Genomic DNA, 217,589 nt, shown 5'->3' on the forward strand with positions numbered 1-217,589 from the left:
TGGACATAGCTGTAGTCCAATAAAACTTTACTTATAAAAACAGGCAGCAGGCTAGATTTGGCCCTCAGTTCAAAATCTGCCAACCCCTGATCTAAAAGCTTGCTCTCTCACATGCTTGGCAGTTGACACTGGCTGTTGTCTGGGACCTTACCTGGGTCTTCCAGCCAGAACACTTCTCTATTAGAGAGAGCCAGGCAGAAGCCCTATCTTTTATTTTATTTTATTTTATTTTATTTTATTTTATTTTATTTTATTTTATTTTATTTTTGGCGGAGTCTCAGTCTGTCACCAGGCTGGAGTGCAGTGGCGCGATCTTGGCTCACTGCAACCTCCGCCTCCTGGGTTCAAGCAATTCTCTTGCCTCAGCCTCCTGAGTAGCTGGGACTACAGGTGTGCACCACCATGCCTGGCTAATTTTTTTATAGTTTTAGTAGAGACAGGGTTTCACCATGTTGGCCAGGTGGTCTTGATCTCTTGACCTTGTGATCCACCCGCCTTGGCCTCCCAAAGTGCTGGGATTACAGGCGTAAGCCACAGCACCCGGCTGCCCTATCTTTTTAAAAACCAAGCCTGAAGAGTCATGAGGCATCACTTCTACCATGTGATTTGTTGAGGCAATCACAAAGCCCCATCCAGGTTGAAGGGGTAAGAAATATAGATGTCATCTCTTGATGGGATAGTGACAAGATTCTGGAAGAGCATATAGGACCAGGAATACTGCTGTGCTCATTTTTGAAAAAGACAGTCTTTCACATTTACCACTTGCCATGTGATAATTCAATTCTCCCACCACTTTCTTACATTCAAAATCATTTCAAAATTGTCACTTATACAGCAGGGTTTGACGTCATTTGAGTTTCATTTGTTGGGAAAACATTCTCAAACACAATCTCAGGCACTGAAATTTCATGGAGTTTGTTCTAAGGCAGTCATACAGATGATTCAGAACAAGCCAAGACGTATTTTTCTGTTATCATTAAAATAAAATCCAAATTTCCCAAATTTCTCAGAAAAATCTTGTACATCCCTGAAAATACTTTCCTCATTTGAGAAACATGAATCTAAGTCTTAGGACAAGGGGGCAAACAACATCCTCCCAGCTCTCACATAGTCCAGCCCAACTTCCTGGAGCAAAGGTCTCAAATCCTGTCATCATAAGCAGTGTGCGTTTGCTGCAAGAGTCGTCTTGTGGCGCTCCCTTAGGAAGCTGTAGTTCAAGGATTTGGTCTTGGCCATCTCTCTGTCTTTCCCTCAGAGACACTATGAAAGGCCCTTAATTGCTCTTAACCATTTTCATTTGCATTGTGGTTCTTCAGCAGCCTTTTTACAGCAGTGTGAGACAAAGGTCCTCTTCATTTTTCTTATTATCTAGAATTCTGGTTGATGTGCCTCAATTTGTGGGTCATCTTTTAAAAATAATTAGTAGGGTTTCGGTTGGTGCCTAATCTGGAGGACTGGACAGGCTGCTCGGTGCTCAATCTGATGGACACCTGATGCCAGCTGCCAGCTGGTAGAAAAGAAAGCATGGGAACCTTTTCCTGCTTAACTATATAACATGTTTTTTTTTTTGAGACAGGGTCTTGTTATGTTGCTCAGGATGGTCTCAAACTCCTGGCCTCAGGTGATCCTCATAACTCTGCCTTCCAAGTAGCTGGGATTATAGATGTGAGCCTGCATGCCTGGCTAACTTCTCATTGTTTGTTTGTTTTTGTTTTTTGAGACAGGGTCTCACTATGTCACCCAGGCTGGAGTGCAGTGGTGCGATCTCTGCTCACTGCAACCTCCGCCTCCTGGGCTCAAGTTATTCTCCCACCTCAGCCTCCTGAGTAGCTGGGACTACAGGCGTGCACCACTATGCCCAGCTAATTTTTTGTAGATACAGGATTTTGCCATGTTGCCCAGGCTGCTCTGGAATTTCTGAGCTCAAGCAATCCGTCCGCCTCTCTCTTCCGAAATGCTGGAATTACAGGTACGAGCCACCGTGCCTGGCCAAATTTCTCATTCCTAATTAACTGAACAGGTAGATCTCAAGAATACTGCCAACTCTGATAAAGCCTTTGCTGACATATTTGTTCAACATTTTTGTGATGTAAGATGACATGGGAAGCAGGTCAGGTGTTTCTGAATACCTCCTTTAGAGAATTCAGGATAGCTAGATTGAGACATTGTATCTGAAGTCTTTAGGAGGCAATAACAGCACATGGTGGACCTCAGCGTTTCAAATAATGTATGTCAGCACGGTGGTGACAGCCCATAGCTCTCGCACCCAGGGAGGCTTCTCTCAAGGTGGTTGGGTGCTGAGCTGCTCACAGTTGGTCCAAGGACTGAGGGCAGGGGGCCCAGCTGGTGTGGGACTGTGGGTACCTTTACTGAGCTGCTAGAAGGGAACTGGCAACATATTCTGAGGTGAGAAGACCTTCAGTTGAAAGCTATTTTGTTGTTTCTGTTGCATTTGGTAACTGAGAGGTTGAGCTGTGAGGTCACCTTTTCTCCAGTACGTCTTAAGAGGCTTCCCTCTTTCCTTTCATTTCCTTCCTGAGAGCCAAACCTTCTCTCTCTGACTCATGTAGTTGCTGTAGAGATAATTCGGATGTCAGAAGCAATGGCCATTAATTTGAGAGGAGGAGGGCAATGATTATTCAGAAACAAGTCTCCTCTCATCATGCAAATACCCCTAATTAAGAAATCCAGAGTCAGATTCTGTGTCATGGAAACATAATTTCCTTTGACTCAGAGATTTCCAGGAATTGCTGCAGGCTATGAACCTTTCTTAGCTTCCTGGGTTAAATGACTTCACCCTCTGCCCTGAGTTTTCTTGGACAAAAGTGAATTCAATGTGACATGGATGAAGCATCTTCCATGTGCCAGTCACTATTATTTAAAACATGGGAGTGAACAACAACAGAGTTCCTGCCCTCAAGGAACTGAGTAAAGGAATCTTTAAGTGACAAACCCTGAATAATCTGTGGATTGTGATAGAAAGGTGAAAACTTTGTTTGGATACTGTTATGGGTTTAATTATGCCCCTCCAAAAATTAGTATATTGATGTCTTAATCCCCAGTACCTCAGAACGTGACTTCACTTGGAGACAGGGTCTTTACAGAGATAATCAAGTTAAAGTAGGTCATTAGTGTGGTTCTGTATTAGTCCATTCTCACACTGCTATAAACAATACCCCAAACTGGGTAATTTATAAACAAAGGAGGTTTAATTGATTCACAGTTCTGCATGGCTGGGGAGCCCTCAGGAAACTTGGGCTGAGGCAATTCATGGCAGAAGGGGAAACAGGCATGTCTTACATGGCAGCAGGCAAGAGAGAGAGACAGAGAGAGAGAGAGAGAGAGAGAGAGAGAGAATCTAAAGGAGAAACTGTCAAACACTTATAAAACAACCAGATCTCTTGAGAACTCACTCACTATCACAAGAATGGCACAGGGGAAACAGCCCCCATGATCCAATCACCTCCTACCAGGTCCCTACCTCAACACATGGGGATTATGGGGATTACAACTCAAGATGAGGTTTGGGTGGGGACACAGAGCCAAACCATATCATTCTGCCCCTGGTCCCTCCCAAATCTCATGTCCTTTTTACATTTCAAAACCAATCATGTCTTCCCAACAGAACCCCAAAGTCTTAACTCATTCTGGCATTAACCCAAAAGTCCAAGTCCAAAGTCTCATCTGTGACAAGGCAAGTCCCTTCTGCCTATGAGCCTGTAAAATCAAAAGCAAGTTAGTTACTGCCTAGATACAATGGGAGTACAGGCATTGAATAAATGCTCCCATCCCCAATGGGAGAAATGGGCTAAAAACAAAGGGGCTACAGGCCCCGTGCAAGTCCAAAACCCAGTGGGGCAGCCATTAAATCTTCAAGCTTCAAAATGATCCCCTTTAATTCCATGTCTCACATCTGGGATTTGCTAATGCAGGGAGTGGGCTTCCATGGTCTTGAGCAGCTCCTTCATGGGCTAGCTTTGCAGAGTACAGCCCCCCAGCCTGGCTGCTTTCATGGCTGGTATTGAGTGCCTGTAGCTTTTCCAGGCACATGATGCAAGCTGTTGGTAGACCTCCCATTCTGGGATCTGGAGGACCATGTCCCTCTTCTCACATTCCACCAGGCAATGCCCCAGTGGGGACTCTGTGGGGGCTCCAACCCCACATTTCTCTTTTGCACTGCCCTAGCAGAGGTTCTCCATGAGGGCTCTGCCCCTGCAGCAAACTTCTGCCTGGACATCCAGGCATTTCCCTAAATCCTCTGAAATCTAAGCAGAGGTTCCCAAGCCTTAATTCTTGATTTCTGTGCACCCACAGACCCAACACTATGTGGAAGCCAAGGCTTGAGGCTTGCACCCTCTGAAGCCACAGCCTGAGCTGTACCTTGGCCCTTTTTTAGCCACAGCTGGAGCTGGAGTGGCTGGGATGCAGGGCACCAAGTCCCAAGGCTCCACAAAGCAGCAGGGCCCTGGGCCAGGCCCATAAAACCATTTATTCCTCCTAGGCCTCTGGGCCTGTGATGAGAGGGGCTGGTGCAGAGGTCTCTGGCATGCCCTGGAGACATTTTCCCCATTGTCTTGGTAATTAATATTTGCTTCCTCATTATATATGCAAATTTCTGCAGCTGGCTTGAACTTCTCAGAAAATGGGTTTTCTTTTCTATCTCATCATCAGGCTGCAAAATTTCCAAACTTTCATGCTCTGGTTCTCTTTTAAACATACGTTCCAATTTCACATCATCTCACTTAAATTCAAAGTTCCACAGATCTCTAGCACAGGGGCAAAATGCTGCCAGCCTCTTTGCTAAAGCATAGCAAGAGTGACATTTGCTCCAGTTCCCAAGAAGTTTCTCATAACCATCTGAGACCACCTCAGCCTGGACTTCATTGTCCACATCGTTATCAGCATTTTGGTCAAAGTCATTCAACAAATCTCTAGGAAGTTCCAAACTTCCCCACATCTTTCTGCCTTCTTCTGAGTCTTCCAAACTGTTCCAACTTCTCTGCCTGTTACCCAGTTCCAAAGTTGCTTCTACATTTTCAGGTTATCTTTATAGCAGTGCCCCACTCCTGGTACCAATTTACTGTATTAGTCCAGTCTCACACTGCTATAAAGAAATACCTGAGACTAGGCAATTTTTAAACAAAGGAGGTTTAATTGACTCACAGTTCTACGTGGTTGGGGAGGCCTCAGGAAACTTACAGTCATGGCGGAAGAGGAAGCAGGCATGTCTTACATGGCAGCAGGTGTGTGTGTGAGAGAGAAAGCGAATCTGAAGGAGGAACTGTCAAACACTTACAAAATCATCGATCTCATGAGAACTCACTCACTATCATGAGAACAGCATGGGGGAAACCACCCCCATGATCCAATCACCTCCCACTAGGTCCCTCTCTCAACACATGGGGATTATGGGGATTACAATTGGGGATGAGATTTAAGTGGGGACACAGAGCCAAGGCATATCAGAGCCCTAATCCAATATGACTGGTATCCTTAAAAAAAAGGGGAAATTTGAATACAGAGACACATATAGAGGGGAGACAATGTAAAAAGACAGGGAAGAGGCCAGGCGCGGTGGCTCATGCCTGTAATCCCAGCACTTTGGGAGGCTGAGGCAGGTGGATCACGAGGTCAGGAGATCGAGACCATCCTGGCTAACATGGTGAAACCCCGTCTCCACTAAAAATACAAAAAATTAGCCAGGTGTGGTGGCGGGTGCCTGTAGTCCCAGCTACTTGGGAGGCTGAGGCAGGAGAATGGCATGAACCCGGGAGGTGGAGCTTGCAGTGAGCTGAGATTGCACCACTGCACTCCAGCCTGGGCGACAGAGCGAGACTCCATCTCAAAAAAAAAAAAAAAAAAAAGACAGGGAAGAGATGGACATCTACAAGCCAAGAAGAGAGATCTGGAACAAATACTTCCCTCAATCCTTAGAAGGAAGCAACACTGCTGACAGTTTGATATCAGAATTCTAGCCTCCTGAACTGTAAGACAGCAAATTTCTGTTGTTTAAACCACCCAGTCTGTGGTATTTTGTTATGACAGCCCTCACAAACTAATTTAAACATTTAGTGGCTCCCTCTAGCTCTATACATCTGGTGGGAAAAATCCTGGGTGGGCATAACTTAAATATTTGTGTTGTTTGCATTTACCAGAAATTTGGTAAGTTCATACATTCATTTATTTATTCATCCATTGCCCATCTCCTTATGCTGATTTATTAATTTTTAAATTACACATACTACTCTCTGGAAACTATTTTATCTTTTACTTACTTGTTCATTGTTTCACCACAAGCTTCATGAGAGATGCTGAATAAGAATTTATCCTTCCTTGTTTCCTTCCCTCTCTTCCTCCCGTCAATATTTAAGCGCCTCTTATGTCTATTGTGTGCACAGCATTCCATGCTCGTCACTGTTAAAGCATAAAGAGGTACAAGGAATGTTTCTTGTCCCCAAGGAGTCTGTGATTTCTGGGAGGAGACAAAGCATGACCATGTGAGTGGCTGTATTCCACCACCAGGTAGTGGGTGAGTATGTGCTGGCCAGGTGCTGGATCATAACTTGCCAAGAGGGAAGGTGCAGGGGACTGAGGGTGTATAGGAAAAGGCTCCCGGAGAGGAGGGGCCCGCACTTCAGATAAAAGAGGGGAACAGGAAGGAGTATAGTGGAGCAGAATGTTAGTAATCCATTGCCTTCCTTGATGCCTGGGGGCTATGTTTAGGGAGGAGTGGGGTTGCCTCAGGCCAGGGTTGATCAAGGCTTGGGGATAGGGTGATGCACAGAATGCAGAATCTTCATTCTGGCATCCCAGGAGGTCAGAAACAAAGCTCAGAGGCAAAAACTCTGGCCACACATTAAAATCATCTTGGGAACTTAAAAAAGGCTAATGTTAAAACCCTACCTTGACCGGGTACATCCCGGGATCTGCAGGCGGGATCTGCAGGCAGGACCTGAGAGAGAAGAAATCCTTTTAGGATGTGGATTGACAGCAGTGGCTCCTGACCGCAAGGCCCAGGCCACCCTGGCCCAGTCATGGGACACCCACAGTTCTGGAGTGATGAGGGTAACTGCTGGAAATAAGGCACCAGTCTGCATTCCATTGGTATGGCCTCCTTGTCCTGAGCGTAAAAGTGCCTACTTGTGACATCAGAAGAATGTGTTGACAGATCTGTATCCCACTTCCAATTTTTACTATATTTTATGGTGGGAGCAGCAGCAACAGCAGCAGGATTAATTAAGCTGGTTTCCCTCTTTTTTTGGTCCCCATCAGCTTTCTGCAGCTGTTCATGGATAGAAACCATCCAGAAAGGTGTTTTGTTATTTTTGTTTTTTGAGGATATTGGAGACATTGGGTCCAGGGTTTTAGGGATTGTTATGGTTTGAATGTGACCACCCCAAAATTCAGGTGATAGTATTAAGAGGTGATTTAGGTCACCTAAATTTAGGTGATTTCGGCCTTTAAGAGGTGATTAGGTCATGAGGGCTTCTCCCAGCTGAATGGGACTAAGACCCTTACAAAAGAGGCTTCATATAGCATTTGTCTGATTGATGCTTCTGCCTTCCACCATGTGAAGACTCGATGCTCCTCCTCTCTGGAGGACGCAGCCCTCACCAGGCAACTGAACCAGCCAGCGCCTTGATCTTGGAGTTCCCAGCCTCTGGAACTGTGAGAAATACATTTCTGTTCTTTGTAAATTTCCCAGTCTGTGGTATTGTGTTATAGCAGCAGAAAATGGGCTGAGACAGGAACCTTCCTCCTCAGGTCTTGTTGGCTCAATTTCTTCTAGCTGTATATGTAAGCTCCTATCACAGTGCCTGGCACATAGTGGGCCCTCAGCAAATGTTTGTTTCCTTCATTTCCAATGAGCCAGCAGAGATTCTCAGAAATGTTAAATTCCAAATATGTTCTGACAGAAAATTGCTACCAAATTACTTTTTGTCTGTTCAGGACACTCTTGGTAAAAACAGAAAGATGGGAGCATAGAGAGAGTTGGCCCATCTTCAAAATAAACCTAGAAATGTTGGTTGACACCTAGGTGTCAGGCACTGCAGAGGCTAGCATGAAAATGCAGTGATAGATTATACAAGGCACTTGCCCTCCAGTATCTGATAATCTATTTGAACAGGTAAGATGTGAGCATGTGAAACCTTAACAATAAAGGATTTATAGAACAGCCCAAGACAACAGTAGAATTGCTGTCAGGGGGCATATCAGGAGTATGCAATTTATTGCCTAATAAATCTGAGGACAGCTGGAACTGGTCAGAAAGAGTAAAAGCTACTTCAGGTTGGGGTAGTTAGAATGAAGGAGAAAGCAGCTGGTGTGAACAAAAGTGTTGAGCCTGATCTGGGCCTAGGTATGCCCCAGATACAGACAGCAAACCCAGCTGGCAGGAACAAGGAGAGTTTTAGGTAAGTTTAGTGGGAGGGTGAGCTGTGCCTCACTGGGGTCCCCCTTAAGACAGTTCTGGTGAGACCAGTCTTCCTCCCTTGATTAATTCTTCTTTGACAAGCATTTGCTGGGCACTGATCATGTGCCAGGCACAGTGCTAGGTGTGGGGGATTCCAAGATAATTATAACAAGTTCTAGGCTCAAAGAGCTCACAGTCTAGTGGGGAAAATGAGATTTCAAGCCCCAAACCAAGGTGAGATTTCATCCTGCAGGAAGTAGGGAGGAATGAAGATTTTTCTAGCAAAGTGGGTTTGAATTGAAAAGGGATTGTGGGCCAGGCTCAGTGGCTCACGCCTGTAATCCCAGCACTTTGGGAGGCCAAGGCGGGTGGATCACCTGAGTTAAGGAGTTCAAGACCAGTCTGGCCAACATGGCGAAACCCCATCTCTACTAAATATACAAAAATTAGCCGGGCGTGGTGGTGGGCACCTGTAATCCCAGCTACTCAGGAGGCTGAGGCAGGAGAATCACTTGAACCTAAGAGGCAGAGGTTGCAGTGAGCCAAGATTGCACCACTGCACTCCAGCCTAGGTGACAGAGTGAGACTCCATCTCCAAAATAAAAAATAAAAAAGAAAAAGAAAAAGAAAAAAAAGAGATATTGTGGCTCTTCCCTCAGCTCAGTAGAAGATCTGAGAGTGGCACTGTTTCCATTTGCCACAGGGTCTTCTGGGTCTCTTGCGCAGAATCATCTTTTTGTGCCACTTACAAAGCACAATCCTTGAGAAAAGTTTTTCAGTTTGCAGGACTGACCGTGGTCTTTTTAAACAGGGAGACTGCTTGCTGTCAGTATCACCTGTATTTTGCATTGAGCTTTCTGAAACTGAGGAGGACCAGGTAGCTCTAGGGAGCTCCCTTCCAGCCTCCAGGATGCTGATGCAATGACTCAGCAATGGAGAGTTTTGCAATATGCTTACAGAACCAGACCAGCTTGCTTTTCCTAAGGAAACCTTGGTGTCCTAAGAAAACCTCAGGCTGGGTCCCTGCCCTGCCGGGTTGAAATTCCTTCTGTCTTCTGGTAGCATGCCTGTAGCACATGCTCTGTAACCAGCTTTAGGGAGTCCACAAAAGGCTTTGGAATGAAGTCAAATTTCAGTGCAAACTCAGTCTCTGCCTCTAACCAGTTGTGTGATTTTTGGCAAGTGACCTAACCTCTCCCAGTTAAAGTTTCCTCATCTGTGAAACAGAGTCAATAACTACTTTGCTAGGTGGTTATAAATATTAAATAAGATGAGTATTAAGTGGTGCATAGCAGATATCTTACATATATTTTCTTCTATTACAAAGTGCATAATATTTCTTTTTCTTTCTGTTTTTGTTTTTTTGAGACAGAGTCTTGCTCTGTCGCCTAGGCTGGAGTGCAGTGGTGTGATCTCAGCTCTCTGCGAACTCCACCTCCTGGGTTCAAGTGATTCTTCTGCCTCAGCCTCCTGAGTAGCTGGGATTACAGGCACAAGCCACCACGCCTGGCTAATTTTTGTATTTTTAGTAGAGATGGGGTTTCACCATATTGGCCAGGCTGGTCTCAAACTCCTGACCTGAGGTGATGCACCCTCTTCGGACTCTCACATTGCTGGGATAAGAGGCATGAGCCACTGCACCCAGCCAAAGTGCATAATATTTCTACTAAGGAAATTAGTGTCTCTTGGCTCCATCTTTTAAAAAAAATCGAATTTCCTGGCTTTCCAACTATACCTTTCCTTCTGGCCTCACCCTGATATTTGAGTTCTGCAGATGGATATGCTCCCTATAGTAAATGCACCTGGCTCAGATGGGTTCAGGCAGAAAATTCTATTTCCCCAAAAGTGGGCTGAGCCAAAAGGCTATCCTTGCTTTTCCAGATCTCTTCCCTCAGGAACAAATTGAAGACCAAGATGAGGAATTTTGGTGTAACACAAGAAAACATAAAGAGGATTTCTGCATATAAATCTGTGTTTTCCTTTCTAAGACTTTTTATCTACTTATTTTTATTCAACAAACATATGAAACTTGCTGCGTGCCAGGCACAGTTCAAACCATTTTACAAATATTAATTCATTTAGCCCTCATAACCTCATGAGGTAGGTGTTGTTACCCCAGGTGGCAGTTGGGAGCCTTTGAGCCATAAAGAGGTTCTGAACTTGCTGAAAGCAACATGGTCATGCAGGTGACTTAAAACCCAGGCATCGCAGTGGGGATAGAAAATTATTGTACAAAAATTAATGAAGAGAGCCCATCTAAAATGCCTTCTTTCCACAAAGGGTTCAAGATGTTATCACGGGGGATTTAAATTTAGGTGAAGCAGCAACACTGCCATCCATCACATAAGTTGAAGAGATACCTAAGCCTGGCTTCCCACTTGAACTTTTGTGAGCTGTGCTTCCCTGGGGTGCCCCTTAAGACAGTTCTGGTGAGGTCATTTTTCCTCCCTTGATTGATTTTTCTTTTGACAAGCATTTGCTGGGCATTGACCATGTGCCAGGCACAGTGCTAGGTACTGGATTCCAAGATAATTATAACAAGTTCTAAGCTCAAAGAGCTCACAGTCTTAACGGGAAAAGTGGAGAAATGAACAGTCACACATGCCCTAAAGAAAGGACTCTGCAAGGATATCTCTGCCATTCTTCGCAGAAGCAAGCCTCACCTCTCAACTTAGAACTGGCGTCAGTACATTTATTTATGTGAGAGGCCATTGCCACAAACTGTCCACATAGGATGCCTTTTGTTCTTTGATTGGCTTGCTCCTTCACCACATCTCTCTTCTCATCTCTCTGTTGTTTGGACTTCTTCTTCTTCCTCTTCTCTTCTCTTCTTCTTCCTCTTCTCTTCTTCTTCCTCTTCCTCTTTCTTGTTGAGTTGAAGTTTCACTGGGTCACCCAGGCTGGATTGCGGTGTCACAATCATAACTCACTGCAGTCTCAACCTCCCAGACTCAAGAGATCCTCCTGCCTCAGCCTCCCGAGTAGCTGGGACCACAGGCATGAGCCACCACACACAGCTGATTTTTTATTTTTTGTAGAGACAGGTTCTCACTCTGTTACCTAGGCTCATCTTGGACTCCTGGGCTCAAGCAATCCTCCTGCCTTGTCCTTCCAAGGCACTGGGATTACAGGCGTGAGCCATGGGACTGTGCCTGAACTTCTTATCCATCTTCCCTTTTTTTCTCCTAGCCTTTTGCTTTCTTCTTAGTCACCCACAGACCTTTCCAGGGTGTCTCCCAGGCACTTATTCTCTGAGCCTAATGTTTCTTGGGAAACCTTGACACAGACCTTTTCAAGTTCACAACAGGTTTTGATTTGTGGCATTGGCATTTCCTGTCTTCTTGTGACTTAAGTGGTGAACAAAACATCTCAAGATGTTCTCTTATTCAAATGTGGTTTGATTGGGGAATGCTAAGGTCAAGAATGTTTCAAGGAGCAAGACATCAGAGTGGGTGCCAGGGATAGGGAAAGCAAACTCTGAGGGCAAAGTGATAAGCTCTCTCCTGCTTTCAGCCTCCTAAACACCACTGTCTGCATTAAACCCTCCCTCTTGGGAGGCCGAGGCAGGCAGATCACGATGTCATGAGTTCGAGACCAGTGTGGCCAACATGGTGAAACCACATCTCTATTAAAAATACAAAAATCAGCCAGGTGTGGTGGCAGGTGCCTGTAATCCCAGCTACTTGGGAGGCTGAGGCAGGAGAATTGCTTGAACCCAGAAGGTGCAGGTTGCAGTGAGCTGAGACCACGCCACTGCACTCCAGCCAAGGCAACAGAATGAGACTCCATCTCAAAAAATAAAAATAAATAAATAAACAAACAAACCCTTCCTTAACAGAGCCCAGATTGTGTTACTGGGAAAAGTGCAGTGGCCAGAGGGAACAGAGAAACTGTTTTGTTTGGAGTTCTGAGAAAGGGGACTCAGGAAGCTGTTGGTGATAAGAGACAAACAGGTCTTTCTTCTGCTAATACTGCTTGTTACTCATTAACAAGCCTGCAAAGAAAACGTCTTTAAGACAAGAACTTTATCAAGAACTTTGCGCTTCTCTTCCATAAACTTCATTGCCCTGTTCCCCAACCCCCCAACAAACTTAAAGTACTGTCATTTTCAGAATTCAGTGACTCCTGGGTCTGCAGGTGATGTAGTTTCATGCTGTTAACTCACCGGAAGGCAGTGGAACCAGATGCGTGTTTTTCCTCCTGCTCCTCCGCTCTGGCCCCAAAACAGAAGCTTTGCCTTCCTTTGTTTCACCCATTTATCTACCCAGAAATCCACCCATCTAGCATTTGTTGGGTGTATACTTTGTGCAAAGATCTGTAATGGCTACTCTAGAGGAGAAAAACGATGGAGAAGACATGCTCAATGCTTTCAGGAGCTTGGAATCTGTGGAGGAGACACATGTAAAGATAATACGATAAACACAGATACAGAAGAGATTTTATAGAACTTGCATTGACTTTTCTCTTTTCCTCTTTCAAAGTGATATCATTCTTTAAAAACAGGCCTCCTGCCTCTGATGCTTTTTTTCTCCTCTATGAACTCTAGGAAGGCCAAGTTGATCCTTTAAGGAAAGAGGGTTTGTGGCAGACCAGGACAGGGAAAGACATTGGGATCAGGATGGAATCCAAATGTTGAAATTCCAAGATTTTCAACAGCAGAGGACATATGCTGGGGTTAGAATCAGGCCTGGCTCCATGCTATGCCTTAGGACCAACAGAGACATGTATAGCTCAGATGACAGCAGCAGAGGCAATGTTTACTTCTCCAGGATTCCTTTGCACAATTTACTGCCCTTTCTTCAAGAGCAGAACAATCAAGAGCATGCCAAAAGTCATGGCACATTCAGCCCTTTAAGGATTTCATCACTGGATTAGCTGATCTTAGGTAAAAATTTAGGAAAGGAGGTGGGGAAGGGTAGGGGTGATGCACAGAGTAAATGATACATTTGGTGGCAACATTTTGTTGAGCACAGTTATGGTGTTTGCACATTGCTTTTGAACAAAATGATAAATTTCAATCAGGTCTGGCAAGCGTTACAAAGTCATTCTAGGTCAAATGGATAACAGAAGCCTCTATATAGTTGAGTCCAAAATACAGACCCTAAGACAGCCTTCCTTCTCTTTCTTTTTTTCTCTCTCTTTCTTCTTTCTTTCTTCTCGAAACGGAGTCTTGCTCTGTCACCCAGGCTTGAGTGCAGTGGCACCATCTAGGCTTAGTACAACCTCTGTCTCCCGGTTCAAGCAATTTTCCTGCCTCAGGCTCCTGAGTAGCTGGGATTACAGGCATGTGCCACCACGCCCGGCTAATTTTTGTATTTTTAGTAGAGACGGGGTTTCACCATGTTGGCCAGGCTGGTCTTGAAATCCTGACCTCGTCATCCGGCCGCCTCGGCCTCCCAAAGTGCTGGGATTACAGACGTGAGCCACTGCTTCCAGCCCATCCTTCCTTATTTAACTAGGGAATCAATCAACTTTCTTTGGGGATGGCTGGGAAAGGTTGAAGAAAGAATGTATGCTCCACCTGAGCCTTGAAGGATGAATAATTCACAAGGGCACAAAGTGGGAAAAAAAATTCTAAACAGAAGGATAGAGATGTAGAAGGGCGGCGATGGTGGGACTAAGGTTCTAGAAGCAGACAGAGTGAGAAGGCTAGAAGGATTGCCAGATTTAGAGTCCACATGAATGAATGGTGGGCTGCTAGTGGTGGCATGCTGGGAGGAAGGGAGCTGCAGGAGGGGGAGCCCAGCCACAGGACCCCCAGGGGCAGGAAGAGTCCAGGGTCTCCAGGGTTTCCTATGTCCATTGAGGGAGTGTTTCTGGGATAAGAGGCTTCTTAGGGAGAACACAGAAGAATCTGTTCAAATGGAACTTTGGTAGAAGGTACCCTGGGACCCAGGGTAGCCCGGCAGCAGCTCTGATGGCTTCTCTGGTTCCCCTTCTTTGGGTGGGTCAGCCTTCTCCGGGCCCCTCCTGGCCAGCCCCAGATTACAATTTCTGAAAAGACTCCTCTCGGGAGTCATTTCTCTTTTATTATGGTACCACTTGGACAGCACACACACAGCACAAGAAGAAACTGCAAACCCATGCACAGAATAAATTAGGAAATTCCTGTTTAAAAGTAGATGATAGAAGAAGCTGTGCTTCCAGGAGGGCCTCATGGTTCAGTGCCTGGAGAGTCCAGGGGTGTCAGCAGCCCCCAAGATTCCATGATAAATTGATGATACATTTAGAGCCAAATGCCCCCCTCTGAGCATATTTAATAAGGCCTGAACTCCTTCATGCAAACATGTGCACACCCACAGATGTATACACAGGACTCGGGGCAGGGGACAGCCTGGACATGACAGCCAGCTCAGCAATAAGCACAGTGGACCCAGGTGTGCTCTCCCTGTGGCTCTGGTGGTGGCTGAGTTCCTCGCACTCATCCTTCACCAGCTCCCCAGCTCCCTTGGGAGGTGCCAGTGTGGCCTTTGGCAGTGAGGAAGTGGAGGCCCATTTCCTGAGGTGAGGACCCAGGTCTATTATTCTGGACTATAGGGGAGCACATCCCAGCTTTCTTACATGAGCCTTGCTTTGTTGTCTCGTCTGCCAAGCGTCACCTGCCATTCCCAGAAGAACACATGAAGCCATGTGTCCCTGGGAAAACCCACCTACTTGAGTCCCAGGAGCTGTGCGTACATCTCTGTCCAGCAGTGTGATGTTGCGGGAAACTACCTCATTTCTCTAAGCCTCATAATCCTTGTCTGTAAAAATGAAAGTGTCTACTTCACAGGGTTATCAAAAGGAATCACAAAAATATGATATTGCCAAGTACTATGCTGGACTCAAGTGAAATATTCAAATCCTGTTTTCTTTCCTGTCTTCGTGTCCCTCATGTCTTCCTTTTTATTTCTCCATTTGGCTTCCAGGTTTATGTGTCTGTTGGTAGTCATGTAACCCCAATGGAACCAAAAGCACTCTTGACCAACAGGTTCTCCCATACCCCAACAGAAATTGCTGGTGTGTGCCTCCCCGCAGTACAAAACTGCATCAGTGGGTGAATCAAGAGGATGAGCCACAGGACAAGGGGACAGTGGGGACAGTCAGGACCTCAGGTACATCCGATCCCAAGGGAGAGATCTGGGAAGCCTGTGGGCGCATGGAGATCTGTCTCAGAGAGGAGGGTAAAGTGCCATAATGGTGGAAAGACACCATCAAGAAATAGTGGTGTAGGGGTGGCTCTGAGCTGGGTCTGGCCAGAAGCTGGAATCTAGGGAGGTGCTGTTCACAACATTCAGCAGAAATAAAACCACTGCCTTCCAGGAGTGGGAGGCCCAAGGATGTAGGAGACTTATCTTCCTGGTAGGTCTGTCCACCAAAAGGCCAGTTTGATGGGTCACAGTCCACACCTCAAGTTCTACAGAAATTTCCCATGCATCTCTCCATCTGTCTGTCCATTCAGCCATCCATCTGAATATATTAAGAGTTTTACAGAATGTAGGCTGACCTGGACAGAAAATCCTATGTGTTCATTCAGCACCTTTTATCCAAGGAGTCAGTGTCTTTCATAGTCACTCAACTGGAGTCTTTTATAGTAAGGCTGCGAGGTAGTAACAGGACAGGCAATGCCTCTCTTTTTATAGATCAAGAAGTACTCAAAGTAACACAGTGAGCCTAGCTGAAACATGGTATGGGCTGGTCAAATGCAGGGCACTAATCTGTTCCCCAAAGACCCGAAATTGGCTCTTCTCCTGTGGGCCTTGGTACAGCTTCTCTTGGACTGACCTCTGTGTCTAGACCAGCTCTGTTGCTTTTCACACCAGCGTGGGTTTCAAGTCATCTTTGAAGTTCACAATAGGCTTGGAGCGGGCCCACAGCTTTTCCCAGGAAGCCAGCCCCCCAGTAGGCTCAGGGTCAGTGTCTGATGTGCCACTGTCACTAGAGTCAGAAGAGCTCTGGAAGCAGATTTCACAGTAGGGCCGGTGGCAGCGGCAGAAGAACTCATCTGAGCTGCTGGACTCAGTATCAAAATAGCTGTGTTGAGAAGACAGGGAGGGACAGCCTGAGGGCACTGGGGGCCACAGCTGCCACTGTTCAGGCAAGTCAGGTGAGGCTTTGGAGAGGCATGGGGCAGCAGGACTTGGGGCCTGGCCAGAACCAGAAGGCTGGCGAAGAAAGGCTGCTTTGCTCCCTCTAGCCCCCTCGGGCTCTGTCTGGCTTTGTTTGCTGCCCTCCAGGGTACCTGGTCTGTCTTGAGGATCTGAAGGTAGTGAAGGCTTCCTGGAAGATGGTCTTCGTACTCTGGAATCAGTAGTTTGTGGGGCCAGGCTGAGGCTGTCCCCATTCTGCACATGTAGCCTGCTGTGTGCCCCAGGAACAGTCCTGTTTGCCCGATGCCCCACAGATGAGGGTGCAGAGCCAGGAAAGTGTGAGCGGGCCCGCTGAGCTGCCCGCCTTCTCCTCACCATGTAAGGGCTAAAGCCCAGCTCCTTGGAGAGGGGCATCTTTTGGGGGCTGAAGGCAGCACTGTTCTTCCAGGTTTGCTGATGACAAGAGGGGGCGGTGGAGAGGGAAGCCTCAGGGCCCAGGCCCAGATCTTGTAAGACCTCCTGAAGTTTCTCCCTGATTACTGAACTAACCCGTGACCACCGCTCTGGGGGCTTCTCTGAGTTCTCCAGATGCCTCTGTCTCTGGGGATCTGAGCCGCCTCTATCTGGTAGGAGACTCTGGCTGGGGTCCATGGGGACTTGGTCTCCTCTTTCTGGACCCAGGCTTTGCTCAGTCCATGGCTTCTGGCTACAACCTGAGTCTAAATGATCAGAAAAGTCTTTTGAGTCAGATATCTTCTCCTCCTTCCCTGGGGAGAAGCTGGAGTCTTTCCCAGGCCCCTCAAGGCTTTGTGCATATGAGGAGGGCCCTGAAGTGCACTGGGAATCCCGGGCAGCCATGCCAGGATCATTCTGAAAGTCAGAGAGGTGACCCGAAGGCCCCTGAGCAGCTGCCAGGGTGTGGACCGAGGCTACCGCCTGGACGTCCTTGTTCGGGGAAGAGGCAGGTGGGGCAGCCCCCTCTGGGAGGTCATAGGTGCACTCAGCTGACATCAGCCTCACAATCTTCTCTTTGGCGTTGTTTACTTGTTCCTGCAGGCTTTCAATCACAGCATTTTTCTGTAAAATAAAAGCAAAACCATCAACAAAAGATGCCGCCGAGGGTTCCATAGTGCCCACCATCGTGGAGAAGGTGTGGCTTTCAAAGAACCTTGGCTGAAATATCAGTTCTTCCAGTGTATTGGCTGGTGACCTCAGGTTCTAAGGAGGTGCCTCCCTCCAGTGAAATGAGTTGATGCATGTAAAGTGCTAGCACAATAACTGACATAAACGGTGCTCAATAAAGGCCAACCATGATTTATTGTCATTATCTTGGTCTTCTCCTTACATCCCCACACTGTGCGGCATTGCTTATGAAGAGCAAGGAGGCCCAGTCTGAGTGCCTGCTGGCCACTGCAGCGCCCTCTCACCTTTCCCAGAACTGAGAGGGTCAGGCCACTCCGCAGGTATGAGCTGAATAATGTTTGGAATGGTCCCACTTGGAGTTTATCACACTTTTGCAAAAATTTAGATAAATGTGAAGCATATCTCCAGGGGATGAAGAAGTAGGAGAACAAGTATTTTGCCTCTTACTAAACAGCCTAGAAAATGGGAAGAACAAGGAGAAGGGTGGAGATTTCTGTGACAATCAAATAAGATTGGAGCTGAGAGGGGCCAAAGAGAATCTCAGGTTGGTGTTATCACCTCCCTAGGCTGGACCTCTGGGAGTGAGTGGCCAAAGCTACCATGTGGCAATATCAGCTGTTGATTTCACCTAAAGCAGGGGTCCCCAACTCCTGGGCCATGGACCGGTACTAGTCCATGGACTGTTAGGAACCAGGCCGCACAGCAGGAGGTGAGCGGTGGGTGAGGAAGCATTACCACCTGAGCTTCCATCAGATCAGCTGAGACATTAGATTCTCACAGAAGCGCAAACCCTATTGGGAACTGCACATGTGAGGGGTCTAGGCTGCACACTCCTTATGAGAAGCTAATGTCTGATGATCTGAGGTGGAACAGTTTCATCCCGAAACCATCCCCCCACCACTATCTGTGGAAAAACTGTCTTCCACGGAACTGGTCTCTGGTGCCAAAAATGTTGGGAACCACTCACCTAAAGGAGTGCAAGCATCAGAACTATTGAAGAAGCACAAAGAAATGAAAGGACTGTTGGGCTTAAACCCCTGCTAGCTTGATTCAGCAGCCCTAGAATGGAGCCCAGGAGACGAAGGAGCCTGGGGCAGTTCTGCTACTGACCTGCCTACTCGCTGGATGTTAGCTGGTAAACAAGTTGTGCCGGAGAGGGCTGGCAGGTGAGAGCTGCAGAGGTGTGCCTGTCCTAACTGCGAGATTGTGGGGCATGAAGTAGGAGTAGGAGTGTTGGCAGTGGGTTGCAGGGAACGACTGCAGCCCAGACATCTTTCTGTGGTGCAGCAGCTGATTCTCTAGTTCAGACTGTGTGTCCATCTCTGGAAACTTCTGATCCTCAAAGGCAGAGCAGGGAGGAGATATTCACAGGGAACGTCTGGACTTGGGGCAGATGACATGGGGTCGAGGGTTCTGGGAAGGCAATAATGTAAGCAAATGTTCTAGAAAGTGCTTGTCTGAACACCAAAATGCTACCTCTTTGTTACTATCATCTTTAGGAGCTGGGCATGAGCATCTGGACCTCCATTTATTATGCCCTAGAAACAAAAGGATGTTCCCTGTGTTAGGATAACCAATACAAATTGCCTAGTTATACCAGTCCATAACAGCTAACTAGGACTACTAGTTATAGAGTGAACCTGTGGTTTCATCTCAGGTTTACATGGGAGAGTTGCCTAGAAATGATCCTTTAAGGGAGCAGTAGCTTAAGCAAAATAGTCCAATATTCTGACTAGCAACTCTCCAAGCAAATGCACTGCTCCCCTTGTAGAATTGGGAAGGTGATTTTTCTGATAGTTGGTATTGCTAGTTTCACCCTGGTTGAGTATACTTCTTTTACCATCAGAAGAGAGTCCAGGGCCAGTGAGGGACTGGTGAGTAAGGTAGAAGAGACTTTCAGCTGAGCACATGCGTGCCTGTCGTCCCTCCCTTCCCTCTGCCCGCAGAGTGGTGAGGTCTGGGTGTTGCTGGGTGAGTGCAGATGACTCAAGGACTTGTCAGGGGCAGAATGGATGAGCAACAGGGAAACACTCAGGTGTCTGTGATCCTGGGCTGTGCCAGGCATCTCTCTGAGGATCTCATGGGGGGACCTCAACTCCCTCCGCCACCAGCCTCTCCTCCCGAAGCCCATCATGCACATTCTCATGTGGGCTTCTGGAGGCCTCTATAGCCTCACAGAGTTAGGAAGGACCCATCAGCAGATGGCAACTACTCCCGTGGGTGAAATCTGAGTGCTGTCTTTTTGTGCCTTATCCATAAACTCCTTTGAGTATAGAAAGATACTATAAACATGGAGTTGGGAAGAAGCTGGCTGGTGACAGATTTAGAAACATCAACCTAAACAGAAAATTTCCTTCTTCCAGAAAAAGAAGTGGGACTCTGTTTTTACCATGGCTGCGTACTAATTAGAGGTGTGGTGTGAGGCACTGCCATTATGAGACTGAAATCTGACCTACCACGGCAGCTGCACTTCAATGGGCTTATTAATTATTATTTTTGGCATATTGAGGGAAGCAAAACATCCACCTGCATGTTTCACAGGGGGCAGGCCATAAGGAGACATGGAATTAGCCTCTTGTTTCTATGGTTCAGGTAACAAAAGTAATAGGTTTGTTTACTTGGCTGCAGAGTGTATGAGGAAAGCACTTCAGCCTTGTGGAAGGTTCTGTCTGCTGGCCTTCTCTTAGACAGGGAAGTCAGTGATAGATGTGATAGATGCTGTCCGAAACAGCTTCTGGGGGGACCCCTGGCTATAGAGGCAAGAGGGGAAAGTGTGAGAAGATGGGGCTGCCCAGATCACGGGAAAGTAAGAGGAAGGCCTGAGTGGGGGAGTGGGGCCTGCACAGGAAGGCCCTGCACACCGTGGGCCAGAGTCAAGGTCTGTGCATATGTTGAGCCAGGAGAGATACTCATGTTTCTCTAACGGGCAATGCTGGAGCTGGGGATGCAGATGCTGGAACCTCTTGACACCTGCCACCGGGCCCTAGGACTGGCCGCTTGTTCTCTGGCCTGTTCTGGGAAAGAGATTTCAGGTGTAGCGTGCGCTGGGGAGGCCAGCTTCTTACCACTTGTGCACCTGTGCCCATTGAAGGGCTTCCTCTGCAGACTCAAAGCATCTTTTTGGATATAGCAGATTGAGTCCCTGCGTGGGAAACAGGGTAGCATGGCAGAAGTACAAACAGCACGTTGCAAATTACCATAAGGCTAAAGAGTCAGTCCACTTGGCTGTTCCAGCATCAGCTGACTGTGAATGAAAACTATCCTGGCTGTTCTAGCCAAGTTTCTGGCCTTCTGTGTAGCCAGGAAAAAAAAATGCTTATTTGAAGACTTCACAGAGTATCAAAGGCAATATTACTCCCTTGCCAGGTGGAAAGAAATCTGGCTTTGAAATACTTAATAGTAAAGAAATGGAGAGGTGTTACTCTGATGGACAAAAATGGTCCAGAACCATAGAGGGGCATGAACGGTGGGTGCCTGGGTGTGCTGAGTCCCTTCATCTGTTGTGTTTTCTAGGTCCCCACCACACTATCCTCTCATCAGGGACTATTAATACCTAGGCAGCAGTCCTAAAAAAAAAAAGCCCAGTTTCCCAAATAACACCTCCTGAGATAGGTTCTAAACTGAAAAAAATATGGAATGTAATTCAGTTAGTGTCAAAATACTGACTAATTCCCCTGGGCCCTGTGCCTTCTTCCTGAGTCAACGAAGCCTTCAAACCTTTCCACGTGCTTTCTTCATGCCTGCACCACACTGCCCAAGTCTGGGAGAGGGGCCAACTCTGGCTCAAATACAGAAGAAAGAAGCCCGGGGGAGCTGCCTCATTCTCCCTTGGTGCTACAATCACATTCAGAAGCCCTTGTTTAGTCCCCTTCTCCATCTGTAGACATGCCTGGACTTTCTGGGATGATGGGCTGATTGAGATCTGTAGCCAGTACCTGGGAAAGACAGTAAGGACCCCAGGAGATCTTGGACATGAAGACACTACTCTATGTAAAAAGAGAAAATGAGGCCAGGCGCGGCGGCTCACACCTGTGATCCCAGCACCCTGGGAGGCCAGGGCACGTAGATCACTTGAGGTCAGGAGTTTGAGACTAACCTGGGTAACATGGTGAAACCCCGTCTCTACTAAAAATACAAAAGTTAGCTGAGCATGGTGGTGGGTGCCTGTAGTCCCAGCTACTTGGGAGGCTGAGGCAGGAGAATTGCTTGAACCTAGGAGGTGGAGGTTTCAGTGAGCCAAGATGGTACCAGTGCACTCCAGCCTGGGAAACAGAGTGAGGCCTCATCTCAAAAAAAAAAAAAAAAAAAGAGAGAAAATGTATCACAGGGAAGCTAGTGTCCACCACATTTCAGGGCCTTTACAATGCTGTTCCCGCAGCTTGGAATACTTTTCCCTATACTCTTTGCCTGGCTAATTTGTACTTAACCTTCAGCCCTCAGCTCAATGAGTCTTTTCTGACTGGTCTAAGTTATGTTTTCTTGCCCTTACCACACATTATTCTGTCTTACCACTCTGATTTTTCTTTCATAATTCTTATGACAATGTATAATTACATGTTTGCTTGATGAATGAATCTCTATTTCTTCCACTAGACTGTGAGCTCTGTGAGGGTAGGAACCATGCTTTTGTTCATTGTTCACTGGCACAATGCCTGGCACATAGGAGTGACTCATTATACATCTGTCCACTGAATGAATGAAGTAGATGCGTGTCACGGTGGAAATGGTGAGGTTTTGCTTGCTGTTAAGAGAAGTGGGAGAATGAGAGGAAAAGAGAACATCAGCAATAAGAGCCTTGGGGGCCACCGATGCATGATTGGATCCTTTACAGGGAATCTTCCAGGCAGGGGCAGAGCTTACTTCTGTGAGGAGCCTCTCCATGGAGCTTTTCTCTCCCCTCGGGTGGCAGTTCTCCTCCTCACCATACTGGGTATGGAAGCTTTTGCTGGGAGTGCTGAAATATTTGGCCATGCGTCTGATTGTTTGGTTTTCCTCTTCAAATGCCTTCCATTGCTTCAGCTGTTAGATAAAAGAACACATGTTATTTATTTAATTACACATCCAGAAACACATTCTCTCACTCTTTCTCATAAACACCAAGGAATGACACTATCATAGATACACACATGCGCGAGCTATTCTCTCCTTAAAATGTACTTTGCTCTGGAGGGCTCAAAGATGGTAATGACAAAAGGTATAGAGAATGTTAAGGTTATATAATTTTTAAAATGCCAAAGGGCTGGGTGCAATGGCTCACTCCTATAATCCCAGCTACTCAGGAGGCTGAAGTGGGAGGATCACTTGAGCTCAAGAGTTTCAGGCTACTGTGAGCTATTGTTGTGATACTGTACTCTAGCCTGGGTGGCAGAGTGAGACCCAATCTTAAAAAAAAAAAAAAAAAAAACACCCTAAAAACAAACACAAATTTCCAAAGGAAGAATAGGACAGGTAGATAAAATAGAACAGCCTTAGCCCATCTGCCTACCCATTGCCAAACTGGTCAAAGAAAACCAGAGCTGAAGTATCTTCTACCACCACATTCTAAAGCCAGAGTTAGGAGCTATCCTGGGGTTAAGCAACCTGAACGCTATAAGTTTCAAATGACACTTTCTCGTTGCATGCAGCTATTTAATTATTTTTCATTTGTTCAGTAACAATGTGCTTGCTGCTATTGAAAATTCAGTTCCTTTGGGTGAACTTCTAACCCAAGTCAATAATCAAGGCTCAGAGAGCCTTTGAGGGCAGCTCCCTAGCCACATCAGGATGCTCTAGCTCATCACCCAGTTTCTTTGACAAACTAGGAAAGGCTCAGGAGTGTTGTGTCTAAGCTTACACAGCCACTTAGCAGCAGAACAACAGCTGTAAGCAGGACACTGTGCCATGTCTGTGTCCTCACTCAGTTGATGAAGAGAGAGACTGTTAACGGTGGCAGTCCAGGGAAAGCTCTTCAGGAGAAACTGGTCTTGAGGAACACTCTGCAGAAGCATGGGCTGGTTTAGTTTAACAGGAATGAAGCTGAACATAGAAACAGGAGCCTCTGCCTGAGTCTGTGGGGTACTGCTGACCCACCGAATGACAGTAATGTGAGTGACGCAGGAAGCCACAGTGGGGAAGGCCTCTGTTTTCCTCTCAGGAATCCCCATAACTAAGTGTCCTAGTGATGGACACTGGGGACCCTGGGACCTTGATTCTAGAAATGATGCTGCAGTGTCTATGGGTAGCCTCAAAGGGATCCTGGGATTTCTTTACTCATCCATCAAACATTTGTTAAGCTCCGACCATGGAGTGTAAACCAAATTTTGTAAATCTCAGATAGGATTCTGAATCCTGCTATCAATTTCAATGCCATTGAAATTGATATTATCACCCAAGTCCTCTTGGGTCCTCTGCTGACTCATCATGAGTCCATCATGGCACCAGGAGTCTGTGTGACCTGTGTTGGGTCAGGCCTGGTACCTCCCCTCTCAGATGCCCTTCTTGAAGGCCCCCTCCCCACGAAAGGATGCTCTCAGCTCACCATCCTACTTGGGAGCTACTGGAGCCAACACCACAAGGTCATCTGTGGCCTTGGGTGGATGAATCAGACCTCCTAGGGTTATTCTCCTCACACTGACCCTGGAAGTGCTGCAGTACAGCTTTTCCTTCATCTCCCCCAGCACTCCCAGACTGAGGCCTCTCTGCAGGGCTGGCAGAGGAGCAGCTCAGCACTGGCGTAAGGGCCCTCCCAGGGCTTTTGGTCTTCCTGTCTCTAAATTGGCCAAGTGGAGCCAAGATACCCCTTGATTACTCTAGCCCTTCATTCCTCATTTGTGAAGATACTCTTTAAGGCTCAACCCTTCAGGGTTTCTGGAATCCAGCTATGAATTTCACAATTCAGGGCCTCTCCTCTGCCTTCCTCCAGAAGGACAGGCAGATTCTGGTTTTCTGAGCCTCTGGGCTATGGGGGTGTGGCAGACTGAACAGTGGCTTCTCAAAGATGTTCTCTCTCATCCTAATTCCTGGAGCCTGTGAATATGTGACCTTATGTGGCAAAAGGGACTTTGCAAATGTAATTAAGGATTTCAAGAGGGGTGATTATTCTGGATTATCCAAGTGGGCCCAATGTAATCACAAGAATCCTTATAGGAGGGAGGGAGGAGAGCCAGAGTTGGAGAAGGAGATGTGACAATGGAAACAGGGGCGAGAGAGAGAAAGATTTGAATCTCTTCTGGCAGATTTGAACCTGGCTGGCTCAGAAGGTGGAGGAGGGGACAATAAGCACAAGAATGCAGACGGCCTCTAGAAGCTGAAAAAGACAAGGAAACAGATTCTCCCCTTGCATCTCTGGAGGGAATACAGACTTCCTGACACCTTAAGTTTAGCCAAATAAGACCTATTTCAGATTTCTGACCTCCAAAATTTTAAGATAATAAATTTGTATTATTTTAAGCCACTAAGCTTGTGGGGATTTGTTATAGCAGCAGTGGGAAACTAATATGGTGGGACTAAATGTCAACTCTTTAACAGGGTCCAGCAGGGCCTCAGAAGCTCCCCAGGTGTGTCTCTCCCCAGTCCTGTCATTCTCCCCCTGGTTTCCATTTGTGCTTCAAAAATAACAAAGACCGTGGTGCTCCAAACATACCCTACTCTCTTTCTAGCCTCCCTGCCTCTGGTCATGATGTTATTCCATCAGAAATGCCACCTACTTTCCCCCATCTCTTCAATGAACTCTTATGTTTCCTTCAAGACTGAGCTCGAACACCTCATCTTCCTTCCTTCCTTCCTTCCTACCTCCCTCCTTCCCTCCCTCCCTCTCTCCTTCCCTCCCTCCCTCTCTCCCTCTCTCCCTTCCTTCCTTCTTTTTTTTTTTTTTTTTTTGAGACAGGGTCTTACTCTGTCTGGAGTGCAGTAGCACAATCACAGCTCACTGCAGCCTCAACCTCCTGGGCTCAGGTGATCCTCCTACTTCAGCCTCCTGGGTAGCTGGGACCAGAGGCATGCACCACCATGCCTGGCTAATTTTTGCTTTATATTTTTTGAGACAGTCTCACTCTGTCTCTGGCTGGAGTGCAATGGCACAATCTCGGCTCACTGCAACCCTTGTCTCCCGGTTTAAGCAACTCTCCTGCCTCAGCCTCCCAAGTAGCTGGATTACAGGCGCCCGCCACCACACCCAGCTAATTTTTTGTATTTTTAGTAGAGACGGGGTTTTACCATGTTGGCCAGGCTGGTCTCAAACTCCTGACTTCAGGTGATCTGCCCGCCTTGGCCTCCCAAACTGCTGGAATTACAGGCGTGAGCCACCACATCTAGCCAATTTTTGCATTTTTTGCAGAGACCAGGTTTCACCATGTTGACCAGGTTGCTCTCGAACTCTTGGGCTCAAGCGATCCACCCGCCTCAGCCTTGAAAAGTGCTGGGATTATAAGCATGAGCCACCATGCCCAGCCTCATTTTCTGAGAAGGTGCCACCGAGTTCTCAAATGGGCTGGGGAAGGCCTTTCTCAAAGCTCTTAACACATGTATGATAATTCCTTTCATGTTTGCTCCCCACTAGACCTAGAGGCGGACCCTGTGTTTAAGTACATGTACCCAGCAGTTAATAAGTGGATGGATGGATGCATGCATGAACAAATGAAGGAAGCTTTCTTTAAAATGCTCACTGGTCTAGTAGGGGTGCTGGGACATATACGTATAATTATAAGGCAGATTAGAAAGGCCTGCACATCTTCAGGGAGGAGCAGATGAAATGCTTTCGGGGTTAGAGGAGAGAGAAAACAATGTCCTACCTTAGGACCTGCCTGCCTCTCTGAGGGAGCAGAGGGCTGGGGGATGGGTCATATTCAGGTCAGAACAGCAGCGGCTGGCTGACTTCTAGTGATGACCTCAGTGCTTGGCATAAACACTCAGGCATTTCCTGAGTGCCTGTGTAAAGAAGGCTTCTTGGGCCCCTTGTCTCCTTAGTAATGTCATCCATTTCACCCGCTCTCTGGCGCTGCCTCGCTGCCCTGGGGGTATCTGTGCCTTTGCTTTCACAAACTCCTCCCATCACAGTCATGTCTGAAAGCTCACTGGCAAGAAGGAACCCCGTTTTGCTGCAACCCCCAACCCTTACCCAGATAGTTCCCCTCTCGCACTTTCCCAAATTTACTCAAATTACTTTCCCAAATTCTCTTCTAGGAATACACAGTGCAAGTATCACAGGGAGAATCGTTCTTCTACCAAAGACCTCTGAGCCAGAGGGAAACACACAGAAACCTAACAAACCTCAGTTTCTTTTATATTTTGAAAAAGAACTACTTACCATCTAAACCTAAAATACAACAGACTACAAAATATATTTTTTAGTTTCACATCATGGTCAGTTAGTTCCAGAGGAGAAAAAAAAAAAAACACAAGGGAGAAAATGGAAGAGGAAAGACAGAGTAAGAGAAAGGAAGCTTAAGAAAGCTAGGAGGGAAAGAGGGAGTGAGACAGAAGGAAAGCAAGGCCAGTGCAGTCCATCCACCCAATTCCTGTACTTCATAATCATTCCATTTCCATTCCCAATTCAACAAATCAAGTGTTTCTTGCTTAGTGAAAACCTGGAAGGCAGATTTCAAGCAGCACTTCATCCTGCATTTTTGTGTGTAGAGTACCCAGATGTCACAATTGTCCTAGCTGCTGAGGACTCAAACACCAGGCAAAGGGGAAGTGATGTGGCTGAGGCTTACGATGCAAGGGGGCAGTGGTGAGAGGTGAGGATGGAGAGAGGAGCAGTAAGCAGGGCGCCATCATGGAGATTGCCAATTCATTCAGTTTTCTGACCAAGGCTTTGTTTGTTCAGAAACGCTTTCCTCTGATAGCTCTTTGATAATGACTTCTGCCCCAAATTATTTTGTTCTCTTTCAGAGACTCCTATCAGCTCTCAATTGTATTCCTAGATGTTTTCCATATTTTATTTTTTTCTTTTTATTTTATTTTTTGAGACAGATTTTCGCTCTTGTTGCCCAGGCTGGAGTGCAATGGCGTGATCTTGGCTCACTGCAACCTCTGCCTCCTGGGTTCAGGCGATTCTCCTGCCTCAGTCTCCCTAGTAGCTGGGATTACAGATGGATGCCACAACGCCCAGCTAATTTTTGTATTTTTAGTAGAGATGGGGTTTCACCATGTTGGTCAGGCTGGTTTCGAACCCCTGACCTCAGGTGATCCGCCCACATCGGCCTCCCAAAATGCTGGGATTACAGGCATGAGGTACTGCATCTGGCCATTTTCCATATTTTCTTATCTAGTCTCTCATTTGTTTCCTTATTTTCTGTTTCCTTAAAGTAATTCACTAATTCAATATTTTGTAGTGTCTAATTGCCCAGTCAATGCTTCTATTGGGATTTTAAATTTAATACCATATTTTTAATCCTTATTCAATATTTTATTAAGATTAGCTTTTTTTCATGATAGTTTGCTTTAGTTGAAAAGAGACAATATCCTTTGAATTCTATTGACAAGTCTGGTATCTTCTAAACACTTCTACTTCAGAGGAAGGCAGCTTCTCTAAATCTTTAGACATTTGTAGTCCTCTTCTTGTGAACTGCAGATTCCCTTCATAGATCATTTCCTCCAGAATTTATAATCTTACATGGAAAGAGCGGTATCTTCCTAGTATTATAACTATATTCTCTTAGTCTTTTCCTCATGTTCACAAGAGAGCTGCCATAGCTCTAGGAATCACATACATTCAAGGCAGGAAGAAGGTAAAAAGGGTGATGTTAGCCATGCTTATAACCTTTTTCAGGAAAGCAAAAGCTTTCTCAGAAGCTTCTCAGAAAACCTCTAGTGTTCAAAATGGTGTCATATAGGCACTCCCATCTCTATGGGAAGCTGGCAAAAGAAGAGTCTAGCTGTTGCTGTCTCTATAGTGCAGGCAAGCAAGGAAGAAAGGGGTTAGCAGCTCTGTTGCCCAGGCTGGAGGGCAGTGGCACAATCTCGGCTCACTGCAACCTCTGCCTCCCGGGTTCAAGTGATTTTCCTGCCTCAGCCTCCCGAGTAGCTGGGATTATAGGCGTGCACCACCATGCCCAGCTAATTTTCATATTTTTAGTAGAAACAGAGTTTCACCATGTTGGCCAGGCTGGTCTCGAACTCCTAACCTCAAGTGATACACCTACCTCAGCCTCACCAAGTGCTGGGATTACAGGTGTGAGCCACTGTGCCTGGCCAGAGTTTACCCTTAAAGGGTACTTATTTCTACAAAAACTCCTCCTTTTCCTCTGCCAGTAATCAGTCAACCAGGCCTCTCCGCCCTGACAGTCAACAGGTAGGCTGCTGTCAGGCAGGGCTTGCTTGTTTATGGAATCAGGACTGCCTTGTACCCTTCAGCACCAGTTCTCTGCATTGTTGATCGCTACCAATCCAACAATATTGGCTGCAGGGCCTAAGGGGTGGGCTTCCCAAAAGGTACCTGCCTACCCTTCCCCCTGCCCACCCGCCCCGCCCCCGCCCCCGGTCTCCCAGGGAGAAACAGTCCTTGCTTCTCAGAGCCCATTTCTGCCTCATCCCAGACAAACAAGCCTCAGCTCTAAATGGCTTCCTTCATTCCAATTTTTACGGCATTAAGATTTGGCAAAAATTCCTCCAGTTTCTGGCACAGAGGCAATAGCCATCCATCGTTTCTAGTGCTGCTGCTGCAGATTTTTCCATATTTATGTATTCTGTTGAGTACTGTAATGAGGATTTGTGATAGAGAAGAATCGTAACAGGGCTATGCCCATGTCATACCATCATGACCCAAAGTGCACTCTTCCCTTCCACAAATACACTGTAACGTGCCATCAGCCAACACTTACATTATCAGTTAGCTCCATCATAAGGAATTAGTTTACAGTCAACTGGAAGTTGCAATGGGAATCAGGACAGGGTCTTGAAGGAGGAGTGGGATGAGGGAGGTCTCAGAGGGAAGAAAAGGAGAACTAGGAGGGAAACAAGAAAGTACCTAGTGCCAAGTTCATTAACCTAGATATATGTGGCTCGATGGTCCCCAGGGTGTAGCATGAACAATCCCACATCCCTTTGCTTTCTGAGCCTAGGATTCCTTCTCTGTTCCCTCTGACTCCCTTTCTTCTTTGCTATCTGGCTATTTCTGCTTCTGTCTTCCTCCCTCATTTGATTTTTTAAAATCCCCATAATATGAAACATATTTTTATTTAGTTTCTACCTCTCCTTATTGTAAAAAGCAGAGAAATGTTCTGTATTTTCCTCCAATAAAAAGAAAGGGAAAGCATTTCAAATCATAAAGTTCCATCTAAATGGATTTTTTCCTGTGAGTCTGCAATCCCCAATTGGAAAAATATAAAGGTTCCTTGCTCCCAGGCTAGTGAAAGAAGTATTAATAACATGATGGAAATGAGGGGAGGATGGGGAACGAGTGCAGCAGACCAGAGGGTGGATGGAAAAGCAGGACTGCGAGGCAGCCCCCCCAAGGGACAGGCACCACATGTGTGGAAGAGTGCAAACAGGGGCTGCCACCACTGCTTGGACCACTCTGGCTTGTCCCCCTTGCTGACCAGGACAGTGAGAAAGGACAAAGGCAACCAGCTCACTAGGATCCCGTCTGCTTTCTGACTCTCCAATAAGTGGCATGGAAAGGTATCAGTAGAAAACAAAATGAGCAATTTGTCAGTGAAAAACTCTAGAGTGACTAAGAGGACCAGCCCTGCAAAATCCATACCTGGGGAATGAAGATGAAGCAGTTGATTGTAGTTGTACAAACAAAGATCCCTCCAGATGTGAGTCCAAAGACCAGGTTGGGCCAGGAATGCAAGTATCTGGTGACTACAAAAAGCAGCCCAGCAGCCAGTACAAGGAGGTTGACCCCCACCATGATGGTTAAGGACTGATTCACAGGAGGGGAGCTGACATGGCCAGTCAGGCCAGCCAGGTAGGCACCATACAGCAGGAGCAGGCCCTGGGGGGTAAAGAGGTGACGGAGGCTCAGAGAAGTGGAACAAGAGGTCAACGAGCAGTAGGTTTGCAACCAATTTCCTCATCTGTAAAATTAGGATAATAATACCTACCTTAAGGACTACTATGAGGATTTACTAAGATATCACATAAGAAAACCCTCAGGGCAGCCCCTTATACCTACTAGGTACTTAATAAATGTTATTTTCCTCTCCTTTGCTGAGAATTAGTTTATCAGAAGTCAGCAAGTCAGCCATTAAATAAGACTCTTCTGAGACAAGGCATAGGACAGGATCATGTGGGTGGGTTAGTATCCCTACAGAAAGAGCTGTTGGGCACTTGGAGGACAGTGGGCCCACAGAACCTCTGATAGTGAGTGCTACCACAGCCATTGTCCGGTGTTGCCCTGCTCAAAGCTGAGGGTGCACAGGGAAGCTGAAAGTGACCTCTGATCTGCTTGTCAAGTCACGTGCCACAGCCAGGGCAGTGCCCAGAGGAAGGGGCTCTTTTCTCTAATTTGCCCAAAGGCACCATCTGCTTGCCAAGCCTTGCACCTGCAAGACTGCATCTGACTAGAAGGGATGGGCCTTTAAAAAATTTACACAAAGGATCTCTACAGGCTAGCAGCGGCTCCATGCCAGTGAGTGTTTATGGGAGATGAAGGGTAAAAAAAGGGGAGAACAAAGGCAGGCTGGGACCCAGGCAAGACTGTGGGGCAGGCACAGACAGCGAAAGCTCCATCTATAGTTCTCACCCTTTTTGTGACATTTCTTGCTCCCCTACAAGGAACCCAGGGCCCTATTCTGTTCTCCTTCCTATGAATATAAACCTGCTCTCAGAGTTGTCATTTGTACTAAGGAGAAAATAACTCATAGCACCTTAAAGTGCTGCCCCCTCCATAGGAGCTGCATTCATACAGAAATCAAAGCTTTAGTCAATAATACATAACACATAGATTCAATTAGGTTCACCTTTCTGACTATGTGCGCAGTGCCATAGTACGTGTAGGGCAGAAAATAGTGACACAAAGAAGTCATGGTCCTGGCTTTTAACACTTGGTCTGGTAGGTAGATTTAAGGTAAGCACAAAAATCTTTTTTTTTTTTTTTTTTTTTGAGATGGAATTTTGCTCTTGTTGCCCAGGCTGAAGTGCAATGGCATGATCTCTGCTCACTGCAACCTCCGTCTCCCGGGTTCAAGCGATTCTCCTGTCTCAGCCCCCGAGTAGCTGGGATTACAGGCTTGTGCCACCATGCTGGGCTAATTTTGTATTTTTAGTAGAGACGGGGTTTCACCATGTTGGTCAGGCTGGTCTCAAACTCCTGACCTCAGGTGATCCAACCGCCTTAGCCTCCCAAAGTGCTGGGATTACCGGCGTGAGCCACTGCGCCCAGCCTAAAAATGTTCATGTTGATGACTCAGAACGTGAAGATGCCATGGGAGACGAGGTGGGGGTGGGACTGTGGGATTCAGAGGGAGAACTAATAATGAAAATAAAGTCAGGTATCAGCAGGACACCTGCTGGTGACCCTCAAATCATATGACGTGGTCAACTCCACCTTCCTGGGTGACACTAAAGAACATATTTTGGAGAACTGGCTGTGCCAGAAGGGAAGGAGTCAGCATGGAAGAGATACCTTCCAGGTTCCCCTAATGCCCAGTGTCCCAAATGGGGCCTGAGGGCGAAATGTGGCCACCCTGAGATCTTCAATGACTAGAGGACACATAAGTCAGGAGACCAGGGAAGCCCAACTTTTGGGTAACTGATGCCATCAGGTGGTATTCAGCAGAGTTGGATCATTGCTAATTTAATAAAAGGCAAATGAAATTAATTCTGTGATTTTGAAATGTTCAGATATGATTCCACTAAAAGATTTTAATTCCATTAAAATTCTTGTTAAAGGGGAAATGGGTGTGAATCAAATGTCTATACATTCCTGGCTGGTGTCTGAGTGAGTCATATTTGATCCTTGCATATCACTGGCCTTAACTGCTGAGAAGTGTGGGGTAGGGGGCAGTTGACAGAGAGCGGGGGTCCTAGAACTCAATGTGGAGATTGGGGTCCTCCTGAGGAGCTTCTCACTGACCAGGGAGTCTATGGGGTCTGGCTCAGTAAGTTTCCTGATGCTCCATCCTTTTCCTTCTTTTTCCTACAGAAAGATGTTACAGTAAAATAAAATGGAAATGAGAGTATATAAAAGGCAATGGAGAAAATAAATCAAATTGAGTTACAAAGTAAGTAGCTATGGGGGAAGTGCTGGCTTTCTGGGCTAGGGAGGACACACTCTTCTACAGGGACTCAAGGAACCAACAGAGGCAATGTATTTTCCAGAAGTGTCTGGGGGCAGTGGAAGAATAGTAATAATAATATCTAACATTTATTGAGCTCTTGCTATGGACCAGGAGCGGCTGAAAACTCTTAACATGCATTAACTCTTTAGAGACAGAACAGTTCTGAGGGGATATTATCATCATCCGCATTTTAAAATTTGGAAACTGAGGCTCAGAGAGGTTAAATGAGGCTCAGGGTCGGCTAGCCAGGGGCGGAGTCAGATTCAAACCCTGATCTGTCACAACTAAAGCTCCTTTGTTAACCATTAGCAAGATTCTGGAGATCAAGAGCTGTTCACTTCCTAGAGTCTTCTTTTAAAAAATATTTCTGTCAAAGTAATATTTGCACATAGTTAAAAAGGAATGTTTCCCTGCCCTAGTCTGGCCCACCCCTAAACCTGTTCCTCACAAGCAACAACTTCTAATACTTTCTTAGTGGTGGAGTGGGTAAAGTTTACCTCCCCCCCTTTTTTTTATTGAGATAGAGTCTCGCTCTGTTGCCCAGGATGGAGTGCAGTGGCGCAATCTTGGCTCACTGTAACCTCTGCCTCCCAGGTTCAAGTGATTCTCCTGCCTCAGCCTCCCGAGTAGCTGGGATTATAGGTGCATACCACCACAGCCAGCTAATTTCTATATTTTTAGTAGAGGCAGAGTTTCACCATGTTTGGCCAGGCTGGTCTCGAACTCCTGACCTTAAGTGATCCACCCACCTCAGCCTCCCAAAGTGCTGGGATTACAGGTGTGAGCCACTGTGCCCGGCCAGAGTTTACCCTTAAAGGGTACTTATTTCTACAAAAACTCCTCCTTTTCCTCTGCCAGTAATCAGTCAACCAGACCTCTCTGCCCTGATAGTCAACAGGTAGTCTGCTGTCAGGCAGGACTTGCTTGTTTATGGAATCAGGACTGCCCTGTACCCCTCAGCACCAGCTCTCTGTCTCCCTAAGCTGAAAACCAGCTGTCCTGTTCTGAGGACCATCCTCAGTGCTCCATGCAGGTATCCTCTACCTTCTGGAAATAATATTCTACTTTTGCCCATCTAACAGAGACAAATGAGTCTAATGGTGAGAGATTTGGGGCAGTATGGGAGACACTGTGAGACAGGTGGAACCCCTCAAAGGGCCCTGTGAATGCTACCATCTGTCTCAGAGCCAGTCTTGCTTCCAACCAGAGGGAGAAAGTCAGGTGGGTGAAAGGCACCAGGACACCTTGGCCCAAATCTTGAAGAAACACACAAGAGACATAATAAGGGCACTTAGGAGAACAAATAAAGCTGGGTCAAATTTCTCCTCATAATTCCTCTTGCAGGGAAGACGAAGGGAAAACTGGTATTGTCAAATCAATTAAGAAACCAGACCAATAAATAGGAGAAACAGTGGGTGAATTCCAGATGATTTGGGGGAGGACTGAATGAGGGAGTCTAAAGAGTTGGAGGGTCTCCCCCAAACAAATACAAATAGAAAAGTAAAAACAGTCATGGCTTTGAAGTTTATGCATCAACAGAGGTCTCCTCTGAGTTCAAGATTCTTTGCAGACATCATCTCGTTAATTCCTGTAATTCCCTCTTCATATCCATTTTCTTGGTGACAGAGACCATATCAGATGTGGTTACCAACCTTGCATCCCCAAATGAGAGCAATCCAAACATCGGAATACCGGGAAGCACAGAAGTGGGTGCTGGTCGAAGTGCAGGACACGTCTTTCCCTATCACCTAGAAGGGACACAGAGTCAGAAGTGGAGGTGCCCACAATTACCAGGAACACAAAGCAGATCTTTGTGAACATCCTGGAGCATGAATTCTTCTACAGTACATGATACCCCCTCAGTATGTAAAAACTGCAGCATTTAGGTGACTCCACTAGAACCTAAATGAGAGTGACTACGTGTTAGGAGAAGAGATGATAAAGTTGGGCTAACAGCTGTGTGCTTGGTGACACTAGGGCTTACCCCTCATTTATGTGCTTTGCTACCCCAATCAAATTAGTGCCTCAACAAAACTATAAACTATTTCATTATGCACCTGCTTTTTGCAAATCATTGAATCCTTAAACATTAATCTTGCAATGTCACGATTCCATGATTCCACTGTATTCCTCAGCCCCTCGTGAGGCTGGAGATATATAATAATTTTTTTTTTTTTTTTTTTTTGGTGGCAGGGTCTCACTCTGTCACCCAGGCTGGAGTGCAGTGGTGCAATCTCAGCTCACTGCAACCTCTGCTTCCTGGGTTCAAGAGATTCTCCTGCCTCAGCTTCCCAAGTAGCTGGGATTACAGGCATATGCCACCACGCCTGGCTAATTTTTGTATTTTTGGTAGAGACATGGTTTCATCATGTTGGCCAGGCTGGTCTCAAACTCCTCACCTCAAGTGAGCTGCCTGCCTCAGCCTCTCAAAATGCTGGGATTACAGGCGTGAGCCACCGTGCCCGGCCATACTTCTTGTTAATTGAATAGTATGTACTGGACATGGTTAAGTCTTTTACCTACATTGTTTCATTTAATCTTTGCCACAACCCTATGAGATAGGTAGTATTATTATCTCAATTTTACCAATTAGGAAACAGACTTAGAGAGGTTACATAACTTTCCCAAGGTCACACAACTGGTGAGCTTGGTAGGGCTGGGATTTGAACCAGGGTTGACTGACTCCAAAGGCCACCTTAAACTACTACCTCCACCTCTACAATTAGGGGAAGGTAACTGCCGATAGCTGAAAGTTTTAATTATTGATAATGTGGAAGTGGCAGAACTGCCAAGCAGATTCCAGCATGCTGATATCTCATTGTATGCCCACAAAGAGACACTCGGGCAGGAGGAGCAGTGGGAGTGGCAGCAGACTAGGGCAAGAATTACATGGAAGCCACAACTCCTGACTCTCCCTCCTCTTGGAGTCCTTTATCTTCTTGTTGCAAGGATGACTCCTGTGTATCCACAGAGGTCAGTCCAGTTTGGGGATGAGATTCCCTAGGGATTTGGCCCCTCACCGTCATACTGACACTGAGAATCTGGAGGCACTGGATGGGATCAGTCAGCACCCACGTCATGAGCAGGATCACATCAGCCATCAACAGGGCTGCCACCAACCCCAGCAACTGCAGGTCTTTGATAATCTGCAAAAGAGTCAAGGTCAAAACTTCTCCTTGTTGACTGGCTAAATGACACAGGGGCTAGAGTATCCCATGTGCTCTCAGCTATATGCTCCAAGGTCAGCCCTCCCAAGGAGCTTCAAATGTAGCTATCAAAAATGAAACAGACACCAAACATTTACAATGACTTCTATGCTGATATCATTATTAGCATTACACATTTCCATTTGTCTAACTTCTTCATATCCTACCTTTTCCCACAAAGGACTCAAGGTGTTTTATAAAATAAATAAACTATTATTTCTATATGTTTATATAAGCACATAGATATGAATGTCACACCACAATGTTAATAACTATTAACTGAGAGGGTGGGACTCAGAGATGCAGGAAGAATCATTAGCATTTTCATTATATACATATGAATTACAGATTGACTTATGATCTTGACTTATGATGGGGTTATGTCTGGATAAACCCATAATAAGTTGAAAATATCATAAGTCAAAAATGCATTTAATACACCTAGGCTACCAAACATTGCAGCTTAACCTAGCCTACCTTTAATGTGCTCAGAACACTTATATTAGCCTACACCTGGGCAAAATCATCTAAAACAAAGCTTAATTTAATTTATAATGAAGTGTTGAATATCTCATAAAATGTATTGACTACTGTGCTGAAAGTGAAAAACAGAGTGGTTGTATGGGTATTTTAAGTATGGTTTCTACTGAATGTGGATTGCTTTCACACCATTGTAAAATAGAAAACCTGTAAGTTGAACTGTTTTATGTCAGGGACCATCCGTATTTGACTTAGGATGAAGAGAATGTGTTAGTTTGTGACTACAAAAATAAAATTGAGAAAAATATATACTGTGATAGGATTAAAATATTTAACAACAGGGAAGAGAGAAAATAAAGGGAATTATGATGAAGGCTCAGATGAAGAGTGTATATATAATAGCATTTACTAATTGGAGCAGAAGAAATGTGGATCTGAGCTTTTGACAACCAGTGAAAAGAAGCACAACCAGTTACGTGATTCAAGGTGTTTGTAAAATTAAAAACAAACCAATTGCCTAATCAAACTGTTCAAAACCAGTGATAAAGGGAAACTACCCAAAGCAAGCAGTGAAGAAAGACACATTTTGTGTAGACATAAAATAAACCTGACACTTCTCATCAGATACAAGGCCAAGTGAGAAGACAGTGCAGGAACATCTTGAAAGTACTAGAAGAAGAAAAGAAAATTTCAGTCTAGAATTCTATACTCAGTAATATATCTTTCAGAAATGAAGGCAAAATAAAGACTTTTTCAGATAATCAAAAGCTGAAAGAATTCAGTAGTAGCACACCCACACTGGAATGTTAGATATCCTTCAGGCAAAGGAAAATAATATGAGATAAAAATGTGGATCTATACAGGAAATTAAGAACACTGGAAATGGTAACTAAACAGAAAAATACATGATTAGTTTTCATTACTTAAATATCATTAAAGAAAATAACAAAATTCAGCATGTTGTCCTGGGTCTTAAAAATAAAAAAATAAAATATTTTTAAAGATAATTGATTTATTAAACAAAAGAATTGCATGGGGCCTATAACATGTAACAGCAAAGATAGGAATGGGGATAAAAGGAAGCATACTATTGTAAGGTACTTATACATGAGTGCCAATTATGCTATTCTATAGAAATTATTCCTGAAATTGAAAAGAAGGGAATAGTTCCCAACTCATTTTATAAAGCCAACATTACCCTGATACCAAAACTAGAAAAATATATTACAAGGCAACCACAGAGCAATATGTATTAAAAACATGAATGTACAAATTCTAAACAAAGTTTTTATAAAAGTGTGTCCAACAATATATGAAGAGGATAATGTATCATGACCAAGTGAAGCTAATCCCAGGGATGGAAGGTTGGTTTGACACCCTAAATCATTTAACATATGGGGAGAGAAAGAGATAATGAGCAGAAGCATAGAGGATTTTTAGGGCAGTAAAACTACTCTGTATGACACTGTAATGGTAGATACATGTCATTGCACATTTGTCCAGACCCATAAAATGTACAACACCAAAAGTGAACCCTAATGTCAAGTACAAACTCTGGGTGATAATGATGTATTAATGTAGTTCCATCAATTGTAATAAGTATATACTCTGATGAGGAATATTGATAATGGGAGAGGCTATGCATGTGTGGGGAAAGACTGTATATGTAAAACCTCTGTACCTTCTGCTCAATTTTTATGTTAACTTAAAACTACTCTAAAAAATAAAGTCGATTGTGTAAGGGTTTAAAAAAAAAACCATTTAACATAATCCACCATGTGAATAAACTAAGAAAAGAAAAACTGTATGATCATCTCAATAGACCCAGAAAAAGCTTTTGACAAAACCCAACATCAGTTCTTGATTAAAACTCTCAGCAAAATAAGAATAGAATAGTACTGCCCCAACTGGATAAATGGAATTTACAATAAAACTACTGCTAATATCATTCTTAGTTTTGACTGTTTTCCCCATAGGATCAAGAATAACAAATATATCTGCTCTCACCACTTCTATTCAGATTGTACTATTGTATCTAGCCAGTGCAATCAGACAAGAGATTAGAAATAAATTATCTTTATTCACTGCTGATATGATCATCTTTGTAGAAAATCTGATAGACTCTATAAAAAAGCTGCTAGAACTAACATGTAGTTTAGCAAGGTTGCAGTATACAAGCTAAGCATATAAAAATTAATTATATTTCTGTGGCCAGGCATGGTGGCTAATGCCTGTAATCCCAGAACTTCGGGAGGCCAAGGAAGGCGGATCATCTGAGGTTGGGAGTTTGAGACCAACCTGGCCAAAACGGTAAAACCTCATCTCTACTAAAAATACAAAAACTAACCAGGTGTGGTAGCAGGCACCTGTAATCCTAGCTACTTGGGAGGCTGAGGTAGGAGAATTGCTTGAACCTGGGAGGCGGAGGTTGCGGTAAGCCGAGATCATACCACTGCACTCCAGCCTAAGCGACAGAGTGAGACTCCATCTCAAAAAAAAATAATAATTATATTTCTATTTATTAGCAACAAACTGGAAAGTGAAATTTAAAAAAATAGTAACATATAAAATAGCATAAAAATATAAAATCCCTAGAAATAAGTTTGATGAAAGATGTGAAAGAGCAATATCGAAAAGTACAAAAAAATGATGGGAAAAATTAAAGACCTAAATAAATGGGTTCATGGGTCAAAGGACACAACATTAGTAAGAAGCCAGTTCTCCATAATTTGATCTATTAGATTCAACATAATCCCAAAAGAATTTTTGTAGAAATCAGTAAACTGAATCAAAAATTCACATGGGCATTCAAAGGACCCAGATTAGCCAAAACAGCATTGAAAGAGAAGTCAAAGAAGTAATACTACCTGATTTCAAGATTTAGTATAAAGCTACAGTAATCAGGGTAATATGGCATTGCTGTTGAGATAGACACATCAGTGAGACAGAATGGAGGGTCCAGAAATAGATCTACACACTTATGGACAACTGATTTAACAAAGGCACAAAGGTAATTCAGTGAAGAAAGGACAATCTTTTCAACAAATGGTGTTGGAATAATCAAATGTCTATATGTAAAAAACTAAAATTCAATCAATACATCATACCATATACCAAAATTAACTCAAAATGGATCATAGGCCTAAATGTCAAAGCTAAAACTCTAAAATTTCTGGAAGTAAACACATGAGAAAACCTTTTGGGGCCTTAAGTTAGGCAAAAATTTCTTAAATATAATACCAAAAACATGATCCATAAAAGAACACATTGGGGCCGGGTGTGGTGGCTCATGCCTGTAATCCTGGAACTTTGGGAGGCTGAGGCTGGTGAATCACTTGAGGCCAGGAGTTTGAGACCAGCCTGGCCAACATGGTAAAGCCCCGTCTCTACTAAAAATACAAAAACAAACAAACAAATAAACAAGAAACCTAAAAACAAAGAACACATTGGTAAATTCAACTTCATCAGAATGAGAAATGTCTTATCTTTGAAAGACATTCTGAAGTAAATGAAAGTAAAAGGAACAAAAGAACAAACTGGAAGAAAATCTTCGCAAATCATACATCTGATAAAGGGTTTGTATCCAGAATATAAAAAGAACTCACAAAACTCAATAATAAGACAACAAAAAATCCAATTTAAAAATGAGTGAGGCTGGGTGTGGTGGCTCACGCCTGTAATCCCAGCACTTTGGGAGGCCAAGGCAGGTGGATCACGAGGTCAGGAGTTCGAGACCAGCCTGGTCAACATGATGAAACCCCATCTCTACTAAAAATACAAAAATTAGCCGGGTATGCTGGTGGGTGCCTGTAATCCCAGCTACTTGGGAGGCTGAGGCAGGAGAATTGCTGGAAACCAGAAGGCAGAGGTTGCAGTGAGCCAAGATCACACCACTGCACTCCGGCCTGGGCGAAAGAATGAAACTCTGTCTCAGAAAAAAAAAAAAAAAATGGGTGGAAGATTTGAACAGAAAGTTTGCCAAAGAAGGTGTATGGATGGCAAATAAGCAAGTGAAGAAATGCTCAATACTGCATTAGAGAAATGCAAATTTGAAAGCATAATGAGATACTACCACACATACCTATTAGAATGCCTAAAATGAAAAAGACTGATCAAATCAAATGTTGCCAAGAATGTGGAGGAAATGGACTCTCATACATTGCTGGTGGAAATGCAGAATGGTACAACCACTTCGAAAAACAGTCTGACCGTTACTTAAGAAGTTAAATATACACTTACCATATGATCCAACCATACTCTTAGGTTTTCACCCAAGAGAAATAAAAGCCTATGTCTAAACAAAGACTTTGTACACGAATGTTCATAGCAGCTTTAATTTTAATCACCACAACTGGCGATAACCCAAACATCCATCTACAGATAAGCAAATTGTGTCTATGCATTGTAATACTACTCAGCAATAACAAAGAAATAACTATTGATGCACACAACATAGATAAATAACTATAATATTCATAAAAACAATTATGTGAGTAAAATAAGCCAGAGAAAACAGAGTCCATACTGCATGGTTCCATTTATGTAAAACTCTGGAAAATGCAAACTCATCTACAGTGACAGAAAGCAAATCAATGATTTTCTGAGGATAGGAACAAGGGATATAAGGATTGGACAGGGGAGGGAGATAACAAAGGGTTGCAAGGAAGCTTTTGAAGATGAGGGATATGTTCATTATGCACCATGTTTCTTGGTTGTATATCCATGTCACAATTTATCAAATCATATGCTTTAAATATGTGCAGTTCACTGCATGTCAGTTATACTTCAGTAAAGCTGTTTAAAAAAGAAATTGGTGTTCTTGAGGGATGAATGCAGTTTTTGTCCTTTTAGGCAATCTTCTTCATAGGTATGGTTGCTCACAGCTGAGCTTTTGGTAAGTATGCACCATGATTCAATAACATTTGCTAAAATAAATTCCCATCATTCCAGAGAAGTAAACACCAACTGAATGATATATTGGGTCTGGGCAAGGCCTATACCCAATGAGGATAATGGTCAGGAATTGAGGTTTGAGCAGTCTCATCAGACAACCTGATAAAATGGGGAAATGTGGTTAAGTTGATGACTGATATCAGGGACATGTCGGTGATCTGGCTGCTACATAACTTAGGGTTGATTCTATCTGCTCTTCTTTGCTCACTGCTTTGGGCACATCCTTCTCAGTACAGAGAACTGCCTTCTACATAGAAAAGAACTGGACTCCAGGGAAGGAAATAACTACTTACTTGCTATAGTTTCTCTGTAATCACTCTTCCTCCCTTCACTTCCAGCTCACACCTGTGCCAAACAACAGTCTCTGGGTATCTTGTTCTGCCTCACACTGGTGCCAGGTATTGGCCAGCTCACATGTCCCCACAGGGCCTGGGGTACATAGGAACCAGAGCCCACGTTTGAAGCCCTATCTTCAACAGCACTGATCCACAGCCTTCCAGACCTGAGGCCTTATGAGGCTGCATGATTCCAGGGTTTGGAATGAGAAACAAGAACTTTGGATGTCCTGAAAGGGGCTAGGCTCAGTAATGTGCATGAGCTTCTCTAGCTGTTAACCAATGCTGAAGCTGCCATCTACAGTCAAGCATTGTGTACTTGCTGCCTACTCACCACTCTCTTGTCCGGGACCCTTTGGGTAAACACCTTGTAGAGTCGCCAGCTCTTTCCCAGAATGGGGCCAAACACAAGGGAGGTCCCAATGCACAGCATGGACAGTCTTGTCTATGGGTGGAAGGGGACAGAAGAGTCACAAGAGGAACCTTTATCAGTTCTCCACACACTCTGATCTGTAGGGTCTGGGTCCCACAGAGCGCACGAGGTACAGAGTGAACCTCACCAAGTGTTCTGGGATTCCCTCGAAAAGTGCCCACTCCAAGGATAAAGGAAACCACCACCCACGGGAGCAGCTGGTTTAAAAAAATAATCAAAACTTTATAGTCAAAACCAAATTTTAAAACTTCACCTACCTGAATGAGAGTTTCCATTGAGCTCCCCACTAAAACATCCTGAATCCCAAAGAGGTAAGCGCTACTGTAAGTGAGACAACTGCCCAGTAAGGTCACAATGTTCAGATTGGGACTGGACATCTTCACAATCCTAGAGGGGATCAGGAAGAAAGACACTTACAGCCATGACCTTTTGCCTTGGGGCCAAAGACCTACGAGACCAAAGCTTCCTCACCAGCATAATCTCCAATGCAGCCTTGGAGTGAAGGACCACTGGGAAGAAACCTCTTTACAGCCCTGTGAAAACTTATGATTTCTTTAAATTTATTTTCAAAAAGAACTAAACTCTGGCACTTATTCCTTGTATAACTCCCAAGTCTTTTAAAAGAAGGATGACTACCTACAAACAGGTGGTATTGGAGAAGAGTTGGGATTTTATCCATGATGTTTATGGTTGCTAGGGGATTGCTATGTGCAGCTTAGTGAATAAATAACCAGCAGGTAGATATCCACAGAGTTTGGAGCCCTTAGAAAGAGGTTTTTTTTTTTTTCATATACTATTTACTTTATTTGATATGTAAACCATTTTCCTCTACTTTTCCAAGAAAGAAAGAGGATAAAGGGATTAGAAGCAGGAAATTGGGGAAAGGCCTTTTCTCAAGTATTAATAGTTTTAGATGAGATTGGAGACAAATTTGAAAGTTAGAGGGAGATGTAAATAATCAGGGTTTCAGACAAATACCCTGGGCACCAACAGAAGTTCAGGATGTGAACTGGTTAACCTAAGGGCAATGCCAGGCTCACACTGGACAGTGACTGATACTAATTAATTACAAGTAACAAGAAGGAAAGACATTGTATTTAAGAATTGTAATCTAAATAGTGTATATAAATGCAACATTTCTACTAATAGTCATTTGATAATTATACTTTGTTATACTTTTATTTTTAAATCATAACTAAGGAGGAGAGCATTCTTACCTATGTCTCTTGATGACATGGCAGACTGCCTTAAAGGCAGGGCCAAGGCAAAACTATCCACTTAGTGAAGCTTGTTCTAACCACAGGCAAAGCACCTAGGAGGCACTAAACAGTTTGGCAGTGCTGGATTTGCAAGCATCATAACCGCCAGGAGCACGGCTTAGTTACTTTGTGTCTGACATTGTAATACATCCATACACACAAGAACACCAAACCACTGTCCCAGGCCCCAGGTACTGTCAGCATAGGCCAGTGAGTCCAGTTGAGCTTAGCCTTGTTTTGGAGGGAAGATTTTTTTCTTTTTCTAAAAGTGAGAGCAACTTTCATGCACACCCTTTTCTAAAATGAGAATAATAATTATACGATCTACCTTCAAAGAGTTGTAAGGATTTAATAAGGCAATATGGCAAAATGCTTGGCACACGGCCTGGCACATAGTAGGCATGTTGCCAACATCAGCTGCTTATATTATAATCTCACTGTCCTCCTCTTCCAGGTTTTAGAAACCTAGGAATCACCTTTTCCTTCTTCTGTTTCTTTATCAGAAACACCCAATCAATTGCCAAGTTTCTTTCATTTCTTCTTCTTTTTTTAATTTTTTTGAGACAGAGTCTTGCTCTGTCACCCAGGCTGAAGTGCAATGGCATGATCTTGGCTCACCACAACCTCTGCCTCCCTGGTTCAAGTGATTCTCCTGCCTCAGCCTCCCGAGTAGCTGGGATTACAGGTGCCCGCCACCATGCCCAGCTAATTTTTGTGTTTTTAGTAGAGACAGGTTTCACCATGTTGGCCAGGCTGGTCTCGCACTCCTGACCTCAAATGATCTGCCTGCCTCGGTCTCCCAAGGTGCTGGGATTACAGGTGTGAGCCACTGTGCCCAGCCTCTTTCACTTCTTATTTCAAAGTCTCTGAGTTTTCTCTCACTCTCCATCCTTTTTTTTTTTTTTGAGACAGAGTCTCTCTCTGTTGCTCAGGTTGGAGTGTAGTGGTATGATCTTGGCTCACTGCAACCTCTGCCTCCTAGGTTCAAGCAATTCTTCTGCTTCAGCCCCCTGAGCAGCTGGGATTACAGGTGCCCACCACCACGCCAGGCTGATTTTTGTATTTTTAGTAGAGAGAGGCTTTTGCCATGATGGCCAGGCTGGTCTCAAACTCCTGACCTCAAGTGATCTGCCTGCCTCAGCCTCCCAAATTTCACTCTCCTTTTTTTTTTTTTTTTTGAGACAATGTCTTGTTCTGTTGTGCAGGATGGAGTGCAGTGGGGCAATCTTGGCTCACTGCAACCTCCACCTCCTAGGTTCAAGTGATTCTCATGCCTCAGTCTCCCCAGTAGCTGGGTTTACAGGCACGCACCACCACACCCATCTAATTTTTGCATTTTTAGTAGAGATGGGGTTTCACCATGTTGGCCGGGCTGGTCTCGAACTCCTGACCTCAGGTGATCCGCCCACCTCGGCCTCCCACAGTGTTGGGATAACAGGTGTGAGCCACCGCGCTTGGCCTCTCCATTCTTGATACCATGTTTATCCAGGATACAATCATGTTAGGAGCAATGGAACTGGGGTTGAGGGTAACAGGTGGGAATACCAGCTCTGCCACTCACAGCTGACTAAGCCTGTCTGACCAGGAAACAGGCTCCTATTTCCTCATCTGGAAAATGAAAATAACATCATCTTTTGTATCTACCCCACAGGTTATTGCAAAGATGAGATGATGTATGTGCCAAAACTGTTTGCAAACTTTAAGATGATGCAAAAATATTACTTTTTAGATTTTTGATGTAACCTTCAGCTCTCAGTAAACACCAATTTTTTCCTGTTCTAGTACATTCTGTACATTACATTCAGATTTATTAATCTTAACATGCCACATTTATATTTAGCAAAAGAGCTACATGTATAAACAACAATCTTCTATGGTTTACCTTAAGTCTCCTGTATCCAAATTTAAGATCTAGCCCTATCATATGATCCACTTATTCATTCAGGTCTGCCTCCTCAGCCTCCATGTCTTCAGATTGTGGACTTATGGAGAGTGATTTTCCTTAATTTCTTTATCTCTCCACAAAAGAAGGGGAATATGTGGTGAATATTAACTACAGAAGTAAGAACAGTGCTAACCAGCAGCTTCACAAAGCATTTTTTAAAGAAAGGTACTACATTAGAGAGACCAGTGCTGACACTGATTCAGAGCAGAGAGTACTGCTGACCTGGCACCGGCTGCACAGGGCAGTCAGAAGTTTGAGCAATGGCACAAGCAGTGGGACTCCTGCAAGACCCATAACCCAGGCCATTCCTCCCCATGGCCATTCTCACATTACTGCACATAAGCCATGACTATCTGATGGTGACCTCGTCACCAAGCAACTGCCTGGATTTCACAGCCACATGTCTGTTTGGTCCAGATCACTGATCGGTACGTTTCTCTCATAATTTTTCTTTGGACCCATTTTATTTGAGTACCACTATACAATCAGTTTTCCTTTGAGTGATACAGTACTACATGAAATCCTGATTGAGGATTCCTTCTCTTTCTGATTTAGTTAAGAGGAACTCAATTTAGTTATTTTCCAGAAAATATACATTGAATAGTTTTCACCTCTCAGACAGTGGTGCTAATTCATTATTCAAATAGACATACTATGGACTTATATATGTATATTGTGATATTTTTCCCGAGCAATCTTACTGAAAACTTGCCTCAGGGAACAAAAGATGAATACAAGATGATTTCCCTTTTTTGTTTGGCCAAGTTAACACCTGTGAAGTCACTGAAAGGTGAATCATCTCCAATTCAGCAGGTGAATTATGTATGTCTGGGGAATGTCTTTGCCACGTTGGTAGGAATTCAGTCACCAATGTCATTTATATTTTTCTATTGAGCTAAAAGATGAAGCCTACATAGCTGAATATTTTAATCAGCCACAAACACATAATTTCCACAAAGCAAATAGATTTCAATATTGTATATTTAATTATAGATAGCCAGTACTATCTAGATTACTTGTCTTCCATTTATGAAGAGTAAAAAGCCTGAATTGGGTTACTGTCAGTCAGAAACAAGGTGAAATTTTTTTTTTAAAGGATTATATAGCTTTCTCATTATCTCTTCCTCTTCATTTATTGAGTGGAAATGTAAGACAAGAACTTGCTTGATTTTTCTATCCTCAAGTGAGGTTTCAATACATATAGATAAATATTGAACTACATCTGCAAAACCTGTATAATTCTGCATTATCATTTCAATAGTCTCTAATGAATTCAGATGCTTAAGCGACATCCACCAGCTCAATGGTATGATGTTGCAAAAACTTTATCAAATGTTAATTTCTCAACTTGGCAGTTTATTTTATTTGAAGTTACTGAGTCTGAAAACATGGCCAGAGAATGGAGCACAAGATACTTGTTGGCATGCTGTGACTAACAGAAAACTTATCCTAAGATGTCACAAGACCATGCTCTCTAAAATGCTATAAAAATTGATGTAAATGGTGTCACTGAGCTTTAACCTATCCAAAACCAAATATGAATGTCTTTCCAAAATGCTTTTTAATAAAACAATTGAAATTTAAATTGTGAAAATTTATCTGATTTCTTTATCAACTTACTGTTTTTGATCTATGCTACAATGGGATTGTAAATCTATCTCAAATAAAACTCCAAACACCTTTATCATAATGTTATCTGATGTGTTTCAGCAAATTTGATCTTTTAATATCTTGCTTATTTCTAATGTATACACTAATCTGCACCCAATTAAAATTCTGCACACCTCAAGCTAATATTAGTGTGACCTCTAACCATTTGTATTTAAAGTATCCATCATAAGGCCTGACCCCGTTCCCTACTCTCGTGCCTGGGCCACCATCCTCGTAGAACATCCTAGGAGATTTCATTAGCTTTTCAGCCTCCAGAGTTCTAAATTATTCAGTCATAATGATTTCACTTTATTCCTCTTCAGACACCCATCCCCAGGTTACACTCTGGGTCTTAGGGTCACTCAGAATGGTTCCCCTTCAGGAATTGCAAACACCAATATCCCAATACCAATTTGACTACAATCTGTTCAAAATTTAACTCCAAGTCTCCCTCTCAATTGCTCACCTTCTTCCCCATTTCAGATAATGGCAACTCCACCTTTCAATTTGCCTGGACCAAAAACCTTGGAGTCATCCTGACTCTTGCTCACCACCCACATCCAATCTGTCATAAATCTTGTTGGCTCTATCCTCGAAATACATCCAGAATCTAACTCCTTCTCACCACCTCTGCTGCCACCACCTGATCAAAGTCTTACTTTGCATTTCTTATTTGGATTATTGCAATAGCCTCCTAACTGGTCTCCCTGCTTCTACCCTGGCACTTCCCTCAAGTCTATTTTCAACATAGCAGCTAGAGTAATCCATTAAAGAGAAATAAGATCACATCACTTCTCTGCTCAAAACCCCACAATGACTCTCTATTTCCCAGAGGGAAAGCCAGTCTTTACCAGAGTCTACAAAGCCTACACACTTGATCCCTGTTGTTTCTTGACCTCATTTCTTACATCTTCTCCAGGCCCACTCCACTCCAGCCACTCAGCCTCCTTGCTTTTCCTTGAAAACACCAGGCACTCACACACTGCGAGGCTTTGAAGTGGCTGTTCTCTCTGCCTGGAATATTTCAATACATGTATCTGCATAGCTCATCCTCTTTCTCTCCTGATTGCATGTTCATATGTTACCTTCTCAACCAGAGCTATGATGACAACCCTATTTAAAATTATACCCTATCCTCGGAATTCTGAATCCTTATTCTGCTCTATTCTCTTCCCCTGCCCCCATCCAACCATAGTACTTATTACCTTTTAACATATTACATAATTTACTTGTTTATTATTATGATTTTATTTATTGTTTCCTCCTCCCAATAGCATTGTGCATGATGCACTCTCAGAACTAGAACACTACCTGGACATTGAAGGCACTCAATAAACATTTGAGGAATAAATGAGTGAGCATCCTATCCTCCAGCCCTCTCGTGTGCTTACTCCTACCACATTTGTACATTGACAGCCTACAGACCTCCAGTCACTTGGTTCTTTTGCTTCCTCATAGTTTATCAGTCTCTCTTCCTATCTCTACCTAATTTCAGATCCCTGGTTGGTCATCTGAACTGTTCTCTCAATAACATCCGATTCCCTTTTCAAACAAGCCCTTCTGCAGCATCTGCCCAATAAAACTCACATCAGAGCCACAATCCATTGTCTGCTTTTGCATCCGGGCAGCTGAGTGATGCAGGAGAAAAATTAGACAACCTTGCAGATTGTTGCCACCAAAACTGACGTTCTCCAACATCAATCTGCCAAGCTTACTGTGCCATCTATCTTTTTATTTATTCTGAGTTATTTCTTTACATTTTCTTTGTGAGTGACTCACCTCACAGGACTCACAGAAACAAGAGCATGTATCTGTCTGGATGATGCCCTCAGTCTAGGTTTGGTGCCATCCTCTATGTCCCTAAAACACCCCAGGGTCTATGTGCATCAGTACAATTGTCATGTTATATTACCACCTTTTAATGTTAGTTCCACCGGACAGTTTCTACTCCTCAAAAGCCAGGCTGTTTCTTATTCTATAACCCACACCATAGTACGGTCTTTGGAAAATGGTAAGTGTTCCATAACCATCTGTTGAATGAATTCATTAATGGATATGGAAACTCCTTCTCTTCTTCTTTCTTTGTCCTCTTCCCTAATCTTATTTTTCCCTGGCAAAGCACTCCCCTATTAGGCAGAAGGCTGAGGGCTAAGCATGTGTGCCATACGGCTCTTAAAGTACTAGAGATCTGTGAGAGTTGGGGGAGAGTTAGGAACTGGTTCAATGCCTCTGTGTTAGGAGGGGCACATTCTGGGTAATTGTAGTGGTTTCAGGGGGATCCCCACAGTCCCCTGGAATGGCTGAGAATTCCTTGGAATTAGTGAACACAAGGGCCAGAGATATTTGGGGGGCTCTGAGTGCTGTGGATGCTGTGGACTTCCATAGACACTGAGTTTTCACCACTTAAACAAATTTGCACACCCCAAACTCTCACTAAAAAGCTTTGCATTCTGGGTAAGCCCTTCTTTTGCTTCCCCTCTTAGCACAGAGCTGAAAAGAGCCTAAAAATAAACGAGAGAAAGCATCCTAACAGGATGCCTGTAAAGCTTTTTCCTCTCATTCTTTTTGTTTCTAGGAAAGTGCAGCACCTTGAAGGAGTGTATATTCACATATGCACTGCGTATATGTTTACTTGTCTCCAGTGAGATAGGGCCACTTGAAAGATTCTTTGCCAATGGCTGAATTCTTGCTGGAGAATTCTCCCAGGAAATGCTTTTGTCCAATATGTTTCTTACGTCATGTGTTGAGAGCCATGCAGGCCCAGAGATACGATGATAGCCCTTGTCAAGCAATTGATGGATGAAATCTCATCTTCACGACCACACAGATTACAGACTCTCAGCAGACATCTGCATCAGAGGTTAACAACATGCAACCCACCCCCAGGCTTCAGAAAATCTGCTGATCACGGACTGAGTTGCTGCTTGCAGCTAGGCTAGGAAGCAGGCCTTTTTACACCCTTGAAGCCAATAAATTATAACTTTTTACATCCTTGAAGCCAGTAAATTTGTAAATTATGTTTTGTCATGAGCCAAACACTCAGCACTGCCTCTTGTCCTGGGTGGGCCTGGCCTTTCCAAATCGGCCTGCTTTCCTGTAGTCCTGCTTTGTTTCACATGGAGAGAGTGAGCTCCTTACCCCGCACTGTCAGTTCAGGCCCACAGCTGCTGAAGTTGCACCTGTAAGAACAAAGACATTCTGCCCACAGAATAGCTGAATGGTTAGCAGTGCTTGGACCTGATGAAACCAAAGGTCTCTTCTAGCTTCTCCCTTCTCAAGTTATGCCAGAGACAGTTGTTTTTTTTCTTTTTTCTTTTTTAGACAAAGTCTCACTCTGTTGCCCAGGCTAGAGAGCAGCCAGGCTGGAGAGGCGATCTCAGCTCACGGCAACCTCCACCTCCCGGGTTCAAGCGATTCTCGTGTCTCAGCCACCCCAAGTAGCTGGGATTACAGGCACGTGCCACCATCCCTGCCTAATATTTGTAATTTTAGTAGAGATAGGGTTTCACCATGTTGGCCAGGCTGATCTCAAACTCCTGGGCTCAAGTGACCCGCCTGCCTCGGCCTCACAAAGTGCTAGGATTACAGGCATGAGCCACTGCTCCCAGCCCAGAGACAAATTTCTTTTCTCTATCCTTGGCTTATTAATAAGCTGGTTACACTTTGCATTTCTGTCTCTCTTTCTTAACCAGGAAGGGCAGGCTGACTTGGTTTACCAGAGGTGCAATAGAATTTACACCCAAATCAATCAAATAAACAAAATATTTAGCTATAAGTGTGAAAGAAGACTTGCTAAATATCGTGCCCCCAAATTCCCCTTTAGCAAATGACCTTGTTTTCCCCATGCTTTATGAGTTATTGCTTTAATGATCTTCATGTGTCAAACATTAATTCAACAATTCCTAAATACTAACTTGCCAAGGTATTAAGAACCAGTGATAGGAAGGCAAAGGAGATATAATCTCTGCTATCAGCATATTAGGACACCACATCCTTGGTTTCTGACCTTTTCATTGCAAATACAATTTTCTTATTTGTTCTTTTTCTTTAAAATAGAATAAAATTTTAATTTAATATTAGAAGTTACCAGTATCCACTAGGCCATTTGACAAAAATCTACATTCCTGAATCTATGTGTACTATACATATTAATATGTGAATATACATATAAATTGACAGTGTACAAATTTCAGCATTCACAGCTCCCTTGGACTATAAACAGGCCTAAGGATCAACTTATTTTTTCTTTCTTTTTTAATTTTACTTTAAGTTCTGGGATACATAGGCAGAATGTGCAGGTTTGTTACATAGGTATACATGTGCCATGGCGGTTTGCTGCACCTATCAACCCATCATCTAGGTTTTAAGCCCCACATGCATTAAGTATTTGTCCTAATGCTCTCCCTCCCCTTGCCCCCCAACCCCCAACAGGCCTCGGTGTGCGATGTTCCCCTCTCTGTGACCATGTGTTCTCATTGTTCAACTCCCACTTATGAGTGAGAACATGCGGTGTTGGGTTTTCTGTTCCGGTGTTAGTTTGCTAGGATCAACTTTTTAATTTAATTTAATTTAATTTTTGAGACAGAGTTTCACTCTCTCATCTAGGCTGGAGAGTACTGGCATGATCTTGGCTTACTGCAACATTTATCTACTGGGCTCAAGCGATCCTCCCACCTCAGCTTCCCAAGTAGCTGGCACTACAAGTGCATGCCATCACACCCAGTTAATTTTTATTTTTTTGCAGAGACAAGGTCTCATTGTTACCCAGGCTGGTCTCAAACTCCTGGACTCAAGCAATCCTCCCATCTTGGCCTCCCAAAGAGTTGGGATTACAGGAGTGAGCCACCTCTCCTGGCCAGGATCAACTTTAAAAGCATCCTTGCAACTATTTTAAAAGCTGAAATATGGAAATTTGGATATAAGACTAAATGCCCACTATCTCATTATATAATGGCTGAAGTTTAGGAACAGTAGTGAAAAAGCATAGTGATAAATTCAAGATAAGTTGGTGACGAGGAGGGGGAAAAAGCCCCAAAGGATACCCTTACTGGAAAGGAAGTTTGTGTGGCTTTACTTAGGAATATTATGGGCACATTCTGCTTTGTTTGTTTATCTTCAAAAAATTAGTTTCTGAATGTATTTTTGCCATATCTCATGCAATTATAATATATTTTAGATGAGCTTTTAAATGCAGTGGGGAAAACACTAGACACACACACAAAATCCTCTTTTCGCCTAGAACCTCAGACTCTAGGTTACAACCCTGGCATGTGTTGTAATTTATGAGGCGATGGTTTCAACTTCCTTTCTCCGTTTAGCTGCAGGAAAAGGCCTTGAGCAATTCCTGGCAGGAGACTTGTAGCTCTTCCAAAAGGGCAGAGCAGATGTCCTGATTTTAAGTAGGGCATGAAGCACAAGCACAATTGGCCATAGGAAACATCCAATCACAAGGAGTCACTGCTAAAGTAGAATATTATGGGCTTCCAGGTGACATGTAAATTGATCTCTTTGAGGCAGGAAAGATTGCCTGCCATACTGGGGAAGATTCCTCTTTCCTCTTTTTTTTTTTTTTTTTTTTTTTTTGAGACGGAGTTTCGCTCTTGTTGCCCAGGCTGGAGTGCAGTGGCGCGATCTCGGCTCGCCGCAACCTCCACCTCCCAGGTTCAAGCGATTCTCCTGCCTCAGTCTCCCGAGTAGCTGAGATTACAGGTGTGCACCACTATGCCCAATTTATTTTGTATTTTTAGTAGAGATAGGGTTTCTCCATGTTGGTCAGGCTGGTCTCAAACTCCTGACCCCAGGTGATCCGCCTGCCTCGGCCTCCGAAAGTGGTGAGATTACAGGCATGAGCCACTGCACTCGGCCTCTTTCCTCTCTTTCTTATCTTCAATTCTGTGGCAGAACTCCGGGCCTTGGTGTATCTTGGAATCTGAGAGGAATCCTGAACAGTGACAGCTGCTGGAATGGTTCCCCATTAAGCCAGAATCTAGGAATTCATGATGTTAGGACTGGGTTTTACTCAGCTTTGTCCCCATCAGCACCTTCTACAAGGCCCCGAGCCTAGTAGAAACTTATTAAATGCCTGTTACACTGCATAAATCATTAGAATTAGAAGGTTCAGTACTTGGAAGAGATGAAAGGAAGCGTGCTGTACAGGAAGGCCTTGCTTGCTCCCACCTATCTCTCCACAGCAGGACTGGAGTCCTTGGGTTCTGAGGAACACAGTTTGAAAATCAGTGATCTGACCTGATTCCTTCATTTTTAGATGAAGAAATTTGCATGCTGTTTTATCGCCAGATAGGGACCATGTTGGGACAGCAAATCCAGATGTCCTGACTCCTGGTTTCCTTCAGTGTTCTTTCACTTCCCACTAGTGGACCCAACTGCCTGGGGCCTGTTTTCATCACACTGATTAATGAAGACCCAGGGTCTTCCTGCCCTAGTTTCTAACGTCCTGTAGTAGTGCTGGTAGGCCAAGAATTTTCACCTGCCTCCTCAACTGAGGATCCACAAAGCCCCCATTTATAGCCGGCAGTGTCAACAAGAGGAGACAGAGAGGAAGCCATGAATCTCCCGGGGGGCACAGAGCCTGCAGAGCCTCCTGCTGGGTTTTGCCTGCCCCTTTAGATTCTGACTGCTGGCTTGAACCTTGGACCTTGGCACAATTTCCATGATGCCTCTCGGATTTATCTACTGACTGAACTCCAGACTGAATTCTTGCTACAATCAGCTTTGGGTTCTTGGTTTCTGTCATCGTCTGGTGTCTCCACTGGCTTCAGCAATGGCCTGGAAGTGTCTGCGCCAGGCTGTGGCAGGAGTTGTAGAGTCTGACCATGTAATGTGATGTAAAAAGAACAACTAATAGACAATATGTATGTGTTTAAGCATCTTTTATGGATTACTACTGAGGTAACAGTGTAGTGGAAAGAGCTTGGGCTTTGCCATCAGACTGCCTAGGTTTACTGTGTTGTTTATAGATGTTGGAGATTTGCCTAACCACTCTGAAGCAGTTTCCTCATCTGAAAATGGGGAAAATAGTATTTATCCTGCATGCTATAAAGGTTAGAAATAGTGTATTTAAAGTGCAAAGCACATAAAAGACATGTAATAGAAAGTAACAACTATTTTAATTTAAATTGTATTTACATATATAGGGACTGAGGGCTGATATAATTTATGAGTTGGAAGCATTGAAGGATCCTGAAGAAACTTTAGTCAAAAATTACATTATGGTCAGAATCATCTGAGTGTATTATTGTTACGTCTTAGAAAATTGGTAATGGCATAGAATAGTATTAAAAAGAGTAGCCAACACTGATTATCTATGTGCTAGGTGGTTGCTAAGCGCTCTACATAGACAATCTAATGTAATCAGCTTTCAGAGTTAAGTAGTATCATTACCCCTGTTTTTAAATAGAGAAACAGGGTATAGCAAAGTTCAATAGAACAATCAAGCCACTGGATTTGAGGCTGGGTTTGATTCCAGAGCCTGAGTTCTTATGCCATTTAATCTTTCACTGCACACATAACCTTTTGTGACCATTGTTAAAGAGGAACCCTTTTCCCCTTCTCTCCGTTTTCCCTATTGAGAAAATGGAGGCCTATTGAGGAGAGATTCCGGCCCCCTTCCCCATATGGGAAGCTGATGAGAAGGAAGCTTTCATTTCCCTTTCCACCTTAGTATTAGCTCCTCCCCAAGCCAGGAGTGACCTGTTTGAGAGGCCTGGCCCACGTTCTACCAAATGTTCTTCAAGGCAAGAATCTCCACTTCCCTTTACCCCTTTCCCACCTCCACCAGGCAGTGAGCTCTCCACTTCCTGGGTCCTGTTTTAGCATTATGTCAAGCAGTGCTTTCTAATTTAGCTTTTGTCAGAAATCCCTGTGCTTTATTTTTCTCAAAAGCTTTTCATTTTGAAATTATTTAAGACTCACAAGAGGTTGCAAAAACAGTACAGAGAGTTCCTGTGTATCCTTCGCCCAGCTTTCCCCAATAACATCGTACATAACCAGAGTTCATGATCAAAATCAGGAAATTGACATTAGTGCAATACTATTATGTAAACTACAGACTCTATTTAAATTTCATCAGTTTTTATGTGCACTTTGTGTGTGTGTGTGTGTAGTCCTATGAAATTTATCACATATATAGATTTCTATGAAATTCACCACACGAAACCACCATCATAATCAGGATAGTGAACTGTTCCATCACACATACACACTTATAAAACACAACTCTCTCATGCTATCCTTTATAGTGACACGCTTCCCCAACCTAACTCCTAGGAACCACTAACCCATTCTCCATCACTATAAATTTGTCTTTTAAGAATGTTGTATAGAACTGGACTCTTACAGTGTGTAAGCTTGTGAGACTGACATCTGTCACGCAGCATATGCCCTTGAGCTCCATCCAAGTTGTTGCATGTATCAATACTTTGTCCCATGTTTATTGCTAGATAGTATTCCATTGTATGGATGTCCCACAGTTTATCCATTCACCTGTTGAAGGATATTTGGGTTTCCAGTTTTTTTCTCCCAGCTTTATTAAGGCAGAATTGACAAATATTATATATTTATGGTATACAACATGGTATTTTGATATTTGTATACATTGTGAAATAATTAAAATTATTAAATCAATTTAATCAACATCCATCACTGCACATACTTATCTTTTTTTATGGTGAGAACATTTAAGACATACTCTCTTGGAATTCTTCAAGTATACAACACGTTATTACTAATTATAGACACTATACTGTATAGCTCTCCACAACTTATCTGTCCTACCTGGAACTTTGTGCTCTTTGATCTGACCAACATCTCTCCATTTCTGTCAACCACCTCCACCCTAGTCTGTGGCAACTACCATTCTACTCTCTGCTTCTACGAGTTCAACTTTTTTAGATTCCACATGTAAGTGAGATCATGTAGTATTTGTTTTTCTATGTCTTGCTTATTTCACTTAGCATAATGTCTTCCAGGTTCATCCATGTTTTTGCAAATGCCAGGATTTCCTTCTTTAAGACTAAATAGTACTCCATCGTGTGTGTGTATGTGTACATATATATCTCACATTTTCTTTATCCATTCATTAGTAAATGAACACTTAGGTTGGTTCCATATCTTGGCTATTGGGAATAATGTTGCAGTGAACATGGGAGTGCAGGTATCTCTTTCATACACTGATTTCATTTCCTTTAGATATACACCCAGAAGTAGAATTGCTTGATTATATGATAGTTCTATTTTTAATTTTTTGAGGAACCTCCATACCATTTTCCATAATAGTTGTACTAATTTACATCCTCACAAATAGTGTATAGGGTTCCCTTTTCTCCAAATCCTCCCCAACTCTTGCTATCTCTCTTTTTCATAAGAGCCATTCTAACAGGTATGAGCTAATAACTCATGGTTTTAATTTGCATTTCTTGATGATCAGTGATGTGAGAATTTTTTCATATACCTGCTGGACATTTGTATGTTTTCTTTTGAGAAGTGTCTATTCAGGTCCTTTGTCCACTTTTTATTGGATTATTTGTTTTCTTGCTATTGATTTGAGTTCCTTATAGTCTTTGAATATTTACCCCTTACCAGATGTATGGTTTGCAAATATTTTCTCCCATTCTGTAGGTTGTCTCTTCACTCTGTTTATTGTTTCCATTGCTGTGCAAAAACTTTTTAGTTTAATCCCATTTGTCTATTTTTTGTTTTGTTGCCTGTGCTTTTGGGGCCGTAACCAAAAAATCATTGCCCGGACCAATGGCAGGAGCTTTTCTCCTGTGTTTTCTTCTGATAGTTTTTACAGTATCAGGTCATACATTTAAGCTTTTAATTCATTTTTGAGTGGATTTTTTGTATATGGTATAAGGGTCCAATGTCCAATTTCTTTTTTTTTTTTTTTTTCAAGACAGGGTCTCTCTCTGTTGCCCAGGCTGGAGTGCAGTGGTGCGATCTCAGCTCACTGCAACCTCTGCCTCCTGGGTCCAAGTGATTCTCCTGCCTCAGCCTCCCAAGTAGCTGGGATTACAGGTGCATGCCACCATACCTGGCTAATTTTTGTATTTTTAATAGAGACAGGGTTTCACCATGTTGGCCAGGCTGGTCTCCACTCTTGACCTCAAGTGATCGGCCCACCTTGGCCTTCCAAAGTGCTGGGGTTACAGGCGTAATTTCATTCTTTTGCATGTGGATACATAGTTGTCCCAACACCATTTATTGAAGAGGCTGTCCTTTCTCTTTTGTGTTTTCTTGGTACTTTTGTCAAAAATCAACTGACTGTAAGTGGATGGATTTATTTTTGGGCTCTCTATTCTGTTCCATTGGTTTGTCTGTTTTTATGCCAGCATCATGCTGTTTTGATTACTATAGCTTTATAGTAGATTTTGAAATTAAATAGGCTAGGGTGATACCTCCAGCTTTGTTCTTATTGGTGAAGATTGTTTTGGCTATTTGGGGTCTTTTCTGGTTCCATAAGAATTTTAGTTTTTTTCATATTTCTGTGAAAAACACCATCAGAATTTTGGTAAGATTGCATTGCATTTGTAGATTGCTTTGGTAGTATGGCTATTTTAACAATATAAATTTTTTCAATCCATGAATATGGGATATCTTTCCATTGATTTGTGCCTTCCTCATTTATTTCATCAGTGTTTTATAGTTTTCAGTGTATAGGTCTTTCATCTTTTAGGTAAAATTTTTTCCCAAGTTTTCATTTTTTGATGCGATTACAAATGGAATTGTTTTCTTGATTTCTTTTTTGATTGTTAATGTTTCCAGTTTTTGACTATTACAAACAAAGCTGCTAAAAACATTTGCATACAGCTTTTTGTGTGAACATACATAGTTACTTCTCTAGGGTAAATACACAGGAGTGAAACTGCTGAATCGCACAGTGAGGGAATAATTTTATAAGAAACTTCTAAGTGTTTTCCAGAGTAGGTACATCAGCAATGTATGAGAGATTCAGCTTCTCTGCATCCTTGCTGACATTTGTTTTATTTATTTTTTTAAAAACTTTTATTTTAAGCTCAGGGGTACAAGTGTATATTTGTTACATAGGTAAATTAGTATCATTGGAGTTTGCTGTACAGATTATTTTATCACCCAGGTATTAAGCCTAGTACCCGTTGGTTATTACTTTGCTGACATTTGTTATTGTCAGTGTGTAAGCTTTTGGTTTCTGTGGTGTGTATCGACCTTTAAGAGTAGATGCCTTGGACACCATTTGATCTTAGCCCTCTCTATTTACTCTAGCTAGACTGAATCCTGGAGGGAAGGGGGTATATTTTAGTATGCTGAATTCTTATCAAGCACTTGTTATGTGCTAGACACTATGGCAGGTGTCAGAACACAGCACCATTGTATTTGACTCTGGGGACTCACAACTTAGCAGACCAGATAAATAAGTGAATAAGTAAACATGGTTATTAAATAATGCAGTAAGTAATACAGGTATGTGTAAAGTGCTATGGCCATTGATAAAAAAATTGTTCCCTAGAACAGTGGTTCTTAAATTTTAGAATGCATCAGAATCACCTGGTGAGCTTGTTAAAATTCACATTGCTGGTCCTTATCACACAAAGTTTTGGATTAAACAGAGTCTAAAGTGGGGCCCCAAGAAGTTGTATTCTAACAAGTTCCCAGGTGATACTGCTGCTCTGGCCCAGGGCCCACATTTTGAGAGACAGAAATTTGTCTTAAAGGATAGATAGGAGTTTGTCAGGTGATAAATGAGAAGAGTTGTGAAACAAGGAAGAGCATGAACAAAGACATGGTGAGGAATGTGCATGGTGTGCTCAAGGAATGGCCATTCTCATGTATGACCAGGGCACAACTTAATTTCAAGGGGAAAAGTGGATATTTTATGTTAGGGCCAGACTACAAAAGACCTTAAATACTTACCTAAGGAGTTATGTAGGCAGTAGAAGTCTGTATTTTAAAACTAGATTGTGTTTGGGGAAAAAAAAATGCTGGCAAGAGATCAGTAGCTGAAAATGTCGGCAAGATGAGTTAGGGGACTATTGCAATAGTCCAGAAGAAAAACAAATGAAGACTATGGTTGGGCAATGGAGATGGACAATAGAAAGATTTGAAAGACATTTCAGAGGTTAAATATCTAAAACCTGGTAACTAGCCGGATGTGTAGGGAGACAAAGGAATCCAGAATGAGAACGGGTGGATGGTAGTGCTATTAACCACGACAGGAATTACACAAAGGAAGAGCAAGTTTGCTGGTAAGATATTAATCTGGTTTTGGTTACTGGATCAGAATAAACTGTGAAACATCTATATGACTATATCAACCATGAAGTTAGAAAATGGGAAGAGAGGCAGCACTAGGATATGTCACAGGAGAGGTTAAAACAAGGTGAAGGATATAGTGTAAGAAGTGAATCGAGACTGGAACCCAGAGTGTTACCAAAATTAAATAGGTAAGGCTTGTCTGAAGTCAGTAGTGTCTACAATTAATTGATCACAACCAGTTACAGATTTCTGTGTTCCTTCTCCATTCCCACTGCTTCACTTGACTAGCCTTAAAAAAAAAACAAAAAAGAGAAATACGTAAGTAATTCTGGAGCCAGTGAAGGTAGCTAGTAAGAAGTAGACAGGTAAAACCAGGACATTCACATATAATAAATGTTAAGAAAAGAGGTTTCAGAAAGGAAGAACAGAAGAAACAGTTAATGGTGTTATATATCTAAAGGCTAGAAAGAATTTAGTCTAAAAAGAGATCTGTTGATTTAATGACTTTGGCAATGAGTCAGATTTAATGACCTTTCAATGGAGTTAGAAGAATGGGTTGAAGAATGAATTGGAGATGAGAAAGTGAGGTGACTAGGGTAGACTATACACTTAGGAGCCTTGGTGGTAATAGGAGAGGGAGGACAAGGGCAGTGGCTTTAGGGAGAGGCAAGACAAGAAAAGTTTCTTCTGGAGGCCTTCAGAAATCTCAAGATAAACACCAAGAGTTTCCAGTGATTAATCAGTATTTATTCTGCCTACCTGACTTGAAATATACAAAACACAGAAAACTATTTAATTAACTACTACTGATCCATTCGTAGTAGGCAATTTGAATGTGCTATCACTCTGGTATCTTTCTCAATACATTCAGACGCATATAATTAGTTTGTCTATTGTCTTTTGGTGCCTCAGCACTCCCTATGCCCCTTTATTATCAGCAAAAGATCCCACTGTTATTCTAGCTTCTTCCTTTTAATAGATTTTAAATAATCCCTTTATGTGTTTTGGACTCTCTTCAAAAGTGTTTCTTAAAGTCTTTTTTCCTATTTTGCACTTAACCTAATACACTCTGTGGGCTCCCTGCTCTCCCTTGGGGAGCTTTTTACATTCTTTGAGAGATGTCATTTTCCCTCCACAATAACCACTCTGACTGTCACGTTTTTATGTGATTGGATTTTTAAAAATTCTCAGATACTCTTTTTCTATGCTTCCAATAAAGTCCCTTAAAATAGCCTCCAATCTTTTTATGCCTTTCAAAAGCCTCCCTTTCCATTTTCTACTAGCTAATACTCATTTTTTTTCATTTTCCTTAATGAACATTGAATAATTGACATAAATTATCTGGGCTTAAAGATTTAATTGTCATGATCACTCACATTTACTGGCTCTCCCATGGTTACCTCATAAAACCAATTCCTGCTCACTAGGCAAGAACCACAGCCAGACATTTTCTCTAGCTATAGGTGGTTTGAAACTTCCTATTATAGGAAAGTTCATCAATCTTTATTACAAATCTCAACTCTATCTTTTGACCTGATTAGGCATTTTACAATTCACATTTGAGTTAAGTCTCCCATTTTTAATACCTGGCATAATTTCTAAATTATCAAATCTTTAACATTTTTATATTGGTATCATCAGCTTAGTCATGTAGTCTATAGCAATGGCTCTCAAACATTAGAATCAACTGGAGATTTGTTTCTAAAACTGTTGCCTGGGTCCTACCCCAAGATATTATCATTTAACTGGCCTAGGGTAAAGCCTGAGCATCAGGATTTTAGGAAACTTTAATGTGAACCAAGTTTGAGAACTATTGATTTAAGAGCATTTCTTCTTCTCCTTCTCCTCCTCCTCTTTTTCCTCCTCCTCCTTCTTCTTTCTCTTCCTCCTTCTCTCCTTCTCCTTCTCTTCCTTCTTCTTCTTCCTCCTCCTGCTCCCTCCTCCTCCCTCCTCCTCCTCTTCTTCCTCTTCCTCTTTCTTCCTTTTTTTTTTTTCAGAGATGGGGGCTCACTCTGTCACCCAGGCTGGAGAGCAGTGACATAATCATAGCTCACTGAAACATCAAACTCCTGGGCTCAGGCAATCCTCCCACCTCAGCCTCCTGAGTAGCTGGGACTATAGGCCAATTAATTTAAGTATATTTCCAAGACAATATTTATTTATTTATTTATTTATTATTTTTCTGAGACAGAGTCTCACTCTGTCGCCCAGGCTGGAGTGCAGTGGCACAATCTCGGCTGACTGAAACCTCCGTCTCCTGGGTTCAAGTGATTCTCCTGCCTCAGCCTCCAGAGTAGCTGGAATTACAGGCATGTGCCACCAATACCCAGCTAATTTTTGTATTTTTAGTAGAGATGGGGTTTCAGCATGTGGCCAGGCTGGTCTCAAACTCCTGACTTCAGGTGATCTGCCTGCCTCAGCCTCCCAAAGTGCTGGGATTACAGGCATGAGCCACCGCACCCAGCCCCAAGACAATCTAATTTTTTTAAATGTCAAAGGATTTGAATAGACAGTTCTCCAGGGAAGATAAGCAAATGGATAATAAGTACATAAAAAGACACTCAGCATCATTGGTCATAAGGGAAATACGACTCAAAACCACAATGAGATACCCACTAGGATGGCTAGAATTAAAAAGGCAGATAATAAAACAAGTGTTAGTGATGATGTAGGGAAACTGGAACCCTCATACATTGTTGGTGGGATTGTGAAATGGTATAGTCACTTTGAAAAACAGTTCTACACTTATGTTAAACAGTCACCATATAACCCAGGAACTCCACTCCTAGGTATATACCCAGATAAGTAAAAACAAATGTTCATGAAAAAACTTGTACACAAATGTTCACAGCAGCATATTATTCTTAAGAGCCTCAAAGTGGAAACAACAGATAGCATCAGCTGATGAATGGATAAACAAAATGTGGAATATCCATATAATGGGATGTTCAGCCATGAAAAGGAATGAAGTAACGCTTTATGCTACAACACAGGGAAACCTTATAAATATTATGCTAAGATTATGCTAAATGAGAAAAGCCAGACACAAAGGGCCCCATGTTCAATAATTCCATTTATATGAAATGTCCAGAATAGGCAAATCTATAGAGATAGAAAGTAGACTAGTGGTTTCCAGGTGTGGGAGGAAGAGAGAAATGAGGAGAGACTGCTAACAGGTACAAGGTTTTGTTTGCAGGTGATAAAAATGTTCTGGAATTAGATAGTGATGGTGGTTACCCAAGCTTGTGAATATACTAAAAATGATTAAATTGCAAACTTTAGAAAGGAAAACTTCATGGTATGTAAAGAATATCTCAAAAGGAAAACAGAGTAAGTATATTCCTCTTGTTGTCTTATGTGTCCAAGGAATTCTTACTCATGGATATTGGAGAAAAACTCCTCTTGCCAATAACATTTCTATTTTACTATTGTTCATTGTATATCTCATACAAAACTATGAGATTTTCTCTTCTTTTGAGAGCTTAAAGCCCACGTCTCACAAAGTGCCAGAATGAAACATTTGGCTTTAGTCACCTTTGCTCAAGAAGGATATGGGAAAACAAATTCCAGCGAGAAAACTAGAATGGCAGGGTCTCTACTGAATGAAGACAGACCGTTCTGTGGCTTGGAAAGAAGGCTAGTGAGGATGTGATTGAAACCCATCAAATCACAAAGAGATCCCAACCATGGCAAATGAAATCCTAGAACACTTGAAAGAGAAGCTACAATTTAAAGATTCAGATATGCATATTTAGGACACGAAAAGTAAAGCACCAACTTCACAAAACACATAGTAATTTAAGGATGATTATTATCCTCCAGGAAATAGTTACAGGCAATAAAATATAGTTTTAAGAAAATGGTCCAAAAATTGATTATTTGATCAAAATGAGTCATTACTAATTAGGAGTTTTCATTTCTCTTTCTTGGGAGATAGGCCTAACTGTTAAGTTGACATTCAGAGGATTAATCTGCCTTCTTACACTAAGGTATGTGGCTTTTAGAGACAAAAGTGTTCACAGAATTGAGGCTCAAGTGGTGGTGGAAGAGTTTAGACCAGAAGAGTTTAAATTCATGAGTCTGGGTGGACCCATGGGATTAAGACCCATATGCCAGATGTTGGGAACATGAAAGTAATAACAAGCAGTGGTGATTTAGGGACTGAACATGCAAGGATGTCTAAAAGCAGCAGCAGAAGAGAAATTCTGAAGAAGAGAAATACAGAAAGAGTCAATGAAAGAGTAAGCTGTGAGTCACTCTATCAAGCAGCGTCGGGAAATGCAGAAAATTCTCAGAGCTCCTAGAGAGTGAAGGGTGGTACCAGAAAGGCCCAGGCTAGCCAAGATATCTAAGGCCAAGGTCTTGGATTTCGGGGAGGGCATGGGCCATCAGAAAGGAATAAGCCAACTCTGAATAGGCACTGGCGGCTCTTTAGTCTCTGCCCCAGGGCATGCTGACTGATTTGGGGGTGGGGTGGAATGAAAATACACAGCCCAGGCCCAGGAAATTTATACTGAATTGTTTGGCAGATTTCCAACATTGAAAGGGGTGTGGCTACTCTGATTTCCATCCAGGACGGTATCAATATCCCCATGGGTTGGATTTGATGAGGCTGCAGGGATATCTACGTAGTGGGGTTGCTTGGAGCCTAGAAAGTGTTAGTTACAGTCTCAAGGTTGTAGTGACGCCTACTATAAAATAAATTTAGCACTAAGTAACCCAGACCACTTATTTTCTTGTGCCTAGAGCCAAAGTATGCCAAAATTCTGGCTGATAGTTGGCAGTTAAGTGGGGGAGGGGGTGGGCAGTTGCAAAAAGAAATACAGAAGTTAGAAAACAATTGGTTCTCTGCAATCCTAAGGTGGATGGCCATGACACTGTTCCAGTATGAACATTCTCAGCTGGGAAATAATCGTTCTGATGTTACAGAAACAATATTACCTGTTGTTTTCCTTTTCTTTCTTTGCTCTCTTCCTCCTCCTTTTTTTTAAAGAGCTCAGAGTATATAGGTACAGATGTGTAGAAAAAACCATGTTTCCAAAAAATTATACTCACAGATAAGCTTCTCTAATTTGCCAGTTCTTCTGTGCTGAGGCATGCTTTTCAGCAAACAAAACACACTAATAAATCTATCAGGGGCAGAAAGGCAGTGGGGGACAGCTGCAGCAGCACTATCCAGGAGTGACAATGATTAATTCCTACATCTGCTCAGCCAGATAGAAACAAAGGTCACTGTGCATAGATTAGCATCCCGATCACCACCCCCTCCTAATACACACACACACACACACACACACACACACACACACACACACACACACAGAGAGAGAGAGAGAGACAGAGAGAGAGAGAGAGAGAGAGAGAGAATCTTTCACCATTTACAATGGCAAAATTCAAAATGCCTGAAAAATGTTTACTATCTGGCTAAAAGAAACAAAAAATGCAAGCTCTTTAGTGGGATGGTGATGGAAGAAGACACAGAATAGGATCAGGCACTGATTACTGTCAGATAACTGTCTAATCTTGTTAGCATCCAAACTGAGTGAAATTTGGATGCTCAGCTACATTTACAAAAGCAAAGGAAACATGAAATTTAAGATCAAATCCTGATGCAGTAATTTGATCAAAATAAGAAAGGCTATTATGGTGAAACAGTTGGATACAGGGAATGTCTGGTATATCAGTCTGCTCGGGCTGCCATAACAAAACACCACAGGCTGGGTGGCTTAAACAACAGAAATTTATTTTCTCACAGTTGTGGAGGCAAAAAGTCCAAGATCCAGGTTTTTTCAAGGGCTGATTTCTGGCGAGGCCTCTTCCTGGTTTGTAGACAGCTGTCCTTTTGCTGTGTCCTCACATAGTCTCTTTGTGCATGCAGGGAGAGCAAACTTCAATGCCTCTTCCTCTTATAGGGACACCAGCCCTATTGAATTAGGGCCCCATCATTACGACCTATTTTTTGTTAACATTTTAGGCAAATTTAATATTCTTTTTTGACAAAATTATAGGTTTAGGATATAGAAAACAAGAATGCCTTCCTCCCTGCCTTCCTCCTTTCCTTTCTTTCTTCCTTCACCTTCCTCTTTATTGAGAGACAAAAATGTGCCAGGAAATATTCAAAGAATAGTCCCTGCCCAAATGATCATATAATCTAAGGACTAAAGCAAACAAATAAGCAATTTCTTTAAAATAAGTTGTCTTAGATGTAAATTGAAGTTGTGTATGTGTCCAAAAGAGGGCCTTAATAGCTCCTCATAGAAAGAAGTCTCTCTTGATGTAACTTGAATGATAACAGTCATCAATATGCCAAAAATAATTTCTAAGATCATGTAACTGCAACAGTTGAGTAGGAGAAATGAAATACCACAGGCACTAATCTTGATCCAGAGCAGTTTAAAAGTTTTCCCATGACATTCAGGATAGACCAAAAAAAAACGCTCGGTAACACTGTAGCCATCTATGTAGAAAGTTCTTTCAAGGTAGGGGCTGACTTCTGCCTTAAAAAACACCCAAACTTTTATTTGAAGTTCATGGGTACATGTGCAGGTTTGTTATACAGGTAAACTCGTGTCGGGGGGTTTGTTGTTCAGAATACTTTGTCACCCAGGTTCTAAGCCTAGGACTTAACAGTTATTTTTTCTAATTATCTCCCTCCTCCCATCTTCCACCCTCAGGTAGTGTGTAGTGTGTGTTTTTCCTCTCTTTGTGTCCATGTGTTCTCATCATTTAGTTCCTACTTATAAGTGAGAACATGCAGTATTTGGTTTTCTGTTCCTGTGTTGGTTTGCTAAGGATAATGGCCTCTAGCTCCATCCATGTTCAAACAAAAGACATCATCTCATTCTTTTTTATGGCTGCATAGTATTCCATGGTATATATGTACCACATTTTCTTTATCCAATCTGCCATTGATGGGCATTTAGGTTGATTCCATGCCTTTACTATTGTGAATAGTGCTGCAATGAACATTCATGTGCCTGTGTCTTTATGGTAGAATGATTTATACTCCTTTGGGTATACAACCACAAATGGAATTGCTGGTGAATGGTAGTTCTGTTTTTAGCTCTTTGAGGAGTCGCCACACTGCTTTCCACAATGTTGAACTAATTTACACTCCTACCAACAGTGTATAAGTGTTCATTTTTCTCTGCAATCTTGCCAGCATGTTATTTTTTGACTTTTTAATAGTAGCCATTCCAATTGGTGTGAGATGGTATCTCATTGTGGTTTTGATTTGCATTTCTCTAATGATCAGTGATACTAAGCTTTTTTTCATATGCCTGTTGGCTGCATGTATGTCTTCTTTTGAAAAGTGTCTGTTCATGTTCTTTGCCTGCTTTCAGACTTTTTAATTTTTTTCCATTGCTGATGAAAAAATTAACTCTGCCCACTTTTTCATAGGGTTGTTAGTTTTTTCTTGTAAATTTAAGTTCCTTATAGATGCTGGATATTAGACCATTGTCAGATGCACAGTTTGCAAATATTTTCTCCAATTCTGTAGGTTGTATGACCTAATTTAACTTTAATTACTTCCCCAAAGACCCTATCTCCAAATACAGACACACTGGGAGTTAGAGCTTCAACATATGAATTTGGGGGGAACACATTCATTCTGGTTGTATGTAAAGAAGGTATTTGCAGTCGACCCTTGGTTTTCATGTTCAAGAGTTCACTGAAGATATTGTCACTCCTTATTTATAACTCATACAATTGTAGACCCCTGACAGATTGCCTTAAAAAAAACTATAATCTTGGGCCAGAATACACACACACACATATATACACACACACATATATATATATATAGTTTTTTTTTTTTTTTTTTTGAAAGAGTCTTGCTCTGTCACCCAGGCTGAAGTGCAGTGGTGCAATCTCGGCTCACTGCAAGCTCCGCCTCCTGGGTTCACGCCATTCTCCTGCCTCAGCCTCCTGAGTAGCTGGGACTACAGGTGCCCGCCACCACGCCTGGCTAATTTTTGTTTTGTATTTTTAGTAGAGACAGGGTTTCGCTGTGTTAGCCAGGATGGTCTCAATCTCCTGATCTGCCTGCCTCAGGCTCCCAAAGTGCTGGGATTACAGGCACGAGCCACCACGCCTGGCCAGAAAATATATTTTTAAGTGTACAAATTAAAAATGTATAGCTCAGTAAATTGTAACAAAGAAAACATCATATAGAAAACTATAACCCAAGTCAAGAAAGAGAACATTACAATAGCTCAAAATTCTACCTCATATTATACTTTTTACTCTTTCCCTTCTCCCTTAAGGTGAACTACTATATTGACTTTTAATACTATAGTTGAGTTATGCCTGTTTTTTAACTTTATAAATGGGAATCATAGTGGATGCTACTTTGTGGTTGGCTTTTTTATTTGATGTTGTTTGTGAGATTTATACATGTTGCTGGGTGTAACTGTAGCTGCTATATAATATCCCATTGCAGGAATATACCACAATTTATTTATTCCTTCTACTTCTGATGAACATTTGGGTGATTACAATAATGCTACTATGAATATTTCTATACACCTATTGATATAAATATGCACATAGTTCTACTGAGTAGAATTTAGAAATGGATTTGCTGGCTCTCAAGGTATATGTGTTGTTAATCTTAAAAGATACGCCAATTTCTTTTCTAATATGGTTGTACCAATTTATACCCTCCCAGTGAGTAAATGAGAGTTTCATAGTTTCACATCTTTATCTTATTATCTCAAAAAATTTAAAGATAATTTAAAGATAAGCATACATACCATTGGTATGTATCTCCTAGTAGTTTTAATTTGCATTTCCCCAGCCACATATAACCACGAATCTCCTTTCTGTCCCTATAGATTTATCTATTTTGGTCATTTCATATAAATGGAATCAAATGTGATCTTTTGCGACTAGCTTCTTTCACCTAACATCATGTTTTCAAGTTTCATCCATGTCCTAGCATGAGTCAGTGTGTCACTTTAATTGCTGAATAATATTTCACTGTATGGATATAACACATTTCACTTATCCATTCAATAGTTGATACATGTTTGGGTTGTTTCCTTTTAGGGATATTATAAATAATGCTGCTATCAACATTCATGTACAAGTTTTTACGTGGACATATGTTTTGATTTTCTTGAGTATATACCTAGGAGCTTAATCACTGAGTCATATGGTAACCCTATGTTTAACATTTTGGGAAATTGCCGAACTATTTCCCTAGCTCAGGCACTATTTTACATCCCTAGGAGGAGTGGATGAGGGTTCTAATCTCTCCACAGCCTCACAAACACTTGTTAATTTTTATATTATAGCCATCTTAGGGGATGCAAAGTGGTAACTCATTGTGATTTTGATTTCCCTTAGGGGTAATGATGTGCCTATTGGCCATTCACATGTCTTTTTTGAGATACTTCTATTCAGATTCTTTGCCCACTTAAAAATTGTTTTATTTGTCTTTGTATTATTGAGTTGTAAGCATTCTTTATATATCTAGATGTGAGTCCCTTATCAGGTCTATTATATAATTTGAAAACGTTTTCTTCATTCTGTAGGTTCTTTTTACTTTCTTAATGGTGTTATCTGAAGCATAGAATTTTTTTTTTTTTTTTTGAGGTGGAGTCTCGCTCTGTCACCCAGGCTGGAGTGCAGTGGCGAGATCTCGCTCACTACAACCTCCACCTCCTGGGTTCGAGCGATTCTCTTGCCTCAGCCTCCCAAGTAGCTGGGTTTACAGGTGCGCACAATGCCTGGCTAATTTGTTGTATTTTTAGTAGAGACGGGGTTTCACCGTGTTGGTCAGGCTGGTCTCAAACTCCTGACCTCGTGATCTGCCTGCCTCGGCCTCCCAAACTACTGGGATTACAGGCGTGAGCCACGGTGCCTGGCCAGAAATTTTTAATTTTGATGATATTAAACACATTTTTGTTACTTGTGCTTTTGGTGTCATTTAATGGTGTCTTTTGATAAACACAAGTTCTGATTTTTAAAAACTATTCCTAATGGTGCCATAAACAAGTCTTATAAAATTTACTTCTGCATTTACAGTGAAACTATTCATTATATCCTTCAATATTAATAATAAATATAAAGCTGTGAGGGAGAATTTTTTTTCAGAAAATAGTATTTAAAAATTTTGTCTCTGCTAAAAAATTGACATGTATCCTTTAAATGTTTCCTTTTTTTCTTTTCAGGAAGCCCAAGGATTATTTTTTAAACTTTGGCTGAAGAAAAATATGCATAAACAAAAATGCATATATATAAATGTATAATTCACTGAATTTTCAAAAACTGACACACCTGGGCAACCAGCATGCAAGTCAAAAAACATATATTATTACTGCTTCAGAAGTCTTCTTCTTGCTCTATTCTCCCTTTTCTCCACCCACCCAATCTGACTTCTAACATCTTAGATTAGCTCTGCCTGTTTTTGTGGATCATGTAAAAAGAGTAACATAGGGTATAATCTTTTTCTGGCTTCCTTTGCTCAACACTATTTATTATTTTTGTGAGAGCCATCTATATTGTGGCATGGAGTATACTGTGATATATTAGACATTATAAATAGATATTATAACTGTTGATGGACATTCAAACAGTTTACAATTTGGGCCTATTACAAATAGTGTTGCTATGAATATTCTAGTGCATTATTTTGGTGAATATATGTATGCAATTTTGCTGGAATTGCTAGGACACAGGGTATGAATATGTTCAAGTTTAGTAGATACTGCTAAACAGTTTTCAAAAGTGATTGTATCAATGCACACTTCCACGCTATGCATGAGAATTCCAGTTGTTCTACATTCTTCTCAACACTTGGTTTTGTCAGTCTTTTTTTTTTTTAATTGCAGACATTCAAGTGAGTATGTAGTATTATCACACTGTGGCTTTAATTTGCATTTCTCTGATGACTAATGAAGTTAAGCCCTTTTTCATTTGTTTATTGGCTATCTGGATATGTTCTTTTGTGATGTACCTGTTCATATCTTTTGCACATTTTTTATTTTTTGAAATTAAATTTTTTTATTTTTATGGATTTAGGGATACAAATGCAGTTCTGTTACATGGATATATTACACAGTGGTGAAATCTGGGCTTTAAGTGTACCAATCACCTGAACTGTACTTGAAAGGTGGTATTTCATCCCTCACCCACTCCCATCCTCCCACCATTTGGAGTCTCCAGTGTCTATTATGCCCCTTGTATGTCCGTGTATACCCACTGTTTAGCTCCCACTTATCAGTCAGAACATGTGGTTTTTGATTTTCTGTTTCTGAGTCATTTCAGTAAGCATAATGGCTTCCAGTTCCATCCACATTGCTGCAAAAGACATAATTTCATTTATTTTTATAGTTGTATAGTATTCCATGACAAAAATATACCACATTTTAATCCAATCATCTGTTTTTGGACACTTAGATGGATTCTATGACTTTACTACTGTGAACAGTGCTGTGATAAACATAAGACTGCACATTTTTTAAAAAGTGGATTTTCTATGTTTTCATATAGATTCCCACTTTTTTATTCTGAATAAAGATTCTTTGATGATATATGCATTGTGAATACATTGTCCCAGTCTATGGCTTGCCTTTTTCCTTAGTGATGTCCTTAATGAACAGAAGTTCTCAATTTCTAATGTAGAGCTTTTTTTTTTTTCAATTTAGACAGGGTCTTCCTCTGTCACCCAGGCTGGAGTGCAATGGCGTGATCTCCCCTCACTGTGACCTCTGCCTCCCAGGCTCCAGTGATCCTCCCACCTCAGCCTCTAGAGTAGCTGGGACCACAGGCATGCACCACCATGCCTGGCTGTATTTTTGTATTTTTAGCAGAGACGGCATTTTGCCATGTTGCCCAGGCTGGTCCTGAACGAATGTAGAGCAATTTAACAATATTTTCCCTTATGAATAATACTTGTTGTGTTCTGTTTAACATGTTTTCATGTCCCTAGTTCATAAAGATACTCTCTTCTATGACTTTCCTGAAGTTTTTTTGTTTTCCATTTCAGTAGTTCACCTGGAAGTAATTTTGTTGAGGTGGATTCAGGTTGCACTTTTTTCTCCATGTGGATAGCCAACTGACCCTGCACCATTTATTGAAAAGCATCTACATATCCTTGACTCTTTCTGGATTCTCTCTATTCTGTTCTATTGATCTATTTGTCTCTCCTTGCTCCAATACCATATTTAGCAGGTTTTAATTACTAGCTTTATAGTAAATATTGATATCCAGAAGAAGAAATCCTCTCACTTTGTCCTTTTTTTTTTTTTTTTTTAGGCAGAGTTTCACTCTTATCATCCACGCTGGAGTGCAATGGTGCCATCTCGGCTTACTGCAACCTCTGCCTCCTGGGTTCAAGTGATTCTCCTGCCTCAGCCTCCAAAGTAGCTAGGATTACAAGCGCCCCCCACCATGCCCGGCAAATTTTTGTATTTTTAGTAGAGAGGGTGTTTCGCCATGTTGGCCAGGCTGGTCTTGAACTCCCGACCTCATGTGATCTGCCCGCCTTGGCCTCCAAAAGTGCTGGGATTACAGGCGTGAGCCACCGCGCCCAGCTTGTCCTTTTCTTTCCAGCCTATTTTTAGCCCTTTGAATTTCCGTATAAATTTGAGATTTAGCTTGTCAAGTTTCACACACAGATATGCAAGTTGTTGGAATTTCTATTGCATCGAACCTATATATCAATCTGGGGAGAAATGATATTTTTACAATATTAAGTCTTCTGATCAATAAATATAGAATTTAATTCCTCTCAAAATATTTTATGATTTTCTATATAGAGATAATGCATATCTTTTCCTACTGTATTAGCCAGGATTCAAAAAGAGATATATGGATGTGTCACAGGCAGTTGAGTTATGCAATTTTGGGAGCTGTTTAAGCAGTCTCTGTAAGGCTGTTGTCTCCACATCTGATGCTAGAGCTTGAAGTCTACAAGGCAGGCAGTCAGGAGGGAAAATCAAGAGATTAGAGCATGCTCACACCCCTGTGAAGAGACTGAAACCCATGTCAGTTATTGTTGCCTCTGATCTAGGTAATGAGAATATCCTGCAGAAGCTGTGGCCCTTTGTCGTGGAGCTAATCACACACACCTGGCCCAGGGGCCTGACAAGTTAATGGAGGGTCCAGGGGAAGGTAGAGCAATTGCATGTCCAGCTCTGCTTCACCCCAGTAGGTGGATCAGCAGGTTCGCAACAATGTGTGTGCTATAAGATGGCTGGAACTTCCCTTAGCTTTCCAAATCTAGAAAGAATCTCCTTTGTGGTCAGAAAACATACAAGAAAGAGAATTCTAGGAAATGTAGTTTGGCCTAGTCAAGTTGATACACTAGAAAGCCGTCACAAATAGGATTTTATATTTTTTATGCTGTTTTAAATGATCTAAAAAATTTGTTTAAATGTTACATAAAATGGTGTTTACACATAGACCTTTCATCCAACAACTCTGCTGAACTTATTATGATATACTCAAGTACACAGTGTGTTCTTTCCATACGTAGTTTCAAATTTTCAGTTTTCTTAAATTAGAGGATTTTGTTTGTTTTATACTTGTTTTCTTTCCTTGCTTTTCTTTTTCAGGAACTCTTATTATTGATAAATTGATCTTCTTTGCCTATTTTCAATATTTGTTGTTTTCTTTCAAAACTTTTTAAAAATCTTTTTTTATTCCATTTAAAAAATTTTCTTCCTACCTTTTATTTATGTTAAAGAATTATGTTGTATTCATTTGTTGTTGAGTTCCTTCTAGATCAGCCTTCATTTTTAGATGTTTATTTCTAATTTTTTCTTGAATTGTCTCATTTCTGAGCTTCCTAATTTGATTTACGTTGCTTTTCTATGTCTTATATGACTTCTTCAATGTCTTTGAATGCACCTGAAATAGTACATTAGGGTCTCAATCTATTTTCAATCATATCTTTTTGGCATGCTTTCATTGTCTGCAGATATTCCCCTTATTCTCTTTCTTAGGTTAATAATGTTGTGTTGGATTTGGCCTTGACATTTTCCTGCTGTAGATTTTTGTGGGTGTGAATTTAGTTTTTATGTGATTTTAAAAAGACATTTGGTTCAGATAGCTTCTCTAACTTCACATGGTTCCTTTGCTATATTGTATTAATATGGTGTTAAAAAATACTCTGGCTTGCTTTCCAAGAAGATTTCCTGACTCTGATATGCTTTCATTTGGATATTCCTCTTCCTTCTTCATCTGTATTGTCTTCATTCTGCTCAATTTTGAGCTCAATACTCCCCACAGTTTCTCTTCTTCATGAGATCTTATCTTGGAAGGGAGCCCCACCAGATCAGTCTAGAAATTTCACAGCAGCTAGACTGCTGCATTCCTTTTAGACCTTCCAGAGGTGGATCCCTTGCACTCACCCCTTATTAAGTTTCAGCTGCTGATCTCAAATTGCCCCACCCATGCTTTCCAGTGAATACCTTTGGGCTATTTTGAGTTCTCTGTTCTCAGGTCTGTCAGATGTCCATTGCCTCTCTCTTATTTCTCCTACGTAGACACAAATAACAGAGCTCTTGTGGCTGTGGGTGGTCTTTCCCCAACCGGTTATATTTTGAGGCTCATAAGAATACCTCATCATCTAATTTTCTTGTAAATGGATTTTATTTTGTTGCCCGTGAGTTTTGTGTCTTCTATCTAGTTGCTCTGTTTTTATGTGGAGATTCAGGAATATCTAAAACCTATGCTACTACTGCCACTATCACCTTCCCAAAATTATTTGTCTCTTTTTAAGTCTAAATAATTTATCTGAACACTTTTGAATTCTCTACACATATAATCAAGTGTACAACGTACATACACATAAGTTGTGTTCTCTACTCATAAAATCAAGTGTTGTATGTGTAAATAATGTGTTTTCCTCCTTTCCAATCTTTAATCTGGATTATCTGATAGTCCCTTTTTGCTCCAGTTTTTATTTTGCGGTCCACGCTCTCTTCAAGTGTGTACAAGGAATGTCATCAGCAGTAATTACTTGTTACTTGCAGAACCAAATTTCTCTTGGCTTAGATAAAGAAGGGAACTGCCCCTTGAGGCAGTCTCTACTGCATATTGCCAAATTATGGCATCCCTGTGGCAAAGAATGCAGAGCATAGGAAGAATCCATGTGCACGGTGCTCTGCTAGGGAGCCCTCGCTTAGGAAGAGATGGCGTTAGTGCTCACCCACCAGACATGAGCAGAGGAGAAACAAAGAGGACTCCCCCACACATTTCCAGGGTTTCTTGAATTCCACTTTTACCCATTAATGTACATGAATTGAGGCACTCCAAGGAGCATGACTTTATTTAAGGTAGTGCCATAGATATCTCTTTTAAAATTTAAAGGTCTATTCTCAATGCAGCAGCAGATTTCCTATTAGATGTAAGCAAGGTGTGCCATTTCACAGCTCCCAATCCTGCAATGGCTCCCCATAACAGAGTAAAAGCCAAAGTCATTACACTGTCCTATGTGACCTTACGTGATGTGGCACCCATTACCTTGCTGATCTTATCTACTCCTGTTCTCTGCCTAATCTACTCTGCTCCAGTCACACTGGCCTCCTTGCTTTCCCTTGAACACTACAGACGTTTCCATCCCTGGCCCTTTGCATTATTTGTTCCTTCTGCCTGGAATGGTTTTTACCTAATGACTTGTTTTTTTATGCCTTTCAAGTCTATTCTCAAATGTTACTTCCTCAGTGAGGCCTTCCTTGGTCAAATGATCTTGAATAGCAACTACCACTCTGACAGTCCCCATTCACTGTCCCTGTTTTACTTTTCTTCTCTGATCACTAACATCCCGAATAGTTTACAATTTATTTTATGTCCTGCCTATTCCCCCTCCAGGAAAGCAAAGTCCACGAGGGTAGTGATTTTGCCTACTTTGTTCTTTGATGTAACCCCAGCACCTAGAACAGTATCTGAAACATTGCTGGCCAATTCAATAAATATTTATTGAAACAATAGGTATATTTGTGAGAATCTGACTATGAGAAGGCCTTCTAAAAGTACAGAACTCTGTGGCTGATAGCGCTTCAAAAGCAGACGGCTTTTCATGGCATACTAAGATTGAAATGAAAGTTGAGAATGAAGGGTCACCACCAGGATGGCTGGGAATCCGGGGCTCTGGACGTCATGCTTTGGGCTCCTAGAGGGAGTAACCATCAAGAAAGAGAGAGAATAATAATAAAAAGCAACTGCTTACCTAGGGCACAATTTTTACATAGAGTTGACATTATCTTAAACAGTTAAAGAATGAAAACAATAATCTTCTAAGAACTGACCTTTATCATCATAGTCTACTATATTCTAGGCCAGTTAATTTGTTCATTCGGGAAACAGTGTGCAGTCCAGGCACAATGGAAACACAAAGATGAATAAACTCAAGGAGCTCACTGTATGGTAAGGGAGACAGAGCCCCGCTTCTCTCAACCTAGTAAGTGCCATCAGCTGTGATGGAGTAATGACAGCCATGACTATTTGTAACAGTAGGTGCACAAAGGAAGGTGTGACCACTTCATCTAGGGCTGATATTGATATAGGCCTGACTGCAGGATGGACAGACAGCATCAGAAGACTGTGCAGAAACTATTCCTATGCATTAACTTTTAACCTACCTCATTAACTTCTGCTGACCCACTCGTACTCCATCTGGCAGCCAGTACTCAAGAAAGACCTCATTCCTGTTCATAGTTCTATATATTTTCACCTCATTTCTGCTTTGCACTTTTTTCCTGCACCATTCCTACATACCAGTGGCTTTTTTTTTTTTTTTCTGAGACAGGGTCTCACTCTGTCACTCAGGTTGGAGTACAGTGGCATGATCTCGGCTCACTGCAACCTCCGCCTCCCAGGTTCAAGTGATTCTCCTGCCTCAGCCTCCTGAGTACTGGGATTACATGCATGTGCCACCATGGCCAGCTAATTTTTATATTTTTCGTAGAGACAGGGTTTTGCCATGTTGGCCAGGCTGGTCTTGAACTCCTGGCCTCAAGTGATCTGCACGCCTTGGCCTCCCAAAGTGCTGGGATTATAGGTGTGAGCCATCGCGCTTGGCCACCAATGGCTTTTGATCTCATGATACACCTCCTATTTTTGGCTCTATGCCCAATCCTCTGGAATTGATGATCAATACAATATTTTCCTTCTATGAACCTTAGCTTCCTTTTTGGTCAAGGCCTTGCAGGATCTGCTCCTGGTCACTCTGCCTCATTCAGTCCTTGGCCCTGCAACACTAGCCCCAGATTATGCTGTATGGCTGGTAATTATTCTAGGCCTGACTAGCTCCCCTTCTTCCTTCTTGGCCAATAACCATCAAACCAGGGATTATAAAGAAGATCCCAGAAATTCTAATAGTGTATGACAGTGTGCAAACTTTCTTTTAGCCAAAAAAATCAGTACTGCTTTCTTTTATTCCCAATCACCTTCCCTTCAGCTCCAATTTCTCAAACCACAAAGAGAACAGAATCGATATGAAAGCAGCACAGCTCCTATACCTGCAGCAAGGCATTATTTTTTAAATGCTATTAAAAAAACCACCAGAATGTACTTTTTGGTTTCCTCATGTTTTTGCACCCAGGTGATGCATTTGAAGCTCCCAGGAACCCTTAAATCATATTTTATACATTATGCTGAGCATTGTAGGTGTTTAGTTCACTAAATATTTACTGTTGATATTGATAGAGAAACCTCACTTGGATGCTAATGTAAGGCTTTCAGGAATGCAAGAATAAAGAAAAGATGAGTATAACTCTTCTCCATAGCATGGAGACCTTGAGGCCTTTTACAAAAATGGAAAATGATGTGAAATCTGGGAAGTCAGAGAGATTCTGAGAAGGGTATAACAATAATACCAAGAACCATGACTCATGTAGTATGTTGGAATTTCTGAAGGCAAAGAAGACAAACTCAGCAGGGTACATGAAAGTATGTAACTCAACTCTGCCAGGTGCAGCTCAAAGGGCCTGCATGAGGACCCTAACTGGGAAGGAAGTTGTAGTGGAGTGAGAAGACCACAGGGACATATTTCAGCCATTCACTGGTGTCTGTGTCTCTGACTGTCATGCTAGCCCAGGATGCAGGCAGAAGTGGCAGGTGCCTCCATGCACAGTCCCTAGTGTTGGAGGCAAACCTACCAGGGGCCCTGAGCAGCTCTGTGCATTCTTGTCAGGTATGCCAAGAAGCAAGGCTCTGACTGCTCTTTATCCAGGCCATTTCTCAGGGTTGTGTTTGTAATGAGCAACCTTGAGGGATCAGGTAACATCTTCCCCTAGACAAAGAACAGGCTTGTTACAACTCACTATAAAAGCAGTGGACTTACCAGGCTCAGGATTCCTCTCCTTAAATGGTAGCCCACTGTGTGTGTGCAAACATCCATAAACATCCATTATGGGACTTTCATTCCCCTCATGGCACGTGGGGCATGGAAACCAGTAAAAGCTCAATGTTAAGTTCTGATTACTGCTTTTGCCATGAGTAATCAAGTGTTTTTTCTCTGACCCAAGAGTCTCATGTCTTTAGCTAACATCCATCAAACATTACCAGGCTAACTTGTTAACTTGCATGTAAGGTAAAAGCTCATACCCTACACAATTCTTGTTACTCTACCTTCTTGATTTCATAGGCAATAAAATCCCAGATACTGCTGTGGAAATGCCACCTTTAACCCTGAGAAGTAGCAATATGTAAATAACAGCTACCATCTATGATCATTATCACAAGTGATATTGAAATAAGGTCTCAGAATAAAAGACAGTCCTTTTATTTACTTTTGAACTTATAAACTTTGAACAAGTTTAGCTTCATGCAGAACTTACAACAACGCCCTTATTTTGTGAATTTCAGAGGAGGCACCAGACGTGCTTCCCTTTGGGCCTGAAATATCTCCTTCGTTCTAAGAGTTAAGTTATTATGGTCCTTATTAAGCTGCATGAGGAATCTAGGAAAAACAAAACATTCTCCCATATCAATTATTAGTATTGGCTGAGCATGGTGGCTCACTCCTGTAATCCCAGCACTTTGGGAGGCTGAGGTGGGCAGATCACTTGAGGTCAGGAGTTCGAGACCAGCCTGCCCAACATGGCGAAAACCCGTCTCTACTAAAAATATTTTTTTAAATCATAATAAAATCATCAGTATCAGGCAAAGTCATCAGATAGGTTTTAGGACACCTAGCAAGGTCCTTTTAAATGAACACTAATAAAAATCAATTAATTAATTAATTAAAAAAAAGAAAACGAACACTAGGTATGGTGTATTTTGTTCTCCATGAGAACCTGCTCAGAAAAATAAGAATGTATAATAGTTTTACTAGCTTTATTAAGGTATAACTGGCACACAATTTAAAGTGCATGACATATTTAAAGTACATGATTTGATAAGTTTTGATATATGTATGCACCTGTGAAATACCATAATCAAGGTAAAAACATATCCATCACCCCAAAAAGCTTCCACATGCCCCTCTGTCATCCTCCTTTCCTGACTCTTTGCCAACCCTACTCATCCACAGGCAACGACTGATCTGCTTCTGTCACTACAGATTAGTTAACAATAGATTAGTTTAGTTTTTTAGAACTTTGTGGAATTGGATTTACATAGCATGTAGTCATTTTGCCTGGCTTCTTTCATTCAGTGTAATTATTTTGAGATTCATCTTTGTTCTTCCAAGTATCAATAATTCATGTTTTAAATTGCTGAGCAGGATTCTATTGTATGGATATACTACAATTTGTTTAGCCATTCACTTGCTAATGGGTATTTGTGCTATTTCCAGTTTTTGGCTATTACAAAGAAAGTTGCTATGAACATTGGCGTACAAGTCTTTATATGGACATGCAGTTTCATTTCTCTTGGGTAAAAACCTAAGAGTGGCATAGCTAGATCACATCATAGGTATATGCTGAACTTTTAAAGAAACTGCCATGGCCGGGCGCGGTGGCTCATGCCTGCAATGCTAGCACTTTGAGAGGCCAAGACAGGCAGATTGCTTGAGCCCAGGAGTTTGAGACCAACCTGAGGAACATAGCAAAACTCTATTTCTATAAAAAAAAATCAGCCAGGAATGGAATAAATAAATAAATAATCTCCCAGACTGCCTTCCAAAGTGAAGTGGTTGGACCAAATTATGTTCTCATCAGCAGTGTGTGCCAACATGGGATTTACTCAGTCTTTTTAATTTTAGCCATTCTAATGAGTGTGTAGTGGTATTTTAATGTAGTTTTAATTTGCATTTCCTTAATGAGTAATGGTATTGGACATCTTTTCATATGCTTATTTGTCATCCATATATCTTCTTTGGTGAAGTATCTGTTGAAATCTTTTACCCATTTTAAAATATTGAATTGTTTTCTTATTACAATAGTCCCCCTTATCTAAGGGGGGATACATTCCAAGACCCCCAGTGGATGCCTGAAACCATGGATAGTACTGAGCCCCATATATACTGATTTTTCCTATACATATATACCTATAATAAAGTTTAATTTATAAATTAGGCACAGTAAGGAATTGGCAACCATAACTAATAATAAAACAATTATGTATTAGTCTGTTCTCACACTGCTATAAAGGTACTACATGAGACTGAATAATTTATAAAGAAAAACAGGTTTAATTGACTCACAGTTCCGCATGGCTGGGGAGGCCTCAGGAAACTTACAATAATGGCGGAAGGCAAAGGGGAAGCAAGACACACTTTCACAAGGTGGCAGGAGAGAGAGAGTGTGCAGGGGAAAGGGCCAGACACTTAACAAACAACCAGATCTTGTGAGAACTCCCTCACTATCATGAGAACAGCATGAAGGAAACTGCCCCCATCACCCAATCACCTTCCACCAGGTCCCTCCCTTGACATGTGAGGATTACAATTTGAGATGAGATTTGGGTGGGGACACAGAGCCAAACCATACCAAATTATAACAATATGTCAGCATCACTACTCTTGAACTTTGGGGCCACCACAAAATAAGGGTTACTTGAACACAAAGCACTTCAATACCATGACAGGCAATCTGATAACCAAGATGGCTACTAAGAGACTAACAGGCAGGTAGTGTATATGGCATGGATATGTTGGACAAAAGGAGTATTTGTGTCCTGGGTGGGCCAGAGTGGAACAGCATGAGATTTCACCAAGCTCCTCAGAAAGGTGTACAATTTAAAACCTATGAATTGGTTATTTCTGGAATATTCCATTTAATATTTTCAGGCCATGGTTGACCACAGGTAACTGAAACCATGGAAAGCAAAACCACAGATAAGGGAGCACCACTGTATTGCGTTTTTTTTTTTTTCTTTTTTTTTTGAGATGGAGTTTCACTGTTGTCACCCAGGCTGGAGTGCAATGGAGCAATCTTGGCTCACTGCAACCTCTGCTTCCTGAGTTCAAGCAATTCTCCTGCCTCAGCCTCCTGAGTAGCTACGATTTACAGGTGCCTCCACCACGCATGGCTCATTTTTTTTTGTATTTTTAGTAGAGACGGGGTTTCACCATGTTGGCCAGGCTGGTCTTGAACTCCTGACCTCAGGTGATCCACCCACCTCAACCTCCTAAAGTGCTGGGATTACAGGCGTGAGCCACCACACCCAGCCAGATATATGATTTCAAATATTTTATTCTAGTCTGTGGCTTTTTCTCATTCTCTTAAGATTCTCTTTGAAAGAGAAGATGTTCTTAATGATTAAAAAGTCTAATTCATCAGTGTTTTCTTTTATGGACCATGCTTTTGGTATTGTACCTAAGAAATATTTGCTTATTCCAAGGTCACAAAATTTTTTTTATATGTTTTCTTTTATAAACTTTACAGGTTTAGGTTTTATAAATAGGTCTGTGATCCATTTTGAGTTAATTTCTTAATATGGTGTAACATGTAGCTAGATCAAAGTTCATTTTTGCATATGGATATACATTTGTTCCAGCAGTATTTGCTGAAAAGACTGTCCCTTCTCCACTGAATTGCCTTTGTACCTTTGTTGGAAATCAGTTGACCATATACATGTGGATTTATTTCTGTAGTCTATTCTGTTCTGTTGATGAATATGTCTATCTTTGCCCAGTACCAAACTGTCTGCATTACTGTTAGTTTTGTAATATGTCTTGAAATCAGGTGGTCCTAGTCTTCCAACTTCATTCTTTTTAAAAATTGTTTTGTCTATTCTAGGTCCTTCATATTTTCACATGAATTTTATAATCAGTTTGTCAATTTATACAAAAAAAGGAAATGTGACTGTTATTGGATTAAGTCTATAAATCAACTAGGGAAGAACTGACATTTAAACAATATTGAGTCTTCCAACCCAGCAACACAATGTATCTCCATTTATTTAGATTTTTAAAAATTCTCTTAGCAATGTTTTAAAGTTTTCAGTGTACAGGCATTTCACATTGTTTGTTAGGTTATCCCTAAATATTTCATCTATTTGATGCTGTTGTAAATGGTATTGCTTTTAATTTCACTTTTTCAATTATTTGTTGTTAGTATATGGAAATACAGTTGAGTGTTGTACATTGATCTTGTATCCTGCAACCTTGCTAAACTCATGTATTAGTTCTAGTAGTTTTGTTTTGTTTAGAGATAGGGTCTGGCTCTGTCACCCAGTTTGGAGTGCAGTGGCACAATCTTAGCTCACTGTAGCCTCAAACTCCTGGATTCAAGCAATCCTCCCACCTCAGCCTTCTAAGTGTCTGGGTCTAAAGCTATGCACCACCACACCCAGCTAATTTTTTAATTTTTTATAGAGACAAGGTCTCACTCTGTGCCCAGGCTGGTTTTGAACTCCTGACCTCAAGTGATCCTTCTGTCTCAGCTTCCCAAAGTGGTGGGATTACACTTTGGGTGGGTGAGCTACCATGCCTGCCCTGTTTCTTCCTTTTAAATGTTTCACTGGATTTTCTACATAGGTGATCAGGTCATCTGAGGGTAAAAATCTTTTCATTCTTACTTTTTTTAAAAAGTAGGTGACTTTTGTTTATTTTTCTTACCTTATTGCACTGGCTAAAACTTCCAGTGTTGAATAGAAGTCGTGAGAGTGGATATCTTGTCTTCTTTCTGATCCTAATGGGAAAGGATTCGGTCTTTTACCATTAAAAATGATGTTAGGTATAGGTTTTTTTTATAGATGCACATTATCAGGTTGAGGAAGTTCTCTTCTTTTTAAAATTTTTTTAACTTTTAAGTTCCAGGGTACCTGTGCAGGTTTGTTACATAGGTAAACATGTGCCAGGTGGTTTGCTGCACAGATCAACCCATCACCTAGGTATTAAGCCCAGCATCCATTAGTTGTTCTTCCTTATGCTCTCCCTCCCCCAACCTTCCCCAACAGGCCCCAGTGTGTGTTGTTCTCCCCATATGTGTCTATGTGTTCTCATAGTTCAGCTCCCACTTGTAAGTGAGAACATGTGGTGTTTGGTTTTCTGTTCCTGCATTAGTTTGCTCCATCCAGGTCCCTGCAAAGGACATGATCTTATTCCTTTTTATGGCTGCATAGTATTCCATGGTATATATGTACCACATTTTCTTTATCCAGTCTATCATTGATGGGCATTTGGGTTGATTCCATGTCTCTGTTATTGTGAATAGTCCTGCAGTGAAGTTATGCATGCATGTATCTTTATAATAGAATGATTTATATTCCTGGGTATATACCCTGTAATAAGATTGCTGGGTCAAATGGTATTTCTGATTCTAGATCTTTGAGGAATTGCCACACTGCCTTCCACAATGGTTGAACTAATTTACATTCCCATCAACAGTGTAAATGCATTCCTTTTTCTCCACAACCTCACCAGCATCTGTTGTTTCTTGACTTTTTAGTAATCACCATTCTGACTGGCAAGAGATGGTATCTCATCATGGGTTATTTCATTTTATTTTATTTTCATTTTTGAGACATTGTCTCACTCTGTCACCCAGGCTGGAGTGCAGATCTCGGCTCATTGCAACCTCTGCCTCCTGGGTTCAAGCAATACCTGGGTCCAAGCAATTCTTGTGCCTCAGCCTCCTGAGTAGCTGGAATTACAGGTGCTCACCACCATGCTTAGCTAATTTTTGTATTTTTAGTAGAGACAAGGTTTGCCATGTTGGCCAGGCTAGTCTTGAACTCCTGACCTCAAGTGACCCACCCACCTCTTATTGTGGTTTTGATTTGCATTTCTCTTATGATCTGTGATGTTGAGCTTTTTTTCATGTTTGTTGGCTGCATGTATGTCTTCTTTTGAGAAGTGACTGTTCATGCCCTTTGCCCACTTTTTAATGGGGTTATTTTTTTCTTGTAAATTTGTTGAAGTTCCTTGTAGATTCTGGATATTATACCTTTGTCAGATGGATAGATTGCAAAAATTTTCTCCCATTCTGCAGGTTGTCTGTTCACTCTGATGACAGTTTCTTTTGCTGTGCAGAAGCTCTTTAATTAGATCCCATTTGCCAATTTTTGGTTTTGTTGCAATTGCTTTTGGCATTTTCATCATGAAATGTCTATGTCCTGAATGGTATTGCCTAGATTTTCGTCTAGGGATTTTACAGTTTTGCGTTTTACATTTAAGTCTTTAATCCATCTTGAGTTAATTTTTGTATACGGTGTAAGGAAGGGGTCCACTTTCAATTTTCCACATATGGCTAGCCAGTTTTTGCAGCACCATTTATTAAATAGGGAGTCCTTTCCCCATTGCTCATTTTTGTCAGATTTGTTGAATATCAGATGTTTGTAGGTGTGTGGTCTTATTTCTGAGTTCTCTATTCTGTTCCATTGGTCTATGTATCTGTTTTTGTACCAGTACCATGAGGTTTTGTTTACCGTAGCCTTGTACTATAGTTTGATGTCAGGTAGCATGATGCCTCCAGCTTTATTCTTTTTGCTTAGAATCCTAAGCAAAAAGATATTGGGGCCATTGGGGCTCTTTTTTGGTTCCATATGAATTTTATAATAGTTTTTTCTAATTCTGTGAAGAATGCCAATGGTAGTTTAATGGGAATAGCATTCAATCTATAAATTTCTTTGGGCCATATGGCCATTTTCACAATATTGATTCTACCTATCCATGAGCATGAAATGTTTTTCCATTTGCTTGTGTCCTCTCTGATTTCCTTGAGCAGTGGTTTGCAGTTCTCCTTGAAGAGGCCCTGCACTTCTCTTGTTAGCTGTATTCCTAGGTATTTTATTCTTTGTAGCAACTGTGAATGGGAGTTCATTCATGATTTGGCTCTCTGCTTGCCTGTTGTTGGTTTATAGGAATGCTAGCAATTTTTGCACATTGATTTTGTATCCTGAGACTTTGCTGAAGTTGCTTATCAGCTTAAGAAGCTTTTGGGCTGAGAGGATGGGGTTTTCTAGACATAGGATCATGTCATCTGCAAACAAAGACAGTTTGACTTCTTCTCTTCCTATTTAAATACACTTTATTTCTTTCTCTTGCCTGATTGCCCTGGCCAGAACTTCCAATACTAGGTTGAATAAAAGTGGTGAGAGACGCCATCCTTGTCTTGTGCCAGTTTTCAGGGGGAATGCTTCCAGCTTTTGCCTACTTAGTATGATACTGGCTGTGGGTTTGTCATAGATAGTTCTTGTTATTTTTAGGTATATTCCTCAATACTTAGTTTATTGAGAGTTTACTGAAGAGATGTTGAACTTTATCAAAGGCCTTTTCTGTGTCTATCGAGATAATCATGTGGTTTATGTGATGAGTTACATTTATTGATTTGCATATGTTGAACCAACCTTGAATCTCAGGGATGAAGTCAACTTGATCGTGGTGGATAAGCTTTTTGATGTGCTGCTGGATTTGGGTTGCCAGTATTTTATTGAGGATTTTTGTATTGATGTTCATCAGGGATATTTGTCCGAGGTTTTGTTTTTTTATTGTGTCTCTGCCAGGTTTTGGTATCAGGATGATGCTGGTCTCATAGAATGAGTTAGGGAGGAGTCCCTCCTTTTCAATTGTTTGAAATAGTGTCAGAAGAAATGGTACCAGCTCCTCTTTGTACCTCTGGTAGAATTTAGCTGTAAATTCGTCTGTTCCTGGGCTTTTTTTGGTTGCTAGGCTATTTGTTACTGCCTGAATTTCAGAACTCATTATTGATCTATTCAGGGATTCCATTTCTTCCTGGTTCAGTCTTGGGCAAGTGTTTGTGCCCAGGAATTTACCCATTCCTTCTAGATTTTCTAGTTTATGTGCATAGAGGTGTTTATAGCATTCTCTGATGGTTGTTTGTATCTGTGAGGTCAGTGGTGATATCCCCCCTATCATTTGTCATTGTGTCTATTTGATTCTTCTCTTTCTTCTTTATTAGTTTAGGTAACAGCCTATTTTATTAACTTTTTTTTTCAAAAAAAATCAGCTCCTGGATTTGTTGGTTTTTTGAAATTTTTTTTTTTGTGTGTCTCTATCTCCTTCAGTTCCACTCCAATCTTGGTTATTTCTTGTCTTCTGCTAGCTTTGGGATTTGTTTGCTCTTGGTTGTCTAGTTTTTTTAGTTGTGATGTTAGGTTGTTGATTTGAGATCTTTCTAGCTTTTTGATGTGGGCATTTAGTGCTATAAATTTCTCTCAACACAGCTTTAGCTGTGTCCCAGAGATTCTGGTACACTGTCTCTTTGTTGTCACTAGTTTCAAGGAACTTCTTGACTTCTGCCTTAATTTCATTATTCACCCAGGAGTCATTCAGGAGCAGGTTGTTCATTTCCATGTAGTTGTATGGTTTTGAGTGAATTTCTTATTCTTGAGTTCTAATTTGATTGTGCTGTGGTTGGAGAGACTGTTTGTTATGATTTCAGTTCTTTTGCATTTGCTGAGGAGTGTTTTACTTCTGATTATATGATCAATTTTAGAGTGCCATGTGGCTATGAAAAGAATGTATATTCTGTTGTTTTTGGGTGGAGAGTTCTGTAGATAACTATCAGGTCCATTCAATCTAGAGTTTAGTTCAGGTCCTGAATATCTTTGTTAATTTTCTGTCTCAATGATCTGTCTAATATTGTCAGTGGAGTGTTAAAGTCTTTCACTATTATTGTGTGGGAGTCTAAGTCTCTTTGTAGGGCTCTAAGAACTTGCTTTATGAGTCTGGTTGTTCCTATATTAGGTGCATATGTATTTAGGATACTTAGCGCTACTTGTTGAATTGAGCCTTTTACCATTATGGAATGCCCTTGTCTATTTTATCTTTGTTGGTTTAAAGTCTGTTTTGTCAGAAACTAGGACTGCAACCCTTGCTTTTTTCTGTTTTCCGTTTGCTTGGTAAATTTTCCTCCATTCCTTTATTTTGAACCTATGTGTGTCTCTGCACTTGAGATGGGTCTCTGGAAGACAGCATCTGGGTGTTTGCTGATGCTGACGGGTCTTTGCTCTTTGGCCAGCTTGCCATTCTCTGTCTTTTAATTGGGGCATTTAGCCCATTTACATTTAAGGTTAGTGTTGTTATGTGTGAATTTCATCCTGTCATCATGACGCTAGCTGTTTATTTTGCCAACTTGCTTATGTGGTTCCTTCATAGTGTCACTGGTCTGTGTACTTCAGTGTGTTTTTGTAGTGGCTGGTAAGTTTTTTCTTTCCATATTTAGTGCTTCCTGCAGGAGCACTTGCAGGGCAGTCCTGGTTGTAACAATTCCCTCAGCATTTGCTTATCTGAAAAGGATCTTATTTCTTCTTCACTTATGAAGCTTAATTTGGCCTGATATGAAATTCTGGGTTGGAAATTCTTTTCTTTAAGAATGTTGAGGCCGGGCACAGTGGCTCACGCCTGTAATCCCAGCACTTTGGGAGGCCGAGGTGGGCAGATCACGAGGTCAGGAGATCGAGACCATCCTAGCTAACACAGTGAAACCCCGTCTCTACTAAAAATACAAAAAATTAGCTGGGCGCGGTGGCGGGTGCCTGTAGTCCCAGCTATTCGGGAGGCTGAGGCAGGAGAATGGCGTGAACCCGGGAGGCGGAGCTTGCAGTGAGCTGAGATCGCGCCACTGCACTCCAGCCTGGGTGACAGAGCGAGACTCAGTCTCAAAAAAACAAAAAATAAAAAAAATGTTGAATATTGGCCTCCAGTTTCTTTGGCTTCTAGGATTTCTGCTGAGAGGTCCACTGTTAGTCTGATGGGCTTCCCTTTGTAGATGACCTGGCCTTTCTCTCTGGCTGCCCTTAACATTTTTTCTTTCATTTTGACCTTGGGTAATCTGACGATTATGTGTTTTGGGGTTGATCTTCTTGTGGAGTATCTTAGTGGGGTTCTCCACATTTCCTGAATTTGAATGTTGGCCTGTCTTGCTAGATTGGCGAGGTTCTCCTGGATGACATTATGAAGTATGTTTTCCAATTTGGTTCCATTCTCCCCGTCTCTTTCAGGTACTCCAATCAGTTGTAGGTTTGGTCTTTTTACGTAATCCCATATTTCTTGGAGGTTTTGTTTGTTTTCATTCTTTTTTCTCTATTCTTGTCTGCCTGTCTTATTTCAGAAAGACAGTTTTCAAGCTCTGAGATTCTTTCTGCTGCTTGGTCTACTCAGCTATAGACACTAGTGATTGGATTGTGAAGTTCTCACGTTGTGTTTCTCAGCTCTATTAGGTGTCTTATGTTCCTCTCTAAACTGGCTATTCTGGTTATCAGCTCCTGTAATGTTTTATCATGATTCTTAGCTTCTTTGCATTGGGTTAGAACATGCTCCTTTAGCTCAGCAAAGTTCGTTATTACCCTCATTCTGAAGGCTACTTCTGTCAATTCAGCCATCTCAGTCTCAGCCCAGTTCTGTGCCCTTGCTGGAGAGGTATTACAATCATTTGGAGAAGAGGCACTCTAGCTTTTTGAGTTTTCAGCATTTTTGCATTGATTCTTTCTTATCTTTGTGGGCTTATCTACCTTCAGTCTTTGAGGTTGCTGACATTTCAATGGGTTTTTTTGGGGGTCTTTTTTGTTTATGTTGTTGTTGCTGCTTTCTGTTTTTCTTTTAACAGTCAGGCTCCTCTTCTGCAGGGCTGCTGTGGTTTGCTAGTGGTCCACCCCAGACCCTAATCACCTGGGTCCCTTCTGCACCTGGAGGTATCACGATCACCAGCAAAGGGTGCAAAACAGCAAAGATGGCTGCCTGCTCCAAACTGACGCTGGCCCAAACACTCCTGTAAGAGGTGTCTGGGGATCCCTTTGGGAGTTCTCACCCAGTCAGGAGGAATGGGATCAGGGATCTGCCTCAAGAAGCAGTCTGGCTGCCCCTTGGGGGACTGGGTGCACTGCACTGGGGGGGATCCCCTTTTGTCCAGACTGCCCAGACTCTCCAGAGCCAGCAGGCAGGAAAGGCTAAGTTGGCTGAACCACAGAGACTGTGGCCACCCCTCCCCTGAGGGGCTCTGTCCCAGAGAGATCAGAGTTCTGTCCATAAAACCCTGGCTGGAGTTGCTGAAATTCTCACAAGGAGGTCCTGCCCAGTGAGGGGGGATGGATCGGGGTCCCACTTAAAGAAGCAGTCTGGCCACAATCTGCCACAGCAGCTGTGCTGCGCAATGGGGAGGAAGTTCTGTTCTATGCTGTTTGTTGAGACTTTATCAGAAATTGATGTTGAAGTTTGTCAAAAAATTTTTCTGTATCTACTGAGATGATCATATAGTTTTCTTTTTTAGTTGGTAAATGTCATGAGTTATTGGTCAATCTTTAGATATTAAACAAAGCTTGCATTCCAGGGATAAACCTCACGTTGTCGCAATGATGTATTCTCTTTTTAACATTTGGTGATACTCAATTTGTTAAAATTTTGTTTAAAATTTTGAATCTATGTTTATAGGACATATTAGCCTATAGCTTTCCTCCTCCCTTCTTCTTCTTCTTCTTCCTCTTCCTCTTCTTCTTCTCCTCCTTCTTCTCCTTCTCCTCCTCCTCCTTCTTCTCCTTCTTCTTCTTCCTATTCAATTTTGAAATCAGGGTAATGCTGCCCTCATAGAATGAGTTGGGAATTACTTCTTTATTTTCAGTTTTTTTAGAAGAGTTTGAAGTTGAACTGGTAATATTTCTAAGTCACAGCTTAGTTGGGTGCCTGTGGCTCAGGTTTTCACATAAGAATACAGTCAAGGTGTCACAAGAATACAGTCAAGGTGTCACCTGTTTCAAAGTTCACTGACATGGCTGTTAGCAAGCCCCAGGTACTTGCTGGCTGCAGGCTGGAAACATCAGTTCCTTGCCAATGGGGGCCTCTTTACAGGACAGCTTATAACACAACAGCTGGCCTCCCACAGAGTGGGAGTTAGTGGGACAATGAGAGAGATCTAAGGTGGAAGCCACAGTTTTTGTGAACTAATGCCAAAAGCGACATCTCACTAAAAAGCAAGTTAGTAAGTTCACCTCATACTCAAGGAGAGAAGACTTCATAGGAGTGTGACTACAAGGAGGTGGGAATCATCGAAGAACATCTTAGAGGCTATCTACCATAGTTGTTTACAACATTACCTTATCCGTCATATCTACAGAATCTATAGTGATGTCACCTCTCCCATTCCTTATTTGGGTAATTGTATCTTATTTCTTTTTTTTCTGATCACTTTGGCTAGAGGTTGATCAGTTTTACTTATCTTCATAGCTTTTGGCTTTACTGACTTTTTTTTCCTATTGTTTTCTGTTTCCTATTTTATTTTCTAACCTGATCTTTATTATTTCCTTTCTTCTACTTACTTTGGGTCTCATTTGCTCTTTTTTTCTGTTTGTAAGGTGGAAGATGAGGTCATGGATTTGAGACATTTCTTCTTTTCTAATATGGGGTTTAGTTCTCTAGATTTCCCCCTAATACTGCTTTAGTGGCATCCAACAAATCTAGGTTGTATTTTCATTTTAATTCTGGTCAATATTTTCTAGTTTTCCTTTTGATTTCTTTTTTGACCATGGATTAAAGTGTTCTATGTAGTTTCTAAATATTTCAGGATTTTCCAGAGATCTTTCTGTTATTGATTTCCATTTTAATTTCATTGTCAGAAAACATAGTTTATATGACTTGAATCCTTTAATTTTTTTTTTTTTTTTTTGAGACAGAGTCTTGCTCTGTTACCCAGGCTGGAGTGCAGTGGCATGATCTCAGCTCACTACAACCTCTGCCTCCCGGGTTCTCCTGCCTCAGCCTCCCAAGTAGCTGGGACTACAGGTGCATGCCACCACACCCATCTAATTTTTGCATTTTTAGTGGAGTTGGGTTTTCACCATGTTGGCCAGGCTGGTCTCAAACTCCTGACCTCTGGTGATCTATCCGCCTCAGCTTCCCAAAGTGCTGGGATCACAGGCATGAGCCACTGCACCCGGCTTGAACCCTTTTAAATTTAATGAGACTTTTTCTATGGCCCAGAATATGATATATCTTGGTAAATGTTCCATGTGTACTTCAAAAGAATATGTATTCTGCTGTTGTTGGGTGAAAGGTAATATAAATGTCAATTGGGTCAAGTTGGTTGATAGTGTTCAAGTTTTCTTTATCTTTACTGGTTTTTGAAATTTTTATAAAAATTCAATATCTGCAACTGGATTTAAATATTTTTATATTATTTTTATTGTGTTAAAATATTTTTCTTCCTCTCCTTTCTTGCATGTACACACACATGAATACTCACACACACAGTCCCAAATTTAGAGACCACAGAATTGTAACGAAATAAAGCATCTGATTGTGATGCTGCATCTTTTAACAAATGTATTGTTCAATAAAACACTTTTGAAACTGGGTTATTTTATCTTTCCTTGTCTGACCTTGTAAGCCACTTAATTGTAAAATGTGTTTCTATTCACAATACCTCTTAATATTTTATTCTTTATGCCAAGTCATGCTCCCACTGCAAACAAAACAGGCAGCAAAATATTTAATAGAGTGAAAGAAATATAAGGGTTTCTAGTATAATGCTGTTTACAGGTGTTCCTGTTTTAACAGGATATATAAATACTTGATAAACCTTGTATTCTGCAAAATTATATGTAAAAATAATAGACTGTGGGGAAAATAGGATGGGGTCATAACACTCAAAACAGTTAACTTTGTAACAAGAGTATTAATAAAATATTAATTATTCCAACTAAAACACTACCACCCAGTAAATGTCCACTAGCATTTGTACCCAGGATCAAAGTCAACTTCTACAGTCTTAAATCTCAAGACACAGGTCCTCAGGGGCATTCATCTCCAATAGATAACATTGTCAAAAAATTAAAAATCTGCTCTGGATCTGTGCTTTCTTTAACAATCAACTGAAGTTTTTAAACATAAGGCAAATGTCTTCTCCACTTCTTCATCTACTCCTACAGCCTCATCTTGTAGGGAAGACACAAGTTCTTAAGCCATTAAGCCAGACACTACTTGCCCCAAGGGAAGGAACTGCCAAGCTTAAAGCTTCCTTTACTAGCTGTGAGAAAGCTTGCCCCTGAATGTTTAAATTATTGATTTGCTGGGGGAAAAGTAACATATGAATCAATGACATAATTTTCTTATTACCAACTGGGTAATACCAATTGAGTATTACTTTGCATTATAGAAACATGTTACAGCTGAAAAGACTGTACTCCATAGTTCTCTAACCTTGAAATGCATGATTTTCCCAGTCATTTTGTTGGCAGCAGCCACCGTTGGGATTTAAATCTCTTTCCTCCCAGGATCACTGGATGCATATTTACTGAGCACCTATTATATCCCAGAGTCTGTTCTAAATGCTGGAGACACAGTGGTGGGCACAAGAGGACAGGCAAAGTCCCTGTGTTCACAGAATTCCATTCTGGTAGGGGATACAGACAATCAACAGGTAAATCAACAAATATGGTAATAGCAGACTATGCTTGCTATAAGGAACATAAAACAGGCTGATAGGATATGGAATGAGATGAGGGGGTGATCATGGGTAGGGATACTACTTTAGATAGGATGATCAGGAAAGGTGTCTCTGAAGAGGTGACACTGGAGCCAAGACCTACAAGATGAGAAGGAACTAGTCATGGGAATATCTGAGGAGGACTTCCAGGCAGAGGGAACAGTACAGGAACAGTAAGTACAAAAGCCTTGAGATGGGAGTCAGCGTAGTGTGCTTGAGGAACAGAATGAAAAGTGGCTGAGGCAGTCTCTGGGGTATACTCTAGTTGGAGTGCCACATATCACCACCATGCTGAGGCTGACCCAACAACCAATCACTGCTGCTTAACAATTCCACGTCCTCCATGCCTAACATGGCAAAACAGCATCGCAAAATGCAACTGACCAATTCTCATCTGAGTGTCAAATCCACAGGCAATGGAGCACGACATGCTTGGTCACCACACAGGGTAAGGCTGGAGTGGGGCTAGACGAGTTTGGCTGGTTTGAGGAAGTTGTTAATTTCTGATTGTGGGCTCCATCTAGAAGTCAGCTGTGGGCTAAGGAGAGGGCTGGAGCAGGGCTTCTCATGAGGCACCCTGGGACGGCTGTGGTAGGATGAGGGTACAGTGTTGGGGTGGGAGAGATGGGATGGGCCCTGAGGAAGGATGAAATTGCATCCAAGGCAAGGTGCTATAAGTCCCTTCAGAAAAAAGTCACCATTTTGCTTCTTTTGCGAATCCTGGGAGCCATACTTACCCTGATGAGCTGATGACTTTCTAGTCAGCCAGAATTATCTAGCAAATAGCCAGGTAGCAGTGCTTCACTGCTTTTGCAGAAACCCTAACTCACCCAGACTGGTTCTGCTGTGCTGTCCTCAAGTTTTTGTGTTGTTTTGGAATCCTCTACATGGTCTTCATTTTAAATACAGATACCTCATCTTCTCAGAAGGATTGTACCTCCATTATAGAGAGAGACTCTTCATTCTCTTCTTTGGATACCCTTGCAGTAGTTAGCACAATACCGACCTAGATCTTTCCCCTTCTCAACAGGTAGACTATTTCAGAGGGAATGTCTCATGTGGTTTAATCCTGTAGTGGGAGACCAGATAGTGGCTTGTGCTGCCAAAAGATACTAACATTTGGGGTTTCATGATTGAGCTATGTGTGATGAGAAACTGGGCTGCTTACCTGTTCTTCCTGCAGCGAATTGTAAAGGCAAGAAAGAAAAGTATCAGCAGAAGTCCACAGCTGAGAAAAGTCCAAACAATACCCAAGAGGACAGGAGATAATGAAGAGATGGTCTTACTGCTGTGGTGGGAAGATGTCTGAGGACAGAATAAGGAGGAGCTGTTAGGAATGAAGGATCTTCTATAGGTCAAAAACAAACTGCCTCATCGTCACCAAGTGCTGGGAAATATGTATCCTGCATGAGCAGTTTCTCCTCCCACTCCTCCCCTTCCTCATCCCCCTTTCCCTCCACCTCCTCCTCCCCAACACCACCACCACCACATACATCTGAGCAGCCCTGGCATCCTGTGGCTGCTCACTTACAATTGTTGTCTTGCAGAGATCATGAAGGGGTCTCCGATCCAGCTCCTGGCCAGGAAAACTGTCACACAATTCAGAGCAGTTTATTTCAGGCTCCATGTCACCACATGCCCCTGTTGGTGTGTGCTTATTCACAGTCTTGGTTACCCACTGGTAGGGATGTAGATCTTTGACTAAGACACAAGAGCAACTCAAATCTTTTCTTCAGAGGCCCCATTTTGGAGCTGGCTGCAGGCTCAGAATCCAGAGTGAACAACTCATTCAGGTAGAAGCAAAGGGTTATTTCGCTAGGCTCCTTCATCAGACATCCTTCAACTGGTCGCCCTCCAAAATCAGACATCCTTCAACTGGTCCCCTGCTGCGAGTGCATGCCATGTGAGTCAAGAGTGGACATCTTAGTAACCATCAGGCTACACAAGGTGATGATTCTGGTTAACCACCAGATGGCAGTCACTGTTCGAGTACCCTCACTCTGGTTCCTGAAGAAAGGAAACCAATTAAACCTGTTAAAGGCATGTACACACACACACACGCACACATACACACGTAAATGGTTTATTACAGAGGTTTTAAAATATCATCTATTTTAATTATATAGTTATATTTTATTATACACTTTATTATATATATTACAAAGGTATCAAATATCATATATTTAAATCAACATATTTTAAGCCATTATAGTAAATAATATTTTTAAAACAAAGATAAAGCATATCTAACATTTTCTGCAGTTTCTTTTCAGATCCTTTTTATGGCCCAGTACTGTAAAGACCTTAGCTTAGACTTGTGAGCCACATTTTTCTTTTTTCCATACTGGGAAACCCAGTGCCCTCCCAAGATCTTTCTATGCAGCTCATGGCTTAAGTTCTGTCTGATCCTGGATGGTGCTGGGCTCAGGTGCCCCATGCTGTCTCCACACATGATCTGTCGGTCACTCTAGCTCTTGTTCTCTCTAGCTCTTGTTCTCTATGTCCAGTCGGCTGGGGTCAAAGAAAGGTACCCAAGCTGCCTGCAAGAGTCTTTGTGTGTTTGTATTTAAACTGTGAGACTAACAGGCGTGAGATAGACTACTCAGGCAATAGGGAAAGAAACTGGGGAGCTCTAGGAACTCCTGCAGAGTGAGTGGCTGGCCAGAGGATGGTGTTATTTCTCTCAGAAGATCCTTGCAATATGAATAATGTGATCTAAAGAGAAGCTCAGCCTTGTGGAACAAAGACAGAAAGGCAAAAAGGCTCAAATTAGCACCAGTAGAAAAGATAGCCATATCCCTAATTCTTTAAAGCAATCAATCCCTTAATAGAGAAAATAGATTTGAAATTTTACCAGTGGTAATCTAAAAGAGGCTGCCACTTCTGCTTTGTGTTTTTTAAACAGCTTAGCACAGTTTTCTTTGATTGTGGAGGAAAATTGGACAAGGCAAAAATATCCATTACTATTATCTCAATAGCCACTGAACACAGGGCCCATGTTTAAGCCAGAACAACAGTGACAGGTGGAGAGTGCCATCTTTGGAGTCTGTGTGCTTAGGCACAAACAATATAGCACCAGGTGCTGACCATTCATTGGCCTCTCATATGTTCCTGAATTATTTACCAGGTTTATTACAATGAAATCCCAAGAGAACTAAAAGCCACTATCTCCCATCAAGGCATTTAAATTATTGCACATTCTAGTCAGATTATTGAATGCAAAATTAAGAAGCAAATATAAAAACCTATTTGCATTCTAATTTAGTTGAGATTTTAATTGCTAGAAAGATATTTTTTCTTTTCTTTTTTTTTAAAGTTAGAGATTTCCTATTGTGCCTTCTAGCACAGAACCATACTGCAAAACACAGGGAGGACTATTACAACATGATGGATTAGAAGAAAATGTATTTTTCCTATATTGCCCTTTTAATCATAGTGGCAAATAAGTACACTTATATTTGAACCATTATTCATTCAATGTTTATATATTATTATATCATTTGGAAGAAGTGTATATGTATATGTATGGGTGTATATATACATAAAACCTCATTTTGTCCTCACTACAGTGTTTTGTGATGTAAACACCATTCCTCATTTTCAAATAAGTAAACTGAAAAGCAGAGAAGAAGAAAACCCTGCTCCAAATCTGCAGAGGCAAGAATCCCAGGAGTTTACATTCCAAGGTCAATGTCATCCCAGTATACACTCCACATGGTGCAGACACTCTGGACTAACTTCTTCCAAGAAGATACCAAGGGGCCTCTTGGGTTTCTTCAGCTTTAGTTCCCAGAGGTGCACTTCTGTGGGCTCCCTAGAGCTTGGCATGCCATAGTGCCTCTTTACCAGTAGTTCTCAACTATGCAATTTTGCACCTTTAGGGGACATTTGGCAATTCTGGAGACATCTGTGGTTGTCAAAATTAAGAGAAGGATGCTATTCACATCTAGTAGGTAGATGCCAAGGATGCTGCTAAACATACTATAATTCACAGGATGGTCTGAACAACAAAGAATTATCTGGCCCCAAATGTCAACAGTGCTAAGGTTGAGAAACCCTGGTCAACACTGTGCACCCCAGGTGGGCTGACAATCTTAAACTTAAATTATCTTTGAGGGATTCTGTAAATATGATGGGGTTGTCCATCTGAGCCTAAAGTCCTCGGGGATGCAACTCTGACTTGGAATAAATTTCTGAGCACATTCTAGAGGTACCCTTGGATAAGCTAAACTCACTGGCGTGGAACCCTGAATGCTAGGCCCCTCTTCAGTCCATGGATATCCAGTGTAGAAATTTTATATACCGTGATATTGGGCTCCTACATGGGACAGGCATTAAACTGCAAACTTGGCACACATTCACAGAGATTCACACAAGAGGAGCTGATGAAACAATGAAGGGCTCAATCATTGAAAGGAAAGAGTTGAATAGTTTCAAAAAGTGTTTAGTGATTGGGAAAGTGGGTGGGGAGTTATCAGAGAGGGTAATGGTAAGACATCTGACCACAAGATATATACAGAGTCGAAGGCACAAAGGGAAGGGTCTTCCAGGCCCCTCCAAAAGCTACCTTCCCCCTGTACCCTCACAACTAAGTCTCTAGGGAGAAACTGTTTATGTCATAGACAGTAGTAGACCCAAGGCCATGTGTGGTAGTGTTTGCAATTTACTTGACAGAGATTACAGAATCCTTCCCAGTGATTAGGATCAGGAAAACAGACACTATCCCCAAGTGCAAGATGGTCATTTGCAAGTTCACCCCTCTGTACAGGCCCATATCTTTCTCACAAAATCTCTATTCTTCTATACGTAATTTATGACCAGTCATACAAATACTGTCTTTTAACAAGTTGTTTTGGTTGTTTTGCAGTTGGTAGAACTTCTGCTTCTGTCTGTGAAGAATTAACTGCTGTGCGAATTGCTTTTTTCTGTGAACAAGTTGAAAACCAGACAAAACACATGAAACAATCATTTTCAGGCATCGTACAACAGATGCCACACAACTGGGGTTCCTAAGAGATACTGCCTGGAGGTCATTTCCAGGTCACAGCACGTGGAGGGAAAACCAATCAGAACCTAGAATTCTACCTGAGGTAAGGGGAATGGATTGGAATTTGAGGATGTTGAGGTGGTTAGAATTTGTGGGACAGAGTAATGAAGAAGAGGGAGATACAGAGAGTGGGGAGAGCACTTTGGAAATCTGCAGAGGATCCCCCCCAGTCTTCTTCTAAGTATGATTTGGATATGAGCTGGAAGAAACTACTTGGAGTTGAAGAAAAAAACACTGATAGGCAATAGCTGAGTAATTCCTGGAACTCACACAGGGCTGAGACTACCCTGTGTTTCCATCAGCCAGTGTGGAGAGACCCCAAAATACACAGGACATTGGATAAAATCCTCAGAAAAGCCACATCTTAGTAGTAAAAACAAATTAACTCTAAACTAGATGTTACTCTGGATATACCCTAAAGGAAAGTCTCAAATGGATCAAAGTGATCTGTAAAAACTCAACTGCATTCCAGAACACAACTCAATGCTCTTAAAAGGAATATAACAAGATCCAGTGCTCAACAATGTAAAATTCAAAATAATCACCAGGCATTCAAAGAAATGAAAAAATATGACCTATAACCATAAAGTTTTAAAAAATAGATAAATAATATCAGACACAGAAATAACAGAAATGATATAACTATCACACAAGAACCTTAAAACAACTATTATAAATATGCTCTAGGATATAAAGCAAAATATGAACAAAATGAGGAGAGAATTGAAAGATAAAAAGGAGATCTAAATAGAACTTCTAGAGATAACAATATAATATCTGAAATAAAAATGTAACAGATCAGACATTGCAAAAAGAAACATTGGTTAACTTAAAAACATAGCAATAGAAATTATCCAAAAATCTGACCTCATTTAAAATTGCTTCACACTCCCTCTGGCTTTTGTAAATGTTCTTTCTCTGATCTGCCTTTTCCTCCATTGTCCTCAACAGCTTTTATTTTTATTTATTTATTTTTTTTGAGACAGAGTCTCACTGTGTTGTCCAGGCTGGAGTGTAGTGGCAGGATCTCAGCTCACTGCAATCTCTGCCTCCCAGCTTCAAGCGATTCCCCTGCCTCAGCCTCCCTAGTAGCTGGAATTACAGGCACCTGCCACCATACCCAGCTAATTTTTGTATTTTTAGTAGAGACAGGGTTTCACCATGTTGGCCAGGCTTGTCTCAAACTCCTGACCTCAAGTGATTCACCCGCCTCGGCCCCCCAAAGTGCTGGGATTACAAGTATGAGCCACCATGCCCAGCATGTCCTCAACACCTTTTAATGTGTTATTTAATTTATATATGTATTGGTGTCCACCGATTATTGACTTCCCCCATTAGAACACAAATTCTGTGAAAGTAAGGATCTTAATTTTGTATACCAGTGTATTTTCAGGTGCATAAACAGAAAATGATTGATAAGAATGATATATGGCGGCGGATCAAGATGGCAAAATAGAAGGCTCCACTGATCATTCCATCTGCAAGGACACCAAGTTAACAGCTGTCTACACAGAAAAAAACACCTTCATAAGAACCAGAAATCAGAGCAGAAAGGAAAACTAGATCAAACTCAGCTGAAATGTGCAAACGGAGGGAGGATTTAAAACAGCCCTAGCCAGAGAAGAATCACCAATCCCAGTGGTCTAAACTTGAGTGCCTGTAAACCTCACCAGTGAGGGCCACAGTGCTCTTTGTCTCCAAGTAAACTTCAAAAGCAGTCTAGGCCATAAGGACTGCAACTCTTAGGTGAGTCCTGGTGCTGAACTAGGCCCAGAGACAGCAGACTGGGAGTGCATGCAACCTACTGAGACACCAGCTGGGGCAGCCAAGAGAGTATTGGCATCACCCCTCCCCTTACCCCAGGCTACACAGCTTACAGCTCCAAAAGAGATCCCTTCCTTCCACTTGAGAATAGGAGAGGGAGAAGTGGGGAGACCATTGTCTTGCGTCTAGGATACCAGCGCAGCCACAGCAGGATAGGGCACTGGTCAGAGTCATGAGGCCTCCATTCTAGGCCCTAGAAACCAGGTGACATTACTAGACACACCCTGGGCCAGAGGGAACCCACTGCATTGAAGGAAAGGACCCAGCCCTGCCAGCATTTATCACCTGCTAAGTGAAGAACCCTTGGTTCTGAATAACCAGCAGCAATAACCAGGGACTATGTTGAGGGCCTTGGGTGAGCCTCTGAGACTTGCCGGCTTCAGGTAGAACTCAGTACATTACCAGCTGTGGTGGCTGCAGGACAAAACTTCTGCTTGATAAAAGCAGAAGGAAATGTAAAAGGGACTTTGTCTTGCACCTTAGGTACCACCACAGATACAGGGGGTTAGAATACCAAGAGGGCTCTTGGAGTCCCTGATTACAGGACTTGACCCTTGGGCAGCATTTCTGGACCTTCCCTGGGCCAGAGGGGAGCCCACTGTCCTGAAGGGTGAGTCTCAGGCTAGGTAACATTCAGGACAAGCTGATTTAAGAGAACTTGGGCCTTAAGGGAACATCAGCAGTAGTCTGGCAGTCCTCCTCATGGCCTGGGTTGGCAGTGGCCAACATGGCGAAACCCTGTCTCTACTAAAGGCAGTTCCTCTGCCTTTGGAAAGGGGAGAGAAGAGTGGGAAGGACTGTGTCTTGTGGTCTGAGGGCCAGCTCAGCCACAGTATAATAGAATACCAGGTAGACTTCTAAGGTTTTGGACTCTAGTCCTTGACTCCTGGACCTACCTGGGGCATAGGGGAAGGACAAAGCCTTTCCTCTAAAATCTGGAACACAACAAGGATGCCCACTGCCATCACTGTTATTCAACATACTACTGGAAGTCCTAGCTAGAGCAATTAGATAAGAGAAAGATATAAAAAGCATCCAAATTGGAAAGGAATAACTCAAATTATCATTGTTTGCAGACAATATGATCTTATATTTGGAAAAACCTAAAGACTCCACAAGAAAAATGATTAGAACTGATAAATTCAATAAAACTGCAGGATACAAAATCAACACACATTTACCCAAATAAACATGAATCATTCTAGTATGTTCATTGCAGCATTATTCACAATAACAAAGACACAGAATCAACCTAAATGCCCATCAATGGTAGACTGGATAAAGATAAAAAAATAAAGTTCTTGTAATACACAAGAACTTCACAATGCAATCACAAGTATCCATAGGATGGACCAAGAAGTGGAAAGAATTTCAGAGCTTGAACACTATCTTTCTGCATATAGACAGGCAGACAAGAATACAGAAACAAATAAAAAGAGAAGGAATGAACAAAACCTCAGAGAAATATGAGATTATGTAAAGAGACCAAACCTATGACTTGACTGGGGTACCTGAAAGAGAGGGGCAGAATGGAACTGAGTTGGAAAACATACATCAGGATAGCATACAGGAGAACTTCTCCAAGCTAGCAAGATGGGCCAAAGTTCAAATTCAGGAAATGCCGAGAACCCCAGTAAGATACTCCACAAGAAGATCAACTCCAAGATACATAATCATCAGATTCTCCAAGGTGAAAATGAAAAAAAAAATGCTAAGGGTAGCCAGAGAGAAAGTCCAGGTCACCTACAAAGGGAAGCCCAACGGAAAACAGTGGACTCCTCAGCAGAAACTCTACAAGCCAGAAGAGACTGGAAACCAATATTCAACATTCTTAAAGAAAAATATTTCCAATCCAGAATTTCACATCGGGCCAAACTAAGCTTCATAAGTGAAGGAGAAATAAGATCCTTTTCAGACAAGCAAATGCTGAGGGAATTTGTCACAACCAGGCTGCCCTGCAAGCACTCCTGAAGGAAGCACTAAATATGGAAAGGAAAAACTGTTACCAGCTACTACAAAAACATACTAAAGTACACAGACCAGTGACACTATGAAGCAACCACAAAAACAAGTCAGCAAAATAACCAGCTAGCATCATGATGACAGGATCAAATTCATACATAACAATACTAACCTTAAATATAAATGGGCTAAATGCCCCCAATTAAAAGTCACAGAATGGCAAGCTGGATAAACAGCCAAGGGCCATCAGTATGCTGTCTTCAAGACACCCATCTCAAGTGCAAAGACACACATAGGCTCAAAATAAGGGAATGGAGAAAAATTTATGAAGCAAATGGAAAACAGAAAAAAGCAAGGGTTGCGGTCCTAGTTTCTGACAAAACAGACTTCACACCAACAAAGATAAAAAAAAGACAAAGAAGGGCATTCCATAATGGTAAAGCGTTCAATTCAACAAGCAGAGCTAACTATCCTAAATATATATGCACCCAATACAGGAGCACCCAGATTCATAAAGCAAGTTCTTAGAGATCTACAAAGAGACTTAGACTCCCACACAATAATAGTGAAATACTTTGACACTCCACTGAAAATATTAGACATATCACTGAGACAGAAAATTAACAAAGATATTCAGGACCTGAACTAAGCTCTGGATCAAGAGGACCTGATAGATATCTACAGAACTCTCCACCCAAAAACAACAGAATATACATTCTTCTCATCACCACATGGCATTTTTTCAGCAAAGGCAAAAGTATTGAAATCATAACAGTCTTTCTGACCACAGCACAATCAAATTAGAACTCAAGATTAAGAAATTCACTCAAAACCACACAACTACATGGAAATTGAACAACCTGCTCCTGAATGACTCCTGGGTAAATAACAAAATTAAGGCAGAAATCAAGAAATTCCTTGAAACTAATGAGAACAAAGAGACAACATACCAGAATCTCTGGGGTGCAGCTGAAGCAGTGTTAAGAGGAAAATTTATAGCACTAAATGCCCACATCAAAAAGCTAGAAAGATCTCAAGTTAACAACCTAATATCACAACTAAAAGAATGACAGAACCAAAAGCAAACAAATTTCAAAGCTAGAAGAAGACAAGACATAACCAAGATCAGATCAGAGTTGAAATGAAAATATAGACACAAAAAACCTTTCAAAAAAATCAATGAATCCAGGAGCTGTTTTATTTAAAATTAATAAAAAGATAGGCAACTAACTAATAAAGAACAAAAGAGAGAAGAATCAAACAGACACAATCAGAAATGTTAAGTGGGATATCATCACTGATCCCACAGAAATACAAACAACCATCAGAGAATACTACACACACCTGTATGCACACAAACTAGAGAATCTAGACGAAATGGATAAATTCCTGGACACATACACCTTCTCAAGACTGAAGCAGAAAGAAATTGAATCCCTGAATACACCAATGACAGGTTCTGAAATTGAGGCAGTAACAAATAGCCTACCAACCAAAAAAAGCCCAAGATCAGACAGATTCACAGCTGAATTCTACCAGCGGTACAAAGAAAAGCTGGTACCATTTCTACTGAAACTTTTCCAAAAAATTGAAAAGGAAGGACTTCTCCCTAACTCATTCTTGAGGCCAGTATCATCCTCATACCAAACCTGGCAGAGATACAACAACAAAAAAAGAAAATTTCAGGCCAATATCCTTGATGAACATTGAGGCAAAAATCCTCAATAAAATACTGGCAAATCAAATCCAGCAGCACATCAAAAAGCGTATCCACTATGATCAAGTTGGCTTCATCCCTGAGATTCAAGTTTGGTTCAACATATGCAAATCAATAAATGTGATTCATCACATAAACAGAATAAAAGACAAAAACCACATGATTATCTCAATAGGCCCAGAAAAGGCCTTCGATAAAATTCAACATCCCTTCATGTTAAAAGCTCTCAATAAACTAGGTATTGAAGGAACATACTTCAAAATAATAAGAGCCATCTATGACAGTCCCACAGCCAGTATCATACTGAATGGGCAAAAGTTGGAAGCATTCCCTTTGAAAACTGGCACAAGACAAGGATGCCCTATCTCACTATTTCTATCCAACATAGTATTAGAAGTTCTGGCCAGGGCAATCAGGCAAGAGAAAGAAATAAATGGTATTCAAATAGGAAGAGAAGAAGTCAAATTATCTTTGTTTGCAGATGACACGATCCTATATCTAGAAAACCCCATTGTCTCAGCCCAAAAGCTTCTTAAGCTGATAAGCAACTTCAGCAAAGACTAAGGATATAAACATCAATGTGCAAAAGTTGCTAGCATTCCTATACACCAACAACAGGCAAGCAGAGAGCCAAATTGTGAATGAACTCCCATTCGTAATTGCTACAAAAAGAATAAAATACCTAGGAATACAGCTAATAAGGGAAGTGAAGGACCTCTTCAAGGAGAACTACAAACCACTGCTCAAAGAAATCAGAGAAGACACAAACAAACGGAAAAACATTTCATCCTCATGGATAGGAAGAATCAATATCATGAAAATGGCCATATTGCCCAAAGTAATTTATAGATTCAATGCTATTCCCATTAAACTACCATTGACATTCTTCACAGAATTAGAAGAAAACCATTTTAAAATTCATATGGAACCAAAAAAGAGCCCTAATAGCCAAGGCAATATTAAGCAAAAAGAACAAAGCTTGAGGCATCACACTACCCAACTTCAAACTACAGTACAAGGCTACAGTAACCCAAATAGCATGGTAGTTGTAGAGAAGCAGACACATAAACCAATGAAACAAAATAGAGAGCTCAGAAATCAGACCACATACCTACCACCATCTGACTGTTGACAAGCTTGACAAAAACAAGCAATAGGGAAAGGATTCCCTATTTAATAAATGGCGCTAGGGGAACTGGCTAGCCAAATGCAGAAAATTAACACTGGACCCCTTCCTTACACCACATACAAAAATTAACTGCAGATGGATTAAAGACTTAAATGTAAAACCCAAAACTATAAAAAAAAAACTCTAGAAGAAAGTCTAGGCAAAACCATTCAGGACATAAGCACAGGAAAAGATTTCATGACAAAAATGCCGAAAGTGATTGCAATGAAAGCAAAAATGACAAATGGAATCTAATTAAACTTAAGAGCTTGTGCACAGCAAAAGAAACTATTATTAGAGCAAACAGACAACCTAAAGAATGGGAGGAAAATTTCTGCAATCTATCTATCTGACAAAGGTTTAATAACCAGAGTCTACAAGGAACTTAAGCCAATTTACAAGAAAAACAAACATCACCATTAAAATGTGGGCAAAGGACATGAACAGACACTTCTCAAAAGAAGATATACATCTGGCCAACAAACATATGAAAAAAAAAAGCTCAACATCACTGATCATTAGAGAAATGCAAATCAAAACCACAATGAGATACCATCTCATGCCAGTCAGAATGGCTATTATTAAAAAGTCAAAAAAAACAACAGAAGCTGCCAATGTTGTGGAGAAAAAGGAATTATTGGTGTGAGTATGAATTAGTTCAATCATTGTGGAAGACAGTGTGGCAATTCCTCAAAGACCTAGAAGCAGAAATACCATTTGACCCAGCAATCCCATTACTGGGTCTACATCCAAAGGAATATAAATCATTCTGTTACAAAGATACATGCACACATATGTTCACTGCAGCACTATTAACAATAGCAAAGACATGGAATCAACCTAAATGCTCATCAATGATATACTAGATAAAGAAAATGTGTTACATATACACCATGGAATACTATGCAGCCATAAAAAGGAATGAGATCATGCTCCCTGCAGGGACATGAATGGAGCTGGAAGCCATTATCCTCAGCAAACTAATGCAGGAACAGAAACCCAAACACTTCATGTTCTCACTTATAAGTGGGAGCTGAATGATGAGAACATATGGACACATGTGAGGGGGCAACAACATACACTGGGGCTTGTCGGAGGGGGTGTGGTGAGGGAGGGAGAGCATCAGGAAGAATAGCTAATGGATGCTGGCCTTAATACCTAGGCGATGTGATGATCTGTGCAGTAAACTACCATGGCACACATTTACCTATGTAACAAACTTGCACATCTTGTACATGTACTCTTGAACTTAAAATAAAAGTTGAAGGAAAAAAAAAGAAAATGTGGTACATATACATCATGGAATACTATGCAGCCATAAAAAGAATGAGATTATATCCTTTGCAGGAACATGGATGGAGATGGAGGCCATTATCCTTAGAAAAGTAACGCAGGAACAGAAAACCAAATACTGCATGTTCTCACTTACAAGTGGGATCTAAATGATTAGAACACATGGACACATAGAGGGGAACAACAGACACTGGGGCCTACTGAGGGTGAAGAGTGGGAAGAGGGAGAGGATCAGAAAAAATAACTAATGGGTACTAGCTTAGTACCTGGGTGATGAAATAATCTGTACAACAAACCCCATGACATGAGTTTACCTATATAACAAACCTGTACCTATACACCTGAACATAACATAAAAGTTTATAAAAAATCAGTAGCATTTCTATATGCCAACAGTGAACTATGTGAAAAAGAAATAAAAATGTAATCCTATTTATAATAGCCACACATAAAATTAAATATCTAGGAATTAACCTGACCAAAGAAGTGAAAGATCTGTATAATGAAAACTATAAAACACAGATTATAAAAATTGAAGAAGACACCAAAAATGGAAAAATATCCCATATACATGGATTAGAAGAATCAATGTTGTTAAAATGTCCATACTACCCAAAGCAATCTACAGATTCAATGCAATCCCTATCAAAATACCAGTGACATTCTTCACAGAAATAGAAAATACAATCCTAAAATTTATGTGGAACCACAAAAGACCCAGAATAGTTAAAGGTATCCTGAGTGAAAAGAACAAAACTGGAGGAATCACATTACCTGGCTTCAAATTATGCTACAGAATGATTGTAACTAAAACAGAATAGTACTGGCATAAAAACAGACTCAGACCAATAGAACAGAAGAGAGAACCCAGAAACTACAGTGAACTCATTTTTGGCAAAGGTGCCAAGAACATACACTGGGAAAAAGAGGGTCTCTTCAATAAATGGTACTGGGAAAACTGGATATCCACATGCATAAGAATGAAACTGGACACCCATCTCTCACCATATACAAAAATCAAATGAAAATGGATTAAAGACTTAAATCTAAGACCTCAAACTATGAAAATACTACAGGAAAACATTGAAGAAAGTCTCTAGACATTGGTCTGGGCAAACATTTCTTGAGCAATACGCCACAAGCACAGGCGACCAAAGCAAAAATGGAAAAATAGGATCACATCAAGTTACAAAGCCTCTGTACATCAAAGGATACAATCAACAAAGTCAAGAGACAACTCACAGAATGACAGAAAATATTTGCCAACTACCCATCTGACAAAGGATTAATCACCAGAATATATAAGGAGCTCAAACAACTCTATAGGAAAAAATTTAATAATCCGATTAAAAAAATGGGCAAAAGAGCTAACAGAAACTTTTTCCAACAAAGACAGACAAATGGCAAACAGGTGTATGAAAAGATGCTCAATGTCATTTATCATCAGAGAAATGCAGATGAAAACTAAAATATCTTCTCACCCCAGTTAAAATGGCTTATATCCAAAAGACAGGCAATAACAAATGCTGGTGAGGATGTGGAGAAAAAGGGACCCTTGTACACTGTTGGTGGGAATGTACATTAGTGCAACCATTATGGAGAACAGTTTGGAGGGTCCTCAAAAAACTAAAAATTGAGCTACTGTATGATCTGGCAATCCCATTGCTGGATATATACCCAAAAGAAAGAAAAGCAGTATATTAAAGAGATGTCTGCACTCCTGTTTGTTGCAGCATTGCTTACTATAGCTAAGATTTGGAAGCAATCTAAGTCTCCATCAACAGATGAATGAATAAAGAAAATGTGGTACATCTACACAATGATGTACTATTCATCCATGTATAAGAATTAGGTCCAGTAATTAGCAACAACATGGATGGCACTGGAGATCATTACGTTAAGTGAAATAAGCCAAGCACAGAAAGACAAACATCACATCTTCTCATTTATTTGTGGGATCTAAAAATCAAAACAAGTGAACTCATGAACAGAGTATAGAAGGATGGTTACCATAGGTTGGAAAGGGAGTGGGAGGTGGGAGGAGAAGTGGGTATAGTTAAAGTTTATAAAAAATTAGTTAGAATGAGTAAGACTTACTATTTGATAGTACAACAGGGGGACTATAGTCAATAATAACTTAATTGTACATTTAAAAATGAAGACTGTAAGTACATTGTTTTTACACATGATCTTATCCCAAAAGGCTGAGAAGTGATAAGAGTGTAAGTGGATTGTTTTTAATTCAAAGAATAAATGCTTAAGGGAATAGATACCCCATTCTCCATGATGTGCTTATTTTACATTGCATGCCTATATCAAAACATCTCATGAACCCCTAAATATATTCACCTATTTACCCACAAAAATTAAAAATAAAAAAGAATGAACATTGTCTCAATGACTTATAGAATAATAGCAAGTTGTCTGACATACATGTAACTGCTGTTTGAGGGGGAAAAAGTGAGGAGGGAGGAGTAGAAAAAATATTTGAAAAATAATGACCAAAATTTTTCGCATTTGATGAAAAGTATAAACCTACAGATCCAAGCTCAACCAATCCCAAGCAGAACAAACACTAAATAACAAAAACAAAACAAGGCACAGAAATTGCTAAAAACCAGCAATAAAGATAAAATTTTAGAAGCAGCAGTCAGATTATGTACAGAGGAACAAGAGTAAGACTTACAACTGATTTTTCATCAAAAATAATGAAAGCCAGAAGAGAATGGAATGGCATCTCTAAAGCACTGGGAAAAAAAAAAAAGTCAGCCCAGAATACAATACCCACTGAAAATGTATTTCAGAAATGGAGTTAAAATAAAGTAATTTTCAGACAAAGAAAATCTGAGAGACATGCACTATAAAAAAATGTTAGAGTTAGTTCTTTAGGCAGAAGTAAAATGATGCCAGATACAAATTTGGATCTATACAAAGGAATGAAGAGTGCTGGAAATGGTAAGTGTGTGAGTAAATGTAAAAAATTATTTTTGTTATTTTGTAAGGCTATGCTCATAAGCATGTACTTATTGGAAAAATACACAAATACTGAATTCTTTAAACCCATATCACCTATATTCTTTCATTTTTCAAATACAGTTGCCTCAGTTCATATTCTCATTGCCAGTTGAGTTGGAGCCTGCATTACCAGAAAAAAAAATAATGAGAGTTCCAGGGCTAGGGGGTGATGGGACAAATGTATAAGAGGATGATATATATACATTAATGGAGACCCCCACAGTTACATCTTTGCTTTCTCCTCAAAATGCTCTTGCTGCTGATATTCATTCATTTAACTTTTTTCTTTTTCAGCACCAACAATGTGAAAGGAACTGTTCTAGGCACCTGGAATACAGTGGTAAACAAAATAAAGATCCCTACTTTTATAGAATCTGTGTTCCAATGGGGGAAGGCAAACAATAATCAGTGGACACCAATACATACATAAATTAAATGATATACTAAAAAATGTTGAGGACAGTGGTGGAAACAGTAGATCAGCCAAAGAGCATTTGCAAAAGCCAGAGGAGATATGAAGTGATTTTAAATGAAGGTGTCCTAAAAAATAAAAAATAAAAAAACCCTAAAAAATAAAAGGCTGATTCTACAGTGAAAATGATTGCAGCTTTCCAGGTTAATATCTCCTTTGCTAATGCAGAGAACAACAGTGGTGGCACTGATGATAAAAGACTGACTCTACTGGGAATCAACTAATGATTATCAACTAAGTGAACTAAATTTGGAGAGGATTTGCTTCTTCCCTCTTCTTCAGGAATTTCTCACATTTCTGGTAACCTTCATGATGTATTTAGAGCTCTCTCTGTTTGGGCCTCAATCTGTCTTCTACAGAACCTTCCCATACACATCCTTATTTGCTCTAATCTCACTTGATTTTCATATTTCAGTGCTTCCTGAGAGTTTTCCTTTGTTGTCTTCATATGCAGTTGTGTTTAAAATTATTTTTAATTCATAGAAATTATTTTTAAAATTTTTTATTGTTTGTTTTTCTTTAGAGATAAGGTCTCACTCTGTTGCCCAGGCTAAAGTGCAGTGGCATGATGACAGCTCACTGTAATCTTGAACTCTGGCCTGCTACCTTTTGTGTAAGAAAGGAGATAGGATACATATAGGTCATTGGCTTATTTTCAAAAAGTAATAGAGGCTGGGCACGGTGGCTCACACCTGTAATCCCGGCACTTTGGGAGGCCAAGGCAGGCGGATCACTTGAGGTCAGGAGTTTGAGACCAGCCTGATCAACACGGTGAAACCTTGTCTCTACTAAAAATACAAAAATTAGCCAGGCATGGTGGTCAGTGTCTGTAGTCCCAGCTACTTAGGAGGCTGAGGCAGGATAATTGCTTGAACCTGGGAGGTGGAGGTTACAGTGAGCCGAGATCACACCACTATACTCCTGCCTGGGTGACAGAACGAGACTCCTGTCTCCAAAAAAAAAAAAAAAAAAAAAGTAATGGAAAAATAAAAGCATTATCTATAAGGGGAGTAAAATAATAAGGGGGAGGGGACAGAGAGGCAAAATAGACCTCTCAATGTTCATAGATTTGACTCTGAAACCAAGAAAATATTTTACATAATTTAAAAACAAAATTAAATCAGAAGAAGAAAACCATCCTTAAAAATCGAAGACAAATTGAAATAAAATAATTGTATATGAAGTTGATGGCATAACCACATAGAGAAACATTATTTTAAGTAACAGTAATTTGATTAAATACCCTAAGGACAAAAAATACTCATAAAGAAATCTTAAGCTCCATTAGGTGGGTATTTTTCCTGTTTTATAGATAGAAACATACACACATACATACCTACATACATACATACATACATAGACATATACACATATACGTATCTATTAGGATAAAGGAAGTAATTATGTTCATGTTATTGGAAACAAAGATTTCAAAGTAAGAGAAAAGACATACACATATAAAATAAGTTATATGAAAACCCTTTAATCTTTAAATTGGAAATAACAATATGAACTCAGGATTTATTTTCTTTCTAAATCAATCTTTTTCCTAATTTGTTAACTGAGTCTTGTAAGTAATGACAACCCAGTAACAATAAACACTTCAAGTGCCCAGATTGTGTTCTATAAAACCACTTTTCACTGAAAAAAATCAAGTTTCATTAACAAAATGGTCAATTTGAGTTATGGAACAAGAAATATATGACATAAGCCTGGAACATCTCATCATGCTAGGAAAAAAAGTATCAAAAACTACAGAATAATGTCAAAAGGACATGAGTCAACGGGCTCCTACTGACCCACAATAGGATAATTTGAGCATCAAAAAGAATAATTACTGCAATACACTGAAACATATACAGCACAAAGTAAGTACTCAATAAATGCTTATTGAATGAATGAATTTATCATCATGGGTATTAATACGATATCGCTGAATGTGTGGTCTACAACACTGACTTAGTGGCTCCTTCATGATGACCCATAGTACAAATTTCTCTTCCTCTTGAACACAGAGAAATACAAATACATTTTTATGTTGTGGAATAAATACTATTATGTTTATCTTTTTGGGGCCACTGGAAAGCTCAGAATCAAATTTATGGCTCATTTATAGCAACTATGCAGTTTCAGGTATCTGTGGCTCATTTTAGTATCCTATGACTATTTTTCTTTTCCCTGATTTCCTTATCTCTGCATCTTTCATTTCACTATATGTTTTAAGCAGGAGAAGGGAAAATTGGAATAATAGGGATGTTTCTACCCAATATGAGCAAATAGATACATTACTTGAAGTATTTCAGCCTCAGGTTATGCAATAAGAGAAATAAAAGAGACCTACATGCAAATTCACGCAAAAATGCATATGTTCAAACCAACAACAAAGATAGCATTGTATGAGATGTTCACTATGATTCCTTCTGGCTCTCCTTTTACTACCTGACTGTAGGCAGCAGATCCATGAATAATTATAAATAGCAGGAAGTATAAAATGCATTTTTAATTGTCTTTGAATGACTGTGTTGTTCTGGTAGCAGATTTACAAACATTTTCAATATGGGTCACCTATACTAATAGTAAAATTCACTTCTATTCTCTGAGCATACACTGCTCCTTGTGGAGGCACCAGGCAGACGTAGACACAGCCTACGTCTATCTCCTTCTGCCACAAACATCCTCAACACAGAAGACAGTTCACAGATGCAAATATTTTCTTTTTCTTTTTTTTTTTTTTTTTGAGATGGAGTTTCACTCTTGTTGCCCAGGCTGGAGTGCAATAGTACGATCTCAACTCACTGCAACCTCCACCTCCCGGGTTCAAGCGATTCTCCTTCCTCAGCCTCCTGAGTAGCTGGAATTATAGGTGCCCACCACCATGCCTGGCTAATTTTTGTATTTTTAATAGAGACAGAGTTTCTTAATGCTGGCCAGGCTGGTCTCGAACCCCTGACCTCAGATGATCCACCTGCCTTGGCCTCCCAAAGTGCTGGGATTGCAGGTGTAAGCCACCGCGCCCCGCCGCTTTCTTTCTTTTTTTTCTTTTTAAATTGAGACAGGGTCTCTGTCTGTCACCCAGGCTGGAATGCAATGACATGATCTCAGCTCACTGCAACCTCTGCCTCCTGGGTTCAAGTGATCCTCCCATTTCAGCCTCCTGAGTAGCTGGGACCACAGGCAAGCACCACCACATCTGGCTTTTTTTTTTTTTTTTTTTTTTTTTTAATAAAGACGGGGTTTCACCATGTTGTGCAGGCTGGTCCCAAACTCCTGAGCTCAAGCAATCTGCCCACTCTGGCCTCCCAAAGTACTGGGATTACAGGCATGAGCCACTGCACCCTCAACAGTTGTAAAGACTTTCTAAGAGGGCATGAGCATGAGATTAAGGTGGGAAGGTGTTGACTATATAGGAACAGAATGTTGAGTCAGGGAAAGATGAAGAGTCACAGAATGTTGGACATGGAAAATGACCTTAAGATATCATGAACTCCATCTCTTTATTTTGTAAGTGCCCTACAAGGTTAAGTGAGGGGCTCAGGATCACATAATGAGTATAGAAAGAGAATCTAGGTCTTCCAAGTTCAGCACTCTTTTCATACTGCTCTAAAGGACCTTTAAAGGAAGAGTTATGGTTGGCCTTTCACACATTTGGGACAGCTGTGGTAAAGGCCTGCACATGGAGGAAAGAAGAGAAAGACTGTGTGTGCAAGGAGGGTGCTGGGTGGACATAGTAACAGGGAGAAAGGCAGGTTTGATTTGAATCCACAGCGTGGGTCTGAAACCAGTGTAGGCAATCGAAGCACACAGGGTCATGGGGTACCAATTTAGGACTGTGGTTAGAAGTTTGTGGAGCAGGCCCAAGAAAGAAAAGGAGCACAGTGGAAGGGAAAAGAATTTTCTGTTAGTGTGTAAATGTTGGAACTTGCATGCTTTTGCCCCAACACTGCAAAGTGGACTCAATTAATTTGCTTCTCAAACACTCAGACTGCCTTATAAAAGAGGGAAAGATGGTTTTTAAAATTCCCTTTTAAAGCCTTTAAGTGCCTCCGATTAAGTTTTCTACATACTTCTCTGGTTTCTGAATAATCATCCCAAGGACCCTGGAGCACGGTTGTGCAGGGAATCCTGACATACCAGAGGGAAGAGCAGGGGGAGGAGTGGTGGCTGTTCCAGACATATCCTCCTTAGGGGATTTGACAAGCAGAATGGAATTGCTGGGTGGCCCTTGGCAGGTGTGGAAGGTGAGCAGGGTGGGGTGCAGGGGAGCAGACCTGATTCACTCCTTTAGTCTAGTTATGGATCTGAGAGCAAACAAAGCTTTCACGTCCATGGGTTCTGGGTGAGTTATTGGACTACATCACCACTCCTTCCTATTCTCTGTGTTTCAAACTCTCTCCTCTCCTACCCTTCCCAGCCAACAGTTAGTGATCTTTCCACAATCTGGAGAACATTTATGCTCAACATTATTGAAAACTATATTCAACCTTTTAGTTCCACATTACTTATAAAGCTTTTCTTATACTAAACCTTGATTTATCCCTTTGCTGTACAGCGTTTATACTTTTCTGGCTGCTTGGTGGAATTATAGGTGAGCCAGACTGGCTCTTGGTTTGGGTTCCCCACAAGATCTAGAAAATAGTGTTGTAAACAGTAGGTGTATTGTAAACAGTAGGTCAACTGAATGCAGGGCACACACCAAGACCCCTGGACCAATTCATCCCTCCATCCTAGTGTTACAGGAGTTATTAATAAATTATTTTAGGCAGATAGAGAGGAAAAGGGGTCCTTGGGGAGTTTTTATTTCTTTTAAAGCAGCTCCAGAAACGTTTCTTGTCTAGCAGGAAAGCCCTTGCTCTGAGCCGGGCCAGCAAGCTTTGATATGCAAATGCCAGCCATTAGAAACTGGGTCCATCCAAACATGGTGATTCCTGCCATCTTCTTGCCCTTGCCCCTACATGTGCCTGGCAACATGGCCACCCCCACATGTCCCCATGTGTGTAAAACATAATGGCGCCCTGCATTTGCATATTAAAAAGCTAGGGTGGGAGGGTCAGTTTTTTCACAGGCTGCAGGAATGACATGACTGGTCAAACCAATCCCCTGAGCCCTATGCAAATCAGACACCACCTCCTCCTGCATCCTCATATAAGCAGCCACTTTTCTGCCTCACACGAGGTTTTCTCTTTGTTTGAATCCCCCTACTTCTCTCCCCGTACCGGGGAGCTGTTTTCTTCTTCCTTCCTGCTTTCCTGCCTATTAAACTTTTCCCTCCCTAAAACCACTCCACGTGTGTCCATGTCATTTTATCCAAACCGGCATGAGACCAAGAACCCCAGTGTTCCTCCAGTCATCGGAGCCGTATCACTAGTACAATACTTCAGAGTTTGGCTTTGCTTAACATATCCTAGGATCATTTAATGTAATAAGCGGCAGTGCAACAGACACAGCCTAGGCTGAATTTAAGTCCCAGTTCCACAATTTTCTATCCGTGATGCCTTAGGTTAGTCACTTCTCCAGTTCTTAGCTGCTTGCTCAATTAAACACAGATAATACTATCTACACCTCATAGGTTTTGTTGATGCTTAAATCATAGGATGTATAGGATGTGTGCAAAAGTAACTGATACGTACTAGATCTTCAGTAAACATTGGCTTCTTTCATTTTCACAAAATTTAAAAGGGTCATTTGATATACAGAAAACTTGGGGCACATAAAACCAAGATTATCCTGTTTCTCTAAATTTCCTAACAGAATTCCAAGTTCTGAATAATTAATATTTCTAACATGAAGAGCAACAAATTTTATACTGTATTTAACGTCAGATTTTGTAAGAATAATGAATCCTCAGATCCCTGAGGGCAGACAGCATGTTCATTAATTCAATAAACATTGATGGATAACTGTTGCCTCATTGTGCTAAGAGATAGGGATGCAGCAGGCAGCAAGCCAACATGGGCTTACTCTGGCATCTAGCACAGTGCCTGGCATATAGTAGGTGATCAATCCATGTTTGTTGATATCAACCAAGTGATGTTTAGAAAACATTTTACAGTGTAGGAGTCCTTGGAACAATCCTCAGCACTGTCTAGATACTCATGACTTAGGAGAAGCAGGAGGGTTGACACATGAAGGTAGAAGGAGGACTGGAACATCCTCCCTGGCTACTGTGGGAGCGCTTCCTGCTTTTAGAGACCTGCCCTGATGCATTTTCTGACTCTCAGGTACAAGCTGGTACAACTACAGGAACTGAGTCACTACTACTGCCTTATATTTGGATCCCAGAGACCTGTTAATATTCTATACTATTCTAGGGGCTGGGGTTTGGGAACTTTTTTAAAAAGCACCATACAAAAACCTTCACCAACTTCCCAGAGTTGCACTGTTACCTAAAAGCACTTAGGTACTATTATGCAAATTATACATGCATGATTTCCATAAAAACCAGTCACAAATGTCAATTAGTGCTCATTAATATGCAATAAAATTCTCATTTGAAAACTATTAAGAGCCAAGAATGAATTCCACTTGGCTGCCCTCCTTTAATGAGAACCACTGAGAAGTACCCTGTGCTATTTCTCATCAGCAAAACAGTAAGGTGTAACAACAAATCAAGCTTCAAGCAACAGCAGGAGTAGACAGAATAAATGCTTGAAGGTTTCAGAGACTGGTTTTGGACGGTTCAAGTTTTATGCTGCTACAGCTGAGATCCCTACCACTGGGTACTAAGAATATAGGCTGAGTGAATTCATTAAGTTACTTTGCAAACGAAGCATGGTGATACTAAGCACTCTGTTAAAGGATGTTTGTGAGGGTGCCACATGTCTGGAAGAGGGTAATGAAACCTCATTACTGAGGGTCAGTCTGTTCAAGAGACTGTGTTATATGCCTCAAAGGAGGCTGAGAGCCAAGGCCCTTGGAATTACTGGGCTCATCCCTAAAAAGCCTCCTGGTAAAAATTTTTGTGAGTGAACTCACATGCTGTGTCTCTATAATTCCAATTTCAGCTGGACATTGGATTACTCTAAACTGTTGTTTGGTGTTGCTGTGCAACCCAAGACACTTGTGTGAGGGTGATTTGGGCTTTTGAGGCTTTACGATTTTTCCATAAAGATGGAAAATAGAAGCTGTCAACATTAGACTGGTCTTTCCGCAGATACTTGCTTAACAAACTGTTCTAAACCTGGCTTGGGAGCAGGGGCGGAGAACAGGATTTTCTAATTATAGCCTAACCCAGTGGTTATCAAACTTTAGTGCACACCAGAATCACCTGGAAAGCTCCTTAGAAAACACCGATTCCTGGTCCCATCTCCAATTTGTAACTCAGTAGGTATGGCCTGGGGCCGGCCTGAGAATTTGTATTTCTAACAAGTTCCTAGGTGATGCTGATGCTGCTGCTGATCTGGGAATCATACTATGAGAAACCCAGTGCAGGATAAGAAATATAGGGCTTTCATCAGAGTTTGAACCAGACAGACCCTTGGGATAACTTTTAATATGTTACTCCAGGCTGCTTTGATGACTCATGCACACATATTTAGATCAAGTCATTTGAATTATTCTCTAGAAATTAGTTTCAGGGAAGTATTATTGAGAAATTAGACACTTAACATGGCACTCGATTCTTTCATTCTTCAAGCCATGATTCTTAAATAGTTTTTGGTCATGAGAGACTGATGAAAGCTACGGACTCTCTCCTGAAAAACTGTATACAAACATGTAATATCTTACATACAATATTGGGGGGAATTATAGGCCACCCACCAACCCTCCTGCAAAGCCCAATCACCCCAAATAAAGAGCCTCATTTCAAACTAAACTCAGCTGAAGTCAGGGATAAAAGAATGTTTTAGGCCAGGCGTGGTCACTCACACCTGTAATCCCAACACTTTGGGAGGCCAAGGCAGGTGGATCACCTGAGGTCAGGAGTTCAAGACAAGCCTGGCCAACATGGTGAAACCCCATCTCTACTAAAAATACAAAAAATTAGCCAGGTGTAGTGGTCCACGCCTGTAATCTCAGCTACTAGGGAGGCTGAGGCAGGAGAATCACTTGAACCCAGGAGGTAGAGGTTGCAGTGAGCCAAGATCTTGCCACTGCACTCTAGCCTGGGTGACAAAGCAAGACTCTGTCTCAAAAGAAAAAAAAAGAACATTTTAATTATTCTTCATGGTGTTCTTATAAATGTAGCTGTTTCTCTGTGGCTACCTACAAATAAAACATGATGCACTGAGATGATAAGAGGCTATGAAAAACTCTGTCACCAATTAAAACATTTAATAATCATTTTGAATATGTTTATTCTTCATCTAGTTTCACAATCTTTGTGTTTAAATTGGAGTAATCTATACTTGAAGTAATTACACAAATAAGTTAAAAGTCTAGGCCAGGCACAGTGGCTCACGCCTGTAATCCCAACACTTGGTGATCCCAAGGTGGGCGGATCGCCTGAGGCCAGGAGTTCGAGACCAGCCTGGTCTAACATGGTGAAACCCATTCTCTACTAAAAATAAAAAAATTAGCTGGGCATGGTGGTGGGCACCTGTAATCCCAGCTACTCAGGAGGCTGAGGCAGGAGAATTGCTTGAACCAGGAGTTGGAGGTTGCAGTGAGCCAAGATCATGCCACAGCACTCTAGCTTGGGCGACAGAGCAAGACTCCATCTCAAAAAAAAAAAAGCTGGGCGCAGTGGCTTACGCCTGTAATCCCAGCACTTTGGGAGGCCAAGGTGGGTGGATCACGAGGTCAGGAGTTCAAGACCAGCCTGACCAACATGGTGAAACCCTGTCTCTACTAAAAATACAAAAATTAGCAGGGTGTGGTGGCATGTGCCTGTAATCCCAGCTACTGAGGAGGCTGAGGCAGGAAGATCGCCTGGACCCGGGAGGTGGAGGTTGCAGTGGGCCAAGATCGCGCCCCTGCACTCCAGCCTGGGTGAAAGAGCAAGACTCTGTCTCAAAAAAAAAAAAAAAAAAATCGATTATATTACTATTTGCTTTACCACTAAATATGATGTTAGGTGCACGTTTTGCATAGATTCCCTTTATCAGGCTAGGGAAGTTCTCTTCTATTTCTAACTTTTGAGACTGTCTATAATAGATCTGGGCTTTTACATTCTCTACTACCTCTTCAGTGAACTTTGGTAGCTTGTGTCTTTCAAGGAATTTGTTCATTTCATCTATTAATAAGTTGATGGAATTATTGGAGAAAAGCTATAATGTTTCCTTATTATCCATTAATATCTGTAGAATTTGTAGTGATGTCACCTCTCTCATTCCGATATTGGTAAATTGTATCTCCTCTCTTTTTCCTCCTCTTGTTTTCTGTCAGGAGGTTAATCAATTTTATTAATATTCTCAATGAAACAGCATTTGCTTTCATTGATTTTCTCTACTTTTCAAAATCTAGTTTATTGATTTCTGCTTTGATATTTCTTATTTTCTTTCTTCTGCTTATTTTGAATTTCATTTGCTCTTTTTCTGTTTTGTTTTCTTAAGATGAAAGCTGAGGACACTAATCTGAGACCTTTCTTCTAAGCTTTTTTTTGCGGGGGCGTTGGGGGACAGGGTCTCACTTTGTTTCCCAGGCTGGAGTGGAGTGCAGTGGTGTGATCTCGGCTCACTGCAGCCTCGAAATCCTGGGCTCAAGTGATCCTCCTGCCTCAGCCCCCATCAAGTAGCTGGGACTACAGGCACGTGCCACCATACCCAGCTAATTTTCTGTATTTTTTATAGGAACAGGGTTTTGCCATGTTGTCAAAGCTGGTCCCGAACTCCTGATTTCAAGCAATCCGCCTGTCTTGACTTCCTACAGTGTTGGCATTACCAGCGTGAGCCACTGTGCCCCACCTTATAGGCTTATAATACTATAAAATTCCACCTAAGTACTGCTTTTGATACATGAGCTTTTACTTTCAGCCCCAAATATTTTCTCATTTCCCTTTATTTTTTATTAAAAATAATTTTTTTAGAGACAGGGTCTCACTCTGCTGCCCAGGCTGGAATGCAGTGGCATGATCATAGCTCACTGCAACCTCAAACTCTTAGGCTAAAGCAATCCTCCAGCTGAGTAACTGGGATTATAAGTGCACACCACCATGCCTAGCTAATTTTTTTTTCTATTTTTTTTAAAGACAGGCTCTCACTCTGTTGCCCAGGCTGATCTTCAACTCCTGGCCTCAAGCAAACCTCAACTTCCCAAAGTGTTAGGAATACAAATGTGAGTCACTCCACTCGGCCCTAATTTTCCTTTTGATTTCTCCTTTGACTAATGAGTTATTCTGAAGGATGTTATTTAGTTACCAAATATTTGAGAATTTTTGTTACTGATTTCTTAATTAATTCCATTGTGATCAAGAACACACCTTATATAACTAAAATCCTTTTAAATTTATTGAGACTTGTTTTATGGTTCAGAATATGGTCTAACTGGATAAATGTTCCATGTACACTTGAGAGGAATATGTATTTGCTGTAGCTGGGAAGAGTATCTTATAAAGATCAATGAGGTCAAGCTAGTTGATTGTATTTTTATCTTCTTTTATATACCTAATTATTTTCTGTTATTTTATCAATTACTGAGAGAAGGTTAATGAAACTTTGGACTACAGTTATGGATTTGTCTATTCCTCCTTGGAACACTATCAATTTCTCATTTATGTATTTTGAAGTTCTGTTATTAGATGCATAAATGTTTAGTACTGTTATGTCTTTCTGATGAATCAACTCCTTTATCATTATGAAATGATTTTCTTTATCCCTGGCAATATTCTTCCCTCTGCAATATTACTAATACTGCTATTCCAAATACCTCTAAATAGTTTTGAGCTTTGTTCTGGGATGCAGTCAAATTAACTGGAACAATTTGTTCCTTTCGGGTCTTTTTAAAAGATTTGTTAGACAGGATCAGTGCAGTGCTCAATCTAGGGCTACTTCCCACTACTAAGGCATGGTCTTTCAAAGTATACTACCCAACCCTCCATGAATTATGAGCTTTTCAAGTCTAGCTGGTGGGAATAGGCACAATTCCCAGCCCTGTGTGAACAATGAGCACTATTTCTTCTAATCCTTTTGGGTAGTTCTTTCTTTATCCCAGGTAGTTTCCTTACATGCATGTGCTGCTCAGTACTCAGCTTTATACTTGAGGTGTACCCTGTGAGGAACTCTGGGGTTCTCTCTGCAGCTCTCTCCTCTCCAATACTCTGTCCTACAAACTCTAGTTGCCCTGGTCTCCCCAGACGTGGGGAGCTCTGTCTTCTCAACTCAGGAAGTCTGGGTTCTCTCTGTACCATATTCTGGAAACTATATCTTGGTATGCCTGTTTTTGTTTTGTTTTGCTTTGCTGAATACCAGAAACCACATATGAAAAATACACAGGTTCTGGATCATTTTTTCTTCTCCAAAGAATATGGAGAAGACTTATGCTAGGGTGTTAAAATAAGAACAGATTACTTTAATCTAATAAGTGACTAAGTTGATCGGGAAATGCACTTCAATATTTTATTTGACCGGGTCTATTTCTGGTTTCCTTTAACTCGTCAGGCATAATCCGTCAGCAGTCCCAACTGAAAGCTTAGGGTGTTTTTCAGGCCATACCACATTGGTGGGCTTTACATTCTATAATAATTTTTATCTTCCTAGTGTAATAAGATTGCAAGTAGCTCTGATTAGCTTCTCAGCTTTTTAGCACCTTCTTTGTGTTTGGATTTTTGCAACCTCTTGGTCTGCGCTACTTATAAATCAGTGAATGACTTGGAAGGAAAATTGCTTAGACTATTGAGTTGATTTTTCTGGGCCTCTTTTCTGTCCATGATCATGGTTTCTCATGTCCTGAATCATTTGGTTTCCTTGAATTCAATTTTTTTTTTTCCTCCCCAGCCCTATCAGACTGTGGAATAATCTGCCTGGCTTCTCTGATTTTAGCAGCTGCTTATTGTTTGGGTTCTCCTCATGTGCTACTTAAAAATGGTAAGTGTCTACAGGGAAAAAGTAGCCTAGAATATGGAACACTCAATGAGTTTCTCTTCTTTCTGAGGTCTTAGCTCTCAAGTCCTAGCTGCCTTATTAGGTCTTCTATGCCTTCAAATAGATTTTTAAAACTCAGCTTTTCTAGATGTCCTGTATAGGAGTAAAAATCTACTCACAGATAGTCCATTATAGCCAAAATCAGATGCTTAATATCTTATAATAGGTTTAGCCTTAAAATTTTTCTGACAGGAACAAATGTTTAAAGATAATCTTTACTCAGACGACAGTGCAAACTGTATAAGATATTACTATCCTTACTATTAACTACGACATCAACTAAGATACATTATAGAATCCCTAAGTTATAAAACATAAACCTACTATAGAGTCTAATTTTGCCATCATTATTACTGGTCAGTGCATATTTGAAAATTAAACGTTCATGTGAAGTTTGTATTAATATAAAGGGTAATGCTTATTTTGCAGGCATATACATGCACAAACTAAAGTTAAAATTTTCTCCTTAGAAATTAAGTGCAGTAACTTCTATTCTGTTTTTCTTTTAATTTAGTTTTCAACCTAGGACATAGAAATCCATTCCAAAGCTGCTGAGTAAAAATTGCAGCATATGTTATAGAAGTCAATAGCAAAATATCTGCCAACAGGACTTATCATTTCTTTGTCTTGCTTAGCTAATGGTTGTATTCTGAACACAGATTCACACTGGGGTATCTAATATGTTTTAGAGATCACAGATTTTTATAAAGTGTCCACTAGCTCACAGGACCACTGGTTACACAATAATCTTCAGCTGAGGATTTTCAAATTTCATTCACTTTTTGCCATTCTGTCAGTTCACTGTTTATATTTATTTCACTTATTTGTACTTACCAGCTTCCCTTAACGCTTCTCTGACATTTTCTCCTCTCCAGCCCTGGTGTGGTGGAGAATCCAGCTCCTCTCTATTCTGGTAGACTAGACTGAAGTTTTACATCCCAGCAAGGGCAAAATTAAAAATGAAAGCTTAGTACTCCTGGGAAGCTTGCTCCTAATACCGGGTTTGTTAAAACCATTTGTTTAAAAATGTTCACGTCTGTTGCTTGGCACTGATCCTTAAGCTCCAAGACCCCTACCTTCTTAACTAATTATCCTCATGTCAAATAATCAGTTACAGTTGATTGATTATATACTCATAAAACTCCCTAAATCCCAAGTCCTCAAAATGAAGACAGAAGACCGGGATGGGAATTGAAGAACCTTTTTCAATCCAACTATTAAAGAAAGGGCATAACAAAAAAACATAACAGATATAGCTTTGTGAGAAAGTACAGTAACTGAGCCTATTCTTTCTGAAAAGACACCCTTCCCAAAAAGCCACCCCTCAGATGATCCTGCCACGGATGAAGACCATGTATAATTCCACGGCATGGAATAAATCAGCAAGGGGAATTGTGAACAGTCTGGCCAACCAAAAGCAAGAGAGACACAATGTAACTGAGACACTGCAGACTCCGTTCCCCACTGAGCTGATATAATCCACACTTGGCACAGAGGAGTTCTCACTGCAGGCTTTCCTTCTTAAACACACAGGCCCCGCTGGCAAAATGTGGTGGGAGAGGGGAGAGAAAGACAAAAGGAGGAGAGAAACAACTGCTGTAAAGGAGACCTACAGTGAGAATTAAAATTGTGTATTCCCTTTGACCCCAAAATGACAATTTTGGGAATCTCTCCTATGGAAATAAAACCCAAAGTACAGGAATAAATGTAGAATGTTTATTGTGGCATAAGTTGTTGTGTAAAAAAAGTTGGAAGAAAAACATGAATATCTATCAATGGGGAAGTAATGAATGGGAAGAAATTATGGAACCTCCTATAATGGAATATTAGGTAGCTATTAAAAATAATAAATTGGATCAATTATATGTGTTAATCTAGAATAATGTACATAATATGTACTAAATAAAATGAAAGAAATAATAACATATATGATTCCATTTTCACATACAATAGAAAATAAGTCTACACACTCATATGTTTGTTTGAACATAGAAAAGGAGTGAAGGGGCTGAGTGCAGTGGCTCATGCCTATAATCCCAGCACTTTGGGAGGCTGAGGTGGGAGGATCACTTGAGCCGAGGAATTCAAGATCAGCCTGGGCAACACAGTGAGACCTCGTTTCTACAAAAATGTTTAAAAATTAGACGGGTGTGGTGGCATGTGCCTGTGGTCCCAGTTACTTGGCAGGCTGAGGTGGGAGGATCCCTTGAGCTGGAGATGTTGAGGCTGCAGTGAGCTGTGATCGTGACATGTGAATACACATGAAACTTTTTTTTTGAGACAGGGTCTCACTCTGTTACTCAAGCTGGAGTGCAATGTCATGATCACAGCTCACCGCAGCCTCAACCTCCTGGGTTCAAGCGATCCTCCCACTTCATCCTCTCAAGTAGCTAGGATGACATACCACCCACTTGGCTATTTTTTTTTTTTTTTCATAGAGACAGAGTTTCACTATGTTGTCCAGGCTGTTTTGAACTCCTGGACCCAAGCTATCCTCCTGCCTCTGCCTCCTAAAGTGTTCAGATTACAGATGTCAGCCCGCACGCCCAGCCTGGGCGCTTTAAATAGTGGTTTTGTCAGAAAGATGGGAGTGAGAGAAGGTGGAGATGACTTATATTTTCTTTCTTTTTTTTTTTCTTTGAGATGGAGTCTCCCTCGGTAGCCCAAGCTGGAGTGCAGTGGCACAATCTTGGCTCACTGCAACCTCTGCCTCCTGGGTTCCAGCTATTTCGAGCTATTCTCCCGCCTCACCCTCTCAAGTAACTGGGATTACAGGCACACGCCACCACACTTGACTAATTTTTTTTTTTTGAGACAGAGTCTCGCTCCATCGCTCAGGTTGTAGTGCAGTGGTGCGATCTCGGCTCACTGCAACCTCCGCCTCCCTGGTTCAAGCAATTCTCCTGTCTCAGCCTCCCGAGTAGCTGGGACTACAGGCGCCTGCCACCACGTCCAGCTAATTTTTGTATTTTTGGTAGAGATGGGATTTCACCTTATTGGTCAGGCTGGTCTCGAACTCCTGACCTCAGGTGATCCACCCACCTCGGCCTCCCAAAGTGCCAGGATTACAGGCATGAGTCACCTTACCTGGCCAATTTTTTTTTTTTTTTTGAGACGGAGTCTCATGCTGTCGCCCAGGCTGGAGTGCAGTGGCAGGATCTCGGCTCACTGGAACCTCTGCCCCCCGGGTTCAAGTGATTCTCCGGCCTCAGCCTCCCAAGTAGCTGGGATTACAGGTGCCTGCCACTGCGCTCAGCTAATTTTTGTATTTTTAGTAGAGGCAGGGTTTCATCATCTTGGCCAGGCTGGTCTTGAACTCCTGAACTTGTGATCCACCCACCTCAGCCTCCCAAAGTGATGGGATTACAGGAGTGAGCCACCGCACCCAGCCTAATTTTTAGTAGAGATGGGGTTTCACCATGTTGGCCAGGCTGGTCTTGAACTCCTGACCTCAAGTGATCCACCCATCTCGGCCTCCCAAAGTACTGGGACTATGGGGTGAGCCACTGCACCTGGCCATATTTTCTTTATATACTGCTGTCTTACTAGACTTGTTACCATGAGTGTGTATAGCTTTTACAACTTAAAAATGCAAAAGTTAAAATATAAAAAGTATTTATTGAGACATAACTACAAGTAACCCCAGTCCCCAGAGTTCAGTGAGGTATGTGGTCCTCTGGCATTTGCTTTGAATTGATGCTGGTGGTTAACAGCAGATAGGAGCTTCTGCTCTTGAAGAGCGGGTTCACCTTGTGTCACTCAACAGAAGCCAATTAAAGCCCAGAATCAACAGTGCCTCCAGAAAAGGTCAGTGGTTGTGAAACAAAAACTACATCTATTTATTTAAAGCCTCAGCCACAGAGCTTCCCAAGGGGCTGCCTGAGCCAGTGAGCAGCCAGCAAACACGTGGACGAGAATAACTCATGCTTTTGTCTTGGAAAATCCCACTACTCCAACTATTGACAGCCTTTGTTGGCTCCTGTTCCATACTTCAGAGATGAGAAGCACAAAGCCAGCCACGTGGCTACAAGTATAAATATTAAACCCTGTGGGAGAGATGCTGCTGCCCAGGTTTGAAGTGTTCTCTATTAGCCTTTGGCGGAAAATACTTTGAGCATCACTGGAAGCCACATGTCACACACAGAATGGCACTGGCCAAGGCAATGGTCTTGGAGGTGTGATACTTAGCTCAGTATTTGCAATTCAGTTTCATGCCAATTGGTACTTCCAGATCTTCTGAGGGTGATAAACATATATATTCAATAATAAAGAAAAATATGCACAAGCTAGCAGTCTGTGAAACATAAAGTTTTAAAATTGTTCATTCATCTTCCAACATATTTTTCTTTTCTACAATCCTCTCTCCCCACCCCATGCCTCTTTCTCTACCTCCCTACTTAACCCCCTTTCTCCTTAATGTTTTTCTGATTATCAAAGAAATTCACACTTCTTAAAACAATCATGGAAAACACAGATAAGTTGAAAAAATACAAATAATCATTTATAATCTCACCACTAATATTTTAGGATAGTTTACCCTTTTAAGTACTCTGCATTTGTGTATCTTTGCAAGTGCAAATGAATGTCTTGCAAAATACCTAATACTATGAATGAATATAAGGAAATGTGAAAGAGGGGTTTGAATAGACATCCTTGCTGGGACCCAGGCTGTTGTGATACGGCCATGTGTTTTCGTGTGTCAAGTTTTTATTAATATTCCTTGGATTGACTGTGACAGCTGACTTTGTGTCTCCTCCCTTCCTTTCTCCTCACAGCTGCCTTGGAAGTCAGCAATATTTGCATGTAAAATTCCCATGGGTAGTTATTTGATCTTCTTTTATCCCTGTTTCTCACTTGTAGATAACTGGGTACCCACAATCTCTGCGATTTCAGCACGTCACTACTCTCTTCCCTTTTCCTCTCTGCTGCTGTTATGCTTCCCTCTCCCTCTTCACTCTGATCTGCATTTATCCTAGCAGCATCCAAAAGCAGGCAGCCATCACTGGCTCATGAATAATCACAGAATCATTGAAATATCTGTTCAGAAAAGGCACTCAGGTAGTGTGATGCTCCGGCTTTGTTTTTTTTTTTTTGCTCAGGCTTTCTTTGGCTATTCAGGCTCTTTTTGGGTTCCATATGAGTTTTAGAATAGTTTTTTCTAATTCTGTAAAGACTGATGTTAGTAGTTTGATAGGAATAGCATTGAATGTATACATTGCTTTGGGCAGTATGACCATTTTAATGATATTGATCCTTCTAATCCATGAGCATGGGATATTTTTTCATTTATTTGTGTTGTTTCTAACTTTTTTTCAGCAGTGTATTGTAGTTCTCCTTGCAGAGCTCTTTCACCTTTTTGGTTTGCTATATTCCTAGGTATTTCCTTTTCTTTGCAGCTGTCGTAAATGGGATCATGTTCTTGATTTGACTCTCAGCCTGGACGTTATTGGTGTTTGGAAATGCTACTGATTTTCGTACATTGATTTTGTATCCTGAAACCTTGCTAAAATCATTTTTCAATTCTAGTAACCTTTTGGAACAGTCTTTGGGGTGTTCTAAGTATAGAATTATATCGTCAGCAAAGGGAGATAGTTCAACTTCTTCTTTTCTTATTTGGATGCCTTTTATTTCTTTCTCTTGCCAGACTGTGCTGGCTGGGACTTCTAGCACTACCTTGAATAGCAGTGGTGAGAGTGGGCATTCTTGCCTTGTGCCAGTTCTCAAGGGGAATGGTTCCAGCTTTTGCCCATTCAGTATGATGTTAGCTGTAGGTTTATCAGGGATGGCCCTTGTTATTTTGAGGTATGTTCCTTCGATGCCTAGTTTGTTGAGAGTTTTTATCATGAAGAGATGTTAGATTTTATCAAAAGCTTTTTCTGTGTCTATTGAGATGACACAGATGATCATATGGTTTTTGCTTTTAATTCTGTTTATATGGTGACTCACTATGATTTGTGTATGTTGAACCAACCATGCATCCCAGGAATAATGCCTGCTTGATCATGGTGAATTAACTTTTTGATGTTCTGCTAAATTTGGTTTGCTAGTATTTTGTTGAGGATTTTTGTGTCTATGTTCATCAGGGATATTGGTCTGAACATAGACACAAAAATCATATCTCTTCATCATATCTCTGCCAGATTTGGGTATTAGGCTGATGCTGGCTTCATGGGATGAATTAGGGAGGAGTCCCTGCTCCTCTATTTTCTGTAAGTTTTAGTAGGATTGGTACTAGTTCTTCTTTGTATGTCTCATAGAATGTGGCTGTGAATCTATCTGGTCCAGGGCTTTTTATGGTTGGAAGGGTTTTTTTTGTTTGTTTGTTTGTTTTACTGATGCAATTTCAGAGTTTGATGTTGGTCTATTCAGGACTTCAATCTCTCTGATTCAATCTCAGGAGATTGTTTCCAGGAATTGATTGATTTCTTCTAGATTTTCTAATTTGTGTGCATAGAGTTGTTCATAGTTTTCTCCAAGGATCTTTTGTATTTCTGTAGGATCAGTTGTAATGTCATCTTTGTTATTTCTATTGTACTTATTTGGATCCTCTCTCTCTCTCTCACTGTCTCCTCCCGCTTTGTTAACCTAGCTAGCAGTCTATCAATCTTATTTATTTTTTCAAATAGCCTATTCTTGGTTTCACTGATCTTTCATATGGATTGTTGCATCTCAATTTCATTAAGTTTTTCTTTAATTTTAGTTATTTCTTTTCTTCTGCTAGAGTTGGGGTTGGTTTGTCCTTTTTTCATAGTTCCTTTAAATGCAAAGTTACATTGTTAATGTGAGATCTTTCCAGCTTCTTGATGAAGGCATTTATGGCTATAAACTTTCCTCTTAACATTGCTTTGGCTACATCCCAGAGGTCTTCATAAATTGTGTCCCTATTTTCATTAATTCCAAAGAATTTGCTACAGTAGCCAAAACAGGGTGCTACTGGTACAAAAACAGACACATAGACTAATGGAACATAATAGAAAATTCAGAAATAAGGCTGCACGCTTACAACCATCTGATCTTCAACATGGCTGACAAAAACAAGCAATGGAGAAAGGACTCCCTATTCAATAAATGGTGCTGGGATAACTGGTAGCCATATGCAGAAGAATGAAACTAGACCCTTACCTTTCACCATATACAAAAACTAACTAAAAATGGATTAAAGATTTAAACATAAGACCTCAAACTATGAAAATCATAGAAGAAAACCTAGGAAATACCCTTATCAACATTGGCCTTGGCAAAGAATTTATGGCCAAGTCCCTAGAAAGAACTGCAACAAAAACAAAAATTGACAAGTGGGACCTAATTAAACTAAAGATCTTCTGCACAGCAAGAGAAACCATCAAAAGAGTAAACAACCTACAGCATGGGAGAAAATATTCACAAACTATGCATCTGACAAAGGTCTAATATCCAGAATATATAAGAAACTTAAATCAACAGGCAAAAATCAAATAACTCCATTAAAAAGTGGGCAGAAGACATGAAAAGACACTTCTTAAAAGAAGGCATACAAGTGTGGCCAATAGACATGAAAACATGCTCAGCATCACTAATCATCAGAGAAATGCAAATAAAACCACAATAAGATACCATCTCACACCAGTAAGAATAGCTATTATTAAAAAGTCAAAAAACAACAGATGCTGGCAAGGCTGTGAAGAAAAGGGAACATTTATACATTGTTGGTGGGAATGTAAATTAGTACAACCACTGTGGAAAGCAGTTTGGAGATTTCTCAAAAAACTTAAATACAGAGCTACCTTCGACCCAGCAATCCCATTACTGGGTATATATTCAAAGAAATATAAATCATTCCACCATAAATACACATGCTTGCATATGTGCATCACAGCACTATTCACAATAGCAAAGATGTGGAATCAACCTAGGCACTCATCAACAGTGTACTGGATGAAGAAAATGTGCTACATAAACACCACAGGATAAAAAATAATGAAATCATGTCCTTTGCAGCAATGTGGATGCAGTTGGAGGCCTATCCTAAGTGAATTAATGCAGGAACAGAAAACAAAATACCACATGTTCTCACTTATAAGTGGGAGCTAAACACTGAGCACACATGGACATAAATGCAGGAAAGATAGATACTGCAGACTACTACAGGGGGAAGGGAGGGAGGGGGCATGGGTTGAAAAACTACCTATTGGGTACTGTGCTTATGCCTGGGTCCAATTTACCCATGAACAATCCTACACATGTATCCTCTTAATGTAAAATAAAAGCTGAAACTTTAAAAAAAGAAAAGGCACTCAATTAAGCATGCACCCTATTTACCTGTTCAGCCAAAACACTGATTAATGCAGCACTTGAGAGATTCCACCTCACACAGAAAATCAGGAATATTTTAGATAAGAGCCAAGAAAGACTTTATTGGTCTGAAGTACTGCCAGACCAATGACTTCAGGCCCTTACCACACCTTCAGCCTAGACCACACCTTTAGGACCTTGGCATTTCCCTAGTTAAGACATCCACTTCTGCCTTCCCTTTCAAGGTTTTCTCAATAACTCTTAGAAAATCAAGATGGAGAGCTGGCAGTGCTGACTGATGGTCTGACATTCCAGTGTAGGCAGATGGCAACATGAAGACCCAGAGCATACTTTCCTGGGTGTTTTCAGTCACTGAAACCCCATGCTACCCATGGCAGCAGAAGAGCAATTCCAACCAGCAAAGCCCTGGGGAGAATCATGAAGGTCCTCCCTTGCCCTTTCCTATCCTTGACCCAAGAAATCCCTTCTCACCATCAGAACTCCAGAGCTTTCTAGCTAATCTCCACATATGCAAAGCTCCTCACTGCAAGACTGAAGACTGACTTTCCCGGGACAATTGTTTCCACAGTTATTTCTTCCCAATGACAACATAAGGTATAGATGACTGACATGTTTAACACTCCTCCCTACTTCACTATTTTTATTATGGGTTAAAAAATCAACATCCTGAGGCATTTTTGAATAGGAATCTGCAACCCAAAGGAAGAAGACATATGGAAGGGGCCTGGCAGTTGTGTCCACAAGTCATCAGTCTGCATGACCTCAACCCCCCAAGTTGCCTCTCTGGTCACAGCCCGATGGCCTGTCAAAGCAGACCTGGGCTTTGTGGGGATGATTGGCCAGCCGCATCACTTAGCCCTCAGTTGCCTGGCAACCCATGTCTGAGGTATACTGGCCCAGATTCAGGTGATAAGGGGATACTTAGATCATTGCAACTCCCCCAGCTGAGGCAAAGTGGTCATGAAGAAGTCTAGGGAATGCTGTGGATTCAATCTGACTCAGAATATTCTGAGTGTTTGTGTGCTGGGGGCAGAAAGGTGCCTGGTGAGGCCTGTTTCTGGTCAGTCCCAGGAGTATACTGAGTATATCTGACCTCCTCTGGTTTACCTCTCTTAGAGTAGACCACGTAGAGTCTTCATAGTGTTCTGGACACAGCAGAATATTCTGGAAATGCCTTGGACATAAACATACCTCAAGGCCTTGCCTAGGGTGGATATACTTCCCAAGAACTCCTCAAAATGTAACCCAATCTCTGGCCAAAAGTTACACGGCCCTCCACCAAACAGACTGAAGTCCATCCTCCTGTGGGCTTCATAAGCTGGCCTTTAGCTCTCCTGCTTTATGTCTTGCTGCAACCCTGCCCTGACCCCCATCCACCCACCTTCTCTTCTTACTCACACCACACCGGCACTTTGGCCCTCACTCTATCATGCTATTCTGTCTCTCTGGAAAGGCCCTTCCACACCGCAGCTGCCAGTCAAAGAGGCACACCTCCTTCAGAACCTGACTCAAAGCCACTTCTTCCTTGAAGAGAAATGTTGACTCCTCTTGGAATAGCTCTCTGGCTCTACTTGGAAACCCTGCCTAGCCTCCACTTCTACTCTCATCCTCTCATAGCAGGTTGTGATAATTACAGCACTCAGCGCAGTTGTCTCATATGAACCTCGTCCACATGAGTGTCAAAGGAACTGTGCATTTTACAATGCTGATTCCCCCATTCTTCCACTTGGAATGACTGCATCCCAGCATTCCTCTCATTTTAACAAGTTCTTTTCACTCTCCTCTATGGATTCATACCTTTGTTGGTACTATATTAACAGGCCCCTCTTTACTCAAGCCATTTTTATCAGTACATGTAGTCTTTCTCTTGATCTAGACAGGATTAATGTCAATTTTTCTGTGTGCTCATTCTTCTCCATCCCTAGAAAGCAAGGTGCTCTGTGTGGTAGGGTTTAATAACACAGGGCCGTATCATCCATCACTGTCTGAGTTCTTCACAATTACGACATGCATCTCAGAAAAATGCCTTGAGAAGTCTAGATGGAAACCAATGCCCCATGGAAACACATGAATATTTTATCAGGCTCTGAACAAGACTCTTGCTCATGAATGTTTAAACCCCTCAGTAGCATAATGCTCAGAAGCTGATTAGAGTCAACTTGTGCTGGGATGGGGAAGCTGAGAGGAGGAGGGAAATACAACAGTGATGGCAGCAGGCATTCCACAGTGTCTCTTTCAAGGATTTAAAGCACTTAAGAGTGCACTGGAGGGCTCGCTAATTTGTTAGACACTCATTTTCCAAGTGCTTTCCCTCTAAAGTGGGAAGCAGGTCAGCTCCCAGCAGAGCTGTCTAGAGAGAGCACTGGCTGGGGTACATGCAAGCTGCTACATCAGTCACAGCCCCCATAACCTTGCCATACTTCTCTCTGCATTGGTGGCACAAGGAAGATTTTCATATAAAGTAGAGAAGACTCAAGATGAGGCAGACCCTTTATAGGTTCACAGCAGCTTTGTTCAAAATTGCCACAAACTGGCAACAACCAAGTATCTATCAACAAGAGAACAGATAAACACATGGTCAATATTCATACAATAAATACTACCTTGGAAAAAAAAGAAATGAACTACTGATACACACAATGGCACAGATGAATATCACAGACATTGTGTAGGGCAAAAAGAAGCCAAACACAAGAGTGCATACTGTGTAACTGCAGTTATATGAAATTCAGGAACCAGCAACACTAATCTATGATATTAGAAATCAGAACAAGGTTTGCTGCTTCTGTGGGGTGGAGGTGACTAGAAAGAGATGTGAGGAAAAGTTCTGTGACTGAAATATTTTATGTCTTGTTTGGGATGTGGGTTTGTCAAAACTGGCCCAGCTATTAGCATAGGATTCAGCTGAGAAGTGCTGTGAGGATAAAAGAGGCCACTGATCTCCAGGGTCATCATTTACCTATCAAATATTGATTAACTTGAATTATGAATTACCTCAAAGGACTTCTAGTATTTTACCAAGGGTTCTGCCACCCTTATGGGAGTCAATGCCTTATTTGTGTAATTTAATTACCTAATTAATCCAACAGTTATTTATTAATTGCTCATAATATATCAAATAGGAACACAGCCATAAATAAGACAAAAAAATTCCTTGTCTTGATGGAGTTTAGAGTGGGGAACATGCCCAATTAACAAGGAAACACATATACTATATAGTGTCAGGGAGTGCTAAGTGCCATGAAGAAGGATAAAGCAGGGTCAGAAGACAGGGAGTGACCACAGGCTGTTTTAGATCAGGTGGCCATCATTCTGGAGAGTATGAAAAGAAACTGGAATGAGCTGAGAAAAGAAGCAGTGGCAGTGTCTGAAGGAAGAGTGTTCAGGCAGAGGGAAGAGCAAGGACGATGGTAAGCAAGAGGACGGCCATAGAATATGAGGGCACCAGACCAAATCACAAGCCCTGGTGGAGAGTTGAATGTTATTCACAGTGTGAGGGGAAGCCATTGGAGGGTGTTAAGCAGGAGAGTAATATCATCCAACTGACTGACATTTTAAGAATGGGAAAAAGAAGGCAGTTAAGGGGTCTGCTCAAGATTCTTATGGGAAAGTCAGAAGAATAAGATCCATATTTTTTTCTTAAAATGTTAATATCCTTCACACATCTATATTTGAAACACCTTCTGATTCAAGCTCTGTCCAGTACCAGATCACATACGTCTGGATTCTAAACACTGATTTTTATTAACAAGTTTGTTTTAAGATAATAAGTTTATAAAATGAGAGGTAGAAAACATCTCTGTATGTCTAAAATTTTTCATAATAAAGTACTGGAGAAAAAAGGTGAGATAGTGATTTGCATCCTTTATCAGGCAAAATTCATCAGCAACTAAACATGAATGTTCTGATTCTCAAGACCTTTGCAAAACAAAGGCTCTGATTTTTTTTTCAACTAAATGTAGAACATTCCTTTCAACCCCCAAATCCACCTTTGCAGCCCAAGTCAGTCCACGTTGCACTGTTTCTGCAGCATGTCAGAGCCTCTGGCTTCTTTCCTCTCTCCCCCTTCCCCCAATTAATCTCTGAAACCTAAATAAGAATGGAATAAAATGCAAATTCAGGGAGAAGGATGCAGTTTTCAGAGAAGGCCTCATCCTCCTCCTACCCTATATGGAAATTCCCTTATGGTTAAACAACAAAAATGGAAATATTAAAACTCTCAGCTGAAAACAAACACTTAAGCACCTATTCTCCTTTCCAGAGAATCTGTTTCCCTCAATCATTATTTTTCCACTCTTTTGAGAGCCTTCTAGGATGGAAGTTGTTTCATCTCACCCATCTTGGGTCTCTCCTAGGTCTCATTTCTGCCTTCACCAGGCTTGAAGTTCTATATCCCCAGGCTATCAGAACTTTGACTCTGACCAGGCTCAATTCTAGACTTTACTGGGGAATGGGGAGAAGCTAAAAGCTGGGGGTGGAAGAGAAGGGGAAACAGAGGGAACATTCCAGAGACAGTAGTGTCCCTGAAGGGGAATTAGGCTGGCAAAATGGGGACCAGAAAGCCACCTCTGTTCCTCACAAGGGACACCTAACTCAAGCACAGCCTGCTAAAGCACTTTATTCTCCAGACTCAAATTGCCTTAACCTGTAAGCAAACGCTTCCTCAGCCATTTATCCGCAAGCGCATTTGCCCCACCTGCAGCAACGAAAGAAGCACTGTTTTTGCAAGCCGGGCTGCTACCCAGACTGCGAGGAGACATTCTGTGCAGAATTCAGCCACTGGTGGAGAAAAAGAAGTTTTTCTTTGCAGGCCTTGCTGCCTAATACAACTATATCAACAATTTCTCCCGCTGTGTAACCCCCATCTGAAAATCTTTCCCTTTTATCTAGGATGCAAAAATGTAATGTTATCCTCCATATTCTGGTTTAAAGAACTACACCAGGAAAGACATTTTATGATAGGGTAGGACATCATTTACGTCTAATTCAAGCATGCATGTACCTAGAAAACTAACAAAGGGGTAAGTTATGCCATGCCATGACTTCTCTTCCCAGATTTCTATCCTGAAATCTTAACAAAATTCGATTTTAAAAACCTCAAGGTTTGTATTCTTCACGAGTACATGGATACCTTGAGTTCTACCTAGAGGCCTCTAGTTTCTGACAGAGCTAACTTGGAAAGGGCTGCTTGCCAGGGTACAAGGATGTTGCAGGTTCCAGGTGACTCCCTCATGCCCAGAAGCAAGGCAGTTCAACAGACGCAGTGCAATACAGTTGTCCCTTTTCAGGACTTTGCAATCTCCATGGCGGAGCCCATCGTGCCCGCCACTCTACACCCTGGGGGTGAACATTCCCTGCAAAGCAGCTTCGGCGTGAGGAGACTCTGGAAAGTCTACAGGCGGTGGGAAACTATTTCGGGATCTCTCATTTTCAGCACAGCCGGTCGCTTATTCAGCAGAAAACCCACGGCCCCATCTTCACACCAAATTACAGTACTCTCCCGTCTCTTCCACTGAAATTGCCACTCGCATCCCTGATGCGTGACCCCTGCTCACCTCAAGTTCCTATGAGAGTTTCTTTACCGGTTCCAAACAAACTGCCCAGATTCTGGAAAGGCGAGAAAGCCCCTCCCCCTTTCCACTTTCACTTAATAATTAAGTGTTTGAAGTTTTGTGGATCCTTAAGGTCGCTGTGCTCACCTCATCAGCGTCGGACCGCCGAGAAGCGCCAAGCCCGCTGCTATGTGCAGGACGCCCACGGTCCCCCGGCGTCTCGCGCGTTCGCGGGGCTGGAAGGGGCGGGAAGGGGCGGGCCGGGGCAGAGACAGGGGCCCGCGCCCATCGCCGCGCCGGGAGCCTGGCGTGGAGGCGGCGGGACGGCGGCGCAGGCCTCTGAGGTGTGCGCGGGGCGCCGGGCGCCTCTGGCCCGGGCACTGGCTGAGCCACGCCTGCCCGCCCCTCCCTGGCGCCGCCCGCGTGGCGCGCCTCGACCCTGCTCTCCCGCGAGGGCCGGGAGGGCTCCGGGACTTTGCAGACTCCACGCGCCTCACGGCTCCTCCAGCTCCTCCGATCTTTCTCCTTGCTTCGCCACCGAGTCCCCTGGGGCGGCCCCGCCTCCGGCTGTCTCCTCAGAGACCTTCCCTGGGGGGCGCCTTCCCCTCAGCGCCCCTTCCCGGGCCTCGAGCCAGCGGCTGCCGCAGGAGCTGGCCCCGGGGCGAGGAGCTTCAGATTCAGGTCCCTAGCCGGCCTCGGTAAGGAGACTGGAAGGATTCTCCGCGAATGCTCATTTTTATTTCTGGAGTGGGGTCGGAGTTACCAATTAGTTTTCTTATTTTATACTCTGGAGTTGCCAAATTCTTTACGTTGAGTTTTTGCTTATTTTATAATCAGAAAGACAAGTACGTTTCTTTTTCCAAGAATGCTTACAGGAGGCCACAAACAAGATGTTCGCACCCAGCCCACTGTCTTCCGCTTAAAAATATGTGTGAGATGTTGTGTTTAAGACACCCTCAAGGAGAAACATAGAGGGGAGACCTGGAAATGGTCTTGGGAATCCACTTAGACTTTCCATATTATATTTGTTTCATTTATTTTAAAATCTCAGACCTATTTATGTGCATTAGGACATTCCACATTTTTACAACTGCGCAGAGGAAATCTTTGGTTGTAGAGGACGGGAAGAGAGAGGCCAGGTCCGCAGACCCCACTGTGACAAGACAGTGGCTACATTCTTAACTGTTTTACACATTGTGATACCCAAAGACTTCTTTTCACAGGATTCTACTGAGGGGGAAAACAAGAGGAAGAAAGAAAGATAGACAAGGTTTTCCTCAAGGCAGTAAGCAAAAAGCTGGTTTCTCAGAAGAAAGAATTATGTCTGAGATTTTACCCAGGACTCTCCAGATCTCTCATTCTACACAGAAGGACCCTTTCATTTGGAACGTGCAGAAACTGAGGAGGACCATCTCTCTCCTCCATGGGGGCTGCCTGAGTTAAAAAGGCCTGGGTCCATCTTTTTTCCGTAGGAGAGCTGACTTCAGAGTCTAGAGCCAAATCTTCACTTCTGTGGCTCTAGATTGAGGATTTGCCCTTCTGATCTCTGTGGGGCTTTTTTTTTTTTTTTTTTTTTTTTTAACCTGGGAATTCCCCTGGGCTCTTCGGCTGTTATTCTCATCAACCCCTCTCTGTATTCTGCAAGACATTGAAATCTTTCTCCCAGCTTGGCCCCCACCTCCAATCCCAGTATTCTCTTTTCTCAGATTGGAGTATTTCCTACCCCTCAGTTGCCAGGCACTGAAGGTTTTCATCTTCCAGGCCTGCCATGTTTACCTCTGAGATGTTTCTGGCAACTGTCCACTTCTCTGCATTCTCACACTGCTGCTCTTGATAAGCTTCGATTATCTGGGGCTGAATTGTTTCAATAATTTCCTAACTGATTTTCTTGCCTCCTATCTGTCCCCACTACCAACATAGACTTAAGAATGTCACTCCCTTGACAAAACAAGCCAACATCCTCTATCCTCTGTCCCACTCCCAAACCTGCAGTAACTTTCCTGTGCAATTGTAATACAGTGTAAACTTTCATAAGGATGGGGAGTGGCCAAGATGGCTGACCAGAAGCAGGTAATGTACGTGGCTCTCACGGAGAGGAACAGAAGGGACGAGTAGATACAACACCTTCAACTGAAACATCCGGGTACTCGCATTGGGATTAATCAAGGAAACAACCTGACCCACAGAGAACAAGGAAAAGCAAGACAGGACAACAGCCCACCTGGGAGCAACAGGGAACCAGGGGATCTTCCCCTGCCCAGGGAAGTGGTAAGTGAATGAGCGATCCCGGAAACCATGCTTCTCCCACAGATCTTTGCAACCCTCCTGTCAGGAGATCTCCTTGTGAATCCACTCCACTAGCAGCAGGGCCTTCAGTCTTCAGTCTGGCAGACAGGGCTACATGGAGTCTCAGCAAAGCAGCCACTCAGGCATGCGTGGAGACCCTGGAGCCTTAGATACTTGGGCGTTCTGGCAAAAGTAGCTGCATCTCCCACAAAGAGGGAGTTTAGACTCCCATTCATACCCCTAGGAAAGAGGCTGAATCCAGAGGGCTGAGCAGCAACAGCCCGCAGGGCCCACTTCCACAACACCTCACACAAGACAGGACCCACTGGCTTGGAATTCCACCCAGCTACCAGTAGCAACATAGCACCTGCCTAAGTAGGAGCTCCCAGGGGAGGGGTAGGCCAACATCTTTGCTGTTCAGGAGCTTTAGCTGTTCCAGCCTTCAGGGTTTGGAGAGTCTGAGATGACCTGGGGCGGTAAGGATGCCCCAGCACAGCACAGCTGCTCTACCAAAATGTGGCCAGACTGCTGCTTTAAGTGGGTGCCCAATCCCATTCCTACTCACTGGGTGTGACCTCCCAACCAGGGCCTCCAGCCACCCTGCCTGAGCTCTTCAGCTGTGACAGAGATCTGAATTCCCCCTGGGATGGCACTCTTAGAGGGAGGGATGGGCTGCCATCTTTGCTGTTTGGCTGACTTAGCTCTTCCAGCCTTTGGGTTGTGGAGTGTCTGAAGTGACCAGGAGCTGAAGTGGACCCCCAGCACAGCACAGCTGCTATACAGAAATGTGGCCAGACTGCTTTTTTAAGTGTGCCCCATCCTGTTCCTCTTCATTAGGTGGGACCTCCCAACCAGGGTCTTCAGCCACTTCCTACAGGTGCCTTTGGGCCAGCAACAGGTCCATACCTCCCTGGGACAAAGCTCCCAGGGGGAGGGACAGGCTGCCATCTTTGCTGTATCACAACCTTCACTGGTGACACCTCCAGGTTCTGGAAAATCTGAGATGACTAGGGACTGGAGTAGGCCCTAAGCATACCAGAGCAGCCCTGTAGAAAAGTGGCCAGACTGTTTCGTGGGTGCCCATTCCCATATCTCCTCACTGGCAGGTCCTCCAGGCCTCGGCCTCCAGCCACTCCCCACCAGAGCTATCCAGCCAATACCAACTCAGCAACTTCCAGGACAGTGCCTCCAGGGGCAATTGAAAGCATCTTAGCCACTGCCTCTGCTGTGGAACTCCCCTTGCCATCCTTGGACTAAAGAAGGAGCAAAGACCCTAAGTGCCTTTTCCATACCAACAAGCTGCAGTAGACCCAAGGAAAGGAGGCCAGTCCATCTCCCATGTGTTCCACACTGCTCACCAGACAGGCAACCCCTGGCTTGGGTCCAAAGCACGAATCCTCCATCTTGGGCTGATTGCACTGAGCAATTGGTAACCTGCATTTTTCTGGGGGTAGAGCCCCCAGGAGTCAAGCAAACGACTCTCGGCCACAACACCTACTAAGATGAGCCTCTGCTACTTCTAAGCTGGGGAAGGAACATAAACACTGAGATCACTCCAGAGCTGCAGTGGGCAGTCCAGGGGTGCTAAGTCCTGAACTACAGCCAGCACTCAAGGGGGAGAGGAACCCACACTTTCGGAGCACTGAGAGGGAACACAGCTGCAACTGTGAAGAAACATACAGGAGCAGGAGTCTACCAATTGACCAATAAGCCTAAGTGTCACCTGCAGGATCACACCCCAAAGCTTCAACACGAAAAATATTTCACTAACATACACACCTCTGAAACCAGAGACAAGAAGTCAGCTTCAAATAAAGACCCTATAGAAAGCCTCAGCACAGTGAAAACATCCAAAAAAGAAGTCTATTGACTGTAGTCAATCTACGTTGCAGTCAAATGAACACCCACACACAGAGATGAGAAAGAACCAATGCAAGAACTCCAGTTACTCAAATGGCCAGAGTATCATACGTCCTCCAAACGATCACACCAGTTCTCCAGCAAGAGTTCTTAACCAGGCTGAACTGGCTGGAATAACAGAAATAGAATTCAAAATATGGATAGGAACAAAGAGATCATCAAGATTCAGGAAGATGGCAAAACCCAATCCAAGGAAAATAAGAATTACAATAAAGTAATACAGGTGCTGAAGGATGAAATAGCCAGTATGAAAAAGAACCTAATGGGTCTGACAGAGCTGAATAACACAATACAAGAATTTCACAATGTGGGCCAGGTGCAGTGGCTCACGCCTGTAATCCCATCATTTTGGGAGGCTGAGGTGGGCAGATCACCTGAGGTCAGGAGTTCGAGACCAGACTGGCTAATATGGTGAAACCCCATCCCTACTAAAAATACAAAAATTAACCAGGTGTGGTGAGAGGTGACAGCATGCTGGCAACCCTCACAGCCCTCACTTGCTCTCGGAGCCTCCTCGGCCTTGGTTCCCACTCTGGCTGTGCTTGAGGAGCCCTTCAGCCTGCCGCTGCACTGTGGGAGCCCCTTTCTGGACTGGCCAAGGCCAGAGCCAGCTCCTTCAGCTTGCGGGGAGGTGTGGAGGGAGAGGCACAGGCGGGAAATGGGGCTGGCCCCCGTGGCGCTTGCATGCCAGCACAAGTTCCAGGTGGGCATGGGCGCTGCAGCCCCGCACTCAGAGCAGCCAGCTGGCCGGCCCCACTGGCCCCAGGCAGTGAGGGGCTCAGCACCTGGACCAGCAGCTGCTGTGCTCAATTTCTCACCAGGCCTTAGCTGCCCCACCACAGGGCAGGGCTCAGGACCTGCAGCCTGCCATGCCTGAGCCTTCCCCCCCGCCCACCCCTGCCGTGGGCTGCTCAGTGAGCGCCACCCCCTGCTCCACGACACCCAGTCCCATTGACCACCCAAGGGCTGAGGAGTGCGGGCACACAGCACAGGACTGGCAGGCAGCTCCACCTGTGGCCCCGGTGTGGGATCCACTGGGTGAAGCCAGCTGGGCTCCTGAGTCTGGTGGGGTCTTGGAGAATCTTTATGTCTAGCTAAGGGATTGTAAATACACCAATCAGCACTCTGTATCTAGCTCAAGGTTTGTAAACACACCAATCAGCACCCTGTGTCTAGCTCAGGGTTTGTGGATACACCAGTCGGCACTCTGTATCTAGCTAATCTGGTGGGGACTTGGAGAATCTTTATGTCTAGCTAAGGGATTGTGAATGCACCAATCGGCATTCTGTATCTAGCGCAAGGTTTGTAAATGCACCAATCAGCACTCTGTGTCTAGCTCAGCGTTTGTAAATACACCAATAGACACTCTGTATCTAGCTGACCTAGTGGGGACATGGAGAACTTTTGTGTCTAGCTCAGGGATTGTAAATGCACCAATCAGCACCCTGTCAAAACGGACCAATCAGCTGTCTGTAAAACAGACCAATCAGCAGGATGTGGGTGGGGCCAGATAAGGGAATAAAAGCAGGCTGCCCGAGCCAGCAGTGGCAATCCACTCGGGTCCCCTTCCACACTGTGGAAGCTTTGTTATTTCGCTCATTGCAATAAATCTTGCTGGTGCTCACTCTTAGGGTCCACGCTGCCTTTATGAGCTGTAACATTCACGGCAAAGGTCTGCAGCTTCACTCCTGAAGCCATCGAGACCACGAACCCACTGGGAGGAACAAACAACTCCAGACACACCACCTTAAGAGCTGTAACACTCACCGCGAAGGTCTGCAGCTTCACTACTGAGCCAGCGAGACCACGAACCCACCAGAAGGAAGAAACTCCAAACACATCCGAACATCAGAAGGAACAAACTCCAGACATGCCGCCTTTAAGAACTGTAACACTCACTGCGAGGGTCTGCGGCTTCATTCTTGAAGTCAGTGAGACCAAGAACCCACCAATTCCAGACACAGTGGCAGGTGCCTGTAGTCCTAGCTACTATGCTGAGACAGGAGAATCACTTGAACCCGGGAGGTAGAGGTTGCAGTGAGCCATTGCACTTCAGCCTGGGTGACAGAGAAAGACTCCGTCTCAAAACAAAAAAACAAACAAACAAAAAATAGGCTGGGTGTGGTGGTTCGTGCCTGTAATCCCAGCACTTTGGGAGGCTGAGGTGGGTGGATCACCTGAGGTCAGGAGTTGGATACCAGCCTGGACAACATGGTGAAACCCTATCTCTACTAAAAATACAAAAATTAGCTAAAACTTTAGCTGGGCTTGGTGGTGCACACCTGTAATCCCAGCTGTATGGGAGGCTGAGGCAGGAGAATCGCTTGAATCCAGGAGGTGGAGGTTGCAGTGAGTCAATATTGCACCATTGCACTCCAGCCTGGGTGACAGAATAGGACTCCATCTCAAAACAAAACAAAAACAACAACAACAAAGAATTTCACAACGCAATTACAAATATTAACAGCAGAATAAACCAAGCTGAGGAAAGAATCTCAGAACCTGAAGACTGGTTCTCTGAAATAAGACAGTCAGACAAAAATCAAGAAAAAAAGAATAAAAAGGAATTAACAAAACCTCTGAGAAGTATGGGATTATGTAGAGTCCAAATCTATGAATCATTGGCCTACTTGAAAGGGAGGGGGAGAAAGCAAACAACTTGGAAAATATGTTTCAAGATATCGTCCATGAAAACTTGCCCAACCTTTGCTAGAGAGGCCAACAGTCAAATTCAGGAAATACAGAGAACTTCTGCAAGATTCTACACAAGAAGAACATCCTCAAGACATGTAATCATCAGATTTTCCAAGGTTGAAATGAAAGAATGTTAAAGGCAGCTAGAGAGAAAGGGCAGTTTATCTACAAAGGGATCCCAATCAGGCTAACAGTGGGCCTTTCAGCTGAAGCCCTATAAGCCAGAAGAAATTAGGGGGTCTATATTCAACAATTTTTTTTTTTTTTTGAGATGGAGTATCGCTGTGTCGCCCAGGCTGGAGTGCAGTGGTGCAATCCCAGCTCACTGCAACCTCTGCCTCCCAGATTCAAGTGATGTGCCTGCCTCAGCCTCCCAAATAGCTGGGATTACAGACAGCTGCCACCATGCCCAGCTAATTTTTGTATTTTTAGTAGAGATGGGGTTTCAGCATGTTTGACAGGCTGGGATATTTAACATCCTTAAAGAAAAAACTTCCATCAAGAATTTCATATCCAGCCAAACTAAGCTTCCTAAGTGAAGGAGAAATAAGATCCTTTTTAGCTAAGCAAATGTTGAGGGACTTCATTACCACTAGGCTTGCATTACAAGAGATCTTGAAAGGAGCACTAAATATAGAAAGGAAAAACCACTACCAGCTTATACAAAAACACACTTACACAGACCAGGGTCACTGTAGAGCAACCACACACACAAGCCAACATAGTAACCAGCTAACAGCACAATGACAGGATCAAATCCACACATGTCAATACTAACCTTGAATATAAACTTAAATGCCCCACTTAAAAATGCACAGAGTGGCAAGCTGGATAAGAAAGCAAAACCCAATGGTCTGCTGTCTTCAAGAGATCCATCTCATATGTAATGACACTCATGGGCTCATAATAAACGGATGGAGAAAAATCTACCAAACAAATGGAAAACAGAAATCAGCAGGGGTTGTAATCCTAATTTCAGACAAAACAAATTTCAAACCAACAGAGATTTAAAAAGACAAGGAAGAGCATTCCATAATGGTAAAGGGTTCAATTCAACAAGAAAACCTAACTATCCTAAATATATATGCACCCAACACAGGAGCCCCCAGATTCATAAAGCAAGCTCGTAAAGACCTACAAAGAGATACACTGTCACACAGTAATAGTGGGAGACTTCAACACCCCACTGACAGTATTAGATCATTGAGGCAGAAAATTAACAAAGATATTCACGACCTAAACTCAGCATTGGACCAAATGGATCTGATAGATCTTTACAGAAGTCTCCACCCCAAAACAACAGAACATACATTCTTCTCATTGCCACATGGCACATACTCTCAAATTGACCACATAATTGGACATAAAACATCCTCAACATATGTAAAAGAACTGAAATCATATCAAACATACTCTAGCTTCACAGCACAATAAAAGTAGAAGTCCGTCGGGTGTGGCGATTCATGCCTGTAATCCCAGCACTTCGGGAGGCCAAGGCAGGCAGATATGAGGTCAGGAGATTGAGACCAGCCTGACCAACATAGTGAAACCTCGTCTCTACTAAAAATACAAAAATTAGCCAGGCGTGGTAGCACAACCCTGTAATCCCAGCTACTCAGGAGGCTGAGGCAGGAAAATTGCTTGAACCCAGGAGGCAGAGATTGCAGTGAGCCGAGATTGCACCACTGCACTCCAGCCTGGGCAACAGAGCAAGACTCCATCTCAAAGAAAAATAAAATAGAAGTCAACACAATGAAAACTGCTAAAAACCATACAATCCCATAAAAATTAAACTACATGCTCCTGAATGACTTTTGAATAAATAATTAAATTAAGGCAGAAATCAGGAAGTTTTTTGAAAATAATGAAAACAAAGATACAATATACCAGAACCTCTGGGACACAGCTAAGGCAGTATTAAGAGGGAAATTCATAGCACCCACATCAAAAAGTTAGAAAGATATCTAAATTAACAACTTAAATTCATGACAGAATTAGAGAAGCAAGAACAAATCAGCCCCAAATCTAGCAGAAAACAAGAAATAACAAAAGTCAGGCAGAGCTTGGTGGCTCATGCCTGTAATCCCAGCACTTTAGGAAGCCGGGAAAGGTGGATCATTTGAGGTAAAGAGTTTGAAACCATTCCTACAGAAACTATTCCAAAAAAGTGAGGAGGAGGGGCTTCTCCCCAACTCATTCTATGAGGCTGGCATCATCTTGCTACCAAAATCTGTCAGAGATACAACAAAAAAAGAAAACCTGAGGCCAATATCCCTGATGAATATTAATGCAAAAATCCTCAATACAATACTGGCAAACTGAATCCAGCAGCACATCAAAAAGCTAATCCACCATGACCAAATATGCTTCATCCCCAGCATGCGACGTTGGTTCAACACAAGAAAATCCATAAATGTGATTCATCTCATAAACAGAACTAAAGACAAAAACCTCATGATCATCTCAATAGATGCAGAAAAAGCTTTCAAAAAAATTCAACATCCTTCGTGTTAAAAACTCTCAACAAATTAGGTATTGAAGGAACATACCTCAAAATGCAGCCATCAGTGACAAACCCACAGCCAACATCATACTGAAGGGCAAAAGCTGGAAGCATTTCCTTTGAAAAGTGGCATAAAACAAGGATGCCCTCTCTCACCACTCCTGTTCAACGTAATATTGGAAGTCCTAGCCAAGAGCAATCAGGCAAGAAAAAGAAATAAAGGGCATCCAAATAGGAAGAGAGAAAGTCAAACTATCTGCAGATGACATGATTCTATATCTAGAAAACCCCATAGTCTTTGCCCAAAAGCTCCCTCAGCTGATAAACAGCTTCAGAAAAGTTGCAGGATGTAAAATCAATGTACAAAAATTACTGGCACTCCTATACACCATCAACAACCAAACTGAGAACCAAATCAGAAAGGCAGTTCCATTCACAATTGCCACACACACAAAAATAAAATACCTAGGAATATGGCTAACCAGAGAGGTGAAAGATCTCTACAATAAGAATTATAAAACACTGCTCAAAGAAATCAGAGATGACACGAACAAATAGAAAAACATTCCATGCTCAGGCATAGGGAGAATCAGTATCATTAAAATGGCTATAATGCCCAAAGCAACTTATAGATTCAATGCTATCCCTATTAAACTACCAATGACATTCTTCATATAACTAGAAAAATTTATTTTAAAATTAATATGGAACCAAAACAGAGCCCAAATAGCCAAGGCAATCCTAAGCAAAAAGAGCAAAGCTGGAGGAATCATACTACCCAACTTCAAACTACACTGCAAGGCTACAGTGACCAAAACAGCATGGTACTGGTACAAAAACGGCCACATAGACCAATGGACAGAAAAGAGAACCCAGAAATAAAGCTGACCATCTGATCTTTTACAAAGCTGACAAAAACCACAATGGGGAAAAGACTCCCTATTTAATAAATGGTGCTGGGATAACTGACTAGCCATATGTAGAAGACTGAAGCTGGACCCCTTCCTTAAACCATATACAAAAATCAATTCAAGATGGATTAAATGACGAGTTAATGGGTGCAGCAAACCAACATGGCACATGTATACATATGTAACAAACCTGCATGTTATGCACATGTACCCTAGAACTTAAAGTATAATAATAATTTTAAAAAGATGGATTAAAGACTTAAATGTAAAGCCCAAAACTATAAAAGTCCTGGAAGAAAACCTAGGGATCATCCTGGACCTAGGGATGGATAAAGATACCATAACAAAGACACCAAAGCAACTGCAACAAAAGCAAAAATTGACGTGGGATCTAATTAAACTTAAGAGCTTCTGCACAGTAAAAGAAACTATAATCAGAGTGAACAACCTACAGACTGGGAGAACATTTTTGCAATCTATCCATCTGACAAAGGTCTAATATCCAGCATCTCCATGGAACTTAAACTTACAAGAAAAATACAAGCAACTCCATTAAAAAGTGGGCAAAGGACATGAACAGACACTTGTCAAAAGAAGACATTTACGCGGCCAAAAAATGTGAAAAAAAGATCAACATCACTGATCATTAGAGAAATGCAAATCAAAACTGCAATGAAACACCATCTCACACGATTATTAAAAAGTCAAGAAAAAGATGCTGGTGAGGCTGTGGAGAAATAGGAACACTTTACACTATTGGTGGGAATGTAAATTAGTTCAATCATTGTGGAAAGGAGTATGGAGATTCCTCAAAGAGCTAAAAGCAGGACTACCATTCAACCCAGCAATCCCATTACTGGGTATATACCCAGAGGAATATAAAGCATTCTACCGTAAAGACACATGTATGTGAATGTTCGTTGCAGCACTATTCACAATAGCAAAGACATAGAATGAACCTAAGTGTCCATCAATGACAGACTGGATAAAGAAAATGTAGTACATATACACTATGGAATCTTATGCAGCCATAAGAAAGAAGGAGATCATGTCTTTTGCAGGAACATGATGGAGCTGGGGTCTATCATCCTTAGCAAACTAACACAGGAACAGAAAACCAAATAGCACATGTTCTCACTTATAAGTGGGGGCTAAATGATAAGAATTTATGAACACAAAGAAGAAAACAACAAACACTGGAGTTTACTTCAACAGGGCGATGGGAGGAGGGAGAGGAGCAGAAATGATAACTATTGGGTACTGAGCTTAATACCTGGGTGATGTACAACAGATCCCCATGACAAGTTTATCTATGTAACAAACCTTCACATGTACCCCCAAAACTAAAATAAAAATTCAAAAAATAACTTAAAAAAAAAGAAAACCTTTCACAATTGGGAATCAGTTTACCTTTCCAATCTTCTATCCACTCAACACCTGTGTTCCACTTGTACCAAGCGGGGCCAATTCCCAATCTTTGTATACACCCTGTGTTTTTAACGCCTCTGATGATTTTGCTCACCCTGTCCTGGATTTCTCTTTATTTCCATCTTTACCCGTTGAATTGCTCCCAAGCCTCCAAGATCCAGCTCCAGTACCTTCTCCTATAATGATGTTCTTCCAGATCTTTGCAGTCAGATCTGTGGTATCAATTCATGTTTCCTTCCCAGCACTGCGCCTCAGTTCTAGCCCTCACTAACTACAGATATATGTTACAGCTGGCTGTGTCCTCCTATCTCCCCACAGGGTCTGCAAGGCAGGGTGTGTTTCTGTTTTATCATCAACCCCCAAGGCAATTGGCCACACATACCTTTAAAAATAAATAACATCCAGCTGGGCGCAGTGGCACAAGCCTGTAATCCCAGCACTTTGGGAGGCCGAGGCGGGCAGATCATGAGATCAAGAGATCAAGACCATTCTGGCCAACACGGTGAAACCCCGTTTCTACTAAAAATACAAAAATTAGCTGGGTGTGGTGGCATGCACCTGTAGTCCCAGCTACTTGGGAAGCTGAGGCAGGAGGATCGCTTGAACCTGGGAGGTGGAGGTTGCAGTGAGCTGAGATCGCACCACTGCACTCCAGCCTGGCAAAAGAGCAAGACTCCACCTCAAAAAACAAAACAACAACAAAATAAAACAAATAAATAACATGCTTTGATTGTATATAAACCATGTACTTATTGTAAAAATTCAAATACATAGACATATAAGAAAGGGAATAAACCTCCACCTCATGCATTAATCACGGGTAATGTTTCAGCAAACATATTTTCATGCATCTCTTTATGCACACATCCATGCATATATGCACAAATGGAATCATTTTGTGCATACTTGGTTTTCTTTTGGACACCCTCTTTTCTAGTCTTTTCTTACCTGACTCTCCCCCTCACTGCTTTCCCCTACTCCCAGCTATTTAACAAGTTAAGCAATGTATAGCTTTTCTTAATTTTTCCATGCTAATATATCTATATCAGTTTTTTGTTCTTGTTTATTTTACAAAATGGATTATCATGGTATATACACTTCTCTGCTTCTTGCTTTTCTAATTAAAGAAAGTCACAACAATTCTTCCAATTCAACTGGTATAAGTTCTAATTCATTCTTTTATTTTAGACCTCATGCAATGTTCCATGCTGTGGATGTACCAAAATTTATTCAAGAGATCCCCTAGCTATGACCTTCAACTTCCTTTTTTAAAAAAATAGCTATTGCCATCAATGTTTCAATAATCGTTCTTACATGTATATCCAAATTCCCTGGTACTTTAATTTCTGAGGGATTGATGACCAGATATGAGACTGGACTACTTAAAATGTTAATAGATTGTCATCTAAAAAGCTGTAACAGGCCAGGCACAGTGGCTCCTGCCTGTAATCCCAACACTTTGGAAGGCCGAGGCGGGTTGATCATCTGAGGTCTGGAGTTCAAGACCAACCTGTCCTACATGGTGAAACCCCGTCTCTACTAAAAATTTAAAAAAATTACCCGGGTGTGGTGGCAGGCACCTGTAATCTCAGCTGCTCAGGAGGCTGAGCCAAGAGAATCACTTGAACTTGGGAGGCAGAGGTTGCAGTGAACCGAGATTGTGCCACTGCACTCCAGCCTGGACAACAGAGTGAGACTCTGTCTCAAAAAAATAAATAAATACATAAAATAAAAATAAATACATAAATAAATTAATTAATAAAATAAAAGGCTGTAACAATGTGCTCCGCATAATTTTAGCCATTCTGATAAGTGAATAGTGATAGTTTGTTGTTCCTTTAATTTGTATTTCACTGACTACTACTGAAGTTGCTCATGTTTTGTCTTTTTCCCTCTAAGGACTTTTTGTTCTGTAAATTGCTTATTCGTATACTTAGCTCATTTTTCTTTTGAGCTACTGGTCTTTTTCTTTTCAACCTGCAGGAATTTTTTGCATATTATAGATAGTAACTCTTTAATATGTTGTTATGTATGGAAGCACTTTCCCCAATCTATCATTTATCTTTTAACTATGCTTGTAATTTTTTAAGCCATTACAACTTTTATAGGTTGACATGAAGCTCATGTAGCATTTATTTTGTAACTAGAATCAATATAGCACTTAGGAAATGAAAATAGTTTGCAGTTTCAAACTTCCTAGGGAAACCAATCTTCTATTTCAGTATTTCACAACTTATTCTGGAATATGACACATCATCCTATGCCCTAATTCCATGCTCAGTTAATATTAGTTCACATTGCCCCGTTCACAAACACAGTTGTGTCTATAATATAGTACAAATTTTTTGTATATTATTATCTGGCATAATCACATTATATAAACCATTTTGATTAAACAAAATTCTAGTTAACAAATATATTATGACCACTAAATGGTAACCACATTTAGTGGTCATCATGTATTTTTTTTCTGCCCCAAATTCACTCCTTTGGAAAATGTCTGCCTCACACTGTCCCTCCCATGCAATTCTAGTGGTCTGCCAATCTTGAAACCCCACTCTCCTGACCACAATAGTGGGCACAAGCCACACTAAAACAAATACACTTCCTGTCCCAGGAATTTGAATCTTGAATTTTAGGATGCCAGTGTCTTAAAAGGATTGAATTTAATTTCAGCCACTAAAATCCCCAGATCAACCCTGCTTGTCTTAATATACATAGTTAGTTATTTTCTTAGTGGATGATGGTGATGGTTGCATAACAATGTGAATGTACTTAATGCCACAGAACTGTAGACTTAAAAATGGTCAAAATGGTAATATATATATTTACCACAATTTACCAAAAAACAAGACATTATAAAGAGGCCTTTGGAAAGATTGTTTGCAGCCCATCTCCATGGGCTTACACTTAACAGTCACAGCAGCAGTATAGAATGGGCATACACTGCCAAGGCAGACAAGCTTCTTTCCTCCACTTGTGAGTCATGCCACCAACACCCTCTACTCTACTTCTCTCTAACCTCTGTTTCCTCATCTGGAAAATAGGAATAATAAAGCAGCATGACTCTGATGCTGTGGAGCTTTCTTGAAATCTAAAATTCTGTTAAACCACTGTAGCATATACTTGCCAATATAAAATGGCATAAAGCATAAAAGGAAATAAGTTTTTATTTGTTTGTTTTTTGTTTGTTTTTTTTTAAGATGGAGTCTTGCTCTGTCACCCAGGCTGGAGAGCAGTGGCACAATCTCGGCTCAATGCAACTTCCGGCTCCCTGGTTCAAGCAATTCTCCTGCCTTAGCCTCAGCCTCCTGAGTAGCTGGAACTGTGTCCAGCTAATTTTTGTTTGTTTGTCTCTTCATTTGTTTTTTGAGACGGAGTCTCACACTGTTGCCTGGGCTAGAGTGCAATGGCGCAATCTCGGCTCACTGCAACCTCCGGCTGCCATGTTCAAGCAATTCTCCTATCTCAGCCTCCCTTGTAGCTGGGATTACAGGCATGCGTCACCGTGCCCGGCTAATTTTTGTATTTTTAGTAGAGACAGGGTTTCGCCATGTTGGTCAGGCTGGTCTTGAACCTCTGACCTCAGGTAATCTGCCCGCCTTGGCCTCCCAAAGAGCTGAGATTACAGGTGCCCTGCCCAGTTTTTATATTTTTAGTAGAGACCGGGTTTCACCATGTTGGCCAGGCTGGTCTCGGACTCCTTACCTCAGGTGATCTGCCCACCTCGGCCTCCCAAAGTGCTGGGATTACAGGCGTAAAGGAAATAAGTTTTTAAAAGGAAAAATAAGAAATCCCACACCATTTAGCTATCAACTTCTAGTCCCCATCTTTCTCCCCACCCACCAAGCTCCCACCTCAGACTCAGACCTAAGCAATCTCTAATCTACTTTCTATCTCTATAGATTTCCCTGTTCATATGAATGGGATCATAAAATATGTGGTGTTTTGTGACGGGCTTCTTTGTCTGTTTTGCTTTTAACTAAGCTGCCTCTGCCTGTGAGAAGCTGTGGAAACCCAGGAGCTCTAAACAAGCCTATAGGTTTAGAAATTTTAAAGTTTTTCCATTTATAGCAGTTTTAAGTTTTCTTGTTATAAAAGTAATATATGTATTGCAAAAATCTCAAAGGATACAGAATTAACAAAAATAATAAAATAAAAATCAGTTCTAATCCCACCACCCAGAAATAACCACTGTCAACATTTTGGTAAATATTCTTTCAGAGCTAGGCATATTATAAACACACACACATACATACATCATACTATATATATTTAACATTTTTCCTGATTTTAAAATGTATAGATGCTTGTGAATAGCTATTAAAATGGTATAGAGATGTAAAATTTAGGATAGAATGTACTTCAGAATCCTTCTATATATCTTCACTTAAGAATATATCAAAACATTTTCCATGTTCACTCATAGAGATCTATTTCATTCTTTCCAACAGTTGTTAGTAGTCCACTATAGGAATCTGCCATTGTTTGTTTTGGCATTCTCCATTGATAAAATTTGTGTAGCTTCTATTTTTTGTCACTGAAATGACACAATCAAGATTGTGTCACTTGATTCTTTGTGTTAGTATTTCGTAGAAGTGGAATTTGCTGGGTCAAAGGGTATGAAAATACAGTGTTGTGTAACCTGTTTGTTTTGTTTAACCTATTAAGATATTATGAACATTTTCAAGATCATTAAATATTTAATTTAGCTACCTAGTTTTATAATCTATGAATATATTAAAATTTATTTTCCCAATCCCCTAACACTAGAAATTGAGTTATTTCTAAAATTTTCACTATTAGAAACAACCTTGCAATAAACATTACTATAGCTAAATCTTGCATGCATGCTTACAGTTTTTTCCTTAAGATGAATTCCTAGATATAAAATTGCCCCTTCAAGGAGTATGTATATTAAAAATAATAACTTTTATCAGTTTTTTTCTTATTACAGAAATAATACATGGTTGGGTAATCCTAGATTAGAAAATATAGATAGGCAAGAAAATGAAACGTGCATTACTTTACCACCCAGAGGTAACCACTGGTAATATTGTGGAGGTGATCATTCATACCTATACTGTTTGCATACTTTTTTTTACATGACGGCAAATACAGAGCACATGTTGCTTTAAACTGCCTGTAATCAATCTTTTTATGTCATTATCATTTAAAATATCTGCATAGTCTTATATCTTATAAATGTACCAAAATTTATTTGCACAATCCTTATTGCTGAGCATTTAGGTTGTTAATGTACGTACTTTGAAAACTTTTCAGATGAGTGCTGTACACATGGAGGGAATCGTCTCACTGTTAAAGAGCCCAGAACAAAAGACTCCTGCCTCTTTATAGACCTGAGAGACAGGGGGAGAGAGAGAGAGTGGGAAGGTCTAGGAGTAGAAAGGTACTGAGTCAAAGTGGAAGAAAGTGCCTCAGCAAGGCCCCCAGTAAGGAGGCCGGTGAATGAAGGGACCAGGGCCAGGATTGTGAATATGCATGGCTGGTTGGGGTAGGGAGAAGAAGGGCTGAGTTCTTGACTGCAACTCCCTTCAGAAAAGTACAACGCACTGCCAGTGCAAGTGTGGTATGGGGAGTCAGCTTCTCCTCAATCAGGCCTGCCAGGCAAAGCCCAGTAATTGCTTATGATCAGGCCTGAAAGATCACACATAGGATTTTGACCTGGAGCTGGACTCCTCAATAAATAGTAACAAATTGCCAAAACTTATTCGGTATCCCTCCCTACCAGAGTACACAACGGTGCCAGTAGAACTGGAAATGTGTCAGGGACCCCAGAGAAAAGACTAAAATGATTTCTTTTGGGGTGCGTAAACTGACAACTGAGGGCAGGTCAAAGAGTACCAACATGACTGGGCAACTGAATGAGCCTCAGCGAATCCTAAGCAGGCTGAGCCAAGTCTGATGTAATTGGGTCCCCTCCTTTTAGGGGATGAGACTGAGTCATTGCCATTTATCTCCTTTGAGGCCTTTACTTCTGGAGCGAATCCTAAGCACATATTGTACAAATGCTTGATTCTGTTCCATGACCTCAGAAAGTTATGATAAATTTCCTGAATATTTTTCCTCAATAAATTATCTATTTTAGTTTGTATTTCTTGAGTTTCCTTTAAACTCTTTTGAAATTTGCAGTTTGCACTAATTCACAGTCTGTTAGACACTGTATATATGCTTGTGTTAAATTTTCTTGCTTCAATATTTAAATAATTGGGAATTTAAGCATTCTCTGGGTTGCCTCAGTTACACTTTTCATGATTTCATAAACTGTCATCACATTTCCTTTCCATATTTATTGTTTTGGCTTGACCTTTTCTTTTTTAACCCATAAGATAAGTGATTCTCAAGGCCTTTGACCATATGTGGACCTTCCTGAGTTCTATTAAATTATTATTACTGGCCAGGTGTGGTGGCTTACGCTTGTAATCTCAACACTTTGGGAGGCCAAGGAGGGCAGATTGCCTGAGCGCAGGAGTTTGAGACCAGCCTGGGCAACATGGCAAAACCCCATCTCTACAAAAAACAGTAAACAAAAAAGAGCTGGGTGTGGTGGTGCATGCCTGTAGTCCCAGCTACTTGGGGGGCTGAGACAGGAGGATAACTTGAGCCTGGGGGGTCATAGCTGTAGAGAGCCGAGATTGCACCACTGCACTCCAAGCTAGGTGACAAAGCGAGACATCATCTCTAAGAAAAATAAAAGTAAAATAAAATAAAATAATTACTACTACTATTACTACTATTATTATTTTAATTATCTATCATAGGGAAGCACTCTTGTAGGTTCTCAGAGAGGGACAAAATGTTGAATAACTTACAGCCCTCGAGGAAATTATTATCTTCCCTTGGGCTGTAGAAGTAGCCTATCAGACCAAGTCTTTAGAACAGACATATGAAAGAACATTCCAGATGGACAGTCCATTTGCTAATTCACAGAGTTGCTCAACTTTTTAGTAATGAGCATGAATGGAAGTTAATTTTCTTAACCCTTTGTGTCATAGAACTAGACTCTCCCCAAAAGTAGGGGTGACTGGACCTCACAGTCCTGACTTCTGCCTAGAGATTCTCCTTCCCTGTGAGTTCTAACACCAACTACCAGAGTTAGGCCAAACTGCCCTCACTTCAGGCAGTATCTGCAAGTTCAACTTCCCCAGGTCACCCTCACCTCTGACCAGCTGGCTACAAAGAATTCAGGAAAGCACTCTACTTACAATTACAGTTGTATTATAGCAAAAGGACACAAATGCATATCTCATTTATTCTTGCAATTCCACAGTTAAGAATTGAGACTACAGATATAATACATAATGTATGACAAATTATATTTTCAAGGATGGTATTTGTAATAGCAAAATCAAATGTAACAAAAAAATAGCCACAGAAAAACTGGAAACAATGTAACATCAATAGGATACCTGTTAAATTATCTCATAATCATGCATTTAAAAACAATGAAAAGAATGAGATAGAGCCATGTGTGTTAACATAGAAAGAGCTCCAAAGTATTTTATTAAATATAAAAGCAAGGGGCAACACAATGTGTATAAATCTTTAAAAAGAAAAACTGCCTGTATAAATACAAAATAGTACACACATGTATATTAATTGCTAGAAGGATCCACAAGAAACTCGAGTAATTTCCTTAGGAAAGAATGACTGGGAGACCTTCAGTTTTCATTTTTTACCTTTAGAAGATATTTGCATTTGTTAGTAAGGGCATATAATTTTTTTAATGGAAAAAGTAAATAGGTTGCACACCAATGTGAATGTGCTTAATGCCACCGAACTGGACACTTAAAAATGGTTAAATTGGTAAATTTGAGGTTATGTATATTTTTCAATTTAATTTTTTTAGTAAACAATATATGTAAATTTATTTTAAATAAAAGAAATATCAAGAGGGGAATTAAGAAGTCACGGGAAGAGAGTGTCCGAGTGCGTGAGAAGCTGCAGGGTGGCAGTAGAAACAGGCTCAAGGCTCTGCCTGTTGACGCTGCCTGAAGGCGATTTGCGTAGGAGGCCTACCTAGGCTTGGGTTCAGAAAGGAGCCAGGACGTGCTTATTTGTCTGAAATAAGTTGGGGAGGGGAATCCGGTAATATTTTATTTCTATTCGAGCTGTTGATTAGACTCTGCACTGGGTGAAATTAGAGAGCAGGAGGATTTATTGGGCAGTGTGACCAGTTTTCTACCTGGGTAACCAAGGTTTAACTTGTACAGATCCTATATAAAACCTGAGCTGGATTCCTGGTAGATGAGAAACTGTCCTGGACTCATGGACTCCTTGAATATCAGAGCTGAAAAGAACCTTAGGGAAGCTCTCCTTTTACTTGGAGACACAGGACCAAGGAATGACTTCTGTTGGTCCAAGTCACATGGATGGTACATGACTAAGCCAGGATTGTAACTTGGGTCTCCAGGCAAATACTGTTTTTCTAAAAAAAAAAAAAAAAAAAAAAAAAAAGTTACACCAGCAGCAATAACGTTCTGGGCATGACTTCATTATCTTCACTCAATTTCTCTTCCTGTTAACTGCCCAACTGCTTCTCAAAATAAAGGTCTGGGTATTTGGTCGTTATTCTGTAGATACATTGCAGGGTTCCAGTTGCTAATATCTAGGATGATTGTGCCTGTATTCCATGTGTGAGGTTAAAAATTTTCTGGTTGTGTACTACTACATTTCATTGATTCCATGATGCATATTTTTTTCACATTTTAACATCTCTGAAATCAGGATAAGGCTGATGATTGCTGTTGGCCAGGGCTGTCATGACAGTTATCATCACCTGTGCCTGTGCCTGTGCCTGTGTGAACTTGCCTGAAACCTTCCATTGACACCTGCTGGCAAGAACAAGAAAGCTACGGCATCAAAACTTGCCAACGGAACGTCAGAAGTTTGGAAAAAATCACAGAGACGATAATGGATGCTTCTTTTGGAAAAGGTCTTATTACTCTTGCTTTTTGGTACAGAGGACAGTATTACATAGAGAAATGCTGACATCAGCAGGTTTGACTTGGAAAGTGATCCAAAAGAGCAAAACTCTGAGCATGAAGCTATTTCCTTTTTTATAAATGCAGAAGAATGAGGCCAGGCGTGGTGGCTCAGGTCTGTAATCCCAGCACTTTGGGAGGCCAAGGCGGGGGGCATCACCTGAGGCCAGGAGTTCGAGACCAGCCTGGCCAACATGGTGAAACCCCATCTCTACTTTAAAAAAAAAAAAAAAATTAGCCAGACGTGGTGGCGCATGCCTGTAATCCCAGCTGAGGCAAGAGAATTGCTTGAACCAGGAGGCAGAGGTTGCAGTGAGCCGAGAACGTGCCACTGCACTCCAGCCTGGATGATTGGAGTGAGACTGTCTCAAAAAAAAAAAAAAAGCTGAAGAATGATAGATGTTCAAAAATCTCTTAAAATAAGCCCAAAGCAGGCCGGGCGCGGTGGCTGATGCCTGTAATCCCAAGTGGGCGGATCACGAGGTCAGGAGATCCAGACCATCCTGGCTAACACGGTGAAACCCCATCTCTACTAAAAATACAAAAAAATTAGCTGGGCGTGGTGGCGGGCGCCTGTAGTCCCAGCTACTCCGGAGGCTGAGCCAGGAGAATGGCATGAACCCGGGAGGCGGAGTTTGCAGTGAGCCGAGATCTCGCCACTGCACTCCAGCCTAGGCTACTGAGCGAGACTCCGTCTCAGAAAAAAAGAAAGAAAGAAAGAAAGAAAAACCCAAAGCAGTGCTTTCAGTAAACTTAAAATAAAAATTCTAAGTGCTAAGAAGCGTAATGGTACATAATGTGAGTTTTATAATCATTCGCAGATTAGATGAACTATATTAACTATATTAATATTAAACTATGAAATGAATCGAGGAAAGTCCCTTTTTCTTTTCTAGGCCTTGACCATTTAAAATAACATTATAATTCAGTAAAAGTTGCAGTGGTTCGGCCGCGGCTACCTCTCTGCGGTGGCGCGTCCGCTGTGCTTGGTACGGCTCAGCCAGTCTCCCCCGAAGCCACGAGCCCGCGCCCTTCAGTCGATAGAGTCCGCAGCCCCCCATGTGGCCCGTAGCAGCTCCCTGCCCGCTAGGCCCGCGCCCGCCATGGTCCGTCCGCGCCGGGCCCCGTACCGCTCCGGCGCCGGGGACCCCCTCGGGGGTCACGGCCGCCCCGCGCGGCCCCTCATAGTGCGCGCTGTCCGCTCGCGCTCCTGGCCAGCCAGCCCCCGAGGCCCGCAGTCTCTGCAGATCCGGGCCTGCTCGGCCCCTCCCGTGGAAGGTGCTCTTGTCTTCCGGGCGCTGGGTCCCATCGGGCCCTCCTCACCTGGGCTCACCCTCGGGGGCCTGGCCGTGAGCGAGCACCGGCTCAGCAACAGGCTGCTGGCCTGGAGCGGCGTCCTCGAGTGACAGGAGAAGCGCAGACCCTACTGTGACTCCACTGTAAAGTTGAGGCGGACCCTGCCCTGCCAAGCCTACGTGAACCAAGGCGAGAACCTGGAGACCAACCAGTGGCAGCAGAAGCTGATCATGCAGCTGATCCCGCAGCAGCTGATGACCACCCTGGGACCCCTGTTCCGCAACTCCCAGCTGGCACAGTTCCACTTCACCAACCGAGACTGCTGCTTGCTCAGTGGGCTCTGCCGCATCATGGGCAACGGCTTGGCGGGCTGCACGCTGTTTCCCCACATCTCCCCCTGCGAGATGTGCGTGCGCATGCTCCTGTACTCTTCCAAGAGGCAGATCTTCATGGGCTTCATCCCCTACGACCAGAGCGGCTTCATCAGCGCCATCCGGCAGGTCATCACTACCCGCAAGCAAGCAGTGGGACCTGGTAGTGTCAACTCAGGCCCAGTCCAGATCTTCAACAACAAGTTCCTGGCGTGGAGAGGCGTCATGGAGTGGCAGGAACCCAGGCCTGAGCCCAAAAGTCGATCCAAAAGGTGGCTGCCGTCCCACGTCTACGTGAACCAGGGGGAGATCATGAGGACCGAGCAGTGGCCGAGGAAGCTGTACATGCAGCTCATCCCGCAGCAGCTGCTGACCACCCTGTGCTGCTGTTGCGGAACTCGTGCCTGGTGCAGTTCCACTTCACCAAGGACCTGGAGACGCTGAAGAGCCTGTGCCAGATCATGGACAATGGCTTCGCCGGCTGAGTGCATTTTTCCTACAAAGCGTTGTGCGAGATCCGCGTGCTCATGCTCCTGTACTCCTCTGAAAAGAAAATCTTCCTCGGCCTCATCCTCCGTGACCAGGGCAACTTCCTCAACGGCATACGGCAAGTCATTGCCAACCAGCAGCAGGTCCTGCAGTGGAACCTGGAGCAGGAGCAGCAGCAGTAAGGAATGGAGGGTAGTGGCTACCCCGGGCTGGGCCCCTCCAGGAGTCACAGACGAGGCCCCCGCAGAGACTGGTGACACGCTTCTGAGCAGGGGCCCCTGGGGACTTCGATTGCCCAGCAACATGGAGGATGGCGTCCTGAGGCTTCCAAGGACGGTCCTCACCCCTGTACGTTTCCCCAATAAAGCCTTTTAAAAACCAAAAAAAAAAAAAAAAAAAAAAAAAAAAAAAAAAAAGAATTCGTTAAAAAGTCAACTAACACTCAGCTGTGAACCCATGTAATCGTGGGATCTTTCCCAATGCAAGACTTTTAAGGACAATTTCAAACTTTTCTGTGCTACTTGTTCTATTTATACTATCCTTATTTCAGAGTCAATTTTGGTAATTTGTATTTTTACTAGGAAATCAGCTATTTTCTTTAGGATTCCAGTTTGTTGCTATGGGTTTCTCTTATTAAACTTTTAATTTCTCCTAATTTGTAGTTTTCTACAGAATTTTTAATTTTATTACGTTTGCTCAGTCTTTTTTCTTAATCAGACCAATCTTTTTCATCTTTTGCAAAGGATTTTGTATTTATTTGTACATTCTACTGTTTTATATTAAAATAATTTTAGCTTTTGTCTTTATACATTCTTTCTTTTTCTTTCTTTCTTTCTTTTTTTTTTTTTTTTAGGCAGAGTCTCACTGTCGCCCAGGCTGGAGTGCAGTTGCGCGTTCTCGGCTCACTGCAACCTGCGCCTCCGGGATCAAGCGATTCTTCTGCCTCAGCCTCCCGAGTAGCTGGGACTACAGTAGCTGGGACTACAGTAGCTGGGACTACAGGCGCCCGCCACCACGCCCGGCTAATTTTTGTATTTTTTTAGTAGAGACGGGGTTTCACCATGTTGGCCAGGGTGGACTGAAACTCTTGACCTCGTGATCTGCCCACTTCGGCCTCCCAAAGTGCTGGGATTACAGGCATGAGCCACTGTGCCCGGCTGTCTAATTTTTAAAAATTGACTTTGTTGCTCTTTTTTTCTAATTTCTTGAAATGAAATCTAATATTATTTTTATATTATTTTATGAAAACTTTAAGGTACACATTTTCTTCTGAGTAATTTCCACTGTGTCATTTGGATTTTGGTAAAAAGTGTTCTCTTTTTCATTGCTTTATAGATATTTTATAATTTAAAAATTTTTTTTCTGTGTGTGGTTTCTTACTATCTTTACATTATTTGTTTTCAATCTGTTGGCTTGAAATCAAGGAATGTGGTTTTTAGAGTCTGTTAAGGTTTTCTTCTTGGTCAAATATGACTGACTTTTGTAAATATTCTATCGGTACGAGAACATGTTTTCTTGTAGTTCGAGGGATGTTAGAGCTTACACATAGATACCACATCATTTATTAATTGTATTATTCAATTCCTATGCCATCCCACACTTGCTATATACCAGATTTATCCAATTCTGAAAAAAAATTTAAGTTTTCCAATATAATTTTATTTAATCAAATTCTTCTTTTATTTCTTACAGGTTTTGCTTCATATATTTACCTATTATGTTGTTTTGTATCTGCACTTACACATTCTCCATCCGTAATTATCTAGATATCTTTTGTCTATATATGTCTTTATATTGATTTATTTGTTCTACATTTTGTTGCTCACTACTGAAGCAGTGTTGTTTGTCTGGGGTAATACCCCAGGTTCATTGCCTCACACCAAGGAAATCAAGGAAACGGACTAAGGAGTGAGTTTAAGACTGAAAGTTTAATAGGCAAAAGAGAAAAGCTCCCTTGTGCAGAGGGAGGGGGTTCCAAACGGATCTCCCGGAACCTAGCAAGATGCGGCTGGTTATACGGATGGGCTTGAGGAGGTGATGTCTGATTTACGTAGGGTGCAGAGAATTGGTTGGACCAGGTGTGTCATTTGTATAGCATCTGAAGAGGCTGGCCACTGCACCCTAATCTTGTATTATGCAAATGAATTTTCTACCTGGCTGGCACCATGTTCCCTGTTTCTTTACTGCACACATGGTGACAAAGAAAATGGAAGATGGAGCTTCCATGTTGAACATGCCTGGCCCCAGATAGCCTTTTCCTATTGGCACAGCTGCCGGCATTCACCTGCGCAAGCTTCCAGCTTGCTTATCTATGTCTGCAGCTCGATTTTACTGGCTGCTGTTTGTTAGAAAAGAAATGGTTTTGGGGCTGTTTTTTGTTAAAAGTGAAGCCTCACCGAGGACTCTCTTACCCTCACTAACTGCCTAAATAATTTCTTTTCAGCTCCTGTATCACTACCATTTCCTCCCTTCTTTATCATCTTGTAGTTTCTCTTATGGTTAATCTATCATCTGGCTAGAGTCACTTCTTAAGTATTTTCTTAGGGTGGGAAAATGTAGGCATTAGTCTTTGACTTCATACATACCTACAAATAATTTCTTCTTATCACTCTGACAACTAAATGATTCTTTGGCTGGTCAAGAAATTCTTGAGTTGGAGTCCTTGCATTTCAGAAGTCTGCAGATATTCCACTAACTTCTAGCTGCTGCTGATGCACAAGAGGTCTGATTCTGTTTGCATTATAATTAATAAGGCAATTTATTTTTTCTGAGTGGAAAAGTTCGTAAAGATTTCTTTTTTTCCTTAGAGTTCCAGAGTCTTTCCAGAATATTGCTAAGGGTGTGTGTGTGTGTGTGAATTTATCAATCAAGCCTGGAACTTGGTGAATCCATTTAATCTGTAGATTCAGGTATTTCTTGGTCCAAAAATTTTTCTCCTTTCTTATGTTGCTTTTCCTTCTATGTGCCTTTTTCCCCATCTGGATCTCCCAATATAATATGCTAAACTTCTTGGATCTATCCTCAAAATGTCACATATCCTTTCTCTCATGATTTTAATTGCTTTTGTGAACCCAGAAAATCTGAAACAGGTCTCAATTAATTTAGAAAGTTTATTTTGCCAAGGTTGAGGATGCGTCATGACACAGCTTCAGGAAGTCCTGATGACATGTGCCCACGGTGGTCAGGGCAAAGCTTGGTTTTATACATTTGGGGAGACATGAGACATTAATCAATGTATGTAAGAAGTACATTGGTTCAGTCTGGAAAGGCAGGACAACTTGAATTAAAGGCAGGAAGCAGGGAGGGAGCTTCCAGGTCACAGATAGGTGATACACAAATGGTTACATTTTTTTGAGTTTCTGATTAGCCTTTCCAAAGGAGGGTAAGTCAGATACGCATCTATGTCAGTGAGCAGAGGAGTGACTTTGAATAAAACAGGAGGCATGTTTGCCCTAAGCAGTTTCCAGCTTGAGTTTTCCTTAGTGATTCTGGGGGCCTAAGATATTTTCCTTTTATACTTTATATCTTTCCTCCTTGTTCTAAGCTATTTTCCCCATTTGATCATCTAGCCCACTAATTTGGGTCTCAACAGTGATCATCTCCTTTCATTCATGTAAGGAATTTGAAGTTGGAAAATCTTTTATTTCTTTTTTTTTCCTTTAGATATTAATATATTGTTTTTTGCTTTGTTGACTCAGTGGGGCTCATGATTGGTTGTGGAGTATCCTGAGAAGCAGGAGTCATAGTAAGGGAGGAGAACACCCCTCATATTGTCTTATGCCCAATTTCTGCCTCCAAAGAAAAAAGAATTAAAAACTGAATGGCAGAAATGAAATCCACAGGCAGGCAGCCCAGCAACGTGCCTTGGGCCTAGTAGTTAAAAATCAACTCCTGACTTAACTGCTTGTGTTATCTATGGATTCCAGACATAGTATGGAAAAGCATCGTGAAAATCCCTGTCCTGTTCTGTTCCATTCTGATTACCGGTGCATGCAGCCCCCAGTCAGGTACCCCCTGCTTGCTCAATCAATCATGACCCTCTCACTCGACCTCCTTAGAGTTGTAAGCCCTTAAAAGGGACAGGAATTGCTCACTCGGGGAGCTCGGTTTTTTTGAGACATAAGTCTGCTGATGCTCCTGGCCAAATAAAGCCCTTTCCTTCCTCAACTCGGTGTCTGAGGGGTTTTGTCTGTGGCTTGTCCTGCTACATTTCTTGGTTCCCTGACCTGGAAGCAAGGTGATAAGCGGATGGTCGAGGCAGCCCCTTAGGCGGCTTAGGCCTGCCCAGTGGAGCATCCCTGTGGGGGACTCTGGCCAGCTTTAGCGATGCGAATCCTGAGAGCGCTCCCCGGTAGGCAATTGCCCCAGTGGAACGCCTCCAGAGCAGTGCACGGTAGGCCCCCGCGGAGGATTAATGCAGCGGCTGAACACCGGGAAGGAATTGGCGCTTGGAGTCCGGACATCTGGAACACGGTAAGACCGGTCTTCGAACTTGCCCACTCCATCTGAGTGGAAGTGTGGCCTGATCACCCATGGCGTGCCTTTTTGGCACCTTGGTTTTGGTTTTGATTTTGACTAGATTTGCACTGTTTTGGTTTAGATTTCAGTATTGACTTTTGGTTTTGAACTGTTTTGGCTTTGATTTCGGTTCTGACTTGGCTCAAATTGCTTGATGAATAAGTAACTCCTTATCCATACTTTGGTTTTAGTGTGAATTGCTTGGTGAGTGAGTGACTTTTTGCCCCTTTTTCCCTTCCCTCTTTGTGGTAAGAGTGTTGTTTTGTCTCCTGAGGAAAATGAGTAAAACACAAAGTAAGCCTACCTTGTTAGGAACTATGTTAAAGAATTTCAAGAAAGGATTCAATGGGGTTAATTTTGCCACATATCACCTTGTGAGGTTTACTATAGGAGGGTGTAGGTAGTTTGTTTATGCTTCCCACGACCTCCCACTGTGCGGTCCAGATGGTTTGTAATTGGGGTTTGCTTATTGCAGCAAGGTCTGATAAGTGAAGTCTGCTGGCTTCACCGTGGCGCCTAGACAAGGGCTTAGAAATGTAAAGAGACTTGGGGGAAGTGTGGGCAGCACCAAGAAGCTTTCTTGGGGAAGTCTGTCCCTAACAACTCCTGTGTGCCTTGACGTTTATAGTGGTGGGAAGAACTGTGGATTGGGAGAAAGTGAGAGCAGCAAGATTTTAGAGCCAGACCAAGGTACAAAAATAACATAATGGGTAGTGCACACATCTTAGTGTCACTGTGCTTCTCTGCTGACATAAACAATTTAAAAGTTATCTGCACATCTAATATGGCTAGCACAAATCACAAGAACCTTAGAAAATACTTCCTTTTGCTGGGTGTGGTGGCTCATGCCTGTAATCCCAGCACTTTGGGAGGCCAAGGCGGGTGGATCACCTGAGGTCAGGAGTTCGAGACCAGCTTGACCAACATGGAGAAAACTTGTCTCTACTAAAAATACAAAATTAGCCAGGCTTGGCAGCACATGCCTGTAATCCCAGCTACTTGGGAGGCTGAGGCAGGACAATCACTTAAACCCAGGAGGTGGAGGTTGCAGTGAGCTGAGATCGCACCATTGCACTCCAGCCTGGGCAACAAGAGCAAAACTCTTGTTTCAAACGTCTCAAAAAAAAAGAAAGAAAGAAGGAAAAGAAAGAAAATGCTTCCTTCAGTGACCATTGTTAAGCTTCAGAATTCCTAAAGAAGAAAAATCTTCTGGGAGTTATTTAAACATAGGATATGTTTTTACCCTAACGGATTAATTGTCCTTTTGCAAAAAGTGGTGTGATGATGACTTCTCAAGTTCTTGCTGCTAATCCTTTGATTCTATGTTTTCTTAGAACTAGAAAGAAATTCCTGGCTCTCTCTTTAAGATGGCCAACTACACGCAGCCAGGAGGAACATCTCCCCCCAAGGGACTAGGACATCCAGAAGACTGGCAGACCTTGTCTGACCAGCAGAGTGCTCCAGCAGAGTGGCCCCTATGGACACACACCAGACTGCCTGTGCCCTCCCTCCACTGCAGCCTCCCCCATGCCACTTTGACTGCATGCACTTGCCCACAGCCACCCCCTGCATCACTGTGCCAGTGTATGTGTATGAAGGCAGACTTTGCCTTACCTTCCCTGCCAGTATGTGTGGGTGTGTGCACCCTGCCATGTCACTGCTGCCAGGGTGACTGCACCCTGCTCCCCTCCCCCGTCACAATGCCACTGTTGTCAGATGGTGGTGAGCATGGAGCTTGCCAGTCTCACCCCTGCAAGTGCCCTGCCTCTGTGCCAACACTGCCACTGGCACATAACTAGTCATGGAGAATAGTGAACCCACCCTTGCTCTGACCAGCCACTGCTGTGGGTGTGAATGTGCACAGAGACCTCACACAGTCCTGCACCCTCCAGTGCCCCAACCCTGTACTAATACCACCACCAGAGGAACATGCACACAGCCCCATGAAGGCTGCCACCCTAGTACCCACTAGTACCCTGCTGTAGCTGATGAGCATGCAGTATGCATCCCACCATGCTGCTGCTGCTGCTGCAGCTGGCACAGGCAAATTAGGACAGATCACACTGCCACCCTGCTATGATGTGCTTTGGATGGCATCACCCATTACAGTATTGTGACCAGTAGTCTGGGAACACCTTGGCCCCTCCAGCACAACAGGTTCATAACCTCGAGGAGCCAGAGAACAAAGCTGGGGCTCAATACCAGTCTCCCAGAGTTAGAACATGCAGTCTAGGAGTCCTGAGCTGAAGCTTGGCCCCCTAAAATCTTCCAGAAATGAAGTCAGTCACCTGAACCCAACAATACTATAATCAGGTCCCCAAGGTCACCAAATAGGATAAAGACAAAAAAGACAGCAACTTCAAAGATTGAAAGAATAAAAGCCCACAAAGATAAGAAAAAACCAGCACCATAACTCTGACAACTCAAAAAGCCAGAGTGCCTTCATTCCTCCAAACAACTGTACTTGTTCTCCAGCAAGGGTTCTTACCTGGCTGAGATGGCTGAAATGACAGAAATAGAATTCAGAATATGGATAGGAATGATCATTGAGGTTCAGGAGAATGTTGAAACCCAATCTAAGGAAGCTAAGAATCACAATTAAATGATACAGAGCTGGCAGACAAAGTACCCAGTATAGAAAGAATATAACCAACCTGAAAGAACTGAAAAACACTCTACAAGAACTTCATAATGCAATTGTAATTAATAGCACAATAAACCAAGCTAAGGAAAGAATCTCAGAGCTTAAAGACTGACATTCTGAAGACAGACAAGAATAAAGAAAAAATATTGAAAAGGAATTAACAAAACCTCCAAGAAATGAGGGATTATGCAAAGAGACCAAATCTATGACTCACTGATGTCCCTGAAAGACAGACTGGTACCAATTTGGAGAATGGTACCAATTTGGAACATATATTTCAGGATATCATCCAAGAGAATTTCCCCAACCTAGCTAGAGAGGCCAACATTCAAATTCAGGAAATGCAAAGAAACACAGTAAGATACTTCACAAGAAGATCATCCCCTAGACACGTAATCATCAGATTCTCCAAGGTCGAAATGAAAGAAAAAAATTTAAAGGCAGCTAGAGAGAAAGGCCAGGTCACCTACAAAGGGAAGCCCATCCAACTAACAGCAGACCTCTTGGCAGAGACCCTATAAGCCAGAAGAGATTGGGGGCCTATATTCAACATTCTTAGAGAAAATAAATTCCAACTAAGAATTTCTTGTCTGCCCAAACTAAACTTCATAAGCAAAGGAGAAATAAGAAATTGCAAATGCTGAGGGAATTTGTTACCACCAGACCTCCCTCAAAAGAGCTCCTGAAAGAGGCACTAAATATGGAAAGACCATTACAAGCTACTATAAAAACACTCTTAAGTACACAGACCAGTGACACTATAAAGCAACCACACAAAGAAGTCAGCATAATAAACAGGTAATGACATGAAGACAGGATCAAATCCACACATATCAATACTAACTTTTAATGTAAATCGACTAAATGCTCCAAGTTAAAGAGACAGAGTGGCAAGCTGGATAAAGAAGCAAGACACAATAGTATGCTGTCATCAAGAAACCCATATTATATGCAATGACACCCATAGGCTCAAAATTAAGGGATGGAGAAAAATTTACCAAGCAAACAAGAACAAAAATAAAAAAAAATAGGAATTGTAATCCTAACTTCATACAAAACAGACTTTAAACCAACAAAGATCAAAAAAGACAAAGAGGACATTCCATAATGGTAAAGGGTTCAATTCAACAAGAAGACCTAGCTCTCCTGAATATATATGCACCCAACACAGGAGCACCCAGATTCATACAGCAAGTTCCTAGAGACCTTCAAAGAAACTTAGACCCCCACACAATAATAGGGGGAGGCTTCAATGCCCCATTAACAGTATTAGACAGATTATTGAAGCAGAAAATGAACAAAGATAATCAGGACCTGAACTCAACACTGGACCAAATGGACCTCATGGACATCTACAGAACTGTCCATACAAAAACAACAGAAAATACATTCTTCTCATCAACACACATTCTATATCAACCACACACTTGGACATAAAACAAATCTCACCAAATGCAAAAACCCCAAAATTACATCAACCACTCTCTCAGACCACAATGCAATAAAAATAGAACTCAAGACTAAGAAAATTGCTCAAAACCATACGATTACTTTGAAATCAAACAACATGATCCTGAATGACTTTTGGGTAAACAATTAAATTAAGGCAGAAATCAAGAAGTTCTTTGAAACTAATGAGAACAAAAAAACAACATACCAGAATCTCTGGTATGTATTAAGGCAGCTAAGGCAGTATTAAGAGGGAAATTTATAGCACTAAATGCCCACATCAAAAAGTTAGAAAGATGGCTGGTTGCAGTGGCTCATACTTGTAATCCCAGGATTTGGGGAGGCTAAGACAGCAGATCATTTGAGGTCATGAGTTTGAGACCAGCCTGGCCAACACAGTGAAACTGTCTCTACTAAAAATACAAAAATTAGCCAGGCATGGTGGTGCATGCCTATGATCCCAGTTACTCAGGAGGCTGAGGCAGGAGAATTGCTTGAACCCAGGAAACAGAGGTTCTAGTGAGCTGAGATCACACCACTGTATTCCAGCCTATCATAACTAAATAACTAGAGAAGCAAGAGAAAACCAACCCCAAGCTTAGCAGAAGACAATAAATAAGCAAAATCAGAGCTGAACTGAAGACAATTGAGACACAAAAAATTCAAAAGATCAGTGAATCTAGGAACTGACTTTTTGAAAAAGTTAATAAGATAGACTGCTAGCTAGACTAATAAAGAAGAAAATAAAGAAGATCCAACTAAACAAAATTAGAAAGGACAAGGGAGATATTACTACTGACCCTACAGAAGTACAAATAACTATCAGAGACTACTATGAACACTTCTATTCCTCCAGACTAGAAGAAATGGACAAATTCCTAGATCCATACAGCCTCGTAAGACTGAACTAGGAAGAAACTGAATCCCTGAACAGACTAATAACAAGCTCTGAAATTGAAGCTGTAACAAATAGCCAACCAATCAAAAAAGGCCCAGGACCAGATGGATTCACAGCCAATTTTTACCAAATATACAAAGAAGAGCCGATACCACTTCTACTGAAACTATTCCCAAAAACTGAGAAGGAGAGACTCCTCCTCAACTCATTCTATGAAGCCAGCATCATCTTCATACCAAAACATGGCAGAGACACACACAAAAAAGAAAACTTCAGGCCAATATTCTTGTTGAACATTGATGGAAAAATCCGCAACAAAATACCAGCAAACCAAATCCAGCAGCAAAAGCTAATCCACCACTATCAAGTAGGCTCTATCCCTGGGATGCAAGGTTAGTTTAACATATACAAACCAATAAATGTGATTCATCACATAAACATAACTAGACAAAAACCACATGATCATCTCAATAGATGCAGAAAAGGCTTTCCATAAAATTCAACATCCCTTCATGTTAAAAACTCTCAACGAACTAGGTATTGAAGGAACATACCTCAAAATAAGAGCCATCTATGACAAACCCACAGCCAACATCATACTGAAGGGCAAAAGCTGGAAGCATTCCCTTTGAAAAGTGGCACAAAACAAAGATGCCCTCTCTCACCACTCCTATTAAACATAATATTGAAATTCCTGGCCAGAGCAATCAGGCAAAAGAAAGAAATAAACGGCATCCAAATAGGAAGAGAGGAAGTCAAACTATCCCTAGTTGAAAGATGACATGACTTTATATCTAGAAAACTCCATAGTCTTGGCCCCAAAATTCCTTTGACAAACAACTTTGGCAAAGTTTCAGGATACAAAATCAATGTGCAAAAATCACCAGCATTGCAATATACTAATAACAGCCAAGCTGACAACAAAATGAGGAACACAATCCAATTCACAATTGCCACAAAAAGAATAAAATACCTAGGAATACAACTAACCAGGGAAGTGAAAGTGAAAGATCTCTACAATGAGCACTACAAAACACTGCTCAAAGAAATCAGAGATGACACAAACAAATGAAAAAACATGGCCGGGCGCGGTGGCTCACGCCTGTAATCCCAGCACTTTGGGAGGCCGAGGCGGGCGGATCACGAGGTCAGGAGATCGAGACCATCCTGGCTAACACGGTGAAACCCCGTCTCTACTAAAAATACAAAAAAATTAGCCGGGCGTGGTAGCGGGCGCCTGTAGTCCCAGCTACTCGGGAGGCTGAGGCAGGAGAATGGCGTGAACCCGGGAGGCGGAGCTTGCAGTGAGCCGAGATCGCGCCACTGCACTCCAGCCTGGGCGACAGAGCGAGACTCCGTCTCAAAAAAAAAAAAAAAAAAAGAAAAAACATTCCATGCTCATGGATAGGAAGAATCAGTATCATTAAAATGGCTATACTGTCCAAAACAATTTACAGATTCAGCACTATTCCTATCAAACTACCAATGACATTCTTCACAGAATTAGAAAAAAATTATTTTAAAATTCATATGGAACCAGAAAAGAGCCTAAATAGCCAAGGGAATCCTAAACAAAAAGAACAAAGCAAGAGGCATCATGCTACCTGACTACACATGGTTTTGTACCAGCATAGTACTGGTTCAAAAACAGACACATAGACCAATGGAACAGAATAGAGAGTTCAGAAACAAGGCCACACACCTACAACCATCTGATCTTCAACAAAGCTGACAAAAGCAATCAATGGGGAAAGGACTTCCTATTCAATAAATAGTGATGGAGTAACTGGCTAGCCATAGGCAGAAGACTGAAACTGGACCCCTTCCTTACACCATATACAAAAATCAACCCAAGATGGATTAAAGACTTAAATGTAAAGCCCAAAACTATAAAAACTCTGGAAGACAATATAAGCAATATCATTCTGGACCTAGGAATGGGCAGAGATTTTATGACGAAGATGCAAAAGCAAGAGCAGCAAAAGCAAAAATTGACAAATGGGATCTAACTAAACTTAAGAGCTTCTGCACAGTAAAAGAAACTATCAACAGAGTAAATAAACAACCTACAGAATGGGAGAAAATATCTGAAAACTATGCATCTGACAAAGATCTAATATCCAGCATCTACAAAGAAATTAAATAAGTTTACAAGGAAAAAAACCCCAAACAACCCCATTTAAAAATGGGCAAAGGACATGAACAGACACTTTTCAAAAGAAGACATACACATAGCCAATAAGCATATGGAAAAAAAGCTCAATAGTATAGATCATTAGTGAAATGCAAATCAAAACCACAATAAGATACCATATGACACCAGTTAGAATGGATATTAAAGTCCAAAAATAACAGATGTTGGTGAGGTTGTGGAGAAAAAAAGAACACTTATACATCATTGGTGGTAGTGTAAATTAGTTCAACCATTGTGGAAAGCAGTGTGGCAATTCCTCAAATAGCTAAAAACAAAACTACTCTCCAACTCAGCAATCCCATTGCTGGGTACATACTGAGAGGAACATAAAGCATTCTACCATAAAGACACATGTATGCAAATGTACATTGCAGCACTATTCGCAATAGCAAAGACATGGAATCAACCTAAATGCCCATCAATGAAAGACTGGATAAAGAAAATATGATACATATACACCATGGAATACTATGCAGCCATAAAAATGAATGAGATCATGTCCTTTGCAGGCAAATGGATGGAGTTGGAGGCCATTATCCTTTGCAAACTAACGCAGGAACAGAAAGCCAAATACTGATGTTCTCACTTATAACTGAGTGCTAAACGATGAGAGCACATGGACACAAAGGAGAAGAACAGACACTGGGGCCTATCTGAGGGTGGAATAAGGGAGGAGGAAGAGGATCAGAAAAAATAACTATTGGGTACTAAACTTAGTACCTGGGTGATGAAATAATCTGTACAACAAACCCCTGTGACACGAGTTTATGTATATAACAAACCTGCTCACATATCCCTGAACTTAAAAGTTTAAAAAAAGATTTTAGCTGCTCTTATCACTAAAAAGTAACTATGTAAGATGATATGTTAATCTGCTTCGTTATAGTATCCATTTTACAATCTATATGTATCCCACAACATCATGTTGTAAACCTCAAATATACACACTAAAATTTATTTTAAAATAAAAAAAAAGAAATTCCTATAGCAGACCAGGGCTTAAAATGTAATTACAGTTATGCCACATCTTAAGCCACAGGTATCTATCTAGTAATTATCTGATTCATTCTTATCCATTGGTCAATTACACACACATCTTTCATGAGATACTGCCCCAGCAGAAATAAAACACTAAGATTATTTGTTTCAAAACCACCGATTGACATCTGTCATCCACTACCACAAACCCTTGGAAGTGTTATAAAGTGTGGAATTTTAATTGCAGATTAGGGGTAAAATTCTCATTACCCTACTAACTCTGCCCTTAGCGTCATGTGCATTGGCTTAGGAGGAAAGATGAAAAGACCTAAATAGAGATGGCTAAAAGAGGTACAGTGAATGATACAAGAATTTACAAATATTTGAGACCTACACAAATAGAAAGGAGCTTTTCAGCAAGATCATTGTAGACTCTCAAAGTTAGAAAGAACTTGTGAAATCATTGTCAGGTTTACAAAGGGGTTAAAATTAACACAAAATACTAAATTTTGGGAGCTTTCTAGTATAAAATAAGCTTAATTTTCAAGAAGAAAAACTTATTTCACATCTTTCTTTAGTTCAACTTTTAAAGTTTCCAAAGCTACATTTTAAACTCAGTCATTATTTATAGGGAGAAAATACCCATAATAATTATCTCGATAATATGTTCTTTTCCACAGAGTTCTCATGGCATCATGAACAAGTTTTCTTTTCCATTTAAACTTTCCATATATTTACAGAGGTCTTAAGACTGCATTATTATCCAGATTTAAGCAGGAAAATAATTACATAGCCTCATAACTAAATCTGAAAGAAACTAGGGTAGAACTTATGCAGTGTTTATTTGTAGTTGAGTTGAACTTTTCTATAGAATCATGGGAATCTATGCTTATGGATTAACTATAGTGTCATCTTCTAGGCAGATGTTTACATCTTATCGTTCTTAGGAATGTCTTGCTGTTTACTGTTGTTTATGATGTTAGCTATGTGTTTACCTGTGATCAATAAAACCAGTGTACAACTTGACAAGGGTTTCCTCATACATGGAAAGGTTGTCTCCTGCCTGTGGCCATAACCTGAAATATTTGACCAAGTCATTCTTTCATGAATGTTTCTGGTCAAGTTGATCTGTTTGCTAATTTTGTTTTCCACAATTTGGTGAACACTCTGCCTTAGTTGCAACTGGCTTCAAAATGGCCAATCCATTTGAATATAACATCATATACCCTCAAAACACTTCCAGTTCAGAAGAAAAGTGACTGACAGGGAGAAGCAAAAAACACTGGATTAGCAGTTAGTGCCTGGTCTGAAGTATGCATTCAATTAAAAAAAATTGGGGGTACAGATGAATAAATTTTAGCCACAGCACCATCTAAGAGAACTGGAGCAAATCACTTCATCACTTTGGTCCCATTTCTTTATCTATTAAGAAAAACTCTATTCCATTGACCTCAAGTTACCATAAAGGGACTTTCACTAAAACACTGATTATCACCCTCACTGGGAAACCAAGTCACCTACAAGAGCTTCTACAACTATGGATGCCAAGACTCTATCTTTAGAGATCAAGTTTCAATTGGTCTGGGGATGGTGTCTTTGTATCTGTATATTTTGAAAGCTTTTCTGGTGATTCTACTGTTCAGCAAGGTTTGAAAATAGCTGCCCAGAGGAAACACTTTCCAACATCTTTTTCCTCCCTGTGGGATAAAGACTTAATTCATCTGCTTGGATGGCCGAAGACTGAAGATAATTGGTCTAGTTTCTCTACTGGGCAGCACTAAGGGGTTTAAGAATTTACCTGTGCTCCTTTGGATCTGTCTGCCCAAAGTGGTATGTTCTTGTCAGTAGTATAGAATACTATCCAGGGGTAGACTCAGTCCTCGCAGGGGAAGCCTGTGATTTTGGTTGGTTACATTCAATTTAATTAAGGGAAAGAATATAAGAAGCTCAATTCTGATTTGATAGAGCTGGTATTTTGTTCCCTATCTCAGGTCAATGTCAATTTCTTAGTTGATTTCAAACGGCGGAAGGAAGGGGGAAGGCTTTGATAAACCACATGAACGTACTTCACCAAATCTACCTCAGCAGTGTCATGATGATTAAATAAGATAGCCTCTTGAATGTGCTTTAAAGAGGTACCCAGCTGTTTACTCTGAAAGTCGTCACCAGATCTAAAATTCTGAATACATTGAGATATAGTGCAGATCGCATCACTTCAATACCAGTAGGCCTGTTATTGTGGAGTACCAATACTGTTACTGATTTCCTGTTATAGCATATTAAACAAAGGAAGCAGCATCCTATAGCAGAATCAAGTCTTTTTTTTTTTTTTTTTTTTTTTTGAGATGGAGTCTTGCTCTGTCACCCAGGCTGGAGTGCAGTGGCTTGATACAAGCTCACTGCAACCTCTGCCCCCTGGGTTAAAGCAATTCTCCTGCCTCAGCCTTCTGAGTAGCTGGGATTATGGGCACCTGCCACCATGCCCGACTAATTTTTTTGTAGTTTTAGTAGAGCAAGGGTTTCACCATGTTGGCCAGGCTGGTCTCGAAATCCTGACCTTGTGATCTACTCACCTTGGCCTCCCAAAGTGGTGGGATTACAGGCGTGAGCCACCACGCCTGGCCAGAAACAAGTCTTGAAGCGGTAATCTGAAAGCCTGGATTCAAGATTCAGCCATATGGATTCTAGGAAAAGTTTCTTTGGATTTGAATTTTTTTCATTTTTCAAACAAGTGTGTCAATTTCAGATTTCTAAAGTTTCTTCTAGCTCTAATATTCTATGGGATTCTGACAGATTGTTCATGAAGCTGGAAGTGACTGGTGTGATGGATGGAACATGCCCGTCATACATATCCCCAGAAATGTTCTGGCTTTATATTTGGTATCTGCAAAGAATTAGACAAGTCATTTAAGAGTAAAATGTTCTTGTGGCACTAATGCTATGGAGACTAGGTGGATTAGAGAACGGTTTTACCTTTAAGAAAGGAGGCCGGGCACAGTGGCTCACGCCTGTAATCCCAGCACTTTGGGAGGCAGAGGTGGGCAGATCACGAGGTCAGGAATCGAGACCATCCTGGCCAACGTGATGAAACCCCGTTTCTATTAAAAATACAAAAATTAGCTGGGCACGGTGGCACGCACCTGCAGTCCCAGCTACTTGGGAAGCTGAGGCAGGAGAATCGCTTGAACCTGGGAGGCGGAGGTTGCAGTGAGCCGAGATTGCGCCACTGCACTCAGCCTGGTGACAGAGCGAGACTCCATTTCAAAAAAAAACAAAAAACAAAAAAATGAAAGAGAGGCCAGGCGCCGTGGCTCACACCTGTAATCCTAGCACTTTGGGAGGCCGAGGTGGGCAGATCACCTGAGGTCGGGAGCTCGAGACCAGCCTGACCAACATGAAGAAACCCCGTCTCTACTAAAAATACAAAATTAGCTGGGCATGGTGGTGCACGCCTGTAATCCCAGCTACTCAGGAGGCTGAGGCAGGAGAATCACTTGAACCTGGGAGGCGGAGGTTGCAGTGAGCCAAGATTGCACTATTGCACTCCAGCCTGGGCAACAAGAGTGAAACTCCATCTCAAAAAAAAAGGAAAGAGATCAGACAAACACATAGAGAGTATCAAACACATACACTCTATGTGTTTTCTCTTCTCCCTCAAATTTTTTGGGCCTGTCTTTGCCAAGCAGTCATCTGTATTAGCCCATTTTCATACTGCTATGAAGAAATATCCGAGACTGGGTAATTTATAAAGAAAAAGGTTTAATGGACTCACAATTCCACATGGCTGGGGAGCCCTCACAATCACGGTGGAGGGCAAAGGAGGAAAGGCACATCTTAAGTGGCAGCAGGCTTGTGCAGAACTGCCCTTTTTACAACCATCAGATCTCCTGAGACTTACTCACTATCACAAGAATAGCATGGGAAAACCCGCCCCATGATTCAATTACCTCCCACTGGGTCCCTCCCACGACACGTGGGGATTATGGGTGCTACAATTCAAGATGAGATTTGGGTGGCAACACAGCCAAACCATATCACCATCCTATATATTAACCAGGGAAGTGCTGAGTTTCTTCCATCTTAGCACATTTGAAACATTAGCTGTTTTGCAAAGTACATGTCCTTCCTATCCACTCTGTTTACCCCAACTTAAAACCACAATATTTTTCCATATCCTGGAATCTAGAAAAATGTCAGGTGTTCTAATGTCACCAAAATAATGGCACTATAAAATATTGGTATGAAGTGCTATGTCAATGAGCTCAGTTAGAACTATATTACTGTGGGTTAAGACTGTGTGATTCTGTACTAAATACAAGAAGTAACTGGCCTTAGTCAGCAAGATGATGTCACCAATTTCTTATTAGAGCATGCACCCGTAAGTCTATTGAGACTGTGGAAGCAGAAGGAAGACTAGAAGACAAGTCCAATTTATCTTTTATCCATTGCATCTAGAACAGAGTTAACGTTAGTACATATTTAATGTATGTATTCAATAATGTAACAAGTAATCAGGCAAATATCAACATTATAGAGACTTTAATATAGAACTGGATTCCAACAAAACAGTTTTATTAAAATAAGGCACAATGTTTGACATGGCAAAATTCACAGAGGATTGGTTAATATAAGATCTTTTGTACGTCCTGGGGGAGGGGGAAGAAGGTGGTAGAATTGAAGTAGCCCATATATTCTTTTAAGAGCATTTAGCATTACAAGGCAATATATAAATTTGATATTAATAAACAATAACTTATCCTAAAAATAAAAATTGTTGAATCATGTTGCTGAATTACACTTATTTCTACCATTAAGTTTTATTTATCTATTTATCTATAGATGTAGATATTCCTAATTTGCAAGATTTCAAATACAGAAAATTAAGAAATCAGATCATAAAAAGTAATTTGACCCAAGTAAAAGTATGTTTTCAGTATCCTTCGTTAATACTTTGACATCCCAAACTTTACAAAAACTTACAATGCTGGTTATCTAAAACTTTTCTCCCATTATGTTTTTATTTCTCATGAATACAAAGCAGGCTCAGAAATGCAAAAAACCTCAACTGCAGGCACACGTCTTTACATGATTGTTGTAAAGTGACTGTTTAGGTTAATATTCTTTCTCAATATCACAACAATGTTAACAATTTAAGTTAGTGAAAGGATTCTCTTAAACATAAGTGGTAGACATAATTAACCAATTTAGTCACGTTTTTGCAATACTGCAACAGCAATGTCAATCTTATCCCCGTATCTTCCAACAGCTGGAACTTACAATAAAAAAGTCTTATCCAATTTATTCACAGCCAAAGGAACAAGTACATTCTGGTGAATGCAGATGTTCTTTCCACCATAGCTTTGTGGTATGACAGTATATAAATAACCTTCACTAAACTAATACACTTTAATATTTACTGGATTGAATACTATCCTTTACAACAACTATTGAGAAAGACTAATGTTAGGTAAAAGTCTAGTAGCACCCAAATCAATATTGCCCTGTGAGTGTTCAATAATATGCAGAGTTCATTAGTGAACTGTTTTTTAAATATCAATTCTTAGTAAATATAGATCAAGAAGAGACAGAAAAAGAATGGGAGATATTTACATACAAAAGTATTCAAACATGTCTCACTTTCAACCTATATTACAAAGAAAACCAGTGGCAAAATATGCTAAGCCTTACAATATCTTCATAAGATGCTATAAATATGAAGTTGGTTAGAAACTGCTGTCATTCTTTGGTGGCACCAGATAAATTTTTAAAATAATATATAAGAGAACATATCTTTTCAGTGATTTTATTTCAGGGGACCCTGATTCTTATGACTTTGACATCCTGGGACAGAATGCATGGTAGAGGTTCCCTCCCCAGAAGTCCTAGACTGATACACATTAGGCCATTTTATGAGAAGGAATCTGTCAGGATCACAGTCTTTCTCCCTCAAATCAAATGAAAAAGGTAACAAGGCTGTCACAAACAACTTATTAAATAATATAGCTCTCCAAACTTTGGGTCTAGAGTAGAGGATTTAAGGCACATACTTCCTGACCACAACTGAAATCACTGATACCTTTAAAAAGATACGACTATGAAAATACAAAATTGCACGCAATTTTTTATTTTTATTTTTATTTTTGAGATAGAGTCTTGCTCTGTCTCCCAGGCTGGAGTGCAATGGCGTGATCTCGGCTCACTGCAACCTCCGCCTCCTGGGTTCAAGAGATTCTCCTGCCTCAGCCTCCTGAGTAGCTGGGACTACAGGCATGCACCACCACGCCTGGCTAATTTTTGTATTTTTAGTAGAGATGTGATTTTGCCATGTTGGCCAGGCTGATCTCGAACTCTTGACCTCAGGTGATTTGCCTGCCTCTGCCTCCCAAAGTGCCAGGATTACAGGTGTGAGCCACCACGCCTGGCCCAAAATTGTACACTATTAAATTCATTAATGTTATACAGGGCATAGCACTTAATATGGAAACTGGGACATTCAATACAGAAGGAATCAGAACTATGCATTATAGGTCACATTGAATAAAAATCTATACAATAGCTTTTACTATTGTTAAGTACCTGGCACAACTTAAAAGCTCACTATTTTGGACTAAATGGGGAGTAACATTCATAATGACAATAAAATCTCTACTTTTGGATGAAAAAAGGATCATTTAGGTAAAAATTAAATGTTCCTAACTAAATGCAGCTTAACTAACCTTATATATACATAATATAACTGATAGTTTTGTCTACCAAGGGTCTTATGAAAATTTAGGAATAATAACCATTAACTTTTTTTTACATAAATAGCTACTGCTAAAATGCTTTAAAAGACCAAATTTTATTTGCACTATTTGCTGTGTGTTTTTTCTTTTTTACATAGTGAAAAGGTAATATTAACCAAGGCTACCTGTTATATCACAAATTCCAGGTTAATGATGTATTACTTTCTCCCTTTGGGAAGAGCAAGGTTGGCTGTAAGAAGATCGTATTACTTGCTGGCCCTTAATTATGGAGGGATATGGACAATCTCCCAATAGCAAACACTGAACAAATTTGGTGATAAAGGTTTTTGGATGGTAGTCAGTAGGCCACTCAATAACTTAATTTTAAAACAATTCACTATTACTTTAAAGGGCTTTCTAGGCCTAGGACTGTCCCTAGGTGTTTGGTGACTTCTCTTCTAGCCCTGTGGCTTCTAAAGATTTCTTTAACACTCCAGCAATCAGCCTCTTCCTTCTCTTTTTTCATTTAAATCTGATAGTTACAAAATCTGGTAGAACTAGTGTGCAGTATTACAAAACATTATTGTGGACTGCTTTTTACTTTAATTTACACAAACACAAAAACTGCTCAAATTTGAGGTACAATTTACAATGCAAATTTTTTTGTTTGTTTGAGACACAGTCTCACTCTCACCCAGGCTGGAGTGCAGCGGAGTGATCTCAGATTACTGCAACCTCTGTCTCCCAAGTTCAAGTGATTCTCTTGTCTTAGCCTCCGGAGTTAGCTGGGACTATGGGTGTGCGTCACAACGCCCGGCTAATTTTTGTATTTTTAGTAAAGATGAGGTTTCACCATGTTGGCCAGGCTGGTCTCAAATTCCTGACTGCATATGATCCATCCACTTTGGCCTCCCAAAGTGCTAAGATTATAGGTGTGTGCCACCGTGCCAAGTCTTTACTTTTAAATGTGGTAACTTGAAGCTCTAAATATCAAGAATTTTTGAACAAGAGACACTTCAGCACACATTTAGAAGTAAAATATAACCAGTCGCCTTTGGATTTACCTCCACTACTCAAATACTAGAATACTGAGGACCGTAGCCTGAGGACCGTAGCCAGCTGGTCCTTAATGTCAGCCAATCCCTGGCACCCTGGAATCAATGTATCATATTCACTAATCTTCCTATTGCCCAGAATCTTAGCACTATTTCACCAACTCAGTTTGGTGATGCTGAGAGAATTGATTCTAGGGATAAAGACTACTAAGAATGCACAATGTACTAATTCCAATTTCAAATACTAGCACTGAAGAATGCCATTCTAAATATATTAATGTTATGCTTAGGCAGTTTTATCCATAGTTTTGGTCACTAAAATCGTCCAAGTAGAGCAATATCAAAAACTTATTTCATTATAAAAATTAGACTTCGCTAATTCTGTCTTTTAAAAACCCCAATTAAAATTCATTTACTGTAATTAACAAACACAAATATATGACTTAAGAACTAAAGAAACAGACTGTTATTTTAAATGCATAGTTAGCTACATGACTTGGGAGCTGATTATCTGGTTTCTAGATTATGAAGTCCCTTGTATTTGACTTCTGATTAATTTCTCCAATCAGTTATGAGAAAAGGAAAGGTAGGAAAAAGAAACAGGGAAAATCTTAGAAATTATTAGCTGCTCTTACAAAAGTTTAGGTCAAAGATTTAAGAAAGATAAAACCGACGGCTAAATGTAGACTTCATTAAAAATTACCAAAAGACAGTTGTATGCTGATTATAGAGTTTTCAACTATACATAGAACCATAACATTTTGTTGAAATAATACTGTGGTATACATCTATATTCTTATATGCAAAGGCCAGAAACTGTCTCTGGTTGGACCTATTTACATCTGTAAAAGATGAAGCAGTAGACCTTTCTAGGAAGCTGGAAAGGGTATGTAAGATTATATATTTACATACCTATCCATTTATTTTACGAAGACTAACTCTTAGAAGACTACTCAAGCAGTTACTTAAGTCAAGCTGGTAATTGATTAGGAAGTAGGCATAAGCATTTAGGCCAGAAAAAATTGGTCCTATCAATTTGAGTATTTTACTATGAATACATTATTTTCTATGAAAATATCTTATGTATCTTAGGTAAGTCACTTATTTACAAAACATTTTACATTTGTCACTTAGGCACAGCCTAAGTCATCTTTACCTTTCATAACTGTACAGTCTGCAGCTTGCTGTGGCCCACATGGAGAAGTAAGCAAAGACTTTATACCTCTATTTTATGATATAATCACCTATGTATTACTCTTCTAGGCAGTAGGAACATATTAGATTACCTCTATAGACATAGAAAATTTCTGAGTCAAAAGGAAAACAAAATCTTACTACATTATAACAAGGTAAAGGTGAAGGGATTCATTCTATAGCAGCGTTTCACATCTGCAGTTCATGAAACTCTCATGTTTCATGAATTAATATACAAATAAACACATAAACCCTGAATTATGCTAGTTTCTTCTAAAATAAAAAATATATATGAAAAAAACCCTAATACATGTATATGTTATTATACAACAATCTGCTTTTAAGAAATGGTGTGCCATGAATGCCAGAAATCAGAAAAGGTATCACCTGATGTTCTAATGCCTATCTGATCTGTATATTTAACATTTCTTACTGTAGGTTTAACATTAACCAACAAGTCATGTTATTAGTTATTTAATGATTACCAGTAAGCACTTACTTTATATCAACTTATAGTTGTACTATTATTCAATTTGTATTGCATATTAAAGTACTTAATAAAAATTTGGTAATTTCTAATAGCAATTAATTTGTGAAACTATTTTCCTGCTATACATTAAGGATACAATATATTTAATAATTTTTTTCTATTTTATTAATACTTTATTTTCAAAAATGCTTCCATAGTTAAAGTAGTTCTGGAAACTGTTCCATTAGGTATAAGGACAATGACTCCTTTTCTCCATTTTTATTTGGCTTGTTGTGATGTTTTTCTAGTTGTATTAGTTTTTCTTTAAAAAGTAGAGAAAGATGGTCCAGTACATGACATGGGTGAGAGTCATATTTTTTCCCTACCCATTTAATGCAAGATATAGAGAAGCTTTCCTAGCTTCTATCTCTTTTAGAATTTTCTGTTAAAAATTCTTACTCTGTCTTATGATGAACAGATTGATGAAGATTGTGGCCTACCATTAAGTGTAAAAGTAATGTGCTTATAAGGGATGAGTGCACATTTAAACAAAAAAATGTTAAGAGGGCCATGAGATCGGATATTAGATACACAGTCATTTACCTAGTTCTGTTAAAGAATATTTTACAACGTTCTGCATGGTATGTCAGGTTATAGGTTGCTCTGGCATTATTTCTTGAATACATTTGTATATCCTTGCTGGATTAAGGCACTATAACAGTCATTGCTAGATTACATAAGGTTAATAGCAATCATATAGAACAAAGGATAATAATGAAAAAGTTTTAATATCTCATGTAAACGTTATATGCCTTACTTTACCAGTTAGTTTGTCAGAAAGGTTTGTCCCATGTAACCATCTGTGAGCTTCTTTGAATAGTTCTGTAATCTAGACATACAGGCAATTAGAAAAGGGAGGGTTAATCCTGTTTATGGCATATAATATATATGGTATATATAGTATATATGGTATATAGTATATATGGTATACAGTGTTCTACCTAAACCCAAGGGCAACTCCGGCAATTATAGCTTTGATAATTTCTCACTTTCTCCATCTCAACGTCCAAAAGTTATACTACTCATGACTTATTGCAGAACTGCTCTGCAAAAGGTACCATTCTGCTTTGTGATTCATGCAAAACTTGAGTGAAAACTGCAAACCATCAGCCAAATGTGAAACTATCATTCACAAATTATGTTAAAATAATCTAAACATGGGACTGGACTCATTCTTGCTGAATGGGTAGATGAAACACAAAATGTTTTATATCATCCCAGACTCTTTGATGAACACTTAAGATGAAGATAAGATTTCTAGTGAACTTCAAGCTCTATTTTCTTGTCTAACCATTTTGCTCAGTTTTTTAAGTATTTCACAACACTGTGCACTCCTGTTCAACCAAGAAGAACTTTCTGCATTCTGCGTGCAGCAACACTAGCTTCATCTTCTGAGTCAGATTCACTCTGGGAAGTGGAGCTGTGAGAGGCAGAACTGCAAGGGGAAGAACATTCTGGTGAACACAAGTAGTGCATCAGTGGGAGGCGATACTTCCCACAGAAGTCCACAAATTTAATTTGTCTGACACAGCAGTCAAAGTAGACTCCTAAAGAGAAGAAGGAATAGAAAGTAATCATTACAAAGCAAGGAATCAATTTCTTTTTCAGCCCTTTCTCCAGTGTTCTGGAGAAATGTCATACACCATCTTCTGTTATGAATCTTAAGCAGAAGTAGTACTTGCTTGTATAGCTGTCTATAAGCCTACTGGAAGGTCTTAAAGGTAGAATCTGGGTGCAAAGAGGTAACCAGGACATTTATCTTAAAGGGAGCAGGCACAGAAAGGACACTGTGTACCTAGCTTCTTTTCTCTGGGAGACTTGGGGCAATGGCTGATGGAGATTTTAGGACACCTGAGGTGCCCTTTCTCTATTACCCAAGCCACCCCCTTGGTACTACCCTACAGTCACAGACTAAAACAAAACAACATAAAAACTCCTTTAATAATTATCTTAAAGAATTAGTATACGAAAAATTTTCAGAAAGGGGATGACTTTTGGCACTCCTGTTCTTATGTACTGGGAAGGCAAAATTTAAAGAAATAAATGCCATTTTACATTTCCAAAGACTGTAAATCTACAGGCCTCAAATCTGTTTCACTGATGATCTCACTTGATTCTCATACAATTACACATCGTCAGGTAAACTGAAAGTAATATCTGGCCCTTTTGATTCCTAGGTTAGTGCTCCTCGACTGTGGCCCTTCAGTTAAGTAAAAACAGAGCTAGAGCTGAGAGGAAAGCAGATGTTGCTGTGCCTCTGGATTCTAGCTGGTCCTTAAAATGATACTGCAAATCTCTAAGACAAAGACTGTCACAATGGTTGCAGTATAACCAGAACATCTAGAATTTTGGTCCAATCACCTCTCTGGAGAGGAATCTCAAGCTCTATACTCTGCCTAAGTTTCTTCTGGCACCAAATACTGTGTGTTTATCACATAAGGGACCAAAATTAAAAGATGTGGTCCAAGCAAAGGAAAAACAATGAATTCTACTTCTATTTTTTTCCTGATATCTCAACTAACCATGTAGTTTTTTTTTTGATCTTGTAGTAAGCATAAAAAAGGGGAAATTTGTGGTACATTACTCTGAATGATTTAGGAAAGTAAATACATTCAATAAGTTGGTCAGTCATAGACCGATAATAAATCCCCTAAAATGTGTTAGCTTCTTGAAAACAGATGAAAGAAATAAAATAAAGCATTATGGGAGTTACTACGAACTAAAGCAGTATAACACTATCTTGTGATTTATAAGATTTCAGATTATACAAAGAAAAGTATCTCTGAGAATATAAAAGTACTTTTGTTTAAGTTACAGTTTAATAACTAACGAATTTGAGGGGGAAAATGTCTAATGGTTCATTTCATAGATTATCTCAAATTTTAAACTGATACTTTTTTTTTTTTAAGAGACAGGGTTTCACTGTGTCACCCAGGCTGGAGTGCAGTGACATGATCACAACCCATGGGACCCTTGAACTCCTGGACCCAAGCCATCCTCTTACCTCAGCCTCCTGAGTAGCTGGGACGACAGGCACATGCCACTATGCCCAACTAATGTTTATATTTTTTGTAGAGATGGGGTCTCGCTATGTTGCCTAGGCTGGTCTCAAACTCCTGGGCTTAAGAGATCCTCTTGCCTCGAATGGCGTGAACCCCGGAGGCGGAGCTTGCAGTGAGCCGAGATTGTGCCACTGCACTCCAGCCTGGGCAATACAGCGAGACTCCGTCTCAAATAAAAAAAAAAAAGAAAAAGAAAAAAAAGAGATCCTTCTGCCTCAGCCTCCCAAAGTGATAGAATTACAGACAGGCATGAGCCACCACACTCGGCCTTAAGCTGGTAATTTTTAAAGCATTTTTGTTCCTAAGATAAATGGCACATCAGTATACTAAAGAAGTCATTAAGGAAATATTTAAGAGAGAAAAGAGAATTCCTGTAGAGGTCCATTTCCAGAAAAGCATGAATTCAAAGAAGAGATTTAGACTTTCAGGCCTGAGGGCCTGGTGTGAATGCTGCCCTATGTGTTTTCCTCTGTCACTGTGAAAGCTAATTTAGGAATGGAGAATCAGAGAAAAGCACAGTGCTGCAATCTCTACTTCTAAGAGTGGGTGGCCAGAAATGATCCAGAGCATTATCTTTTTTAAACTCAAAGTGTCTTTTTTATCTTTTAACAATCTTTGAAGAATTTGATAATTTTCTCCCTTTTAACCTTGTAATAGCTTCAAGACAAGATTGGACTGCCAGAGAAAGTCTCACCTGGTTTTGATCATCATTATGCAGCATTTCCTCAGTACCTACTGGATTTTTTAAAAGTAGTCTTTTATGAGGGAGCCAAAGTGAAAAATGACCTACTATCAGTCACTAATTCTCACCCACACACCCTGGCCCTTCAGGCTCTTCACAACCAGGACTCAATGTAGCTTTTCACTCACATTACTCCCCTAACCTTACATTTGGAGCAAATTACTACTCATCCAACAGTCTGCCCCATACTCTTCTGTCTCCACTTTGTACTCGCCATCTGAAAAATTTCCTATCCTCAATTTTATCCTATCAAAATCTAATTCATACCTCAAGAATTAGCTCATTGTTTCCAGATCTAATTAAATATACTCTCCCCCTCCTTTGATTTCCAGAAGCATTTTGAATTCCTTGGGATACTTACCTGACTCTGCCTTATATCATTTGCATAATTCTCTTCAAATGCTCTAAACTCAAGACATTTTGAACCATGGACTTAAAAGAATATGAAGTTTTGGGTACATTCTGTAACTGGCACACATTCAGCCCATTCTCATACATCTTGATTAAATCTGATACAGGGAATGGTGAGTCTAAGAAAACATCATTCAAATAAATATAAAAGGTGGGCCGGGCGTGGTGGCTCACGCCTGTAATCCCAGCACTTTGGGAGGCCGAGGCGGGCGGATCACAAGGTCAGGAGATCAAGACCATCCTGGCTAACAAGGTGAAACCCCGTCTCTCTACTAAAAAAATACAAAAAAAATTAGCCGGGTGTTGTGGTGGGCGCCTGTAGTCCCAGCTACTCGGGAGGCTGAGGCAGGAGAATGGCATGAACCTGGGAGGCAGTTTGCAATGAGCCGAGATCGCGCCACTGCACTCTAGCCTGGGCAACAGAGCAAGACTCTGTCTCAAAAATAAATAAATAAATAAATAAATAAATAATAAAAGGTGTCCAAACATTTTAGAAACAGTTTTTAAACAATTAGAACTGTTTATACTTCCTTGTGTTTCCTCTCATTTTACCATCTTGATTTATTATCGTATGTCAAGACAGGATGAGACTTCCTGGGTCTGTTCCTTATGTATGAATCCTAAAATATTATGAAAAAGAATTTTTTAAAAAATCCAGAGTGAAATGTCTTTCTCATAAATGAGTGAAAAAATAAAGGGAACAGAAACAGAGACTGCTTTTGTCTGAAAGAAGACTTAATTAATTTAAAAAATAGCTAAATAAGTGGGAAACATGAATACTGAATTAACTTACCTCCACACTTTGGGTTTGGGCAATTGCTGGCTGAACCCAAGTATCTAAGAAGATTTCCAGGAAGATCATAGGGAGTGTAGGAAATATTTCGAATCTTAATGGTCCGTGCAGCTAATTCCAGGAGAGTTGGAGGATCATAGGTTAAATCTCTAACAAAACGAACAACCAATGGATTTCCTCGTAAACTCAACTCTTCCAAATGAATAAGGTTGAGGATCTCTCGAGGCAGATATGTCAGCAAGTTATTGTGAAGACTTAGGGAACGAAGTGAATGTAACCTAGAATAAATGTAGTAGAAAAATCAATGGCAGTAAACAACGTAACTATCAAAAATATTGAATATATGTGTGTATACAGAACTTGATTTCCCCTTAAGAATGAGCAATTAAGATTAACGTCAATTGAAGTAAAATAAAAAGGTGCTGAAACTAGATCAAAGTGCAGATTTGTAAATGTCATGAAGGACTTTTGCCCTTGCAATCTTGGCGAATTTAGAATACTTAGAGAGTGTTCTGATATGCTAACTGCTGTAAAACCTAGATTTGAAGATTTGGGGGTGGGCAGTGGGCATGCTTTCTCATTCAGATATCTAAAAAAAGGAAAGATTTCAAATGCAACAGAAATTAAGATCCTTCATATTATAAAGCCTAATTAGGATAGAAATGTTTCATATCAAATATAAAATCACTAAAAGTCTCATAAAACCTAGGGAAATGTATGCTAATACTCAATTCTTTGATTAAAGAAAATAGACTGAACAAATATTTTGAAGAATAAACCAGAGCATTTAAAAGTGAAATTAAAAAAACTCAGCTTGCAGCAAACCTCAGAACTATAATTAACATATCACTTACTTTGAGAATATCTAATTCTTTTCTACATATAAAAACATGTGAGTGAATACAAGACAATAATTACTAAGCATAGATGTCTGCGTATATACAAATGCCTGGAACTACTTACTGTGAAAGTTGAGGAGGTACGCTTTGGATTTTGTTGTCACATAATACCAAATAATTCAGAGAAGGCAGATTTCCTAATTCTGGTGGGATTTCTTTAATGAAATTTCCTCCAAGATATAAACACTCTAAACTGCAAAAATAAATGAACAAAACCAAAAAAGTAAATAAAGTTGAAAAAGATACCCCATTGTGTCTACTACAAAAAACACGTTTCATCTATTCATTCAGCAAATGTTTTACTTAAGATTTGCTATGTGCTATCCAGTCTCTAGAGAAACAATGCAATTTTCAGGGAGCTTATACTATAGCTAAGCAGACGAGACAGACCAATGTTAGATAACATTATAATGAAACACAAAACAAGGCCAAAAATAGGCATTACAATACCAAAATAAGAGAGACAAACCATAAATGGTATTAGGAGTTGAATGAAAAGGAAGATAAAAGTTTTAAAAAGGCCACAGTAGTTCTGAATGGAACAGGCTTCCCCAAAGGGCTGTGACTTCAGCTGGGCTATGGACTTAGCCCATTTAGACAAGAAGAAAGAGTACACTTCAGGTTGGAGGAGAGGGCTTGTGAAGGCACAATGAATATACCTTTTAATAGAAGAAAATTCATCTTGAGGAATCAAAGATTAAGGTTGTAGAGAGACCAGATTACAAGAACCCTGAATTCTATGCTAGTATGCTTGGATTTGATTGATGCACTGACAGGCAATGGGAAAACCACTAGCTTGTTTTTGAATAGACTGTAAAACTATGAAGTCTCTACATTTCTTCTTCGCTCTTATTATAGCAAATACATTCTTCAGAGGCTGTGTAAATTGTCCACTACCATAAAATCAAAGTTCCAGGTAATTATACTGTTTTCCAACAATAGGTTAACATTTTAGACATGGCATATATTGCACCAAAATAAAAAAAAAGAGAGTACTCTTTGATGATTACTGTTGAAAGGCTTCCTTCAAAAGATTTTTGCAGGGGGTAGCAGGATCAGTTCTTACTATATATATTTATTTATTTATATATAAAAATATATATATTTATATATATTATACTATAAATAAATAAATAAAATGTATACAAACACATACAGATTTTTTCTCCCAATACTGTATTACTTTTATCTTCCTGTTAAATCTGCTAACTCAGTAGAACTACTGTTTTTTCAAAACACCTTTAAATGTGGGAGAAAACAGCCTATTAAAGGGTTACCCAAACTTCCATGGTAAGAATTCCCTATGATATTTTTAAAGCTATGAAGTCCTGACCCCATCCAGATGCACTAAATACTGTCTCCCTCCCTTGAATTGCCTGTGAACTGGCAGATTTCAGAATATAAGGTGTAATTCTAACAGATAAAGCCAAGTTACCTTGTGCAGCCATGGCTATTTACAAATCCATAATTAGCATATAAGAGCACTCCTTAACCTACAACTTTGCCAACACCTAGTATTATCACCAGCATTTATTTATTTATTTACTATTTGATGGTATAAAAAATGGTACCATTCTGTGTTTTTAATCTGCAGATCTGTAGGTCCCTAACTATTAGTGAAGTTTAGCATCTTTTTATGGTTTTAGACATTTGTATATCTTTAGAGAATTACCTGTTCATATCATTTACCTATTTTTCTCATGAATTATGCAGCTTTATCTCATTAATTTGTTGGGAGTTCTGCTGTTGTTAAATATATATATATATTCTGCATAACTTTGTTCCTTTGTGGCCTCAAGCATGGTCTATTTTCATTCATGTATTATATGTACAAAAAGAACATGTAGCTATTATGATTAAGCTCATTAACTGAGCAAATTTATTTTCTCTTATTATTTTGCCTTCTTGCTCTGGTGGTTAGTCTCCTACTATAAACATGATTTTCCTTCTTCCCTTCAGAGTCCTTTCAATCTTTGCTTTTTTTCTCATTAATATACAGAAGTTATACTACAGATACATTCAAGCTCATGACTGCTAAAAACTTCCTGAAGTGAGCCTTAATTCATATGAATCATTTCTATTTGTTCTTTTTTTTTTGAGACAGACTCTTACTCTGTCGCCCAGGCTGGAGTGCACTGGCATGATCTCGGCTCACTGCAACCTCCGCCTCACGAGTTAGGTCAAGCAATTCTTCTGCCTCAGCCTCCCGAGGAGCTAGGATTACAGGTCCCTGCCACCATGCCTGACTAATTTTTGTATTTTTAGTAGAGATGGGGTTTCACCATGTTAGCCAAGCTGGTCTCGAATTCCTGACCTCAGGTGATCTGCCCACCTCAGCCTCCCAAAGTGCTGGGATTACGGGCGTGAGCCACGGTGCCTGGCCTCTATTTTTTATTTTAAATACCTTTTGCCCTGAAATCTATGTCCTCTGATTATCAACACTGCTTACCAGTTTTATTTTTGTTGGTATTTATTTCATTCAATCCCAGCTCTACAACTTACCAGTATAAAAATTTGGATCAGTTACTTAATCTTGCAGTTTCTTCCTTTTAAAAATGGAATATTATCTATCATATAAAATGCCCAGTTAACAAATATGAACTAACACCTACAATGTGCCAGGCACCATTCTAGGGAATAGAATGTAAATAAGTTCAAGTTCTTGACCTGAATAAGTTTACATTTTAGTGAGAAGACAGACAATAAATCAATAACATGTCCATTATGCCAGATAGTTTTAAATGTCACAAAGAAAAAGGGGGAGCAATCAGATAGTGATGGAAGTTACACTCTAGAGAGGGTGGTCAGAAAAAGTTTCTCTTAGGAGATGACATCTGAACAGAGATCTAAATGACTGAGTACAAACCCCAATGGAAAAGTGATTGGTGTGTTGTGAAACAGCAACACAGCCAGTTTGACTAGATGAGTAGATCAGAATGACTGAGGTGGGACTGTGGTCATCAAAGAGATCAGAGAGGTAGCCTGGGAAGGCCACATCACAGAATGCCCTTTGGGCCTCTGTAAGAGCGTTTTGAAAAAACAGTTCTGAACAAAGGTTAGTCATTTAACTTGACTTACTCTTTAGAAGGATCACTTTGGCTACTGAGTGGCAAACAACTGGAGAAGTGGTTAGGGGAGCACTGTGGGCAGGAATAAAAGGAGGAAAAGCAGATTGGAGCCTAATCCAGTACTTCAGATGAGAAATGACAGATTTGCCTGGTACATCATTTCCTATCCCTTTACTTATAACTTATTGGTGTATTTTTATTTTAAGTGTAACTTTTTATAAATGAAGCATAATTTGATGATTGATATGTTCGGACTTGTGTTTTCTATTATCATGGTGTCTCTCCACATACCTTTTCCCTTTAGTTCTGCTTCTTATTGTGCTCCTCAAGTTTATTTTTGTTCTTTTCCCTCTACTTCTACTGTTTTGAACTGTATATGCTATTTCTATTTTGCCAGGAGTTACCCCCTTCAATTTTCTTTGTGCTCTCTCTCAGTCTCAAACACATACCCATGCTCTCTTCTGTCCTTCTCTTCATATCATCTTCTAGAATTAGTTCTACCCCGATTTTCTACCAATTTATTTTATTTCCAATCAGTAAATTGATTCAGATTTATCAATATGTTTTACCAATTTTATCATTTTTTTTGGAGGCTTGTTATTTAAGGTTCATTTTTCTTGGAGTACATCCTTCAGAAGTTCTTTCAGCAAGAACTCATGGTTGTTAATCTTTGAGTCCTTTGTTTCTGGTGTTTTAACTTTTTCCCCTCACTCTTGAGTAATAGTTTAGCTGGGCATAAAATTTCAGATTGGCAGTTACTTTTCCTTGGCACTACGAAGATGCTGCTCCGTTATCTTATTACAGCCAATATTACTGTTGTTCCTTTGTAGGTAATCTTTTTTTTCTTTCCTCAATAGGAGTAAAGATTTTTTCTTATTCATCTTTAATGTTCTAAAGTTTTACTATGACATGTTAAGATATCAGTTTAGAGAGCTCCCTTTCTTTAACTGTGGGAAATTTCAGCCACCATTACTTCACACATTGTTTTTCTTTCATTGTCTTTCTAGAATTGCTCTTAACAGTTTTTTAATTTTTTTTTAATTTTTGTTTTTTGAGATGGAGTCTTGCTCTGTTACCTAGGCTGGAGTGCAGTGGCACGATCTCGGCTCACTGCAACCTCTGCCTCTCTGGTTCAAGCAATTCTCCTACCTCAGCCTCCCGAGTAGTTGGGATTACAGGCGCCCGCCACCACGCCTGGCTAATTTTTGTATTTTTAGTAAAGACGAGGTTTTACCATGTTGGCCAGGCTGGTCTCAAACTCCTGACCTCATGATACGCCCACTTTGGCCTCCCAAAGTGCTGGGATTACAGGCATGAGCCACCATGCCCAGCTGCTATTAGCAGTTTTAACTTCAGGATCTATCCTCTATGTCTTAATATTTCTTTCATACTTTTTATTTCTTTATCTCTTTGAGCTGAATTCCAGGAAAATAACTCAGTAAAATCTTTCAGCTTATGGATTCATTCTTCAGCTGACTTCTGTCCACCTTTTAGTCCAGTTAGTTAGTTCATAATTACATCTTTTCATTTCTAGAAACTCCAATTGGGGTTTTCATAATTGTCAGTTTTAAAACTCCCTATTCTTGCTTCACTGATGAAGTTCCTTCCTTTATCTCTCTGAAATTAAAAATTCTTTGCCGATTGCCTTATTACAGATATTTTCTCAAGTATAATTTTTCTGTCTTTCATAATCTCAGCCTTCCTTGATGTGTGGTTATTCAAAATGCCAACTTGAATCTAACATTTTGTCTTTTTAAAAAATACATTAGGTCAGGTGCAGGGGCTCACACCTAATCCCAGCACTTTGGGAGGCTGAGGCAGGTGGATGACTTGAGGTCACGAGTTTGAGACCAGCTTGGCTAACTGGTAAAATACCGTCTCTACTAAAAAAACAAAAACAAACAAACAAACAAAAACAAAAATTAGCCAGGCGAGGTGGCAGGCACCTGTAATCCCAGCTACTCAGGAGGCTAAGGCAGGAGAATTGCTTGAACCTGGGAGGCAGAGGTTGCAGTGAGCAGAGGTGGCACCACTGCACTCCAGCCTGGGTGACAAAGTGAGACTGTCTCTCAAACAAACAAATATATGTATATATTAATGACACTTTTTAAAAAAAGTATCTCTGATCGTGTAAAGCTTTTCAAAATTCCATTTCTCTCTTTAGACTTAAAATGTTTAGAAAAAGTAAGCAGATAACTTTAATTTTATGTTATTTTCTTTCTCTTTCAAAGATTATCTTGCAGCAAAAGTCAACTGGTTATAAGATTGAATTCTCCTACTGCAAGTGCTTAAGCATTGGTGAAAACAGTTCCTAGGCAGGGTTTTTAAAATTCTACCAAGTATGGCATAAGTTACTTCCCAGTTACTCAGAAATCCTTATTTTTCAATGATGACAGCTACTTGAATAGAATAGAACAGAACAGAACAGAATACAATATTTGGAGTCCAAATAACAGAAACTACTAGGTTCCTGGAAAAGGGACTATTTCAATGAGAATACTATCAGGGAAAAAAACTGAGCAAACCTCAAAGTCCTTTTTACAAAGGATTTGATAGCTAAATAATAACTTGCAATATAGTCTAGAGAGGGAGAAAAAAATAAAGTAAAAAAAGGAAGAGTGAGTCTGAGGGCAAGTGTAAATATTATCCTTTCTATTTGCTTAGGTCAGTGTTATGGATTGAATGCCTGTGCCCTCCCAAAATTCATGTTGAAACCCTAACTCCTTAATGTTAGGGTATTAAGAAGTGGGGTATTTGGGTGGTAATTAGGATTAGATAAGGTCAAGAGGGTGGAGCCCTCGTTAATAGGATTAGTGTTCTTCTAGGATTCCCAAGGCAACTTGCTTCCTCTCTCCATCATGTTGATGTAACAGGGAGGCACGGCTGGGGCTGCACATTCCATGGAGCTGGGGGGAGCCCTGCCCTTCTGTGTTGGGACCGGAGCTCCCCAGGTGCAGCTGTGGTGGCCCAACCTGCAGCTGCAGACCCAGGCCTCCTGCTCTACAGAGCAGGGAGAAGCCCCACCCTCCTGGGTGGGGCTACAGCCACCTAAACTGCAACTGTGGATCTGAGCCTCCCTGTGCTCTAGGGGGAGGGCTGGGAGCAGGCAGGACCTGCCTTCCCACGAGCGGCTGCAGCCGTCCTCCCAGGTGCAGGAGCTGGGTATCTCTGCAGCCTGCACCCTTGGGGGCCCCAGGAAGGATCCCCCCCACAATCCCTGCAGGCTCGAGGGTGTCTTCTCCTGCTGCCTGGCCTCTCTCCAGCCCCCGCTCCCATCTTGGAGCAGGAGCTGGGGCTGAGCCTGGGGCATCACAAATGGCATCAGGAGGCAGACTGATTCCTGGGCAGAAGAGGGTGGGTCCCCAGTAAGGCCCCACCTTTGGACCAGGGTGGGCCTGAAGGCTGGGGGCCAAGCTGCCAGTCGGGCAGATGGGAGTGGGGACTCCTGGTGCCTCTCCCTGCCTGCCCATGGTCACCCATGGACCAATCAGCATGCACTTCCTCCCCTCTGAGGTCCATAAAAGCCCTGGGCTCAGCCAGAACAGGGCAGAGGAGGAAGAGGACAGAGAGAAGATGGGATGGGGTGACCAGCTGCAGAGAGGAGTATCCTCTAAGCTGAGAGCTACAGAGATGACCTGCCAGGAGAGAGGAACCACCCTCTCAGCTGAGAGCTTCAGAGACCTCCAAGAGCTTCAGAGACCTGCAGAGATATCCGAATGACTTGCCTGAGGAGAGGGGCCACCCTCTCCAGGGCCTCCTGTCTGCTGAGAGCTGAACACTTGAAGGGACCACCTGCCTACAGAGAGGAGCTACTCACTCATCTCAGCTGTTCTAACAGTAAATAAAACTCTTCTTCTTCACCCTTCACTTGTCTGTGTACCTCATTCTTCCTGGATGCAGGACAAGAACTTGGGCAAAAGTGCCGTGGCCACAGAGGTTTCCAGTCAGAAAAATCAACATCCCAGAGATCCCGTAACAATGTGAGGCCACAGTGAGAAGACTGCAGTCTATGAACCAGGAAGAAAGCCCTCACCAGACATCAAATTCCAGGACCCTGATCTTGGAATTCCCAGCCTCCAGAACTGTGACACATAAATTTGTGTTGTTTATAAGTCACTCAGTTTATGTCTTGTTATAGTAGCCTGAACTTATTAAGACAGTCAGGAACCAAGAAAAACTAGTCTCTGGTGATCATTTGCTACTTGATGTCTTCTTTCAATGCTTTGGAAGTGGACAGGGAAGGTAGACGGAAAGGATGCAAAACATTAGTAGTTACCTTGACTTTGGCAGAAAAGGATCTGACATTCTAAAATATAACTAAGGCCATGATTTTGCAATTATGTAAATTCTCTTTTGCAATTGATGAATAACACTAATCAAATTACATAACCATCATATTAAATTTACAGTTTCAGGCTTAATTTTTACTTTCTAACTCAAATAATTTCCAAATTTCTAGGGACTTGACATCTTTCGATGATTTGTGGGAATTAAATTTCTATAACACACTCTACTGTTTCTGAATACACTTTTTTTTAAGAAGAAAGGAAACTGTTGTTGAATTTGTAGCAAAACTGTAGGGTTTAAGTTCTTGTGGTTATCAACATTGTAACTCTGTTAATTAGGGTTGGAACAATTCTATTCTTTCAGTATTTGAGGAATACAGAAAACAAGAAAAGTACTCACTAAATTTATGGAACAAATTATTCCTTTCCTGTTTAGCATTAATATATTGACCTTAAAATTGTCTCTTGAAAAATGAATCACGTTTCCAATCCTTAGGGATACTGCAGTGGATGCCTTTTCTCTTATCAAGTACGAATGACCCACTGAAAAAACAGGCTAGCACAAGTAAAAGTAGAAAATGCTTTCTGCTTCTCCAGTCAAATAAAACTGACACCGAACATCATAAAAATATACGTTAAGCTGGGCACAGTGGTTCACGTCTCTAATCCCAGCACTTTCGGAAGCTGAGGCAGGCGGATCACTTGAGGTCAGGAGTTCGAGACCAGCCTGGCCAACATGGTGAAACCCCGTCTCTACTGAAAATAAAATTAAAAAAAAAATTAGCCTGGTGTGGTGGCAGGTGCCTGTAATCCCAGCTACTTGGGAGGCTGAGGCAGGAGAATCACCTGAACCTGGGAGGCAGAGGCTGCAGTGAGCTGAGATCGTGCCGCTGCACTCCAGCTTGGTGGACAGGGTGAGACTCTGACTCCAAAAAACAAATAAACAAACAAACAAAAACCAAAAAAAAAAAAAACCCCAAACAACAACAACAACAAAAATACATTAATCCTATCTTATATGGTTGGTTAAAAGGAGATGGAATTAAAGTAAGATAGGAATGTACAAAGAAGTAGAAAACAGAAAGGAAAAGAAACAGAAAGATAAGAACATCTGTGGATAAAGAAAGTTTTCTTGAAGTAGCATCTTTGTATTAAATGACAAATACTAACATACACCACAGGATTATAAGGTACCTATATGTTCAAAAGTAGACATACAAATAGATGCATCATCTCTTGACACTTGCCCCAAATTAAGGCAATAAAAAAAGTCAGAGGGACGATGTTGAGAGCCAGTGACAAACTCAGTATGTGACTCTAAATGTGGAAAAGCATTTTCATTTAAACTTTACTGCATTCTATCATCTGGTTGAGTCATCTGTCTCCTTTCTAAGATATCAACCTATTGTACACTAACTTCAAAACATTTGAGAGCATTAACTTTTAGCTTTTGTTTTGTCACACCCTCCTATCTCAATCTTTCAAAACCACATCAAACAGATGGTGAGAGGCATCATGAACAGAAAAAGGAAGGCATTACTTAAGAAGAAAAGATTGTAGAAGAGTACCAATGAAACTCAGCTGTGCTCAAACCTACTCTCCAAATATCTAGCATACTGGATTTGCCAAACAATCCTGAAGCTTTTGTTTACTTAAATAAAGTCTATTGGCCATTGAGTGATAAGCTATTAAGCTCTTCCTCAATTAATATCTAACCTAACTGAGAAGAATAAAAGGTATGACTCAGAAAAATAAGTCAGAATATGAATTATACCTACTTTTTCAGCATTATGTAACAAAAAAAAATTTGCCCATATACTATAGCCAAACAATTACATTTATTTGCTGAAGAGTAACCACATTTTGATGGAAAGTATCTACATCCACAACCGCATGGTTCACATTGATAACCTAATTTACTCGAGGGGAATGAAGTTAATCATAAAAATAAGTAAGATTTTCAGCATCTACTTATTTGTTATACTTTGAAAGTGATGCTTCAGAAAACGTTAAAAAAAAAAAAAGATTTTGCCACTAGGGGAAAGAATTAATAGGGTATAGAAAACATAGATATCTTGCTAAATCTGGAGAGGTCAATGACACCAATTAAGCCATAAGTATTCATTTGTTATTCCTTCCTTAAATGATGAAGAGTGGAAGGAGTGGGGGAGTTTTCATGGATTATATAGTCTGTACTATTTTAATAATTGCTCTTACAGAGGACACGTATCTTCTTAATGTGCCAAAACACTAGATCTGGTTTAAAAAGCAGCATGGCATACATAGTATCAATATAAATCAGGGTAACCAATGAAGTCTAGAGGATCCAGGTATTTTCTAAGAGAAGATGGTGTTTTTGGACAGGTAGTTTAAGAGACTAAACCTCCACCTCTACATTTTTGAAGCTTTAATGCATCATATTAGTAGTGAATAGTTAGCAGTGTTTGAAGGCTGAACCACATAACTCTCACTTGTCACTATCTCGCCTCAAGTAAATCACTGATAATAAATCTAAGTTTCCTCATCTGTGAATAGAAGGGGACGAATCGGGTCATTGCCAAGGCTTTTTCTAGCTCAGAGTATATTTCTACACAACCCTTTTAATCTACAATCAGAGTTTATATGTGGAGCATAGCCTAAACCTTTACCGATTCTTAGCAGTAACGAGAAATAAGGCACACAACTGAAAAATGAAAACAGTGACGTTAAAGATATCATACATTATTGGTGTCAAAGACACAATGAACAATAAACACAGATAGCACGGTTGTTAGCCCAGAAAATTGAGTCAGAAGATCAGTCAACTATGTGAATGACTTTGACAAATCCTCCTGATCACAAATCCAACAGTACAGAAGTCAAGTTCTAGGCTGGGTGCAGTGCCTCAGGCCTGTAATACCAACACTTTGGGAGGCAGAGGTGGGTGGATCACTTGAGGTCAGAAGTTTGAGACCAGCCTGGCCAACATGGTGAAACTCTGTCTCTACTAAAAGTACAAAAATTAGCTGGCGTGATGGCACGCTCCTGTGGTCGCAGATACTTGGGAGGCTGAGGCAAGAGCATCACTTGAACCCAGGAGGCGGAGATTGCAGTGAGCCCAGATCATGCCACTGCACTCCAGCCTGGGCAACAGAGTGAAACTCCGTCTCAAAAAAACAGAAAACAAAAAACAAAAAACAAAAACAAGCAAAAAACCATGACCCTCCAACCCCCCGACAAAGATTCAGGTTCTAGTACTCTGCCACTGTGCAGAATTCAAGGGTTTGGAGTCACAGACCACAGAGGTCAAATACAGTTCCAATGCTTACTAGCCTTGTAATCTTATGACTTAATTTCTCTGAGCTTCAGTTTCTGCCTCTGAAAAATGGGAGCACATCATCTTATGGCATCATTGTGAGTATTAAAAGGCATAGTTAGCACCTATGACAGGATCTACTGCATTGTAAGTATTAAATAAATGGGATTTTTGCCTACTTTTCTCCCCATGTGATGGAAATAATACTTCCCCTGGGTTCCTGTTAGTATATTAAGAAAATTCCAAGGCTGGAATTATGCAACATTAAAATTAGAAGGAACCAAGAGCTGTCAATTTTACCTCTAAATCTTTTCTCGAAATCTTCCATTTCTTAGCATTTCTCCTAGTATCAAGCTGGTATAAGCTACCATCATCTCTCATCCTATTACAATGACCTCCTTCAAACCAGCCCTCAAAATCTCTATCTCTTCACCCTCTCCTCACTCCATTCTTGCATAGCAACAAGACACATGCTTAAAACTCTCTCATGTGCACTTAGAATAAAATCCAAACTTTATCATAGCCTTCAAGACCTGACACGGGCTGACTTGCCCAAATTTATATTTGCCACTTTCCCTCTTGCTCACTTCCCAGTACAATGTCCTTCTTTCAGAATTTTAGTAGTTATCCTCCTTGCCTCTGGGCTTTCCCATGTGCCTCTGTCATTTTGTCTCAAGGCATTCTGTAGGTCTTCATAGAACTCATAACCACTGTAATTAAATAATGAGGTTCATAGTTAGTTGTTTAATGTCTGTCTCCTGGATCATGTTCACCATTGTATCCCCAATACTTGGGACAGTGCCTGACACAGGGCAGGTGTTCAATAAATATCTATTGAAGAGTAAATGAAGAGACATCTTGCCCAAATGCTTCATTTGTAGATTAGAAAGCTACAGTTAGGATACGCTACAGTTAGGATACAAGTGACTTGCCTAAGGCTGGAGCACCAAGAGTTCTTTTTTCCCAGGCCAATATTCTTTTGCTACACTTAACTCTGAGGTCCCTTCTACCTTTAACGTTCTGTTATCTCTGAAAATACAATAAAGTGTGAAAATATCTTACAGATGGAAGATACCTCTTTTTCGTTTTGTACAATACATTTGGCTCTATTTCCCACTCCCCCACCGGGCACTTTTATTATCCTGTTTCTCTGCTTCCTCCTAAAGTTAAATTTAACATATTTACTGCATAATCTAGTAGGTGAAGCAGATAATTCCTGTAAACAAGGAATCATATCCAATAAGGTAAATGCAAAGGCAGGATGAATGAAGCACAGAGAAAGTACAGCATAGGCTGTACTTTTTTGTGCAGGGAGTAGTAACGAAAAAAATTGTTGTGCAGGGAGTAGTAAAAAAAGGAATCACAGAGATGATTAACTTGAGATAGCTTTTGAAGGATGATAGGCGTTTGCCAGGTGAAGGAAACATTCCAAGCAAGGGAAACAGCACGTGTACAGAGGCACTGCATCCATTCAACACATACTGAGTGCCTACCAGCAACTCCAAGCTGCTTTCTCTACGTGGGAAAATGCATAGGTCACTGAACTCCACAAATGGTAGTTGGTACTGCCACAGAGAAGAGGAAGCTGCAAATGTAGTGGAAAGCAAGGGTTAGATCAGAGCACCTTGTATGCCATGCTCAAAGGCACGTACTTTGATCTATAGAGATGGAAATCCACGGGAGACTTTTGAGCAAAGAAGTGACAACCTCTGATTTACATCTGTTTTGAGTTTCCACTCAGTTTGGATCACGCCCCAGATTCAATAAGGAAGACAGAAAAAATGCCTCGAGAATCCGCATAGGCCAAACACAACATACCAAACAGTCACACATGCGAACATACTAGGTATTTACAACAACCTGCTGAGATGGTTGGGCAGAACTCACTACCGCGCAGTCAAGGAGAAAGCTTGGAAATAGTTACGTGACAAACGTTGAGGTGCCCAGGCCCGGCGCCCCAGGGTTCCCGGACACCGCCCGAGGCCTCCCCACGCTCCGGCACACACCCGCTCACCTCTGCAAGTTCTCGATCTCAGCCGGGATGCTCTGCAGTTGGTTGCCGCCCAGACTCAGGGTCTGCAGCGCGCGCAGCTCTAAGAGCGAGGCAGGCACCTCCTGGAAACAGTTGCCGCTGAGGTTGAGCACCTGGAGGCTGCGGCAGAGCGGCGACTGGGCCAGGCCCTTGGGCAGCGCACTGGGCCCGCCGAGCCGGTTGTTCTTGGCCAGCAGCGTGCGCAGGCCGCGCAGAGCAAGCAGCTCCGGCCCGAGCGCGGTCAACGCGTTGCCGCTCACGTCCAGCAGCTGGAGGTGCGGGAAGCCGCTGCCCAGCGCCCGTGGCAGCGACACCAGACGGTTGTGAGGCAGCAGCAGCCGCAACAGCGCCTCCCGCGCGCCGCGCCGCTCCTCGCCCCGCGCCTCCAGCTCAGACTCCAGCGTCTCGGTGGACACGCTGAGGCGGGACCAGTTCAGTTCGGCCTCCCCGGCCGTGACCACCGCTGCTCCGGCCTCCTCCATCCTGGCCACCGCACGGCGCGTGGCGCCGGATTCCCCAGAGCGCCGCGCGCGGTCCAGAGGCCGGGAGCTCTGCGGCTCCCCGGAACCTGAACCGAGGGCTGAGTCGGAAGTGGCGCGGGCGGGCGCAAACCCTGCGCGCCTTGGCCGAGTCACGCGACGCGAGGCCCTGGGGTGCGCGCGCCGCTCCGGGGCGGGCTCTGCCTCACGAGGCGCGGGGCGCGGAGTGGCAAGAGTGCAGCATGGGCTGCGCAGAACTGAGGCAGACACCCAGAGGCTGCCAAATTGTCATCTGAGCCGGACCGGGTTTCGGCGGCCGCGCTTTATAGTCGCTGGAGCCTGGTGACCTATTCCAGGGCTCCAAGACTGCCTCGGCAAACAGCCCAAGGATGTTCGGTTATCTCGCCTTGAGGGTTCGCGCGTCACGTGCCCCCCCCGCCCCCCGCTTGTTTTTCAGTTTAAAAGTGGGGCCCGTGTCTGCAGGACTCTGTGAGCACACAGTAATTTAGTGGAGATTTAGCTCCATGACAGAAAACCGCAGGAATTTAAAGTCCGAGGATTAACAAAGCCGACCTCGAAATGTGAACGCAGCTGGACTAGACCTCAGAACCCCCGGACCCTTACTGGAGGTTCCGCTGTTAAATAGCCTAGGGCAGGGATTTGATTTCAGTTGCCCCATGCATAAAATATGGGTAATACCCGCACTACTTACCCCACAGAATTATTTTTTTCTTTTTTAAGGCAGAAATGTGTATCAAGTAAGGACGTTTTGCCCGTTTTAATTGTAGAAGCACATACGTGGCTTTTGGTGTAAGTTGTGTCTAGGAGTGAATTTGGGAGATATGGAGGCGGTTGCATGATTTGAGATAGCTCAAATTAATGAGTTAGTTTAAAAACTCAAAGCATAGAGTTTGTACTGCAGGTCAAAACTACAGTTTGGGAAAATCCTGATCTGGTACTAATTTAGTAATTCTAATTAACGTATTTTTCATCCTTGTCCCAAACTCAATCTTTTCTGAAATTACATTTTATGATTTTGAAAAGTAATGAATAGAAATGAGAAAAAATGCTTAGCTTTTTTTTTTTTTTTAACAAAGCTTATACATAAGAAAGTTAAGTGGTCGTGTATAATCAACGACATTAAATTGCTTTCCTCCTTAAAAAAGGAAAGTCGTTTTTTTCTTGCCAGTCATTTATTTGTATGAGAAACTATGCCTTTACTCTGCAGTCAAACTTTAATTTCTGATTGAGTTGTAGTCCTAGAAGGACGTACTTTGTATGTTTAACCTAATGGTGGAATGCTTTTTAAAACTGATGAGTCATTTGTTTTGAAAGAGTCCTTTTAAGAACAGACCTTATTTTGGGTCAAGCCAGCATTCTAACAGTAGTCCTAATATCTGAAAATAACAAATATTTAAAATAATAGTTGTTTTTGCTTTAAAATGTTTATCTTGGATTTTAAAAAGTGATAGGAACGTAATGTAAAATGAGAAAAAGAAAGGATTCAAACATAATTCAGAAATAAGAGTTGGCCAGGTGCCATGGCTCATGCCTGTAATCCCAGTGCTTTGGCCCAGGCCAGCAGATCGCTGAGGTCAGGAGTTCCAGACCAGCCTGGCCAACATGGGGAAACCCCGTCTCTACAAAAAATACAAAAATTAGCCGGGCCTAGTGGCGCTCGCCTGTGGTGCCAACTACTACACAGGCTGCTGGGAGGATTGTTTCAGCCTAAGAGGTAGAGGTTGCAGAGAGCCATGATTGTGCCACTGCCCTGCACTTTTTTTTTTTTTGTCTCAAGAAAAATAAAATAAGAGGTAAGATTACAAATCTGTGGAATTAAAGGGAAAAAGATAACCTCAATAATAGCAAATGAGGCTTCCTAGTAGAAAGTTTGGAAAAAAATACTTAGTATGGGAACTCCACATTATATAGAATAAGGGAAAGGAAGTAGAAAAAAAGTGGTGTAGGTAAAGAAATGAGTAACCTGACAAATTTTGAAAACCTACTGCTTGCAACGCTGTACTAGGAGCTTTTAATTTAATAAAGTCTCCAACTATTTGGTTGTTGAATTTAGGATAAATGTAACCAGACCATTGAGCAGCTAAGATAACTGAGAAACTGCTTTCTAAAAGTTGAAAACTGTGTTTCTGCCTCTCTGAAGCTATTGGCAAGGAAACTGTAAATTTCAGTGTAAAATGCACATCTCATGTCCAATTAGAGTAGGTTCCTACTTACATAGAATGACTATCTTTATTCATTTTTGGATTCTCCCTCACACCACCACCATCCCCCATTGCCTAGTATGATTTCTTGCAAATAATTTGGATTGACTGAGTTGGATATATCTCTTAGTTAGTGGACTTATTTTTTGAATAATTAGATTAAATTGTAAAGTCCTTGAAAAGAACTGTCTTATTATTATATACCCATCCCCTAACAGTGCCTGCTCCACAGTACTCTATATCTTTTGAAACACTGAATATATTTGTAAATATTAAGTTTTAGTTGAAAAGGAATTTTTATTTATCAAACACCTTTTATCACAAACCTTAAAAAATGTAATTCTACTTATCGCCACATTTATAAATAAGAATGTTTATCCTTATTTTAGAAATGAGGGAACTCAAGCTCAAAAATGATGAGTGAAGTCTGCTATCACAGAGAGTGAAAGGCTAATTAGAAATTCAGCCTTAGGGCTGTGTGGCTCCAAAGTCTATGTTCTTTCCACTACACTACACTGCTCTCTTGAGCTTAGTATTTTTTGTTTTTTTTTTTTTAATGATTCAAAGCAATAAGATCTTCCAAATAGTGTCAGTATTACAAGTGGCATCTATCCATTGATGGTACTTTGAAATATTGTGATTGTTGGAATTATACGGCACTTGTCTTAAGGATTGGGGGTTTTGTGGGCTTCATACACAAAACTGGAGCAGAGGCACCTGAACCAAACATAATTTGGGGTGCTGTCCTTGTATCATATGATGTCGCTTTAGAACCTATGTTGATTGGAGCCATAGTGGACATCTGACCAAGGTAAGCCCATCAACAGACTGCCTGGTGGCCTGTCACTTATAAGGCACTGCCCAAACCGAAGCAGAGATGATTTTTTTTTTCTCACTCGCCCAGGAATTTAATCCAAAGAACCCAGAGGGAAATTCCAGTTGGTGGCAGATCAGAAAGAAATTACAGTTGAATCAGAAAGAAGCAGACATGGGGAATGTCGCTAATTTTTTGTCAATTGTGAAACATAAGTGCGAAGATTCATAAAATATTGCTGCTGAAATCTAGGACTGCCTCATATCCAGAGTAACGCACCAGGTGCAGCTTCACTGAGGCCAACTTGTTAACAGCTGGATTAAATGTGAGCATCTTCTTACTGCCCAGTATAATAACCCTTCTCTATCTTAGCTAACGTGGATGTATCTCTTTTCACTGCAGCCAGATAGGTTTAAATGAAGCAGCATCCCCCAATCCTACAGTGGCCCTTGAAACCATCCAGTCAGCCTGGAGAATACTGAAAACTTTCTGGGAGGTAAAAGAGCTGTGGTGGCTTGTGAACCACCACAGTGATGGGGTTCATCTGTGGCTAGCTGAAAGAGATGCCTGAGAGGGGATTGGGGGCACTGGAGAAGGTAAAGGACAGAGGAGACAACAGAATATGTTACATAGGGAAGGGAACATGGGTTACAGGGAACTGGGAAAGTACATGGCCTGTTTGTCCACTTATCAGAACTTCACCATTATGTCATGCTTGGCCAATTGAATACATTTCAAGATAAGTCTCTTGACTGGAATAGTATTGGACATTTAGGAGACCAAATGAATTCTCCTCCTCCTTCAGCTACCCTTTCTAGGCTTCCTGAAGGCAGGAACTGCATCTGTTTACCATGGTATCCCCCAAGACATCGTAGGCAGCAAATAGTGAGTGAATGCAATAAATGCATGAATAGTTTTTGACATACCTTACTTAAATAGGCCCTATTGACCTACTGACTGCAGAAAAAACAAGAAATAATCTAAGTAGAGAATCCTTCCATAAACCATTCTAGTTAGGAGGCAGCATACTGATGCAGTTAAAAGAGTGGGCTTTGGTTTTTATCAGATACAGGTTTCAAAACCCACCTCTGGAAATCAGATTTCTCTTACTTAATCTTGATTTTGTTACTTAATTTCTGTAAGGCTTGATTTCATCATCTGTATTATAAAATATATTATCTGTTCCATAGGGTCATTGTAAGGTGAAAATCTAAAGTGCTTAGCATAGTACCTAGCACAAAGTCAATACTCTGTAAGTAGTGGCAATTATTATTATTAGCTGTAATAGTTATTGTTATAACTATTGCTCTCTGCCACTTGTTATATCATGATCAGGGTAGAAAAACAAAGTTGAGAACAGTCTTTACTCATGATTTCACAGTTTCCTACATAAACCATGGTCCTCTGCTCTGGGCCATTCTGTGTCTTAGGGATTAGGATTTGGGAGGTTGGTCTGAACTCTCTTGCCCAAGATTTATGCTTATTGTCTTTTTTGTCTTCAAGGTATATCAGGACCTCATGCCTGCTAAACCCACTCCTACATTTATTTTAGCCACCTCTGATTCAGACTGTCCTTTCTAAAGCACTGCTTTCATGATTTCAACCCATCTCTTTTCCTCCTGCCTTTACCCCATGTTTCCTCATTGCTTATCAGATGAAGGCCAGTTGCTTAGGCTAGCATGCAAGGTTTTGATTTATTTCCACTGCTAAATCCCTCTCAGTCTGGTTTATCCATATTGGCCTAGGATGGTTTAAAGTTCTGCCATCTTCCTGCCAATTGTCCAAATCTCAAAAACCGGTTACTCTATGTTTAGGGCAGCATTGAAAGTAGAGGGAGCTATAGTCTTTCAATCAATCCTGAGGAGGAGTTGGCTTCTATATTTATAGGGGCCAAGAGTAAGTCTTCAGCCAGTTTTGTGATATAAGGTCTAGCAGTTTGATTTTCAGCAGTTCTTCCTCTGCCACAGTTTGCTATTGCTGTAGAATTAATAGATTAAAATGTCTCCTGAAATATGTCTCCGGGCTTCTTTATCGAAGTTTAGGCCCTTTTATTTTGATGATTCAAATAATGACATCTTTGGATATCTTTGGAGTCTTTGACTAAGCATTTGTTAGAGCTATAAAAGCATCTTCATGGCTACTCCCATTGAATTCACTCCATTTAGGGGTTTATCTTAGACCCGGTGCGGTGTTTTCCTTATTGAGTGTTTTGGGAGTTGAAGTGACTATCTTTTAAATTTTATCCACTTGCTCAGCTTATGTTGGTTCCATATTGGCTTGTTTGACCTTTTCATAGATAGCTAGTCATAACTACAACTATAAATGAGCTAAAATAATTTTAATCCCTAATTCATTCACAGATAGACATTGCATACCTACTGTGTGTAAGAAACTGTACTATATATTGCAAGGTATAAAAACTAGTAAGAATAATAGGTAATGTTTATTGGTTATTTTATAAGTGCCAGGCACTGTCCTAGGGGCTCTGTCTAGGGATTATTTTTATTTAATCCTCACATCCCTTCTATAAGGTACATATTATTATCATCATTCTTCAGACAAGAAAACCGAGATGTGGGAAAATTAACTAACTTGCCAAGTCACATATTTATGGTGTGCTGGATAACAACATAGTAAAATGTTCATGATTTGGTTCAAATACAATCACTGCCTTCAAGAGATTTACTGTCTGGTAACAGAGATTAAACATGAACCTATAAAGAAATCCAAGTTAAAAAGGGCAAAAGATCTGAGTAGACATTTCTCCAAAAAAGATATAAAAATCACTGATAAACACATGAAAAGGTGATCAACATCATTAGCCATCAGGGAAATACAAATTAAAATCACAGTGAGCTACTACTCATACCCACTAAGATGGCTAAAATATAAAAGACAGCTAGTAAGTGATGGTGCAGATGTAGAGAAATTGGAACCCTTATAGACCAATACTGGGGATGAAAAAGTGCTGCAGCCACTTTGGAAAATAGTCTGGCTGTTCTTCAAAAGGTTAAAAAAAATAGTTACCATATGATCCAGCAGTTCTACTCCCAGCTATATACCCAAGAGAAATGAAAACATACGTCGTCACAAAAACTTACACATGAATGTTCATAACAGCATTTTTCATCATAGTCAAAAAATAGAATCAAACCAAATCTCTACCAACTGATGAAGGATAAATAAAATGTGGTATTTACATACAATAGAACATTATTCAGCAACAAAAATGAAGTGCTGATACATGTTACAACATGAATGAATCTTGGAAACATTATTCTGACACATAAGTGAAAGAAACCAGTCATAAAAGAACACCTACTGTATGATTCTATTTATATGAAATCCTCCAAAATAGGCAAATCTTTAGAGACAGAAAGTAGATTAGTGGTTGCCGAGAGCTAGAGGGAAGGGAGAATGGGCAGTGGTTGCTAATGAGTACAGGGTTTCTTTTTGGCAGGATGAAATTGTTCTAAAATTCATTGTGGTGATGGTTGTACAACTATGAATATACTACTAAAAAATCATTGAACTGTACACTTTAAGTAAGTTAATTGTATGATAGGAAAATATATGAAGTATATATCAATAAAGTTATTTTTAAAAACATGAACCCAAAGTAACTAAAATATAAAATAACATTTGGTAACTCATACAGAAACATAACCAAAAGCTATCAAAGTTCAGAGGAAAAAGACCATTTAGGCTACCACAGTTAGGATAGCTTTCAGAGGACAATGGGATTTGGATAGAGCTGGGATGAAATATACAAAATTGAAGGAAAAAAGAAAAATATTTCTTACAAAGCATAGCAAAAAGGAGAAAATTATAGCATATATTTGGGAAATGGTAAGGGGTCTGGTTTGGTTGGCATGCTTAGTGCTGGTGGTTAGAATAGACAAATATTGATATGCTTTAGATAATTATGGGAGAAAATATTTAAAATTTTAACTTTGCCCCCAAAAATCTAAGGTGTACTGTTAAGATACAGCACAGAGGAAGAGTAGTAGACTTTGAAATGATAGGTGTGTCTAGGCCTTGGAGAAAGAGGTATGAATACTAGGTAGGAGATCACCTCTGATTCTGCCCTCACTGGAAGCTCCAGATCCCATTTCCTTATTAACTTGTGTTCCTTATTAGCCTTGCAGTCTTTTCACGAAGACTGCAAGGCTTGGGAGAGTCTGTGGATTGTGGCACCTGTAGAAATAGTCTTGTATCTGAGTACAAAGTATTCCTCATGGTTTCTTAATACTGTGCTAGCATCAAGATATTCCTCCTCTGCTTCAGGTGAAAGTCAAATGTAAGTCAAGCTTCAGCCCCCATAGTATGAATTCGAGAAGTGACACAAACTGGTCATAATTATTTCATTCCGTTATATTCCAGTTGTTTTCTTGAGAAAACCAAAACAAAACCAGGGCTAAACAACAAATCCAAAACAAAAATTCTTCAACAGGTTGTGTTAATGGATATAGCTTTATTTTGAAACTGCATAGTTGTTTCCTTCACTCAGCCACTAAAAGTGATTTGAGAAACTGAGAGGACCTGGAGATGCAAAACCAGGAACTAACTGCTTCATTCATAGTCTGATGGGGTGAGGAACTTAGGGAGAAGCTGCCTCTGGCACCCATTCCCAGCAACAGGCCTCCTATTCTTGTCTTCTTCTTATTTACCCTGTTGTAATAAGTCTCTTTACCAAGGGAAGCGTTCCTTCAAACCCTTCTCTATCATTTACCTAGACTGTGCTGAGTGTCAGGACTAGGTCAACCCAGCTCAGACCCAGATGTAACCCATGTGCTGTGGGGTTGGAGACAGAAGGGTTCCCTAATAAAGAATTGGCCACTGCTGAACTTGAGCCTCAAGGGTAATGGAAAAGGCTTCAAACAGGAGATACAAACCATGCTTATCCCTAAGAAGTAGAGAGTAAAGAACAAATCTCACTCTCTCCTTCCTGTACTGTCGCTCACTGTACCACATTATGTGTATAAAGTCACTCTCTTCATTTCTTAATTTTTTCAGTTACAAAGTATTTATTGTAATGTAAATGTAAAAGGTCACTTTAGAAAATTCAGAGATATGAAAGGAAAACAACTGAAATCACACACACTCTTGCCATCCAGAAACAACTATGGTTTACATTTTGGCGTATTTCTTTCTTTTCCTATGTGTATATATTTCTTCCCACAAAGTTGAAATCATACATATATGTATATGTATATTAAGTTTTCTATTTTAATTTTTTTACCAAAAGTTGTATAGTGAGCATTATTCCCATGTTATTTAATTATTCTTCAAATATGTTACTTTGAAAAAATAGGTGCAGAATAATTCCCCAACATTGAAAAATTATGGAGTTCCTTTTGTTCCACTCTTCTCCCATAATACCTTGCAAACACTTTTTTTAGCTAACAAATACAGCCATTGAAATATTAAGTCTCATGGAGCTCTTTGCTGAGCTTTTATAGCAACAGTTTGGTAATAACAGTATCACCAAGCACTTTCCCTGGGGACATCAACAAGTGTCCCTTCAAAGACATGCTGACTCCACCTCACTTGCTTCTCACCTGGTGGATCAGAGGAACCAGCTGTAATACAAGTAAGCTCTTTTGATAAAGAGACTATTTATTGGGGAGAAATTGTTGACTGTGTTTGTAAACTGGAGAGTCAAATGACTGACAATGTAACTGAAGTGTTGAGGTATCTACATTCCCTTTACACTTTGTTGCCACCTAGAGCTGGTTCATTAGAGTTCTCATTGTTTTTCTACAAACCAGAGGTGAAAAGGGTACAATGCAAAATCTGTGTGCACTGCTAGAATTTTCTGTTTTGGGATAGTTTATACTTGTCTTTAGTAGTATATGATTTTTTTTTCTGTCTTTGTTGTTTTTCTTTTTTCTTGTTCCTGGTTTTTGTTTTGTTTGTTTTTTTTCAGATGGAGTTTAACTCTTGTTGCCCAGGCTGGAGTGCAGTGGTGCAATCTGGGCTCACTGCAACCTCCACCCGCCAGGTTCAAGCAATTCTCCTGCCTCAGCCTCCCGAGTAGCTGGGATTACAGGAGCCCGCCACCATGCATGCCTGGCTAATTTTTTGTATTTTTAGTAGAGATGGGGTTTCGCCTTGTTGGCCAGGCTGGTCTCAAACTCCTGACCTCAGGTGATCCATCCGCCTCGGCCTCCCAAAGTGCTGTGATTACAGGTGTGAGCCACCATGCCCGGCCTCTTGTTCCTGTTATAAAGTGAAACTTTGTAAGAATCTTACACCAAATTCAATTCAATTCAGTTAATTCAACAAATACTTATTGGGTGCCTACAACTTGTAGAACACCATGATGGATATATGAAAGAAAAAGAGGACCTAGCCATGCGCTTAGGGAACTTATAGTCTAGCAGGGCTGATTAGCTAGGCATATAAATAACTGCAAGACAAAGTAGACCAGGCTATAAGAATATTTAATGAAGGAGAAATACAAAATAGTGTCATGAGGAAAAAATTAAACTAGTCACTAAACTGTATATACAAATTGAGTTTTCTGAAAAAGTACACATGTAAAAAACTGGAATACTCTAAAATGGTAGTAGTGGCTGTCTGGGTGATGAATTAAAAGGGATTTTAATGTTCTTTATTCTTTTCTATTTTTTCAAAAAATTATTTACAGTGAAACTGTGCTACTATTAGGATAAATAAAAGTAAGCTTTATTCAATGAGAGTGTCATGTAACAATAGAAAATGTAGTGCAAGTGCTGAGGAGCAAAGATCATAACTGACTGGGGTGGGGGAATTAGAAAGGCTTTAGGATTTATGTCTTTCAGAATGATGAAAAACTTTTTTTTTTTTTTTAGACAGAGTCTCACTCTGTCACCAGGCTGGAGTGCAGTGGCACGATCTCGGCTTACTGCAACCTCTGCCTCCCTGGTTCAAGCGATTCTCCTGCCTCAGCTTCCCAAGTAGCTGGGACTACAGGTGCACGCCACCACTCCCAGCTAATTTTTGTATTTTTAGTAGAGATGAGGTTTCACCATGTTGGCCAGGATGGTCTCAATCTCTTGACCTCGTGATCCACCTGCCTCAAACTCCCAAAGTGCTGGGATTACAGGCATGAGCCACCATGCATGGCTTGTTTTTTTGTTTTTTTTTTTTTTGAGACAGAGTTTTGCTCTTATTGCCCAGGCGGGAGTGCAATGGCACGATCTTGGCTCACTGCAACCTCTACCTCCTGGGTTCAAGTGATTCTTCTGCCTCAGCCTCCTGAGTAGCTGGGATTACAGGCATGCACCACCACGCCCAGCTAATTTTTTGTATTTTTAGTAGAGGCAGGGTTTCACCGTGTTGGCCAGGCTGGTCTCAAACCTCTGACCTCAGGTGATCCACCCACCTTGACCTCCTGAAGTGTTGGGATTACAGGAGTGAGTCACTGCGCCCGGCTGAAAAGCGTCTATATCTTAGAAATAGTAATAAAGTTTTACTGAATTGAAAAGACATTATATTTCTACAATTTTTTTTCCCCATGACATTTGACTATAGTCTCTGTCTCTATTAATGATAGGCTGGGCGTGGTGGTTCGTGCCTATAACCCCAGCACTTTGGGAGGCTGAGGCGGGCAGATCACTTGAGCCAGGAGTTCAAGACCAGCTTGGGCAACATGGGGAAACCACATCTCTACTAAAAATTACAAAAATTAGCTGGGCGTGGTGGCATACACCTGTAATCCCAGCTACTGGGAAGGCCAAGGCAGAAGAATCTCTTGAACCCTGGAGATGGAGGTTGCAGTGAGCCGCAATTGCATCATTGCACTCCAGCCTGGGCAACAGAGCAAGACTCTGTCTCAAAAAAAAAAAAAAAAAAAAAAGACCTATAGCTCTAGTAGCTGCTATCCGCCTTATTATCTTTTAAAATTTATATTATTTTAGATATGTCTTTAAAATATTTTACTACATGTACCATGAAGAGATATTTTCTAAATCAGAAGATGATGTCAATCACTAATCAGATTCATAGAGTATATAGACTTGGCGAAGAATCTTACTACTTGTCCCACTGAATGCAGAAATGCTTTATTTGGTCATTGGCTGGAATGGCTACTCGTTTGTCCTTCTTCTCTTCTGAAGATTTCTGTATCTGTTACGGTTCAACCCACAGAGCACATATTTTTCAGTGTCTAATAGGCTCTAGAAAGAGAGTTCCTATAATATTCTGAAAGTCAGCTGCTTCATCAGCCCATGAGCGTCCTGTTTTGGTAGATGCCCTGGGTGATGTGGCTTCCCATGGTATGCGGGTGACATAGCAGAGGTTTGTCAGGTCAGAGTTTAGGTGGAATGTACAGGCTTCAGCTAACCTACAGAGTGAGAGTCTTGTCTCTGTGTAACCTGGATGAATTATTTATTTTCCTTCTGCCTTTGTTTCTCACTTATAAAATGAAGATAATAGTAGTACCTACTTTATAGGCTCATTTTATAGATTAAATTTGGCATTTGTAAACATTTGATGTAAAGTTGCTATTATTATGATGTATCCTAGATAGACTCGATGGACTGTAGCAGATTTTTTTAAAATCTTAAATAGATAACAGGAAGAAGAGGAGAAACGAACATATGCTGAGAGAGTACGATTATGTTACCTTTGTTTTCTTGGAAATAGTGAGGGGCCAAAGAACAAGTAAAGCAATAATTGTCATGCAGTGTGATTCATGCAGCAATAAAAGTATGCTCAAAATAAGAAGGAATGATGAACTGCATATGGGTCCGGGAGGGCTTGAGAAGTGCTACTTGGGCAGAGTTGTTTTTTTGTTTTGTTTTGTTTTGTTTTGAGACAGGGTCTCGCTGTGTCACCCGTGCTGGAGTGCAGTGGTGCGATCTCGGCTTACTGCAACCTCTGCCTACCGCAGATTTTCATGCTTCAGCCACCCGAGTAGCTGGGATTACAGGCATGCACCACCACGGCCCAGCTAATTTTTTGTATTTTTATTAGAGACGGGGTTTTGCTATGTTGGCCAGGCTGATCTCAGATTCCTGGCCTCAAGTAATCTGCCTGCTTCAGCCTTCCAAAATGCTGGGATTACAGGCACGAGCCACGGAGCCCAGCCTTGGGCAGTTTTGAGTAAGTGAGTAGTTGGGGAGTGGATGAAGGCAGTGGTGATAAGGGATGTGCCAGGCACGGAGGATTTGGACAGCACCACAACTTTGGGATGGTGGGTGGGACGTAAAGTGCGGGGGAATAGTGAGAGATGAGGCCAGAGAGGGAGGCTGGATTCTGTGACAATCAGTGGCTTTACCTATATGTAGATGTGCATTTGTGTCAGAGTTTCTTGAAAGGGCTGAGAGTTGCTAATTCCTTTCTTCTACTGCTTCCAAAGCTATCCTGAGCTTGTTAATGCCATTCCTATTAAACTATGGCCCTGGCTGGGCAGACTCATTTAGTACTGTCTCTTGGTTATTTTTCTCCATTTGGGAAGCATTGCACCATGACTTCGAAGATACACTTGTATATCTACTAGTTAAATGTCTTCCACTTTAGACTTGCACCAGCAACATCCAGAAAGGCCAGTGAACATGGCTTGGGAAACATAGGAAACTGTCTTTTGTCCCTCATATATCTTCAGGGCTGACTTCAGATCCAAATGACTTCAACTGTGACTCACTTAGAGAGGCAGATTTTCATATTATAGAAAGAGAGCTCCTGGTTCGTACAGCAAAACAAACATGCACAAGATTAGGCTGTGTGAACTTGACTCAGTAGACATTCCCACATGGGGTACTGAGGTGCTGGAAGCCTGTCTACTAAAGGTGCACTGGTGGGCATGGAATCTAAAGGGGGTGTCTGTGAGGGCCATCCTGGGTCCCAGCAGCAGGTGGTTCCATGGTTATGCTGCCCCACACTTTCTTGGCTGAAGCAAATTTTCTGCCTTTCATTTTGTTCCTTACAAAATGTCCTTCTTTTTGGTGACTGTTAACATACTTCTTCACAGTGCAGGTGAGTCATTTTTCAAAAAACTTTGTGGGCATTTATGAAATAGCTTTGGGGATAGTGAGGAAAACATTTGTTTGGAGATAAACGACATAATCTCTCTGAATCTCATTCTTTTCATTTGTTTTATGAAAATAACAAATTTATTTTTTACAGGAAAAATTGTATTTATTTTAAAAATCTATATTTACTTCATAGGAAATGGTTAAGAGCAAATGGGAGAAAATAACAGACACATAAATCATTATTGTTTATTCTGCTTTCTTTTTTTAAATGAGAAAAACTTCCACCCCACCCCCCCAATTTGGTTTGTCCATTTGAAGCCATATCTGAATGACTAATCTCAGTCGTATCTATAGTGTGAACCTCCCAACCAAACCAAACCAAACAATACTAGACACCCACTTTCAAGTGACTCTGACAAGTGCCAATTTATAGTGTAGCATCCAAAATATTTGAAATCAGGTCTGTCCTGAAAAATCTGGATGGGCAGTCAACAAAGGGTTTATGTAAGTCTTTTTGTACTCAAATCTTCAACTCTCTTGGTGACAAACAATATACAGATGTTGGAAATGTTAATATGATTCAGCTAACCAAAAGTCCATAAGCAAAAGTTTTTTTAAAAAACACTGTGTATCCCAAATCTGGCTGTATAACTACTCCATAAAGTGATCAAACACATTTATAGTCTTCAGGCTTATGCCATCTTCCAGAGACCTGCAGCAGTTCTGTCAGTCCCTTAAAGGTGAAGCAGCTTGAAGGCATCCTCAGGCTCCAGAGTTCAACTCAGGAGTTAGTACAAGGCCTGGTCAACCCAGGTTACATTTGCTGGCTCTTTTCTCTTGATGTTTGATTATTCTGTGTGTGTGTGTGTGTGTGTGTGTGTGTGTGTGTGGTGGGGAGGAGGGCGGGGGGGGCTGGGTGTTGGGGGGGGGGGGTGTGTGTGCGGGTAGAGGAGAGCAGTAAGAAAAGTAAGGTGGTAATCCACTCATAGTTAGGAAAAACTCAACCAAATAAAGGAATAGGTATGTATGTAGGCAAGAAAGAGAATGATCTGTTGATTCTAATCTCACATTTTGTAGCAATATTAAGAACTTAATACTATGTGCTAGTTACCATGGCAGATGCGTTAGACAGTATCTTTCTACATTTTTCTAAGTGTTTTCCCACATTATTAACCTTTTTTGGAGCTTTTACCTCGGCCTCTTAAGGCTTGGGAAGCTAAAGACACATGGTTTAGAAATAACACAGATTGAAATAGACAAAGGAGTTACTCAGATTCAAGCAGGGCCATCTGCAGACATATCAGTTAGAAATTGTCCTTTATACTAGTTACATCAGTAGGAAGTTGTGTTTTATGATGCATTGGCTAGAGCCTTTGGATCCCTGAGTTTGAGACCCCTTCCCTTGGGCCAGAAAGGGTACAGCTGTAGCAAGAACTCCTGAGTACAACTGGAGAAGGTAGAATCAAGGACCACTCATGGGTAAACTACATATTCTTGTGAGAGACATTGGGGTGGGGGAACAGCTTACTAAAGTGTCCACTCATCTACTTTACTCCTGTCCTTCTGGAAAATGACCGAGCCATGTCATATAAAAACAGTCTGTAAGATCCCATGGTATTTCATTAAAACCTCGGACAGGTGTTATCATTCTAATTATACACAAGGAAGCTATAACTCAGAGAGATTAAGTGCCTTTCCTGATGCCAAATGATTATTAAGGGGGTACTTAGAACTAGAACTTGAATTTACAATTCGTCAGACTAGGATTTTACAAAAAAAAGTCCCACAAAAATTATAAAACACTGCTTTTTGGTGATAACCACTTCAGAAAAGTAATTTGAGCAAGAAAGCACTTCAGGTTTTTACTTGCAAATCAATCCTTCTAAAGGTTATGCAAGTTATTTCTCTGCCTCCTTTCCAGCCTGTCTTGTAGTCATTAATTCATTTAATTAGTCACTGATTCATTCATCAAACTTCGAACCAGTGCCTACTATTAGGAGACAAAAGAGCACATTTCAGTTGGAGAGCTTTGGAGTCAGACTGCCTAGCATTGAATGACAGCTCTACTGCTCACTAGCTGTGTATCCTTGAGTAACTTCCTTCACCCACTGTGCCTTGGTTTTCTCAGTAGTAAATTGGGGATAATTACCTGCCTCAGTGTTAGTATCAGATTAAATGAATTAATGCCAGAAAAGCTCCTAGAATATGTTTAGAACATTGTAAATACTTGATAAATGTTACCAGATAGAGTCAGAGTTCTCCAGAGAAACAGAACAAACTGGAAAAGAGAGAGAGGGGGGGTTGGCGGGGGGGTGGAGAGAGAGAGAGAGAGCCTGATTTTTTTTTGAAGAAATTGGGTCAGGCAGCTGTGCTTGTGGAGGTTGAGAAGTCCCAAGATCTGCAGTCAGCGAGCTGGAGGTGCAGAACAGTCTATGGTATAGTTCTAGTCTGAGTCTGAAGGCAGGAAAAGACTGCTCAAGCAGTAAAAGCAGGAGTTCCCTCTTACTTGAAGGAAGGTTGGCTTTTTTGTTCTATTTAGAACTTCAACTGATTAGATGAGGGCACCTACATTAGGGAAGACAATCTGTTTTACTCAGTCTGTCCACTCAAATGTTAATCTTATCCAGAAACACCCTCATAGACACATTCAGAATAATGTTTGACCAAATATCTGGGCACCCCCATCAACAGCCACGTGGTTATCACTACTGGAATGAGCAGATTGTATCTGTCATTCATCTGGAATGTTCTCTATTACATGTCTCTTAGGCTGTTCTTTGCTGGGCTGATGGCTTGGAAGCTTCCTTGTCTACTAAGTTACCATTTGAATTTGCTCTTGGTGCATAACCTATTTTGCCTTCTATTTCATCTCACCTTATTTGATATAATGAGGTGAGATGAAATATCAAACAGTAGTCTTATTTAGGCTCACACTGACCAACTCTTCTGCCTTTCCACTGCTTGTTTGTTACCTGCATAGTGTCTCTAGAAGGGAAAAAATTGCCTTCCTATTGGAGTCCATATTTTCATAATGTTTAAGTCTCATTATTTTCTCTTACTCAAGCTGAGAATTTAATTAGTCTTTTATGTTCGAAAGTTTGGTAACCATGACCCTAATGGTTCTTTTTAAACTCTGAGAGGTCTCGTTTCTTTTTGCAGTGGTACTAGTATCTTACTTTGTGATCTTAAGCAACTGTGCTTCCTGGGAATCAGTTTTGTCTTTTAGTAGCAGAGACATTTTACAGAAGAATTCAATTTGGAAGCCTAATTTATAAAGTAAATTAGGGAGGGATTGTTCTGATTGAAGTGTTAAGGGAGTGGAGATCTCACTGACTTGGTCTTCACCTGGTCATCAGTGGCAACCTATGAGGTGGGCTTTGGGGAAAATAGTTCAAAAACATTGAATCAGAGGATCTGTAAGCTTTCTTGCAAATATAACACATCAGCATTCTATTCCATGTCATTATTCTATGAATATACATAGTGCATGGCTATATTCCCTATAGCCCTCAGGTCCTGCTATTGATAGCTCTGCCCAGATTGGTAGATATTTGTGGCAGGTAGAATAGACTTACTTACTGAACATCTTTTCCCGCCTTTCTGATGTGCATTCCTGGATTGCTGAAACTGGAGAGTAAAACATATTTCCAAGATTCCTTTGCAGTTAGGGTTCTGGGAATGACTTAGAGTCTGCCAATCAGATATATTTTCTCAAGAATTAAATGGCAACTGATTGAAGTGGGGAGAAAGGTTATAGTGCATGATGCATCCTTTCGTTGGCCAGTGCAATCTAGCAGGTGCAGATTGGCTATGGAAGCAACACCTGTGGTGATGACTTCCTGCATCACCAGCTTCTTGATAAGTCAGAGGCAACTGTTCTTCCAGAAGACCAGTACTGCGGTGTTGTTGAGCCTAGCATAATGTGGGGGAGGACAGATACAGATATTACACATCTCACCTTCCATGCCCTTCTTTGGGCTCATTTCTTCAGCCTCCCAATGATTTTGTAAGTGTCTAGTTCTCTGTACTAAATCCCTTATGCATGAAATAGCTAGAGTGATTTCTTTTATCGCTTATTAAATCTTACCTGATGCAGTGCTGATTGGTCTTTATTAACTTCATTTCTTCTTTGACATTCTCGGTGTCTACAGAGGAGCTGTGGGCCCACCCATTCACTGATGTTACCCTCTCCTGTCATTTCTCCTTTGTGAAGGGCACCGAAAATCTTGAGTTTTCTTGGGAAAGAGAAGACATCAAACAGGCATATGAGGTAGAGGATAATAAAGAATATTACCTCCTTTTCAAGTACCTTGATTTTTTTTGAAGTTTTCTCGAAGTTGGTTTACCAGTTTCACAATAACACAGAGCAACTAGAAGATCAAAATTCCTTGTATGAGGGAAGAGTATCTGTGGACCAGGCTGAAATTTCTGAGGGGACTCTATCACTTTTACTAAGAAATGTGGATTTCATGGATGAAGCTATCTACAAGTGCTCAGCCATCACACCAGATGGAAGAGGTGAAAGTACAATTAAGCTAATAGTAGAAGGTAAGGGAATTTATTGAATGAACTTGATTTCAAGCTCTGTCTCTATTCATAAGTTATAACAGTGACAACTTATCTAGTTCTCTCACTTTTCCCCTTTTACTCAAATTATTATCAGTTCTTATTCCCATCACATCAATTCATCTTAGCTAAAAATATTGTCCTGAGCGAAAGATGCTGTATCTATACCTGTATACATCATTCATTCACACAGACAAACAAAACATTAACAACAACAACAACAACAAGCACTGGTCTATCAAAAACTCTCCAAACAAGTTGTAACACTGAAAAATCAAAATATGATATAACAGTCTTACATGAAAACGCTGAGATATGACATGTGGTTTAGTGAGAAGAGCCCCGCATTGGGAGTCAGGAGGCCCATATTCTAATTTTGGATGACTTTGGGTAACTCATTTAGCTTTTCTAGGCTTCACTTTTCTCACTATTAAAATGTAGGTTGGGCTGGATCAGTGGATCTCCGTAGTGATCCAGGGATCCTTACCCTTCACAGGATTGCATGAAGAGCTTTTCCCCCATCAGAGACTTTCAGGGATTGGGGAAGGCATGGCAGAATTCCTCCAGGATAAGAGTTGGAAGACATGAGAAGGTGGTGGTGGTGAGAATAATTCGTTATCTTCTGTGGTTCTCAGCAGGGTATCTGGAGTTCAGTGGTGAATCTGGAATGAATCCACTCAAAGAGGGGAAGATTCCAAAAGATAAAGGCAGCAGTGATAGATGAGAACTGAAAGGCAGGAGCATACATGTATCCTGTTCTTCTCTTACTATGCTTGGATCAAAATTTTAACTACAGTGAACCTCAACATATATTGCCTACATAAGGGGTTAATGTAAAAAGCGAGAGCATGTATTCTGCTAGCCTGAGCCTCTTGGGGCTGAAATAAAAAAGGAACTAATTGTTTTGTTATTTTTTCCAATCAGACTCTGAAATGCCCCAGGTGCAATTTGACAGGATTGATGATGAGGATGTGGCCACATGCATCTCAAAGGACTAGTACCTCACGCCCATTGTGACATGGCTGGACCAGACAGAGAGGGACCTGAGCAACCACAGCATCGTGGAAATCCTGGAGGAGCAGATGAATGGCTTCTACAGGGTGTTCTCCATCCTGAAATACCCTGTCAAGTTAAATGAGAAATATATCTGCCACATAACAGAGACAGATGTGAACAACCAGCTCTTCAGAATCATCCACAAGTATCCAAGTAAGTGCAAATCCGAAAGGAACAGTGAAAGTGGGGTGCATTTCACCACAGAAAAGTCATCATTAATTAATATTTACTGAATGTCAAATATATCAGGCATGCCTTGGCACTTTGGGGATTTAAAGAAGCATCAAGAACATACGCTTGGAGCCTTGGGCAAGATAAGGTGGTGAAGTGGATTC

At 41.2% G+C, this 217,589-nt stretch overlaps 2 protein-coding genes and 1 pseudogene across 4 annotated transcripts; 1 reads left to right on the forward strand and 2 right to left on the reverse strand.

Moving 5' to 3' along the window:
* Positions 1-2,212: 2,212 nt before the first annotated feature.
* On the reverse strand, positions 2,213-135,196 carry GPR156 (G protein-coupled receptor 156). Of its 3 annotated transcripts, XR_008624849.1 has the most exons (13): positions 134,628-135,196; positions 93,653-94,128; positions 93,290-93,426; positions 42,496-42,625; positions 42,140-42,250; positions 35,852-35,977; positions 34,484-34,579; positions 30,308-30,544; positions 22,486-22,644; positions 15,900-17,559; positions 6,904-6,952; positions 6,276-6,414; positions 2,213-2,573 (listed from the first exon to the last, which is right to left on the reverse strand). XR_008624849.1 is itself a non-coding variant. In XM_055110335.2 (10 exons), exons 2-10 carry the CDS (start codon positions 93,746-93,748, stop codon positions 16,207-16,209), a joined length of 2,433 nt encoding a protein of 810 aa, XP_054966310.1. In that variant the 5' UTR covers positions 93,749-94,128; positions 134,628-135,196; the 3' UTR covers positions 12,787-16,206. The 3 variants fall into 3 exon arrangements, 2 of the variants coding, with proteins under 2 accessions (XP_054966310.1, XP_003825209.2); XM_055110335.2 differs by lacking the exons at positions 2,213-2,573; positions 6,276-6,414; positions 6,904-6,952 and having other exon boundaries at positions 12,787-17,559; positions 35,864-35,977; XM_003825161.5 differs by lacking the exons at positions 2,213-2,573; positions 6,276-6,414; positions 6,904-6,952 and having other exon boundaries at positions 12,787-17,559.
* Positions 135,197-154,240: 19,044 nt separating this feature from the next.
* Positions 154,241-157,802, forward strand: LOC100975380 (prostate tumor-overexpressed gene 1 protein-like; annotated as a pseudogene).
* Positions 157,803-174,588: 16,786 nt separating this feature from the next.
* Positions 174,589-199,061, reverse strand: LRRC58 (leucine rich repeat containing 58). Its single transcript, XM_034957164.3, has 4 exons — positions 198,138-199,061; positions 185,539-185,667; positions 184,576-184,853; positions 174,589-181,114 (listed from the first exon to the last, which is right to left on the reverse strand). The coding sequence occupies exons 1-4, from the start codon at positions 198,635-198,637 to the stop codon at positions 180,906-180,908; spliced, it is 1,116 nt and encodes a 371-aa protein (XP_034813055.1). The 5' UTR covers positions 198,638-199,061; the 3' UTR covers positions 174,589-180,905.
* Between the last annotated feature and the right edge of the window lie 18,528 nt (positions 199,062-217,589).

Source organism: Pan paniscus, chromosome 2 (genome assembly GCF_029289425.2).
Source record: "Pan paniscus chromosome 2, NHGRI_mPanPan1-v2.0_pri, whole genome shotgun sequence".
Lineage (NCBI taxonomy): Eukaryota > Metazoa > Chordata > Mammalia > Primates > Hominidae > Pan > Pan paniscus.

What these genes read in the sequence shown, in the direction of transcription:
- GPR156 (XM_003825161.5), bottom strand. Translation starts at nt 93,748, where the DNA reads ATGGAGCCTGAAATAAACTGCTCTGAATTGTGTGACAGTTTTCCTGGC. An exon ending in ATCTCTGCAAGACAACAATT is followed by an intron (nt 93,427 to 93,652) that starts GTAAGTGAGCAG and finishes TTCTGTCCTCAG; the next exon opens with ACATCTTCCCACCACAGCAG. An exon ending in GCTTCATCTTCATTCCCCAG is followed by an intron (nt 22,645 to 30,307) that starts GTATGGATTTTG and finishes TTTATCTAACAG; the next exon opens with CTGAAGCAATGGAAGGCATT.
- LRRC58 (XM_034957164.3), bottom strand. Translation starts at nt 198,637, where the DNA reads ATGGAGGAGGCCGGAGCAGCGGTGGTCACGGCCGGGGAGGCCGAACTG. An exon ending in GTACCTCCTCAACTTTCACA is followed by an intron (nt 184,854 to 185,538) that starts GTAAGTAGTTCC and finishes CATTTATTCTAG; the next exon opens with GTTACATTCACTTCGTTCCC. An exon ending in CCCAAACCCAAAGTGTGGAG is followed by an intron (nt 181,115 to 184,575) that starts GTAAGTTAATTC and finishes TCTTCTCTTTAG; the next exon opens with GAGTCTACTTTGACTGCTGT.